This window comes from Myodes glareolus, chromosome 14, assembly GCF_982192425.1.
Source record: "Myodes glareolus chromosome 14, mMyoGla1.1, whole genome shotgun sequence".
In the NCBI taxonomy this organism is placed as follows: domain Eukaryota; kingdom Metazoa; phylum Chordata; class Mammalia; order Rodentia; family Cricetidae; genus Myodes; species Myodes glareolus.
In genome coordinates this window covers 1,173,495-1,413,352 of record NC_142039.1, presented here as the reverse complement: position 1 = coordinate 1,413,352, position 239,858 = coordinate 1,173,495, and the positions used below count along the sequence as shown (strand labels likewise).

Here is a 239,858-nt window from a genome sequence, read left to right as displayed (position 1 = left end):
TACATTTTCACTAACTGATGTCATAGAGAACTTTTGGACACACTGTATATAACTGCAGATCCTTTCAGACAGCCACACAATGCTCTACAATTTATCCAGTCCTTCCCACACAAGCATTCCCACTCCAGTTCTCATTTTTATAAAATTTCTATGCATTCTTGTATATGACTCTTTCTATTCATGCTTAAGCATTTTTTCTATAAATAGCTTACATAATAGTAGAATTGAAGTAGACAGTTTTTCAATTATAAATTAATCAACATTTCCATATTTTTTTCTCATTTTAAGTCTTTTTCCCACTTCACTTCACCCCAACCCAATGATACACAGACATCCCCGAGGACCCCTTTTCTCACATAATATGTAGTATCTGTAGCTCAATGTTTGTAATATGCCTGGACAGATAGTGAATAGTGTCTCGTTGTTTGAGAACCTTTTCTTTATTGTTATTGTTAATAGAAGTATTTTGACTTTTTGTGGTCCAGGCTGGCTTTGAACTCATGAGACTTCTTCTTCCTCAGACCCCTTACTTCTAAAATTACAGATATGCAGCACCATGATTTGACAAGCTCTTTGATTTTTTAAATCAAATTACATTTGCTTATTCTTTTAGATGGCTTTCTGATTTAGAAACTTGTGTGTATGCATGCATGTATGTGTGTGTATGTATATAGGGTTACATATAATAAATGTCTTGCTGACTCTGTGCTCCCCTTTTACCCTTGCTGTCTTTGTCTTCTGAAAGGTTTAAGCCTGACCCATATATCAGCTTTTCTTTTTGTAATATTTGGTTGTGTCTCTTAAGAGCAGTCTCTGCCAACATCTCTTACTGAAGAATTTTTTCTTTCTCATTTTCCTTTTTAAAAGATGTATTTTATTTTTACGTAGTGTGTGTGTTTGTGTGTGTGTGTGTGTGTGTGTGTGTGTGTGTGTAGCTAAGTGAATGTATGCCACATTAGTGAGGAATTACCATGGAGCTCAGAAGAGATTATCAGACTCCCTGTAGCTGGTGGTCAGATGGTTGTGAAATATTCAACATAGGTGCTGGGAACCAAACTCTGGTCCTGCTGCAGTCTGCACTCTTAACCACTGAGACATCTCTTTAACCTCCCTACACTTTCTTTTAATGTGGTTAAAATTTGTTTATATTTGGCTCTTCAATTCTTCTGAAACTTAATTGTCTTGTTATTTAGAGACACAAATTGATGGTTAAAAGTTTTCCATTGAGTATCTGGTTAACCCATTGAATTTACTAGGGGATTTCTCCCCATTAATTTGAAGTAACTTTTCTATTTCTGGGGAATCTCTTTCCAGGTGTAGGCTGCTCTAATGAGACTGAGAGACACCGCAGAATGACTAGGATGTTCTAATACGTTTACTCTTCAGTTTTTAAGAGCTGTCTTATGTTCTAAAGACGCTCAGTATTATTCCATCTGTCATATTAGGACACAGCACTGGCAGGCATCCTGTCTGTGGTTCTAAAGCAGATGTTTGGGCTTGCCTTTCATCAGCTCAGAAGCAGGACAATAGTTTCAGCAGCATGTTCCTTGGGAGCCAGGGGCACCAACACTCAGCTTTTCAGTGACAAGGAAGTGATCGGTCCCTATATGGGGTAAGGTGGGGTTGTTTGTACAGTATTTAGTAAACTGTCTCCTTCTCTTTGCTTAGTTTTCCATGGACATTAGCTATTTTTTTTCACACAAAGCATCTAATCAAGATAAGAGCTTTATTAGTATTATAATGTTAGATTTTTATTTTATATGTGTAAGTGATTTGCTTCCCACATGTATGTCTGGTACCTGAGAAGTCAAAAGAGGGCATCAGAGTCCCTTTGACTAGAGTCACAGATAATTGTTAACTATGCTATGGCTGTTGGAAGTTGAATCTGGGTTTTCTGCAAGAACAACAAGAGCTTTTAACTGCTGAGCCATTTCTCCAGTCCCAATAATTAAATATATATATTTAAAATATTTATATATTTTAAAATACAGAGTCTCACTATGTAACCCAGGCTGGCCTCAAACCCAGGATCCTTCTGCTTCATCCTCCTGAGAGCTGACTATAGCTATGTATCAGTGCCTGGCAAGATAAGCATCTTTGATAATATTTGTGAGTCAAATTTACCTCATCCCTTTAAAAATGAAGGTATTTTGTCACTGTAATTAAAAATAGCTATATATATATACATATATATGTTACTTTTTATATATATAATAAAAATAACAAGAAATCAATACACTGAGGCCCAAATGCAGTGTCTTGTTTTATTTCATAGTAGTTGAAAGAGAACACAGGGAATCCCTGCATAGGATTCAACAGCTAGGAACTTAGGATCGACAGCTTGGGGCCTGCTGTGTTGTGCACATGAAACACAGCTATATTGGTGTCCTTTGGGGATCTGGAAACACTCCAATAGTAAAATTACGTCCCTTGCGAAACAATTTTCCTTTATGTCAAAAGTGGTTATGCTGGGCTGGAGAGATGGCTCAGTGGTTAAGAACACTCACTGCCTGCTCTTCTAAAGGTCCTGAGTTCAATTCCCGGCAACCACATGGTGACTCACAATCATCTGTAATGAGGTCTGGTGCCCTCTTCTGGCCTGGAGGCATACACACAGGCAGAATATTATATACATAATAAATAAATAAATATAAAAAAATTTTAAAAATGTGGTTATGCTTATAGTCCTGACTACCGTGAAGAGGTTGGGAGGATTATTTGAGCCTAGGAGTTGGAGGCCTGGCCAGTGCAGTCAAACCCTATATTGGGTGACAGGAAAAAAGGGTGGGGGGAAGGAAGGAAGGGAGGGAGGGAGGAAGGAAGAAACTTAGTGTAATGAATATAGCAAAACTTGATCTCTGCCTAGAAGGGAACCTAATGGATGTCAGATAACAAGATTTTAAATTTTAATTCCTGTGTATATAATTCAGTGTGTGCCAGAATTTCACAGGATTCCCCAATCTAGACTCTCTGATTTCATCTTATAGTTGCACCAGTATCTATGTATAAAATATCTGAGAAAGAACACCAGTGAAGTGACTGTGACTGCATCGATCTGCGCAGTGACTGACTGTGACTGCATCGATCTGTGTAGCTTACAGGTTATTTCTCCCCCTGAGTCGGCCTAGAAACTTCTAGTGACTTCCCTTTGTGTTGATAGAGGAAAGGGAAGGACTGAGTAGTCCTTGTCTTATAGCACAACAATCCTACTAGAATTTAAATCTAGTAACTAGATTAAGACCATTTGCCAGGTCATGGTGGCACATGCCTTTAATTCCAGCATGCAGGAGGCAAAGGCACATGGATCTCTGAGTTCAAGGCCAGACAGACACAGTGAGTTCCAGGACAGCCAGGGCTACACAGAGAAAAATCTGTTTTTGAAAAACAAAATAAAACAACAAAAAGGAAGGAAGGAAGGAAGGAGGGAAGGAAAGAAAGAAAGAAAGAAAGGAAAGAAGGAAGGAAGGAAGGAAGGAAGGAAGAAAGAAAGAAAGAAAGAAAGAAAGAAAGAAAGAATGAAAGAAAAAGAGCGTACCTACCATAACAACTGGTTTATCCTGATTCTGTCAATCAAGGTGGGAGAGCACCCTAAAGGCAGGTAGCACTGTTCTCTGCGCTTGGTTTATATAAAGTTGAAACTGAACTCAGCAGCAGTGGTTCATGGCTCTTTCTTGCCCAGAATTTGTCTTCTTTTCAATTTAAATCTAATCTTTTTTATTTTTAAGACTTTCATATGAGTACATTTCTACCCTGCCTCCTTTGCCTCCAACTCTATGTTCACTCTGCTCTATTACTTCATTTCAAATCATAAATCTTTCTTCTTCTCCCTCTCTAAAACACACACACACTTCACAATTTACTGATTCCATTTAGTGTTGCTCATGTGTATGTGTGTTTAGGACTAAACAGCTTGGATATCCTGTTGGCTGTTGGCTCCTCCCTGGAGAAGACTGAGTCTTCTCTCTCAGCATCTTTGATTGCTTGCAGCTCTCCCTCTAGGTGTGGAGTCTGTGAGTGTTTCCCTTTTCACACTGGCATGTCAACTGGGGCTATCATTGTGGTCTATTTAGGCAACTGTGTTATTGAGATTTTATGGGTGCAACATCCCTGTCCTGTGTAGAAAAAACTATCTCATAGCAGTCAGAGCTGGTCTTTTAGGTAATTCTAGATCTTATTAAGTTGACAACTAATATTAACGATCACAAAAATATTTCCAAATTCAGTTGCATTGGGCTTCAACATATGATTTTTGAGAAGAAAATATTCAGTGTATAGCAGACCATGACCCTTGCCTGGTGACAAACACCGTCATCAGAGATGGAAGAAACTCGAAGCTTCAAATGGAACACATCGGGGAGAACCTTCTGTTCCACCTGGAGCTGGATCTGGATGGGTTCTGTAAAAGCACAGCACAGTCAATGTTCAGTCTCTGGGGTCATAGAGCCCAGGTTTTATTAGTCAACTTTGCCATTCTTTGCAAATGCAACTATTGTCCACTCTTGACTATGAGTTGAAGGAGTGTTGGTATATTTAAATAAATCAAATAAATTTTATTTAAATAGACACTGAAGATTGAATTTTAGTCTTCCCATGCTATAAATATTGCCTTTCCAGGTTTTGCAATTATGTAAAAATATAAAAACAATTTTCAGGAGCCAAAACAGGCAGTGGTGTGTGTGTATGTGTGTGTGTATAGATATGCATGTGTGTGTGTTTTCCCTGGATGCATGCCTATACATTATGTGAATGTCTGGTGCCCTCAGAGGCCAGAATATGGTATTAGATGCACTAGAGCTGGAGTTAGAAATGGTTGTGAGCTGCCATGTGGATGCTGGTAATCAAGCCTGTGTCTTCTGCAAGGTCATCAAGTGCTCTTAACCTATGAGACAACTCTGCAGCTCCAGGTCATTTGAAATTTTCTCAAAAGAGGACAGTGTTCACTGGCTCTCAACTTTGAGCTACTTAGGGAAGCAAATAAACATCTTGTTTTGGTCCTTATATTTGAGGTTTCCTTTGTGTTTACAGTCCTTAATCAAGCCCCTAAATAATATATTGTACCAAGATGATCTTAGTGACTCAAGGTGGGCTTAAGAAAAGTGCTTTTTAGATAATAAAAGCTGCTACAGCCTGGGAATCTGGGAGAGAAACTGTGGGAACTGCTCTTCCACTCACTGGTGGGACTTGCTGTGTGTGTTTATAGAGAACCAGCCCAGTTGTTGGTACATTGTTTTAGCTTGATTTTTAAATCTCTGAACTTTCTTACTTCTTTCCCTGTCTTCTGTTCCCCCCTCTTCCCTCCCTCCATCTTCCCCTCCTTCTTCTTTTCTTATGCCTATACTTCCTTTCTTCTTCCCTTCCCATGCCTTTCATCCCTCTCTCCCTCCCCCTCCCTTTTCTCCCTCCTTCCTTCCTTCCCTCCTTTTTTCCCTCCCTCCCTCCTCCCTCCTTCCTTCCTTTCTTTCTTCCTTTCTTCTTCTCCTCCTTCTCTTATTAGTTTTCAATATATCTTTAAGTGTCTAGGTTTTAATGCTATATCTTTGCAAATAGATGATGGTGGTTAATTTTTAGGAATTACTGTTTTCTGGCTGAACAGCTAATCAGGTCCCAAGACAGAAAAGCACTCACAAAAGTTTAAACTTTATTTTGCTGTTTTTTAATAATTAATCATAACTATTTGTGGGGCAGCTGCATGAAAATCCCCGTGCCAAGAAAGACATTGAATCTGATTTGAAAGACATAGGCCTGGCCTCTCTTGCAACCCCATTAAGAAAGCACAGGAAAACAAATCTCATCTCAAAGGTTTAGGGTATCTGATATAAAGATTGCCTAAATCCACTCGATCTATAAATCATCTGTGCACAGGCATGAGGGAACTCGAAGACGATAGAATGACCATTTTATGTGTCTGCTAAAGATTTTGTAACCATATTACCAACATCCTTCCCAAAAACATGCAAAAAGAGAACATTATTTCAGAAATTTGAGCCTGATTGAAAAACAGTATTTTCATTTCTTACATCAGGCTTTTTCAAGTTTTATGCCCAAACCCTCTGAGATTTCAGAGAGATTTTAGGGCTTCCGTTGAAAGAATAAAAAAAGTTGGGGAAGTACAGTAACGAAAAATGCACTGAACTTAGGTCCTGATTTTCCTTCCTCCTCCCCTGGTCTATGCCGAACTCTACCCCTAATATCCCAAACCCCACTCACTAGTACAAAACCTTTGTACCTATAAATAGATGGGACAGCAGCATTGGAGAGAGGCCTTGTTTGTATGGATGTGTGGTGGTGAATCCCTATTTGTCCCGGTATGGGGAGACTGACTACTTCCCTCAGAGAAGGATCAGCAGATATGGAATCCTTTGTAAAGTCACGGTGACCTGAAGTCATCAGCCGTCTTTGGATATTTTGTTTTCATTGGTGATTTTTAAGTGTGCTGTGATGTCATAGGCACAGAAGGAAAGGTTCTTCTCCAGCTAATGGACAACTGAAATGGCCTGAGGTCTAGGTTAAGGGGAACCTTTCCAAATGTCTCTACCCCTCTTGGACTTGTAGCAGCCTCACTCCAGGACATTTGTCCTGATATCATTCTCCAGGCAGCTACTCTGGCAGATGATCAGCAGCACTTTTTTTTCATTCTGCAGGTGACATCTTGCCTAGATAAAGAGCAAGCAGGCTCCTATCACCTGGCATAGGATGGCTTCACACAGCTCCAGCTCTGTGGTAACAAGAGCCACACTTCACCTGAGTTTTCAGAGCTCATTCTCCAGATCAGTCACTAAAGAGTTCCATGTTCCTGCAATGTGGAGAAAGTCCTACTGAAAATGAAAAATAGCATGCCTTGGAATGGCCCTGGAGATCCTGCAGTAGTGTTGTCTTGTAAGAGCAGACACGGTGGCCTTGTTGTGAAGCAGAACCTTGGGTTCACAGGCAGCTCTGTCATCTCACTGGTCCTCACGTTGTTTTGTCTGTTTTGTTTGTTTTGTCTCTGACCAGTAGCTAATGTTTGTAAAGCCCAAGACAAGTCAACAGTCAAAAGCCCACACATCATGTACCTAAATTTTACAAGTTATACAGCAAATAAATGTACTACTAGACAGAATAAAGCATTATGTTGGTGGGAAATCTATATGAAATTAAGATTTTTGTTGAGAAAGTCTCTGACACAAACAAATTTGTTATTGCAAGTTTCTGGATATTTTGTGGCTAAGTTTATAATCATTAGATGAGAAATAAGATGAAACACATAAATAATATTTCATAATGTATTTATATCATGATATATATTTTATCTTTTTTTTCAGCAAAAATCACTAATTGTGTTATCAGAACAAATATTCTCTCATGATTTGTGTTTTAAAGGGTTAGAAACCAGAGAATGTCCAAAATCTTAAAAGAATTTTCATCAAGGAATATATAACAAAATAAGTATGAAGAATTTTAACATAGAACTATCTTTATATTTATTTGTGAAATGGCACACAAAAATTAAAAAAGAAAAGGAAAATTATAATGAACATGCAGTTTAAGCAATGGTGAATTTTTCTTTAACTTTCATTTAAGTTTAAAATCTTTTGCATGTATGTAATTATTGCAATACTATTGCTTTAAAAACAGTTGGCTTCAGGGTATAGTATTGGTATCAGAATCATGAATGTCTTCTCTAGATTTGCATATTTATTGATTTACTTATGATGTTTTAAATTACATCATGGTCTTCTGGGGGAGATGATTTCATGTATCCCAACCTAGCCTCAAAGACTATGTAGCTGATGATGACATCTATCCTCCTGCCTTTACCTCTTGAGTACTGGGATTATCGGCATGTTCATGAGTCCTTGGATTAAAGACATGTTCATAGTTCATGAGTACTGGGATTACAGGCATGTCATGCTTGGTTTCTGCAGTTCCAGGAAGCACTCTCATGACTTTGTGCCTTAAGGCTAGAACTCTAATGACTAAGTTACACCCCTAGCTTCAATATTCCTTGATGTTCTTTTGTTGCCAGGTACAACTTCTGCAAAGATTACTTCCATGTCTCCCGAACCATGCATTGGAAAGCAAGAAGATGATGTTAGTCCCACCGGCCCCCAGATGGGCAATGGGGTGGGAATCGTGTTGCACAAGGCAAGGCTGTGTTGTAGCCATACTTTCTGTGATGGGGTTTATCCACCGTTTGAGTTGCTTTTCTCTGTCGTTAGAAAGAGTACTTCCTTCCAGTGTTCTTGATGGTGTAATCTTTTCAGGTTAGAATATGATCATCCTTGAGTTTGAGGGTAGAGGACAAAAAATAAATAGAAGTGTTTCCTCGAGGTCTTAATGTTAAGTCATAAGAACAGATGCTGAGGTTAAAGCTGCGCTGTGGTAGGGATGAGGCGGCGGCTCCATGACTGAAGCTCATGCATAAAGACCCAAATTTCAATTTCTAGAATCCATGTAAAGCTGGGCACAGCAATAGATCTATGTTCCTATGGTAAAATGGCAGGCAGAGACAAGAAAATCTCAGGAAGTTTGTGAGCCAGCTAACCTGAGCACAGGGAAACCAATGAGACCCTGTTTCAGACAAGGTGAAAAGCAAAGATGGACACCTGCGGTAGTCTGAACTTCACATAGACCATGGCACACATAATCAACAACAAAAACAATGACACACACAGCTACACTGGGTTCTGTGGTACACAAAGTCCCAAACAGTAGAGGCACCTAAGCATTCCGCAGGATGTTTGTTGGAAGATTTGTTTTTAAAAACTGTGGTCCCTTGGATGTTTCCAATCCATGGTTGTTTTTGTTTGTTTGTTTTTGTTTACCATGGATCTTACGTAAAACATTTGAAAGTTGTAGTACTTATTTACATATTTCTAAACGTCTAGGGCTGTTGAGATGGTTCATCAGGTAACCATGTTGTTGCCAAGCCTAACAAAATGAGTTCAGTCCCCAGATCCATTCGGAGGGAACAACCCTGTCAGCTGTCATCTGACCTCCATGTGTATTTTAGTGCCTGTATGCCCCTTTAAAAAGTGAATTGAAACTACACTTACGAAGGCTTTCCATGAATGTACAGCTTCTAACGGTCCCAGATCTGTTAACACATACTGAAACCCCTAGAAAAACAGTAATATATTTCTGGGACGATCTATATTTTTAAAGGGTGCGGGATGGTTACGGAATCATCCTTTGGGAAACATTGTCTTCACTGACAACCAGGTGCAGGTGCTTGAATAAAGTAGGCTTTGTAGGAGGCAGGTGGCATGAACCTGAAGATATTCACAGCTACACCTCCTCCCTGTCACCTGGTGCTTCTCCACAAGAAGGCCATGAGCCTCTGGAACCAGTGGCTACCCACTAGAAAGGTGGGCTCTAGGTCTCAGCCTATCACACCCAAATTCAGTTCTTTTGGGCTGCAGCATGAACACCCCAACCAGAAGTCTAATTCCTGAGTCATAAATGGAGAAAAATCACTCTAGAATAATGCTCACCAAATCCTTTGATTGCACTTTTATCAGTAAACAATTGCTCTAGCCTATAGTAATTGTTTCTAAGCAGGCATACGGCTATACTATTATTTACTCAAATTTTAAAGCCGGTGAAAAAGAAATCTTTCAAAAGTCAAAGACAGAGAGCAGGCATAGTTGGATGGCAAGTGCTTGTCTTATTTGTGCAAAGCTGTGGATTCAAGCCCCAGAGCAAAAGAAAGAACAGAATCAAAGCAAAGATAGAGTAAATATTTTATCTATAGACTTAAAATTTATGTAGTTTAATATAAAAATATTCTGCTCCTACAAAATATTGTTAATGAATAATAATAGGTGATAATATTACCAACTCAGTTACTTTAGTAAAAACAATGTAATCTCATTGTTTCATGCTCTTAGTTCAAATCAGGGTATAATAGTGATTTAAACACTAGACTCCAGCTTCAGTTAAAAAGGCTTGTTTTTTTTCAGTGCCGACTCTCTTGTAAGCCTCCCATAGACTTTTGTTTTGTCGTTACCATGAAGCTTACATAAAACAGCTAATAACAATTATGCAAGGCCAACAAGTGGATAACAAATTATGTCACACAAAATGACTTAGCTGGGCTAGGGAGACAGATGGCCCAGTCATTAAAGGGTTGGTTGCACAAACATGAGGACCCGAGTGCAGGTCTCCAGAACATATATTAAAGCTCAGGATGGTGCACATGTCTGTAACTCCAGCACTTGGAGTGTAGTGTGGTGCAGTCAGAGAGATCTCTGGGGCTCGCTGGCCAGCTAGTCTTGCTGAATAGGTGAGCATCAAGTTCAGTGAGAAATTCTGTCTCAAAAAATAAGGTGGAGTGTTCTTAAGAACAATATTTAACTTGCTTCTCTGCCCACTTCATGAATACCAGTGTACCCAAAAGTATACTCATGTGCACACAACCACTCACACACACATGCACACGCACACATGCACATCCCCAATATCCTACACTTTGATCCTCCCCTTTTTGATGTCATAATTTGTACTTTTTATATTCTATAACTCTTAACAAATTATTATGATTTTAAGTATTTTGTCAGCATTAATGTATTATGAATTTGGTTATGAATTCTAAATTTAGTTATTTGCTAATGAGTTTAATTAGTTAATGAGTTTAATTAGACTATAGTCTAATATTTCCTGTTACTAGTAAGCATTTTTAACTTCACAATGCTGTCATCCCTAAAAGTCATTTCAAGGCAAGAAATAGATTGACATAGGGAGTAGGTTTCTGACTATATTTAGAGTTTTTAGCCCTAGCCACAAATTATGCAAAAGGTTTTGCTGAAATTACAGCTTCAAATCTCCCTTGATATCAATCAGGGCTTCCTTTGTTTATTTTGTTTTGTTTTGTTTTTTCGAGGCAGAGCTTCTCTGTAGCTTTAGAGCCTGTCCTAGAATTCACTCTGTAGATCAGGCTGGCCTTGAACTCACAGAGATCTACCTGCCTCTGCCTCCTGAGTCCTGGGATTCAGGCATGTTCCACGACTGCCTGGCTTCAATCAATTCTTTTAAACTAGTGAGCAACCATGTTTTCATTTCTATATTAAAGGCCAGTATTTCACTGAAACTCTTTGGGAGAGTATAAAGTGAATCATGAGTTACATTCCCATTTTTTTTTAAGAGTTAAAAAGAGTTTCAGTTAGTAGTACAGGTTATTTTTAGAAGCAAAATCTCATAATGATGGGTACAATTTTACGTCACTAGTAACTGGAAACAGTCATTTCTTCAATTATTGTTAAATGTTTCTTTACCTGAAGGGGGCAGATGAGGAGAGTTTTCTATGTCCTTTGTTTTGTTTTTAAATATCTGTAAGTTAGATTTCTGCTCAAAGTCATGTCTTAAGAAGATGCAGGGGTTGCTGTGGTTTTAAACTGAAATTTGGGAAATAAAAGCATTTGTGAACATTAAAAGGTTGCCTAGCCATGGGGGACTATATAACAGGAGCTCTGTATCTTACACCTGTTACTTCAGCTTTTATTATATAACCACGAAGCAGCCAGAGCCCGGTGTAGTCGCATACTTCTGTTATCCCAGAACTCAGAAGCCTGAGACAGGACGATGACTGCAAATTGAAAGTCAACTGGGGCCACCCAGCGAGACCCTCAGTGAGTAACTAAACAAATAAAATTTAGAATAAATGAATCAGAATGAAGCAATCTGCTGCCAAGCATTAATCAGAATGAAGCAATCTACTGCCAAGCATGATTCCATTCTGGGAAAGGTGGGGAGCTGATGGGAGACTTACAGTTTGAAGTGAGCAGGTGAATGATAGAGTCCTTGCATATGGGAGAAAAGAAAGAGCACAGAGAGCTGATATCCACGGAGCTTTGGGGCACCAAGCACTGTTCAGAGCTTTCTTGTTTATCACATCATTTAAAACTCCCAGGAATGTCTAAGGCCCAGCCTGATCATAGACTTCACAGGTAAGAATCTGAGCTCAAGGTCAGACAACTGCTAAGAAGTAAAGAAACAAGAATTTTTGTTTGAAGATGATGATGACTTCAGAGGTGGACAGAGGAGGTCAAGTGATGGTCTGGCCCCAGTCCTGTTGATTATGCCCCAGAGGGAGCTCCTTACTGAAACATTGGAGGTGCTCCAGAGCCTGGGTACTGACCACTGATCTTCCTGGAAACAGCTCACTCCTGCTGTAGCAACCCTCTGTGCTCTTGCCTCCAGAGCAGACCAGAGGTTGGACCAGCTGAAGCTAACCTCTGATCTTGTAGATCACTGGTATGTTGTAGTCTGTACACTTCTTTGGGGACATTCCCTAGCATTTAAACTTTCAAAATTTTCTTCTGATATTACATACTTCAAGATTTGATTTTGATTTTGCCAACACATAAACATATAAGATGTAACATTAATGGTTAGGGTGTTTTCTTCGACTGCAACAATGGTGGATTTCTGTCCTCTGAACGACCTCAGCAGACTCGATAGAGAGTCTTCCCATGCAGTATACTTGTTTATGTTTGATTATTTGTGTTTTTCACCATGTAGGCCTACAAGGCTTGACACTAGGTAGGCCATACTGGGTTTGAAGTTGCGTGACCACAGCCTTCTCAGTACAGGGATTACAGGTGAGAGCAATCATACCTGGTTCTTAAAAATAATCTGTTTAAAGTTATTAAGAATGGCTGCAGTAATTAGTGACGGTGGCAGAATGCTCTAAAATTCTAATTTCAATGAGTTCTCACCCCAAAGCTGGAATTCTTTTAGTTTCTTAATAAATCTGTGTGTTATTAATGCTATAAAAGCCATATGTGTTAGTGAGAAAACTGGAAATTAGGGAAGCAAAATAAGAAAGTAAAATTCTTTTCCCACCACCCAGGGATCATCTACTAATATGATTTTGATCATCCTTTCAGGAAATTTAAATAAAAACACAGGTAATTTTTCAGTACTTTCTTAAGTTAATGATCTTCATTTTCATAAATGAAGCTTCTTGTGGAGATGAAGGTAGGGCCTTACACAGCTCAGGCTGGCCTTGAACTCACTCTTTAGCAAAGGATGATGTTCTGAATCATTTGCCTCAGCTTCCCATGTGCTGAGACTGCAGATGTGCACCACCATGCTTGAATCAGTCAAGTTTGGAAAAAAAAATTATCTTTGTTGTCCATCCATGTTCAAAATCCTCAGTTATTCCCCAAGTGCCCTTTATGGATAGTCTCTCCAAAGGAGGGTCAAAATCAGGGCCACACTTTGAATGTGATTGTTGTCTGTTTTTTCTCTATTTGGATGCCAGCATTAGCTGTAAGGTTTTCCCATCACACACAGACCAATTCCCTTCTTAATTTCTTTTTGTGCACCCTGTTTCTTCCATTTGATTCTTTCACTTCCCCCTTATTTTTTACATATTCACATTAAACATTTTAGCAGGATCCATCACAAAGGATGACTTTCATCTCTTTGTCTGTCACAGTGAGAGTTCCCACAAGTGGAACCAAATTGACAGGGTGCAAAACTTATGCCCTCTCCGTGGTTACTTTAGCTTCTGTACTAGAAAGATCTTTGGTATGATTTTGGAGGTTGGGGAATGCTTGATTCTTCACAACTCTTCTATTTTTTTCTTCTAAAACAAGTTGATAATCCTGCAAAACTAACTGATACCCTTATTAGGGTTAATGATTTCATTAAAGATCACAATTTCTTTTTTTATAGGTGCCATTGTTTCTCTTATCAAATGAAGGATTTTTGGTTACACTGACATATAGTTTTACTAGAAATGAAACATAAATCTTTAAAATTTAAAAAAAAAATTAAAATTTCCTAATATGCCTACTTAGTTATTGGCTCAAATATATGAGTAGGAATGTTTCCTTTTTTAAAAAAAATTATCTAGTAATGAATTCTCATTGTTTTGATTTTAAAAATTTCATAGTCAATGATAAATGAACTTCTAATATTTTTGGCCCAACAAGTTGTAGGCTAGGGCCTGGGGAAATGGTTTGGTGGGTAAGAGCATTTGGTGTATATACATGAGGCCCTGAGTCAAGTCTCCGGCACTTACATAAGAAGCTGAGCATAGCTGCAGTGGGTGAGGATACAGGACACCCAGAGGTCACTGCCAGCCTAAGCAGGCAGCAGCTGGGTCAGTGAGAGACTGTCTCAAAGCGGTGAGGTGGATACTGATAAAGGGACACCCATGTCTTCTGGCTTCTGCGTGTGCAAGAAGCTCACAGCCTGATGTTTGTACACTACATGTACTTACACACAGCACACACAACAGGAAGGAGAGGCTGAACAACTCAGGGTCTGTGGCCTTTGAAGAAGCAGCTAAGGCCAATTCTGAAATCCTGTGAAGAGTTAGAAAAATAATCTGACAAGAAAGTGGAAGTTCTTTTTGTCCGCACCATGAGCCGCTCCTGCTGAGCCCCCTTTCTAGGGCAGAGAAGAAAATAGAATTTCAAAAGAACCATGGATCTGTGTGTTCATAGGGTCATTTCTATCTGGGGAATTTCCCTTTTTGTTTTGAGGAGGCCACTTGTTTGTTTCTGGCTGCTCAGCCCAGAAATAACCACACAGAAACTGTATTAATTAAATCATTGCTTGGCCCATTAGTTCTAATTTCTTATTGGCTAACACTTACATTTTAATTTAACCCACCTCCATTAATCTGTGCATCTCCATGAGGTCATGGGCTACCAGCAAAGTTTCAGCATGTCTGTCTCTGGTGGAGACTCCATGGCTTCTCCCTAACTCTGTCTCCTTTCTCCCAGCATTCAGCTTAATTTTTCCTGCCTAGTTCTGTTTCCCTATAGCTCTGCTATAGGCCCAGAGTAGTTCCTTTATTTATCAGTGGTAATCACAGCATGCAGAAGGAAATCCCACATCACCCTTTTCATGATGTAGGAGAGTCTTATGTATTTCTGTTGCTTTCATTGGCTAATTAATAAAGAAACTGCTTGGCCTGATAGGTCAGAACATAGGTGGGTGGAGTAGACAGAACAGAATGCTGGGAAGAAGGGAAGTGAGGCAGTCGCCATTACTCTCCTCTCTGAGACAGACGCAGGTTAGGACCTTTCCCGGTAAGCCACCACCTCTTGGTGCTACACAGATTACTAAATATGGGTTAAAGCAATATGAGAGATTTGCCAATAAGATGCTACAGATAATGGACCAGGCAGTGTTTGAATGAATACAGTTTTCCATGTAATTATTTTGGGTAAAACTAGCCGGGCGGGTGGCGGGAAGCAGCCCACCACTCCATTATACAACATTTTCACTTAACAACGCAGATATTGAAATTTGGAGTGTTTTGTGCTTATTTTTTTTTGATGGTTCATTATTGACTCCCTTGTACAGGCCACAAACTAGAAAAAGCCTTAGCATTTGAATAGCTGTTTTTCTAATCTCTAAGATTAAACCTGAAGAAAACCATGTCAATGCATGTTTGAGTACTCATGTTCACATACACTTAGACATGCATACATGACATACACAGGCAGGCACTGCGTATAATGCAGTTGAATTTAGCCCTGAAAATATCATGTAAGTCCTGGGCAAGCTGGGATGGAGGGCCTTCACATTGCCAGATAAGAAACTACATGGTTAATCCTCTCCTATCTGCTTTAGACATTTAAATAAACCTTTAATTTAGACTCTTACTGTGAAAACTAATGATAAATAACCTTGAAAGTGTGTAAGGATTGTGTCTGTATTGTAAGAAGGAAATGGAAATGTGTTAAAATTCTGCCAAGTCCAGGCACTAATGGTCCCAAGAACCTCACTCCCCCTTTTTTTTTCTCCCAAAGAGAAAATATACTTGCAAACATTCTGAATATTCCAACCAAAGTTTAGAAAATGGGTGGGATATGGAACTTGTTGCTTAACATTTCATCACCACAACAAATGCACGTAATAACCAACTAACAAAGAAAAAGCATGATTTTAGAGACTCCAGTTCATGATTGGGGAAAGCCATTGTTTTACCTCTGGTGGGATTGTTGATGGTAATGACAAAGAGCATAGTACAACAAAGTGTTTGCTGCATGGTTAAAAGGAGAGAAAAAAGTGGGAAAGAAGGAAAGAGATGGACAGGGGTCCACTCACTACTCAAGGCCACACCCCAGTGATCTGCAGACCTTCCATTGACCCCCATCCCCCACAAGCACCATGTTGAGCACCTTTCACACATGAGTCTTTGGGGACAGACCATAGTAAGGAACAATGTGGTGGGGTCCTTCACCATAACATTTTATCTGTAGTCAATACTATTTATTCATTGAACTGTAGATAGAAGTGGATCTTGAGATGTTGCAAGAACTATCTTTCACATCTAGTGAAGATCACAGTCCAATTATAATAGGAATCTGCCTCATGTTTTCAATACTTTTGAAGAAGGGGATATTTAATTCATTTTACATTTACTCCAAGTCCTCAGTGTTTGAAGGAGACTCATATTTTATCTTGGTTGCTGTTGGATCTTGTGACAAGTCTGAGCCCTTCTTAGACAGAGACCAAAGTTGTTTTGCTTTGTTTTGTTTCGTTGCACTGCCTTTAACTATTCTAATCCTAGCATCACTCAGATTTTCCTTAAAGTTTCTATTATCACACTGTAATGATACTGAAACTTGCCTCCAGTTCTCTGCAGCATGGGTTTTATTGCACTAACCCAGTAGGACAGCAAGGTGAGATTTGAGGCAAAAAGAAAACAATTTATCCATTGTAATATAAGTGCACATAGTCTTTAAATTATAGCACTCGTGAAATGACAAATGCACAGTGAAAATATTAAATGCTAGCTTCTTGTTGCAGACGCTCAATAAAATTGATGCTTCAAAGAGCAAAATGATTAGTTTTACTTATCAGAGTTTAACAGACTCTGTGGGACCCCTAAGTGGTTCTGCAGGTGTGAAGTTTTGTCATTGGGATTTATTGCTCCAGTCTCATTCTTCATCCTTAGAACCAGAGATGAGCCCAATCCCAGCCAGGTGCTCTGGGCCTATAAATGGAAAAGGTCATACTCAAAGACATCTTTCATTTTTACTTTCCTCTGGGTTAGGTTTGGTTGCTAGTTTAGAAATACAGAAGAATTTTATTTAGGAGCTCAGTATTTTCATAAAGAATTGGAAATGTGTGTGTGTGTGTGTGTGTGTGTGTGTGTATGTTGGGGGGTGTTGCTTCTTCATGTCATTGTGGTAGACCAGAAGTCCAGTACACTCCCATCCCATTGTTTATAATGTTCGTTAGAGGGTCGGTGGCCCCAGAAAGTTCTTAGGATGGTTCAGGTACCATTTTTTCTTAATAACATAATTCTTTATTGATTCTTTGGGAATTTCATATCATGCACCCCAATCCCCCTTACCTCCCACTTCCTTCAATATTCCCCCTTATCCTTGCAGCATTCCCCAAGAGAAACCCCCCAAAATCAAGTAAAAACAAAACAAACAAACAGAAAATATCACCTCGGTCCTCTGTCTTTCCAACACCTTTTCATTCATCCTAGTGGCATTGAGTGCTGTGGTATGTCACAAAGTATATCCTTTGTCCAATTGGCCCCACCCATTGCAATATCATTGGTCTGGTTCAAGGCCTCTGGCAACACCATCGCCATTGGACCCTCACAGAAACTCCTCTCAAAAATCCTACTGCTGCTCTCAGTCATGGGGATCCTGCAGTTATTGCTCTGCAGGACCAGACGGGGACCACACTTTGAAAAGCAAAGTTGTAGTAATTTAGCTGTAGCCTAGGTTAGCCAAGACCTCTTAACAAGGAAAAAATAATGTCCCAAAAGGCATTCTTCTTGCAGATGGTGTTGGGTATTGTGAAGGAGAGATAAAATCTGTTCTCTGATACACACACACACACACACACACATTTATATGTATATAAATCAGGAAATACCTGTAAAACTAGCTAAGAAAATTATTTCTCTAGTTCAGAGATTGGGATCTGCATTTGAACTCTATGTGTACTGTCAGTTGACTGAACAGTTACTGAGCATTTCAATTATGAAGTTTTAATCTAAAATGTATATTAAATTTAGACTTCTTTTAGTTCCCTTTCATAAAAATGTTTTTCTCTATTTCATGGTACAAAAATTAAAAAAAATTGTGTGTGCGTATGGTGTTTGTGGATGTGTCCTTGCTTGTGTACAAGTATGGACATGTGTGTGCCATCACACATGCATGTTTAAAGGACCACGTTGGGGGCCAGTCCTCATCTTACATCTTGTATGGGCTAGGGTTTCTTGTTTTGCTGTTGTGTGTGCCAGGTTAGCCAACCTGTGAGCGTCTTTGAATTTGCCTGTTCATCTCCCATCTTGTGATCAGAATACTGTAGGGATTACAGATGTGTGCTCTCCTAGTAAGATTTTCTTAGGTTCTTGGGATTTGAGCTCAGGTTTTCACACATATGTGGCAGGCACATAACCCTGAGTGCACATATCTATCTTGATTTCCAATCTCAGAAGGCATTTGTGGGAGGTCCCCAACTCAAGCTCTCTAGTGAAACTTGCTCTATTGACAAGCCCTGGGTTTGATTGAGAGACCCTGCTTGTTAAATCAGGTGGAAGAGTGATTCAGATAGATAACTGACATCAGCCTTAGGCTTGTGTGTTAAGTGCACCCCCATGTGTGTCCACACATGGAAACACACATGTACCTAAATGGAGATGGAAAATATAAAATAAAATTGTAACAAGAGTTTCAGACAGCAGAAATGGGGGAGAGAGATGACTGAGGGTGCCCTTATCCCACTGGCTCTTTGGTGGTCCTTCTGGGAGCCAGCTAGATCTTCTCTGTTTTTATCTCGTAGGCCAAGACTTTAATCACAAGATTACACCCAGGTACATGACAGGATGGGGATTGTAGTGTTGGTTTCAGGTGGCTCTCCGTCTGAAAATTCAGGGTATCATTATTATGGAAGATTAACTGTCTGTGACCTACATGCTAAATTTACCTACTACTTATCCTTGTGAATGAAATTTTCTTAGGACATATCTACACCCATCTGTGTGGGTAATATCTATGGGTGCAATTGCCTTCCAAAAAAATCTCTGTTGAATTATATTAAAAGAGATTACATGGCTCTTGTAGCCTAAAATATTTTCTGGTTGGCCTTTTATAGAAAATATTTGCTGACTCTTTGTGCAAAAGAAGCGAGGATGTTGATCCATTTGTAGCTCTTCGACAATTCTTGAGCTATTTCCTTTCTCTCTTCTCTTTAGACAAGTACGATTCATTTCTAAAATCCATCATCTTCCACAACAATAGCAAGAAAGAGGATGTTCACCTGCTGTTCCCACACATTAGTATCTTCTTTATTTTGTGAAGAGCTGTAATTGAGATATGTCTGTGACGTAAACAGTCAGGGTTAAAAAGAGTCCATTCTAGTGGTTTTGTGGAAAGGGGTTTGTTGTAGGGCATGAGAAGCTGTGCAGCATCATTTGAACTTTGAGTGGAGAGAGGGGAAGGTCTAAGTCAGCACACTGTACTGAATTTCAAGCATACTGCAGCAGCACAAAGCTACACCAACAACCTTGTCTCATTTCTGGTACAAGCTCCAGAATGTCGTGCCACTGAACCGTGGTGAGGGTGTGCCAGATCCACGGTGAGGGTGTGCCATGCACAAGAAGCCAGCAAACTGTTAGTGTTGGAACTGTGATTCACATGAACAGAGAACTGATGGCCCAGATTATGTCTTCAACACACCGTGGAACTGGTGTGCAGCCTTCAGACTTCTGATATGTGTTTCCTTCTCTCACACACAGGCTGGTGGGAAGTGGCTAACTACCCAGTTTAGGAAGGTGTTATAGCTGGAACCATACATGTCCCCCAGAATCTGCATGCCAAAAGCTATACTCCCAGGGCAGTAGCATTGGGAAGCTGTGGAACTGTGAGAGGTGGATCTTAGTGGGAGCTCAGGAGGTCATTTGAGGGATGTCCTGAAGAAGGGTCTGGGCCTGCCTCTATCTCTCTTTGACTTCCTGGCTAAGAGATGGACAGTTCTGTTCCTACCTCAGCACAGGTTCAATTGTAGATGGAAACTACTAAAACTGAACTCACACCAACCTTTTCTCTTTACAAGGTGAGTGTCTTGAACACTTGTGATAGCAACAAAACTCAGACTCAACCTGTGGGCAACAGCATGTGTAGAGACCTGGCTCCATCTTGTAGGGTTTCTCCTACGACATTCTCATCCAAATGGTTGGAATTTTCAATTACTGGCCTTGAACTCATGGTCTTCCTGACTCTGCTTACTGAGTGCCAGGTTGTAGATAAATGACAGCATGCCTGCTTATGAAATGTACCTGAAGGTATTGGTACAGAATTTTCACTCCCTTCCCACCAATGCAAACTTAGCTCAGAGCTGCAAAGGAGGATAGGAAGCCTAGTCTCTAATTCTGTGATTAAATGAAGGGAGGATCAGTTAGCGACTATCAACACTATTGACCATATGTGCCCAAAATAACCTTGTGTAAATTTTTTACAGTACATTTTGAAATCTGTCTAAAAGCAAAACAATTATTGTTATGTGTATTAGTAACTTTGTGTTCTTGAAATACAAGTTCACTTTAAAAATCTTAAACTAAATGCAATGAAGACACTTGTCCTAGTTAGTTTGCTGGCACCTTGATACAGCCTAGAATCACTTGAGAAAGGAGTCTACATTGAAGGACTGCCCAGATCATATTTTTCTGTGGACATGTCTTCAGGAGATTCTTTCAACTGTTAACTGAACTAAGAGGGTCCAACTCACTGTGGGTGAAACTATTTCCTAGGCTGATTGTCCTGATTTGTATAAGAAAGTTAACTGAGCTGGGTGTGGTGGTTCACATCTTTAATCCCAGGACTTGGGAAGCTGTGAGTTCAAGGCCAGCCTAGTCTACAGAGTGAGTTCCAGGCCAGCCAGGGCTACATAGAGAGATACTGTCACAAAAACCAAACCAAACCAAATAGAAAGAAAAGAAAGCTAGTTGAGCATGACCCTGTGAGTGAGGCAGCCAGCAGTTTTTCTCCACAGTTTCTGCTTGAGTTCCTACCCTGACTTCTCTCAGTGACAGACCATAACATGTAAGTCTAAGAGAACTTTTTCTTCTTCTAAGTTGCTCGATCAGAATGTTTCATCACAGCGGCAGACATCAAACTAGAATAAATTCAAAATAAGCACAACTGTGCGTGCCTGTGTGAGCGTGCACGAGCACTTTCGTGTGGGAAAGCGGATTACATGAACCAGTTCTACCATTACTAATGTGAAGAAAGTGACACAGAACATTTGTATTGTAAGGGCATTTCTCAAGGAATGTGTGAGATCCCTTCAATATAACACACAGCAACTTCTGTCAAACTCTCTGTTTCTTACCGAGTCTCCCCCAAACCCCAGATTTCTCCGACAACAGCCTTGAAAGACTTTTCCATCTTCTCCCTGCCCCACCACATCTCTTTCTTAATATATCAGTTTGAAATCGAGCTTCTTTTTATAGTTTCACATCTGCTTTGCTCATTACCTGCATTCTCCACAGAAGACAGCTCAGAGCTGACCCCAAAGCTGAAACCCTACCTTTTCTTCACACCCCTCTGACCTACTGTCTCCTGTCTCCAAACTTTGTGTAGTGAAAATACCAAGAATGAGATTGGCCAAGAAAGAATTCCTAAAATGGCGGGAGAGGGGTGGAATCCACACAGCAGGCATAAAGTAGTCTGTGAACACTTACATATTTAAATGTCTTCTTTCCATCATACATGTGTCATTAAGAGTTCGGGTGAGGATAATGTGGGAAATGATGGAAAACCCCTCAGCTTAAAAATAATTTCAGAAATAGAGTTCATCCGTTATCCTTCCTGAAAGCAGAAGAAGCATATGATGCTCACAGTGGGTCATGGATACTCACAGTGGACCACAGATGCTCACCATGGACCAAGGTACTCAGATCCATAAAGAAAGAGGGGGAGGGCAAGAAACGGAAAAATTTTGAATACACTTTAAAATAATTATGCCATTAAAACCCCCAGTAACTGTCAGATCAATGTTCTCAGCTTGGATATTGACCTGCTGTGGAGTCCATGAGTGGTTAATTTCTTAGAATGCTTGTGTTTCTCCAGAAATAATGCTAATGTGGTTAATGTGATTGAGACTTGGGTTATGAGGAGGACTGATTATCATCAAACATTTATCACCGGACAGTCATCCACAGTAGCCTTTGCCTACATCAGTCAGGTGAGTCACTGGGAAAAGGGCAAAAATGCACTTACTATGCCAATGACATGGCATAGTATGATGGTCTTCAGGTATTCACTTTCCAAATGCAGCTTAAGTTTGGCACTGTCACTGAGATATGATGATAAAGTTGTATTCTGAAGTGCATACCTTAGAATCTGAGCTTAGAATCCTGAGCTCTGATTTGGCATAAACATGCCAGCATGAGAGAAGTTTGTATAAATATGCTTTGATTATGCTTGGAAGTAAGCTCAGAGGTTAAAGTTCTTGCAAGCATGAGGAACAGAGTTAAGGGTCACAAAATCTCATAAGTGCCATCCACTCTCAGAAGGTAGACACAAGGCATCCCCAAAACTGGCTAACAAGACCAACCAGATCATCAAGCTCTGGGTTTGACTGAGAGATTCTGTCTCATTGAATAATAAGAAGAACAATCCAGAATGGTTCCCAACATCCTCAGGTCTCCACATACACCCCCATACACATACACCACCCCACACATAGGCACATCACACACTCATGCACATGCGTGCACGTGCGCATACATATGCGCACACACACACACATTGTAAAATATATTAATTGCCTCAATTGAAATCCAGAAAGGTAAACTAAATATCCTTTTTCATTTCTCACCCCTCCTACCTACTTTAGAATTATGTGGCCATGTTCTCTGTCCTGGAACCTTACAGCACTTTCCAGTGGAGAAAAAAGACTGTTAGAAGGGACTGGAGACAGGTCTGTATTCCATGGTAGTGAAATTTCCAGTAGGATTGTCACTTCCAACCATACAGAAAGTCAGACAGGTATGTGACGAGCTGGTGGCACGGGGCAAGAGAAGGTTCTTAGTTAGAGGGTTGGTAGCAGGAGCAGGTTGAGTCTCTGGACTGAAAGAATATGATGACAAGTTCAGAATATAAGTAGAGTAGGCAAATGAACCAGTTTCTCCTTTCTAATCAGTAAAAGAAAGTAATTGAGAAACACTTTGCATTTGCAGGGACTACTAACCAAGCTTTGTGAAGCCAACAGAACCAGGGGCAGTCTCCTTTAAGAGAAAGCCACCAGTAGATACTTTTACTAGGATGTACTGCTGTAGGGGAGGCTGGGGCATTCACAGATTGTGTGTGTGATTCCAAGGGGACTCCCAAAGTTATTTCTCAGAAGCTATGTATCCTGGAAGTCACTGTTTAGGTGAGACTGCTTGCCAGTGAGCCCCAGGAAAGCTTCTGCCTCTGCACTGAGATTGTAAGCATACTTTACTGCACCTGCTTTTTCACATGGATTCTGAGGACTGAACTCAGGTTCTCATGCTTATGTGTCAAGCACTTTCCTGACTGAGCCATTTCCAGCCCCCTTCCCAGCTGATACGTTGACTTTTAAGGATATGGCTCTGAATTCTTCCTGATGCCCATTTCGCCCAGTATTCTTCTAAGTGTACAGAGAAAAGGACTTGCCCCACAAAACGTTGTCTAGCATGTGGCACTGTAACTGACTTCAGAACCTAACAGTTTTGGGGGAGGCTTGTCTTTGGATGAGAAACTGAGGCAATTTTGAGAGGCCAGTGGCATCTTTATCCTTGGAGTCCGAGTGAACATCCAAAGCACAGATTTTTTTTCCTACTCTTCCTTGCCTTATCCTTATCCTTAAGTGGCTGGCTTCCCTTTTGTCTAAATGACAAATTATATCCTGATATAAAAGCATATAGCGATCAAAGAAAACAAGAAAAATTAAAGGAAGAAAAAGAAAGTTGATAGACAAGAGAGAACATGCCAGTGTAGATAGTGAGCTGGCCAGAGCCTGGAGCTGAGTCAGGTCCCATAGGTCACGGTGACCAACGAGACAGAACCAACAGCAAAGCACACACCGTGGAAAAAAAGTGGTGCAGAGCCAGGCCGTGGAAGAATGAACTTTGGAAAATAAAAGTTGCAGTGTAGAAAACATGTAGGCTTAGCATTCAAGACAGCTTTTGCTTGGAGACAGTTTTTCTTATTGGAGAGTAATTTGAGTGCTTTCAAATGTCAACTACTTCAAAGAGAGAGGGAAAACTTCCTTGAGAATTACTTTCTCATGTGGCTTAGTATTAACAGCCATGTTGAAAGAGAAGAAACTCCCTAGAATGATTTTCACAAAGCTTCCATAGGATGTGCTTTCTGAACCCTGTGGTCAGTCCAGGCTGGGTGGAGTTTTTCCACATCCTAAATCAATAGATACTCTCTTCTGCAGACATTTCCATTGAGATGGGGTTTCAAGGACTACAGCAGTGGGGCTCAGAGGCCTCTGCCATGAGAATGCAGTTTCATGAGCTCATCTTCCTCAGATGATGTGGGGGCACTTGGGAGGTATAAAAAAGGATTTGGAAGATGTCTCATTGGGTAAAATGATCTCCACATAAGCAGAGGATTGACGTTGAGATAGTCAGCACCCATATAAATGCTACTGGAAGCAGTAGACCACTTCTAACTCCAGAGCTCCAGGAGTAGAGATGAGGGGTCCTAGGGCAAGCTAACTCGCTGACTTAGCTGAATAACTCAGTTCTTTGTTCAAGTGAGGCAATCTGTCCCAATATATGAGATGAGGTGATAGTGGAAGACATTCGTTGTAAACCTCTGACCTCCACATACTTGAGCAAATGTCTTCACTCTGAAATATTTTGGGGTGCTCATTCCTGGCTACTCTGACCATTGCTTGAGTGGGGCTCATAGATATTCCCAGTCAGACTGGAAGAATATCCCCCACTATGTTTTAAAGTCTTAACCTCCATCATGATGATACTTGGTGAAGGGACCTTGGGGAGAAATACGTTTAGTTGAAGTTTTGAGAGTGGAGCTACCAACCATGGGATTAGTGTCCTTGAGAAGAAAAGAGGGCTTCTCTGTCCTCCTTCCTCTCCCCTTCCCCTCTCTACTTATTTTCTCCCTTGTAAGACACAAGAGGAGGGATCTGGAATCCAACCTTCAGCCTCCATAACTGTGAGCAGCAGTTTTCTGTTGCTGAGAACAGTAGTGTCTCACCATCCTGAATGTTGTAAGATAAGATTGCTCTTGCTTGCTTCAGTGACTATCTCCGGGGAGCTGCAGGAAGCTCTGAGAACCGCTGAGAGCAGCACTCAATACGAACGGGAAGAAGACAGGAGGGTGCTGGTGAAGATCAAGCATTCCACGGTGTGAACACCTTCCAAAGCAGCATGTGGTGCACAACAAGCATGTGTAGGTTTCATTTGTCAGTTTCAGAAAAAATTACAGATTTGCCTTCAGTTTAGAAATCCTGTGGCATTGTGCATAACAAATTTCTTTTCCCACAAAACATTTTCAAATCTCACATTTAGTGAGGGTTCAAAGTTTACAACAGTTTAGTTTCTTCCTGTTGCTTGGGATCTTGATGAAGTTGTAGCAAAAATACCAGAACAGGTGACTGTCCTCCGAAAGCACAGGTGGGCCACAGGCCATGGGTCCTGTGAATCTCTGAGTAGGGCTGTACACATCAGGGCAGATGGCTTCCTCTATCGCAGGTACCATAATGATGGAGAGGAGCCAGCACTGTCGTTCATGACTCATATGTCAAGACGCATACCACACTCACTACTCATAAGAAGGTCCACAACGAGAAGACAGCACGAGGGAAGTTGGGTCTGAAATGGCACCCAAAGACATGTACAAAAAAAAAAAAGCTTGCTTCATGGTCCAAAGTTCCAGTAGGAGATAGATGCCAGAGCCTTTAAGAGGAGGGACATCTGGGGTCACTGGGAATACCCTAGAAGGTTGGGAGATAGTGTGGTCCCCATTCTTTTCTCTTCCTTTTTTCTCCCTGGCCATGATGAAAGAGGGTCTCCTCCACTATGTACTCTCATCATGATGTTATGACTTGTTATGGTTCCAAAGGAATAATAAATTGGGAGCTCTGAAACTGTGCTCCATAATAACCATTTTCTTACTTTCAAAAGATTAATATTTTATTTACATTTATATGTATGCATCTGCATGTGTGTGAGTGCCTGCAGAGGTCAGCTGAGTGTTGGATCCCCTAGAGCTGAGTTATAGGTTGTAGTGAGCTGGAACCCTGGTCCTCTGCCTGCGCTCTTAACTGCTGAGTCAATGCTCCAGTCTTAATTTTATTCTTGAAAGCTTGTCCATCTCACATATTTTGACACAGGGATGGAAGGCAGGCACAGGAAGAGGAATGTCAAAGAATCTGTGTGTACTTCAAAAGCACTCCAACTGCCATACAAGAACAGCAAAGTTAGGTGGGGTTCTTTTGCTAAGAAAAAGAACTTCTACAGAAATACCTATGTTCTACCCTGCATCACCAATATGCTAGGTTTTACTTTTAATCTTTCATGTTGAACTTTATGTTTAAAACTGTGTTCTTAATGACCCTGCTGGCTTTGTCTAATCTTAACACCATGAACTGTTTAGACAGCTGTTCACTTTTCTGTCTTCTGAAACACAAGCCCTGGTTGGCTTGCTAAGTACCTCTAGCTCTGTTTATGCTATATTGGTTCAATTGTTTTTTGGGTTTTTTGTTTGTTTGTTTGGTTGGTTGGTTGGTTTTTTTGTCTTTGTTTTTGTTTTGGCCATGTTAGTCTAAAAAATCACCTTTATTTCCTTCCTTCCTTCCTTCTTTCCTTTCTTTCTTTTGTTTTGTTTTTTGAAACAGGGTTTCTTTGGAGCCTGTCCTGGAACTCATTTTGTAGACCAGGCTGGCCTCAGACTCAACAGAGATCTGCCTGTCTCTGTCTCCTGAGTGCTGTCTGGGATCAGAGGAGTGTGCCACCGCCACCACCACCCAGCCATTCAGTGCTCTTTTAAGGGGTCAGGTCTCATGCTGTGTTGTCCAGGATTGTCCCAAATGCCTGGACTCCTAGTGATCCTCCTGCCCCAGTTTTTCAGTTGTGGATGCTATAGGTGTGCTCAATGGACCTGATTCAGAGAACATGTTTTATACAGGATTTTCTCGTACTGCTGAGGCTGTAGTTTTTGGTCACTTTTAGGTTATTTAGGTTTTTTAAATAGTGCTTTCTAGTTTTTTTTTTCTTTACTGAGAATGTCTGAGAGATATCAAGCTGTTTCTTCACCATGGGCTCCAAGGGACCTTTTTTCCCCCATGTGGATATTGGTGGCCTCTTGGTTCTTGTTTACTTACCTGACATCTCAAGGTGTCTTGGTCTGTGTGTTGGTGTTCCTGGCTGAGTTTTGGAAGGTTGAGGTTCCAAGTGGTGACCAGTAGGTTCAGGACACTTAATTGATTGGCTGACTTCTTACCTTGGTTCTTCAGTTTAACACCCAGCCCATCTCCTCTGGACATTGGCATCTTCCTCCTGACGTCATGTCCTTGAGTGTCCATCGAGCCTTCCTTCAGGCCAGGTCATGGATGAAGCACTGCCTTCGCATGTGCTCACAGTCACTCCTCACCTGCCTTCCCTCATTGCTTTAAGACAGGTTGGCCCCCAATTGGTTGTGTGCCCAAAGCTGGCCTTGAACTCCTGATCGCATCTCCTTTCCCCCAAGAATTGAGATTACAGGTGTACAGCAAAACATTCAGCCTGACTCCTCCTGCTGCTCCTCTTCCTCCTTCTCCTCTTCTTAAAAAAGTAATAGTTTTGGGACTGGAGAGGGGGCTCAGCACTTGTTTCTCTTGCAAATGATGCAAGTTCAGTTCTCAGAAGCCACCTGGTGACTCATAACATTCTATATGTAATTCCAGTTTCAGGGGATCTGATGCCATCTTCTGACATCCTTAGGCGCCAGACACATACATGGTGCACATACATGCATGCAGGCAAAGTTTTTATGTACATAAAATAGATAATTCTAAAATAAATAATCTGGAGACTCATTAAAGAAACATCTGGGGGGTTATTGCTGCTGTCTTGGCATTCTGTCTTATGGAAAATAAAACCTACAATTAGGAGTGTAGTATTGTGTCATACAGCACAGTTTTCTATAGAAAAGTGTGATATATGCATTCACCAGGGCCATGATCAGATTCTATCCTTAGTGTTTTGCCCTGTGTGTAGCTGTGCCTGCTGTTCTTTCATATGCCTGGCAATGCTGTTGACATCATCACAGATATGTCAGTCATACATATATCACACATATATCACACATATATCACAGATATGTCAGTCACATATAGCACTGTGCTGTTGTGATGGCTATAACATCACTACATGAAAGGAATTTTTAGCATCATTTAATCTTATGATTTAGTATTGCATGTAAGGTTCTCTGTTGACCAATATGTGATTATGAGACTCATGACTGTTCCCATGACATTCATTGTGTGGGTGTAGCATCTTCTTTCAGTTAATGAGCATCTGGGTTGTTAGTGTGTGCTTGGACTACTGTGGATAATGCTGTAATGACTCAGAGGTTTTAAGAGGTGAGAATCCTAAGGGTTTGGGTCTGGGCACTCTCAGATGAAAATGGAAAGATTCTTCGGTTCATCTTGCTCTCACTCCTATACCCTCTCATTGCCACTAACAGGCTCATCTTTTTCTTTTTTCACTCTGTTCTGGTAAAGCCTGTTTATTGTTGAGCTATCTTCATGTGCCATATTATTGGCTCTCTCTGCCCTTGCATCTTCTCCTGTCTAGAAACAACCAGAACGGTGAGCCACGGCAGTTCTGGCAGTGGTCTTACTGCTTCTTCCTCTACACTCTTTCTTCCTCTGCATCTCAACAATCTTCTCACACTCTGAGCAGGTGACATGTTGGGAATCTTTCCGCTCTCTCTCCCTCTGCTCTCTCCACTCTCACTGCCTGTTGCTTAAGGATCACCAGGTGTTCTCTTTGGCCCTGACTGCTACTTTTAAAGCATGGCTAGCACTTGGCCTCCTGTCTGAGTGTGGGATCCTCTCCCTCCTGTTATTACTTTTTTTTTTAAAAAAAAATCTCTTTATTAGTTTTAAAGGGGAAGTAAATTTGCTTTGATTCTTTCCAGGATAGTCCTCAACTGATTCTTCAAATATGATCACAAATTATTTATTTACTTGCTGCAGAACAGTATATTACGTGGTTGCAAACATTTTTTTATTTAAGAATGTGTCTCTATTTTTAGACATGGAGTTTGTTTCCATTCTGGGGCTATAATAAATAGTGCTAGGAGAAGCACCTTCTGGAGAAGACATCTTTTATTGTGAGATTATCTGAACTAGAGAGAAGGATGGTGCTAAACTTCTTAAAACATTTACACCAAGTCATGCCTCAGAAAGATGGTTTTTATCAGTGAGAATATCAGCGTGGAAGAGGAGTTTTCTGGTGGAATCCTTGCTTTTACTCACACAAATCAGCACAATATACAAGTAGCTTACTTTTTGTAGAATGTTAGAAATACAGGCTAGAAAGAAAATGAAACATCTGTGTACATTTTATTGGTGGGTTTACTTTAGTCAAAAAAAGGAAACAAGCTTGTTGGAGTAGTGCAAATTTCCAAAGTTTGGGCGTCATTCACCCACTCTTCTGACTTCACCTGGCCAGCCTTAAATAGTCCAAGAGCTTCCTTTCCCCATCCCTCCTGTCCCATGGAGTGCTGGCATTGTAGACCCTCACCCTACTGCATCTGGCTTTTATGTGGGTTCTGGGAAGTCAACCCCAGGTCCTGTTTGTGAATGGCAAGTGCTGACCATGGCACCACCTCTCCAGCCTCTCAAGTGCTGACCACTGCACCACCTCTCCAGCCTCTCTCTCAAGTGCTGACCACGGCACCACCTCTCCAGCCTCTCAAGTGCATTTTCATTCCCTCAACTGTTAAGGAGTTTATTAACTTATGTTGGCATAAAACTTTATTTTGTATACTTTGCATATTCATTTTATTGGTCTCACCTCCTGCTCAAGATATAGTCTCACTCTGTAATACATGATGACTTCAGACTTGCAATGATCCTTTCCTCCTGCCTCCGTTTCTTAAAGGCACTATCACGCTTGACTCAAAACTACTTTGTTTGAATGTCCTCAAGCTTGCATATTTTGTGTTTTGGTTTCCTCAAACACTTGATAATCCAACCACATATATTTTACTGCTCAACAGTCATATGTTTAGGTAGAAGAGGGGTGACAGAAGGAGGCAGGCTTGTCCTTCATATTCTGGCAATGTCAGAATGTTCGTTCTACTTATGTTTATGTGTCCTGCAACTGTCAGTCCCTTAGCACTGGGTTCAGCTGCGTGGCTTGTCTTGGCTAATGAGATCCTCTAGGACTTGTCATAAGCAAAGTCTTGAAAAGGGGCAAGCTGTGTGTGGCCTGCTCTCTGGCATCTCTGCATTACCAAGAGAACGCCATTGTTCTTGACTCTGGGAGTCACGTGTTTGAGAAATGTAGGAAGAGGGGTTGGGGAGATTACTCAGCTGGTAGAGTACCTGCTTCACAGCCTTGAGAACCCGAGTTCAGGTCCCAAGCACCCACTTAAAAGCTAAATGTGGCTGTGCACATCCTAAGACTAATTGACAAGTTGAATACACACGCATGGGAGACATGTCAACCCTCAGAACTCACTTGTAACCTAATCACCAGTTGGTGAGCTTGGGGTTTAATATCAGAATCTAAATCAAGAGGTAGGTGAGAGAGTGATAGTGGAGACACTTGATATCAATCTCTGGCCTTCTTGTGCATGTGCACCCATATATGCTACTTATGCACACACATACAATACAAACACACACACACACACACACACACACACAGACACACACACACACACAAGAAAAGAAATGTGGGCAGACTCTCACTCCAGCCTTGTGTTATTGGTTCAGACAGAAGCTAGTTGACTCCGAGCTGAGGTCAGTAGGGCTGCTGAGTCAATTCCAGACGAGCAAGCAGTGAAAAATCAGTGGTAGGTTAACGGTGTTTGTTTCACAGTGAAGTGAGACAATAGCTAAAGGCACATTAAACACATTCATGCATTGGTTATCCAATACTCAGTGATTAGTCCTAAAATCATGTACATTCCAACAACACTAAATGCACTAAAGGGACTGGGCAGGTTCCCTTTGCCCCCAGAAACAAGGAAAGAAAAAGAGTGAGTGAGAGCCAGGAGTGGGATATAAATATGAAAAACTGGAAAGAAAGAAGTTTTATCTTAATTTAAAAATAAAAATTAGAAACAAAACAAAATTAAACAGAATATGATGCTTCTCAACTTTCATTTTGATAAACAGCAACCCTAAATTGATGTTGCAAATTGAAATTTTAATACATGTGACCCCTTCATATCCTACCAACAGAGGACTTAACAGTGGCCGCTTTTTGCTGAATAATTATGAAACCCCACCTGTGATGAAGTGACTTTCTAATAAAATACTGCAACTTAAACACCATCCTCAGCAACAGAGCACACTGTAGAGTGTTGCCGTGTACTCTGGTGGTTGTGTGGCTGACTGAGAGCTGCAGCTTGTGGAAGCTGCATGGTACCCTGACAATGCGTCTTCCCATGAACATACCAGGCTGGCAAAAGCTCAGAACTCAGAGTATAGGGCTGAACTGTAGCTCAGCAAGAGGGCTCTAGCCTAACACAAACAAGGCTTAAGAGCACCGAGTTTCTCTCTCTCTCTCTCTCTCTCTCTCTCTCTCTCTCTCTCTCTCCCTCCCTCCCTCCCTCCTTCCCCCTTCCTCCTTCCTCTAATTTCAGATATGGTTTCTGTTTAAATACGTACCCTTTTGTACCATCTGCTGGAGCACTATAACCCAAAAGGCCTTGAGTCAGACTCACCTGTGTGAAGTATAAGAGTCTGAAACAAAAGGATACATCATTTAGTAAAATTTATAACTTATCAGGAATCCCCTGCAGCACTGACATGGAATGAGAAAAGGCTTCCCACACATTTGCTGAGTTGATTTCATTACTGCTGTCAGACCTGGAATGGAGGTGAGAGACACTGGATGCTATTTGATGGGGATCTTATAGAAAGTGGTGTTATTATTAGTGTGCAAAGTGCAGTTGGATTGTCTGGTTCTTAGACAATGCCCAGACCCCATGGCAGACCAACTGAATTACCAGCTCTGGGAGTGAGGCCCAGGCTTCTACAAGGCTAACAGCTTTCCCAGGTTTCCCAGTGTGCAGCCGGTACTGAAAGATAGCATCCTGCAGGGAGTGATCACATTTTGCAGGCGATGGTTACGAGTGTTCAGTCTGACCTCTGAAAACAGGCTTCTTGTAAAAACAGCCCTGATTTACTTCTCTCTCTGTGTCCCTGCCCAGGTTTCCTCTTCAAAGGCAGATATCAGCTATCTTGGGTTAAAGACATTCTAAGAGACCTATTATAATTCAGTTACTTCTTCAAAGACCTACCTTCAAACGCAGGTTCATTCTGGGGAATGAGTTTAGGAATTCAGCATAGGGATTGATGGAGGCACAGTTCATAACCTAACATTAATCTCAAGACTCTTCTCCTAGGAATCTGAATCCAGAGTCTAGCAGTGCTCAGGGCTCAATACTGCAAGGACTTGCTCACGGCAGGCTGTCCTGAGGAAGGTGTTGCCTTAGATCCTTAGGGTTTAACCTCTGTCCTTGCTTTCTCTTCTCTTCTATGAACAATGCCCACATCATGGTGACAGAGTCTCTCTTCTTTCCCCATCCCATAATTAAGTTTAGCTATAGTGTCAATATTCATCATTTACAATAATTTAAAAATTCCCTAGACTTTCCACTGTGAGTTTCCCAAATATTGGCTCAGGATAATTGGGTCTGGAACCCAGCAGTCCTTTGGATGTGTTTGTTAGTCATGAGAACAAACTTGGTCCCAATCAGGTTCAACCTAAAGAAAACTTTGTAGTCCTACATGTATACAAGCAGATGTCTGAGGCTGAAATCTTCATTTGATACAACGTGGTCAACATTACCTACTCAAGGAACATGTGCTGTACAAGTAGTAGGAGAAAATGTTCCATGATTAAAATTGATTGTCCTGTATCTCTTTTTATCATTAAAAACCCTAGCTAGGCTGGGTGGTGGTGGCGCATGCCTTTAATCCTAGCACTCAGGAGGCAGAGGCAGGGGGATCTCTGTGAGTTCAAGGCCAGCCTGGTCTAGAAGAGCTAGTTGCAGGACAGGCTCCAAAGCTACAGAGAAATCCTATCTCAAAAAAAAAAACCCACAAAATTAACAAACAAAACCCTAGCTAGAGCCAGGTGGTGGTGGCACATGCCTTTAATCTCAACACTCGGGGGGGGGGGGTGGAGGCAGGTGGATCTCTGCGAGTTCAAAGCCAACCTGGTCTAGAGAGTGAGTTCCAGAACAGCCAGCAGGGCTGTTACACAGAGAAAACCCTGTCTTGAAAACCAAAATAATTAAATCAATCAATCAATTAATTAATCAATAAATCCCTAGCTAGAGACAAGTAATACTTCGTTGTTGTTATTGATTTTAATCTATGGGGGGAGTACTGAGTTTGAAACCATTTTGATGTAAAGCAGGTTCTGTGAATAGTGGCATGTAGATTGGTGATATAAAGGTTGCCACGGGAAAGTCAGGCTACAGAGCTTGGTTCGCACGAAGGAAAGAGAGGAAAGACCTGGTGTCTCTGGCAGAGATGGCTAAGGGCCCTCAATGGCATTCTTTCATTAATTAGTATTAGTCTATTTTATCACGGGATGCAGCACCTCAGACAAATGGGGTTTTGCAGCGTTTCTTTCAGTAAGGACACCTTTGTTACTATGTCCTGATGGGACTGTGGCAGAGTGACACATGTTCCATCTAGGATATGTGCCCTCCTATTCCTTTTTTTCCTTGGCAATATTTCCAGCTGGCTGTAGAGCAGCACTGTGGAGAGTACAGATACCTGCTGACTTCACAGGGCATGGAGAGAATCCAACTCTTTATTATTCCAGATGCTGTGCTCTGGGTTTGTTTATAAAGGTATCTTTGCTCTAAGTGATACACTGGCAGCTAATAACCTTTCCTATCATGATCATACCAGGAAAGTGGGCATATAGGAAAATTATATCCAATGGTCCTAAGTTGTTTTATATGTGCTGGGTGAACAACAGTACAGTTGGCAATTCTCTCACACATTCAGCTGGACCTCTAATTCTATGAGAACTATTCTATGACATTTCAGTTTCACTATAGAAAGTCCACGTCTGTGATTTGAAGTAACTTACTAGGGCTGGAGAAATAACTCAATGGTAGAGCCCTTACCTGGCATCCAAGAAGCTCTGGGCTCAGTCTCCATCACCGCAGAATAAACACACAATTGAAGTGGCCTGTTATAGCAACATATACTGATTTTACCTTTAGAATGATTCTGCTGTTTCAGAGCCAAACCCCAATTATTTGCAATGTTGAAGCTGTGTTACAGACTATTGAGAATGTTGTAAAATCATATACAGATGCTGAAATGAAATCACAGAATTGTCTCTAGAATAAAAGCTATTTCTCCCATCTTTGAGCTCAATGCTTTAGAGTACAGAGTGTTGCTTAACATGGTTCTTGAGAGAATGCTCATAGAAGATAGGTTTCTATTGAGAAGTTCTCCATGTTCAATCCAAACACTCAGAGCCATCTATCAGAACCACAAAAGGCTTTCTTATAGCTGTAGTAACTTAGAAGTGTGTGTCAGAATTGTCTTATCTACTAGAATAAAGAAGAAGAAAACTGGAATACAGAAATTGATAGGACACTTTAGTTTTCCAGTTTGGGGACGGAGGTAGATTTTTAGCTGAAAGATTACAAATGTTAAAATTTTATCTCTCTAATGTTTGCATTTTTTTCTTTTAAGTTCATTAGGATTTTAAATTAATTACCCAGGATAGATGGCCCTCAGACATACAACAGGTTTACTAAGAGAAAGTAGGAGGCTGAGGCAATAGATTCACAAGTTCAAGGCCAGCCTGAGCATCATAGTGAGACCTTGTCTCAAAAGCAGCAACAATTGAAAGGTTCAACTCCAAAGCCTAAGTATTGTGTTCACAACCGAATTTATGGGTCTGTGAATTTATTGAATCTGTAGTAAAATTGTTATCTTTGTATTTTTATTGTTTGGATAGAGGTCTATAGTATCAATCAAATGATGATCCCAAAGTAAGATTGAGTATGTGAAGAACTGAAATATAGATACCAGATAAATGCTTACTATTGTTAGTATTGTTAGAAATATTTTCTAACATGAATTCTCTGTCGATGCAAATATCCCAATCATACCAAATCAAAACAAGCCAAATTAAAAGATATCCGGGTTTAATAGTACTCCCACCCTCTCGGGTGACCCCGAGACAAACCGGGACGCTGCCAATGAGACAACGGGTGGGGAGGGGGGACACGACACACACACAATGTGTTAACTTTTTGGGAAGCAGTTTAAATAGACTGGTGGAGTGGTCCTGACCTCCTCTGGGGAGGGGTCAAGGATTGGAAGGCTGCCTTGACCCTCCTGGGGGTGGGGGTGTCAAGGTGCAAGGAGCACAGGGGCAGGGCCTCCAAAGATGGAGGTCAGAGACTGGGATTTACAACTATTATTTCACTTCATCCCATTACAAGGTTAAAATAGCTTAATTCACCCAAAGCAGCAAACGCTGAACATCTTTGGTAAAAGTTCACAGTCTTTCAAAACATTGCTCTTTACTCCTCCATTCCAGAAAGTCTTGCTTGCTTTGCATCCAAGCTGTTTAAAAACAAATCTGCTGCAAGGTTTGATCACCACCAACCCGGGCAGCCTCTTCATCACTAAGCCCTTTGAATTCCATAGCATGTGTTTTGAATTTTCCCTGCATAATTTATTTTTTGTTCTTCTTTTCTGTTAAAAACAATGTGGAAATCCCAGGTTATATAATTGAAGTCTTGGAGAAGCAGTATACATCCCGCCAAACAAAACAAAATGAAAGCTATTACCCTGAAATATGTTTGAGGAAGTCTTTGCCTTTGTTGGGTTAAGAGCGCCAACAGCTTCCTTAATGCAACCATGTGCAAAATCACTCTTTATTGTAATGTGATCTGTAACAATATTTGTGTGCTTTTGAACACAGGCAAAAAAATATTGGTTTGGAGTGAAATAATGTATTCTAGAAGCCTAAATCACTGCATTTATCTTTCTTGGGATTATCTTCCCTATTAGTCAAGTCAGGTAAGGAGCTCCCTCTGCAGGGTCTGTCTGCAGAGTGGATAGGAAAACAGCCATTTCTTCCTCTTCTCCCTCAAGAGGGTGAGTATGAAATTAATTTAGGTTAGAGCTAGAAGGATAATGTGGCTTTAAACTGTCCCTCCTTTGCATGGCTTCTTCAGTGTGCATGTGAGGATGTTTGATCAAAGGCAGGTTTCCTGCGCAAAGTTGATGAGGAGGTAATGGGTCCAGGTAGAGACGGCCGAGTTCGCAATGTTTGGAGCCAATTGGCTTTTCTCATGCAGTGCTCAGAGAGTGATGATGTCATCAGACAGAGTTTTCCTAGGGAGATGTATCACATGCGGATCTGCTCCTTCCAGAAAGGGAACCCATAACAGATCAAAGTAGCAATGGCACCAAAGTGCAACTGGGAACCAACTTCTTATTGGGGCTCCTAATAGGAGTACGGGTGACAGTTTACTTACAGAAGTAGGGATGACTATAGAAAAGCCACATCACTGAAAAACCCACCCCATTTTGGGTGAAAATGCAAGAAAACTGAAACTCTGGGACTCCCTGCCCAGATTCCAAGACTTTGTCCCATCTGAGCATCCCATCTCTGCAGCTCAAGTGGTCGGGACCCACGCACCTTCCCCTGCCAGTCCCAGTTGTTGATTGCTTCTATAAAGCTGTGGAGGGATCATCTATATTTCTGTTTTCTCAGACAAATGACCTTCTGTTTGCCTCTTGAGTCTCACGATCTGCCTCCCACTCCTTCCTGAAGGGACTGTTTCAGTTCAGTACAAACTGAACTCCTCAGGTAGAGAGTGACCTTACTAGAATAAGGCAAATGTTCTCTGAGTGGCAGTACAGAAAGGCTGACATTCCTGGGCTGGATATTTGTATAAAATGCATAACAAGGAGAAAATGGACAGCATATGGTCTCTGATGGCAATTTCATAAAAATACCGAAAGAAAGTGAATGTTTTCTGATCAATGGCAACATTTTGGATGGAAACAGAAAAGGATCCACCCTACTGAATACTGAAAGAATTTTCCCAGCAACCACTCTTGTACACATTTTAAAATTCAGAGTTGATGTTGCCAACTGTAATTTTTCAGTATGACCTCTTTTTGTGATCCACAAACTATTTAGACATGTTGTAGGACTTTCTAACCATATCGATTTCTAGGCTATCTTTAGGTGTCAGAGGACCACTTCCAGCATGGGTTCGCTTCTCTCCTTTCACCTTTATGTGGGGTCTGGAGTTAAAACTCAGGTCATCAGGGCTGTGCAGCAGTCACTGCCCACTGAGCCACATAACTGGCCATAAAGTAAGATACGGTCTCAGATAATGAGCACTTCTCAGTAGGTTTACCACTAGGCAAAACATTATTGATTCTTAATAATGTTCTCTTCATTCCACTGAGGCTTTAAAGGATTCGGTGGCTTCCCTTTGCTCCACATTGATCAAGTGTTACATTCTTTCTTTAGAGCAGGACCTCAGTTTTGCTTGGGTCACTTTGTATAGACAAATGTCTGTTTATGAATGAATCTATTCTATTTTCTAGTCAATTTTTATTGTGTCTTTTATAGTTCATGTTTTGAATGTTATTACCCATCCAGGGGCACAGTTTTGGGAAGCTGGAAAATCTTTATGAAGTGAGGCCTAGCAGATAAAAGCAGGTCAACTAAATGGTGGGCTTTGAAGTTGATAGCACACTGGTTTCTGCCATGTGCTCTTTGCTTTCTGGGCTGCCATGAAGTGAACTCTGCTCTCTCACCACTGTGAACTCAGTGGGACCCACAGGCTCTCCTCAGCACGATAGCCTGAAGACCTCTGAAATCCTAAGCCCATGCTAGTCTTTCCTCCCTTAGTAAGATCTCTTTTGCCGGGTATTATGGCCTCAATGACGTAACATGACTAATAACATAACCGATAAAGTTGTTTGTGCATGAGCCACAATGCTGGCCAAGCAGAGCTGTGCTGACAGATGAGGAATCTTTCTTCTTTCTTTCTAGTGGCATCCTTCAGCTCCTGCACACCGCTGTTTCTGGTGTGACACTTGACATTGACGGACCATCTGGTTACAAGGGCACTGAGGATGCCAGAGGGAGAAGAGAAGAACTCAGTTCTTCAGGCAACTCCAAGTTTATTCTGTGCATCTGTGATGACCAGTCTTCAGTGTCACCCTGACTGGTCTTAGAACTGCCGAGGAGACATTTCTGGGAGTGTCTGTGGGAGTGCTTCTGGAGGTGTTTACTAGGGGAAGGAAAACTCACTCTGAGTGAGAGTGCACTGTTTTGTGGGCTGAGGTCTGGGAATAAAAAGGAGAAAATAAGCTGAACAATTGTGGTCATCAATCTCTGCTTCTCAGTTCAGACAGGAAGTAATCAGCTGCCCCCAGCTTCTTCTGCCATGCCTTCCTTTCCCACTGTGAACCAAAATCTAAAATCAGTCACCCCTCTTTGCATTGCTTCTCTTCAGGTATTTGGTCAAATCAGTGAGAAACTTAACTAGTATAATACATTTATTTTATATGCAATCTTCCTTTTAGTGCATTATATAAACTGAATAGAAGTTCAACTGGACTCAGAGTCAGAGATGAGTCTTTTTATAACCTTGTAAAAGCTCATATGTCCATTTATGTTCATTTAATAATTTACTGCTGGGGCATTAGTGTTAAGTAAAATCTTAAGAAGAGCTTCTCTGCTGACACAAAATAATTCCAATCAGACCATATTAGACCAAAGATGCCCACATTTAATGAATGCAGCACTCTCGGGTGGCATGAGGGGGGCAGGGGAAACCGGGAGGCAGAGAGGGAAAGATCATGCAAAATCCAAAGACCACCTTGGGAGGGGTCAGCTTTTGACAGGCTTTTCCTGGAGGTGGAGTCCGGCCCAATGCATCTCTCAGGGAGAAGGATCCTGATATGGAGCTTTCCACTCCATTGGCGCTCCATTGAGACCCAAAAGACGAATGCCAGGGGCTGGGGTGATGCCTCCAACTTAATATTACAATTAGTCCACTCAAGCATGGCATTGGCAGGCTTTGCCTTTTTCACTCATTCCCTCTGCCTTGCTAAAAAACTGTTAGATTACATTTCTAAAGCTAGCCACCAAGGTCTATTCCTTAATTTGGCCACTTCTTCTTTCTGAGGCTGAATACCACAGTCCAGCAATCAAAAACCCTCTTTGGCTCACCTAATTAACATGCCCAATTAAAATTAAGCAGCTCATCCTAACATGTGGTTTCCCCTTGTACCTTTATAAACTACCATTTTCCTTTGTACCATGTCTTTTTACCCTCTATCCAGAGGCAGTCCTTTGTTCCCTTGTTCCCTTCCCCTTCTCCTTCATCCCCAGTCTCTTGTGTTTGTGTCTTATTGCATGCCCTCTGTCCTTCTGAGGCAAAAAAAAAACCTCCTTTATGCTGAGGACTTGGTCTTGGAGCCCTGAGCTGATATCTTTCCTTTCACTTATTCTTCTATCACCTATTCTCAATTTATTTGCAGTTTATTTTGCTGCTTATTTTTGTTTTCCCAGTTTGATTTTATTTGCTGCTTACCCTTATAACTTAAAAAAGTATAATCTATATTCTGCAACAACTCCCTTTAGCAGTACAGGAGAAATTGCTGTATTATAAATGCCATTGATGCAGTGTAAATGTTAGCAATACTCAGTGATTATCCAGCCCAATTGTAAAGTGTTGATAAGCAGCTGAAGTGATGGCATTGACCCTCAGATTCACTGCTCTATGGCAGCAGAGTTTGCAAAACTGTGTCAATAAGGAACTTTTTTATCTTCTGCCGCTAATTCCCACATTAGAACACAGCAATTCTGTGACACTCTTGACAGACAGCTGACAACCTTTCCTCATTTTTACTTCTACTTCAGCCTGCCTCCAATTTCACCCAGTTTACACATGCCATTGACCTGGTGATGATAATATGAATTACTTTCTGTCTTTGCTGTAAGTTTTTGCTTATTTGTGAATCAATGCTATGCTTCATTCATTTTTTTCTTTAATAAATGATCATGACTACTTGCTAAATGCCGAATATTTGAGCATATCTGCTATGTTATTATGCAATCTGTCGACTAAAAATAGAAAAAGGAAGGGACTGGAAGATGGAAAATAAAGTTTGCTTTGACTGTAAGCAAGTAGCAGCGCTATTTTCTCTTTTATGCATTTGCTGTAAAAGCTGTCAGCAAATTTCAGGTTATTTTAAAGTCTAAGTCTTTAGTCACTTAACAATAAAAGCATTTTCCTGCCTTAATACCCTTTAAGCTAAGCTACAAACTTGGGTCAGGGCTGTATCTCAGAGACACAACCCTTGCCTAGCCCAGGTTCAAGCTGGGAGGAAGGAAAGAAAGAAGAAAGGAAGGAAAGAAGGGAGGGAGGGAGGGAGGGAGGGAAAGGGAGAGCGAAGAAGGGAGAAAGGAAACCAAAACCTGATATATCACCCCCTTCTGTACTACCTTTGTAAAATGGGGTGCTAAGTGCCAGCCTCCTGGGTCTAGACTGAAGACTAAGTATGGAATACAAAAGGAGCCATAATGACAGCATATCATAGAATGCAATAATCCTGTATATATACATATATATACATATATGTATATATACAGGATTATTTATATATATGTATATATATATATAAAATATAAGACTGTATTAGATATGGTGGACGCTATTCTCATTTTCATATATCAGCTCCTTTATACTCACGATATTTGATGACATAAGCAGAATTATTCTCAGATGAAATTTAAAGGCTTACTTTAGTAGTTTCTGGTAAGAGGTTAAAAATGTTTTTCTAGAAATTTCAGACATCAAGGGCAGTCATTATAGAAAAAATACTGAAATTATCCTTTCCAGAGCAAAAATTGGTTTGTTCAGAAGCAGACAATGTATCCCACACATTTATACTCCCTAATCAAATTTCATCAACATTCTAATTTATTCAGACAATAACCACTGTCTTTGTGGTTATTGAATATAACCACACAATGAAGTGAACTGTGAGCACAGGAACATTTGGCTTTTCAAGGATCCAGTGTGTGACAGCCTTCACTTCCCAGGCCCTCAGTGGTCCTGTCAGCTGCCACCTATGTAGACTCCAGGTGTATGCAACTCCTACTTTTTTTTAAGAAGTAAGTGGAGAGTCATTCTCAAACATGCCACAGACGGCTAGGCACTGGGCTCATTTTTGCCTTCTTAACTATAGAGGAGACTTGGAAAGGAGATAGGATTTTTAACGCTTCTTCACAGTCCAGGCCACTCAATGTATGTCCCTGACTAGGTCTGCCAGCAGCAGGTTCTTCTCACCAGGGAATAGCCATCCCAGTCATGTGAGATCAGCCTCCATGTCTTAATCTCCACACAATCCAAGCAAATCCACTGAAATCACCCACTAAGTACCCAGTCCTTAGCTTTTGAGAGCTGGAAACACCCAGGCCTAAGCCAGTATGTCTGTAATGCCCCAGATCTGCTCAGGGAGGTCCAGACAGTTTTCTCTGTGGTTGGGAATGGGGTGAGGCTATGAGAACTTGAATTGCTGTAGCTGTGTTGAAACCATGAGGAATGGCATCTGAGAATGAAGCTAATGCATAGCCACACTTGAGGCTACATGAATTAGTTACTTCCACATCGCTGTGATGAAAACAGCTGGTAGACACAACTTAAGATGGGAAGCACTTGTATTGGCTCATGTTCTGGGGATTTCAGTCACCCTAGAGAGGAAGGCATGACATGGCAGCTCTGCCTATGTGGTGTCAGGAGCACATGGTACCAGTGTTCATAGGACAGTGGGTAAAGAAGTAAAAAGCAGACAGTGCTGAGGGTTGTGTCATAACTTTCTAAGGGCCACCTCAAGAGACTTATTTCCACCAACTAGGCCTTGTCTCCTGAAGGTTCCATGGTCCTCAGTGCTACCCACTGGAAAACAATATTCAAAACATGAGCCAATAAGACTGGAGCTTGGGAAATGGCTCAGTCAGTAGAGTACTTGTTAAAAGCATAGGACTTCAGGTTAGGTACTGCACCAGGTCAGGTATGGTAAACCTAGTGCTGAAGGAGTGGACACAGGTAGAACTCTGGAACTTGCTGGCTAGCCAGTTTGGTAAGCTCCAGATGAAGAACCATAGAGGAAAGACATATGATATTAACTTCTGGTCTCACAAGAACATGTATATATTTGCACACACACACACACACACACACACACACACACACAAATAGCCAGCCAGACAGCCAGACAGCCAGACAGCCAGATAGATAGATAGATAGATTGAGAGATAAAATAATATTTTAAAGATGAACCTGTGGGGGAACATTCTAGACTCAAACCATTACATTATGGGTTTACTTGTCACAAAGAAGTGAGGTGCATATTTTTGTTGCTTCTCAGTGCATATAAAAGTTATGCTTATATTATATTAGTTTGTTAAGTGTGCAATATATTCTATCTACAAAAATACTAATCATGCCTGTTGTGTAGCAATTTTCTCAGCATGGAAACATTCTATTCTGAAGGGAAGCTCCTTAAAATTCCAAAAGTTCTAAGGGGAGGCTCATTAATCCCCAGGAAGTAAATAGCTCAGGAATCTCAGGAAGTCCCTGAGATACTATACAAAGCTCCTTCTTCCACAGGATTGTAAAACAGTTTCTCTGATTACTGGAGCTGCTTATGAGTCATGTGGAAAGAGTTCTAGAGTGTTTCAGAATATTTGATTAGCTATGCAAAGATGTGTTGCATTTGTGTATATTGTGAAATATTTGTTTAACTATGCAAACACGTGTTGTATTTGTGTATGTTGTGGAATATTTGTTTAACTATGTAAAGATGTGTTGCATTTGCTTAATTATGTAAAGATGTGTTGCTGTTTTACCTTGCCTGTCTAAGGCACCTGATTGGTCCAATAAAAAGTTAAATGGCCAGTAGCAAGGTAGGAGGTAAAGATAGAACTCCTGGGCAGGGAGAGTAAGCAGAAGGAAGATTTAGTCTTGGAAAAGAAAAAGAAAAGGATTCCAGGGAGATGCCAGGGGCCAGTCAGACAGACATGGAAGAAGCAGGAAAGTAGGGCATACAGAATGAAAGAAAGGTGAAAAGCCATGAGGCAAAATGTAGATGAATAGAAAAAGGTTAAATTAAGTTAAAAGTTAGTGGGACAAGTCTAAGCTGAGGCCGAACATTCACAATTAGTAATACATCCCCATGTGTTTATTTGGAAGCTGGTTGGCAGCCCCAAGAAAATGCCAACTACACTAGTGTCTCTTCCTTTGCAAGTCATCACCCTGGGTGGCTTTTGGTGTGTACCTTGTGATTTGATTTGTCTTGTGAACTGTGCATACTTCGGTAAGGAATCCCAACAAACTGGTTGGTTAAGTTGGAATTCAGTGGTACCTTTACTCTAACTTGTTGCTAGTTCTCTATCTGTGCTAAAGAAACTTTTGTTCATGTATCCCCAGGAATACTATCACTACAGCAATACCTCAAGTGAGAAAACACACTATGGATTAAAATGCTAATGAACATAGAAACTATTAGAAAGACATCCTGGGTAGTCTTGCCTGATTTCCGGCTGGGCTACCATAACCTCTCAGTCTGTATGAAACCTGGACCCAAAATGAAGTAGCATAAAATAAGATAGGCTCTATAACCACAGGCAGAGCCAGGAACACTTCAGAATAGAAATCAAATCCCAATCAAACTTCCCAAAGGTCAATTTGACTATGATCTTTGCTTATACCTGAGCCAGGAAATCTCCACTATTTTAAAAAGTTATTTTGAGAGGCCTGGAGTGGTATGGCTTGGGGGGGGGGAGTGTATCATGTGTGTTCAGCATGTGCGCCAGGCTCTGTGTTTGAACAGCACATTGGATAAAAATCTCTTTTTGAATCAAGATTTCTATTTGTGATTGGAAGTACCTTTGTTGACACTGAGTGCAGAGCCAGGCAGCAGCAGACAGATTATCTAGAATGCAGGAGTGGTTACACCCCCGGATTGTCAGTCATCATTTGGTTTTTATTAATGTTTGATTAAGAGCTTCCTGGTTTTCTTATGTCTCCCCACACAGCACCATCTTGTCCCTTTGATGTGGTCTCTACACCTTTGGGCCTCCTCTTTTTGTTCATCCTTGGTGATCTGGCTAGATATTTTTTGTAGTTTTTTAACTTGCCTTTGAGGACTCTGCAGAGCCCTGCCTTGCCGACTTGGCATCCTGTTGCCTGCCCTGCACTTTTCCGCCAATCTGTCCATCTGCCAAGATTGTCTGTTTAAAGAGCATCCAACTCTGAGGACTTCTATCTTCTCGACAGATACTTTTTTTCTTTTCTTTTCTTTCTTTTCTTCTCCCTTGCCAATGCCTTGCACTTGTTGGAATTTACTTTCCCAGAACTGATTATTTTTTCCTCATCAGCTTCTTTCCTTTTCCTTAGGAAAGAAATGCTATACTTAAAAAAATATTATGACTTTCACAGAAGGTTCAGTTTTCTTAGTTCTTCTGTGATTCTACCACTACTAAAAATTGAATTAAAAGGAATTTTGTCTGATGATGCATTTTGCAATAAGCCATCTGCTTCTGGTGCACCTTAAAATTCATTTCAGTTTTTGGTTGGCCCATTTTTCTCTAGCAAATGTCAAAGTAGCAGAAAACCCATCTCATCACATATTAAGGTGTTACAGTGTGTGTTCATGTAATTCCATGGGAAAGCACATGAAAATAAAGGAAAATTAAGGACATTATAATAAAGTGTTAAAAAATAAGAAGTGATGTCCTCACAGGGCAGTGATGGTATACGCCTTTAATCAAAGCAGTCGCGAGGCAAGGGCAGGTGAATTTCTGTGAGTTCAAGGCCAGACTGATTTACAAGAGCTAGTTCCAGGACAGGCTCTAAAGCTACAGAGAAATCCTGCCCCAAAAACCAAAAAAAGAAAAAAAAAAGGAGTGATGTCTCCAAGAACTTACAACAGTCTGGTCACCTACACAAGTAGACATGCCAACATAGTTGAGGAAGAAATCCATGAGGCCTCAACCATAGATGTAGAGATGATTGCTCAAGGAGGAAAAAAATCTGTTTTTTTTTTCCAGAAAAGAGACCTCTTATAGATTACCCAGTCTCAAGTGGTCAGCTCTAAACACATGTACACAAGAGCAACACTAAGTAGATTCTTACACATACACACATGAGACTCATACATATATAAATTACATATATATGGATTATATATCTGTAAAAACAATACTAGACAAAGAGATCATCAATTCAAGAGGGAGGTATGGGCGACATAGCAGGAATGACATTTTTTAAAGGGTTGATGACCTAAAATCCCCAGGTGGGCTAAGCACTCCAGATGATAGAAAGTTGACTTGACTGTTAGGACCTTCAGGCTGTCAGAATCCAGGTAACTTCTGATAGGCAGACCCCCATGCCAACCTCCATTGGTACTCATCACACTGAGACTATAGATGGAGTCTTCCATTCCCAAAGTTCCCTTTTCTGCCCTATAAAACCCCCAAGCTCCCTGAGCCATGTGCACATGGACCCTACTTTCCCAGTGAGACTAGTATCCTTCAGTTGTTCTAACTAAAGGAACAATTCCACTTCTGGAGATGCTGCTCTCTTTCCTTTATTGTCCCCATCAATTCCAATCTAACAGTACTCATACATGAAATTCTTAAAACATTTTAAATTAAAATAAAAATAGAAAGATAAAAAGTGAAACTATGATCATAATCCCAGGAGCCAAGGTGATTTCATGTTTTATGATGTCTACTTGTACACACATGCTTGTACAAGTGGTTTTTCCCAGTCACAGAGGTCTTGGTATGGTATTTGCTTTGGCTGACTTAAGGCAAAGCAGAAGAAAGAGGGTGTGTGGCATTCTTTAGGAACTACTGCATGCTGCTGCTTGATTCATGAGAACCTAGCTCAAACTCCACATGCCCAGGCTGGCCAAATAGAGGATGAGAGACTGGTGGATCAGGAGTAGGTTGGCACAGTTATCCTTGTTGAGACAACATGAAAGCCTAGCAAAAGAGGGAGGCAGTCTACATCAGATTCAAGTAGGTGGCATCCAGTCTCAGTTGCTGACCAGCAAGATTACAAATTGAGGGAATGGCTATTAGTGATGGACTAAGCAAGAGCTAACTGACACAGAAACATTTTAGTCTCGGGGAACAGCACTGTAATGGTTTGAATGCAAAATGCTTCCCACAGGCACATGAGCTGAACACTTGGTCTCTCCTAGTAGCTGTGCTTCAGAGCCAATAGGAACTGTGAGCTAACTAGCAGAAATGGGTCACTGAGAGGGGCTTTAAAAGTTGTATTCACCTTGGGGTCATATCCAGGCTCTCTGCTTCCTGTCTGCTACTGTGATTTGGCCAGCTGCCTCAAGCTCCCATCAATACCAGCTGAACTGATCCTACTACCAAGCCTTCCTTGGCACATTAGACTGCAATCCCCCAAAACTGTGAACCAAGATAAACACCCTCCCCTAAGTTGTTTTGGTGGGATATTTTGTCACAGCAAGTAAAGTAACTAGTGCAATGAAGGTAGAGTGGCCATGAGGAAAAACTTAGATGGGAAGACAGACAATAAGATGGAGTCTAACATGACAGGTGGGCCAGGCAGGTTCTTGATTGGGAGAATGGTCAGAACCAAGGGGGAGGGTCACAGAGTAAGGCTTATTTTGCTCATGCTCTCATAACAAAAGTTGTTACTTAATGTTTCCTACTCATGGCAAGTGTCATTTGCAGGAAATCAAGGAGAAAGGGTCTGCGTTATATAATCAAGATCACATGAACAATGACGAGAAGGATAACATATCCCCACTTGCAAGATGTGAGACAGAGAGAGCTGAAAATGTAACTGATCAAGATGGTGAGGTCATTGGGTTTAGGGTTCCTGGAAGCCATTGGAACCACTCTTTGTGGTTTAAGCCAATTTTATAAAATTTCTCCTGAAGAAAGTAACCAGAGTACTGCAACCCATCCTCCATGACCCTAGTAATCAGAGCACATCCCTTTAGCAGAAGTTGACTTCAGCTGACAGAGTTTATAGCTTCTGCATGTAATCCTTTGCATTTTAGTTGGTTCTCATTGGAGCAAGGATGCTGAGGAAAGACTAGTGCTGAGTTCAGCTCCAGTGTTAGAAAGTTTCCCCTTCATTAAATTTCCCTTCATTAAACCTCCAAAGGAGAAGCCATTTACACCAACTAACCTGCAAAGCCAGACAGCAGCAAAGCTGCTGCAGTATTCAGAAGGTGAATACTGGAGGGAAAGGGAGCAAGCAATAGAGATGTGCTGTGGAAGTGGGAAAGCAAGCCTCACACTCGAGTGGGAAATCCTTCAGCTTGACTGATGGCAGGAGATGGTATTTTGACATGCCATATGATGTATTTTTACTCCTTACTAGTTCCAAACTCCATTTTTGTTGTTGTTGTTGTTGTTGTTTGACTGTTTACTTGGGTGTTTTTCAGCCATTGTGGCCTTTCCTTTAAGCCAAAAGACTGAAGTGAAGACAATGCCTTGCCAGAAACAGAAGACAGAATGGCACCCAGAAGAAAGAACTCTGCTCAGCTTAGAGTTTTGAACTGTGTTTTCAAAATCATGCCTGAACATAAATAGTAATCCACCAGACTGGACTCTCAGGATATAGTAGGTTTCTTTGATTTCTTAGTTACTACATAAGGAAGCAAATTTTGCAATATGTGTCTCAGTGAAAGAGACAGAAAGCTATTGAAAAGAGTTTCTGCCACACAGAGGAAGGCTAAATCCCTCTGTTGGGGAAGGAAATGTCCAAGAATACAAGTACAGAAGGAAGATTGTGTCTGAGAGTTTGGCCCACTTTGGAGCTGGGAGAAATGAGAAGTGGGTGAAGAAAGCTTATCAGAGAAAGCATCAGAGCCTGCAAGACTGAGGAAGACTGCTGACCAATGAGCTCAGGGCAGCCACGTAAGTCCTTAGGCATGGCTCTGTATGGGTGGGAACATTTCTTGGACTCTTAGGAGGGTGTACAGCAATGAGAAGACCCTGAAGTCCTAGGGGCAGACAGCTGTAAGGAGAACATTTCTGCGGTGCTGACGACAGGGCCCAGGAACTGTGCATGCAATATGCCAAGACCTTCTTTGCTTTCTTGTTTTTAAATTTTATTTATGTGTATGAGCATTTGTCCCACATGCATGCCTGGCAGCAGAGGATGACAGAGTAGCTGTCGGATATCCTGGAACTGGAACTGGAGTTATAGACAGTTGTGAACTGCCATGAGAGTGCAGAGAATCAAACCTGAGTCCTCTGAAATAGCAGTAGCCAGTGCTCTCAACCCCTGAGCCATCTCTCCAGTCCATTAGTTGTGCTTTTTTGTGTGTGTGTTTGGTGTGCATTTGATTTTGTTTATGTTTTTTTAAGATAGTCTATCCCAAGTTGTCCTTGAAGTCTCAGTTCCCCTGACTCAGCCTCCTGATGCTGGAATGGCAAGTGTATACCACCACCATTCCTAAATGGACAGGAAACTCTTGACTAGGATCCATGAGAGAGATTCCTGACATCACCATGGTACTAGTCATTGACTCTTGAGCCCAACAATGGGCAGCAGCCAGCACTGCAGAATGCCTGTGAGCAACAGAGCTATCATTGCTACCAAAGGGATCATTGGGGTGGCTTCAAAGTCAGGAAACTTGGCCTATCTGTGTCTTTCCATAGTTACTGTAACAGTGCCCTCCTCACAGAGAGGGTCAAGGAAGGACAGAACTGGAGAGAAGGGAGGAATGCTGAGAGTGAGCTCAGTGCAGAGAGGGTCACATGCCTATGTATCTTAAAGGAAGTTACACAATCTTCTCACCTCTAGGTAAATATATGTGAATAGATACATATATACTGAATATACATACATATACTTTGATATATGTACATATGTAAATATACACATATGGTATATGTGATATATATGTCAGAGTATATGTAGAGTATATATAAAAGGGAGTAGTGGAGGGGACACCTGGCCAGGGTTGAAATGGGAGTGAGTGGAGGGAAGAGAAGCCATGGACATGGCAGTTCTGTTGTTGGAAGCCGGGACTGTGTGATAAACGAGAATGAAAGGAGGCTTTTTCTGGTACTTCTGAGGGAATCTTTCGCACCTTCTCTGAAACAAAATTCCTCTGCTGAAAGGGCAAAAGTAAGAGCCGTCCCCTCTCTGAGGAAGGTGTGAACATGTTATCAACACAAGAGAACGCTGGCCACAGCTCTGGAAAGTCAGTCTGGCTGTGACAGGCCCTGAGCAGGAGCTGTGTTAGACTATGAGCAGACAGACCGTGAGTCTTGGTTTACCACAGCTGTCTCAAACATCTGTCCCACACATTCACAACACATAAGCCGAGACGAAAACACTCCCATTTCCCTTACACCTTCCAGTTTGTTGTTTTAGTTCATAATTAGTTCAGTTTAAGGAACAGCCCAAACAAACTGACCTCACAGATTAAAAAGCTCTTGCTTGTCTTCTGTTTTACATCAGTGTCAGCTTCAAACAAGACAGAATAATTGCAGTGATCTCTTAATGTTTTACCCCTTGCAACTGAAGATTAAGAAAAACTGTTGAAACTTGGGAAAAACAAAAACGTAAAACAGCCCCCCTTCCCCACACAGCATCTCTTTAGCGGCAAACCTGGGTTCTGACTGCGACATTCTCTATGCACAGTGTTCAGGTAAGTCTCGGCTTGGCTGGGACACATTTCTCTGCGAATGGAAAGGTGTGATGTGGGAAAGAAGACTGTAAAAGCACACAACGGCTTGTGCAAGTGAGTTGTCCTCAGCTACAGCCGCCTGCCTGTCAGTTTGCATTACATCATTTTACAAACTGCACAAACACCAACGTTCACCTCACACCAAAGAAGTATCACTTTGTGATCCAGCACAGGCCTTGGAGAGGCTCTTGGCTTCTGGATTCTTTTTCTCTTAACACAAAAAACACAATAAAAAATAGATTAGGTAAATAAATATATAAGATAGATGATAGATAGATAAGATAGGTAGATGATAGATGAAATAAAAAAATAAGGAACGTATCAGTTTGTACACAAGAGTTGCAGAAACCTTGCTCGTATCCTTTAGGACCATGTAACTGTCACACAATGAGGATTCCAGTGGTGTGTTAGGACATCTTGGTTAATTGATAAGTTTGTTGTGAGACTTTATTGTCATTCCCAAATTAAGACTATACTTTCTTAAATGCCTACTTTGCACTCTGAGGGCATCTGGGAAAAAGGGCTCACTCAAAAATAAAGATACACTAACCCAACTGCAGTTGCTTAAGTGGGCATCTGCTCATGCTGCTGCAACAAAATCCTTAGGCTGCAGAATTTATAAACAACAGACACTTATTGCTCACAGTTCTGAAAGCTGGGTGGTCTGCCAATGAAGCCCTAGCAGATTTGGTGTCTGGTCGGGGTTCCTTGCCAAGGCATAGTGCCTTCCATGTGTTGTCCTACACAAAAGGGCAGAGAGACTGCAGGCTCCCTAGAGCCTCTTTTATAAGGGTATCAACCTTAAGCACTCTTCAAAGGTCCAAGCTTCATTATCTTGAAACTGTAGATTCAGCACGTGACTCTTGGAGGGACAATACTCATGTGGGCTCTTGTCTAATGAGTCAGCAAATGTGAAAACTTTGACATGCCTAGTAGGGAGCCCCACATAGTCTTTGTGTGTGGGTTTGTCTCAAATTTACTGACACTGCTGGTAAGAACACTCCAAAGCATCTTTTTTTATTGTAGATTTGAATAGCTCATTTTAAAAAATACTATTCTTGACACAGGCAAGCACAAGGATAGTTTAGTAACAAGAGATTTCATTTGACTTAGGTTATACCACCCCCTACCTACTACTACTACTACCACACCTACTAACAATGCATTTATTGACCTGACACCTTTACCTTCGTCAAGTTGCCCGTACACCCTACTCCAAACAATGTAAAAGGCAGCTCCTTCCTTAGAAACTTTTTCTTAATGTCCATTATCTGGTCAAAACATCCTGGAACATATTCACGAACCAAGGGTAATAATTCAGCCTGAGCCAGTCGTGGGCACATTGCAGTAAAGCAACTGTTTCTCTGAGTGAACTTTCAGGGAAAACTCCATATTTGCTCTGTTGACCATCTTACGCCTATGTGTGATTAGATGTACAAATGATTAAAATCACATGCACCATGGGAAAGAGTATATTCAGTAAAGAAAGACTTATGCAACCCAAACCTGGCAATCAAAAGAGACCCACCTATACCATGCCTGTTAGCAACCAACTTCTCCTTCTCCTCGTGGACCTCATCAGGAGGCTCTTGCAGTGCATCTGATCTGTGCTATCACCTTTCTTTTGGATAGGTTCCTTGTGCTTTGTAATCTGTGCACACCAATTCTTTTTTTTAAATTTACTTATTTGTTTATAAAAATTTCCACTTCCTCCCCTCCTACCAATACCCTCCCACTCCCCCCACTCCCTCTCCTCCTCCCTCTCCAGTTCCAAGAGCAGTCAGGGTTTCCTGCCCTGTGGGAAGTCCAAGTTCCTCCCCTCTCCCTCCAGGTTTAGGAAGGTGAGCATCCAAACAGACCAGGATCCCAAAAGCCAGTACATGCAGAGGAAACAAGACCCAGTGCCATTGTCTATGGCTTCTCAGTCAGCCCCCATGTCAGCCACATTCAGAGATTCCAGTTTGATCACATACTCGTTCAGTCCCAGTCCAGCAGGCCTTGGTGAGCTCTCATTAGATCAGTCCCCTTGTATAAGTGGGTGAACGCACCCCTCGCGGTCCTGACTTCCTTGTTCATGTTCTCCCTCCTTCCGCTCCTCATTTGGACCTTGGGGGCTCAGTTCAGTGCTCCAATGTGGGTCTCTGTCTCTATCTCCATCCATCGTCAGCTGGAGGTTCCCTCTGATCCCGCCTTCCTTGCTCACCAATTCTTTGAAAAAGGCATTAAGAACCCGAAACGCCTGGCCCAGCCAACTATCTACTAGCAACATTTCCAAACTGCAGTTGAAATTCTGGTATATAACCAAAAGACTCTGAAGCTGGGTCTTGAATAGACAATTGTGTACTTATGTACAGCCCTTCACAATAGCCCAAATGCTGGGACCAGCCACTGAGATCATCAATAGACAAAGAAGTAAACAAAATGTGTTTTATGCACACACTATGATATTATTCAGCTTTGTATTAGAAGAAAATTCAGACACATGTTACAATATGGGAGAATCTGGAATTCATTGTGCTAGATGAAATATGCCAGAAATAATAGGACAAATTCTATGCATTCTACCTTCTGTGAGTCCTGGGAACCAGAAAGCCAATATATCTGATACATTTTATATTTGAATGTGAATTTCTCTTGGATAGTAGTAACAGCAGTCTACAGGAAGAAGCCATTTATTTGTAAAAATGTCTACCTCTTTGTTCTCCCAGACATGGAGAATGAAAGTCATTTGGCATCATAGCAGTAGTATTAAAAAAAAGAAGAAGAACAAAATCAAAACCTACCTTCTTACTGCCTTTCTCTCATTTGGATTACTTACTGGATCTCGTTCTGGTAGATGCTGAAGCCCGTAATTGCTAACATATCTTTTGGCCTCAACCATTCTTTCTCCTAGAGTGATTAAGAGTTGCTTTTTTTTCCTTTTTTTTTTGTTTTATTTTGTTTTGTTTTTGAGACAGGGTTTCTCTGTAGCTTTGGAGCCTGTCCTGGAACTAGCTCTTATAGACCAGGCTGGTCTTGAATTTATAGAGCTCTGTCTGCCTCTGCCTTCCGAGTGCTGGGATTAAAGGTGTACGCCACCACTGCCCAGCTTTTAATCATCACAAACACACATTTATGAAGTAATCCTTATGGATAAGATAGCCAGGATAAGTCTTTGAAGCCTTAAAGTCCACACAAGCCATCCAAATATACTAAAAGTATGCTTCTTTGCAGCTAACAGGTTAAGATGGCATGAAGTGGAGAAAGAAGAGCTCGTATTTGTCCTGACAGATTCACTAAAGAATGTGTTGGTTTTATTTTGAACTTTGAAAATAGTGGATCAGTAACACAAGAAGTTCAGTAACACAAGAAGTTCATCTTGCTCATGATTTCCAATCAGCTGTGGTGATTACAACAGAAACAAAATTGAAATACCAATTTTACATCTCTCAATTACACAAAATAAAGCATAAAATAGTTTTAGAACTGGAGAAGTCTTTTGTCAGAGAAAATGGGAATGGAAATGAGATGCAGAAGTTAGAGTGGAGAAAGCAAAAGTTGGGATGAGAGGGGATTGAGGAAGCAGTTTGAGCATAGTGATCAGTGGAAAGCAAACCCGCCATATCTTAAAGGAAGATGGAGTCTTTGGGCCTGTATTAGATATGCTCTATAGTCGGTATACTTTGGTTGATAATATACATTAATAGAATATTTAAAGAGGCCAACATAATATTGTTCATCTTGGATATCTACAGAATAAACAAAATCAGTCAAAATCATTTTCTATGTATTAAAACATTGTATGGAGTGATCTATCAGTGATCCTTCTCGTTTTTTCACAATTGCATTCTTCTACGATATTAAAATAGAGTTCAGGGCTGGATGTGTAGCTTGCTTTGCAAGAGTGCTGACTTAGCATCCACAAAACCTAGGGTTCAGTCCGCAGCACCACACACACTGGGTGTGCTTCCATGCTCGTAATCTTAGCACAAGAAAAATGGAGCAAGGCGGTTTAGAGGTTCAAAGTCACCCTCAGCTATACAGTAAATCTGAGGTAACCTGGGATACAAGAGAGAGACAGAAAGTGAATGAATGAATGTGCAATGGTTTGTCCTGTCTCTTTAAGACACAAGCCACTCCCACTCCCTCCCCTGCCCACTGCTGAGGGAGGCAGATCTTCCTTGGCTTCCAGTCTGAGCTCTTTTCCTTTCTGTTTCTCTCTCAAAGAGACAGCTGCTGCCATGGCTCCCCTCCTCTACCCCCTTCTCCTCTCTCTCTCTCTCTCTCTCTCCCCTCTCTCTCTCTCTCTCTGCTCTTCCCTCTTCTTCCCTTTCCTCTTTCCCCTTCCCTTCCATAACCCACTAAATAAATATCCAACCTCACTCTGCATGGTGTGTTTATCCTTGTCTCTGTCCCTCATCCACCTGGCTCCCTGCCCAGGACCAGCTGCCTTTAAAGACCTGCAGTGTGGTCTCGTGGCATGCCTACCCACGTCAGTCTCTCACCCACCATGTGGCTCTGTGCCTAGGACTCACTGACCCTCATGGCCCACAGGCCACTCAGGGGCTCCCTGCTTGGGACCCAGCTGCCTTTGTGGCCTACCATGGTCTCGGGACCTGCTGCCTGCTGCCTCCAGGACCTGTGGTGCGGTCTCATGGCCTGCTGCCCACTGCTGCCACTCAGGGACCTGCTGCGTTTTATTACAGAATGAATGTGAATACGTAAGTTTAACTATAAGACAAATAAATGCAAAATTAACAATCTGACCACTTTTGGATGTCTTAGTTGCACTAAACCAGTTTTGTGATTTAAAACTCTTCTAAATGAGTGTTTTGTCGATAGCCCCAGGGAATATCTCCATACCTAGAGGTATATGAACAGCACAAATTGGACTTATTGGGTCATAGACTAAAATAAGAGTGGGAAGCGGTAAGGGGAGGAGATGGGGTGAGTATAATACAAATATATGAAATCTTTAAAGAAGTCATAAAATTATTTTTTTGGTTCTCTTCAAGACAGAGTTTCTCTGTGTAGCTTTAGAGCCTGTCCTGGAACTCACTCTGTAGACCATGCTGGCCGTGAACTCACAGAGATCTGCCTGTTTCTGTCTCCCGTGTGCTGGGATTAAAGGCATGCGCCACCAACGCCTGGCCACAAAAATATTTTTAAAAGCTAAGCATGACATGATTAGTGAAACACACACACACACACACACACACACACACACACACACACACACAGAGAGAGAGAGAGAGAGAGAGAGAGAGAGAGAGAGAGAGAGAGAGAGATCTTTTTTATTTACAGGGTATTTTTTTGAGAATTTCACACATGGTAAAGTTGCTATTTTCAACATCTCAGTTCTTTTTACAGGTAACTAGTGGCTTCTGAGAGAGGGAGAGTCAGGTTACTCCCAGGGTAGGTTATCCAGTTCCTAAACACATGTACATACGAGCAGCACTAGAAGTATTCATGATGCTGTGCTATTAATTAAATAATATAAATTATTTAATAATTTAAATCATATCTAATGTTAAATATGAATTATGTTTCCATACATTAATATTTCATATTAAATGTAAAATATAAAATATAAATAATTATTATTTATTATATAATGAAAGAAGAGGTCATTGTTTTGAGAGAGGATGGAGATGGGGAGAGCACCAGAGGAACTGGATGGGAGGAATGGGAGCAGAAATGATGTAAATACATCATGTATACAAGTACTCATGTAAAATTCTCAAAAAATTATCAGAGAAAAACAATTCTTTTATGCATATGCTCTATATTTTGTTTGTAAATTCAGGCTCTCCCTTTTGAAGCTGATGTTCAGTGACTGGAGAAATGGCCCAGCCATTAAGAATGCTTGCTATTCTTCTAGAGTATTCCAATTCAGTTTTCAACAGTCACACAGGGCTGCTCACAGCCACCTTCAGCTCCTACCAGGTCCCAGGGAGCTAACACCCTCTTTGGGCCTCCTCAGGCACCCACATGCATATGGTACACATACATACATACACTCACACACACGTGTGTGTGCATGAGCATGTGCACACACACCTAAATAAATATAAGTATGTCTTAAAAATAAGATTAGTGTTCAGAAATAGAAATAATGATCTATTGTGAATGTTTCTAAATTATATTAATTGGGAATTTCTGTATTTTTAAGACGTGATAGGCATTCATTGCAACATAGACTAAAATGAACTAAACAGGAAACAAATCAGTTCTGTGCACCATGTAGAATGCTCACTGGTTTATAATTTGCTGTATAAATTTCAAGGTCTTTTCTCTTTGTGACTAAATAGATACACTTAGATATTCTTTATTAATTTTGTTATCTGGAAGTTTTGTATATGTATGTGAATCTCCCTCCTAGCCCAGTCAACCCTCCCTCATTTCTAAAATCCTGTAAAAACAGAATAAAACCTTTTTTATTCATTGTGCATGATTGTGTGTGGGGAAGTGAGGAGAATCACACCACAATGTATATGTGGAGGTCAAAGGACAACTTGTGTGACTCAGTTCTCTTCTTCTACCATGTGGGTCCCTAGTAGTAAACTTAGGTCATCAGGCTTGGTAGCAAGCACCTTTACCCACTGAGCATTATCTTAGGCTCATGACTTAAAAACAATCAATCAATCAATCAATCAAACAAACAAAAACCCTCACCATATATATACTGCTTCAGATCCTGCTTTGAAATTTAGCAATATATTTTGAAAAACTTTCTATGGCATTACTACTCATAGACACACTTTCAGTGTGTGGTTGGACTGCACAAGAAGGAACCAAAGCTTCTCAGCATTTCTGTTACCATGTACCTAGCTTGTTATTGTATAACTAGCTTGCTACTCATCGTTCCAGCACTACAACAAGTATCTTGAGAAAATTAACTTTTAAGGAGAAAAGGTTTACCTTGTTAGTTCTAGGCCATAATCAATCAGTCCCATTGCTTTAGGCCTATAAGAAGGCAGAACATGATGGTGGCACCACGTGGCAGAGCAAAGCACACAGAACTATAAAGTCTTGGAATGCCTTGCAAAACCACCACTGCAGAATGGGTGTTCTTATTTTGATAGACACTTCCACTGAGATATAAGGGAATCTCTTTCATTGGTTCTCCTGCATGTTAAACAAGATCAAAAGAACCCAATAGTGGAATACTGACTCAAGAGGGAAAGGTGTGTGCTGCTTGGCCTGATGGCTCACGTTCAATTCCCAAGACCCCCATGACTGCGGGAGAGTACTGACTAAACAGGTGCCTCCAACCTCCACATCTCCAGCACGGTACATACCCCACCATGAAAGAAATAAGCTATGTAATATAGTTTAAACATCTAACACTGTACCTGAATATAGTAGCACCATAGTAGAACCAACACTTTCTAGTTTATTCTCATTTAGAAAGAGAGTTCTATTTTTACACTTCAGTACATTTGGACCATTAGTTTGAGAACGTTTGTTGAATTTGAAGTAGTGAAGTGTTTAACACATAATTTTCTTAATATGAATTGCAGTAATGAGCATAGGATATTCCAATCCCAAATTTTTATGGAATGAAATTGGAGTAAACAGTTTAAACTATTTGGACTGGGAAATTTTATCTTATTGACCTAACACATCAAGTAAAGGGGAAAAAAGAACTTCCTCGCTCCTCTAAACCAAACCCTTCTTAAGTGGGAATGCATTCTCCATGTATTTTTAAATCATAATCTCTCAGTTCTGTATGAGTGCTTTAGAGATACGTCAGTAACACCAGTCTATGAGGAAACAGAACTCAAGATGCCGTGCCCTAAGAGAACTGTCAATCCATTTTTAGGACACAGAAAATGTTTAAAAAGAAACAAATTATTTTTAGCGCAAGTCATTCGGATAACAGTAAATTATGACTGGGAAAGGTGGAAGACCATGGCTAGGGTTTCCCAAAGGAAATCCAATTAAAATTCCTTCCAAACTGAGGAAGCCAGAGGGTGTATTGTGTTCTCTGTAGATACAGTTAAAATAAAGCCGAAGAAAGAAACTCATCATAAAAAACATAAAAAATTAAAGCCTTCACTAGCACAAAATAAATATCACAAAAACCCTCATACATAGAAGGGAAAATAAAATCTTTAAGTATTTTCACTGCTTACACTTGCTGACCAGGGGAGTGGCTGATCAGCCTCATCCACATCATCTGAAAACTGAGGGTGCTTTGTAGGCTTTGACATTTTTCTAGTAAGACCAGCATTTTCTATAACCCCATTTCACAAAGTAAGCTCAACATTGGCCTTTGAGATCAACATCATATTCTGAAAGGCACTACACTGCTGATGATTTGTTTACTTAGAAAATACGTAAGAAAACCTGAATACTGCTTTTATCCATTTCTAAGTGCGTGGCTTCTTTAAAACGGCTCTATTGCTTTTACTTTATGCATTTGTTAACCATAAAAACAAACGCTATGAGCACCATAAAACGCAATCCTCCCGGCAGTATCACACATTCCCTCCCTTCACCATTGTTTTCCATCTTTCTTCCCTTCCATTCCAGCGACACAAGAATATTTTAAGACCCGAAGCTGATGGTGAGCTTTTGAGGTCACTGTAGTAACAACCTAACGATCATTCATTTCCTGTAGCTATCACAACTCACTGCCCCAGGTGATTTTTAATGCTGTCAAACAAAAGTGGTTACTGTGAGACCTTTAGAAATATCTAACTGGAAGTTGACAGGCACACTTTACTCTTTAAAGTTAATCCTTAGAATTAATGCAGCTTCCTTCTTTGTAGTATTCTCATTTATATTCTCCTTCAAAAAGCAAAAAAGAAAATGGGTGTTTTATGAGACTTTAGAAATCCCAGAAGCACTGACCTTTTTGCTGGAACCTCAGCCGTCGGGCTAATTCTCATCTCGCACAGGCTTTTTTCATTTTGTACAAATTATTTACATTGAATTCAGTTAAATTTATGCTTTTCTCCAAAGGATGACATATACGGTGTCTAGTATTTCTTCAATAAAACGACCTTGCCCACTCGCTAAAGCATTCTCTGAGGGAGATCCTTGGCTCTTCGAGCTGACACATACGAAGCTGTTTTTCTGGTGAGCATTAGATGGTTGGGACAGTTAGTTCCCAAACATTTCAGAACACAGAGGTTACATATGCGATTTTTAAAAGTGTGTTCTAATGTTTCTTAACCTGATAGAGGGCGACTAATCCTTTGTAGCTACTTTTTAAAAAGTACTTCATGTGCTAGAAATCAGTTCAGAAATTCAGAGTGACTGGATATGCAGTAATATTGTTCTTACATCAGCATAAATTAATCTCAATAAAAGCATCGGTGACTCGCTCTGAGGAAGATGAAACATATCGTTGTTTACACTCGGTGTGTCCCAAAGTGAAAGGACCCCTTGTCCTTGTGATTTGCGTGTAGCCATGTGGTGACAGTTGCACATTATTGTCTTGGGTGTTTGATGGTACAGGAGAAGTTTGGGATGACCTGAGAATGCTCTTGCTAAGAGCAGCTGTTTAATACTGAATTCTATTTAATAATCATTTGTGAAATCAGCACATCTCCTCAGAACTCTCCTGTGGTTTGCAAGCGATCAAGCAGACCGAGCTGTAAGCACAGGACAGCCAGATCGGTTTAACAGAAGAGACATTCTGAAGGCATTCACGGGTGCGTCTGGAACCTCACACTGGGGAAAAGATAGTTTTTATTAAAATCACTGTCGATGCAAAAGTGAAGTTAACTATATAAATAATGTATACATTTACCCTCAAATTCTTGGAAAATTATCACAAATTTATTGGTTTTATATTTCATTACATATTTACTTTTCATTAAATAAAAGAAAAAGATTCTTGTGATTTTAAAGGAAAAGTATTTATGTCTTAATCTATGTGGTTTTTGTTTAGACTGTTTGAAGGACTGGTTGATAAATGCTTCTTGACTCTGTCTTCCTGGCAGAGGGAGTGGTATGACCTTGTTATTTGGTAGTTTGTGTGTGTTCACGTTTCAAGTATATCTCGCCTTTTCTGTAGCCAGAGCCAATCTGCGGATATTAGATATACAGCCGGCAGCAGCTTCCTGGAGATCCTGGTCTGGGGACCCGACCATATCCAATAGAAGCTGTCACACACCAAGTGGGAGGAGAGAAAAGAATAAAACCGTTAATCCAAAGACATAGCTGGGCTATAGAAATAAGTTAAAACAGCATGTATTTTAAAGAAGCAACAGAGGGTCTAGGTAGACAGCTCTGTGGGTAAAAATTTTTACTGTGTAATCATGAGGACCCAAATGTGGATCCCTAGAACCCATGTAAAAGCTAGGCATGGTCTCTTGTGCCTGTAATCTCAGCAGTGGGCAGCAGAGGTAGGTGGGAGCTTGCAAGTCAAATAGCATCATTGAAATGGTGATCTCCAGGTTCAGCGGGAGACCCTGTTTCAAAGGAATAGGCTGAGAGTAATGAAACAGGATGGCAGACATACTTCTCTGCCCTTGGCAGCCACACACAGAGATATGCACACTCACCCCACATGCATGCACACTCGTAGAGACAGACGCAAAAGCAACACATGTATGAGAAACCCCATTTGGATGAATGCACAGGCTTACATAGGGCAGGAATTCCTCGCTTGTTCTTACCGCTTCCATGCAATAGATCTCCTTTTGGTGTCTCTCTGGCAAGCTTTTCCACAAACCAGCAGCCTATTATCTCTAGATACCTGGCACGTCTTCTTATATTCAATATCCCTGAGTTTAAAGTTTGTTTCACCTAAGAGAGTGATTTCCTAATCCCCCAGTTCCTCAATAGACTGCCCCCAATGCCAAGAAGTTTGTGTGCTCTACCCCAGCTGACTTTCCAGCCATTCGTCTTTCTCCTGCTTCTGTGTAGACAGCAAGGTCCCATTCCCCCACTTGCCTTGCCTTAACTGATACCAGTCCTCTACTCAAAGTGCCCTCTCACCTTCTTCTATGACTTTGTAACTTTTATTCACTATAGAGAAGTATTTTTTCTTGTGTATCCATACAACTATCCCACAAAGCCACAACTGATTTCCATCAAGCAAAGAGTCATTTCTGCCACTTGGGGCTGAGGCAGTTGATTCAAGTGTCTACAACACTTGGGCTCTTAGCCTTTCATAGATATTAGGTCCCTGTTTTCTGTCTGCTAGACTGTAAACACATAAGGAAATTTATGATGTCAACATAGTGCATATAGAGATCAGATGCCAAGTAAATGCCAAATAAACGGACTAGAACTTCTTAAAGCTAGCAGATATGACTCAGTAAAATGTTTTAAAAGTTAATTGGATTCTAGATTTTCTACACAGAAGTACTGGAATACAAATGTGAAATAAAAATAACTCTATCAGAAGCATTGTGAGATGGGCTACCTATGCCACACTACGATTCTGGATTGTATTCTCACAAAAGAAATTAGTTAATCGTTTTAATTAGGGAGTGACATGGTCATGTCTGTATTTCAGAAAATTTACTTTTGTGGCAGTGTTCAGACTATGGACTACAAGGAGTGGATGCTAAAGGGTCTGGCTTACTTCAGAGCAGACAAGGAGTGAAAAAGGGGAAGAGAAACAAAGAAGGAACTAATTTATGGCCATTTATATACAATCACATGGTGCAAGAAACACTGGTTACCCAAAAAGAAAATAAAAGTGGTACTCTCACATCATCCATAAGTACCAACCCAGGTGGATTTATGCCTTGTAAGAATTAAAAATATGTAAAAAAAATTTACAGATTGTGTATAAGGACATCTGGATCAAACTGGAGTATTGAAGGCCATCTGGCTTCTCTGTTCCTTATTCTCTTTAGCCCCCCACTTCTTGTGTCACACTCTGGTTCTCTTTTTTTCAACACTTACAACTACCTGCCCCAAACTCTGGCTGAAGAGTCTTCCATTATGACATGACAGTTCCCTAACTGTTGCTTGTTTTCATTATGAATGCTGGCCTCTGAGTTTCAGTAGTCCGTGCTCTTTGGCTTAGTCTCCACGGGCAGGCTCTGCAGTCTTTTATTAGCATCTTAAACCTCCTGGCGTGACAGCCACTCAGGAAAGCCACAATTTTCACAGAACCAGCTTTGACTCCAGAATGATCAGTTGTGTCCAGGCCTGGCAGGAGGTAGTATATAAACAATGAGACAAACAAATCTTCTGTAAATCCAACCACGGTGGGATTCTTCCACTGCCTAGCAAGCTAAACCTGTCCTTTTACTACTCGGTTCCCTTTCTCGTGCTTTTCAGAGTCTATTTCGTGTCTTCATTCTTCAATCTCCCATGCCACCTAGCAGCCACAGTCCAACATATGACCTAGGTGAGCTCTGACACTCCACAGAAGCCACGACGCAGGAACAGTTTTTAAAACTAAAGCCCGAGCAGTGCCGCATCACAGCGCTGCCGCCTCCGCTCCAGTCACGGCACAGGTCTGTCCCATGTTCCAAGGCCTTTGTTACACTTCTATTCTTTATTCACTTCCTTCTCTTTAGGATATTTTGCTATCAGAGGCTCCATGTCTGTGACCTCTTTCTCCCTGATGGTTCTTTTCATCTTCATTTTAACGTGGTTTGGGGTTGATTATATGACTCAGAGGGTAAAGGCATTTATCACCAGGCCTGATGTTCTGAGCTTGAGCCCTAGGACCCAGAAAGGGAAGGAGGGAGGGGGAAGAAAGAAAGGAAGAAGGAAGAAAGGTAGAAGGAGGAAGAAGGAAGGGAAGGTGGAAGAAAGGAAGAGGAAGAAAGGAAGAAAGAAGGAGAAGGAAGGAGGGAGGAAGGGAGGAAAGGGACTTTCATTTGTTTCTTAGTTATCTGGCTTCTTTGCAGACTGTACTTCCAGTCAGGACTGGACCACCAGGTACTTTGAAGATAACACATTTGCTCAGCACACCCAGTGCCCAGCCCAGAGCTAGAGTTCTGTAAATGGTATTCATTTGGTGATTACTTCGCCCACTTCCAGGACTGCTTGTTTTGCTGGAGGCTAGCCCTGGTCGATTAGGGAGGAAAGAGAAAGAAGGAATTTTGGCCCTTAGGTTAGTCTGGCTCTTCTCAGCACTTGTTCCAGGATCCTGCTATCGAATCCCACAACCCAGGCTTCTCTGGGCATCTGCCGTTGCTTTCTTGCCAAGTTCCCTTGGAAAGGAAACCCTTGATCTGATGCCTGTCAGAATCAAACACACATTTAGCTTCTCCTCCCTCAGCCCACACTGTTGTCTGTAGTCCCCTTCGGGTTCTCAGGAATCAACTGTGTTTTTTTCAAACCCTGAACACCAGTTACACAATTCCACACTAAAGAAACCAATGCATTATGAGTGAGGCTCCTTTAAAAGGTTTGGAAGGTGAGAATCTGCCCATTCACAAACTTGGTGTTAGATGTCTAGTACCCTTCATGGGACACTGAGTAAATTTTCCTTATAGCCAACAATGTACCAGGGTGACTGCTTCTCTTTAGGCAATTCAGTTTGCCTAACTTCTTACACAAAACATGTCGCTTAGCTTTATATCCAGGAAGAATGCATACTAATATTTTTGCTAAAAGTTGGCCAACAGAACTTCATAAACTACTCCTGTTTTAAAAGTCTAACCGAGACTGGGATAGCTCGAGCAGTAAAATGCTTGCCTTGCATAAGGATCTGAGCTCAGTCACCTGAACCTGGGTCTTTTGTTTATTTATGCTTTGTGTTTTGAAGAGTTGGACACGTACTCCCAGCACTGGGGAGGTAGGGACAGCGGGATCCCTGGGGCTCAGTACTCAGTCAACCTGACTTTACTCCTATTTGACAAGTTCCAGCTCAGTGAGAGGCTCTGTCTCAAAAACAAAGTGGACAGTGCCTAAAGGCAACACCTGTTGCTATCCTTTGGCTTCGAAGCACACACACTATCTAAAAAACAGAGATAACGAGAAAAAACATGATTCATGTGGTGGGTTGTGTTTCCTTAAATTTACTTTGCATGTCTCTCTGGCACCAGATCTATAGGTGACCTAATGTTTGCATAATGTGAATGGTTTATCAGTTACCCAGTTGCTATGTACCAGGCACACTGTGACTTTACCAATGAAAGTAGCCTGCACTGTTCATTTTACTAAGCTAGGAACATTCTCAAACAAGAGTATAGAGTGGCAAGTTCAGAATTTTCTCTGTACTAAAGATATGAACATGCTGGTATTTGAGAGAGGGCCGCATCCTAACCACTAGGCCACTAGGCAGTGCCCTGATTGATAACTAAGAGGCGCTCGAAGGACCTGTTTGGTTTACTGTACAGTCTGAATCCACTGTTTTCCTGGAACCTAACTGTACTTTATTGTCAGTGACAACATTTCTTTCTGTGTGAGACAAGCTGACTGGGCCCAGACTGTTTTCCAGACCGAGCAAGAACCTGTTCTTCCCCCAAGCCACCATATGAACAATGTGGACCCATTACATGCCTTGGTTTGGAATCGGCCTCTGGGTTATGTTTTCATTTTTCTAAGAGCTTCACAAACAAACCCACTTGGCGGAATGCTTTAAAGCTAAGATAAATAGCCACAAGCTAGCAACTTTGCCCTGGTTTTGATGAGCCAACCGTTAACAAAGAGCAGTGCCTGTTCTCACATCATGAGTACAGAGTGCCAGGAGAAGGCAGTTTACAATCTCTTGTGATAATTATACTTAAAAAGCAGGGGTTTCCCTTGGAGAACAGATGAAAATTGGGCATGAGTGAACATGGAGTTCGTATAGCTCTTTTTGCTATATGTATTTTTGATCTATCGACTTTTTCCAACTATAAAGGCATTTTTAATACTATGAGGGGGGAAAAACACCTCGGGTTTCACTTTTTGAAGTGTTTGTTCCTTTCAGAAGCTTTGCTCTTTTTAATCATCCCCTCCCCCAAACACACCCAAGGACTTTACATTTATGGGGAGTTTCATATACACACCGAAGGAAAAGCAGCCTCTTTGCTTTAAAACTTAATTGCACAGAGCACTTTTAAACATCATTCAAACACATAACGTTTTACAGCTTGGACTGAACAAGAACATGGGAGGGCACAATGGGTGGCTTGTGGATCGGCGGGGAGGACGGCGAACACTTCCTTCAGTGCAGAAGGCTTTGATCTTGAGGCTGTGCCCTGAGTATACAACTGTGACCTATGGCTCACATCTCTTGAAAGGTGAGACTTTGGTAGCTTGGGAACCAAAGCTACCAAAACCAGTGCCTGCATCCAATTTTACTTTCATATTTAACAGTTCACGGCTTTATGCTGCATTTCAGTTGTATGAAAAATATAGACTCATTTGAGTGATAACACGTTTTCTTGTAGTGTGACTCCACATTGTTTGGATGAGCAGGGTCTGAGAAAAAGAGGGTTTTAATTACAGCTGGTTGAGATCCAAAGTACCTGTGTATACACACAACACCAGATTTTTCAGCAGGATCCTGAGTGTCCAGAGCTAATTTGACTCTTTTTCTGTTGAGGGCACAGCACATTAATGACCGCCTCTGCTTGCAAAGAGGCAATTCATCTGGCCTGGGCCTAGCTGCTGTGTCAGCCAAAGCTCCACCACAGTCAGACTCTTAGCCTGCTTAATTCATTTCAGATGACACTGTACCAGAACTACGGCCTTCACGATACACTGTGCTGTTGCAGGCTGGGACAGAAATGGAAATGTCGCTTCTGTTTGGCTGTTGTAGAGGCTTGTGGACCGTGCTCTTCCCTGGCGCCTGTTCTTCCACAGCTGACAAAGGAGCACGCCATGTACTATGGATTGAATGTCTGCTCCAAAACTCATGCTGAAAAGTAATCCTTATGGTGAGGCATTAAAAGGGTAGAAATTTAATCCATGGTATTTAGAGGCAGGAGGTAATTAAGGTTAAATGAGGCCATACGGGTGGGGCCCTAATCCAATGGGACTGTGGCTTTATGAGTAGAGGAGGGACCTGAGTTAAGAGTCTTTGTCTTACCATGTGATGTCCTCTTTGCCTTGGGGTTCTGCTGACAGTCCTCACCAGCAAGACTGGCTTCACCAAATTCCGTTTCCCAATGTGGAATTTTCCAGCCTTCATAATTATTCTTTATAAGTTACTCTTGTCTGTGATGTTTTATTATAGTAACAGAAAGTAGACTAAGTATATGTTCATGTGACCTAAGTTGTACATTTGCAAGTTGAAAGTAGATGCCACTTTTATTGAACTCGTGCCCTTCCTCTCCAGCCATCTGCTCACATTTGAGTAAGTTTGCTTTGGGGATTTTCCTCCATAATTTTGGGGTGTTATGTGGCTATTTCCTTCAGTTGAAATACTCTCTATTAGAGGGAGAAGGGGGCTCATCACTCAGGAAGCTCAATCAAACCACAAAGCTTAGAAAGTGCAGAAAGTTGTGAGAGTCATAAGTATGCCCTCAAGTCTGGACCTGCAGTGCAGGGTGCTGCAAGTCTTGCTGAGCCCAGAGCTGCAGCTTTCATGAGTCGTCGCCCAGGTTGGATGGCCCTTCTGATGGTACAGCTGCTGTTTAGCCTACCAAGCTCCTATAAAGAGCTCCAGTCAATCCATTGTTTCACACTGGACCTCAGTGGAATCATTTCTCTGATTGGACATCCATGTCTTCTCTGGGGTAAATATGTTTCCCTGGGAAAAATTACACAGCAGTTGGGGTTGAGAAAAGATCTTGTTATGCAACCCAGACTGGTCTTGAACTTGAGCACCTCCTGCCACAGCCTCTCCAATGCTGGAATTACAGCTGTTCTCCAACATGCCTGGAGCTGCAGTGCTCTGTTCAGGTGTCTCACCAGAAAGTGTTTGTGCCAGACACTGAGACACGAGGTCAGCATGCTGGATCTGTTCAGCAAGGAGTAGAACTGGAATCCATACAAGAAACAGTGACCTCGTAGGAACACAACAAATGAGGAATGGTTTGATTGCTACTTGGGTGAGGAGAAAGCAACTCTGCTCCACGCTGTGCAGTAGAGGAAGAAGTTTTTGCAGCCTATATGTGCTCCGTTTGTGTTGGCATTTGAAATACCTTCAAGTTTTTCCTCAAATTGTCTTTATGATGTGTAAAGTATGTCTGTACATATAATATTTTCTTGACTAAAAATATAAAGGAAAGATAGGATAAATTATTTAGAATTGCATACTATTGAACAGATCAAATTCCAGTGATGTAGACTCTTGGTGGAAATGGTCCCGTAGATGATGTAGTGCTTGTCTGAGTTGATGCTGGCTCTGTTGTCTCAGTCTGGCTTTACATTCTTCTTACATGGCCTGGGGCTACTCTCTAAGACTCATTGTGTTACCAATAAGATTAGAATCTGCCAGGTAGTTTCCTAATAGGATGTGGAGATTAAATCCAACACTGAGCACTAATACATGATACAGCACTGAGCTGTATCATGAACTCACAAATGCAATTCTAAACAATTTTGTCCTTTTGTCCCAGTGTGGCTGTTTTCTGAAGCTGGACGATGTGAAGCAGAAAGACTAACATTTTTCAGAGTTTGGTAGTACTTAACTATAGCCCTAGCACTCAAGAGACTGAAGTTCAAGGCCAGCCTGGTCCATAAGATAAAACCCTGTCTCAAAAACCTAAAACAGAAAACTAAAATAATGATTAGAATTCTTTGCCAGGAATCTATTTTCTTTTTCCAACTAAGAAATGTTAGTTTAATTATATTGAAAATTAAGACAATAATCAAAGGTTTGTGGTGTCCTGTAAAGTAATTACAAGTTGAAATGCTAAACTTAGCAATCTTTATATTGATAAAAAAAATAGACTACTAAATTCTTATTCAAGTTAGTTTCCTCTTAGTTGGTCCCTAGTCCCAAGGATCTTTCATTGGTGAATAGAGGCATGGAGTACACAGTAGTAATGAACTGACCTCTCTGTGATGGGAAACAGGAGTTTAGAGAATAGGTAAGTGTTGGGATTTTAAATACAGGCGACACTTGGTATCTTCTTGTTTCAATGTCAGTGCCATTGCTGTAAAGTTGTTTTTCGTTCTTTTGGTTTGACTACAATGTCACTGTCTTTGTTGAATGTTAAAGAATCATTCTATTTTCTTTGTACTTGTGTTTTAAAATGTCATGATATAACATGTCATGATAAAACATGTGTTTTAAAATAACATATATTGGTCTTTTGTTGCTGGGGCAAAATGCCAGCACCACAATGTAAAGAGAAGAATGATTTTGATTGACTTTAGTCCATAGTCTTTGTGGTGCTCTGACACTGGCTCCTTTGCTCTCCGCACTTGTTGCTCTGTTCCTTCCCTTTCCTACTTACTCCTTTATAATTTTGCTGTACTTTTGGGAGATAACTTATTAAACTTTACTCTTCAGTTCTGATTACTTTTTTGTGTCCTGAAGTTTTTCTTTTTTGTTGCAAAAACAGAAAGCTTTTTCTAGCTTCATAGAGACAATGGCTTTCACTCACACCAAGGATGCTAACAATTGAACTTTCTCTTCCCTCTGCCATGCTCTGTTTATTTCTATCCACTTCAGACTCTGTCACATTTACGATGCCCAGCTGATGCCAAGTCCTTTTGCATGACTGAAACTCTGAGCTTATATTTGGGCTTGTTGGATTTCTGCTCTACTCCAGAGTGATCTAGGGTTCTGGAGCTCCTCATCTGTGTTCTCCAGGCAATCATTGACTTGATGGCAGTTGGAATGCAGCTTTCACTTGCTAGCCAATTCATGAATGCTGGCTGGAGATTCATCTTCCTGAAAGGGGCGTTCTTCCCCTTCCACAGGTCTTAGTTTCCACACATAGCACACAGTCCCTACTTCCAAAAATTGCTGTTTTCCTCTCTCTAATCAATTACTGACTGGGGTAGGGTTATAACTCAGCCCACACTCTCTGTCCTCCTGGAAACACCAAGCACTGTTAGTTTCTGTGTACTCCTAGGCATCTCTGCTGTACACTGGTTCTACTGCCCACTTTTGATTGGTTTGTTTTGATTCCTTGGGTCTGCTAGACAGTGGCCACTTGGCAATCTGAATATCAGCTAAGCATGTTTGTTTCTCTGTTCCCTTTGTTCTTGTTGCCTTCACAGCCCTCCAATTCACCCTTCCCCTGGTGGTCCAGATCTTTGTTTTGCTTCAGCTTTATTTGTTAGGTTCCTTGGATCTAACACTTTTTACTGCTTTATGTAGAACCTCCCACAGGTTTCCACAGACACAAAGGAACATGTCCTGATGCTACTACAGGTATACGGCTGCATTGCACCTGGGTTAGACATTGAATGTCTATGTGGTTTTCTGTGTCCTTTTTAAGATCAATCTCATGAGACTATTTAAATATGTGTGAGATGGTGTGTGTGTGTGTGTGTGTGTATGAAAACATCATAGTGTGACTCCTTCAAAGATTAAGTTTCCAGTATTAAACTAAATTCTAAGATACTTCTTTGACTGTTTGACATCTCTACTAAGATACAAAAAAAAATGGCACCTCCAATTTCACACAGACAAGATTAAAGCCTCTACCCTTCTACACAAACTCTGATATCCCATGGCTTCCTTATCTGCACTGAAACCAATTCATTTCCCCAGCAGTTTGGACTGGAAATTGTAGAATATCTTTGACTCCTCTCTTTGTGTTATAGCCTTTACTTAAGCCATGAACAAAACCTGTTGGGTCTATTTTGAAAACATACCCCAAATCTGACCTGTTTCTGTGAGCTCCACAGGTGTGGTCTGAGTTATGATACCCTCTTGTCTGAACCTGTTGATTAGGCCAAGCCTTAGCATGCAAAGAAGATCTAGCGCCAATTTTAAAAGTACAGCCTGGAGAAAAGGAAAACACTTCAGAAAGCAAGAGGGCCTTTCCTCCTTTCAAGCACAGAAGGCAGAGTAGTAAAAGAGATTCTGAAATGAACGCCTGGCTTAGGAATGGTGACAGGCTCACTGGGTGCATTAACCACACTCAGTGGTGGGCTTCGTGTCTGGCAGCAGATGTCCAATACAAAACAAATTCAATTTTGTAGACTTTTTGTCTCATTGATTTCATAGGAAATTTTGGTCTTATTGGTCTTTTGTTTATATAGTATAATTTCTGATTTTGTGTTTTTGTAGGTTTTTTTTTGTCTGTGGTGTGTGTGTGTGTATGTGTGAGTGTTGTCTTTCTTTTTTTAATTCTGGGGTGTTCATTTGTTTGCCTATTTATTTTCTGGAGAGAGAGAGAAAAAAAGGCATGGAGTTGGTTGGGTGGGGAGATGGGGAGGATCTGGGAGTAGTTGGGGGAGAGGAAACCATGATCAGAATATATTGCATAGAAGTTTTTTTTTTTTTCAGTAAAAAAAGAAAAAGAATGGTGAAAGGACTTTGGAGAATTACACATCTAATACTCATCCTGGAAGTTGTTGCTTTTTTGTTTATTTGTTCATTTGGTTGGTTGGTTGCTTTTTGAGGCAAGGTCTTATTATACATCCCAGGTTTGCCTTGAATTCACAATCCTTCTGCCTTAGCTTTCTGAGTTCCAAGATTACAGATGATGTGCCATTGTACCTGCTATTGGGTTTGCTGCAATATATATTCCTTTTATTTATTCATTTTGACTTTGCACACTGTCCTGGTTAGTTTTATGTCAACTTGACACAAGTTAGAGTTATCAGAGAGGAGAGAGCCTCAAATAAGAAAATGACTCCAAGCTGTAGGTAAGCCTGTGGAGCATTTTCTTAATTAGTGATTGATGTGGGAGGGCTCAGACCATTGCAAGTGGTATCGCCCCTGGGCTACTGGTCCTGGGTTCTAAAGGAAAGCAGGCTGACAAGCCACGTGAGCAATCTATGACTCTTCTATGGTCTCTGCATATCAGAGACCCTTCTATGGTCTCTGCATCAGCTCCTGCCTCGAGGTTTCGGCCCTGCCTGAGATACTGTCCTGACTTCTTTCAGCAATAGACTACAATGTGGAAAGAAACCCTTTCATCCCCAGCTTGCTTGTAGCCATGGTGTTTTATCATAGCAATAGTAACCCTAATACATACACAATAATCTTATAAGGACGTTTTTGTTCTGATTTGTTTGTTGTTTTCATGGTGGGAATTAGTCATGCGAGCAAGTGGAGTTCCAAACCTTACACAGAAAACCCTGAAGACTCAAACCACTCAGCAAAAGTTGCAGGATATAAAAGCCACCTTCTGAAAATGAGTAACATGAGCAACCAACAATCAGAGAAGATCCAACAAACGGGCCACTTTTAAGAGTTACAAATGTAAATACTGAACCTATAAAACAACTGAAAAAAAGCATGGGGAAACTGACATTGGTCTGGGCTGTGGTTTTTATTTCAGTTTGTTTTGGTTTATTTGTTGCTTTGTTTATTAAACAAACCCAGAAGCTCAGGCAAGCAAAGCTTAAATGGGCAGATGGGATTTCCTCAACACCAGAAGTTTCTGTATGAACAACCAAGGAAGCGATCCATGAAAAAGACAGATACATATTGAGAGATAGTACCTTTGAATAATGTGTCTGATAAAGAGTTAATAATAAAAATGTATGAGAGACTCAAATAAGTAAGACAGTAGACAATCCAATGTAAAAATAGACAAAATAAGAGTAAACCTTTTCAAAAGGAGACAGAGCACAAGAGGGAAATGAAAAAGTGTCCAAAGTCATCAGTCCTCAGAGAAATGCAAGCAGCATCCCAAGGATGCAACATTTTACCTCTGTCAGAATGCCTGCAGGCAGAGATGACAGACTGCTCTGAAGGAGGTAGTGAAGGTGAGCCCTTCTCTGTTTGTGAGACATAAATAAGTACAGCTGTTATCGAAAGGAATAGGAAGGTACCCCCTAATTAGAAATAGAACTGGCTTGTTTTCAAGCGACCTCACTTCCAGGTACATGTCAAAGGTAACAGAATCAAAGGAAGACACCTGCACTCCCAGGCCCATGGAAGCTTGTTCACAGGAGTAAGTACATAAAACCACATTAAGTGTCTATCAGAGGATAAACTGGCAAAGGCAGGAGGCACATACAATGAAATACTATTCAGCCTTTAAGATAAGGGAGTTCTGAAATTTATGTCACTATGGATGGATCTGGAAAATATCATGTTAAGTGAAAAAAGCAGACACAGACAATCAAGTACATGATTCCATTTGTATGTGGAGTATAAAATAAGTCAATACACAGAGGCAGAGAGAATTGTGATTCTCAAAGACTGGTGGGGTGAGTGTGGGTTACAGAAAAAATATAATGAACAAAATGATTAAAGTTCTAGTTAGGCAGAAGGGAAAACTAGTGATCAAACAGCCCAGAGACTATAGTTAATGTCTATTCAAAATATCTTAGTGTACCTAGCTATATTGTAGTTAAGAAAATATAGTTAAGTACATTTATTTATAAAAAATAGTATGGGAGCTGGGTGTGGTGTCACACGCCTTTAATCCCATCACTCAGGAGAAGGAGGCAGGTGGATCTCTGTAAATTCCAGGCCAGCCTGGTCTATAGAGTGAGTTACAGGATAGTCATAGCTACACAAAGAAATCATGTCTTGACAAATAAACTAAAAACCACTATTAAATAATAATAATATGAGGACATACTATTTATGTTAGTTTCTGTTCTATTGCTGTGAAGAGATATCATGATCAAAGCTACTTATAAAAGAAACCATTTACCTGGGGCCTCACTTACAGTTTCAGAGGGTCAGTTCACGATCATTACAATGCAGAGCATGGCAGCAGGCAGGCAGACATTGTGCTGGAGCAGAAGCTGAGAGCTATATTCTGATGTGCAGACAAGAGGCAGAAAGCTAACCAGGATGGCCTAGACTTTTAAAATTTCAAAGCCCATACCCCAGTGACACACCTCCTTCTACAAGCCTATATCTCCTTATTCCTTCCAAATAGTTCCACTAATTGGGGATCAAGCACACAAATATATGACACAATGGGCCCATTTGTATTTAAGTTACCACAACTGGTTAGTCATTTTTAAATATTTCTACAATATGTGTATATGCGTGTGTCAAAACTTGCGTTATACCTCACAAACATAAATAATAAATTATTTTCTCAATTAAATAGTTTTTTTTTAAGTTCTAATAAATGGACTAGCTAGGAAGAAGTGAGACCTGGGAAAGTAAAGTGCAATTCAAGAGGCAGTAATTGGACCCAAAGGCCATGGATAGAATGGGTCATCAAGAAAGCACAACAGTTTAAGGGAAGAATGAAGTCAACATTATGGCATCCTTGCAGAGGTTAAGGGACTTTGGAAAGAGTCCCTGGGATCTGGACATTTGGAAATGTTAGATAACATTGACAGAGCAGTCTGAATTTTGGAAGTGAAGGCCAGGTCGTGGTTGGCTGAGTGCTCTTAGTAGGTGTCACTTCTTTGATATGCTGGGTTCCATAGTGGATGTGGGGGCATGCTAGCTCATGGAAAATGAGCGAAGATGCAGAGGCAGGGCTGCATCTCTCTTGTAGAGCCTGCATGCAGCATCAGTAGGCCCTGGGGTTTGCAGCAGTTAGAAGGAATGGCAGAATGTGATCTCCCATTTCAGGAAACTAGGATCCTGGCACCGAGAATGGAACTTGGGAGAAATATTCAGAAAGTGGGAGTAAATGGTCTCTGTACATCAGCCACAGAGAAGCTTTGCCTTCCTAGGGAGCACCAAAACCTGGGAATAACATCTTGACTCAACTCAGGCAAAGATTTAAAACTGCAAATTTAACATAGAATTATTTTGAAGGTAACAGGATCAATTCTTTGTTTGTTACACAATAATTACCTTACTTCAGGAATTTTTGCACCAAATGATTCTGTGTGTTTACAACACTGCTCTAAGAATTCAAAAAATTAGATATAAAACTGTAAAGTTAATTCCTAACAAACTAGGAAAATTTGAAGGCATATCTCATTATGCACATATGAAAGGGAATACCTACTCCCACAAAGGCCTCTATGTGACAATCAGTCTGATTTTTAATATGACATTTGCTTTGTTTATCTCTAAAACATCTTAACATGTTATTAAAAGAAAGTCAAAACCAGTGAGAGTCCCTCCCACTGGGATAGAAGTAGGAGAGATACTCTTTGGAAGAAGCAAAGTCAAAGAACTGAAGAAGAGGCAAAATGTTTTAGTTAAACCACTTTTCTAATCTTATTTGGATCTAATTTTGGTTTTCAGAAGCAGATTAATACGGAAAAAATAAAACATGAAGTTGGAAAGACACAATTTTTCTTCATCAGCATCACAGAACTGACTTGCTTTTCCAATTGGAACAATGCTCAGTTGGACGTTGGTGGTGCACACCTACAGCCCTAGTGCTTGGGAGGCGAGTTCGAGGCCAGCCTGGTCTACAGAGCTAATGCCAGGACAGGCTCCAAAGTTAGACAGAGAAACCCTGTCTCAAAAATTAAGATAAATAATAATAATAATAATAATAATAATAATAATAATAATAATAATAATGGAGCAAAGCTCATCAAGGTGAAGAAAAGTGACTCATTTCTCAGGCTATAATCATAGGTTAAAAAAAGTTTTTCAGTCTAGTAATTGGTTCCTTTCCTATTCCCCTTCAGTTTTTCTCCTCCCTTTCCATCTCTCTCTCTCCTTGCTTCCTTCCTCCCCCCTTCTCTTTCTTTTTTCTTTCTCTTTCCTTCTTTCTTTCTTTTTTCTTTATCTTTCTCTCTCTTCTTGTTCTTGTTCTTCTTTCTTTTGCCCTTCCTCCCCTCGCCTTCGTTCTCCTTTCTGTCTCTGCCTATTAGTTACTCATTTATTGCTATGATAAAATGCTGAAAATAAAAATAACTTATAGAAATAAGTTTCTTTTGAGTTATACTTTTAGAGAAAGAGTCCATGATGGCAGCGGGAGCAGGAAGCTGAAGACCACATGTCAACAGTACACAGGATGCAGACAGTGAACTGGAATTGGGCAAACCTAGAAACTCTCAAGGACCACACTGACTCTCTGTCTGTTCCTTTTGGTTTCCCATACAAGCACTTCCTCCTTTCACATTTGATTTTCTGGGACCTCTTTCTTGCTGCATAAATGTTCCTTCTGCTGTTCATGTAGTCTTCAGCTGGGTGCATTTATCTGTCCATAGCTCAGTCTCTGCTCACAGGGCTGTACAAACTCCTTAAAATAATTGCCCCAAACTAGCTCTAGGCATCACCACAACCCTCTCAGTCTCTTGGTTTGAGGGCCTCTGTAGACATCTGGAAGAATGAATTCCTACTGAATTTTAAATTAAGTAGAGACCAGGCTAGACCAGCATCTCTGTCAGTACTTAGCCCACAGAGACCCTGGCTGCTACCGCTGGTGTTCCTTCATGCAACTTAGCTTTGGAAGATAATGCTCTGGTTCAGTGTTGAACTTCCAGGTGATGGCTTCATGATTCCACTCAGCAAGGCCTATGGACTTTTGTACACCTCAATTTTTGGTGCACACACACCCACAGAGAGAGAGAGAGAGAGAGAGAGAGAGAGAGAGAGAGAGAGAGAGAGAGAGAGCATACACATACCTATTTTGCACAGTATGTTAAGTCTAGGGTACTAGAACCTCCCTAGAGCTCACCATTCTATGCCTCTAGACATGGTGGTGCATCATTAAATCCTAAATCTTTTCATCCTATGGGGCTAAGTCAACTATAACATAATTGAAGTGCTGATAGAAGTCTAGCCTCTGCATCTCTAGCAAACTGTGAGAAAAAGATGATTTAAAAACTATTCTTCTGGATCCCTTTCTAATTGTAATTTACAATCATTTTTCAATATGCTTGAATCATTTTTCTCTGATATACAGTGCATCTTACCAGTCATTGTTTTACCTGGGCTCAATGACTCCTTGCCTCTCTGGTTTGATATTTCTCACAACCATTTGAAATACACAGGTGTAATATCATGGTGCATGCTCTGTTTTAAATTCCTATAAATTATCCAATGAAAATAATTCCAAGGTTGACCCTGCAGGGTACTTCCTCGAGCGGGTCCTCATGCTGACACATGCCATCTATCACCTGTCCTCTGTTGGACTCTGATTCCTAACCACATTCAGCCTCAGTTTCTCTTCACCTCATAAAGACATACATCTATGCCCACCTAAAACTTTTTTCTAAATAATTGTGGCATATTTTCTAAATATTCCTTTCCCCCATGTATAATGTTTTGATTTTTTTGTCTACAGAAAAGTGTACATTGTGAAATACAAATGATTGCATGAAATAGTGAATTCAACAGTGATGTTTTCATCTATGCATTTAAAGCACTTTGATCATATGTATCCTTCCATTATCTACATGCACACCCACACGGGTCCCCTTCTGATTTAATAATTTCTCGTTTACTTTTCAGTCTCTTTTTACATTCTACAGATGACAATAACATGTAATATTTGTCTTTGTAAATCCAGCTTATTTCAGCTTAATATGGAGATCCCAGTTCCATCCATTTTCCTGCAAATTGCATGACCTTTTTTAATGACTCAATAATACTGTTGTAAATATATGCCATGTTTTCTCTTCGCATTTACCCACTCAAGGGCTCTGAGGGTGACTGAACCTTGCGACTGTGAGCAGTGTCACAGAACGCGTGGATACACAGCTGGCTCTGATATCCTGATTTATTCAATGGCTTTGATACAGAACTTTCCCAAGATCAATCAGAACACATGTGATATTTGGAATGGTAGAAGCAATGGAGATCATAAACTATCAGCATACACTATGAATTACCAGAATGCCTGTGACAAGGAAACATTTTTTTCCCCTTATGTTTTGTTGCTTAACACATAGGTCCAAGGACTTAATGGTGTTTTGGTAGGGTCCTTTTACAGTGTAAACCTTATTCTTCGTCCCTCATCCTAGAGGCAGGGTTGCTGTCAAAGTGCTCAGCATACAAATCCAACATCTCTGTTTCAGCACACCTGTTTACTCTGACAGAAACAGAGGCCAAGAAAGTTATCCTAGTGATCATTAAAGGAATAAGAGGTAAAACCTGTTTTAGAAATCGTTCCCCCAAAGTATAAAGAGAAAGCATCACATAGCATGGCTTTCCAACTTGGCAGGGACAGGTGGAATGTACAGGAAGTACTTTACCTTAACCCAACTAATTGGCTTTCAGTTGGCTCTGCCATGCTTTTTGAAGTTTTTCATATACCACAAAATACACACTACAAGGTAGTTTAGTTTAGCCAGATTCCTGTACACAGCATATTTGGAGGTGACTTTGTGGCACATTCTCAAGCCTGGAGCAACACTTTCTAAATTTACAGCCTGTGCTCTCACTGCCAGATGTAACTGCAGAAGAGTATGACATTGTGGCCAGTCTGTGGTGTCCCTAAAAGTCACCAGCAGTTTAAAATCATTAGCACCTGACAATCGGCAGACATCCCAATGATCGGCCACATTTATCACCTTACTTTTCCAGAGGATAAACTGACAGAAATTTAACTTCTCTAGCAGCACATAAAATACAGAGATGAGAATAAAGTACACTATAGAAACTTCTATTGTTGAAAAGTTCAAATAAACAGTTTCAAGTCTGTGGCTTATGTGGCTACACAGAAGAAAATTATTGCAAATGTCTATCCTTTTTCAGATCCTATTTATTGTGTCTTTACATTTGCAGAGTATTGACATGTTAGGATATTACATTGTGTGGTAGGGAGTCAAATGGGGAAAGAGCTCAGTGCTTCTGTAAACAAATATCTGTGATATTCTGCTCATGACCAGTGCTGAATTTGTTTCTGGGACTGCAGGAGGGACAGGACTGACAGAATTGCCTGGTTTATGGAGCTTACCAGTGACATCACTACCGCAGAGAAAATAAGTCCTAGGAAACCACAGAGGGGCAGCGGAAGGGAATAAACATAGGCACAGATGAGCCTCAACAGTAGATCAGAAACATGAAATATAGGCACTAGAGGCATCATGTATGATGTGGAAACAGGAGAACATTCCAGGTCCAGAAAGAGCACTGGGAAGGCCCAGGTCAGGGCTATTAACATACACAGATGCAAGCCACGATTTCACAAAACGTGTAGCCCCATTTCACTTCCCATCATGGATCTACTTAAAATCATATAACAAATGACTGCCAGGACATAATCCATGTGTATTAATTTGAATTCAGGATAAAACATTAGTATTTTCACATAAAGATCCCCCAGATGCATCAGTGCAACAATCTGAAAACTTGCTTTCCTTTGTGCAGGTTAGCATTCTCAGTACATGCAAAACTGTTCCCAAATCTCAACCTTTTACATTGTTGACATAATGTTGTGGATGGAAAATTCCACAGACTCACCTCATAAGACAACCCAGAAATGTTAGGTGCAATAAAAAATTAAAGAAAATCATCTTCAGGTTATGTGTGTATGTAACACAAGTGATTAAACTTGGATCTCACCTCTGGGGTATATCATTTGTATATAGCAGTATTCTAAAATATCAAGAAATCCCAAACATTTTGGTGCAAGTATTTCAGCTATGGGATACTCTAGCTGAACAGGACTCTGTGAGTGAGTGGTCCAGGGCTTACAGCATCACGTGACTATGAGTTGACCTATCTCAGAGTTCAAAGCTGGTTTTACATAGTCTTCAGAACTAGTAATGAGGCTCATGAATACAATGTGTTCCAATCACGGGAAGAAACAAGTAGTGGACACTATTTCTTACCTCATATTAATAAGAATGTAGCCATATGGTCACATTAGGGTTCAAGAGAGGATGAAACACATGGTGTTTGGTTGGCTGCCATGTGCTGCCATAAAAAAGTAGAGAAGAAGAAGCATGTGTGGCCCTCTATCAGTTTATACCACAAGGGGAGAGGCAGAAGAAAGGCCAAGATGATGATGGAGGAATGGGCAGGGGTCAGATTACAGATTGCCATGTTCAGAGCAAAGAGAAAGGGCGGGGGCTGCAACTTAAGGGAAGTACTTGGGAAGCTGAAAGGTGGATGACCACAAGTCTGACCAAGGATTGCATATATATATATATATATATATGTGTGTGTGTGTGTGTGTGTGTGTGTGTGTGTGTGTGTATGTATGTATGTGTATATATATACATATATATATATATATATATATTCCAAATATATATATTTGGTTCCCAGTTTCATGATTGATTGACAGGCTTCTGAATAGAAGCCTGCCCAGAGAGAGTTTTTACAAGGAAGACACAGTCATCATTTTCTAGCAAATATGGATTTTATTACAATCACAATTTGAAATGTCCCTCATAGGCTTAGTTTGGTTCCAGCTTGGGTACTATTTTGAAATGCTATGGGAACCTTAGGAAGTGGGGCACAGATGAAGAAGTAGGCCACAAAGGGAAATCCCTCAATGGGGTTTCTTATCTCTCTCTCTCTGTTTCTTGTCCACCATCAGGTTAAACAGCCTCCTCCCCCAATACTCCTACAGTCATAGTGTTCTACCCAAGTTCATAGGGTCAAGCCACCATGTACTGAACCCTCAGAAATCATGAGCTAGAATTAATATTTCCTCCTTTACGTTACTTTCTCAAGTATTTTGTCACAACAAAGGAAAAAGTAACCAATAAAATTATTTTGTGTCAAGGTTTTTTCAGCATCTAATGAGATGATCATGGATTTTTTTTTCAATGTGTTTATATGGTGGTTTACATTGACAGATTTTCATATGTTGAACCATCCCTGCATCTCTGAGATGAAACCTACTTGATCATGATGATTGATTTTTCTGATGCAGTCTTTGATTCGGTTTGCTAATATTTTATTGAGTATTTTTACATCAATGTTCATGAGTTAGATTGGTCTGTAATTCTCTTTCTTAGTAATGTCCTTGTGTGGTTATACTGGAAGCAAAGACCTGTATTTGGTTATAGCCATCTTAGTCACAATTTAAGTAAGCTATTCAGAAGCCTCTGTAGGGCAAGTTCCAGCCTAGGATAACCCTTATCTCCCTGTGAGTTAAGATTCCCTGCAGACCTGCAGATCCCAGGCACCAGAAGTAATTAGCATTTCCCTTGATAGTAAATATTTACAGACCTTCAGCATATCCTTATCTCTTCCTATCAACTAGGGGATGCCTCCAGACCTGACATTCCAGCATCCTACCCTCCCCACTGCCATTTTGCTATATAATGCTCCTGAGAAAAAATAAAGTTGGCAGTTTGATCAGATACAGACTTGCTGTCCATTTCTCGTGTCTCTTGTCTCTTCATTCCTCTCTCTTCCAGGGTCCAAGGACCTTGGTTCATTTCCCACTGGTTGGGAATGGTTGGGGTATCAGGGTAATTGTAGCCTTGTAAATCAGAAACAGGACAAGGTTGTCTATTCTCTTCATATCTATTCAATACAGTACTTGAGGTTCTAGCTAGAACAATAAGATAACAAAAGGAGATCAAGGGGATGAAAATCAGAAAAGAAGAAGTCTAACTCTCACTATTTGTTGATGATATGATAGTTTACATAAGTGACCCCAAAAATTCGACCAAGGAATTTCTTCAACTCATTATAAGTAATGTAACAGAATATAAGATTAACTCAAAAAAAATCAGTAGCCCTTCTTTATACAAATGATAAATGGATGAGAAAAAAATCAGAGAAACATCATCCTTCACAATACCCACAAAAAGCATAAAATATCAAGGAATAACTCTAACTAAACAAATGGAAGACCTGTATGACAAGAACTTTAAATCTCTGAAGAAAATAATTGAAGAAGACACCAGAAAATGGAAAGATCTCCTATGCTCTTGAATAGGTAGAATTAAGATAGTAAAAATGACAATCTTAACAAAAACAGTCTACAGATTCAATGATTGCCCATCAAACTCCCAGAAAATTTTTTCACAGACCTTGAAAGAATGGTACTCAACTTCATATGGAAAAACAAAATTCCAGGATAGCCAAACACTCCTGCATAATAAAGGAACTTCTAGAACCATCATGATCCCTGACTTCAAACTCTACTACAGAGCTATGGTAATGAAAACAGTCTGGTACTGGCATAAAAACAGACAGGAGAACCAATGGAACTGGATCAAAGACCTAGATATCAATCCACACATCTACAAACACCTGATTTTTGATGAAGAAACAAAAACAATATAATGAAAAAAAGAAAGAATATTTAACAGATGGTGCTGGTATAACTGGATATCAACATGTAAAAGAATAAAAATAGACCCATATCTATCACCATGCACAAAAATTAAGTCCAAATGGATCAAAGACCTTAACATAAAACCAATCACACTGAGCCTCATAGAAGAGAGAGTGGGAAATACATTTGAAAACATTGGCACAGAAGACCTGTTATTCATGGGTCACCCGGAAAACTGCACTTCCGGGTTCTAAGACCAGCCCACGTATCCCAGGGGCACATGCATGAGTCGCTAGCCATCTGCATCACCGGCGTCTGAGGTAGTCTGACGTAGACACGCCTTTCCCCTCCTGCACATGCACTGGGAAGCCTTTAAAAGCTAAAGGCGCCATCCACGCGCTCGTTTCCTCTTCTTCCATTCTCTCACCGTCACCGTCTTCCCACGAGCTCGTCTGCACAGATCTGCTTAATAAACTTATACACGTGGGTTTGTTTGTGTCCCGTGCTCTTTCCCATCTCCACAGGACATTTTAAGACCACTTCTTAAATATAACCCTAGTAGCACAGACACTGAAAGCAACAATTAATAAATAGGACCTCCTGAAACTGAGAAGCTTCTGTAAAGCAAAGGACACAGTCAACAAAATAAAACAGCAGCCTACAGAATGGGAAAAGATCTTCACCAACCCCTTATCAGAGAGAGTTCTTCAAAATATACAAAGAATTCAAGAAACTGGTCATCAAAAGAACAAATAATCCAATAAAAAATGGGGTACAGACCTAAACAGAAAACTCTCAACAGAGGAATACAAACTGACCAATTGACAGAGAGCAAAACCATTCTGGAGGGAGGCTGTGTCCTACCAGAAGGCTCCTGACCTGGCCATGAACATGGGGCCTTTCCATATGGTATATTGATGCTGATACTGTGAATTCTGATGATACTGGAAATGTGAAGGCAACAGACTCAGCACCTGCTGCCTAATAGCACTTGACCCAATGTGGGAAGGGATTTTAGAAATTGAACTCACATCCCTTGCTTTAACTTGAGGAAATTCTACTTTAAACTCTAAGTACAAGAACCTTTTGCATCCTTAGGCAGGTGTGTTCTACCTCCTATTTTCACTTCATCAAAAACAAATTATTTTCCTTATGGAACTGATGAGGATGTAGAGCCCAAAGAAATTGGGAGACTTTGGTATATTAGTTACTTTGCCACTGTTGTCATAAAGCACCATGATCAAAAGCAACTCCTGGAAAGAAGAAAGAAATCATTTTGGCTTGTGGTTCCAGAGGTATAATTTCATCATGGCGGGAAAGCATGACAACCAACAGTAGGCATGATGGCAGATAGGAGCAGGAAGCTGAGAGATCACATCAAGAAGCAGAGGCATACTGGAAATGCAGTGAGGCTATCAGTGACATACTTCATCTGCAAAGATGTACCTCCTAGACCTTCCCAAACAGTATCAGCAATCAGTGATCACATGTTCAAATAATAAGCATATTGCAGACATTTCTCACGAACTTGGCAACAGCACCTACAACCCAGATTCAAATTCAAGCCAGCCTGACATCAAACACACGACTCTATTCATTAGATTTCCACATTTGAAGAGAGACATACTTTGGGGACATTTGTATACTTTGTATGTACTAAATGATCTATAGTGTACAATGTGTCGTTATTCCATCAACAATTGTTTTCTTGCCAAACCCTTCTAATATTCAAACAAGCCATTGTCAGATCTTTCAAGTACACCAGAAAATCCTAATGTCTCTAATCTTGAAATCAGCCTCTAGTTGAGTTTGTCCTCAAGTGTACCCTCTGTGTCTTCAGTGCCTTTGTTTTTCTGGTTTGCTGCATTAGTCAGCTTCATGTTACTAAAACAAATCACTGATACAATCTACTTACTAGGTGAAAGGTTTTATTTTGGCCTACAGTTTCAGAGAAGCAATCCATGGTTGTTTGATTCTCATGCTGTGGCTTAAGCAATGATGTAGCATGTAGAATCAAATCACTCACTTCGGGGCCAAGAAGAGAAGGCAGGAGATGGGAAGGACTCAGGTCTACCTGTTGCCTTTAGGAGCAGTCCCAAAGACCTAATGACTTCTGGACTTCTGAAAGTTTCTAGTCTCCAGTCCTTAAAGTTCCTATCAGTTAACATTAGTTTTAAATTGGGAAAGGGTTCCTTGATACACAGGCCTGGGGAAGGGGAGCATTTAAGATCCAAGCAAATATAATTGGTCTTTTTATGTTAGGAAATCTAACATAAAAAATGAATGGTCAATAAACCACACACATATTATGTATTAATATATTATGAAATAAAGCATCATCACTGTTTTTAATTGACTATTTTAATAAACTATTGGTTAATAATCAATTTGCAATCTAGTTGAGTAACTATCAGAGTAAAAATTTGAAGAGATATTGAAACATGGATACTTGATTTAGTAATCATCAATTCTAAAGAGTATGACTGCGGCAGGGGTGGTGGTGGATACCTGAGACCATAGAACTTAGAAAGCTAAGACTGGCCAATCCACAAGTTCTAGCCCAGTCTGGACTCTACAGTGGGAAAGTATAGATGAATGAATAAGTTACGAGGAACCTTGCGCTTACTCTGCATAAGACAATGGACTGATGTTACTTGCTGTGTTCATAATGTGACTTGTTCTCTAGAAGCTTGGGGGTGAAGTGGGCCCATGGGAAGTCATTGGCTGTGATACTCTCATAAGGACTACTCAGTCCTCATGGACTTAATTCTTGCAAGAGGATTGTTATAAAACTTCATGCCTGTCCTTCCCACACTCTGGCCCCAGTGTCACCATCCCATCTCCTTGCATGCACCACATTATCTTCTTCTAAGCAAAATCAATAAGCTTGATCGTAGACTTTACTTTCCAAAACTGAGGCAAAAAAAAAAAAAAACAACAACCCTTTTTTTCATCATGAATCATTCAGCTTCAGGCATTTTCCTATGCAATGAAAAATGGACTACTACATTACTTAATTCTACAAGAGGAGAATGTTTGAGATCACAAACTGCCCACTGAACAGGTTTCTAATAGTTACATAAAAGGAACTGAGGGAGTAGCTCAGGGCCCAAGAGGTGTGTTCATGCAGAGGGATGATTTCCTGTCAATACAGCATCCTTTCTGCTTCTCTTAGCAAAGCAGCATCAGGAAGGAATCTCACATGCCCACCTACCTCTAGTGCCCTCTGACCCCTGACCTTGCTCTCAGATGATATAGCTACTTCACGCATCTTAGACAACTATCACTACCTCCTTCAGCTGAGACAATAGTTTTCATAAGCTTTTCCACTTTTACTTCTGTGACTGCAAAATAAAAGGAGAAACGCCAGCGGCATTCTGGCACGGGGCCACTTAAGCAACAATTCCTTGGAAATCTATTTTCACAGAAATCTGGTCAGGTTTCCTACAGTCAGGAAAAGGTGGCCCAGTAAAAACATTTCCACTCAAAGCCATTAGAGTGCATGGCTTAGCTTATTTCTCACAAATCATGTAAGGGACAAATACAGACCAGGCCACCACACTAAATGCTGGTTTTCCTTGTGGGGAAAAGAGTGTCAGGATCTTCTGCTAGTTATTTTCCTCCTTAGGGATTCCAAATTTAAAGCTGGTCTACAGACACTAACAAAAACTTTGGAAATATTTTGATTGCTGTTGTTTATAGGTAAACAAAATTGTAGTACATACTGTGGAGTACTCAGTGGATTAACAAGTCCGTCAGGGCAAGCCTTTGCACTCTGTCACTCTTTAAGACATGTATTATATTTGTTAAAGAGTGTGTGTGCGTGTGTGATTATTCACACTTGTGCTATGTAATGCATACAAGTGAGGCTCAGAGTACAACTTGAGGTAGTCATTTCTCTCCTACTGTGTGGACCTTGGGGATTGAATTCAGGTCATCAGACTTAGCAGCCAGCACTTCTACCTGTTGAGCCATCTCACTGACCCATGTTCAATTACTCTTAAGCCTAGCATATACTTGTTTCCACTTACATTTGTGGAAGTCAGAACTAATTTGATTCCTCAAGTAAAATCTCTGTTTCACGCCTGTACTCTTATATTTGTGCCCAAAGACTTTCCAAAAAGAAACATCTTACACCACAGCAACAGGCTGAGAATACAGAAGACAAAGTTCCTGAATATCCCTGAATATTTTAGTTTTTTAAATAATTAAACCTGACTGATTCTGAAAAAGGTGGAAAGAAGGAGTCTTGGATGGAACTGCTAATGCATGCATATTTCTGGCACACTAAAGACTCCAAGGTGCTAATTCAAGCCCTGTTTACTTTTGGTGTATAAAAGGATTGCTGTGTTTGAGGGAAAACAGAAGCTATTTTCTCAGTTCTAAAAGCTGCTTATTCATGAAGCCTGGAATGCCATCACTATTGGTAGTAAATCTTACGTCCAGCATCTGTGGCTAGCTTTTTATTGGAGAAAACTGTTTTGGGTCAGCGGAGGCCAGAATAGTGAGCTGGCTGCCTGCCTTCACCGGGCCCAGAAGCAGCCAATTACTAAAGTGAAAGTGTTTGTTCTTACAATGTTTTTTAAAGTGAAAAACAACACTTGTAGGGGGCAGTTTGAAGGTTTCTAACCAAGAGGATACACTCCTCACAAGCTCCAAGACAGATGCACTGTGTAGTCAGGTCATGTGGAGCTGTCAGTATTGCTCTGTGGTTTAGCAAAAGGGCCAGGCTGGGAGGAAAGACAGGGCCAACATTCCTGAAAGCTAGATAAGAACAGAAGCAGAACAGTGAGAGGAAATGGAACTTCCTTCTTTGTCACTTCGGAGGGATTCCTCATCTTGCTGGCTTCCTTATTTGTCAGTGTAATCAGCAGGGTGCCCTCCCCTGAAAGATGGCTATAAGCTTGTTCTCTTGCATCTTCTGCATAGGTTTTGACCATCCTGAATAGTCTCTCCTTGTGGGGGGTGATGTTTCCTTCAGAGCTGGCTGAGATTTTATTTCCTTGAATTGCGTCATTTATTATCTAAAACAGAAACAAAAACCTGTCCATCCGTGGGTCTCAGCTACCACTGACTAGTTTTGATGGACACGTAGCCCAGGAGGATCCTGTCTGACACACACGTGGCAACGTCTTACAAAATCCTGAGCCGGATACCCAAACCTACTTAAATTTGAGGCATCGTGGACTGCAGTTCAGATGAGATCAGTTTCCCCGCACCATCATTTTCCTCGACTTGTGATTAAAAACTCCGCTGCAGCCCAGCATTCCTAGCTGTGGTAACATGATGATGTTAAGAGGGAGAACAGCTCTCCAACACAAAATCATATTTTCATGGAATCCAATATTCTCAGGCCCGAATTTTTTCCTTAGCTGGCAGTGATTCTGGAACAGCCTTATTATGTGTAAGTAACAGCCCCTGAAAACACAACCTCAGCAACAGAGACTGAGCATCAGACCCTGGCTTCACTGCCTGAGAAGTGGTTTACACAACTCTAATGAAGTAGTTTGTTTTTGTAAAGCTTTCAGTAGTTTCTTCTAAAGTGAACAGAAATAAATGATGAGGGGTGTACATTCCTACTATGGAGTGTTTTTTATGCAACCTGGTGGATTGAATTCATTCACTGTTGGAGATCTGGGAAAGGAACCCAGGGCTATGCTGGGTAACTGTTCTCCCACTGGGGTCTACAGCCCCAAGCTCTGACTGATGACGTCTTTAGCACTTTCAGTCACTACTGGCGGACACAAAGCTTTCTTAGCTTGGTGTGATTGACAGATAAATCTGCAGGATTCAGCTGAGTCTGTAGCCAACAGTGATATATATAAAAGATCATCTAACCTGTCAGGTCTGAAATCCCCACAGCAGCAAGTGAGTATTTTGAAAACAGGTTTATACACAAAATAAAGACTGAGTAACATAGATTTAAACACTGAAGGAGTATCTTTTCTTACAATTTAGGTTGAGGATAAAATAGCATGCCTCATAGAACCACAAAGAGCAAAAAGAGGAAGAAGAAAGAGGAAGAGAAAAAAATGAAGGAGGAGGAAGAAAAGAAAGAGGTTTATTATTAAAGTCCAGGCTTGGAGTATTCTCAATACAAATTATAATCACCTTTCATATTTTATAATTTATACCAAGCTAACTTATGAATCTTGTCATATAAAAGAGTTCTTTAGTAAAAAATAAAACAATAAATCTAGCCAAATCTGTCAGCAAGAATCTGTCATCTTAAGAAAAAGAACTTTCTGGAAGTAAAATATTAGGTAAAATACTGTCTGTGCAACAGTCTCACGAAAACTCTAAAACACTCTAGCTCATGCACAATAGAAGATGGAGAATGTCTCTGACACTTGGTCTAAGGATTCAGATCCCGTGGATTCAGATTCCCGCTCAGGGGAAATGGCCTTGATACTATGTGTGTCGCTCCCACTGTCCAGTGTTGGAAAGTAGTTTGTAAAGTATCATGCTTCTCTTTTCTACAGTTGACTGGACAAGGACTGGATAGCTTACCTAAAGTAGACTAATCAGAGTCACTCTTCCGAGAATTTGGAATTACCCATAGAAACAGTGTGTAGTAACTTCAGGAGAAGCACTGGACAATGAGAGGAAGCCAATCAGCAGAGAAATAACAAAATGGGTCAGGTATGAAAGGGGAGGGAGGACGAGTATGAAAAGCTGCTGGAAGCCTTGCAAGTCCTTTTCCCAGCCCCTTCCTAGGGCTCTGTAGCTTCCTGCCCATGAAAATTCTCCTCCATTCCTAAGCTTCTCTGAGGCATTTGTATTGCTTGCAGTATAGATCTTGTTCTGTATAAAAGGAGCTTCAACTATACCTCTATTTTTTTTCTTTTGGTTGGTTACGCTTTTTACACTTTTCATTTTGTTTTGTTTTCTTTTATTGTTGTTTTTGTTTTTGATAATTGGTGGAGACAGTGGGGTGTGCATGCGTGCCACAGCTTGAATATGGCAGCTGAGGTTGAACTCTTGTCATTAGTTTTTAGTTTTGGTGGCAAGAGCCTTTGCCAGATGAGCCGTCTCAAAGGCCTCATTTTTGTTTCTGGGACAGGGTCATGTTAAATAGCCTTGGCTGGCTTGAATCATTATACAAGACAAGGCTGACCCTGAGCTTGGAGCATGCTCCCAGCTATGTCTCCTGTGTGCTGCAGTTGTAGATACACATCTGCACACTCAGTTACAGTCCTCAATCTCTAAAGAGGAGATGATGCTTATGTCACGAGAGTAGTGGAGATTGAACGAGACAAGAAGGGAGCACTTAGACCAATCTTGGTGATGATTGATTACGATTCTTTCAAAGATAGATTATTCTGAAACATGCATTTTAGCATACAGATACCAACCATTAAGTATTTGGTGGTCAAAGGAAAGCATCAAATTTTCTCATGATTAAGCCTAACATTCTAATGTTTTCTAATTATTCATCAAACGAATAATTTTTGACTTCAAGTTCTTTCCTAAAATATAGACTTGCTAGTGAGTATTAGCTCTGTGGTTATTTCCCTCTGCACAATGGGAACTGTTTAAGAAAGACCTTACTATTGAGTGGAGAATTATTTCTTGTTCTATCCCATGCACTAGCTGAAAGGAAGATGAAGACTGTTTGCCCAAGTTTGTCCCTTAGTGCTATTAGGACCCCCAAAGTTTTCTCCAAGTTGTGACTTTTCCTTCTGGAATTGAAAGTGGGACTACTAGTGTTTACCTTTTCTCTTGTCTACACTGTTAGTCGGTGTTGTTATAGAGGATGCATGTGTCTGTGTCTTTCTCCACAGCGAGTAAATCACAACTTGTGAACACAGATACCCCAGTTGCTCCACCCAAGCCCCCAGAGAAATCAGGAAAGTTCTGGGGGAGGAGCCTCAGTGTCTCTGGGACCCTTACTGGCTGTCGTTCCCTCAGCACTGAAGCGCTCACGCTTAGAGGGTCTCACATACTAGTTAAGAAAGACCAAGAAGTTAGAGTTCACAGACCCTGCTCCAAGGTTAGGAAAACAATTGCAAGGAGTCCATAGCCCTAGATGGGGGGCAGCTCTTAGATGATGCAGCTGCCTTAGGAGTCACTGAAAACACCAAACTGGTTCACTAACTTAGACTTGGTAGAATTCTTTCTTGGTCTCATCAGTGCACTGTTGGGGGGTAGAGGGAAAATTAGTCTCCTCTTCTTTCACATCTCCCCAGGAAAATCATACAACCCTCAAGCCTATTCATGCCACCTTATACAGTGACAGGGCATTAATCTCCTAGGTGGACCTGCTTCATTCCTCTCTCCCCTGGGAGCTATTCTCTGAAAACACAATAGGATTGCATCCCTGTTGTGATGTAGATGTTTAGGTGGCCTTGAAGCTCCCCCCCCCCCCCCCCCCCCGTGTAACTGGGCCCCTGTCTACTTTTTTATTCACTCATTCAGTCTGAAATTCTGTTGATAGAGCCCAGGGATAGGCTCTGGTCAGGAGGCTCTGTGGTGGGGCACAATGATGGGGCACTGCCTCTTCTACAACACAAAAGCTCATCTGTTCTCCATTCTTCAAGAAGGAATCTGCTTGTAACCACCAGAGACAATTTGTTTAAGTTAAACTTTCCTCTGTCACGCACACACACACACACACACACACACACACACCAGGTACATTGATAGGTCCCTCTAATACTAGTTGCTTTGGAAGGTGAGGCAAGTTTGAGGTTAGCTTTGGCAAATAGGGCAAGATTCTTTAAAAATAGTAAGGTAAATAAAGGAAGAAAGGACAATAAATTGTGAGAGGACTATTCTGCTCATCACATAAGCTAAAACCAAGAACTGAAACTTTAAACCATTTTTTTTTGTTATTTTTCAGACAAACGGTAATTAGGATGCCAGAGCAAAATCTGTCTTTTTGATTAGTATTTTTTATGAAGAATAAGGACAGAAATTAATTCAAAGTCCAGTTTTATCCTTCTTGCCAGATAGTTCTTATCATCAAGATGCATGTTCAGGTTAGATGTCAACTGTGAGTGTCATTCCTTAGCAGTCAGATACCTTGTTTTTTGAGTAAGGGTCTCTCACTAGAACTTGGGGCTCACACAGGTACCTAAGCTGGTTAGTCAGCAGACCCAGGTTTTTCCTTGGTTCCACCTTCCAAGTGTTGGAATTGCAAGCATGCATCACCATGCCCAGGATATTTTTTTCATGGGTGTCGTGAATTTAACTAAGATCTTCTTGCCTGTGTAGCCAACATGTTACTGATTAGGACTCTCAAGTAGCTAAGTGGTTATTCTTGACAACAAATAGTAAGTAGTGTGTTTTATTCTGGTTTCAGTAGAGTTGTAGCCAGACCCCATACTGAAGTAGACCTGCTCTTAAGGCACTCGGCTGTATTCTATCCTCGAAGGATAGAATAAACAGGAAACTAAAGAGCACATAAAACTGTCTGTAAGAAAAATTTCTGTAGGGACCAGAGGTATAGTTCAGTGGAAGACTACTTGACTAACATGTTCAAGGTCCTGGGTTCAATTACCAACATCTAGAAAGACAGATGGGTGGAAAGAGGGAAGGAAGGAGGGAAGGAAGGCAAGGAAAGAGCCTATAAAGCCATGGATCATGTTTGGATAGATAAACATGAAATAGTTGTCCCCAAAGTAATTATCTATAGTGAAGTCTTTAAATTTAAATAATAATGAGAGAGAAAATCAAGTGAGTTAACTGAAATTCTGAAAAAGCAATACTATTTATCTAAGTTCTAATTTGAGCTCTCATTTGGCAGGAAATAATGGAGTAAAAAAATCATTTAATTACTAAAACTAATTATACATACGCTCCTTGACCATGGCTCTGCGTCTGGATGTATGCCCAGTACTAGTTGGTCATCGCATCCACTAAAGGCATGCCTAGAGTGTTCCTGGCAGCACACTTACTCCCACTCTTGTGATTTGTGCAAAAGTATATAAAAGTTATTCACTAACAAGTTCCTCAGAATGTTGGATCCTTATTAGAAGAATTTGTAGACAGTGAGTGTGGTTATGTGTAAGGTGTCATGTTGTATACTCTCTAGAATAAACTAGAGAATGATATCTAAGGTAAATTTAAATATTTTTTTGGAACAAATTAGAAACCAGTGCTTATCCTAACAGCAAGAGCTATGGCAAGCATAGGCAAAACCCTAAAGATATTGGTACTAGCATGTAATCTGAGGGATGGGGTGAGGTTGTTACAGAATGAAAAGTCAGACTGCACTGGGAATAAGTAATCATCTAATTATCAAGCATGTATTCCTTTAGTTAAGGATGCCTAAAAGAAACTAAGTGGAAGAGATGATGAAAACCATTTGACACATATTAACACTTCTCAGGAGGACAAGCTAGAGATACAAACGTGGGGATGATAGTGTGGGGTTGTTAGAAACACGAATCTGCACAGAACTTGTCATTTATTACCAGCCAACCCAAAATCCATACTTCTTCTCCCTGTTTTTTTGATATCAAAGTGGAATATTGTATAAAAAAATAGAAAAGAAACCAGTGCAACAGTTTTTAAAAAAAAATAGGTTGAAACCATTCATTATGATAACAAAATGTTGGAATAAAATGGAAACCACCTACCAACATACAGTTCTGTGCATGAAAATTTCAAGAGTTAGAAAAAGACCACCTGAACCACTGGTAATGAATAACTGAGAAGCCATGCTAGTAACCCATATGTGCATTGTCTGCACAACATGTGATTGTAGTGGGGGCTGTAGTGTGGTACCCAGAAAAACAGAGGAAAGAGCAGTTGCCTGGCAGAAAGTGGTTCTGCCTGCATTTGTTCTTACTAAGAGGTAGCTGGAGAACTTGGCACTGAATATTAAAGTTTAAAAGAGCAGTAATTATTTAAGAAGATTAATAATCTAATTGTGGACTAGCTCATCAAATTCTAGGCCATTACAAAAAAGTAATGTTTCTGTGAGATATGAAGAAATATGCCAATAATACCAGAAAAAGAAAGTTTACCTTTACTGAATCAAAGTCTTATGGGACTCATCTAATAGGTAGCTTTGGATAATCATATGAAATATTTAAGGAGCACTTAGAGAAATCAATGATCACACTTTCTTCTTTTAAAGTAGAATTTTTAAAAAATTATTTAATACAAAAAGTCTGGTAAATATATGGAAATTAATTTAGTGGTACCCAAACAAGTCAACTTTCATATATATCAAGTCAGTTTTGCAGGAAAAACTGATATGTGTGAGTCTGGATTTCTGATCTCCAGCCATGGAAGGAACACTTAGTGAAGATACATAACCTTGCCTAGAGTTGTGTAAGGGACAGGCTCTCTTGAGTCTAGTGTTGCTCCAACTTTGGCTGCATGTGGCTCCTCTGGGAATCTCATGGAAGTGTTGATTTCAACCTATGAGACAAGTGGGGCCAAGAGTCTACACATCTAACAAGTACACAGGTGAGATTGTGGCATGCTGTCTGTGAACCCCTAATGAACAGCACAGACACGGCAACATTTCTCTGCAGTCCTTGGCCATCTGAGCAACAGCAGAGGTCTAATGCAAGGAGAACCTATGCCAGCTGCCTCCAGGCCACAGTGGCCTTGTCCACTACATATCCACTGTGTTCCCAGGATAACAGGCCTTGCAAAGGTAATGTGAGTCAGACTGACAAGGGATGTAGCATCCTGTTCCAGAGCCTATGTGTTCCTATTTTCAACTTTGAAGAGAACATTTTTAAGTAGCATGCTCTCCTTATTTACATTTTATAAGGAACAAATAAAATAATAGTCTAAAATGACTGTATACACAGATACTGAGAAGCCAAGTTCTTCAACTTCCTGCCTACCCTTAATCAATCGGAAGGAACTGTCCATGTGTACATTCATGATATCACATACTGGGACATTCTAAATGCATAATCATTCCTTACTGTATGAATTCAGCTTTTTCTCCAGAAGATTCATCACTGTCTGGGCTCCTCTAACTGTTTCCTTTGAAAAACAGTTTCTCTTTCCCTGTGGTCAGCATGGTGGGGTGACTTATGGAGAAGCTGGTCTAATTCTCTTAACACTGAAATTCCTGTAGGTTAGTAAGCAACCTCTATGCATTTTTTTTTCTTTGTTAGCAAGCTCTCTATTGCTTCCAGGCTAGTAAGTCTATTGACCACACTATGGGAAACACTAACATACTGAACCACAGAACACAACCTACACATATTCGCAGACAGTGTTCCAATTATAATATCATATATGTTCTCAATCCTAACAAGTTACATGACTTTAAAAATTGACGCTGTTGCTCATGCTATGCTGAGACAGTGATGGTGGGTTTAATACTCGTTTTTCCAGTTGGAACTTAGATTTTTAATTTTATTTCTTTGATCTGATTAAGAATTTTCCTGTTTTAAATATATATATAATTCATGTATTTATGGTAGCTGACAGAGTAGGCTCTTGGTGAGAGGTGCTTGTAGAAGGTAAAAACAATAACATTTCTCTGCCCCTCCTAGAACTTCTTTCAAAACTGACCACACATTTGTATACAAAGCAAGTCTCAACAGATACAAAAGAGTTGTAATAATAGCCTACATTGTAGCTGAGCACCACAGATTAAAGCTGGATATCCTGAGGCAGAAGCAGAATGTAAATCCTGCTTAAGGTCAGCCTAGTCTACATAGAGGCCAAGTCAGAGCTACATAGAGACTTCATCTATAAACAAACAAACAATGGGGTTGGAAATGACACTAAACATCATCAAACTCTGACCTCTGTATGTATATCCATGGACTAGTCTACCCTTACATACATGTACACATGCATAGACCACGCTCTCTCTCTGCCTCCCCCTCCACACACACATCAGGAGAGGGGGAGAGAGGGAGAAAGAGAACTCTTAATACTTGTAAGTATCAGGAAGAATGTGAAAATAATTAATGTGAGGAAAAGTCAAACAAAAGACATACCAAGGACATGATGTCTGACTCCAGGGGCAGGGAGAAGCTTCTCTCTCTCTCTCTCTCTCTCTCTCTCTCTCTCTCTCTCTCTCTCTCCCCCTCTCTCTCTCTGTGTGGTGTGTGTGTGTGTGTGCGCGCGTGTGTGTGTGGTGTGTGTGTGTGTGTGCGCGTGTGTGTAAACTTATAAGAGTGCACACTTTAAGCATATGAATGCTTCTGGCAGTTATTCTTCAATCATGGTATAACAATTTCTTAAAGTTAAAGAAGTGAAATAAGAAAAACATCTGATGCAAACAGTATTAAATTTGAATACAATCTTACTGAACACTCATAATAATCAAAAAGAAAATACAAATTGAACACATTTTAAAATACAAAGAAAACACATTAATCAGAGAAAAGTCTCTATGTGGTGTGTATTTACTAGACCTTCCATTCCTACACTAGTGGACAATTCTTATGTTTTTGAATATCTGAAATATGGGGAAATGGTTTGAAATGATAATGTTTAATTATCATTATCATTATCAAAAGATGGATAGAAGACACACAGAGTCTATTAATCACATAGGCTCTGAGGATCCCTACTTGAACTGTCTCTAAAGTCCTTGCGCTTGGCTCATAATGAAGGTGTCACTTTTCTTTCCCCATGTTAGGCTTCAAAACCGTTGGGCAGCTTCTGGAACCTTTCTTCTCGCTCTCTGACCATCACACGACTAGAGAGTCTAGGAGGTAGCCAGCGTAACCCTTTTTGCTCTGTCCAAGTTGAATTGTTCCTGACTTTCTCTGCCAACATGTGACATATTTCTGATTATTTTTTTCTTCAATTTTTTTTTTCATTTTCCTTTCCCCATGTTATAGCCACATAACAACTTTTGCTTGCCTGGTACAACATTTATAAAAACAAATAACATGCCACCATGGGAGAGACTCAATGCCTTCCATAGATGCTCACTGCCTTCAACTTGATTCCTTTTTTCTGCCTTAGCGAGGGGCTAGTATTGTCCACATCCTCTGCAATTTCTTATTCACCTCAAGATGAGACCACGCCAATTAGGAAGTAGCTATGATGTATCTGACTTCCAATACTTTCAATCTAGTGTTCACCAGATGTCTGCATCCATAGCCACAAGGGTGGAATGGTAGATATAAGCCCCTGAATCACAGAGGTCTGGCTGAGTGATTCTTATCCCATTATATTTAGGGCAGGGAGTCATTTGTAGATTTGAAAGAGGTCCTAACCAGGGAAGCCTCAAACACAGCATTATTTTTCAGCCTAACTGAATTAGGAAATCTTTGTTGACATTTTTGACTGGTTTGAAACCTAAAACCCTCTGAAACCCATTGATCCTTTGGTCCTAGAACTCCTGGGTAACCGGCCAACTTTTCAAGTTCTTTTTGACAGGTCCTCTTCTGAGTTTACATGTCCCCAAGGTGAGAATGAAACCACTCCGCACGCTTCTCTAAACTGAGTGGAAAAAATGGTGAGTACACCCTTATCCATGACCAGTGCCTCCCTGAAGTGTGATGACACTCTCCTGGCCTCTTATTACACCATCTGGTAAAGGCAGTTTCAGTCACTCACCGAGCAAACCAAACCAAACCAAACCAGGAAAACAGCCAAGAATTTAACACAAGAATAAATGAAGCTTAAGTGGGCATAAAGTAAAACAACAACAATAAAAGCCAAAGCAAAATAACCCCAGCTGCTACGTGTTTAACATGGCAACGTGGCATAGTTACCTCACAGACCTGAAACACCTAGCTACACACCAACATTTTCTTGTCTTATTCATCTATTTGAATTCTCTTTATTATCATGGGGTGTGAATTCAACCAGAGGCTCCCATGAAGCCACACCTATGGGCTATAAAGGCAAGTGGGGGAGCATATCCTTCTCCTGAGGTTCTGTGAGGTCTGGTGCTCTGGGCAGGGTGGGAATGAAGAAAGGCCAACTTGGCTGGACAGTCTATATCTGTTTTTGATACTTTTCATATAAAGCCAGCCTTCTAACGTCTTATGTTTGTATTTATTTGTGTGTGTGGTGTATGTGTATGTTTTTATGGGTGTGTACACATGGACATCTGGGGTCACATACATGTGTACACACATGGAAGCCAAGGGCTAATGTCAGGTGTTTTCTTGTTGACCCTCCACCTTGGATTTTGAGACAGGGTTTCTCTCTGACCCTAGAGCTCATGAATTTGACCAATAAGCTGGTCCAGGGATCTGTCCATTCCTTCTTCCCCAGCACTGGGGTTACAGACTTGCACTCCACATCCAACTTTTACATAGGTGTGATAGATTGGATTCAGGTCCTAATACTTTCGTGGTAGGTACTTTACCAGCTGAGCCTCAGACACTTTGCTATCATTTAAGGTGAACTTATTGTTCCCCCCAACTCTGCTCTCTTCAGTTACCCTTTGGTAAAAATGCAAATATGAGACTTCTAGAAAGGCTCCCTGTGAAAGTCTCAGGAAAGGCTCCAGGTCCACTGGGCCCAGCATATGTCTTTACTGTCTCTTTCATGTCTTGTCTTCATCATTTTCTGTCTTCTGTTGCTAACACACCTGCAGTATACAGGTGACTGAACACAGGGTCAGGACACATCCTTAAACCATCAGATCACTGATTGTCTTGTGTCAGAAAGAAATCCGTGAGAGCTGTATCTGTGCCACTGTGTCCACAGGCCACAGCACATACCCTCTCGCCCAGACGTCTTCCAAGGCTACTCACTCTTACAGTTTCAGCTTCTAAAGCCTATATACTTCTGCATCCCAGGCAGCAAAGCTTTGCTCAGCTGCAAGACACATGACTGAAAACCAGGCATTTCTTCCTTCAAAGTGTGAATGCAGTCATATAAAGGGACAGCACTTGTGTCAGCCTGAAGTGACCTGAGTTAGCATCCTGATTTCTTTTTTGATCTACTTTAAAAATGTGTTAGTTAAAAAGTTACTTTCCATGCTGGATCTTTTCATTTTTGCTTGAAAAAGCACATAAATCTAATTTATGTACCATAAAACATATTTATAGTGGACGTGTGGGCACATTTAAATGTAATTTGGGTTTAATGTCAAAAATATTAGCATCTCGTTTTTTAATCATAGGAATTTTGAAGGATAAATTAAAATAATCAACTGAAAATTGCACCGACACATCTAGATTTGATAGAGACAACTAACTAGAGGTTTCTCACTCCTGTCAAAATATCATCTTTGGGTTTATATTTCAAATGAAAATGCATCTGGTTGACAGTGGCTCAGAATTAATGTGTCAAACAAAATTATGTTATGCAAGGGACAAGTTACAAACAGAATTATTTTTTATTGTTTTTTTATATAGGTCAGAGAAGTCTAAAAGATTTAATGTGATTTATTTATTTATTTACGCTTCTTTGGGGGAGGTTGTTCTGGTTTTTGAGACAGAGTCTCCCCACTTATCCCAGAGTATTCCCAAAATCGTGGTCCTCCTGCCTTAGCCTCCTCTCGAATGCTGGGTTTAGATGTGTGTCACACACCTGAGCACTCTTTCATGGATCAGTATCAAAATGTTCAAATACATATGTATACTTCAAGTCTGTGTGAAAGTCTCTCATACGTATATGTTAGCAAAAAGTTTATAAAATCAGATGCAGAAACAAAACTAAGCAATTTATTTGTCTTTGGATTAATGCTTTGTTAGGATGTCAAAGCTGTTCAACCTTAGTTTAGAATCATTCCAGCCACTTCTTTTGCCATTCATGGATGGCAATGGATGTATCTGTCATTTATTACTTACTTAGGTGTTAGTGAAACTGTTTCATAGAGAATCATGAATGCTAATCGATATTCATGGATTATACATTGTTTAATCTAATTCAAATTCAAGAATGATTCTTTTACTAAGACCCGACACAGTCTCTGATTAAGGAAATTCCATCTCCACACATATTTATAATACAAATTATGATGAGCAGGGCTCAGATGCGGCTGTGACTTGATGAGCATCGCTTTTAGTAAAAGGCTGCATTATGGGGTGCCATCTACATCGGCATGCTCTACTCTTTGTGTGTATGTGGTCAAAAGTTGATATTTCATGAAGGCCTAAAGTCAACATATCAGCTAGACTGACTCTTCATTGAGTTCCCAGGATCTGCCTGTCCCTACCCTCCAATTCCTCAGAGTACCACACCTGGCCTTGACATGGGTTCCAGGAGTCCAAACTCAGGTCTACCTGCTTGAGCAGTTTGAAACAAGTACTTTACCCACTGAGTCATCTCCCCAGCCCCCTTTCAGTAGAACAATGTTCCTACATTTGCAAGCTTGCACTAGAGCACCAACTTCCAACAGCGTACCTTCACAGCGCCATTTTCGTGCATGGTGATGCAGTTATCAGCATCTTCTGAGAGCTGGAACAAGGCCTGAGCTGTTGCTCGATGCACGTTGGTGTCATTCGATTTTAAGTAACGCACCAATGGAGCCACGGCTTTGTGCTCACCGAAGGCCACTCTATTTCTTCCCCACATACAGCAGCGCGAGATAGCTTCTGCCAGGTGGCGCCTCAGCTTGTCGTTATTCTGCGCAAGGGGAAGAAATGAATGTGCACCACAGAGATTCCATGAGGCTGAGTTCATGCCTATTATCCACTAAGATGCCAGGGAGTCAGCAGAAACACTCAGTGGCTATTTAGGAAGTACCTTGAAGTTTCCTTTCTTTTAATTTTTTTTTTTTTTTGGATAAGGGTTTCATGATGTAGTTCTTTTTTTTTCAAATTTATTTATTTATTTGTTTATAAAAATGTCCACTTCCTCCCCTCCTCCCCATACCCTCCCATTACCCCCACGCCCTCTCCCCCCCACTCCTCCCTCTCCAGTCCTAAGAGCAGTCAGGGTTTCCTGCCCTGTGGGAAGTTCAAGTTCCTCCCGTCTCCCTCCAGGTCTAGGAAGGTGAGCATCCAAACAGACTAGGATCCCAAAAAGCCAGTACATGCAGACAAAACAAGACCCAGTGCCATTGTCAATGGCTTCTCAGTCAGCCCCCATGTCAGCCACATTCAGAGACTCTGGTTTGATCACATGCTCATTCAGAGGGGTTCCCAGGCCCAAGGAGAGGTCCCCAGATTGTTCCCTGGGCAGCAGAGAAGAGGGTGCCTGAACTGGCCTTGGCCCATAACCATACTTATGAATATTTTGCATATCACCATAGAACCTTCATCTGACGATAGGTGGAGATAGAGACGGAGACCCACATTGGAGCACTGGACTGAGCCCCCAAGGTCCAAATGAGGAGCAGAAGGAGGGAGACCATGAAAAAGGAAATCAGGACCGCGAAGGGTACGTTCTCCCTGTGATACAAGGGGGCTGATCGAACGAGAGCTCATCAAGGCCAGCTGGACTGGGACTGAATGAGCACGATGTAGTTCTTAATGACCTTGAACTCGGTAGATAACCCTATCTGGTCTCCAACTCAGAGATCTACCTGGCTCTGTCTCCTGAATCTTGGTTTTAAAGGGCCCAGCCTTACTGAGTTTTCTATGACTGAATGTAAACAACACTATCAAAGATGAGACAGATGTCTAGCATTGATCATTTGTTCCAGAAAGCTTGATTGCCCATAAGAAAACCTTACAAATTAGGAGCAGTGAGAGAGCAGTAGATAAATGGCTTACCACTGAGACTGATGACCTGAGTTCCATCCTAGACCCTCATGGTGAAAGTTGTCATATAACCTCCATGTGTATATCATGGCACACACATGCTTACACATTATATAAGCATATGATATGTGCATACACAACAAAATGTAAAAGAATTTATGAATTATTGTTACTTAGTAATAAAACTATTTCTAGAATATTGGATACTCTCCAAGAACAAATTCATTTGATTGGGATGAGTGGATTAACTCTACTCCTGCAACCTATATTTGTTTCCCATTGCACTTTTTTTTGCATGTGCATGGCATACATGCATATTTGCATCTGTATAGGTATACGTGTGTGTGTGTGAAACAGGTGTACCTGGGGGCCAGAGGTGGACTTTGGGTGTTGTCTTTGATCACTTTTGACTCTGTAAATTGAGGTGGGCTCTTCACTTGAACCCAGGTCTTACTTATTCAGATATTCTCATTAGCCAGTTTGCCATATGCATCCCTCATCTCTGCTTCTGTTATTCTGGGATTACAGACTGGCCAATATATCCACTTGACATGTATGTGGGTGCTGGAGATCTGAGCTCTAGTTCTCATACTTGAGTGGCAAGTGCTTTTTACCTGTAGAGACACCCCCAAAATATCACCTTAATTTCTGAATGGAAGAAGACAGGGCAGCCCATACAGTGGCATCCATTTGATTTTCTACTGTCCTTTATGCATTTTCTTTATGTAAACTTGACTTTTATTTAGAATTACTTCATATTAACAGCATAACTGAGTATATTGTGTTTTCCCCATTGTCCTGTTCTCTTGACACAGAGAACTTGACGTCCTCTGTGCCTGATAGGTCCTCTTAAAAACGCCAGGAATCCTACATTGACTATTCTGCCAGTGACTGCATTTCTGTTTTGTACTGCTGGTGCCAACTGGTACTCCAGCTCTGCTCAAATAGATATCCCTGGGCATGGTGAAATCATTGTCTCAAGGACCTGCTCTAACTGGGACAGTTTTGAATAAATAGTATAGTACTGTTAAAGCCTTCTAGCTCCAGACTGTCACAGTCCAGGCTTCTAAACTGGAGAGGAACAACTACATGCTAAGAATAATGACAGTGGCAGAGATGTGACAGTTAGCACTTATGTAGCAGCACTTATATTTGCCACAACTTCGCTTGCCAACAACACACAATAAAAAAGCCTTTATTTATCAGACTTTGCATATTAATATTTTGTTTGTAATATATGCCTTTGTGTCCATGAGTTTGGGGAAGCTCAATGAGTTGAATACAATCCTACACTTCATAAGCAATGGGCACTAAACCTAGATTCAGATCTCTGGACTTCACTTTTCTTGTTTTGCACTATGCTGTGATTTGAGAGTACCCCATGAAAACAAGATGTTACTTACTGTGTTGGCAAGTTTGGACAACAGAGGGACAACTCCATGGTCTGTAATGACAGCTAAGTTTTCTTGGTCTTTTGCTATGTTGGTGATAGCAGCACAGACACTTGCCAGGACCTCTTTATTATCTGACTTCAATAGATTGACCACAAGTTCCAAACCACCAACAAAGGAACGAACCATTTCTCCAGCATCCTGGGAAAGAAAAACACTTTCCTTTAGGCTAGTTTACAAAAGGTAGAAATTAATAATAAGGCTGTTAGGTATATTTTAAGATAAAAGAAAAATTTAGTAGATTTCTGTATTTTCAAACTCTATACATATACGTGTATGTTTACATATATTGTAGTGAATATGTTCACAACAGGTATACACAGATTGGTTTGAATATTTACCATACAATCTACTGGGAAGGTAACAAAATACAGATTTTTTTTTTGTATCTGCAGGCAGTTATATAAAGTCACTGCAAACACTGAAGTAGCAATAGTGAGCCATGGCACATTGGGGAAAACACAGAGTTAGATCCTGACAAATTATGGGGACAATATTTTTGTCAACTGATCAATATATAAGATTATTATGTATGTTCCAGTTTGAGCACATCTCAGCTTATATATTAAACAATCACATTTATCTTTATTTACTTATTAATTAATTTATTTATTGGGGGTATGCTTGTCACACCATACTACTGGTCAGAGGACAGCTTGCAGGGGTTGGTTTTCTCTTTCCACCATGTGGACCCAGAGGATATGATTTAGGGGATCAGACTTAGTACTAAGTGCCTTTACCAGCTGAGTCATCATGACGGTATGTATATATATATATGTTTTCAACTCATTAACATTATCACCATGACTAACAGCACTATAATTTACGTATAGAACTTTGTCAAGCACATATTTTATCTGAAAACCACAGAAAAGCCTTCTTGTGCCTATGAACCATAGGAACTATGCCTGGGGACAGTTTAGCAGCAAAATAGTAAACATGAAACACAAAAATATGAAAAATGTGATTCCACGTGGGTTCCCAAATGGTCCCATATTACCAGTATGAGCTGAAAGAAAAATTCTGAGTGCCTGTGTGAAGTCCTCAGCCACAGCCAAGAATGCATCCGAAGCTTTGGATTCTGCACTTTCTGCACGTCTCCTCAAATGACCACAAAAGGGCCTCAACAATGATCTGGGGTTACAAAGGGGCTTATATCAAGAATCTGTGAATGAAGCAGGTTGATATATATGCTGTGTGGCCATTGTGTTGAGACCATCTGGTAGGGGAATTAAATGTGCATTAAGAAATGACATGGTTCCAGCCAGGCAGAGTGGTGCAAACCTGTAGTGCCAGCATGGGGCTGAGGAAGGACGGCTAAAAATCTCATGAAAACCTGACACAGGACCCTGTCTCCATGGGGGCAAGATACAACAATAGAAAAGGGAAGGGACAGACAGTAAATAGCACACCTAGAGCAGGAGGATAAGGACAGAGACCTTATCTTAAGGGCTAGGGACCTATGCAAATAATGGGGTTTAAGTTTTTGTCTGCGGGGTCCTTGGATTTCCTGTTCCTGTTCCTGTGCTAAGGAGATCCATCCAGACAGGTGAGTATGTGCCATCCTGGGGCAGACAGTCCAGAACAGAGCACAGGGCCCCTCCAGCTCCTGCTGCAGGGGCTTTTTTTGTTCCACACAACCCTGTCTCCCCGGAACAATTTCTGCTCCTGCACTGAGGAGAACCACCCAGAGAGTCAGTCACAGCAAAGATTGGACCAAGATGCCAAGACTCTTCTGGCTGCATTTGAAGAAAGAAATGGGCAGGCACCAATGCAAGAATTCCTCCAACAACCTGAAAGGCAACATGACAACACCAGAATCCAAGGATCATGCAACAAGAAGAATTGAACACCCTATTCCAGAAGAAGTAGAAGAAATCGACTTTAAAAGAAACATTATGAAAATAATATAGGACCTTAAACAGGAGGTGAAAAACTGCTACAAAGAAACGGAGAAGACAAACAAAAAGGTAGAAGAAATGAATAAATCTCTCAAGGATACCCAAGAAAACCAAGAAAAAGCAATCAAACAGGTAATGGAAAGAGTTCAAGACTTGAAAAATAAAATGGAGGTAATGAAGAAAACACAAACCAATGGAAGGCTGGATATGGAAAATCTGGGTAAATGAACAGGGACTACAGAGACAAGTATTACCAACAGAATACAAGAAATAGAAGAAAGAATCTCAGACACAGAAAATACTATAGAGGAAATAAACCCATAAATCAAAGAAAATAACAAATCCAACCAATTCTTAACACAAAACATCCAGGAAATCTGGGACACCATGAAAAGACCAAACCTAAGAATAATAGGGGTAGAAGAAGGAGAAGAATCACAGCTCAAAGGTCCAGAAAATATATTCAACAAAATTATAGAAGAAAACTTTCCTAACCTAAAGAAGGATATTTCTATGAAGATACAAGAAGCATACAGAACACCAAATAGACTGGATAAAAAAAAACCCACAAAAAACCATCCCCTCACCATATAATAATCAAAACATACAGAATAAAGAAAGAATATTAAGAGCTGCAAAGTAAAAAGGCCAAGTAACATATAAAGGGAAACCTATCAGAATTACACCTGACTTTTCATGGAAACCATGAAAGCCAGAAGGTCTTGGATAGATGTGCTGCAGACACTAAGAGACCATGGATGCAAGCCCAGACTACTATACCCAGGAAAGCTTGCATTCACCATTGATGGAGAAAACAAGATATTCCAGGACAGAAACAGATTTAAACAATATGTAGCCACAAACCCAGCCTTACAGAAAATACTAGAAGGAAAATAACAAACTAAGGAAGCCAACAACACCCATAATAATACAGGCATCTGACAATCCACCACCAGCGCTACTGAAACAAGGGAAACACACAAACACTACCAACCAAATAAATAAATAAATAAATAACCAGAGTTAACAACCACTGGTCATTAATGTCACTTAATGTCAATGGACTCAATTCACCTATAAAAAGGCACAGGTTAAGAGAATGGATACAAAAACAGGATCCAACATTCTACCATTTATAGGAAACACACCTCAATCTCCAAGACAGACAGTACCTCAGAGTAAAGGGTTGGGAAAAGGTTTTCTAATCAAATGGACCAAAGAAACAAGTGGGTGTGGCTATCCTAATATCTAACAAAATTGATTTCAATCTAAAATCAATCAGAAGAGATGGAGATGGACACTTTATACTCATAACAGAAATAATTCATCAGGAGGAAGTCTTAATCCTGAATATCTACGCCCCTATAATATAAAAGCACCTACATATTTAAAACAAACTAGAACTCAAAGCATATATCAAACCCCACACTCTAATAATAGGAGATTTCAACACTCCTCTCTCACCAATGGACAGGTCAACCAGACAGAAACTTAACAGAGAAATAAAAGAACTAACAGATGTAATGAGCCAAATGGACCTAACAGACATCTATAGAACATTCCACCCAAACAGAAAAGAATGTACCTTCTTCTCAGCATCTCATGGAACCTTCTCGAAAATTGATCATATAATCAGTAACAAAGCAAACATCCAAAGATACAAAGAAATTCTGGTCACCACCTGTGTACTATCAGATCACGATGGAATAGTTAGAATTCAAAAACAATTCTATCCCCAGAAAGCCTACAAACTCATTGAAGCTGAACAGTCAACTACTGAACCATCCCAGGGTCAAGAAAGAAATACAAAAAGAAATTAAAGTCTTCCTTGAATTCAATGAAAATAAAGACACAACATACCCAAACCTAGGGGACACCATGAAAGCAGTACTAAGAGGAAAGTTCATAGCACTAAGTGCCCACAACAAAGAAAGCTCACATTAGAGACTTAACAGTACACTTGAAAGCTTTAGAAAAAAAAAAAAAAAGAAGCAGATTTACCCAGGAGGAGTAGAAGACTGGAAATAATCAAACTGAGGGCTGAAATCAAGAAAATAGAAACACAGAAAACAATACAAAGAATCAATGAAACAAAAAGCTGATTCTTTGAAAAAATCAACAAGATTAACAAACCCTTATTCAAACTAATCAAAAGGCAGAGAGAGAACATGCAAATTAACAAGATCAGAAATAAAAAGGGGGACAGAGGAAATTCGGAGAAACATTAGATCTTACTACAAAAGCCTGTATGCCACAAAATTGGAAAATGTGAAAGAAATGGACATTTCTTTAGATAAGTACCATATAGCAAAATTAAATCAAGACCAGGTGAACAATTTAAATAGACCTGCAAGTCACGAAGAATTAGAAGCTGTCATCAAAAAACTCCCTTCTAAAAAAAGCCCAGGACCAGATGGTTTCAATGCAGAATTTTACCAGAACTTCCAAGAAGAGCTAATACCTATACTCCTTAATGTGTCTCACAAAATAGAAACAGAAGAGTCATTGCCAAACTCCTTTTATGAAGCTACAGTTACCCTGATACCAAAACCACACAAAGACTCAACTAAGAAAGAGACCAATCTCACTCATGAACATCGATACAAAAATTCTCAATAAAATACTGGCAAACCAAGAACATGTCAAAAAAATTATCCATTACGATCAAGTAGGCTTCATACCAGAGAGGCAGGGCTGGTTCAACATACAAAAATCTGTCAATGTAATCCATCATATAAATAAACTGAAAGAAAAAAACAATATGGTCATTTCATTAGATGCTGAAAAAGCATTTGGCAAAATTCAACACCCCTTTATGATAAAGGCCTTGGAGAGATTAGGGATACAAGGTTCATACATAAATATAATAAAAACAATATACAGCAAGCCAACAAATAACATCAAATTAAATGCAGAGAAACTTAAAGTCATTCCACTAAAATCAGTAACAAGACAAGACTGTCAACTCTCTCCATACTTCTTTGATATAGTGCTTGAAGTACTAGCAATAGCAATAAGACAACATAAGGAGATCAAAGAGATTCGAATTGGAAAGGAAGAAGTCAAACTTTCGTTATTTGCAGATGATATGATAGTGTACATAAGTGACGCCAAAAACTCTACCAAAGAACTTCTACAGCTGATAAACACCTTCAGTGATGTGCCAGGATACAAGATCAACTCCAAAAAAATCAGTAGCCCTCCTATACACAAAGAACAAAGAAACAGAGAGGGAAATCAGAGAAACATCACCTTTCATGATAGCCACAAATAGCATAAAGTATTTTGGGGTAACTCTAAACCAAGGAAGTGAAAGATCTATTTGACAAGAACTTTGAAGAAAGTTTTAAGACTCTGAAGAAAGAAATTGAAGAGGATACCAGAAAATGGAAGGATCTTCCATGCTCTTGGATTGGCAGTATCAACATAGTAAAAATGGCACTTCTACCAAAGGCAATCTATAAATTCAATGCAATCCCCATCAACATCCCAACAAAATTCTTCACAGACCTTGAGAGAACACTAATCAACTTTATATGGAAAAACAAAATACCCAGGATAGCTAAAACAATCCTATACAATAAAGGTACTTCTGGAAGCATTATCATCCGTGACTTCAAACTTTATAACAGAGTTACAGTAATGAAAACAGCTTGGTATTGGCATAAAAACAGAGACGTTGACCAATGGAATCGAATCAATGACCCGAATATTAACCCACAAACCTACGAATACCTGATTTTTGACAAAGGAGCTAAAAGTATACAATGGAAGAAAGAAAGCATCTTTAACAAATGGTGCTGGCATAAGTGGATGTCAACCTGTAGAAGAATAAAAATAGATCCATATCTATCACCATGCACAAAACTCAAGTCCAAATGGATTAAAGACCTCAATATAAATCTGACCACAGTGAACCTGATAGAAGAGAAAGTTGGAAGTAGACTGCAACACATCGGCACAGGAGACCACTTTCTACGTATAACCCCAGTAGCACAGACAATAAGAGCAACAATGAATAAATGGGACCTCCTGGAACTGAGAAGCTTCTGTAAAGCAGAAGACACTGTCATTAAGACAAAAAGGCAACATACTAACTGGGAGAAGATCTTCACCAACCCCACATCAGACAAAGTTCTGATCTCCAAAATATATAAAGAACTCAAGAAAATAGACATTAAAATTCTAATTAACCCAATTAAATGGGGCACTGAACTGAGAATTCTTAACAGAAGTTCAAATGGTCAAAAGACACTTAAGGTCATGTTCAACCTCTTTAGTAATCAGGGAAATGAAAATCAAAAAAACTTTGAGATACCATCTTACACCTGTCAGAATGGTTAAAATAAAAGACACCAATGATATAGCCTATGCTGGAGAGCACGTAGAGTACGGGGAACACTCATCTATTGTTGGAGGGAATGCAAACTTGTTCAACCACTTTGGGAATCAGGAAACTGAGAGTCAACCTACCTCAGGACCCAGAAATTCCACTCTTGGGAATATACCCAAGAGATGCCCAATCATACTACAAAAGCATTTGTTCAAATATATTCATAGCAGCACTATTTGTAATAGCCCGAAACTGGAAACAACCTAGGTGCCCCTCAATAGAAGAATAGATAAAGAAGTTGTGGCACATATACACATTAGAGTTCTTCTCAGCGGTAAAAAAAACAATGACATCTTGTATTTTGCAGGCAAATGGATGGAAATAGAAAACACTTTACTGAGTGAGATAATCCAGACCCAAAAATTTGAATATGGTATGTACTCACTCATAAGTGAATTCTAGCCATGAACAAAGGACATTGAGCCTATAATTCGTGATCTTAGAGAAGCTAAATGATAAGGTGAACCTAAAGAAAAACATATATTTATCCTCCTGGATATTGGAAGTAGACGAGATCGCATAGCAAAAGTTGGGAGCATGGGGGTGGGGTAGGGTTTGGGGAAATGGGGAGAGAGAAGGGAGAAGGGGAGGATTGGGGAGAGCTTGGGGGAATGGGATTGTTGAGATGGAGGAAGGGTGGATATCGGATCAGGGAAGAAGATATCTTAATTAAGGGAGCCATTTTAGGGTTGACCAGCGACTCGGCTCTAGAGGGGTTCTCAGGTGTCCAAGGAGATGTCCCCCGCTAGGTCCTTGGGCAGCAAAGGAGAGGGTGCCTGAATTGGCCTCCCATAGCCATTCTGATGAGTATGTCACCATAGAATCATAGAACCTTCATCTGGCAATGGATGGAGATAGAGACAGAGACCCACAATGGAGCACTGGACTGAGCTCTCAAGGTCCAGATGAAGAGCAGATGGAGGGAGAACACGAGCAAGGAAATCAGGACCGCGACGGGTGTGTCCACTCACTGAGACTGATCTAATGGGCCAGCTGGACTGGGACTGAATGAGCATGTGATCAGACCTGACTCTCTGAATGAGGGCTGACTGAGAAGTCAATGATAATGGCACTGGGTTTTGAGTCTACTGCATGGACTGGCTTTTTGGGAGCCTAGTCTGTTTGTATGCACACCTTCCTAGACCTGGATGGAAGGGGGAGGGCATTGGACTTCCCACAGGACAGGGCACCCTGACTTCTTTTAGGACTGGAGAGGGAGAAGGAGGGGGGAAGTGGGAGGGAAATGGGAGGAAGTGGAAATTTTTAAAAAATAAATAAATTTAAAAAATAATGCTGTTTAACATCTTTTTGAGACACTATATGAACTGTAACTCTGTTAGTCCAACTAAGCTTTACAACAATCCTGCCCAGTAGGTATGATTAGTTCTAGTTTTGATCTTTAAAACTGACTTAAAAATTTCAAACTGGTTTACAGATGTCGAACCTTATAAGATAGATTATATCCTGTGTAAAGGCAATATGCCATGTGTGCTTTATCAACCATTAATTTGACTTTCACATTCCCACACCTCCTATATTCTTCCTTGGTGCCCCTGATGTAGGATAAAATCAAAGCTCCAAAACATGGTTCCTGTAGGCCTGGTTCTCATCTCTAGTCTCAACTTGACCATCTCTAATATCTGCTGAGAACTGGGGTTAAGCATCTCTTAAAATACTTCACTCAAAGCACAAACCACTATAGGGAGTGAATGGAGTCTTTTTCCTTTACCTTGAACTTAAATTTTAGGTGGGAAGATGATCTATTATTCACTGCACACACTAGTATCTCACAGTTAACACTTGCTCACAATCATAGACTTTCCAATTGCAAGCCTGTAGGGGCACAGGTGTCTTTGTCACAGATATAGCAGACATACACTAAGAGAACCTGGCATGCTAAACACTCAGGGTTGTTCCTTCAAAGGAAGGAATACAAAACCCATGTTCTGCCCAGAAAGCTGGGGAGGACGTGCTTTCTGTCCTGGTGACCTTTGCACAATTATGTGGCAGGAGATTTCCCCAGTACTAAATTCTCCCTCACACCTTTATCATTTTTTTCTCAGTCAGTTTATGGGACCTATCTTTACAGACTTTGCAGAGTTTCAATGTAGTCATGCCTGGTCTGTATTTAACTCACTATGATCTCCAGAGAGATTTATGCATACTTTTTGGTGCTCATGGAATTGAGTTGATTATCACCAGAATAATCTGCACCAAATTTTGCTGTGTTTAAATAATGTAAATCTGTAGACATCTCTTTATTGTACCCGTGAAGTAAATCATGTATAGCTTGATTGCCACTAATTTTGAGTTAATTATATAAGTCATTTAACATTGTCATTTTCAAAAAGTTCCCTTCTGTCCCACGTGCATGTGAGTTTTCCCTTATCCCAGTGTCGTTCTTCACCCTTCAATGGCTTCAAGTTTCTATTTTATCTGTCTCTCTTGTTCTTGGTTAGTTTTTTCTTTTTTTTAAAAAAAATGTTTACTATTTGTTGAATTAAACAAATAGAAGCAAAAACAGATAGTATAAATCTCTAATTGGTTGATTGTGTACATGAAAAAAAACAAAAGTTGTACTTCCAAATAGACATTGATATCTCCTCTTAAGTTTTATTTGCATAAACTTTGTGCACTTTTTATAATTAATAAATATTGATAATGACTAAAATTATACCTAAAATAAACTATTCGGGACAGACTTTGAAAGTTTGAACCAACACTGTCTGCTCAGTTGCATTGAGCTGAACTGCCTTCTTGCCTCCTAGGACTTATCATTCTGCTGTCCATGAAGGTCTCAGAGACCCCTCACATAAGCCCACATGCATAATAACCCAAACTAATCTTCTAGTGGAAAGTGAAGCCAGGACAACAAGCCAGATCTACCCAAACACAAGGGCCAAGCAAGACTCAGCAGGCAATGCAACCTTCTCCCATTGCCGTGGAAACAAACGGAATCAATATGAGAGCCTAATACTCAATGCCAAATGTAGGTACCATTTCTGATAGTTGGAATATGCTTCTAATGTGCATATAAAATCATTTTTAACTGTTCTGCTTTCATAAATTCTACAGTAAAGGTTTTATTATAATACAGAAGAAACCATACTTGCAACTTCGGTCCACTTTGTCACTTTATTTAAATTTTGAGCATTAGAATGCTATCAAGCCTGAAAATTACATCAATAACTTCAATAGCTACCAAATATGCAAACCATCCTCTCCCACTCTTCTCTCCAAAAAATAAATAAACAAACAAACAAACAAATAAATAAATGAATAAAAACATTAGCAATATCACTTCTCTGAAAAATGAGCAACACAAGGGTTAGGGAGATGGCTCAATGAATAAAGCACTATGAATAAAGTCTAGGAGGCCAAGTCCCCAGAACCACTTAAAAGGCAGGAGGCCTCCACCTATAACCTCAGAGGATCCCAGGGAAAGTTGACTATTAGACCAATAGACAGTAGAATTACTGAATGTAGGTTCAGGGTTAGGTTCTTCTTCCATAAGTATGTTGTAGAACAATTGAGAAAGACACATGACTTCAACTTCAGGCTGCCCACACACATGCATACATATACCAGTGTACTCATGTATGCACATGTGCACATGCCCCCCACATATATAAATGCAAAAAATGATCAATATGTAAAAACTAAAATCATTTTCAATATGAGTTAATAATAACAAAGCCAGATGAAATGAAGAAAAATATGTGTTTACAGATGATAAGAATACACAGAAGAAGCAAGACTTACAGAACAAACTAGATGAGCAATATAACAATATTATTTTATTTACTGTTGATGTTATTAGTCTTCTGAGAACATTGGGGATAGAATCCAGGACCTTGTGCATGCTAAATATGCAATGCAGCCCTGAACTACACCCTGTGTCCTAGTTATAGCACTAAAGGAATGAATGAAAACCATAAAAACATAAATTCAATTCACAATTCTTATATCCTGTGATTATCAAACAAAACCAGTTTTAAATAGAAATGAAAGATTTAAAATTAGGAAAAATATGGGCAGTTGTGGCACACACCTTTAATCCTAGCACTTGGGAGGCAGAGGCAGGCAGATCTCTGTGAGTTCAGGGCCAGCCTGATCTACAAGAGCTAGTTCCAGGACAGGCTCTAAAGCTACAGAGAAACCCTGTCTCAAATAAATAAATAAATAAATAAATAAATAAATAAATAAAATCAGGAAGGAAAGAAAGATCCATTTTGGAAATCAGACTGACTCAGCGGGAAAACATAAAAGAATAAAAAGACTTTATTCTTTAAATAGAAGATACAAATAAAATTAACACAAAACTGCAGAAGAATGAACAGAGAGGACAGTAGACAAATGAGAGCTCCAAAAGGAGCAAAACAGTAGAAAAGGAATTTAAAGTGTAATTTTAGAGAATTCTCTCCAAGCAAGTAAAACCCAAGAGCATACGAAAATAAAATCCTTGAGAAAACTTACTCAAAATGAGCTGCTCATAAAGACACATTTTCCTCTCACTGCTAGACTTAAAAAATACAAATCCTGGGTCAGTAGTAGAAGATTTGCCTGGTTGTATGTAAAGCTCTGCTTTCAATCCACAGCAACATCACACACAGAGGCACAGACATATGACAAAGACACACACACACACACACACACACACACACACACACACACACACACACAATTCTTTGATCATCCAAAACAAAACAATAAGGTGTTAATATTAGATTGTTGATGAAGGAAAGTAAATAATACAGCTGAGACAATCAAATGGGTTCTAATAATCAGTCAAACCATTTTCCAAAGCATAAAATGCCATAAATGTGAAGCTTCCCAGAGGCCTTCTGAGGCATCTACTGTGAGAACACATGCCAAATGTAAAGAAAAACTAGATAAACATCACTAAATGGACTGGGTTAGTTTTCTGCTGTGTTTCATGTGCTGATATGTGTGTTAACTGTGCACACTAACACATGAGGTGATGTAGTAACACATGGATACAGAACAGACCCAGCAAGTCTAGCCACACTTATAACTCTTCCATATCAACCTGACTTAATTTTTGTATGTTTAGATTGACATTTTCTAGCATTTGTATATAAGAGAATATTTGGTATTTCTGTTCCTGGCTTATTTATTGATATAATGTCTAGATATAATGTTCTCCAATTCCATTAATTTTTGTGTAAATGACAAGGCTTCATTCCTCTCTATGACTAAATAATATTCCATTGTGTGTTGGCATCATCCACTTATCTGTTGACGGACACTCAAATCAGTGTCATATCTTAACCAATATGATTGTCACTGTGATAAATGGGCATATGCAGGCATGTGTTTGGTATCCTGACTATCTTTTTTCTGGATATAAATGTAAGTTCAGAATGGCTTTTATGGATTGCAGAGAGTTTTGATGTGAGGCACCTTTATACAGGATTATGTCTCCTTCCCGACACAGAACACACACACACACACACATCACCCAAAAATCATTTCCCTAGCCACCCATACAGCAGTAAGAGAGGACACTCTCTCTAATCCAGGGTGACCCTAGACTGGCCAAAACTTATCATGGTTCTCCAGGACAATTCCCCATTCTTTGTTTAAGGGTCCAAGCATCACCAGTGAGCGGTGAGATGATGTCAGTTGAGTCTCTTGAAAAGTTTTATTTTCATTACTTATTTAAAGTATTATCAAAATTGACCACACCAAGAAAGGCAGAATAAGATGAGGGAGGTAGTCTGGTCTTTATGGCTCTGTGAAGATGCTGAGTCAGAAGACCCTAAAACAAATCCCACAGATGATTTGATATTTGCAGCAGAAGTGTCTGCAGCCTTTTGTTCATTATGTTGCAGTGATATTTCTCAGGCCTCTTTTTCTAAGATGGCCAGTTAGGTAGAACAACACATGTCTAATCCTAGCACTTGAGAGACAAAGGGAAAGGAGCCTGGGTTTGAGGCCAGCCTTAGTGATATAGTGAAACTCTGCCTTGGGAACAGTAAAAAAATCATCAAGCAAAGAGAAAAAGGAACCAAGGACACTGCATCTTTTCAGAATCCTCTGGGGATTATGATTCCGTCCATCACTCAGCTGACCTTCAGTAATATTGATGGATTTTTTTTTTAAGATTGAGAGAAGTACGATTTCAAAATATTCAGCATAGGACTGGAGATGAGGATCAGTGGTCGAGCACTTGTACAAGGTCCTAAGTTCAATCTTGAGTGCTGCCAATAATAATAATAACTAAACATAACTAGCTAGCTAGATGATTTATAGATACATAAATTTTCATAGTCACAAACACTAAAAAGAAAAGAATGTCAGACTTTAAATTGATAAGTTGAGGTCAATGAGTCAAACTGGGGTTCAGTCTTAGTTCTCTGAAGCAAGCCTCAAGGATCTATGTATCCCAATTCTGCATCAATTGGGGCACTGGGGCTTTACTGGGGAGAATGACCGTATAATTACATCTGTCTCGGATTCAAGAACTTCCTAAGGTTTCTGGGTATGAGACCCAGGGAGCCAATATCTCAGCTGAGACCTACATCCTGGCCCGCCCAGGTCTTAAGCAATTTGCAGTTCTCGGGACAATAAAAAAGCCAGTTTTGAGTGCCCCTGGTCCCTGAAGAGTTGATTATTTGTTCTGAAGGTAAAACTTCTTTTCTTTTCTTTTCAGATTTAAAGGTTTCAAACTTATGACATCTTGCCTCACGTAGTTTCTCTGGAAAGGGAGATGGTATATTTGAGAGTGGAAAAGACAGTTACTCTGCCAAAGCTGTCCTGCACTAATACTGAAGAGCTGGGCAAAGTCATCGCATTTTCCATCTCCTCAAATATCCTAGAAACTGCTCTACACCAGTTTCACCATGGTACAATCCTGTTCTACACAACTCAGACACACATCTGTAATGAGAAATTCTTAGAAATAAGAATAATAAAGATAATGCTGCCTAATTGTTTGCAGTTTAGGAAGGATTTCCATACACATGCATTTCCCTTGATTCTGACAAAATAGTCTAAGGAAGTATTAGGACTTCCCGGCACAGACCTGGTTTTCAACATTCGCCAAGAACAGCCAATAGTAAATCTACTTAAAAAGATGCAGAAGTTGAGTATGTTTTCACTCTATACTGAGCACAGACCCTAAGCACTCATGATTGATTGTACTTATCACTTTAACTCTGGCTTAAGAGGCTCAGAAGACCCCTTACAACTTAGAGGAGTCATCACCCTAACAATGTGAAGTTCTGTGAGTGAACAAAACAGCCAGTGGAAGGTAGAAGGGACCCTCGGTGCTACTAGAGGTGGAGCTGTTGAAGAAGTAGGAAAAGGTGTCAAGTCCAGATTAAACAGGATCAAGCGGGATACATAAATGAGACAAAGATGTAAAGATAGCAAAAATACTAACATTTTGTTAGAAGTTAACCAATAGGAAAATATTAAGATCTTATTTGCTGATGAATGCACAGAACAGAAAGCTGTGTGCTTTGGTAGAGAGTGCTCCATGCACAGGTATGGGAATCTTTCTCTTACCTCCAGCGAAAGGAGCAGGCAGTTTTCTGCAGACATGACACATACATAATATGACTTTAAAGCATGTACAAGGCCAGGAGAATATGACTTAAGACAAAAATTTTCAATCAGAGAGCTATAAAAAAGAGGCTGTATGATATGATACATAGCATTAGTATTTCAAAATGATTTTAAAATAGCACATTGCATATAAAACTTTCAAAACGTTTCATTCCCATTTGAAAAGCATGTTAGAGAATCCAAAACTCAACAGGGACATCCTACCCTAAAAGTGTAGTTAGTGACTTAAACCTTTTAGAAGTCTCAGCAGAACCCATGTATACTTGAGAACAGTGTGTTATTTGTAGAAGGCTGTCACAATAAGACCCTTGTTCTATCCCAGCAGCTAACAAATCCCCCAGCCTAAAAGAATTACTTTTAAATTCAAATTTCCTTTCACTTTCAAATGCAGGTTTTAAGAAAACCGGAATCAGAGAATCATCTGCCATCCTTCTCCTTATGAACCAAAGGCAACACAAATTAGATTCAAGAGGAGACATGATACAAGCTTTATAATCCAGACTTACTGTGAAGGAAGTTTTAATCCAATTGCCTCTCAAAAAAATAATGAGAATTAACAGCTCTAATTTTCCCCTAACTCAACCTAATTCAGGATAATCTGCTTAAACATTCCAGAAAATGGTGTTACTTATTTGTTTCCCACTTAGCAGTGTTCTGTGCTGGCTGTACTTGGGTGAATGTCGCATTAATAAGGAAGTCTAAACTGTGAGGTGCTATTGTATACCAGACGCTTGCAGATTTAATGACACAACATTCTACACCAGTGATGTACTGGAAAGGTAGTAAACAAATACACATCTTTAAAAGATGAGATTCATAATTCAATGCACATATATTTGCATATGTTTTATGTATGCACATTTGTATGTATTTTAAAGTTATATATTTAAAACTTAAATAAACAAATGTATTTCATAACACAGATTTGGAAAGGAAAGTGAATTTCTGTTTAGGTTCAGACACTTTTAAACCTTAAGTTGCATGAATCAGACTAAGAACACTTAAAATATTAATCACAAAAGAAAAAAAATGCTCCATGAAATACCAAGTCCCCCAAACAGGGCGCCCTCATTTTACAGAGATTGTTTTCTAAGCTGTACTTTTTGTATCCCACTTTCTATACCTATGTGGTCCACATACCCATTTAGCACTAAAGAGTCTATTAAACTCATGCCACATGGAAAACACATTGACTATATCAAAGCTTTGTCTTTGTGAATGCTTTCCCAATGTATGAAAACAGCTGTCCCATCTGCCTTGTATTCATATATATTTATTTAACCAATTTCCATACTAAATGATTTTCATAGGTCTCCTCTATCGATTATCGATGCTCCTCTTAAAACACATCCAGAATTTAACATGGATTCCCAGATGTGGTCCAGTCAGAAGAGTGTGCTGGGACTCTTATCTTTGGTGATCCAGACGTGGGACTTCTGCTGCGGACTGAGTAACTGCACAAGCAATTTCAGCAGTCCGGTTGCTGTGTTTGTGTTTAATTTTGAAGCCAGCTGAAATCCATCCTTGCGTTTCATAAATTACCACATATCCCTAACACCCTTATCTTGCACTCAAGGGATTTTAAATACCTTTTATGGCATTAATTAAGTTGAACAGTTTCCATATAATTGATACAAGTTTTTAAATGTAGATTTCACCTGGTAGAACTTATTTTTGTATAGACCTTGGAAAAACTAGGAGAGGTGGTTGAATCTTTTAATGTAAGCAATACATTTGATGATTCTTGTTTTAGAAAATTCCTTGGAGAGGCAAAAATGTAGTTGATATTTCTTTTAACAAAACAAACCTGATTTTTGAACTTTATTGCATATTAGCACTACTCTAGGAATTCTTAAAATTTCCTCAGCTCAATATTATGATTTTGGTTCTAAAATTCATCTGAAATTTGATCACCAACATGATAGTAGTAAGAGCACAGTTAGGGGTGATTATGTAGTGAGGGCAGAGCTCCACTGAATGGGGTGCAGTCCTGCAAAAGGCCTTCTTGCCCTTCTGCCTTTGGCTTTGTGTACCATCTCAGAAACAGAGAAAACATTTTTTTTATTGTTTTAATTTCTATGAGGTAAGTTCAGCAGCAGAAATAGACTAATATATCCAAGCTGTATCCAAAATCAATTTGATCACAATGCATGGGCATGGGAGCTGGCAGCATAGGAATACAGGCCATTCTGATGACTGCACACACTGGGTTGAATATTTGAGATACATTTTAGGTCCATGATCATTAACAGTATGACACTGAGCAAATTACTTCTCCTCTCTAAACTTTAATGTCTTCATCCATAAAGTTGAAGGCTATTAAAGGGTGTGTGTGTGTGTGTGTGTAAAAAGAGAAAGAGAATGAGGAAGATAATATATCAAGGTACTTATTATGTGGTAATAATTTTTGAACTATTTTGGTGTTATTTTGAGAATATGTTTGTTACCAATGGTTTACATGATCAAAATGTTAGTCTAATAAAATAAACTTGAAGCTCCCACTCTTCTTGTGTGAACCCTAACTGTGGGAGCAGGGCCTGTTTCTAACTGTTCCTAACTGTGGGAGCAGGGCCTGTCTCTAACTGTCCTTAGCTGTGAGAGCAGGGCCTGACTCTGTTGTTTGCTTTTGGAATTCATTCCTCCTACTGGATTGCTGCAACCAACTTTAATAGAAGAGGAGGTGTCTATCTCATCTCAACTTGATACACCATGACTGACTTGAATATCCATGGGGAGGCCCACCTTTTTATGAAGAGAAAACAAATGAATGGATGGGGGTGTGAAGGTGGGAGGAAGGACTGAGAAGAGAGGAAACTTATTGAATTGTATTTATTTACTGTTATAAATGTGTTCAAAGTAATAACTCAAATGGCAACATGTCTTTTACTACATATTTAGAGCTGGTTTAAAACCTGCAAAGGAAGTGACAAACACACACCTCTAACAGTTATTAGGTAATAATTTTGCATGTCCTTATATAATTGAAATCATTTTTATTCATATAATCCTTGACAAATCGAAGATCTCAGGAATATCTGATACTATGTTTTGTATTGTGAGATTCAAAACTAACTATTCCCCAGTCCTTGTTTTGAACAAAATCATCCCAAGTAATTTAAAAACTAAGTATCCAACTCTCAATATCAATGATAGAGATTTATTAATTTTAAATCTGTGAAGGCTAATTAATGTGTGATGATCATTATGGATCATCTTTCTCGATAATTATCAAAGTATGCTGTTACTGCTTCCAATGTTGCAACATCAGGGTCAAAAGGATGACCTCAATTGCCTCTGTTTAGTTGAAGAACAAATACACAAGACACATGCCTGGAACACTACCATAAGGCTCTCCAAACATGGGAGCCCACAGCAAGATCACCAGCAAAAAAAGTGAGCAGAAGCTGATGTGTGAAAACATAATGGCAATTTTATCAAAAGCCGTCTATACATTCAGTGCAATCCCCATTGAAATCCCAACATAATTCTTCACAGACTTTAAAAGAACAATACTCAACTTTATATGGAAAAACAAAAACCCATAATAGTTAAAACAATCATGTACAATAAAGGAACTTCTAGAGGTATCACAATCCTTGAATTCAAACTCTATTATAGAGCTATAGGTATAAAACAATTAGCATAAAAACAGACATGTGGATCAATGGAATTGAATCAAAGACCATGATATTAATCCACACACCTATGAACACCTGATTTTTGACAAAGAAGTCAAAAGGTACAATGGAAAAAGGAAAGCATCCTTAACAAAAGGTGCTGGCATAACTAGATGTCAGCATGGTAGAAGTTTGAAAAAAGATCCATATCTATTCCCATTCACAAAACTCAAGTTCAGTTGGATCAAGGACCTCAACATAAATCCTGTTACATTGAACCTGATAGAAGAGAAAGTGTACTTGGAAGTAGTCTTGAAGGTATTGGCAAAGGAGACAACATTTAAGGAATTGCTCAACATCCTTAATCATCAGGTAAATGCAAATCAATCAAAATGACTCTGAGATAACATCTTGTACCTGTCAGAATGGTTAAGATTGAAAGTACTGAGGACAGTTTATGTTGGAGAGGATGTGGAGTCAGGGCATCACTTCTCCACTGCTGGTGGGAGTGCAAACTTGTACAGCCACTTTGGAAATCAGTATGGTTGTTTCTCAGAAATCTAGGAATCAATCTACCTCAAGACACAGAAATATCACTCCTGGGCATATACCCAAAGGAGGCACACTCACATCACAAGGACATTTATTCAACTATATTCATAACAATATTATTTGTAATTGTCAGAAACTAGAAACAACCAGATGCCCCTCAGCTGAAGAATGGATAAGAAAATGTGGTACATTTACACAATGGAGTATTATTTATCTGTAAAAAAAATAATAATATCATGAAATTTCCAGACAAATGGATGGAACTAGAAAAAAAAACCATCTTGAGTGAGGCAACCTAGACTCAGAAAGACAAACACGGTATGTATTCAGTTATAAGTATATAATAGATATAAAGCAAAGGATAGCCAGACTATAATGCACAGCTCCAGAGAAGCTAGTTAACAAGAAAGACCCTAAGAGAGACACATAGATTTACCAGAGAGCTGGAATTAGATGAAATCTCTTGGGTACAGTGAGGATGGAGATGAGTGGGACAATAGTAAAGGGGAGGGGATGGGAGATGAGAACATGAGGGAACAGGATATTTGGTAGGAGAGAGAGACAGAGTGGGAGAGCAACGAAAGAGAGATCTTGATAGAGAGAGTCACTGTGCAGTTAGAAAGAAACCTTGTGCTGGAGAAATTCCGAAGAGTCCACAAGGATTACCCCAGGTGAGACACCTATCAAATAGCGGAAAGGGAACCCAGGCTGGCCTTTCCCTATAATCTGATTGGTGAATACCTCAACTATTATCACAGAGTCTTCATCCAGAAACTGATGGAGTCAAATGCAGAGATCCACAACCAAGGACCAGGTCAAACTCAGGAAGTCCAGTCAAAGAAAGGGAAGAGAAAATATATGAGCAAGGGAGCTCAAGATTACAATGGAGAAATCTACAAAGAAAGCTGAAACAAACTCGTGGAAACTAATGAACTTTAGACCGACAGCTGTGGAGCCTCCATGGGAAAGAACTAGGTCCTCCATATGTGGGAGACAGTAGTGAAGCTTGGACTCTCTGTGAGGCACCTGGCAGTAGGATCAGGATCTATCCACGGTACATGAGCTAACTTGTTAGGGCCCATTTGCTGTGGTGGGATGCCATACTCAGCCTTGGGGGAGTGGGGTACTTGGTCCTGCCCCAGCTTAATGTGCCAGACTTTGTTGACTTTCCATGGGAGCCTTTACCCGTTGGGAGGAGTGGATAGGGGAAAGACTAGGGGAGAGGCAGAGGGTGGGTGGGAGTAAGGGTAGGGGAGAAAACTGTGGATGGGATATAAAATGAAATTAAAAAAATAAAGATTAAAAAAGAAAACATAATGGCACACTAGTTTCTATGTTAATTTCAAAAACAATAAAAATTAGAAAAATCATAATTTTTTTCCTGGTTATCAGATAGTCTGTTATTGAAATATGATGCTTCTTAGCTAGCTGGACATTCCACAGCACCACTGTTGATGTCATCAATGATGTCATGAGAGTGGCGCCCATCCACATTGCAGCCTACAGACTGTGCAGTACCCAGGATTTCTTTAATAGTTTCAGAAAGTTCTTTGGCTAAAGACCAGTGTCGCATCAGCCGGGCAATGTTGACGATCTCGTCGAAAGTGATATTTCCGATGTGTTTAATGTTCTTCTGCTTCTTCCTGTCTCTTGGTGGCTCCTTGAGGGCTTTGATGATCAGGGCAGAGGCAGAGGGCACCTCCTCAATCTGGGCCTGTCTGTTCTGGGTGGTCAGTTTCACTGTAATCCTCAGGCCTTTCGAGTCACCGGTTGCCTTGGCAATATCATCACCTGGGTCTTCGAAGACAGACCCAGGGGGCCGATCTTGGGGGCCAAGGCGGATGTGGCGCCGACCTCACCTCCGGTGCACCTCAGGTACACGACTTTGATCTCATTGGGGTCGAACTTCGGCGGCATGGTGGAGGCGGCTGGTGTCGGATGAACCCGGATTCGGGACTACGGAAGAAAGTTGTACCGTTGCCTCCTCCGAGCCGAAAACCGAAAGGAAAATCAGAAATTTTTGCGCCCCCCCCCCCGCCAAATTCTCAAACTTAATGGAAGGCTTGTAACAAGGAACTCATACTCAAGAACGTTCAGCAAGAATAGTTGGTTTTTTAGTGCTCTAAATTGCCCCGTCCCCAGCTCCTGCTCTGGCCACTCATCATCCTTTCAAGCATGTTGTCAAGCAAAATGAGCAGCCGCTCAAACACAGGGATGAAAAGGACATGAGCCATCTCCATTCGTAGAGATGGAGGATGGCTTGACCTGGAAGGAAGCTGGCAAAATCCACAGAGGCTAACAAGAACCTGGAGAAAACATTAGAAAGGTTTTGGAAAAGAGATGTTCATAAATGGCCTAGCAAGTTTCCAGCACCATCCTGGAGAGAGGAAAAACCACCTATACCTGCATTTTCATCTTAGCTGATCCTGAGGTTCTATGCAGACTAAAGTGAAATGAAATGTTGAGTGTGTGACATAATGCGCCACAGTGTCTGTTATTAAAGGGTGGGAAACACAGACTTGCCAGGTCACTGAGAAAGAGTTCTACAAATCAGGAATGAGTGTACTGGCCAACCAGACAACTCAGGGACCAAACACTGTCACAGAACTAGAAATCTGTAATACAGACAAAAAAATGAGTCACACACAAGTTCACACACACACACACACACACACACACACACACACAGAGAGAGAGAGAGAGAGAGAGAGAGAGAGAGAGAGAGAGAGAGAGAGAGAGAGAACAACAAACATCTCTGGTGGAAAGGAATGAATTTGATTTTCAGTGTCTTGAAATCATGGTCTAAAGTGTTTTCAATGAAAATTATGAGACAACGAGAGCAGTGCTCTCAGCCTTCCTAACGCTGCGACCCTTTAATACAGCTCCTCATATTTGGTGACCCCACCATAATATTATTCATTGCTACTTCATAACTGCAATTTTGCTACAGTTATGAATCATAACTAAACATCTGATATGTGTGTGGTCACTTTCACTGAATTTTAGGAAGTCTTTAATTTCTCCCTTTATTTCTTCTTTGACCAATTGATGATTCAGGTGAGCATTGTTTAATTACCATGTTTGTGAGTTTTCTGGGATTAGTATTGCTCTTGACTTCTAGTTTTAAACCATGATGATCTGATAAGGTACATTGAGTTATTCCAATTTTTTTTGTACTTGTTGAGGTTTGTTTTGTTACCAAGTATGTGGTCAATTTTTTTTTAAAGTTTATTAAATTATAAAAGTTTCCATTTCCGCCCCTCCTCCCAACACCCTCCCACTTCCCCCACTCCCTCTCCTCCTCCCTCTCCATCCCTAAGAGTAGTCAGGGTTTCCTGCCCTGTGGGAAGTTCAAGTTCCTCCCCCCTCCCTCCAGGTCCAGGAAGGTGAGTATCCAAACAGACTGGATCCCAAAAATCCAGTATATGCAGAGGAAACAAGTCCCAGTGTCATTGTCAATGGCTTTTCAGAAAGACTCCGGGCCAGCCACATCCAGAGAATCCGGCCACATTCAGAGAATCTGGTTAGATCACATGCTCGTTCAGTTCCAGTCCAGCTGGCCTTGGTGAACTCTCATTAAATCAGTCCCTTTGTATCAGTGGGTGATGGCGCCCATCGCAGTCCTGATTTCTTTTTTCATTTTCTTCATCCTTCTGCTCCTCATTTGGACCGTGGAGGGCTCCGTCCGGTGCTCCAATATGTATCCGTCTGTATCGCCATCCAACGTCGGATGAAGGTTTCCTCTGCTCTTGCCTTCTTTGTTCACGTTCTCCTTCCTTCTGCCTCTCCTTTGGACCTAGGAAGCTAGGTCCAGTGTTTCGACGTGGGTCTCCGCCTCCATCTCCCTCCATCGCCAGATGAGGGTTCTGGCACTCTTGTCTATTTCCAAATGTGGTCAATTTTTGAGAAGGTGCTGAGAAGAAGGTATATTCTTTTCTGTTTGGATGGCATATTCTATAGATTTCTGTTAAGTCCATTTGAGTCATAATAGCTGTTAGTTCTCTTATTTCTCTGTTCATTTTTTGTCTGACTGATCTGTCTAGTGGTGGGAGGAAAGTGTTGAAGTCTCCCACTATTATTGTGTGGGGTTTAATGTATGATTTAAGTTTTAGAAGTGTTTTGTTTGCATATGAGGGTGCCCTTGTATTTGGGGCATAGATGTTCCGTGTTGAAATTTCCTCTTGATGAATTTTTCCTGTGAATGATTTTAGTCTGAAGTCTATTTTGTTATATATGATAGCTACACCCACTTGTTTCTTAGGTCCATTTGATTGGTATATTTTTTCCCAGCCCTTTATTCTTAGACAATGTCTTTCTTTGAGGTTGAGATGTGTTTCTTATATGCAGAAGGAGGATGGATTTTGTTTTCCTATCCAATCTGTTAGCCTGTGCCTTTTTATAGATGAGCTGAATCCATTTACATTAAGGGGTATTAATGACCAGTGGTTATTATCTCCTGTTAATTTAGTTTTTATTGTTGGTGATGTTAATTTGTGCATTTATCCCTTCATTGGGATTTGTTGCTATGACACCATCCATTGTCTTGTGTTTTTGTTGATGTAGCCAACTTCCTTGGGTTGGACTTTTCCTTCTAGTATTTTGTGTAGGGCTAGGTTTGTGGTGAAATCTAGATTTGTCATGGAATATCTTGTTTTGTCCTTCTATTGTGGTCGACAGTTTTGCTGGGTAGTCTGGGCTGGCATCCATGGTCTCTTTATGTCTGCATAATGTTTGACCATGACCTTCTGGCATTCATTGTCTCCAGTGAGAAGTCAGATGTAATTCTGAGAGGTCTGCCTTTATATATTACTTGATCTTTTTCCTTTGCTGTTCTTAATATTCTTTCTTTATTCTGTATGTTTAATGTTTTGATTGTTATGTGGCAAGGGCACTTTTTATTTGGATCCAATCTATTTGGTGTTCTATAAGCTTCTTGTATCTTCACAGGCATATCTTTCTTTAGGTTGGGAAAGTTTTCTTCTATGATTTTGTTAAATATATTTTTTGTGCTTTTGAGTTGAACTTCTCCTTCTTCTATACCTATTATTCTTAGATTTGGCCTTTTCATGGTGCTCCATATTTTCTGAATATTTTGGGTTAATCTTTTGTTGGATCTAATGTTTTTGTTAACTGATGAGTCTATTTCCTCTATTGTATCTTCAGTGCTTGAGATTCTCTCTTCCATCTCTTGTATTCTGCTGTTCATGCTTGCATTTGTAGTTCCTGATTGTTTTCTCATTATTTCTGCTTCTATAATTCCCTTTGCTTGTGTTTTCTTTATTGTCTATATTTCTGTTTTCAAGACCTGAATAGTTTATTTCATATGTTTGATTTCTTTTTCTTGGTTTTCTTTAAGTGATTTGCTGATGTCTTCCAATTTTTGGTTTGTCTTTTCCTTCATGTCTTTAAGGGAATTTCTCATGTTTTCTTTAAGAGTTTCAAGCATTCTCTTGAAGTTATTTTTTAGTCTTTTTCTTCTGCTTTCATATTTGGTTGTTCAGGTCTTGCTGTTATAGGGATTTTCTTGGTCTTACTGGTGTTGTGTTATTCTTTGTGGTGTTGTGTGTGCTCTTACCTTTTCTACTCATCTTTTCCTATAATAGGTGTGGTTGGGGCTGTCTGAGATTCTGATGAATAATCTTCTAGGTGCCAAAGCTCAGATGGTTGTTCCTTGTGGTACAGTCAGTGTCACAGTTCCAGTTATCCCATTGTTTGCTCTGTGTTCCTGGAGATAGCTCAGTGCTCCTGTGCTTTGCTCTGCTCCCTTGGAGTTTGCTGTCTCAGGCCTATTTTGGCTTATTTTGCTGGCTTTGCCCTGTAAATCCTGGTCTGGATCTCGTCCTGCAGAAGTCCCTGGCTTGGAGTGGGACCTAGAAAGGTTTCTGGCTCTGGTCTACTGCCTCAGAGGTCCCAGGCTCCGGTGTGCCCAGACCTGCAGAGGACTTGGTTACACCCTCAGAGGTCTCAGACTCAAGCTCAGACCCACAGAGTTTCCAGGTTCCTGCCTATTCACTTTGATGTCCCAGACCAATGTACAGACCCACAGAGGTCCTGGCTCAGGCTTATTCCCTCTGAGGTCCCAGACTCACCCCTGGCCCCGCAGAGATCTCTGATTCCTGCCTATTCCCTCGGAGGTCCCAAGTTCACTCACGCCCAGACTGGCAGAGGTCCTGGCTCAGGCCTAGTTCCTGGGAGGTCCTAGACTCATGCCCAGACCCACCAGGGTCCTGGCTTAGGTCTACTCCCTTGAAGGTCCCAGATTCATGTCCAGACCCTCAGTGGTCTCTACAATGTTGCACTTTTAATTACGGGAAGAACTAGAATGACAAAGAAGGAAATGGGACTTGACCTTGCACTGTATGAGCAGTACGGCAAGCACTCCACACAGAAGCAGGATGCATGGGTGTCCCAAGTGCACAGTACATGTTCTCCAACTAGGCCACATTAGGATATTAAGCAAGTCTTTATAATGTTTAAAATTTGAATTATATAAAGAATCTTTTAAAACAAAGTAGGATAAACAAAGAAAACTATTGCTGGAAAAAACTGGAAAATTCTTTTTTTTTAAAATTTTTAAATATATCAGGTTCTTTAGATACATAGAGATTTTATTCTGCATATATAGGTAATCTTCAACCAGTTCAAAGAGCTGTAGAATATGGCATTTAAATAACTTAAGATTCTATTGATGTGAGACATGATTGTTCCTGGCAGCACAGTAGGACACAGGTGCTATGAATGGCAAAATTGGAAAAAATGGAAGAGAGAGTTTTACCTTAAGAAGGAGGGAGATGGCAATATTTGGGGGAGAAGAATAAAAATAATTGAAAAGACCATGGGAAACATTTTAGGTTTATTTAAAATAAATATATGAAAATATAATACATTTATAATAATATAAGCATATGTATATACATATGTAATTAATTTAAATGAAGCTATACCACTTGTGGTGATAAACCAAGAAACTATCTATCAAAATCCCCAGTATCAAGCATGGGAAACGTCTCTTGGAGTCATCGGTCAGAGGAATCCTCAAGACTCCCCAACCAATATAGGCTATTTTTCTTGTTCTTGGTTGCTTCCTAGAACCTGAAGGTAAGATTCTATTGCTAAAGACACCACAAGCATTGATCATAGTACTTGGAGGAATCAAGAAAGAAGTCACTGGAAGCCTTCTCCCTGAGGACTACCTCTTAAAGCATACAAAAGTGCTATACAAGCTACCGAATGAGAAAGCAATTAAAAGTTCTACCTAGCTATAAAGTCTACACACAATGACCAGAGTGGCAAGATACACCCAAGGCTGCAATAGTAGTGCTTATATCTCAAGGGTAACCAACAGTTTTCTAATTGGACTTAAGTTTCACTCATTAGGAAGGAATTCATGGCTGGTATTATTAACCTAGACAACTACCTATAGCCAGTGAATTCATGAACCAAAGAAGAGAATCTACTATAGCCATGTTCCTAAAGCAATAGAATTTACAAAACATATTCTCTCTCTCTTTTTCCCTCCTTCCCTCCCTCCCTCCCTCCTTCCCTCCCTTCCTTCTTCTCTCTCTCTCTCTCTCTCAATTCACAATTTTGTGAAATCTAACAATGCATTTATAAATAATGACTCAAAGAAGACTTCACAAGGAAAATAGAAAAACATAGAGAAAAATGAAATTGGGAGCAAACTATTAAAAAGATTAATAAATTTAAAACCCATGAGTTTGATTAAGAAAAACCGTGAGTTAGGTTAAAGAGTAAAATCAGTAATGAACAAAGGGATATTAGGAAAATTTTGTAGAAATAAAAAGGATTAGAAGAGAATATTATGAGCAATTACATGCTAACAGATTGAATATAACATTTACTCAAAATGGATAAATTCCCAGAAACACACAACCTAGCAAGACTTATCTTGACAAAAAATGGAATAGATAATGACCAAGGAGACTTGAAGAACATTTTTGAAGTATCCCAAAGAAAAGAGTACAAAGTCGGATGACTTTGTGGGAGAAGTGTACAAGATGTTCAAAGATTTAAAATCCATTCTTCCTAAACTCTTTCAAAGAATTAAAAAAGAAAGAATATTACCAAGCTTACTATATAAGGTTGGCCCTTTAATAGCAGAGCCAAAATTCTAAACTATCCCACTCAACAGACCAGCATCTCTTATGAATACAGATGTAAAATTCTGTAATGAGGTTCTAGCACACCAAATTGAATGGTGTGTAAAAAGTGGTACATTACAACAATGTGAGATATGTTCCTTGAACAAGAGGATGGTGAAACAAAGGAAAACAAATATATAGAATCCATCACCAAGCAAAAAGAAGATAAATGTACAAATCTCCCAACTGATGCCAAATAAAGCATTGATCTGTCAAAGGTCAATGATCTTTCATGACTAACAGAGCCAAAACCCAGCTAGACTAGATGGAGAAGAAACTATTTCAAACTAAGAAAAATCCCTCTATGGAGAACCCTGCAGTTCACATCTTTCAATTTCCCCTGAGTTCAGGAACAAGAAATGGATGCTCACTTTTGTCAGTTGTATCCAACAGAGCACAGAAGTACTCATAACAATGAGGTAAGAAAGCAAATCAAAATTACCCAAATTAGAGGGAAAGAGGCAAGTTCTCACCCACAGATCTGAGGAGCAGTAAACACTGTAGGACTGACAACTGACTGAGTCAAGGGAATATAACAAGGAATTTTCCTCTCAAAGGAACATAACAGCTATCAACTGTCTGTACATGCAGTGGGAACATTCATTAACAGGAGCAGTCAATCATTTCACATGAGAATCAGGAAACCATTTCTGTTTATGACAACAACAAAGGGAATAAATTCAGTAGAGGAAGGCATATATATTCTGTGATTATGGCCTTAGAAGACTTAACGTTAACATGTTGGTTCTATACAAAGTGATATGCAGACTTAGTATAATCCCATCACAATCCTAATACACCACAGGAGGAGATGGTTCAGTGGGTCTACTGCTTGCCACTGTGAGCACTCACTGTGAACAGCAGTGAGGACTTGAAATCAACTCCTCAGAACCCATGTATAGCAGTTTGAATAAAAATGGCCCCCCATAGACTCATCTATTTGAATGCTTAGTTACCACAGAATGGCACTATTTGATAGGATTAAAAAGATTAGGAGGTTTGGCCTTGTTGAAGGAAGTCAACAAGGCTTTGAGGTTTCAAAACTCCATGCCAAGCCCAGAATCTCTCCCTGCCTATGGGTCAGGTTGTAGCTTTCAGTTACTGCTCTAGCTCCTGTCTCATGCTGCCATGTTCCCTGACATAATAATGATATACTAAACCTCTGAAACTGTGAGCAAACCTCCAAACAATTTTTTTTTTAAAAAACTGAGTCATGGTATGCTTTCACAGCAATAGAACAGTGATAAGACACCATGTAAATCTCGGTGTGGCAACACATATCTGTAATCCCAGTGATCATGAGGTAAGATGGGAGGAAAAAGCAAGAGAGTTCCAGAAGCTGTGGGCCAGCCAACTGGGCAGAAAAAGCAGCAAACAATGTGTCATTGTCTCAAACAAGGTGGGAGACAGGGGCAATACCTGATCCTGCTCTTTGATGGCCTCATCCATGTCTTACCTTGGACAAACATGTGTATACATAATCCACACACAACATGCATAAACACACAAAAAATTTAAGATAAAAATCTTAGTAATTGTTTTTTGAGATAGATAAATTTATCTTAAAGTTTATATGCAGTCTTTAGGGAAGCTGAACAAGCCTAAGCAATCTTTAACAGGGGAAAATGGAGATTACTTATTTCCTGATCTCAAAATGCATTACAGGACTACAGAAATGGAAGCATGAAAGCCACAGCCATAAGAGTATGTGGAGACAGAGAAGAGTGCCAGATGCAGACTTGTGTGTTGATGTGACATTATTAACACGGGCATCAAGACTATCCCATTATGAGAGACAGCCTTTTCAACAAAAAGTGCTTTGAAAACTGGATATCCACATGAAAAGCAATGAAGTTGGGTCTCACCATCCATGTTAGCAAAAATTAATTCAAAAATAGATAAAATCTAAACATGAGTCCTGATACAAAAGTCCTAGATACAAAATTCAGAAGTTCAGTGTAGCCAAAGTCACCTGCATACTGAGCTAGGTCTAAAAACATCCAGAAGGATCTTCCTTCACATTTGATAAAGGTATTCCAAGCAAGGTACTCAAACCTTATCCAATTCTCTCTCTCTCTTTTTCTTCTCTCCTTTTTGAGACAGGGTCCTTCTACGTAGTCATGGTTGTAATGTCTGCTGTAATAAAGATTTGATTTCCCCTTTACAGAGCATTTTGAAAGGAAGGTGATCCAGAGTGAAGATAACCCAACTGAAGCCCACCCTCACCCGACTCTACTGACAAGATCTGGGGAAGCGTTCTCTCAAGCAGTCAGAGGCAGAGCTAAAGAATCAACTGCTGTAAACTTGAGCTTCTGGTCTGTTACCTCGAAGGTCTTGAGAGTTGGAGAATCCTGCCCCTCTAAATGTAACTCCTCCCCCATCAAACTTATTAACAGGGGTTAATAAGTTAAACTTAAACTACCTAGTGGAAGAAAGATTGTTCCATATCCATTTCAAAACACACTAACATTTTGAAATATATAAAATGGCTAGTACACGTTTTTCCACGTCCCATAAGATGTTTGAAGAGGCACTTGGAATTCAACTCTAAGAAGAGGAAAAAGAATGGAGAGGAACATTTTAAGAGAGAAAGAGGGCCTGGAGAGATGGCTCAGTAGTAAGACTGCTTGCTGTGTATATATGAGAACCCAAGTTTGAATCCCCAGCACTATATATACCCCATATGCCTGCATTTGGGACAAAGACAAACAAATCCTAAGCTTTTTCTGCCCTGCCATCCATGAGCTCAAGAGAATAAAGCTGTGAAGACTAGATGAAAACATCTAGATTAAAATACATCTTGTGCACCCATATGCACATATACCCACATGCATACACTATACCTGCACACCACACATAAACCGTTCACATAAAATAAATAAAGTAGCTAAATAACCAAATAAATAGACAGACAGATAGAAAAGTATCTAAATAACCAAATCAATAAATAGGTATAAAAGACAATAGCCTAGAAGTTGAGAATGTAGCTCAGAAATAGCAAACATACATGCCTAGCACACATAAAATGAAGGTTAAGAACAGTAAAATAATGTTAATAATAATGATTACACAAATTTGAAGAGGAAATACATGGGAAAACAAAGATAAGAATGTTTTCTTATCAGAAATGATTTAAGGATAGAGTAAGTTCACAGATATTAAAATAACAAATGTAGGCCCCCCCCCATGGGTAACACAGTCCCATAAATTCTGTTACAGAATCCTCAATCAGGGAGAGGAAGACAGGATTTCTGAGAGATTAGAGAAGCCCAGAGAGCGACAGGAATAAGTTCGTGGGAGATGGTCCCTCACACTCTAGTTACACAGATTCATTTCAGGCAGGGAATTCTGAGTGTGACTGCATGATTCTCTCTAGCAACATGCACCACAGAGGAGTGTTCCCAAAGCTGAGGTTTTTCCAGGCATGGGCAATGGGCAGAAAGAAGGTAAATAGAGTGTAAGTATGCAGAATGGAGTCAATGCAATGATCCATCATAGAATCTAAGGTGCCCAAGAAGGGAAATGAATGAAAATAGAAAGAGGGGTGACCACAGAGCACAGGGCTCAGCAGATAGCCCCTTGCTGAGGTCAAAGGGCAACACAGGGTACCTAGGGTCCTCCTGAGATGTCTGTCAGTGCATCTTGGTGACAAGCACTGTGTGAAATCTTGGGCATTTGGGACTGGGTTGGGCAAGATGATAAGATCAATTATAGACATAATGGTTAATTTAATAAAGAGTCACCAAGTACGCACTCAGAATTAAGGGGTAAGTGGTTTTATAAGTGGGAAATGGTGGGCACACAACTTTGCACATATTTGTATAAATAATACTCATCAGGAATTGGTAATTTGTGTAGATTTGGCTTTCTGTAATGACAATTCCACTCCTTAATAGACTCCCAAGTCCATTATAGCTGAAAAGCAAAAGGTGTGTATGATGGAAATCCAGGTGAAGGTGCAGACAAGCGTCACTGCAAGTGACTCTTCCAGTCATGCTCTGAAAATGTTCTTTTCAAATGCTTAACTCATAATGTGTATTAATGTTGGATGATAGGCTTTTTAGCATCCGTAGTTAGTATTTGCTGTCGTGTCTCCTCCTGAAAATCTGTCACACACACACACACACACACACACACACACACACACACACACGCACACACACACGGCGGGGGATGGGGGTCAGAAGAGGAGTATATATCTAGGGATATTTGCTAAGCTAAAATGCCAGCAGAGCCCCAGACCATGCAACACCACAAGCACAAATACTCAACAGAGGCTTGGCTGTTTTTTTAATGAGGCTGATTCTTGTTAGCTGTGCATTCTGTGGGCCAAGCTTGGCCGTGTCAATGCTCCTGGTTGTGTTTATGTAAAGCAGTGGACATTGAGAGAAACTAAACCCTCCACAGGCCTTCTTTGGGTTCTTCCTGGCTCCCCGAGTGGCCATGGCTCATTGGGCATCTGAAGTTAAACAGTGATGTCACATTCCTGTCCTGTTTGGTCAGCTGTGTTCTGTCACACCTGTGGTCAGGAAGCTGGCTCCATCCACTAAATTCCTGACTAAAATTGCCGAAGCATGTCTTACAGAAATTAACTTTTCCTTGGGGGAGCATACACGGCAGTCCCTCCTTGGCTTCTCAGGTGGAGCTGCTCCTTATGTGACTGGAATTGAAAAGACTGAGGAATTTTTTCCTCTCCAAGATTAATATTCAAAGCCAGACAGAATCTTCTAAACAAGAGGCAAAATCAGGTTTAAGAAAGCTGTGAGAGCAAATGATCTCATGGACATATGTGGAGAACATGGGAGTTTCCTTCCTGATTTTGTAACTGCCTTCTGTATGGCTTATTCTAAAATAAAAATATTTGTTTCCTACCTAATGCATGCAGATTTAGCTCTCAAAAGTTAGCATTAATTACATAATCATGATTTTATAGTGTTTCTTCTGAAAAGTAAATATATTTGAACTCTCATTCTTTCTCAATGAAAACTTTTAAAATTCATTAATAGAAAGAAACTGAATGGAGAGAGCTACTTTAAATCTCGCTTAGTGAAATACTTAAACGGCAACTGTTTAGAAAGAAACAGAATTCTTATAAATAATGTCCTAAGGCAAGAAGGAATTGTGTGTGAAGACCTGAGTCCGCACTCTTTCACGGTCTCCTGCTACTTCTCAGTACCTTCCACTTTGACTGCAGAGCGTTGGTTACTGAATTCAGGTGACCTGCCAGGTTCAGGGGTTGTGGTCTTTGCATTACAACTTCATAACACCGGACACCTGTTCCTCGGTTGCATCCCTCTCAAGGTGTATTTGATGGGACAGTAAGAGCACTCTACTTGCATCACAGAGTATTAGTCTGCAGCCAGTTTTAAGCTCATGAAAGGGACAAAATAACATCACTCAGAGATCAAATCTTAGGATCTCCGTGGGTTTTTAAAATTGATCATAATTGAAAAAAATCTAAATATTCTTGTGGAAAACGTCATAAATAATAGGCTTTTAAATTAAACTCCTTAAGAAGGTGCTTAGTAAATGTTTTGTAACCAGCTAACTTTTATAGCTTGAAGAACACTGAGTAACCAGTCCCCTGCCTTAACATTCATCCATGTTCAGACAGGCTGATTGTCTCATGGTTTGAATTTTTAACCACATGAACAATGGGTAGCAAAGCCATTAGGAAAAATACTTTTCACCTAGTACATTATATCTCTAAATTTTCAAAATGTCTGATTTTTTCAAATGAAAAAATAGTTTAGCTTTGAGTTAAGACAGTTGTGTGCTGAGAAAAGGTCAAGCGTTTTACTATTGCTATAAAAGTCCAGCACAGCATTTGTTTATGTACGCAATAACCAAGTGAGTGTGGTAAAGGAGCAATGCCGGAATGTACCATAAACCACTCACTCTGCTATCTGACGAATTTGATTCTGGGCTCTGCTGACGAGCTGTTTCGTGGATAAGGAGAAGTCAATATTTTTAATAAGATGTAAAATATTCACTAGAAGAAATTTTTGTGTCTTAGTTTCTTAAGCAATCAATCTGAAAAATGTGTTCTAATGAATATGTATTAGCAATACAAACTAGGCAACATCTGTTTACACAGCTACATTTCACCGTGTTCACACCCACGGATGCTGTACGTAAGACTCTTAGGTTTCATGACATTCGAGCTCCGAGGCAAAGTTCCTGACACCAATGGTTTGATTAACAGCAGGGTTAGCACTTTTAGCCCCTTCACCCAGCTCTGGTCTATGACTGCAGTCTTACTGTCAGAGGTATGAATTCAAACAATGAGGTTACTTATTTCACAGTGCTGTCAAATCCCATGATGCAGGATTAGCAAATGTAAAATTGCTGCAAATGCATCACCTGCAAAAACTGAGAACAGAGTTCCTCACCAAATGGATAGAGGAGAAAGTCCTCCCTGATAGCTGTGGAGCCAAAGCAGACCTAGGTAGGAGATGGAGCACACAGGAAGCATCTGGCAGGCTTTTTCCAGTACCTTCATTTTACTGCAAAATAGAAACCCTGGTACACTTGAGTGAAGTTCCTTGCCCATCCCTCAGGATTTATGATCTCATCAGCAAAAAATTTCAACTCATCTGAACACAGTAAAACAGTGTACAAAACTCTGGCTAAAAGTGCAAATCTGGGTATAATCACATGGAAAAACTTTGGATGGAGTGAGCAGAGCAGAAGACACTTGTGCATATTCACAGTAAAGTGAATCTTGGTCCACATTACTTCAGATATCCCAAAGGTACTTGATTCAAAGATGCACTGAGTGTATGCGTTTATTGACACGGTCCTGGGGAGCTACACCCAAGTTTCTAGTAATGAGGCATAGGTAGTTTTACTTTTTTCTATATGAAAGAACAGTCTGAAGGCTCCAATAAAATTTTGTTTCACTTCACCTCATTCTGTTTTTAAACACTAGAAACTTGATTATGTAAGTAAATAACTACATAGCCATATGGTAAAATACTACCAGCCCCCCAACCCCCCAATTAATGATCTGAAGGCAGAATGGAGTCCCACACCTGTAATTGCAGTACTCAAGAGGGGAAAACAAGAGGACTTCTAGAAGTCGGAGGCTAGCCTAGGCAAGAGAGCTTGTTGTCGACTTTGCAAGAGTTATTGTAGTCACACCTCAAGTGCTCACTCGGGCCTGCATCTGCCGGTGGCCGCATTCAGATGGGCAGTGCACTCTGCTTATAGAAGGTGGTCTCACCAGCTAGTATTTCCTCAGACCGTGTTCTGAGTGAGATCTGTAGACATGCTATATTTTTTAAATACGAATATGAGTTGTTTCTGCATGCTTCTCTGACATATTTCGTGCCCTATGCCTGACTAGCTCTCAGCCTCAGGAGAATAAATTCTGTGGTCAAAAGCAGCAGAGGGGAAGACTAACCCAATATTCACTCACCTTCCAGCCCTGGGGAAGGGAACCCCTACAAAGTCCAAACCATTGCAAAGCAGGCTACTTTCTTCCTCCGACTTCAAGGGCCAGACTTCCCATGCTAGACCAATGGTTTTAAAACGTTCCCTCAGATATTTCCTAATATATTTCTTGAAGAAAATTTATTTTCCTCATCTACTTTAGCATCTAAAATTTCATCAAATATATATGTGATAAATAGCATCAACATTTTGACTCTGTGACTGTAGTTTATTGAAATCATATAAATTTCTATGGCCCTCTTTATGGCCCAATTAGAAAAACCAAGTCCTTATTGACAGGACTGAATTAGTCATCTGCTGGGAAAATTTGACTTCAAGTTTTAAATTCACATAAGGGCGTTAACCAAGTCCTGTTAGTAACTTTCTAACTTCTGATTGCGGAGTCAAAGCCAGGCCGACAACTGGAAGAGAGTTAGCCTCAGGAGAGCCATGTGTCCATGGCCTGTGTCAGTAATACTTGCCAGAAGTTTCTTGTCTTTGAGCTCACTGGACTCCCCTCAGGATTTTCACATACAAGGACTGTTCTTTTGTATTGCTTAGTCAATATGCTTGTCAGATTAAGACAGCAATAGCCAGGGCTTCCGGTCCCCACCATGGAGCTCTCCCTAGTTCTGTCTGTACAATAGATGGATGGGTGATAATTTAATAGATAGCTGAATAGATAGATGAAGGATGACAAATACAGATAAATGATAGATAACTTGATAGCTTGATAGACAGATGATAGACACACATACCTCTCCCATAATAAAGTTGTCACATAAATATTAATTACTTTTTTATTTCATGTAGTCTCCTTATCACTAACCTTCTAGATAGAACTACTAATTTTCTTTCCGTTTCCTTGTCTGAGCTCATTGCTCACTTTAGTACTACCTCCATAAATTCCCAGCGGGAATAGCAATGACCAGTGATCATAAATATTTCACATTTAATGTCCTCTTTTCAGTTTTTAAAGCTTTAAATAATTACTCTTTTTGGGCCAATGACCTGTGTAACAATCCCTCTCCTTGATTTGGGCTTCCCTGGGCTTTCATGTAATCCCCTTTTCTAGTCAGGTCATCACTCCTTAGCCTTCATTCCTACCTTAGCACTGTTGGTGGGGTCTCTTCTCATTCTACTTCCTCTCCCCTTCATCTACCTTGACACCCATCTCCCTCTTCATAGTCTCTCTCTCTCTCTCTCTCTCTCTCTCTCTCTCTCTCTCTCTCTCTCTCACACACACACACACACACACACACACACACCCTTCCAGAAATATCTAGATCCATTTATCAAATGACTGGACACTTCTACCTGAAAGAAAGCAAATGCACCATCTTCCTCCAAAGTCACATTCCTCTTGTGCTGAAGCTCACTTACAACTGTGCCAGTTGCCAAAGATAAGCAAAGAAAATAAGTGCAATATCTTTGTTGACTTCTTCACAGTCACCTCTTTAGGTATCAGTTCTGACTGTATTTCTTGATTATTTATTCCTTACATTTTATCTTCAAGTCACACTGCTGCTATATGAAGTTAAATTCTGGTTATTTTCATCTAGGCTCTGTGATAGCTTCATTACTCATCCACCCATGCATTTTCAAATTATCCATTCTTGCTTAAAACTCTTCAAATACTCATGGTACCCAAAAACCAAGTGCAGATGGGAGGAGAGTACAGTATCAGCAAGAGACATTGCCAGGAGCGGCTCTCACGTCACATGTCTCTCTTTCCTCAGAACAGCTAACAAGAATGTGAGGACACAAATTCAGATACTAAGTTGGTAGTGATGGAAAATGGGCAGAGAACAGGTAACATTCAAGAGAAATAGGACAAGGGGAATGTTTTCCATGAATTGGTCCAGACTAGGTTTGGAGTCAAGAACAGTTCTCTGACTGATGTTTACAATTGATGTGACTGAAGTTCACATTAGGCTGATAGCTCAGAAAATCAGCCAGACATTCAGGACAGATGATTGTACGAATTTCTGCTATGAAAATGATGGTTTCTCTTAATCCTAGTGGAAGATAAATAGAAATATTTGGAAATGAAGTCCATTAGAAACAGGAAACTATGGATGTATAATAACAGTATGAATTAGAAATGCTATCTTTGGGGGCTGGAGAGATGACTCAGCAGTTAAGAGCATTGCCTGCTCTTCCAAAGGTCCTGAGTTCAATTCCCAGCAACCACATGGTGGCTCACAACCATCTGTAATGAGGTCTGGTGCCCTCTTCTGGCCTGCAGACATACACAGAGAAAGAATATTGCATACATAATAAATAAATAAATATTTTTTTTAAAAAGAAATGCTATCTTTGTAAAGTAATGTCATATCTAATGTTCCTCCCATTGCCTACGTGATTTCAAGTCATCTGCCAGCTTGGTTCAGTCCATTGTCATCATGTCGGGACGTGACAGTATGCAGACAGACATGGTGCTGGAGAAGTAGATAAGAGTTCTACATCTTGTAAGCAAATAGAAGTTGTCTAAGACACTGGGTGCTATCTTGTGTGTGTAAATACGCATACACACACACACACACACACACACACACACACACATATTAGACCTCAAAGCCTACTTCCTCCAGCAAGGCAACACCCACTCCAACAAAGTTATTCCTACCAATAGTGCTACTCCTTTTGGGGACCATTTTTTTTTCAAACTACCACAAGTATAGTATGATAGCGCATGCCATAGTCCCAGCACTTGAGAAGGAAAAGCAAGAGGATCAGGAGATCAAGGACTTTGCTACATAGTGAGTTCCAGGTCAGTGTAGGCTACACAAAATTCTGTCTAAAGAGATAAAACAAAATAGAGAGACTCTTCAGTATGTCCACAATTAGCTAACTGCATTTTTTTTTTTTGCTCCCAGCTCTACTCCATTTGGGTCATTCAATCTCCATAGTTACTTTGCAGGAAATACCACTGCCTCCCAACCCACTTTGGGAGCTTGCCAGATCCAAGTCTGCTCCTCATCTGGGATCTCAAGCCACACAGACTGCACTAGTTGTAGAACTGGGACCCTCTAGTTACCTTAGCCAACACCATTCCATTTTTGCTGAGGAAACTTGTTCTAAGTTCCAAGGACCAAGAAGAGAAACCAAGGCTATAGCTGACAAGCAGATGATCTGGGGCAGAAACTGCATTTCCAAATACCAGACACACCGAGGAATTGACATCCTAACCCTGCTGTGAATTATCCCCTTTCCTGAATGTTATAAGCACTTCTGCTGAAAAAAACAAGGTGACTTGAACAAAGAGGAAGAGACCTTAACCAACAAACTAACTACATTTGTGCAAATCACAACACAAAAATAAAAACAAAAAAAACAAAACAGGCACACACATGCATGTGCATATGCACACATACATAGAGGGAGAGGGAGGAAGAGAGAGAGAGAGAGAGAGAGAGAGAGAGAGAGAGAGAGAGAGAGAGAGAGAGAGAGAAGATTATAATTATGGTCAAAGAATCCAAATAAGATGAAGACAAAGATATGAATGAAATAAGAAAGTCAGCCTAAGGTAATTGAAATTATTGAAGAAAGCCCAAACTGAAAAGATGCTGGAAATTAAAAACTCAGTAAGTCACTGAAAGCCTCAGGAAAAAAGTTCACTAACTGAATGGATCATGCTGAAAACAGAGAGGCAAGATGGAAGACCAAATAGATGAACTGTATCACTCAGTAAAGGTCAACGAAAATTTTTAAAAAGTATGATGGGAACATGTGGGAGTTTAAAGCCATCAGAAAATACCTAATCTCCAGATTATGGGAGGAGGAAGAGAAGGAGGAGAAAGAGGAGGAGGAGAAGAGGAAGAGGAAGAAGAAAAAGAAAAGTATGCAGCAAATATGTAAAATTATAGAAGAAAATTCCCTGTATTTGTCCAACCAAATACAGAATGCCTACAGATTACCAAATAGACAGGAAGGAAAGAAATTCTCCATGACACATTATATCTAAAACGCTAAAAACACACAATTAAGAAGTGTATTGAAAGCAGCAAGAAAAGCCAAGTCACTTTTATAAAGGCAGGCCCATGACAATAAACACCTGACTATTCAATAGAGATTTTTAAGTCATAAGGCCAGGAAAAGTGTATAGCAAGTCCTGAAAAAACACTACTATCAACCCAGACTACTATACTCAGCAAGATTACCCACTAAAATTGAAGGAGAAAACTTTCCATGACAAAAACAGATTAAAGGGATTTATGACTACTAGGCCAGCTCTACAGAGGATACTGGAGGAATACTTCACTATGGAAAGAATAATCAGATCCCAGAGGTCACAAGAGAATTAATAAATAATGCAAGACAATGAGACTCACCAAAAAATCAACAAAATGACAGAAATTAATGCATATCTTTCCAAAATAACTCTTAATATTAATGGTTTCAATTCCTCACGAATGAGATACAAGTTGTTAGATTGGGTTAGAAACAAAAACTGTCTGTTTTTATGCTTCCATGAAACACATCTCACCATCAAAGGTAAGCACCACATTAAGGTAAAAAGATAGAAAAAGTTACTGCAAACAAATATAACTAAGAAAGAAGCAGGTCTATTTACTATCTGACAAAATATACTGAAAACTACAACTAGTCAGAAGAGTTGAGGAACACTTTATCCTTATTTGAAGAAAAAATTCTGCCAACTGAATATTACACCATAAATATATACACACAACACAGGTACACCCGATTTCATAAAGAAATACTAGTAGAGAGAAAGCCGTAGATTAACCCAAAACAGTGAAAAGTTGTCACTATTGTTTTTGATCTTGACCATTCTTACAGGTGTAAGATGTAATCTCAGAGTTGTTTTGATTTGCATTTCTCTGATGACTAAAGATGTTGAACATTTTCTTAAGTGTCTTTCAGCCATTTTAAATTTCTCTGTCGAGAGTTCTTTGTTTAGTTCTGTACTCCATTTTTTTGATTATTTGTTTATTTGATGACCAATTTCTTGAGTTCTTTGTATATTTTGGAGATCGGGGTTAGTGAAGATCTTTTCCCATTCTGTAGGAAACAACCTTCAGAAGACCCAACAATATCATTTTTGGGTATATATCCAAAGAATGCTCAATTGTATCACAAGGACATGTGCTCAACTATGTTCATAGCAGCAATGTTTGTCATAGACAGAACCTGGAAACATTTGGAATGCCCACAGAGGTCAGAAAAATCAGTAAAAGACCATAGGAGGAAGATTTCAACAGAGAGAAGATAAAATGCAGTGGTATAAGATTTGCAGGGAAATAAAGAAGATAGGTTAAATTGGAAAAGGGATGGGAGGGATAAGTCACATTAAAGGCCTTCAGAAAAAATCACATGGAAACCTACTGCTATAGAAGTTTCTGAACTACACACACACACACACACACACACACACACACACACACACACGCACAAAACTTTAGATGGAGTTACCCTATAACAGGGTGACAAAGCTCCCCCTAGACACCATAGGCTAACGAAAAACCCAGGGCTGGGAAATGGTTACCTCTTTTGAATTGTTGGCTTAGTAAGGTCCCAGAGACCGCAAACACTACAGGCTATTGGTAATGTTCTTGGCTCCCCTCCAGAGCATGACCGTAAGAGCATAGATAATTGTTGAAGATACCACAGACTTGAGTCAGAACACGGATGCATCAAACTGCCACTAACCTGGAGAAGTTTCATCCCTCATAGTGCTGAAAGGTGCTACACATTTAACAGAGGAGAAAAGAAATCATCAATTTTACCTAGCTTTGAAATCTGAAAGCTACAATGATGACTGGCCTGGCCAGACGCCGATGAAACAGTCACACAAATGCCAAGGGTGTAACTAATCAGTTTCTGATTGAATTTGGAGTCTGCTCTACGAGATGAAACCCATACCTGTCGCCATTATCATGGTCAAGACCTGTGGATAGACAGATCATAGGCCATTCCGGAGAATTTAGAACTATTATTCTGTTAAATTTATATGTATTAAACTACCTCCTAATGACTTATCCTTATAGTCAGAGATTAAAGCATACTTCAACTCTCCTCAGAGAAGCTTCTTTCTCCAGTAGATGGTGATGAACACAGAGCCACAACAACTCAAGATACAGAGAGCAACAAACTATGGAATGTTCAGCCATATAAAAAACATCTATATCACACCTCCTCCTCCCAAGGTCCGGGAATCACTGTGAAAGAGGAGACAGAAAGACAATGAGAGTCGGAGGCAGAGGATGACTACAAGGAGCCAGTGTTGTCTGGACACAGAAAGGCAGGTCTACATATAAACTTGCAGAGTTGTGCCAACAGGCAAGTTCAAACCACCTAAAACTCCAGCATGGAAAAGGAGGTAGGCAGCAAATTCCACAGCTAGAAGAACAGCTACTGATAACTAGTAGCTGCTGGAGGAGAGGAGTCAATTTTACTCAAGGATGTGGCCCCTCATAGGTCAACCATGCTTCTGTGGAAGGCCACATATTCAGGCCAATATGGGCAGCACAAATTTGACAAGGTGGGTTTTTTTTTAAAGAGGCCATAAAGTTAGGTGGGTGTGGGAGGGGCTAGATCTGGGAGGAGTTGATGGAGGGGTGAATATAATTAGAACACAGCATACAAAATTTTCAAAGAATCAATGACAAATTACAGGAAAACATATTGTGGATGTTGTTAGGCCTATTGCTGGTGTGATTGCTTTGTTTCTTTAATTTCTAGAAATAGAATATTTAAATTTGCATACGGGTATAGACAATTGTCTGCTGGTTTCTCTGGTTGGCACTTGTAAATCTTTTCAATTTAGAGAGTATCTTACTTAATGAAACTTTTGAAAAATAGTGACTAGTTCTTCTCCCAAGTTCCTCTCTTCCTTTTCACGTGTCTTCATGTCTTGTTCTCTTTTTACTTCCGCTCTTATTCTTGGTTATTTGCTCTACTTTATCTTCCAGATATCTATCTAGTCACATCAATCTTAGGAATAATTATTCCTTCTACTAAATGAATTGTTTTATTAAATAATTTTTAAAGCTTTTTTGTGATAAGATCTAATTTCATTTCCCAGACTGATGTAAAACTTGACATATAGTCCAGGCTTGGACTCACGGTGAACCTCCCATCTCAGCCTCCCTAAGCTCTGGAATTACAGGTGTAAGCTACTATATACTGGGTTTATTTTGTCAAGTAGCTATGACTTTTAAAAAACTTTCTTTATTCAGAATTTTTGTTATAACAATATATTTAAACATAGCGTTGTCCATTAGATCTCTCTAAGGATATTTAGCTTTTACATTTTAATGTATATTCTGCACCTTACATTATCTCTGTGGCCGCTAACGTTCATTCTGCTAATCTTGGTTTGTCTTTTTAATACAACTAATATTCTTAAATATTTGGTCACTGCTTTAATATTTATGAAATGAACATTTATGAATGAAGGACTGGGAAAACAGTTGAAAGAACTGATAAGAAATGTCCTACAGGTGCAGATATAATCTTTAACCAATAGGCTACTTTCTTGCTTCCTAACTACTAATATTTAAACTTTATATTAAATTTTGGTTTTCATTTTAATCGAAATAACATTGTACATCGACTGCAGTTTGCCACTTGGCTTAATACATTTGTGAAATGTGGCAACACTGATGAACACATTACTTAAATAAATTTATTTTGTATTACTATTATCTTATTGTCCATTTTCCTCATGAACACTTGAGATCTTTATCATTTTTTTCACTTTTTTCCCACAACTCATTTTTCACATTTAGAGTTATATTTAGGTCAAACTAAAATTTTATAAAAATTAATTCTTTATAAAAGATTCAGTGGCAAGAGTCTTTAAGGGAAATTGAAAAATGTGAAGTAAAGGTGAAAAAGGCAGGCTGGGTTTTGTGGAACACACCTAAAGTCACAGCTATGCAGGAGGCTGAGAAAACAGGGTCCCAGGTTCAAGGCCTGCCTGAAAGCTGAGCATGGCAACTGAGCATGACTCTATGCCACAGCAAATACAAAGAGTAGCTCAATAGTGAAGCATGTTCCTCGCATGCAAGAGACCCAGATTCCATCCCAGCTCCACAAGAAGAGAAGAGGGCTAAAAAAAGATCTTTGAATAAAATAATAAAATGTACAAATGAAAGCTAAAATAACTAATAAATAAATAGATTCTTCCAACAGATAAAGAAAGCTTTGATCTTGGCATTAATGTTCAGAAAAGTGACCTTTTCAAGGGCACCACGCTGTTCCTGCTGCTGTAACTCCTAGGAGAACAGCCAAGGTCCCTGTGAGGGCCCACAGAAGTGGGTCCACTCACCTTGACTGACAGTCAGAGAACCTAAGCCTACTCTTGCTCTTTCAAAGCTATTAACAATAAGTCTGACTTAAGGAGTGGCTACAAACAAGATGTTCTGACCTAGGGTGTGGTTACTTGATGTTTTGGATACTAAGATGGCCCATGGAGATGGATCTACTCCACCTTGACCTAAGGTCAGAGAATTCAGGCTCATTTCTGCTTCTTCATTTTTAATTTGACCCAGGGAGTGGCTGCGTATAGGATACTTAGTCTATGGTGTTGCTGTTGCACGTCCTGCCTAAAACATCAGAATGCTTAACTCAGGAAACAGTGACTTGATGTCTCAGGCAATTGTTCTATTTGTTATTTGTGTCCTGTTAAAGCAGTCTTCCCCCCACCTTTGGATTGGGGTATATAAGCATGTGGAAAATAACCACAGGCAGATTCAGCATTCACTGGGTTGCCTTCCTGGTACTATCATATGTCTCTGTATTTCTCCCATATCTCTGTTCCTCTGGCCTAATATTTCTAATCCACACTCACCTACCCTGAAACTATGAACTCGTTGAGGCAGGACCCAGACAGGTTCCCCTATTTGTCCTCTTTTTAAGCATTAGAAAATGCAATACAGTCAACTTTCCGATTGCCTCAAAGACAAGAGCAAGAGTACATTGCTGTTACCTTTGCCTAGTTTCATGTGGCATTTTTCAGCAAACTAGAAGAAAGCATGGCTGGAAATTGCTTTCCCATAAGTATTTAGCCTTCTTTTTCTACAAGATCAATCTGACCAAAAGTGAGTCCATATTAAACTAGTATGGTGCTGACACTATTCAAGGGCTTACAAGTTCTAGAACAAATAGATTTGCAATCCCTTCTACCTTTGCATTTTCGATGCAGGGACAGAGTGCCCATGCTGCGCTGGCCTTTACATCTGGGTGTGGATTTTTGAGCAGGGACCACAACAGGCGAACTCCATCTAAGCGATCGATTATCCTGTGGAGAAGGAAAAACAGTGATGTGAACTATAAGCAGTCAACAGGTGGGAAAATTCAAGTGGCTCCCTTAACCACACAATTCTAGCTTCTTCCTGGACATTCTACTGGGTCTCTTTTGAACAATACTCCCAGAACAGTGGTATTTACACACAATTGGCTGATCAAGCCCTCTGATTTCAGTTTCAGTCTTCATGACCTGGAAAGCACCCTGCATAATAATTATGATTCACATAAACTAGAATCAAGCCACACAATGTCTTAATTAGCTGTCCACAGACTGTTACCTCTATGTAAAAAGTACTGGTTCCTTCACATAATAGCATCTAAATACTCCCCAAAACAAACAATTGTGCCTCGGAGTTGTGCAGTTACCTTTTTGTTTGGTCTGTGTTTAGTTGACGTACCTTATGCTATGACATATTTTAAACTCCTCCAGTCCTAACCTAAGCTTGGGAATTAAAATCATCACACCACAGCGCATCTTTTGTTGGGCATGCAGAACACATACGCTGTTCTCATGTGCTCGCATTGCAGCCAGCCCAGCACAGCAGACCGTGTTGTAATGACTTAAACATACTGTAATCAAAATAGCTTCATGACTAGCTGAAAATGAGTTATCATCAGAGCCATCTCTGCACCATCTGTCTTCTGTTTATGTATCAATCAGTCCAAGGAACATAGCCTTGCAAAAAGGACCACAGAGTGCTGGGGGTGAAGGGGAAGGCCAAACAAACCTTAATACCCTTCACAAACACGGCTTTGTTCGTAAAGATGCATTAAATGCAAAGCAGATGAAGAAAGATAAGAACCATCATAATTCCCTTGACTTTTCATCTCCGGTTCAGTTGAACACATGTAGTATTTAGCCCCCAGTAGAGTAAAATCTACTGGCTTTTAAAATGCCATTCAAATTCCTCCTTTACAATTGACATTTTAAGAAATCTACATTTCTTGATTATTTGAGATGAGTTTTCCAGAGGAAACTATGCATTACCCAGCATTCCCAGGTAGTTATGGGTAGCTTTGTGAAATGCTAACAGCCTATAGCAACATAGACTGGCTCTTAAGAAAATAATTCCTCCCACTACAGAGATTGCTCAGCACTGAAGAACTCTTGATGACTTTCCAGAGGACTCAAGGTCAGTTCCCAGCACACATTTTCTTGCCTGTAATTCCAACTCTGGCAGATCCAATACCCTGTTCAGGAACATACCAACCCACAGACATATAAGAGGCATACATGCATTTTTTAAAAAAAAATAATTAAAATTTAAAGTAAATAAAATGAGGAGAAAAGCAATTCAGGATGTCAGTCTCTAGCCTTCAAATGCACACTCATATGTGCACACACAGGAACATATACATATACTATACAAATGCACATATATGCATTTACACATACTTACTCATAGGAAGACATAATTTTCCCCCAGACAAAACTTTACAATTAGCTACAAAAATTCACTTTTTTCCTCCATAGCCTGAGAAATTTATCAGCTCCTTCATCATAAGGAATAAGGGTTGTGGTCCATTACTAAGGTCTTAAAAGACTCAGAAGCATGGGAATGACAGCATGGTATGAGGAAAATACCACCCAAAATATTTACAGGCATGAAAGCTGGCTCAGGAGATGCGAATCTCAAAAGTCCCCTGTATCCCTCCCCTGCTGCAGCCTTAGCATGGAATCACTCACTCCCAGTGACTTGCTGTGTCTGACACCAAGAGCAGCATGATCTCTTAGCCACCAAGCTTTCTCTCCAACCCTGTAACTTTTATTTATAAATAGGAATTCATCAACACAGAATCTGCAGATAAAAACTAGCTGCATGTTAATTGTCCATCAGAGAAGCACAGTCCAGTGAAAAACTAGGGACCACTGCTGTAACAAGTGTGTGCATATGTACCAAGTGAAGAAAGACAATGCTATGTTCTGGGTCACAGGAATGTTACTCTCCAACAACAGAGCCAGTGTGAGCCGATGTCCAAGGCCCATGAGTCAGACTTGGAAGGCTGAAGTAGAAGGATCTGGAGTTCCGGTACTGTTTAGCTACATAGGAGACCCTGTCCGCACACAAATGTAGGAAAGTAAAACAATACAAACAAACAAACAAAATCCCCTTTTACAGGCCTTCTGGATTCCTGTTAAGCTTTTGGTGGGAATCAGCAACCCCTCTTTTTCTGGAGCTCCAGCACAGTGTTTTGCCTATAGTGATGTGTTTTCTCCTTAAGTACTAGGTGACCCCCCTGACAGAGGCATTCTAGACAGTCTGCCATGCACAGGTCTGTGACTACAGCCGAGACTACACTGGTTAAGCAGATCTGAAACAAGACAGTCTTTGCTCATTTCTTTTTTCCAGTAAACCAGAAGTCTCTCCCAATACCCGTGCATTCCTTCAAAAACCTCACCCTCGCAGAACACATGGCTCCATTCTAACCAGTAGTGTTTTTATTTGAAATTGTCTCTAGATTGAGTACATGTTTATGCAGAGCTGCTTTGCAAGTTTATTGCTTCTTGTGGAGCAGTGGTGGCAGGACAGGTGATAGTAATTTCAATAACCACCCACTTTCCATGCATTCCTTTCCTTTTGTAGCTTTTAAATTTGACTGCCAACTTGCTTTGAATTCACTTCCAGTGGGGCTAGCTCTCCTCAAATTCATATCAAGGGAATTTTATCTTTATCACTTGAAATCATAGAACAAGCCTGACCTGTGCCTTCCCAAGATTGTCTCCTTTGCCATGGAAATCAAACTGTTGGCAGAATAACAGCTCTAGGGCAATGACTAAATTTCGATTTTCGGCTTTTTTTCTTTTTTTAAAATTAATAGTCATATTGAGTTTGGTGGCACCACCTGCACCTTCAGTACTTGGGGGATGAAGGCAAGAGGAGTATGTTCAAGATCATCTTCCACTGCCTAGAGCATATGAAACCAGCCTGAAGTACACGAAACCCTGCATCAATCCACCCTCAGCAAAAAATGGACAGAAAATGCCCAAATTAGAAAAAGATGCAGCTGCTTCTGTCTTCCTGCCTCCTGTGTTGCATTAACACTACCAGGACTGGAAGACGTCTGGCTGGCTTCCATGCCCACCAAGGCCACAGATAAAAACAACTAGTTTTGCATCATGGGGCATAAGCAAGGCTATTGGTTCTTTCTGGGAACACCAATGTGTTTTGAAATCATAATGCTGCATGCTTTGTAAAAATGTCACAGCAAGAGATGCTTCATCATCCAGTCTCCAAAGCTAAGCTCACGGTTTAGTTATGCTGGTGACCCTTAGGGCTCTCTGCAGCAAAGGTGCGCTTCACTTCCCACTGGTGAGCCACCCTGACAGGTGTTCTCCCAATAGCCCTCTGTATTGTGTAGCACTGGTGTTTTGTAATTCTCATCTAACAGAATTATTTTATTGGAAATTTCAAAATAGAGACTTTTCCCGGTTTCTCAGCCTGAGCAGCTGACATTCCATAGTTTCCCCTCATCAACTACAGCTTGCCCAAGTTCCCCAGGATGGAAGGTATTTCGTCCTTCTGTTTCAGGGTCAGTTGTGACTACTGCTTCAAGCTGACACACTCTCTTCCTTCTTAATTCTCCTTTATTACATACCTTTCATGTTATTAAATCTATCACTTGTTTATTTTTGTGATTTTAATCTTTAGCATATCTTCAGAATAGACTTCCATGCCTCCAAACAATAAAATAATATTTTGCATTTGTATATCTTACTCTACCTGTAACTTCTTAATTACTTCAATTTTCTTTAAGCATCTATTAGGATATTGATTTTATCCTAAAATTTAATAGGTAGATATATAGACAGTTTCAGCTATAAAAATGATATACACATACAAAATCATATATATATATACATACACACATATGTAATATATGGCTTATCTACTGATTAATTAAATTAAAGTCTCTGCATCAACCCCCCATATGCGTAAAGAATAAATAGGAATACCAGGTTAATAAAACACTAATTATTAGAAGTAAAGCATTCATGAAATGGGTCCAGCAAACTGGCCATGGCAAAAAAAAAGAGCACTGTGAACTTACAGATCATTAAAGAAATCCCCACTGAATATCAAAGAGAAAAAGTAGACAAGAAGTGAGGGAGAAGAAAGAAACAAGTCAAATGCCTGGGGAATGACATTGAAAAAACAGTATATGTATAATTGGAGTAACAAGGAATGAAGAAAAAAGGATATTTGTAAAAGCAATAACTGAAATTGTTTTAAAATTGACAGAGGACATCAATTCACAGGTTCAAAGATTTCAGTAAACTCAAACAGGAGAAAAATAATTATTAAAAAAACACATCTGTGCACATATATTCAAATTATTAAAATTCAATCTTGAAATTAACAGAGAAACAGGATATGCCTGAGCCCATTCAGGCTGAAACAGACTGTGAGAAGCAGGGCTGGCTAGTAAATATCATTTATTCCTCATAGCTCTGAAGGTTAAGAAAGTCAAACATAAATGCTCTAGCAGATTGGTACTCAATGAGAACCGACGGCTTGGCTTATAGATGTCTCCTGTGTCTTCACATTGCCCAAAGAGGTAAGAAATCTTTATGGGAGTTTCTTCAAGAGGCCCTATTCCATTCATGAATCCTCTAAAGTCAAGACTTAACTACTTTCAAAATCCCACTACCAAATACCCTCCCACTGAGAATTAGATGTCAACATTTGAATTTTGACGGGACACAAACATTAATTCTGAGGACATCAGGCATAAAGAACTATGATACACATGAAAGCTGACTTATTAACAGAATAAGGACAAGAAGATATCAGGATGACATTTATAAGATATGGGAAAAAATACAGAGTTAGACTTCTTTATCCAATGAAAAATATTCTCAAACTGACAGTAAGACTTCTCACTCTTACCCAAGTTATACAGCCATTATGTGAGGCAAAGCAAGCAGTCATCTAGAGTAGAGGGCAATGCAACTTCAGCCTAGTACAGGGTTAGAACCAAGAGCGATGCTGTGGGAACCTAAGACTCCAGGCAATGAGATAAAAGCAATCTTTGAAAGTAAAACCATTCACAAAGTAATTCTTGAGTAATGGAGAAGATATTACTGAGAACATACAGAGATGTGATGATAGCCTGGATATTGAGAAGAGAGCAAGGGCATAGTGGACATTATGATAGCCTGGCATGGGACATTAGAGGCTGAGCAAGATGAGGTACCAGAGGCTGAACAGGAGAGCAGAGAGAATATCTGGTATCTGGACAATCCACCAGTGTAGTCATGGTTTGAATGTGAAATGTCTCCCAAATCCTTGGTCCAATGAATGTTCAGAGGTGGGGGTTGGGAAAGTGACCAGTTCATGAGATCTCTGGTCTAATTGATACTTTAGTCAATTGATAGATTGGTAGTTTGACAGCATTATTGGAAGCGAGAGAGGTAGTAGAAACTAGGAAGTGGGACCTATTTGGAAAAATTAAACGAAAAGGGACATGTCCTTGAAGGGTATACCTTGCCCATAGGATCCTCTCTTTTCTCTCTTCCTTTGTCCCTTTTCTCCTTGGTATCTTCTGGCACCATGAAATTAAGCAGCTTTCCTCCACTGTGCTCCCTGTGCTGTGCTGATGTATTTCATAATAACTTCAAATTATCAGTGGAGACAGCTATAGAACCTGGGAGCCAAAACAAACTTTTCCACTTTTAAATTATTTTTCTCCAGGAATCTTGTCACTACAACAAAAACCTGAATAATTTAAGGATGAGTTAGTGCCTCAGCAGGGTGAGTAGAGCATCTGCAAATGGAGAGAACTGCTAAGATGGAAGATCTGGAAGTGCAGGGACAACGAGCACAGGAAGCACACAGAAGCAGCTTCTTAGTGGGCATGGAAAAGAATTCCAAACAGAGAAAAAAGCTACAAATGAAAAAAACCCACGATCTCTAACTGTGATTTTAAAAAAAGATGGATATGTCCCTTTGCAAGACTTTTTTTTTTTTTTTTTTTTTTTTTTTTTTTTTTTTTTTTTTTTTTGAGATGGAGGTTTCTCTGTGTAGCCCTGGCTGTCCTGGAACTCATTCTGTAGACAAGGCTGACTTTGAATGCACAGAGATCCACATGTCTCTGCCTCCCTGAGTACTGGGACTAAAGGCATGTGTCACCACCACCTGGCAAAATCAATTTTTAAACAATATAGAGAATACCGAACAAAGCATTTATCTGGTCTGATTTAACATTAATTTTGCTGTTTCATTTAGTTGGCATTGAATCCCCTAGAGTCTTGCATATTCTGGGCAAGTCTCTGTCGTTCAACTATATCCCAACTACAATCAGCATTTTATAAATAATTTATAAAAATACAGCAGAATATGTATTTTTCCCTAGTGTAAGTATATATTTACAAAATTAGACCACATACTTAATAAATAAAGCCAAAAAAAATCCCTGAAATCACAGCCCTTATTTTCTTAAGCAGAAATTGGTAACAGCATGGCATATGGAAAACACTGAGAGTTTTGGAGATTAAACAACAGTTGTTAACTTTATAATCAAATGGAGGTATCAGAAGGGTTAAAGTGATATGTGCAGATCTATGTTTATTATAGCACTGTGGGCAATGGTTTATTACGAAGCCAATATAGTCTCCATCAGCAGGTAAATACTCTGAGTAAGGGTTCTTGTTGCACTTACAGAGGGCCTGATTTTAGTTCCCTACACCCACATGAGAGCTCAGTACCATTTTTAACTTGATTCAAGGACACTAACACTCTCTTCTGAACTCCACATGCACCAGGTACACATGTCGTACATAGATATATGTTTAGACAAAACATTCATATACAAAAAATAAAAAAAATCTAAAAAACAATAAAAAAAATAAGTACCCTGACTTCATCACTATACATTGTGATCCAAAATGTTATACTCCATAAACACTGACAATCATTATATGTCTATATGCTTTTTGAACCTTAAGGATTTTAAACAGAAAATAATTGTAAATATTTTTAATTATGTGAAAATTAAAATAGGAGTTAAATTTTCAGATGAGGCTGAAACAACACTTAAGAAGAAAATTTAAAACTTTAGGCAAATATGTAATAAAAGAATTGATGTCACGATGTAGATTTTAACTTAAAGAGCTAGAAAGAGAATTAAAAAGTGAAACACAAGCTAAATCAATAAACAGTAAAAATTAAGGCAAACCAAAGAATGGACAAAAACATCAATAAACCACAGGAGCAGAATAAATGCTGTCAAACTTATTCTGTTAAGGGCCAGAGAACAAACATTTTAGGTTTTGCTTGTAACGTGATTCTGTCATATGTTTTTGTCATATGTTTTGTAAAATAATAAACATACAGCATTCCTGTAGAAGTCACAGTTTATTTTAAAAACTGGGTCATTGCCATGATAGACATGTCCACTGGTGCAATAGTGGTACAGCTATCTGGTGAATAAACAGTCACCTTTCAATCTGAGACCTGATCCACAGGACAGAATTCACCTCTGGTAGTAGAGGCCTAGCTGAAAGCTTATTTTTTATTTTTATTTTTTTCTTTTTTTTTATTAATTTATAAAAGTTTTCACTTCCATCCCTCCTCCCAATGCCCTCCCACTCCCCCCACTCTGTCTCCTCCTCCCTCTCCAGTCCTAAGAGCAGTCAGGGTTTCCTGTCCTGTGGGAAGTTCAAGTTCCTCCCCCCTCCCTCCAGGTCTAGGAAAGTGAGCATCCAAACAGACTAGGGTCCCAAAAAAGCCAGTACATGCAGAGGAAACAAGTCCCAGTGCCATTATCAATGGCTTCTCAGACAGTCCCCATGTCAGCCACATTCAGAGAATCCGGTTTGATCACATGCTCCTTCAGTCCCAGTACAGCTGGCCTTGGTGAGCTCTCATTAGATCAGTCCCCTTGTATCAGTGGGTGAACGCACCCCTCGCAGTCCTGACTTCCTTGCTCATGTTCTCCCTCCTTCTGCTCCTCATTTGGACCTTGGGGGCTCAGTCCAGTGCTCCAGTGTGGGTCTCTGTCTCAATCTCCATCCATCGTCGGATGAAGGTTCCCTCTGATCCTGCCTTCCTTGTTCACGTTCTCCCTCCTTCTGCTTCTGCAGAGGTCAAGTGGTCATGGTTCTAAAGGAAAACATACTATTTTTTTCCCAATGGACATCCTGTCAATTAAATAGTCTTCTAAATGTCTATGTTTATACTCATAGACACACACAACCTGGGGCAGAAAAGCTTTTTTCTTTCCCAGAGGGTGACAGCTAATGGAGACACTCATATCTGTCCAAAGTGTTGAGAATAAGTGACTGCTGAGCACTCATGCCCAAATGGGACATTTAAATCAAACAGACACACATATGCACATGTACATACATATACACTAGACTCAGGGAACATCACAGAAGAAGGGGTGGAAGTAATTTAAAAGCTAGAGGATGGGGAGAAGGATCATGAAACATTATCCAGATAAGACACAAAGCAGGTACAGATACCTCCATAAGATTTAAGCATCCAACTTCCCATCATGAATAGAACTACCAATGAAGCTCTGCCCATTCTGGGGAGTTATTGCTGATGGCCAATAATTGAATAAAAAGGGGCTGTCATTTTGCTTAATTGTTTAGTCACTGGAGTCCAATTGTGTTTCTCTGTAAAGAAGAAAAGACACCAGAGGGAAATATGGGGAGAATGTCATCATAATAGGCTGTAAATGAATTGTTAGACTCCAAAGAAAAAGTTAGATTTGTCATGAGCCTTCCAGGTGAGAGAACAAGGATAGAGAGAAAGAGAGAGAATATGAGCAATTTCTGCTAGCAAATTAAACAAATAAAATGAACATATTTCTTGAGAAACAACAGTTACCAAAACTGACCCATGAAAAGGTAGAAAATCTAAATAGTACCACATCTAATATAATTCATAATTTATAAAATCAAATACCCAAATTCATTCAATAAAGAAGACTCAAGTCCAGATTGTTTTACCACTCAATTATATCAAATATTTAAGTAATGAATAATTATATACAAATTCTATCAGAGAATAAGGAGAAAAATACTTTCTCAATGTCTTTTATAAAGCCTAAATAATGTTGAAATAAAAGCTTGACAAAACATTATACGAAAATGAACCAATATACCTATTTGTAAATACAAAATACAAAATACCATCAAATTGGATGCTAGTTAAAGTGAAAAGAATACTAGCCATTTTTTAAATTAGGTATTGATGTGGGAGGGCCCATCCCATCGTGGGTGAGGTCACCCTGAGCTAGTGGTCTTGGGTACTATAAAAAAGCAAGCTGAGCAAGCCATGGGGAGCAAGCCAGTAAGCAACAATTTTCCATGGACTCTGTATCAGCTCCTGCCTTGGATTTCTGCCCTAATTTCCCTGGATGAAATAAACTCTTTCCCAAGATGATTTTCATTGTGGTTCTTTATCATAGCAATAGAAAAGTAAATAAGGCAGCATGATTCCATCTAAAGAATAGAAGATTGATCCCAGCTGAGATCCTAAGCAATAGTGGAGAGGGTGCCCAAACTGGCCTTGCCCTGTAGTCAGATTGATGACTATCTTAAATGTTGCCATAGAACCTTCATCTGGCAACTGATAGAAGCTGAGGCAGAGATCCACAGCGAAGCACTGGACTGAGCTCCCAAAGTCCAGTAGAAGAGTGAGATTATGAGCATAAAAGTCGAGACCTTGATGGGATACCCACTGAAAGAGCTTACCTGAGCTCTTTCATCAACTATGACAGGACATCAACTATGATCATCAACTATGACAGGACAGGAAGGGAACCAGCATGGACCAGGTTGGGTCCTCTGAATGTGGTGAGAGTTGTTTGGCTGGGGTGGACTGCGGGGTCACAGCAGTGGAACCAGGATTTATCCTACTGCTTGTACTGGCTTTTTGGAACCCATTCTCTTTGGATGGATACCTTGCTCAGTCTGGATGTAGTGGGGAGGGCCTTGGTCATTCCTCGGGGCAGTGTGCCTTGACCTCTCTGAGGAAGGGATGGGGGATGGGGGAGTTAGGTGGAGGGAATTGGAAGAGGAGGAAGGGGGAACTGGGATTGGTATGTAAGGTGAAAAAGATAGTATTTTTTAATTAAAAAAAAAAGAATAGAAGATTGGCTCAACTTTCCAAAATCAAACAATTAATAACAACATAAAAATGATCTGACTATCTCAGTGGAGGCAAAAAACAAACAAACAAATAAACCCTATTTTGCTGAATTGAAAATCCATTTGTGATTTACAAAGAAAAACTGACACAAGGCAGATATGTGAATTTGAGTATTGTAAAGGAAAGCTACAAAACACAAAATGTGAAAAATTTTCATGTTTCCTTTCAGTAACAGCTTAGAAAGGCTTGCTCTCACCGCACACAAAGTTGACAACTGATAAGGTAAGAAAACTAAAGCAAAAGCAAATGTGTCAGTGAGAGTCTGATAGGCATGTAGACCAGTGAGGGTGAGGAAGAAAATTCTCATTATTTTCAGATAGCATGATTTAGTATGAAAACAATTATGGCATCTGCCAAAAATTACCAGAAACAATAGTAAGCAATCTTCCTAAGACAGAGGAAGATATGCTAAGACATTTGAACACACACAAAAACACAAACACACACAATAGCTTATAACTACTGTAAAAAGATTTTAAAATAATCACTACTCATAATAACATAAACCAATACTTAGAAAAGTATAAAAACACACATTTTCTACATTAATGACTATAAAATAGTGCAATGGTAAGTTAAGCATCTAGATGAATAGGGATACTATGCACCACATTCACAATCACAATGGAACTGCCTTCACCTCTGAATTCTTTGGTCCAGGCAGCAGCAGATGACGAGGGAAACTAATCATTAGAAAGGGAACCTAGTCATTTGAAAAGCATCGCATGGGAGGCACATGCTGTTCTCCAGCGGACTTTAAGGCCACCACGTTCAGAAGTTGGCCTGTGGGAAGAGCAGCTGCCTTTTCAAGCACAAGAGAAAGTATGATTGAATGCCACGGCTGCAAGACTAAACACTGTTGGGCAAATGAGGCACCTAAATATTGTCTATCACAGGTTCAGATATGGATTCTCCAAGAGATCGGCAGCCAAACCCAAGGAGGAGGCTGCTGTGGCATCCAGTTCATCTTGAGGATTTCAACTCATAACATGTTCTGATTTCAAAAATTAAGAAAAATGGCATTTTCCCAAATTAAATTATATTCCTAGCAATAGTTATTGAAATTGTGCAACTTTATAAGAATTCAGATAAAATGATTCAAAGTTTTATCTCAAAATCCAAACCATAGCACAAAGAATCTCAAAAAGTTGAAAGGTCTATACTATTTATTACAGTGCTATCATTGTCAGAACAGTGTGGCACTGGCATACAAAAGAAAAACACGTCAGTGGGGAAAGGGGGCACAGCTTCTCTGCTTATTTATATATCATAATGTCTAAAATCTGACAGAAATATTACAAGAAAATACAACCATGAGCCAATGTACCTAAGTAACAAAAACATAAAATACCAGACAACTAAATGTATGGACAAGGAAAGTGTGGTACATTTACACAATGGAGTACTACACAGCAGAAAAAAATAACGACATCTTCAATTTTGCAGGAAAATGGATGGAACTAGAAAACATCATTTTGAGTGAGGTAACCCAGACCCAGAAAGACAATTATTACATGTACTCACTCATAAGTGTTTTTTAAACATAAAGCAAAGAAAACCAGCCTACAAATCACATTCCTAGAGAACTTAGACAACAATGAGGACACTAAGAGACATACACAGATTTACATGGGAAGTTGAAAAAGACAAGACCTTCTGAGTAAATTGGGAGCATGGACACTTTGGGGAGAGGGTTGAAGTGGGGAGAGGAGAGGCAGGGAGGGGAACAAACAAAAATGTAGAACTCAATAAAAATCAATTAAAAAAAGAAAATTAGGGCACAACTCCATGATGTTTTTCTTCCTAACCAGTTATAATATAACCAAGACACCAAGTTAATTTCAACAAAGGATATTGGGATTTATACGAAAAATTAACTTTGACCTTTTCCACTTTAAAAAATGGATCAATAACTCATTTCTCAATTATAAAGTCTACTAGTCATAAAATTACAAAATGATAAATTCAACTGCATTAAATTACAGATTTATATTTAGAAGGAGAGAAATGTCTGTCTATGCTACTCCACAACAGAACATCACACTGTGGATGTGAAAAATGAGCCAGAAATCAAACAGGGGCTTGTTAGGGTCAGCATAACAACTAATTTTAAAACATCAGCGGGAAACCCTGTTTCAGCTGTTGGCTGGGGACTAGGTTTACACAGTTGTAAAAATTCAAAATGAATAATTAGGCATAAAATAACCTACCACTTTGGAACAAGAAAAACTAGACAAAACCAGCACACACCAGAAGCTTCTTCTCACACATGCTTGGAACAGGAACAATGTCAATCTGTAGAGGTACTTTTATGAAGATAGCAAAATGCAAATAATCAAAAGGGCAAGAAAGGAGAACACCACAGATGGAGGTCTGGCTAGTTCCTGGGGCAGTCTGTGATAGTGTCAGGACAGAGTAATAGCAATGTTGTAATTCTTTGCATCCCTTCCCTGCAATTTACTAATGCATTCACCTGCGTGGCACACTTTTTTTTTGTATGTATCATACTTCAAAGTTTAAGAACTTAATGCTGGGATGGAGAGATGCAATTAAGAACAATTGTTCCTCTTCCAGAAGTCCTGAGTTCAATTCCCAGGAACCACATAGCTCACAACCATGAATTGGAATAGAATTTGATGTCTTCTCTGGCATGTATTCATGCATACAGAGCACTTATACATCACATACAAAAAAGAACTTACTGCTTTCATTTCACTGTGTACACATGTATTTTTTCACACAAGGAGAGTAGAGAGTCATCCACTTATACATCTACTGACTTATACACATACCACAACTAACTTCATTTAATGTGGAGAAAAAACACCTACTCAATCCTCAAATCAAAAATTCCTAGCACTTGTTTGAAAAGAAAATTTGAGGGGCTGTAGAAATGACTCAGCCCTTGAGAGTGCTTGCTGCTCTTCTAGAGGACCTGAGTTCAGTTCCAAGAACCCATATCTGGTAGTTCTTAACTGCCTGTGCTCCAGGCCCATGGGAATCTGAAGCTCACTTCTGACTTCTGTAGACACATGTCCACACACGTACACACACACACACACACACACACACACACACACACACACACACACACATGAATTGAAAAGAAAGAAAATAAATACATTTTTTAAAGAAAATTAAATGTGGGATGGAGAGACTACTCACTGGTTAAGAGACTGTTCTCCCAGAGGCTCTGGATTAAATTTCTAGCATCCACATGGCAGTTTACAAAAGGCTATAACCACAGTTCTAGGGGATCTGATATCCTCTTCTATCCCCTTTGTGTACCAGATTCACAAAGTGGTGCACAGAAATGAATTCAAGCAATATACCATGCATATAAAATAAAGTAAAATAAAATCAAAATTGGAAGAGTCAGTGACTTACTATTTTTTTATTTACTTATATTTTTTATTTAACTTTAATCGATTTGCCTCTAAAAGCATACAAATGAAAAAGGAGAAAAATGTAAAATAAAAAAAAATGCCAAGATTGAAAATAAGTAAGCCACAGACTTCATGTTTTGTATAAATCCTAAAAGTTCACAGACCCTGATTTTACAGCAACAAGTGTATCTGCGAAGATGCAGAGGGATTAAGTCTCTTCTGTGTATACATGAGCATAGCTAGACTTTTTCCCTTAGGAAGAACAAATAAAGTCAATGCAAAAATCTTTTAAAGTCATATAAATGCAACATAATTATATTTGAACCACAGAACATAGAAAAGTTCTAGTTCTCCATCCCAGGGTGGCTTTAATTTTATCCTTGTGTGTGTTGTATAAGGGGCTTTCACTGCCTGGTCACATGACACTGAGCCCGGTGGCAATGAGCTCAACAATGTTCATTTTACTATGTGCGGGAGGAAAATATGGGATGGATTTTTAGAATCCTGGGTATGACTGACTTCACCCTGATATCTTCTAAAGAACATGGCATTTAACTCTGTTACAGCATAATATATCCTTGAGATGCTGAGGCTATTTTGATACAATAGGAAATATGAAACATCAGGATTTCAGATTCACATTGGGGATCATGCACACCAGTCATTTTGTATAAAACATTAGGGACTGAAAAGATCATGAAGGTGTGTGAGTTTTTAATCTCTTTTTCTTTTGAGAAAGAAAAAAATGGAAAGTAAAGTAAAAACTCTTTTCACTATTGAATTTTCTTGGGGGCCTCTGATTATTTGTGTATTTGAAAGTTGGTTCTGTATTTAAAGGAAAAATCAATCCTCCATTCTGCCTTTTCTGTATGAGTTGTATTTCAGGCCATCCAACACTCATACCAGAGCTGGCAAGCCCAGTACTCACATGGCAAAAATGTAGTGAGGCTCACAAAAGTACACATGTATATACAAGGAGAGGTTATTGTTTGTTTATGGAAAGGACTTTCTAGATCCCAAAGAGATAAAGTAGTTTACAAAGAAACACTAGATATTCGACTAATTTTTAAAAAATTGTTTTTAATCATACATAACAAAGGTATCTGGGTGGTTTTTGTTTGAGAACTTCATACATGAACACTATCTTTATTTCACTCCTTCCCTTCCCTCCCTCCAAACTACTCCATGTCTCTCCTTTAAAATTCATGGTCTCTTCTTAAATTATTATTGCTACATATCTATTTATACATGCATTTATCATTTAATGAGTCCATTTAACATTGTCCATATGTGCATAATTCCAGACTGACCACATGGGGTTGGGTATTCTGCATGGGAACTTATCCCTAGAGGGAACTAATTCTCCCTTTTTTTAGCAGTCATTGACTTTCTGTAGCTTTTCCTCCAGGAGTGTGACCATGCTCCTGTTGGCATGTTGTCTGGTATTATCATTATACTAGGAGTGTGACCATGTTCCTGTTGGCATGTTGTCTGGTATTATCATTATACTAGGAGTGTGACCATGCTCCTGTTGGCATGTTGTCTGGTATTATCATTACACTAGTCTTATTCAGGCAACCATATTGCTGGGATTTCATGTGTTCATTTTCCATGTCATCCCTAGAGGACACTATCCAGCAACAGGTGACCTGGGCCTCTGACAAGACAACAAAAGAAAGACAGCATAGTTAAATTTAGTGAAAGAGAGTGGGAGCCAAAGACATTACAGCTAATCAAGCTAACATCCAAGCATGCATTTAAATCCAGTTCTAACCCATAAGAACTTCTGTACCCTGAGTCACAATTAGCCATCTTTGATGACTCTATTGGAAGCCATTAAATAATTAAAATATGAACAGAACTTCAGCAAGAACCCCATGATTTGCATGCATTGTGTGCATGGACGTATTACCATATAGTGTATGTACACACAAGTAATCATTGATCTAAGATTACGGAAAAGGTAGAGCACAGGCTGGGATAGTAATGCCTAAACAGTAAGCATTAAGTATCATGTGATTAAATCATGGGAGAAGGAAAAGAAAAGTAGAGCAAACCTACTGATTACTGTTTAGATGAAATTTGAATAAAAAGATACCAGTATGGGTGGAAGAGATGGCTCAGTTGCTGAAGTCTTTTTGACAGAAGCATGAGGACCCGAATTCAGATCCCCCTAGATTGATGCAAAAGTCAGTCATGGTGGTGCATGTCTATAATCCCATACTTGGGGAGAGAAGACAGGAAGATACATGGTCAGCCAGTCTACCAAAAACAGTGATCTCAAAGTCCAGTAGAAAAAAAATGCAGTAAAAATGTCATTTCAACAGAATAAGAGCATTATAAAAATTTGTAGGTATAATAATAGCTGCTAGAATAAAAACATAAGCCATTCTAAATAACAACAAAAGAGCAAAGACTGTAAACCTACAAATTCTACAGATTACAATTAATTTACAAGCATGGCATTTATTGAGTCCAAACATTTTAGTTTGGATAATCAATAAACATTTGTAAATGGCTTAATTCATTTACTGAACTAAATGTTTGTTTATTCAACTCACCAAACAAGATTCATATATATATATACTCTATACAAGAGGCCAATAAAATGTATTAAGAAAAAGGCTAGCAAAATTCAAGATGTCATCATTTTTTCTGCTGTGTAGTACTCCATTGTGTAAATGTACCACATTTTTCTTATCCATTCTTGAATTTTGCAGGAAAATGGATGGAGCTAGAAAACATCATTTTGAATGAGATAATCTAGACACAGGAAGACAATTATCACATGTACTAACTCATAAGTGGTATTTAAACATACAACCCACAAATCACAGTCCCAGAGAACCAAAACAACAATGAGGACACTAAGAGAGACTTACATAGATCTAATCTACATGGGAAGTAGAAAAAGACAAGATTTCCTGAGTAAATTGGGAGCATAGGGACCTTTGGGAAAGGGTGGGAGGGGAGCAGAGAAAAATGTAGAGCTCAATAAAAAGAAAGAAAGGAAGAAAGGAAGAAAGGAAGGAAGAAAGAAAGAAAGAAAGAAAGAAAGAAAGAAAGAAAGAAAGAAAGAAAGAAAGAAAGAAAGAAAATGTTGACTCAATCCTGCCCTCCCCCAACATTCGCCCTTTTGTCTGTGGGGTCCTGGGACTACCAGGCATCCCTGTTTCTGTGCTGAGGAGTTCCATCCAGACGTGTGAGTGTGTGCCATCCCCGGGGCGGACTGTCCCAGAAGGAAGCACAGGGCACCACCAGCTCCTGCTGCAGGGTCTTCTTTGTTACGCACGACCCTGCTTCCCCCAAGCCTGCCCTATTGTCTGCAAGGTCCTTGGCCCAGGAAAAGTTCCTGCTCCTGCACTAAGGCTATCCAGCAAGAGGGGCGAGTGTCTGCTGGCCAGGCAGGCCGGAAGGTGCCCGCAAGGGAGTGCAGGGCAACCTCAGCTTCTGCTGCCCTCCACCCAAGTTTGAGCTTTTGTCTGCAGAGTCCTTGGACTACCAGGAGTTCCTGTTTCTGTACTGAGGAGTTCCATCCAGATGGGAACAGTTCGTGCTCCTGCACTGAGGAGATCTATCCAGAGAGTCAGTCACAGCAAAGATTGGACCAAGACATCAAGACTCTCCTGGCTGCATTTGAAGGAAGAGATGGGCAGGTGCCAATGCAAGAATTCCTCCAACAACCTAAAAGGCAACATGTCATCAAGAATCCAGGGATCATGCAACAAGAATTGAACACACTACTCCAGAAGAAATAGAAGAAAACGACTTTAAACGGAACATGATGAAAATAATAGAGGACCTTAAAGAGGAGGTGAAAAACTGCCGTAAAGAAATGGAGAAGACAAACAAAAAAGTAGAAGAAATGAATAAATCTCTCAAAGATACCCAAGAAAAACAAGAAAAAGCAATCAAACAGGTAATGGAAAGAGTTCAAGACTTGAAAAATAAAATGGAGATAATGAAGAAAACACAAACCAATGGAAGGCTGGATATGGAAAATCTGGGTAAATGAACAGGGACTACAGAGACAAGTATTACCAACAGAATACAAGAGATAGAAGAAAGAATCTCAGACACTGAAGATACTATAGAGGAAATAAACTCATTGATTAAAGAACAAAACAAATTCAACAAATTCTTAACACAAAACATCCAGGAAATCTGGGACACCATGAAAAGACCAAACCTAAGAATAATAGAGGTAGAAGAAGGAGAAGAATCAGAGCTCAAAAGCCCAGAAAATATATTCAACCAAATTATAGGAGAAAAATTTTCCCAAACTAAAGAAGGATATTCCAATGAAGGTACAAGAAGCATACAGAACACCAAATAGACTGGATAAAAAAAAAGCATTCCCTTGCCATATAATAAACAAAACACAGAACACACAGAATAAAGAAGGAATATTAAGAGCTGCAAAGGAAAAAGGTCAAGTAACATATAAAGGGAAACCTATCAGAATTACACTTGACTTCTCAGTGGAAACCATGAAAGCCAGAAGGTCTTGGATAGATATGCTGCAGACACTAAGGGACCATGGATGTAAGCCCAGACTACTATACCCAGGAAAGCTTGCATTCACCATTGATGGAGAAAACAGGATACTTCAGCCAAGATTTAAACAATACGTAGCCACAAACCCAGCCTTACAGAAAATACAAGAAGGAAAATAACAAACTAAGGAAGCCAACAACACCCATCATAACACAGGCATCTGACAACCCTCCACCAGCACAACTAAACAAGGGAAACACACAAACACTATCACCAGAAAAAATAACCAGAGTTAACAACCACTGGCCATTAATATCACTTAATATCAATAGACTCAATTCACCTATAAAAAGGCACAGGTTAAGAGAATGGAAAAGAAAACAGGATCCAACATTTTGCTTTTTACAAGAAACACACCTCAACCCCAAAAAGAGACACTACCTCAGAGTAAAGCATTGGGAAAAGGTTTTCCAATCAAATGGACCAAAGAAACAAGTGGGTGTGGCTATCCTAATATGTAACAAAATTGATTTCAATCTAAAATCAATCAGAAGAGATGGAGATGGACACTTTATACTCATAACAGGAACAATTTATCAGGAGGAAGTAAGTCTTAATCCTGAATATCTATGCTCCTAATATAAAAGCACCTACATACGTAAAAAAAAAATTACTAGAACTCAAAGCATACATCAAACCCCACACTCTAACGGTGGGAGATTTCAACACTCCTCTCTCACCAATGGACAGTTCAACCAGACAGAAACTTAACAGAGAAATAAGAGAACTAACAGAGGTAATGAACCAAATGGACTTAACAGACATCTATAGAACATTCCACCCAAACAGAAAAGAATATACCTTCTTCTCAGCCTCTCATGGAATCTTCTCAAAAATTGATCACATGATTGGTAACAAAGCCAACATCCATAGATACAAAGAAATTGTAGTAACCACCTGTGTACTATTGGATCATCATGGAATAAAGTTAGAATTCAACAACAATTCTAACCCTGGAAACCCTACAAACTCATGGAAACTGAACAGTCAACTAATGAACCACCCCGGGGTCAAGGAAGAAATAAAGAAATTAAAGTCTTCCTTGAATTCAATGAAAATAAAGATACATCTTACCCAAACCTATGGGACACTAAGAAAGCAGTGCTAAGAGGAAAGTTCATAGCACTAACTGTCCACATAAACAAAATAGAGCAAGCACACATAAGAAACTTAACAGCACATCTGAAAGATCTAGAAAAAAAAAGCAGATTCACCCAGGAGGAGTAGAAGACTGGAAATAATCAAACAGAGGGCTGAAATCAACAAATAGAAGCACAGAAAACAATATAAAGAATCAATGAAACAAAAAGCTGGTTCTTGGAGAAAATCAACAAGATTGACAAACCCCTATCCAAACTAATGAAAAAGCAGAGAGAGAACATGCAAATTAACAAGATTAGAAATGAAAAGGGGGACATAACCACAGACACAGAGGAAATTCAGAGAATCATTAGATCTTACTACAAAAGCCTGTATGCCACAAAATTGGAAAATGTGAAAGAAATGGACATTTCTTTAGATAAGTACTATATATCAAAATTAAATCAAGACCAGGTGAACAGTTTAAATAGACCTGTAAGTCCCAAGGAATTAGAAGCTGTCATCAGAAACCTCCCTACTAAAAAAAGCCCTGCACCAGATGCTTTCAATGCAGAATTCTACAAGAACTTCCAAGAAGAGCTAATACCTATACTTCTTAATGTGTTTCACAAAATTAAAACAGAAGAGTCATTGCCAAACTCCTTTTATGAAGCTACAGTTACCCTGATATCAAAACCACACAAAGACTTAACCAAGAAAGAGAATTACAGACCAATCTCACTCTTGAACATTGACGCAAAAATTATCAATAAAATACTGGCAAACAGAATCCAAGAACACATCCAAAAAATTATCCATTATGATCAAGTAGGCTTCATCCAAGAGATGCAGGGCTGGTTCAACATACGAAAATCTGTCAATGTAATCCATCATATAAATAAACTGAAGGAAAAAAAAACATATGATCATTTCATTAGATGCCAAAAAAGCATTTGACAAAATTCAACACCCCTTTATGATAAACGTCTTGGAGAGATTAGGGATACAAGCTTCATTCTTAAATATAATAAAAGCAATATACAGCAAGCCGACAGCTACCTTTAAATTAAATGGAGAGAAACTCAAACCATCCCACTAAAATCAGGAACAATACAAGGCTGTCAACTCTCTCCATACCTCTTCAATATAGTGCTTGAAGTTCTAGCAAAAGCAATAAGACAGCATAAAGAGATCAAGGGGATTCGAATTGGAAAGGAAGAAGTCAAATTTTCATTATTTTCAGATAATATGATAGTGTACATAAGTGACCCCAGAAACTCTACCAGAGAACTACTACAGCTGATCAACACCTTTAGTACTGTGGCAGGATACAAGATCAACTCCAAAAAATCAGTTGCCCTTCTATACACAAAGAACAAAGATACAGAGAGGGAAATCAGAGAAACATCACCTTTCACGATAGCCACAAATAGCATAAAGTATCTTGGAGTAACTATAACCAAGGGTTTTGAAGAAAGAAATTGAAGAGGATACCAGAAAATGGAAGAATCTCCCATGCTCTTGGAATGAGGAGATCAACATAGTAAAAATGGCAATTCTACCAAAAGCAATCTATAGATTCAATGCAATCCCTATCAAAACCCCAACAAAATTCTTCACAGACTTTGAGAGAACAATAATCAACTTTATATGGAAAAACAAAATACCCAGGATAGCCAAAATAACCCTATACATTAAAGGTACTTCTGGAAGCATTACCATCCCTGACTTCAAACTCTATTACAGAGCTACAGTACTGAAAACAGCTTGGTATTGGCATAAGAACAGAGAAGTCGACCTATGGAATCGACTAGAAGACCCGGATATTAACCCATAAACCTATGAACACCTGATTTTCAACAAGGGAGCTAAAGGTATACAATGGAAGAAAGAAAGCATCTTTAACAAATGGTGCTGGCATAACTGGATGTCAACCTGTAGAAGAATGAAAGTAGATCCATATCTATCACCATGCACAAAACTCAAGTCCAAATGGATTAAAGACATCAACATTAATCTGACCACTTTGAACCTGATAGAAGAGAAAGTGGGATGCAGTCTACAAGACATAGGCACAGGAGACCAGTTCCTAAGTAGAACCCCAGTAGCACAGACAATAAGAGAATCAATGAATAAATGGGACCTACTGAAACTGAGACGCTTCTGTAAAGCAAAGGACACTGTCAGTAAGACAAAAAGGCTACCTTCTGACTGGGAGAAGATCTTCACCAACCCCTCATCAGACAAAGGTCTGATCTCCAAAATATACAAAGAACTCAAGAAACTAGACACTAAAACTCTCATTAACCCAATTAAAAATGGAGTTCTGAACTGAACAGAGAATTCACAACAGATGAATTCTTCTGTTTTCAGAATTTTGGCCACAACTTCGAATGGCCAAAAGACACTTAAGGTCATGCTCAACCTCCTTAGCGATCAGGGAAATGCAAATCAAAACAACTTTGAAATACCATCTTACACCTGTCAGAATAGCTAAAGTCAAAAACACCAATGATAGCCTATGCTGGGGAGAATGTGGAGAGAGGGGATCTCTCATCCATTGTTGGTGGGAATGCAAACTTGTGCAGCCACTGTGGAAATCAGTGTGGCGGTTTCTCAGGAAACTGGGAGTCAACCTCCCTCAGGACCCAGCAATTCCACTCTTGGGAATATACCCAAGAGATGCACTATCATACTACAAAAGCATTTGTTCAACTATGTTCATAGCAGCACTATTTGTAATAGCCAGAACCGGAAACAACCTAGGTGCCCCTCAATAGAAGAATGGTTAAAGAAAGTGTGGAACATATACACATTAGAGTTTTACTCAGCGGTAAAAAACAATGACATCTTGAATTTTGCATGCAAATGGGTGGAAATAGAAAACGCCTTACTGAGTGAGGTAACTCAGACTCCAAAAGAGGAATATGGTATGTACTCACTCATAAGTGGATACTAGCCATAAAGGTCTTTGAGCCTATTATTCGTGATCCTAGAGAAGCTAAATAAAAAGGTGAACCTGAAGAAAATCATGTAGTTATCCTCCTGGTTATTGGACGTAGACAAGATTGCCAGGCAAACTTGGGTGCATGAGGGGTGGGGGGTGGAAGTAAGGGGAGATGGTTAGAGAAGGGAGAGGGGGAGGATTGGGGATGGCTTGGGGGAATGGGATGGGGGGAGGGAGGAAGGATGGATATGGGAGCAGGGAGGTATATATCTCAACTAAGGGAGCCATTTTAGGGTTTGCAAGAGACTTGATTCTGGAGGGGTTCCCAGGCCCAAGGAGAGGTCCCCAGATTGTTCCCTGGGCAGCAGAGGAGAGGGTGCCTGAACTGGCCTTGGCCCATAACCATACTGATGAATATTTTGTATATCGCCATAGAACCTTCATCTGGCGATGGATGGAGATAGAGACAGAGACACATATTGGAACACTGGACTTAACTCCCTAGGTCCAAATGAGAAGCAGAAGGAGGAAGAATGTGAGCAAGGAAGGCAGGATCAGAGGGAACCCTCATCCGCCGATGGATGGAGATAGAGACAGAGACCCACATTGGAGCACTGGACTGAGCCCCCAAGGTCCAAATGAGGAGCAGAAGGAGGGAGAACATGAGCAAGGAAGTCAGGACTGCGAGGGGTGCGTTCACCCACTGATACAAGGGGACTGATCTAATGAGAGCTCACCAAGGCCAGCTGTACTGGGACTGAAGGAGCATGTGATCAAACCAGATTCTCTGAATGTGGCTGACATGGGGGCTGACTGAGAAGTCATTGACAATGGCACTGGGACTTGTTTTGTCTGCATGTACTGGCTTTTTGGGATCCTAGTCTGTTTGGATGCTCACCTTTCTAGACCTGGAGGGAGGGGGGAGGAACTTGAACTTCCCACAGGGCAGGAAACCCTGGGGCTGCTCTTAGGACTGGAGAGGGAGGAGGAGAGAGTGTAGGGGGAATGGGAGGGTACTGGGAGGAGGGGAGGAAGTGGAAATTTTTATAAATAAATAAATAAGTAATTTAAAAAAAAAAGAAGGTGTGGCACTTATACACTTTAGAGTTTTACTCAGCGGGAAAAAACAATGACATCTTGAATTTTGCATACAAATGGATGGAAATAGAAAACACTTTACTAAGTGAGATAACCCAGATCCAAAAAGATGAATATGGTATGTATTCACTCATAAGTGGATTCTAGCCATAAATAAAGGACATTGAGCCTATAATTCATGATCCTAGAGAACCTAAATAAGAAGGTGAACCCAAGAAAAATATATGGTTATCCTCCTGGATATTGGAAGTAGACAAGATTGCCAGGCAAAAGTTGGGAGCACAGGGGTAGTAATGTGGTGGGGGGTAAGGAGAGATGGGGAGAGAGAAGGGAAAGGGGGAGTATTGGGGAGAGCTTGGGGGAATGGGATTGATGGGATGGAGGAAGGATGGATATGGAAGTAGGGAAGTATGTATCTTAATTAAAGGAGCCATTTTATGGTTGACAAGAGCCTTGACTCTAGAGTGATTCCCAGGTGTCCCAAGGTGATTCCCAAGCTTCCACAATTACAGGAATGAACCCCTTAAAACAAATCTCTCATAGACAGGTAGGCAGGTAGGTGGATGCATAAATAAATACATACACAGGTGGGTGGATATAGCTAGGAAAGTAAATAGAGATGTGTATACATAAAGAAAGATGTACAGATATCCTCTGGCATCTACTGGGGCTTGATTCCAGGATCCCTGACGTTTGTTTATCCAACCATGCAGGTACTCAAGTCCTTTTTTACATTGGAGCAGCATCTGAACGTGCTCTAGGCACACCCTCCTGTAAACATCATAGCACCTCTAGATTTCATATATTAGGTTAATACACACACCATGTAAATTGCTGTTACACTATAGAAAAAGTCCACAGGTATTCAATACCAATTGTTTTTTCCAAATATTTCCAATTTACATTTAAATTTTATCTTTCTTTAATTCATAATAATTTATTCAAGTATTAAGGTTACCATTTAAAATTCTTATCATTTTCTTTGCCATTTTATAGGTGATATGATATATTTTCTGAATTGATTAGAAATAAGAAATTTAATACTATGAAATATTCCTCAGACCTTTATATGAAAAGATAATTGTTCTGTAAAGGGCAGCGAAATTTTTACTGATTGCATGTTTTCCACATGAGAAACTATTGGCTTTTGGAAACCCCCTACCTCCCAGTGCCCAGCTCAGCCATACTTCTCTTTCAAGGTAATGGTTTGGTTAGATAAGTCATAAATATTCATGTGGTAACATGATGTCTATAATATGTGCATATAGATTCTAAGTGATGAGACAGATCATTTGATGACCATCCCCGTCTACTGGGACACTTACACCATACTTTCTGGTTCTGCTGCGCACGCGCCCACAGCTTTTGTGACATTCACAAGAAGTGCTTGGTTTATTCCAACCAGGAGGTTCACAAGAGGTTGGATGCCACCACACTTTCGGACGATGGCCCGGTTTTCATATTCTTGACAACATTCTCCTAAGGCCCCGACCACATTCACGAGGACTTCTTCAGGCTGATCAGTTAAAAGTCCCACCAGTGTCTCAATGGCCTTGTATTCTCGAAACCTTAAGTTCAGAAAAAGAAGGTTGTTTGTAGTCCAAAGTCAGCAGAAAAGGTACTCAGAAAAATAATAGTCATAATTATATTAATTTATCCATGAATTTTCATTACTCTAATTTCAATGTTCATTTGATCCATCTAACAAACAGCAGAGCACATTTAACCTCCACAATCCAAAGGCTGATCCAAAACTTGTTAAGCAGTAAGGCTCATGGCCACACCCAACCACCTGCTGTCTACCCATGTTCTGGATCATGACATTGGATAGTCTCTGGGACAACTATGGTCACATATGAATCTTAGCACCTGTAAATTCATTCTAAGATTTTTCCTTTCATAGAGATTGATTTACATGAACAATTCATATTAAACATGTATTAGAAATAAATTACATTATATATTTCCTTTTTGACATATACATAGTATCATTGTATATCAAAATGAGCTGCAGAGCTACTGCAATTCAGATTTCAAAAGTGATTTGCTCTGATCTGTGGAAACCAGAAATTACAAGCCATCAAATAGATTCAAGGACAGAACCATGCGATCATCTAAGACTCCAAAGGACATATCTAAACATGAACAAACAGTATACGATGACAGCCAACAGCATGCTATACAGAGAAAATCTCAAAACACTTCCACTATGGTCAAGAACAGGAGAAGATGTCCACTGGGTTTTAAAGAGGAAGTCATGATGAGATGAACTATTCTCTAAGTTTCAACCTTTATCCAAAAATCAATGCATCTCTCAACTCTAATCAAAGAAGCTTCTTTTGCAGTATATGCAGGTCAATGAGCACACAGTAAGTCACTGTGGAGTATTCAGCTCTACATCATCTCCCCTCAAGTCTCATGCATCATCATAGAAGAGGGGCCAGAAATACTGTGAGAACCAGATGTCCATTGTCAAACAGTATTTGCTGGACATAGTAATACAGCTGTATACATGAACTCACATAGCCTGGGACTTCATTCACAAGATTGTTCAAAATACCATCAAGGACAGGGGAGGAGCTCATGAAGTCCTAATCCAATGTGAGGAGCTACTGGGAGAGCAAGAGTCAATTCTCTTCAAGGACGTGGCTCTGAGAGGCTATGCATATTCAGTATATGGTCTATTACCCAGTGCATCACTAATGGATTCTGTGGGTATTAAAAAAAATCAGAGCACATGAAGTTGGGAGGCGGAAGAAGAGGACAAGGGAAGAAATGAAGAAGTAAAAATGGGGATGAATTATTTGATCTAAACATTATATACACATATAAATATCAAATAAAACATTTTAACTGGTCTTCTCAGGTGACTTCAGTATAAAACACTAGGAAGTTTTAGTATCTGTCTTCATGTAATTTTACTTTGATCTTTTTCAGCATGTATTTAAATCAAATGAAGCATATATAAGCACATGTTTGAGAATTCCTGATTTCTATATAGAACATTCCTTCTCCTTTCTATTAAACTTCATCATTGTTTATGTATCAAAATATAAATGAATTTTTATTGCTACCATTAATAAAGTTTGTATTAATGGGGGTTACTTTTAGTCTGCTAATAATTCTATCATATACTATTAAGCAAGTTGATTTTTCTGTTACAACATGCAAATTTATTAAAGAAAATACCAAACAGAGAAAAAGTTTCTTTAGGATATTCATGGAGACTATGAATTATAAATAGACACAGAAAAGTTTAAAAATCAAAATAAATAAAATTTATAAGTATTCTGTAATTTTTTTTTAAATGTAGAAATGTAAGGTAGGTCCAAGTATTTAACTCAATGGTGGAATGCCTGCTTACCAAGCACAAGACCTTGGGTTTGATCCCCAATACCCTAAACCCTTACAAATAATTAAAATAAAATGAAATAAAATCATAATTGAAAGTAAATACTCTTTAAGAGTACTTAGTTGCCAGCAGCTGACTCATTTACCTTTTAAAAATGGAAAATAGGGGAGGAAAGATGGCTCTGCAGTGAGTTAGAAAACAGTTTGGATACAAGCATGCACTAGAGAACGGGGCGAGTGGTGCCCACCAGCATCCATAACTCCAATAGGGATTGCTGGCTTCCAGTCCAGTTGTCTCAGGGAAAGGGCCCGACTCAAAGGAATAGATGAGGGTGAACAGACGAAGACATCCAACTCTTCTTGTCTCAGATATATACACTTGCACAAATATATGCTCGTGCATTCATAAAGATACATGTACACAGAAAGATCATGCCAGTCCCTGATCTACATAAAATTGCTGAGCAGAAGAATGGGGAGGGGCCTTTTATTCATAATGTCTTTGCATTCTACCCCTTAACCCAGAATGCATATTATCAATTACAGTCAGAGCCAATTCTTTATTAAAGCACCATTTGATTACATTTTATTATAGCGTATTATAGAATCTTAAATGCCTTACTTACTTAATCACATTCTCTTTGCTGATGGAGCATTTCCAGATTGCCCCAGTGACAGCGGCTAATCGTTCTTTATTATCTGTGTTATTGAGTAGACTGGCCAAGGGTTTAAGTCCTCCATGCAGCCTAACAAGGTCCCGGGTTTCCTCATCTTCAGCACACTGCACAAAAAGTCAAACCAGAGGCTGTCAGAGATAAGGCATCTCAAGCATTCAGTGATGGTCAAAGAGATTCATCTGTGGGAGTTCTTCAATGCAAGTTACGTCTGTTCCATAACAATGTGCATCAGAGTTACAGGGAACTCACTGACATTTCCAAGGATCTTGTATCCTGAGCAAAGAATTAGGCCTGGGACATATGAATAATAGAAGAGAACCGAGAAAGGTCAGGACCTCAAATGGCAACAGAGAATCATGACTTTACAACTACTTTACCTAGGATTAAACTTCTCTTATAATTTCAACTGTGGTTCAGTAGTGATCCCCCCCGCTACACACACACCGAGTTTAACTATACTCTCAAAATTTATAAACTGAAGATCTAACTCCCAGTGCCTCAGAATGTGGCTGTGTGTGGGGACAAGGTTTAAAATGGAAGTTCAGGTTAGATGAAATCATTGTGATGAGCACCTAAAAGATGGTTGTCCTTTCTTTAAGAGCTATTCCAGCACAGACACACAGATATGGCAGAAGACACAGGACAAGACAGTCAGCTTCAAACCCTGGACAGAGGTCTCTGAAGAAACTGTCCTGTGGACATCTTAACCACACACTTCCAGACTCCTGAAAACAAAATTCTTTTGAAGCCACATGGTTTGTGGTTAGCTGCCGAAGCCTTAGAAAAAAGAACAGAACATAATCCCTAGCATAACTGAATCCTGTCTCTGACTGAATATGCAGCTCCCCTCACTATGCTCACCTAAGGGCCTTCCTCTAGGATTACCTTGATCAGAGAGAAGCTGGCATGACCATAACCATCCAGACATTCATTTTTAAGGTCACCCCACCCCGATCATTCTAATGGTATACTAGGAGACAACCCACACAAAATTAATGGAAAATGAAATAAGTAAACTCAAAAACATGTATATACATGATGTTCACACACACTGAGAGCATCCATGTATATCCATGAACATTTATTATCTGTTCTTGGTAGAAGAAAAGTTTCCCAAAATTTTGAAAAGAATTCTATAAAACATCATAGGGTCATTATATACAAATGAGCTATTTTACCCTAAGTAAATTATTTTAGGAGAAAGTGGGAAAGATTAAGATATAATCAGACTATGATGCATGCTTGAGTACATGTCATCATTACAGTAGCTTATAGTGGTTCTCATCTATATAAGCACAAGAAGACCCCTGGGTTACTTGCTAAATTGCAGCTTCCCAAGTGTTGACCTTAAGATTTAGCTCTGGAATCCATACTCTGCCCTGTGCTATATGTTTTTCATGCTTGTGGCCCTAGCTTGAGAGGAGGCAGGATCAGTTGGAAGAACTAAGTCACTGCCAGTATTTGGGAAGTCTGTTAATCCTGCCTACTTCCTGTCTTCTCTCCTCTCTCTCTTCTCTGTCTCTCTTCCCCCCACCCCTTCTCTCTCTGTTTTTTTCTCTCTCTGCTTGCTGGCAGTCTGTGTTGATGAGAACAACCTCCACCACTCTCCCTGCCACTGAACTGACTCTACAATGATTACTTTACCACAGTGTCTGAAACCACAAGCCCAAATCACCCCTTCCTTTCTTGTTTCTGTCAGATATTTGAAACACAGTGCACAAATCACACAGCTCCCCAGAGGAAGAGACCATATGAGTTTAGAACCAGTGCCTTTAACTAGTAGACCAAGGAAGGCCTCTGGAGTACAGCCCCACCTGGTAGATGGCCATGGCACAATGCTCCTGCAGCTGCTCATTCTCACTATTCAGGTTCTTCACGAGGTTTTCGATGATCCTCTCTGCTTTGATGGCAGCTCGGTAGTTTTCCTAGAAATACAAAAATAGAAGTAATTAGGTGTATGTAATGTGACTATAATTATTTACATTTATGAGTGACTGCTCTAAACAAATTGATCAGACACGAAAGCCCAAGATTTCCCATATCTGTCCAATGATAGAATTATCCAACACTGAAAAATGAAAGCCACAAGTTCTGTACTATTTAGTTAGTGTACTATTAGTTGATTTCCTTTCTCTTAAAAAAATAACTGACAGTTAGGGAGGAGTATCCTTAACTTTCATGACAAACTTTAGACTGTTTTCTTAACTAAAGAAAGAAAAAGTAGGCTGGGATGAGGGCTCGCACAAGCATGAGGACAGAGCTTCAATCACCAATGTCCACTTAAAAGTCAGGAGGGCATAGGTCTGCCTGCAATCACAGCACTCAGGAGACAGAGACAGGATTCCCAGAGCAGTTAGTTGGTTAGACAAGTCAAACCAGTGAGCTTTGGATTCAGTAAGAATCACTTCCTCAGAAACAGAGTGGAAAGCAGTCCAGTAACACTTCAGACTCTGGCCTATTGTACACACACACATGCATGTTCACCCACGGACATGTTCCCACACAACTGCAAGCACACATGTACACACTCATAATAATGTGTACATACATGGAAAGCAAGCAAGGAAGAAAAGGATTAGGGGAAGAGGGCAAACAGATAAGGCAGAATGGCTTGGGCACCTCTGATGCGCATTCTTGCAAGGTCCCCACCACTGGAATGAGCATGTCTTCATGAGAAGTCTTCAGTAGCCGAGCCAGCAAGGGGATGCCCCCAGCTTTACGAATGGCTTCTTTGTTTGAGTGACTCTTGCTGCAGCTCCAGAGTGCCAGGGCCCCACAGCGAGCCACTTCTACATCTCTGGTTTCATACAGGCTTGGCTGAGTCGGTTCTGTTGAATTCTGTCCACAGTCCAACAGGGCAACCTGCGCGAATAGATGTATACAACACACACAGCCACTTTTTCTATTTTTTATTATTTGTGTGTGTTTAAATGTGTGTGTATGTACATGTGTGCACCCATATGGATATGTAAATACCAGCACACACGTGTACAGGTCAATGGACAACTTGTAGGAACCAGTTCTTTGCTTCCATAATGTGGAGCTCCGGTTGATAGGCTTGGCAGCAAGTGCCTTAACTCACTGAGACATCCCACCAGACCAAACACAGAAGTTTTAAAAATAAAAGTGAATCTATCCTTCAGTAGCTACCAGGTTGCTACTAAGATCAACTGTCAAAAGTATTTTAGATATGCTTAGATTAAACTACAGACAGTGGAAACAAAGAAAGAAAATATTCTATACCACTGTGCACTGGATCTGGGGACTCATATTTTCTTCCTTTGAGAAAATACTCACCAAGATATTATTTTCTTAGTAAAGCTCTAGTATTTATAATAAGATTATTTGTAAATCAGGCATAGTGGTGTAGACCAACCTATGATCTCAGCATTTAGGAGTCAGAAGCAGGACTATGAATATGAACAATCTAGATTAATAAGTTTGAGGCTGGCCTAGACTGTAGGGCAAAACCCCTTTACATGCAAAAAACTAATAATACTATTATAACCCATATTATCACTGCCAGTATTTTAGAAACCCATGCTCTACAAAGCCAGTAAGACTGAAAAGCAAGTTGGATGGTTTATTACTCTCAATACCATGGGGGAGGGCACAGCTTTGTGTATATGTTAACCGAACCCATTAAACTAAATTGCCAGTGTCCTCCTTTTTTATTTGTAATGAACAAAGTCACCAAAGCCATTAAGGGAAAGCAATTTACTAAAGCAACACAGCAGTAGGTCAGGGTGCCCTGTGGAGGAATTAAAGCCAGGCTTCCCCAGATGAGGCTATCTGTCATTCTTTGGGCTCACAGCCTTTATCTGGGAAGGTAGAAATCACTGTTTACACATCCACTCTTTCTTCTTCCACTGTTGGCCAAACCTCATGACTATTCATCATGCAGTCAAAATCACCCAGACCAAATTTAGAACAGGATACCCACACCTAAGCAGGGTCTCAATCTCAGTTCCAAATTCTTGGTTTATTTAGCTAGGTCTCAAAGGGCAACGGAGTACAAGCAGGGGAAGGCAAGGAATATGGCCACTGCTTTCAGCTGTGACCTACAAGAAGGGAATCACATGCAGAAAGAGAATTCTAAGACAGTGGCACAAGGCAGGGAGCCCTGCAATGTCTTGTCTGCAATACTTATTCTCATTATCCCTCTAAATTCCAAGCCACTTAGTTCCCCCTAAGCCTTTGGATAAGGCCCTGCAGTGAAAAGCACACCTTTTGTCTTCATCTCACTACTTCAGCCATCTTGCCATGGATCTGGCCACATTAAACCAGTAGCAACTTTGAAAACTTCCCCGTCAAACTTGTCCTCATCTTCCTGAAATGTCCTTCCTGGTGTGTCTGTTTAGCAAACACCATCCACAAGCCATCAAGCATCATCTCCCTCCAGCCTTTCCTGACTTTCTCCCTTTTAGAACTGACTGCTCAACCCTATTTTATTTCTCCACCATTCCCAGGACTGGTTGGCTTCAGCTAAACACCTAACATGCGCATGGCACTTTAGATACATGTGTTCTCCTTGTTTGAGGCTTACCACTACTCAATTGTGGTATATTCCTAATCAGAGATGTGCATTTAATTCTGTTTGTACCCTGCACACACTACCACATTCTCAACCCATTCACTCCAACTCAGTCATCCAGTACTGACAAAATTTCTATTCCTAATTTGGCTACTATTTGAAATCACATTAAAATGAGAGTCATTATCTTATTTGGTTAGTGCCATTGGATAAATACTAGGTTCCCAAATATGATGTAAGACTCAAAAGCCCATATTTTGCATTTATTTTTTATTCTTATAAATGATGAGAGTCATTTCAATGAACAGCTACACCATGTATTTTGATAGTAATTATTGCATTTCTTCCAACATTTAAATATGAAAAAAGTGTGTATGTTTGATGTGTATGTAGTGTGTTTGAGTATGAATACATGTGGGTTTGTGTGTGTGCTCATTTGTAAGTGAAAGCGTGGGTATGACATAATGCATTTGTGGAGGTCAGAGGGCGAGGTCAGAGACAGACCCCTCCTGTGTCAGTCCTCACTTCCATCTTATTCGAGGGAAGGTTTCTTGTATACTGCAGTGTATGACATCTAGCTGGTCTGAAAACTTTTGGGGATTCTCCTCTCTCCACATTCACTCTCACCATAGGAGTACTAGGATTATAAATGCACACTACTATATCCAGCTTTACATAGGTGCTGAGATCTGAATTCTGGTACTCATACTTACACAGCATGGCCCTGAGCGGTTACAACATTCTTAATTATGATAAAAAATTAACAAGGAAGAGCTGAAAGAACTGTGCAGAAATTACACCGCTAACATCCACAGACCCCAAACCTATGCCTCTGTCACTGCTCAAGCCATTTATTTACCCTCTTTCACAGTCTTAAAACTCTCTCTTCTGAAGCAATTATACTTTATAGTACTCTGTTGATTACAAGTGAAACCACTGAACCTCTTTTTAGTAGATATCTGAACATACTTCACTTCTCACTGTATATTCTTGAATTTGAGACAGGAGATTCAGCTCAGTAGGAAAGCATTTGTATGAGGTCCTAACATTAAACACGAGAACCATAAAATAAAACACACATATTGAAATAGTACTCATCCAACAGATATGCACCAACCTTTATGTGTAGTTTATATTGTACAGATCCAAATGGTGTGGAAGATGCTAAGATGGATAAGACACAATCCTTGTTAAAGTGTAGCAGTAAAGACGTGTCCAATAAAACAAAAGCCAGGGGAGGCACAGTGCCAGCAGACTCTTGCATTTCTACACTACGTTTACTTTTAAAGCTTTTAATTATATTTAATTTCTTCTCCTCTCTCTCTCTCTCTCTCTCTCTCTCTCTCTCTCTCTCTCTCTCTGTGTGTGTGTGTGTGTGTGTGTGTGTGTATGTGTGTGTGTGTGTGTGTACACTCAGGTCAGAAGACGATATGTGAGAGGTCATGCATCCCTTGCATCGTGTGGGTTCCAGGATTAAACCCAGGTTGCCAGGTTGGTGATAGGCAGGCACTCCTATTCACTTAGCTTTCACTTTCCCCAATGTTTAGTTTTCTAAAGTCTTTGCTGACAAGGTAAGTGTTTAAGCCTTTTCTTTTGATAGTAGTTACGGAAATAATTATTTTTCATGATGATTAAAGTAAGTCTTATATGCAGGAGACAAATTGACAAATCCAAGAGGAAATTCATGTTTTTCTTTATTTCTACAGCTTTCCTCTGAAAACTCAGTAGTCACTCAGAGATAGCTCTGTGACCAGCTCCTTGCGTGTGTTTTGAATTGTATGTATAGATTTATATGTGGTGAATAGTTCTTTAAAATTTGATATCAATAATTTGATCCTGTTACGATTTTATATAATATTAATTAACATATAGCTTTCCCTTTTGCTATTGCTAATTTTCCAAAACACAATGCTGTTGCTGAATACAGATGCTTTTCAGAAGCACGTAAATAACTTTCATTGGATAAAAACTATCTATACCCAGGCTGTTTTCAGTTGTTTACTAACAAACAATGCAGTTTGACTGTCATGGAGGAGAGTCCTGATGTGAGTCACCGTATCAGAAGCTGGGGTTACCACACCTATCTCCTATCACAAGCCTCGTCACTTCTCCTCCTCTTCTCCTTCCCTGTCCTCTGCCCTATTTTCTCCTCACCCCACCACTTCTACCGCTGCCACATCTCTCTATCACCCTAGAAATTAAGACCAGGGCCTCACAGAGAGTAGGCATCGCTCTGTCACTGAGCTACAGTTCTACCTTGGTATTTCCACCTCCTTATTATCTCAGTGGATACTGTTAGATGACAATATTTTTTAAATTCTCTATTTGAAAATCAAGGCTGAACATTCTTTTATGGCTCTTGCTAATGTAAATACATAGACTTCGTTCTTAAAGACATGTTGCCAAAAAAATAAAAAAGACTGTCAGGTCACATATAATAGTGTCCAGAGCACAAGATAGGGCTGTGTAGGTGTCTGTTAGAATCTGAAGATGGTAATGGTGGTACTCACCAGCTTGGTGATGCCTCCATGCTGTCTTACTGCCCGTCGGGCTCTCTTGAACTTGGCAACATTTGCAATGGTCTCAGCTGCCAAACATTTGAGACTCTTGTGTGGAGAATCGAGTATATTAACCATAATTGGTAAGCCCCCAAGATCAACAATATTACGTCTGATTTGAGGATTATGACTGATTTCCTTCAGGATTTTTAATGAACCAATCTATGTGGGGGAAAGAAAGTGACAGATGAACGAGGCTTTAATATATACCCAGTGCTTCTTTTTAAAAAGTCTAAGCTAACCTAAAAGTCTTCCTCAATTAAGGTTTTTAAGAAATAGTTTCCATCCCTGGAGGTTACACACATCCTCTTTATTTTCCTTTATTTACAAAACAGACACTTCTCCTTTCAGAAACACAAGCAGATAGTAGAAATATAAAGAAGAAAATGAGAACAAAAAGGAAATGCAGTTACAGATCATAGTACATGACAAATGAAACCAAAGGATGTACTAGACATCCAGAGCTTCCGAGAGAGCTGTGAGAGGACCCAGGGCTTCTCAGTCATCATGACAAAGTCCTTACCTTGCATTTGACTTCATCTGTATCAAGTAGATTTATTAAGACTTCAAGCCCTCCAACATCTCTAATTGCCAGCTGACAGGTCTCTTGAGCTAAGTTGAAATCCCTCATGGAACACAAAGCAATCACTGTTGCTGTCTGATTTCCCCCCTAGGAAGATGCAACACCATTTAATAGTTAAATAAAGCCACATTCCCATACAGATGAATCCACAAACTAGAAAATGTGTCTCCCCAACCACAGCACATAAAAATTTTAAAAGTTCTCTGAGTGGGTTATAATTTGTTAAATGAATTATGGTGAGCCAAAGCATGGGAAAGCCATATAGAACATCATAAAATGTTATTCCAGTTAAGCACCAACATTTACAGTAGGACTCCTTTAAACAGCTGCAACATTGAGTGATATCAAGGCATTAAAGACAGTCCATGGGGCACACCTTAAAGGAGGGACTAAAGGATGGAAGTGTTACGTTGAGGTGGTAAATGCCCCCACCCCAGTTCTGGATTAGTGTACTGGGCAACACAATCTACATCTGAACATTTCTCTTACAAAGATTGAGAAATGCATGCTTTTGGTATTTGTTCAGTTTTTGGACACCTAATTCTTCAATCTTTATAATCTTCAAAGTGATAAATGTCTTTTACATGCTAATAAGTTGGTTGATTTCCTCTGTTTGGGGTCAGAATGCTGGCTGTCCTCAAGAAGATAAAGGTAACTCTAAGGTCTAGGGTTTTCAGCTCTACCAGTTAGCTTTGGGAAGAGGAGCAAGCCTGGAGGTTAAGCTGATCACGAAGGGCCAATAATTTCATCAGTCAGTCTTCATAAAAATCCCAAAGAATATGGTGTTCCTGGGAAGAAAGGGGTATGCACAGAAAGGGCCTAGAAACCCTTTCCCAATACAGCTCTTCATGGGCATAGGAACATATAATTGTAATAAACCAGTGTGATGACTAGTTTTATACAAACTAAGGTCATCTGGGAAGCAAAAACCTCAATTGAGAAAAATACCTCTATCAGACTGGCCTGTGGGCGAGTGTATGGGGTGTTTTCTTGATTAATGATTGATGATTAATGTGAAAGGGCTCAGCCTGTGGTATCTTCCCTGGGTAAGTAATCTTGGGTTGTATAAGGAAGCAGGGTGAGCAAGTCATAAACAAGCCAGTTAGTAGTATTCTTCCATGGCCTCTAATTCAGTTTCTGCCTCCAGGTTCCTGCTTTAAGTTTCTACCTTGACTTCCCATCATGGTGGACACTAAGCTGTAATAAACCCTTTCCTCTAGGAGATGCTTTTCAACATGGTATTTATCACAGCAATAGAAAACAAACTAGAGCATCAGATGAGCGTGTTTTCCTAAGGCCTGTGACCTGTTACACAAAGTTCATCAGACTTGATGGGAGTGTTGTGAGAATCCTGTTTATAACCAGTGAGAAGCAGCGATCACAGTTGGCCTTGTCATGGGCTTCAGAAGCCATGAAAATTCCATCTTGGAGAGCCTCCAAAGAAGTCACTCACGGTTTCAGAAGAGGCATCCGTTGTTACAGAGTTGCCTGCTCACCTGTGGGGGAAAACACTCACACTCTTTGAAGCCACAAGTCTTTTAAGTTGACTTTCAATGTGACCATAGAGGAAAAAAAATGTTTTTCCTTCATTTGTGTACATGGAACAGTCTAGAACAGACACACAAAGGAAAGGGAAACCACATGGAATGCAGAAGGGCAGCAGGACATAGATTAGGTGCAGCTAGGGCTGTGTGGGATCAGAAATTGGTTCTATAAGACCTGAGGTGTGCGGCACAAAGAAGGACCCAGACCTGCATGGCTGAGTGACTCAATGACTCAGCAGAGAAACATCAAGACTCGTCACAGGTGGAGGGCAGCAACCAACTGCCCTTCTTCAGAATTAAAAATATAACACCCGAGAAATTAGTGAGGCAATGAGGACCTTTCCTCCATGAAGGGTTTAATCCAGTGTGGGGTGGATTAGTTAGCATGAGTGTGACTTCTCTCTCCATGGATGCCTTTCACCCCATGGACACACCAAGCAGGCCATTCCCAGATGCCAGGGCCTGATATTGGATGACTTCCTAGCCTCCAAAATGGTGAGAGATAAATATCTTTTCTTTAATAAATCCTGATATTGTGTCAAAGCTTCAGACCAACAGATGTAGAAAATAGAGACTATGAACACTACAGATTCACATTAAATCATGTATTTATGATACATTTGTATTTTCTGCTTATCCATATTTTAACATGTAAATATTAAAATTAGCATTTAAAGATGCAATTTTATGTAATGGAAAATACATAAAGCCTTCACAGAAATGACAAACAGCAAGCTGCCTCCTTCAGGTCACACACATGCATGTACACAGTTCCTCATTGTGAAGTTAATACAATTTATTGCTTTTAAGACAAGAAACTAAGAAGGGGTTATTTAAAGGTTTAATCAAAAGGCTGAGGGGAGAATGTTTAGATTTTTGCTTTGTTTGTCCTAAGAAAATGCCCTGTGCTTCTAAAAAGTGTAGAGGTGGTACTGGCCACATTTCCTCCCTTGAGGTAACCCAAACCACCTTTGTATGAAGAGGAGGTTTAGCATTACAAGAGCAGTTCAGCACCTACATGTAAAGTCTGTTGTTTTATAGCTTTGCTCTCTTTCTCCTGACTGGCAAGAGGAAGGAGGGCACCATTTACCCACAGTCAGCTTTAAAGTGTGAAATGGTAAGTCCTCCCCTTCTTATTATCGGGTTATTAACTCCACTGTTTAAGGGCAGGATACTCTACTGCTTTCTGTTTCCCATCTAGAAAATGAGGGCAGAACCACAAAGAGGAGTGGGTATGAGTGTCATCCAGTCCTTCAGCTGGTAAAGGAAGCAAAATAATACAAAAAAAAAGGTGAAGGCAGGAAAGGAAGGAATTCCTTGGACATGACTGTGTTTTCATCATTGAAATGGCATCAGGATGTCCCAGGAGCATCTGAACACTCCTAACATGTTTCTCCGACTGGGTGTTTGGGAATTCAAACCATGGGCTGCAGATAAAATAATCTTGGTCATGGCTGCAGAAGAGAAGGTGACATAGCACAGAGTATCTTGTTGCTGTCACAGCCCCTCTCACCCCAGGTTGTCTCCAAGGATCCAGAATGCACTGTCAGCACATTCTTCGTGCACATGATCCATATTTTTCTGGATCTGCTTCTCTTTTGTTTGGTAGGGTCTCGGGTTTGTCTTTGGGTCAGTCTTTGTCCCGTCTAGGGTAGTCTCTACTCTTGAGTGCTATGCTACTCACACACTCAGCAGCTTATGTGGGTTTAAAATTTATATTTATTGGGTGCCTATTTATAACAGGCACCCAAAAGGTGCAATCATACATTCTTCTGAATTATCTATCTCTAGACCAATGTCAGAATCAAAGAAAAGTTTCAAATTTATTGATATTAAGTTAGAGCCTTATAGAAAAAAATCTGTAAATCAACTTTTTCTGAAAATCTGGAAACATATTCATAGGTTTGAGGGATTTTTTTAGAACAGTTTTATATTAGGAAAAGTTAGTTTTTCCACATTTCAGGATTTCCTTCGACTCTTGTCACTGACCACACTCCCAAAAGGATTATAAATCTTTCAGAATGAATACCAGAAGACGAGAGCCAAAACATCTAACGGTCATTGCCATTCCTTTAAATACCAGATTTGTAAAGAATCCTGAAGGCTCTTTCTGCTTTGTCTAGACCCATAAACATCCAGCCAAGCAGAAGCTGCACACCTTTGTCTACCTTTACAATTAAATCTGCCAAGAATATAATTAGTTGTCAATACTTAATTTTTACATTTTATCACACACTTGCATCTGTAGAGTTTTAAAAGTTGAAGCAAACATAGTAAAATATATTTTACTAGCTTCTGAAGGGGATTCAGAAATGTATCCCATAAACTTTTCCATTTCTGAAATGAATACAATTCTTTTGCTGTTTGACTTCCGGCCCTGTGCCTCCTCACACGTCTCCAGCCTCCACCATCTGTAATTCATCTTTCTTTCTTCAGCCAGGAGGTGTCTGTCCACTGTTACATCAGCTTACAACATACAGAGCTAAAATAAATGCCCCCGTCTCTCCTCTCCTCCTCTCTCCCCTCCTTAAACTTTTTGCTTTTCTTTACATAATTTTATTAAGAATATTATATTGTTTTTTATTTGTTTGGGTGAGGATTGTCATGGACTACTCATACTAAACATAGACTCTAGCTACAATTTCAACCCATGTTTTGGTGGGACAAATTTAAATATTCTACCCAGGTCATGGGAACTGCCAAGCAAGTCATTCTAGTTTTTTATCTGCATGAAAGAAATTTTTAAAATTGCTTTTATTTCTTTACAGTGAGCAAACTGTTGGCTTACAGTAAAAGCTTGAGTGAATTAATACTTCACATAACTTTTTTTGCATATGTGTGGATGTTCACTTGTGTGTAGGTGTACGTGTTTGTATTCATGTGGAGGCCAGAAGCTGTCTCCATCTTACATGTATTGGAGCACAGTCTCCCACTTGATTTTGCCAATTCACATATTCTGGCTCGCCAGCTTGCTGTGGGGAGCCATCTTCCATATACTGGGAATATAGGCAGGTCCTTAAACTCATCTGGCACTTACAGGAGGGTTATGGAGCTCATCTCCTGGCCTCCTGCATGCATGGAAAGGGCTTTACTTCAACTCAGTCATAACCCAGCTCAACATTTCTTTTTGAAAAGCAAAATAAATAAAGCTATTTTTCTAAACAATAAAATCTTTGAAATCAGAAATAGTACACTATTCACAGTACAGTATAAGACCTCTTCTCACTGTCTATGAGGAAAAAATAAACTTTTAATATGCTGTGATAAATAATACTTTTGAGCTGCTTCACATTATTTTGTATATTTTTGTTGGCATGCTCACTATTTGCCCAATCTGATGATAAGCACTAGATACAAGAAAACAAAAGCAGACTTGATCTTGGCAATCCTGGAATTCAGGGGGTTAATGGAATAGAAAGCATTTTAATTTTTAAATTAAAACGTAAGTGAAAAAATAATAAACTTTATTATAAAAGTCTTCAAGTAAAAAAAATTCATATTGGAGTGTCTACAAATCTCAAAAACTTCTATGCAGTTAGAAGGAATAAAATTTGTGTCTGGAAAGTACCCTGAGACATGGGCAACACAGATGAATCTAGCCCATCGTCGTGTGAAGGAAGGATGCCTAAACTGAAATCTGTGTGGAAAGCAGGAATTCATTGGAAGCAGAGGAAGGGACATGGTATATGTTCAGAAGCCCCGAGTGGTGTGTAGCAAGGCCTAGCTAATAGCTCTTACAATCAACATGAACTAATAATCCTGAGTAATAATATGGGACACAATGAGCCAAGAACCCAAGCGAGCAACCATAGTTCTTGTCCAGGGGCCAAGCTCAAGGCTTTAATCTTTAATATTTTGAGACAGGGTCTCCCTCTGCAACCCTGGCTGGTCTTCAGTTTCTGACTCTCAAGTATCTACTTCCTTTAGTGGGATTATGGAGTGTGCTACCATACCCAGATGGATTTTAATCTTTATTTCAGAGTTGGCCAGGATGAGCCAATGACATCTCTAAAAGATCGCCCCAGCTATAGGAGTTCCCAGCTGGAAGCGCTAAAAGTGGACATGCAGAAACATTGGCTTATTGAAAATTTTCTGAGAAAAAAGGGAGCCTAGTGTGGGAGACTGAGAAGATTCATCCTGTGCCACAAGGGGACTTTGGAAATGAAAGGTCGTTGAATTTTCCTTTGTTCGGAAAGGATACTATCAGATGAAACTCCAGAGACAATAGAGATGTAGGGTCCTCATGGGAGCATATTGTCAGGGACCCCTTGACCCAGTGGTGCAGCGAGGACCACAGAGGCATAATCCCAGCCAGACACCTCTCTTGTACCATCCCCTGCTGCCTGCAATCAAGAAGCAGAGGGATGCCTGGTAAGGAAGCCACACAGCCATTACCATACATTCAGCTGGCCTTTGATTTTCTCAGCATTTTCCCTCCAAACATACCACTCAGAAATCAAGAAAAGTGAACCCCTTCCAGTGTCTGCTCATTAATGATGACAGAGGGCCCAGTGCCCGGCCGAGCTTGGAGAGCTCTGCCAGGATCAGAAATGGCTAAAGGTATTCAAGTGACTGGCAGACGACCAAGCGAGTCAAAGCACTAAAAATCCATTGCTTGGCCTTCTGTTTATTTGCAAATCTATTTTATACTGATGAGTCAGCACTCATAAACCTAAGACTCAACAGAACCCCAAGGAAAAAGAGAAAGTAATGTTTATTTTTTAAAAGCAAAAGAAAAGTGTGTGTGTGTTTAATGAAAATTAGAATCAAGCTGTCACTGCAGAAACTTACAACATTTTTGACTTAAATTGTGTAGGCATCAATACAAGGATTCTATATGCATTCCTTTAAAATAGCTAGGGACATTTGTGGAAATTGACAGTTTACTGGAGCATTTTAGTGACTACAATATGGAAAAATTGTAGCTAATGTAATTGCCTTCCTAAAAGTTACAAGAGAATGAGCTCAATAATTACAATATTTAATAAAATAATTCAGTAAAGTAGCTATGCACAAGGATAACATTTAAAATAAATGACTCTGAATATATATCCTCAGAAAACTTAACAAAATTGGGTAGTATAAAAAAATTCTCATATTGGCATTAATAACAAGAAGTCTATAAGTAAATAGAAATAGGCCTTCTCAAACTTTAGGGCACACATATTCTTCAATTTTGAAAACAACTTTATTGGCTCTGGGGAGAGTAACGTACTTTTTTTATAAGCACATGGACCTGAATTTGGAAACCCAGAACCCACAAGAAAAACATGTGTGGATCCTTTAACTCCAGCACTGGGGCTAGGGGGAGAAATTGGAACCTTGGAGCTCATTGGTAAGTAAGTCTACTGAAATCAGTGAGCTTTATGGTCAAAGAAGAGACCCTGTCACAAAAATTAATGTGGGTGCAATTAAGGAAAACAGAGTTGTTGACTTCTGACCTTACACACTTGCATACTTACATACATATATGTGTGTACACCCATACGAACACATCTATATAACAATACACTCACAAACATAAAACTTTATTGGGATAAACTGATATACAAATGTTTGTAATATGTATAATTTGATGATTTATGTGGCTATCAGGGTTGGGTTCCAGGAATCCCATTTTGAATCCTCACACTTGTGAAACAAGCACTTCATCCACTGATTAATCTCCCTAGCCCAAGCCTCTTGGTTTATTTAAGTGCGAGCATGTCGAGCAGATTCCCATGACTTCTTTTTAAGACAGAGTATCTCAGTTTTGATTTCTGCAGCTGTTATAAGCTACCCTGGTGTAAGCAATATAAGAGATAAAAATCTTAAGTTCCCCATTGTCCATGGGGACAGTCTATCAAATTGGCAGCTTGACGCACTGGTCCCATCACACCTACAGTTGGGAGACTGAGAGAAAAGAACGAATGTTTTCACCTCACAGTCTCCTTTTATATAGTCCAGGGTCCCAGTCTAGAGAATAGAGTCACCAAAACTGAGTCTTCCCTGCTTCACCTTACCTATTCAAAATAATCCTCCACTGTCAAGCCCAGAGGCCTGTCTCCCTGGTGAGTCCACCTCTCATTAAGCTGACCATTGAGGCTAACCACCACATGGGGTCTGGGTTTATAGTCAAGGTTGGCCCTTTGAACTTCTTATATAACTCAGGCTTAAAGGCAGGGCAATGAGATTAAAAGAATTCTGGGAAAAACTTAAAATGTATTCATTCAAACATGGTAACATTTATGAAAACATAAATATGAGCTACTATGTAGAATTTTTATAGATAGTGGGATTTAAGCATGATTCCTGACAGATATCAGGGGTGGGAACATAAGTACATGTCAGAGGTTGACATCAGAGTGTCTTAATTACTCCTACTTTGTGTTTTGGCTAGAATGGCTGCCGGTGAGCTCCCAGAAGTCGCCTGTCTACCCACCTCTAGCACTGAGGTGACAGTGTTGTGGCGCTGTACCCAGCTAGAAATCCAAACTTTAGTCCTCACAGTTGCAAACACGAGCAGCCCTGCCGTCCTTCCAGACCCTCTAAGAGGGCATCTTCACAGGCACTTACACTATCTCAGAGTACTGATTTTTTTAAGGTAACCCACATGAGTGAGATAGCTTGCACAATCTTAAAAATATTACTCTGGACAGCAAGACGTTTTAACAGCTTCAGTTTGCTGGATATGTGAACAGTGACCACTGCTTTCGATTTTTAAATGGCCCTTTCTAAGAGCAACTGTACCGCCACTGTTCTCACCCTCCTTCAAACCTAGTCAAAGAACACGCCAACGCTGCCTTCCAAGAACGGATACCAAGTCCCTTTATAAAAGCTCCTGTTCAGTCTCTCACTCAAATGAAGCAATGCAAATGAGAGAGAAGATGAAGCAATGTCTACAGGGCTCCTGGGTTCTGAGTTTCTTGACAGTGGGACAGAATCACCAGGCAACAGTCAATAAAGATAGAAGAAGCTGGATGCGGTCCCAGCCCGCAGTCGCCTTCTGTGTGGCCTGTAGCAAAGGATTTCTCAGCTTTTCCACCAATGAAATAAGGATCAAACCTGCCACTCCAAATCTAAGACACAAGTAATGGGAATGGAATTTAATTAAGTGTAATTGACTGCAAAGTACATCAAATTCCTACAATAAAAAAAAAAACATTTAATTCCCAATTACCACTCAGAACTTGTTAACCAGTTAAGGGGCAGTGTGTGTGTGTGTGTGTGTGTGTGTGTGTGTGTGTGTAGGAATTGAGCACCAGTAAAGCATCTTCAACAAAGAACTTTAAACTGGAAGCACGAAGCACATCTATTGCCAAGAACGCCCTTAAGTGAGTCCTGGGTGCCTCTCTTGTAGCTATAGCCTGATGGTCTTTCTGACAAATGTCTTACAGATGTCAGTCTGAAGTCAAATCTCCTCCCTACTAACTTTGGGGACTTCCAGGCACCTTTATTTTTCATAGTCTTAAATTCTAAACATGTGGATATAGAACTGAACATAAGAGTGACTGCCACAGTCCATGGATTATGTGATAAGAAATGCATGTGGGTATGCTATGTGTCTGACCGTGGAGAGTGGTCTCCTGTGTATGATGTTGGAGAGCAGTGCTCGTGTGTATGATGCTGGAGAGTGGTCTCCTGTGTATGATGCTGGAGAGCGGTCTCCTGTGTATGATGCTGGAGAGCGGTCTCCTGTGTATGATGTTGGAGAGCGGTCTCCTGTGTATGATGTTGGAGAGCGGTCTCCTGTGTATGATGTTGGAGAGCGGTCTCCTGTGTATGATGTTGGAGAGCAGTGCTCGTGTGTATGATGCTGGAGAGTGGTCTCCTGTGTGTGATGCTGGAGAGTGGTCTCCTGTGTATGAGGTTGGAGAGCGGTCTCCTGTGTATGAGGTTGGAGAGTGGTCTCCTGTGTATGAGGTTGGAGAGTGGTCTCCTGTGTATGATGCTGGAGAGTGGTCTCCTGTGCCCACTCTTCTAGCAGAACTCTTCAAGGAGGGGAGCATCTGAATAAATAGCCCTGGGACCCCATCCTGTGTTTCTCTATTATTATATGTGCATGCAAGGACCAGACCCACTGAGTCCAACACTTCAATGTCTCCAATATTGCTCTTAATGTCACCTTACTGAGCCTAAAACTGAGACCAGAGTGACAAATATGTCCTCCCCAGGCAACAGTCCAGGAAAAGCCAATGGGTGAGAAAAACATGATCCCAAATGCCCCCAGAAACTCCTCAAAACTACCAAATGCTCTTAACATTACCCCAATCGCCTTGATTTTTCTCTTTGATTTATAGTTAAAGCTGGACAGAATCGACATAGAAATAAATTTACAGTCTTTTATCTTGGGGTGAAATAATTCACTTTTCAGTTAGGGCCATGTACAACAATGTGTTTGAAAGTCAAACCTGTGTATTTCAAACTTCCTGTGCCCCATCTGACTTTACAAGACAAGATATATCCATCTGTATCAATTTGTAACAACTCTTGTGAATGATAAACCCTCTTTTCCCAACAATTGATTTTCTTATTTCAGGAGTTTTTCCACATACCAGGTTTAGATGTGAATGAAATATTATTGTGATGCTAGGGACTCCAAAGAATTATAGTGCACAGACATTAAGACACCATTGGCTCTAATTATTGGAAATCATCAAAATCTTTTTCTTGCAAGATTTTAAAGCCACTCCTGGCCAGTGGAGGAAGGGGTTAGCTATATCAAAACAGCAAGTGCAAGAATAAAAGTGTATCTCTAAGGAGAATGGGAGCTAAGAGAGGGTGGGGGAGAGTTGGGAGAGCTGTCCACTGAAGGAACTCTGACTCGGAGGCAAGACTAAGCTGTTGTCCAGGGACTGAGAGTAAGCACAGAGCAGCACCACACCCAGTAACCTCAGCTACCTTTGCACCATTTAGGCAGAAGTTTGAGGGTCAAGCTTGTGATCCTTGGCAAGATAGCCTGTTGATAAAGAAATGAATTAAATAGCACCTCTCTACTGAAGAAGCAGCTAAGAAGATGGACTAACTGAGCTGTCAAGATAGCAAAGCACAGAATGTAGGTACTTATCAGAGGGGGTTAAATAGAATGGTGGCACTTTCCTTAGAATTAGATTGCCTTACACAGGATACTATGCTGAACATGCATGATCTCAGGAGCTAAGCAGGTCACCCTGGTTAGTACTTGGGTTCTATACAGACTCATCAGCTATGGGGACAAAAGAAGTTGGAAGTTTGCTGAGAAAAAGAAAGTAGTGTAATCCTTAATTTAGAAAAATTGTGTTCTAAAGTCCCAGAAGAAGTGTGTGTGTGTGTGTGAGTGTGAGTGTGTGTGTGTGTGTGTGTGTGTGTAAAATTTTCAAGTTGAAGTTAAGTGTAGGTTAAAGCCTAATATTTCAATATCAACTCCCGTTTCTTATATGCCAGGATCTGAGCTCATAGACTGGATAAATAATAAGCTTGAGTTCGTTGACCTGTTTCAATATTAATGAGCTCATCAATTTTTTTCAACAGTGCTGACATTCTATCCTTGGAAAATGGTAGGGAGAAAGTCAGGTCAACATTACCATTTCTTTGCTAGTTTAAACCTACATTGGAGCAATAATTTTATAAATTAAAATGTCAGGTATGTTTATTTTGAGATTACCTAGAGACTTCCAATTTTGCATTTCAGAGACTTTTAAATATCCTTTTGTGTCTCTATATAAAACAGTTACCTGTGTCAAAAACCTTGGAATCATTTGTAGATCTACTTTCCCTCTTATTGGCTATGTTAAGCATATTTACCTATGGGAGCTATAAGAATTCCAAGCAATTTAGTGTCTGGCCAAAAGTAGCACATTTGCACGTGATTTCCTGATGAATAACTCGTGTGAGCTTAAGTAGCACTTCATCAGTAAATGCTTTTCTTAGCTGTTCTGGGACAGAAACAGCACATCCCCATTCGGCCCCCAACTATGTGGATTTATCCTTAGTAGCTGAATAACTCAAGGTAGCATTCTACAACCAAGCTATTAGGAGACACTTTGCTATGGTCCCAGGATGCCATCTGGGATGCCATGTGCGCCCTTGCCCAATACCTTCCCATTCTACCCTAAGGGCCAAAATTCTTCTAGTTCTTAGCACCAGTTTCATTGGTAACTGGCTTCTTTTTATTTAACGATGGTAAGTCTATCCTTCAAAATATTAACTCTCTGTATTTTCCTCTTTTCATTATTTTGCTAGAAATTTTAAAGCAAAACTTGAGCGCCACCTGGGCAAGTGAACAAGACTCCACATCATGCAACTTCTATGATCATGATCATACACTGTAGAAATAATTATCACTGTCAGCATTACCATGGACTCTGTGCTAAGCACTTCAGATGTATTATGCTACATTTAGCATTCATTGTTCATTGTTGAATTCCTGACATCCAAACACTTCCTCCTTCTTTAACAATGATTAAGCTGAAGTCAATAAACGTTGTATCACCTGAAGCTGCTGAGCTGGTACATAGGGTCCCACTGACAACTTTGCAACATCAAAAACCATGCTTCTGCCTACCCCATTGTCCCATCTCTTGGCTGTCCTCGTTTTTTTGCCCCGTTTGACTCTTCCTTTACTCATGAAAAAGAAAAAAGACAGTGGACGGTAGGAAAACTGTCTGTCCTTTTCTTCTCCCAAAGCACCAGGTCTGAACCAGAAAGGTCTGTTATACTCAAGATGGCCAACTTCAGACTTTTGGGCTTCGATGTTCACTGATGTCAGTTTTTTTTCCCCTACCTGATATAATAAGAGTTAAAGTGTCAGATGTGGTGGCTACAGCCTGTAATCCTAGCACTCAGGAAGTACAGGGAGATGGTTTAAAGTACAAGGCCAGTCTAGGTTATTGACCTAGACTGCTCCGACCAGACAAATGAAGAAAGGAGGACTGGGCAGCTCTGTAGCTGGGTCAAGGAGCAGACACAAACTGGGAATGTGTCCTGTGCTATGTGTGTGCTACGCACCCTTCTGTGCTCCTCTACTACTTTCAAATGCCCAACAAACAAGAATCTTCAAGTTTAGAAAATTTTTAAAAAGTGAAATTTGTAGAAATTCTCAGAAACTCCTCAAATCATAAGGTATTCCAAATGTTTCTTAACATTTTATTCCTATGTTTTTAAGTAACAAGAACCATAATAATAGAGGAATGCTGTTTCTTGTCTTGCCTTCAGGTTCACGTTCCATTTTCTTCTATAATTCAGACCCACCTGCCCTGGAAGACCACTAGACACAGTAAGCTGGGCCCTCCTTTGCCAATTAGCAAATAAGAAAACACCCCACAGACACACCCACAGGCCAAGGTGATGGATGCAATTCCTCAACTGAGGTTCTCTCTGCCCAGGTGTATCAAGGTGATAACTAAGGCTAGCCATTATATATGCCCTAGAGTGGGATAATTGGGCCATATTTCTATGTTCAGTTTCCTGAGAAACTCCATTTTGTTTCCTGCAGTCATCGCATTAGCCTACACACCACCAACTATGTTGGGGGGGAGGGGTAAGCGAGGGTTAAGAGTTCCCTTTTCTCCATACCCTTGTAGTACTCATTATCTTTCTACTTTCTGACAGCTGTCACTCAGGCAGATAGAGGGCCTATCTCATATTTCATAACTTTGATTTTCATCTCCCCAAAACTTAGTGATGATAAGAATTTTTTCATGTTGTCTTGACCATTGTATAGGTTCTTTGGAGAAATGCCTAGTTAGGCTATTTGTCTATTTATTAACTGGATTGTTTTCTTGCAATTGAGCTGAGTTCTTTATAGAATTTGAATATTAGCCCCTCATCAGACACATGGTTTGAAAACATTTCCTTCCCAAGTTATGCAATATTGTCTCACCCTTATATTTTCCTTGCTATTTCTTTTGACTCAATTTCATTAGTTTCTTTTTTATCTTGCTCTCTCGTGTTTATATTTTTGAAGTCATGTTTTGGAATCTTTGCTGAGACTGTTATCTAAGAGAACAGCTTGCCTTCTTTCTAGTAGTTTTACAATTTCTAGTGTTCCATTGTCATATACTTTTGTATGTGGTATGAAAGAAGATTCCAGTATAAATTTTATCTTTTGCATGTGTATGTATTATTTGTATAATTTTTATCTTTTGCATGTGTATGTGGTATTTGTGTGTATGCTTTTGCTCGGATGAATGTGAGTACACATATTTGTGCACACTCATATGAACATGTGTGTGAAGACCAGATGTTAACATAGCATGTCTTTTTTATTGTTTAAGGATTTCATATATGCCTAGAATGTGTTTTAATCAACCTCCCCGATTCCTTCATTTTCAATTTATTCCTATTTGCCCTCAATTCCTTCCCAAATTTATATACTCTTAAAACCAAAACAAACAAACCACTAGGTCCACTGAAAGCAGCCATTATGTGCAGAGTCATACTGGAGCATAGATGAGCTCTTAGGAAACACATCTCTGAAGAAAACTGACTCTTTTCCAGAAGTCATCAATTGTGAATTGCTAGGGGTAGGCCTTCACGAGGCCCTTCCCCATCCACAAAGGGATTTTAGCTGGTTTAATCTTGTTCAGGAAGTCACAGATGCTGTGAACTCATATGTTAAACAGCCCTGCCACATCTGACAAATATCATTCCACTGCAGTAATTCACTACCTCTGTCTCTTTCAGTCTTTACATCCAATCTTTGGTGATCACCATTGAGCCTTGTGGGGTGCTATGTTATCACATACAGATATGTGAACACTCTACAGTAATTTACTCTGTGCACATTGAACAGCTCAGGGTCTTTGTTTTATTTAATCACCATCTGTTGCAAAAATAAGATCCTATGGCCAAGAGATGCACTAATCTATGGATATGAAGATATGAACTTAGGGAGAAGTTTAACACTATGTCCATTTAGCAGAATAATAGTGTTAGGTCCTGCTTAGCACCTATGACCTATTCAACCATGGATTTTTGATCTATTCAGTGGTACTAGGCATGAGTTCCCTTTTGTAGAGATGAACTTAAGCCAATTAGAAAGTGGTTGATTACTCCCATAACACTTGTGTCATTATTGAATCAGTGGCATATTTTACCAGGCCAGTCATTATTGCAGTTCATTAGTTTCATGGTTGGGAAGACTGTAGATGACTTTTCTTCCCTGGTAATATGCCTAGAAAGTTTCAAAATTATGAAAGTTAGCCAACAGGGATGAAGCTTCCAGATCAGTACCAGCTTTATTTCTCCATGCTTTATGACTCAAGTGTATAGTGTCTTCAATAATAGAGTATTACCATTATGTTCTAGAGTAACCAAGAGCAATGGAAATAGCTTGTACTATTTGGGGAGGAGTGTCTATGGGACCTCACTGACCAACACCTTGAAAAGAAGTAAACCATAACTTGTACAGTAGCACTGCAATGTATGGGAGACACATTTTCTCCCCATTATAAGATAATTCCATTTTAAGCTCCTTTTTGCATATGTCTATGTCTTGGTAAGCTTCTAAAGTAGGTTTCCATATGGATTTTTAAGGGTCTTTAGGGTTTCTTATCCTTACTGTACTCCTCCTCTACCTTGCCCTCCCCTGCTCTGCCCTGCTTCTATCTAATTTAACCCTTAATTTTCTAATATTTCTCTTTCTTGTCATACCACCTGCATTCCATCTCTATCTCCTCACTAGTTTATTGCCTTCTGCGGATACTCTATTCTATACACATATCTAAAGATTCAAAGTTAGTATCCACACATCAGAGAGAACATGCAGCCCTGGTTTTTCTAGGTCCAGGTTACCTCACTCAGAGTGATTACTTCCAGCTCCATCATTTACCTGAGAATTTCACAATTTCATTTTTCTTCATAACTAATAATATTCCATTGCATATGTGACACATTTTCATTATCCATTTATCAGTTGATGGATATCTAGGCTGGTTCCATTTCCAGGTTGTTGAGAACACAGAAGCAATGAAGATTGGAAGAGTAGTGCCTCTGAGATCCTGTGGATTCCTTCCAGACTAATGTGGTTTGATGTACCAAGACCCCCTTTTTATCCTGGTTCTGGGCTCCCTCTCATTTTTTGCCCTGGTTCTGGTACCCCTCTATTTTTCTTACCCTGGTTCTGGGCCCCCTTTGCCTTTTTCCTTGGTTTGAGACACCTTCTGTCTTTGTGCCCTGATTAGCAACTATATCAGTCTTTCTACTCTGGCTGGGAGCCCACGTATGTGCTTTGGGAACGTGGTCAAGAGTGGTATAGCTGGTATGGTCATCTATTTCTAGCATTCTCAGGAACCTCTACGTTGATTTCCATCGTGACTAAACCAACTTGTACTCTTACCAGCAATGACTAAGTTGTCCCATTTCCCCACATCTATGCCACCATTTACCATGTCTTTATCCTAGCCATTTGACTATAAAATAAATTCTTAAGATAGTTTTAAATTGCATTTGCCTGATGGCTAAGAATGTTGAAAAATTTTTTGAAATATTTCTCAACTATTTATATTTCATTATTTGGAAACTCAGGCTCCATAGACAAATTTTAATTGGGTTATTGTATTCTTGGTGTTTGGGATCTTTGGGTTTGTTTTGCTTTGTTTTAGTCCTTTGAATAGTCTATGCATTAGACTATTAAACTATCTGTCAGATGTATACCTGGTAAAATTTTTTTTTCCATTCTGTAGGTTAGCTCTTCATTCAAATTTGCTGTACAGAAGTTTTCCACTTTCATGAAGTCCCATTTTTCAGTTGGTGTTAACGCCTGCACTACCAGGGTCCCATCTATAAACTCTTTTCCCATGCCTTTGAATTAAAGTGTATTCCTTGCTTTCTATCCTGTTTTGGATATCAGGTCTTATGGTAAGTTCCTTGATCCATTTGGAGTTGTGTTTTGTTCAGGATGAGGGATAGGGAATCTAGTTCATTCTATAGTTAGCTCTCCAGTTTGATCAATATCATTTGTTGAAGAGGCGGTCTTTTCTGCAATATGTGGGTTTTTCCCTTTGTTTTGTTTTAGTTTTGCTTCGTTTTATCTCTTTGTGAACAATAAGGATTATATCTGGATCCATGTTTCTATTTCATTGGACCAACATGTCTGTTTTTATGCTGGTGCCATGCTGTTTTCATTACTATAGATATCTCTGAGGTATACATATGATGGCACCTTTCGTGGTTCTTTATTGTTTGGAGTATCCTGTGTCTTTTGTGTTTTCAATGAATTTTGTTATATTTCATTATCTTTGTAGAAGTGGGTTGGAATTTTATTGGGGATTTCGGTGAATCTCTATATTCCCTTTGGAAGAGTGCCATTTTCATAATATTAATCCTGCTAATCCAAGAGAATGGCAGGACTTTCTATCTTGTGGTATATTTTTAAAAATCTTTCTTTGGTTTCTTAAAGTTTTGATTGTACAAGTCATTCACTTCTTTGGTTAGATATGCCTAAAGTTATTTTTGAGGCTATTGTGAATTGTATTATTTTAATGATTTCTTGTTCAGTATGTGTCATTGGTAGATATGAACACTACTGATTTTTGTATGTTAATTTTATATCCTACTTTGCTGAATGTTTATCCACTATAGAAGTTTTGTTGAAGCGTTTAGTGTCTCTTATATATGGAATCAAATTACCTGCAAATAAAAATATTTCAACTTCATTCTTTCCCACTTGCATTTTTTTTTGTCTCCTTCACTTGTCTTATTGCTCTGGCTAAGACTTCAAATACTATATTGAGCATTAGAGAGAGAGGACACTCTTGTCTTGTTCCTGACTTTTATGGAAATGCTCCAAAGGTTTTTTCCACTTAGCGTGATGTTGGTTATGGCCTTGTTATAAATTGTCTTCAGTATGCTCATATATATTCCTTGTATCCCTAGATTATCAAGAAATTTTATTATGAGAGGGTGTTGGATTTTTTTCAATGACCTTTTCTGCATCTGTGATGACCATGTGGTTTTAGCCTTTGAGTCTATTTGTGATGTGGATTAAATATACTGATTTAGGTGTGTCAAACCATCCCCGTACCACTGTAATGGAGCCAACTTGACCATGGATGATATCTTTTTTATGTGTACTTGAATTGCTTGCAAATATTCTATTGAAAACTTTTGCATCTATGTTCATCAGGGAATTGGCCTTTATTTCTCTATCTCTGATTTCAGTATTAGGGTAATACTGGTTTCATAAAAGGAACTTAGGGGTGTTCTTAACTTTACTATTTTATGTAATATTTTGAGAAATATTGGTGTTGGTTTTTCTGTGAAGGATTGATAGAATCCCTCGTTGTTGGAATTTAAGTAATTTTTATTAGTTTATTGAGAATTCCATTCAGTGTATCTTGATCATAGTTATCCCCTCACCCAGCTCCTCTCATAAACACCCTCTCCACACTCTCCTCTTTACTCATTCAACTCTGAGTTTTCTTCTACAATCCTTATCCATTCCAGTTTGTGCTGCCCAATTGTGGAGGCTGAGCCTGCCCTAGAGTACGGTTGACTGATGAGGGGTCATGCTAGTAAAGATAGCTGCTGTTTTGTGGTAGAGTTTCATGCCCATCTTCCCTCTTCCATGCTCTAATTTTATCTGACTGAGTTTGTCTAGGTCTTTTTCATGCCATCACAATTGTGAATTCATATGTGTAACTGCCACGTTGTATCTGGAAAACACTCTTTCCTTGATGTTATTCACTACTTCTGGTTCCTACAATCTTTCTTACCCCTCTTCTTCAGTGATTCTCAGTATTTAAGTGGTGGGGTGGGGTGTGATATGTGTATCTCATGTAGGGCTATGCACTCCATAGTCTCTTGTTCTCTGCATGTTGATCAATTAAGGGCCTCTTTGTCAATTCACAGCTACTGCAAGAAGAGAAGATGCTTCTCTAAAGAGTTTTGAGAGATGTACTGATCTATGGCTATAGTAATAAGTCATTAGAAATTGTATTAGTACTATAGTAATACTACCTCATACACCCAAAAGTATTACAAGCTTTTACCAATAGTGAAAAACTAGTCTCCATAACTTGACTTGGGCCAAGCTTCCAGAGTCCAGTCTAAAAGACAGATGAGCAAAAATATGAGCAAAAGGGCCAAGACAATGATGGGGATACCCACAGGAACAGCTATCTGAGCTTTTGGGGGCCTATTGATTCTGACTGACATCAGGGGAACCAGCATAGGACCAAACTAGGCCCTCTGAATGTGGGTGACAGTTGTGTGGTTTAGGCAGTCTGTAATGTCATTGGCAGCGGGACCAGGATTTATTCCTAGTATTTGAACTGATCTTTTGGAGCCCGTTCTCTTTAGAAGAGATACCTTGCTCAGCATAGATATAGAGGAGAGGACCTTGGTCCTACCTCAAAATGATATGTCAGACTTTGTTGACTCCCCATGGGAAACCTTACCTGCTGGAAGGTGCTGTATACATGCTACCAGAAAAGAAAAATAATCATTAATCTCACTGAGCTGTGAGCCCTGGAAGCTGCAACTGAGCAGACAAGTTGGGCCCAACTGGTGTAATAGTGGCACAGAGTTAAGGGAGCACAAGCCTTGGAGCTCCATGCTCTTTCTACCACACCCCATAAAAATCAGAAAGCACAGATTAAGTCAGTACCTGCTATTGACCATGCCTGTCCTTACTCCCCTTCTATAATCATCAAGAGGGAGAACTGGTACCAGGTAGGCCATGCTTCCTGAGGTCTAAGCTTGACTCCTCAGAATAATTAGACCTCCTCCTGTGTATATTCAACCACAACCACAGTACACACTGCTCTTTATTTAAGAGGTATGTCATAAACTTAGAAGGAGAATTCATGTGTTTAGAAATGGATTTCCATGGAATACTATAAACACAGCATAGAAGGTTTTTCTTACCTTTAAATATTTCACCAGCTTCTGAATCTGCCAGTATTCCGATGGCAGGTCAGCATTGGCTTCTTGGCGGTGATCCGGAGGCTCCTCGTCTTCTTCACTCTCTGAGGAGCTCTCACTGGCAGTCTCCTCAACCTTCTCACCACCCTTACTATAAAAAGCAACGAGTCCACAGTTTAAGCTACAGCATGACCATGACTGTAACAATAATATAGCAACTGGTCTACAAACAGTGAGCAACAGATGGTATGAACACCTTGTGAGCCTCAGAAGGAAGGCAAGGCTTCCACACATCTGCCAAAAGGCAACACTAGCAAATTGTATTCAGTATACACAAACACACACACACACACACACACACACGCACGCACACACACACACACACACACACACAGAGAGAGAGAGAGAGAGAGAGAGAGAGAGAGAGAGAGAGAGAGAGGGAGAGAGAGAGAGAGGGAGAGAGAGAGAGAGGGAGAGACCAATTTCAAGCAAAGCTAATGCGGAACTATAAAAAGAAATAAATCTGAAAACAATGTTTGGAACGGCACCCAAGCCTAAATACTGCCTATTACTCTGGAAAGGAGGCTAACAGTTGGCTGAAGTTAAAAACGAGAGAGTAGATGTGGCTGTAATAGGGAACTAGGGAGCCCCACATGCTGGTGAAGTTCTTTGTTCTGATTGCTGTGTTCATCATGATAATTTACCCTATGGCATATGTGTAAATTACATACACACTGAAGCAATGTTCATGTCCTGGTGTTGTGATCATACTGTGCTGTCATTGAAGGAAGGTGGGCCGAGGGGTCTGAGTACACTACCTTTGCAGTTTCCTGTGAGTCTATAATTATTTCAAAGTCAAAAGCTTTAAAAGTTCTTAAACACACTGAATAAATTTATTAAGTGAACCTAAAAGTAAAGCCAACAACAATGCAGTTTCAGCCCTAATATGCACATGTTTGACTGGGAATCTCTTCCCTTCTTCCTACCACTGCTCTGAAACCTAACACCAATGGCCAACCCTTCTCATTTTGTTTCTTTGCTAAACTGAAAATTATCCCCAATGTTCATAGCTGGCCTTAGCTGTATCTCTTTCTTTGGAATCAGTAAGTAGCAAGCACTCCCTGTGATCCACAGAGCTACAATAGAAGTATATCCTGGAATATATTTAAAGAAATCCAGCACACCCATTTTTACTGACATCACTAGTAACCATTAGTATGTTACGTATCCTGGGGCCATTGTATAGTACCGTAAATGTCAAGGCAATTGGACATTCTGTGTGATGGCTGTCAGAACATGGCCATATCTATCGAAACATACCGGAGTAACTGTGCACGGCCTGAGGAAACAGATGCCGATGACTTTTCAAATTTTCCTTGTTTTTCTTCTGGGCTATCTTTTACAGAGCTTTTGTGGCTATATAAATAAACAACAAAACAGAGCTTTAGTATGTTGTGTTGGTAAATAGGATATAAAAGATGGAAGTATGTTCAGATGGCCCCAGCACTTTCATGAACCCAAACAATGCACTTTCCTGACACTGATCAGCATATTCCAGATTCACCTCACACTTACAAGTGTGTGTTTGTTCTTCGAGCACAGATGTGTGTTTTATGTACTGAAGACATGTTGTGTGCTGTTTGGGTACACTGGCTGTGGTGGTACACACTAGTAATCCCAGCATTCCAGAGACCAAGTTCAAGGCCAGCCTGGGTTCCAGACTCCATTTTAAAACAATAAAATAAGCAGCAGCCCTTTGTCAAGTATGCTATGCACTGAGAACTAGTAGCAGGGTCTTCACAGGCTACCATGGCTGAGTGAAATCATGACCCTAGCCCTCCCCTCAGAGGACTTACTGCTCTCAGTCACAAGTACTAGTTTCTCATCAACACTGGCCAGCACTGCTACAGAGGTTCACTGGATCTTCAGGAATTTCTAGGCTTAGTGTGCTCCTTAGCACATACTCAGTTCTCATTAAATACTTATAACAGCAGTTCATAATTAAAGGCAATATTTTAAAACCCACTTCCCCATTAACAGAGTCTCACATATGTTTTTCACAGAGCCCTTCTGTATAGTTACAGAGGTCAAGTGTAATGAAGTCAGTGGAAATCAGAAAAGTGAAGACCTCTTCTCTTCCCACAGAGCCTTTCTCCTGGAGATAGATCCTCTGCATTTAATGCTGGATCAAACCACACCCTCAGAGTCCCAGAAAAGGTTATTAAACCAACCATGTCGCATTGAATATAAGGGTAACTATGACATGTGGTAGTAAATATAGGCTGGTATATGTATTCTATTGGTTAAATTTTATGAACTGCTTGCTCTAGTTGGGATCACGAGTAGCCTCTGAACAACCAAAAAAAATTTGACCCCAGCCAGTCAGTCATATATCTCATGCCTACAGGAAGCTGAAGGAGGAGGATTACCAGAGGTTAGAAGTGAACCTATAGCATGAGACTCCATTAAAAGAAATAAGGAAAGAAAGAGGGGAGAGGGAAGGAGAGAAAGAAGGAAGGAAGGAAGGAGGGAAAGAGGGAGGGAGGGAGGAAGGAAGAAAAGAAGAAAGAAAGGAAGGAAGGAAGGAAGGAAGGAAGGAAGGAAGAAAGAAAGAAAGAAAGAAAGAAAGAAAGAAAGAAAGAAAGAAAGAAAAAAGGGAAAAAAGAAAATTGATCTGAGGTACTGATACATGAAATATTTAGAAGGAACCTAATGAGAGGTCTTTAGGACTGGGGTGCGACCTCATAAGAACCTGGACACCCACCATATTTCTCTTTGTTTCCCGACTACAAGGTAAGCAGTCTTACTCTGCCATGTGTTCTTCACTGTGAACATCTAGCACACTTACCAGATTCCAAAAACAATTGTTTACAGATTTTGAATTGAAATTTCTAAAATCATGAGCCATAATCAACCATTTATCTTTCTAAGATAAATAACTTGATAATGGAGACACAACAGATTTGCTCTAGGAACTTCTGACAGCTTCAGAATTTGAGTAGCAATGACACTCACCTACAATGTGTGTGTGTATGTGTGTGTGTGTGTGTGTGTGTGTGTGTGTTTGAGAGGGGGATTCATTTATACACACACACATATGTGTATTCCACATGTACAGGTGAATATATGTGCATACACATGTAGAGGCCAGAGGACAAGCCTGGATGTACTGTTCCTCAAATGTTGTCATCTTTTATTTGAAGCAGAGGTATCTTACTGCTCTGGAACACAGCAAGTTGACTAAGCTGGCTGGTCTGCAGGCTCCATAGATCCACCCATTTCCATTTCCTCAGCAGTAGAATTATACTCACGTACCACTGTGTCTGTTATATTTTGTTTTTGTTTTTGAGTTCTGGGGATTGAGCTCAGGTTCTTGTACTTGCAAGGCAAATACTTCATTGTTATTGTCTGAGTTATTTTCCCAGTCTTTGATTAACAATAATTTTTTTCAATTTTTTGTTTTTATTTTTCAAAGTGGGGTTTCTTTGTATAGCCTTGGCTGTCCTAGAACTAGCTCTGTAGACCACCAGACTGACCTCAAACTCACAAAGATCCCCCTGCCTCTGCCTCCTGAATGCTGGAATTAAAAATGTGTACCATCATGGTCTGGCTATAATTCATAATTTTACTAACTATATTTCTTATGTTTAGTATGTGTACAAGATAATTTTATGGCAACTTGGCACAAGCTAGGGTCATCAGAAAAAAGGGATTCTCAATTAAGAAAATGTTTCCATAGGGTTAGGCTGTAGGCAGACAAGGCTATGGCAAGGTATTTTAAAGATTAGAGATTAGAGATTGATGTGGGAGGACCCAGATCATTGTGGGTGGAATCACCCTTGAACTGGTGACCCGAGTTCTATAAGAAAGCAGGCTATGTAAGTTATGAGGAACAAGCCAATAAGCAGCACCCATCCATGGCTTCTGTATCAGTTCCTGCTTCCAGGTTCCTGCCCTGTATAAGTTCTTGATCTCACTGCTTTTGATGATGAACTGTTATGTGTAACTGTGAGTGAAATAAACCCCTTTCTCCCCAAGTTCCTTTTGGTCATGGTGTTACATCAGAGCAATAGTAACCCTAAGTATCCCACTGTTCATTTTACATAGGTCTGTTAACATTGCTGAGACTCCATTCTTCCTTAAAGTATTACAGTTCTGATTATGCTATTGCTACAGAAATTTTCTTGAGGAACTCCATATAACTATAATCATAAATTTCTATGTTTAATGTAATTTCTCAATGTATTTTAGTATTGTTTCTTTCTCATATCACTTGTTCTTGCTCACCTACTACACAAAAGAGCTGTGTTTTTCTTCTTGCACCATAGTGACCGGAATACAAGCACTCGTCCTGCTACACCTTTCCATTTCAGATATACAAAGAAGGACAAAGGAATCACATAGCTAAGACAGGGAAATACTCTCTTTTCTAACAAGATGTACAACTCCAGGAAAAATTATGGAACTGTATAGTGGTTGAAGGCATCAGAAAACCCATGTAAACAACTACTTACTCTTTGTAATCAACAGTTGCTCTCCAGTTTAAACTTGGCTCCAATCTCTTGGTCATATGACTTTTCCCAAAATTAATCTGGTTCTTCTCCATTTTACTCTTCTCTGAACTAATTGCAGATGGTTGCACATCTTCTGTCTTGGATTTCTCATATACCTGAGGATCCTTCTGTTGCTCTTCATTGAATCTTATCTCCTTTATTTAAAAACAGAGCGAGTAGTGGTTACAATAGCACCGCCTCTGAACTACTTAATGCCATTTGAAAATTAGGGCTGGATAAAGTCAGGAAAATCTCACATGCATCTACCTGCTGTTGCTTAGCAACTCAATTTGAAGACGGGCAACTTCAAGACCAAGGCCTTTGTTAGAGTCACACAGGGAGTAATATGATATTTCTGAACTCAGATCTATGGCAGCATACATAAACCTACATATTCCTCATCACCTCTTGAAAAAAAATTCCAAACTCCATCCTTGTATTGACTAGGATATATAACATAAAAATTACACAAGTTAAGGATATAAGAAGCACCTTGAAGGTAAACAGAAATAGAAAAATACATTCTAGGCCTGTAGAGATGGTTCAGTGGCTGCAAATGTTTCTATTGCCTTTCATTGATAAATGGAATTGAAGACCCAGACATAAACTCACACAAGTATGCACACCTAATTTTTTTTTATAAAGAAGCCAGAGATACACATTGGAACAAAGAGAACATCTTCAACAAATGGTGTTGGTCAAAATGAACAGCTGCATGTAGTGGAATGGAAATAGATCCATTTTTATCATCTTGCACAAAACTCAATTTCAAATATATCAAAGACCTCAACATAAACCAGATGCAATGAACATGATAGAAGAGAAAGTGAGGAATAGGCTTGAGCTCACTGGCACAGAAAAGGCTTTCCAAACAGAAACCATTAGCACAGGCAGTAAGGACAATTAATAAATGGGGCCTCATGAAACTGAAAAACTTCAGCACAGCAAAAGACACCTCATTCAGACAAGGAAACAGCCTACAAAATGGAAAAAGATTTTTATCAACTGCATATCTGATAGTCAATATCCAAAATATATAATGAATTTTAAAAACTGGCTATCAAGAAAACAGATAACTCAATTTTTAAAAACTGGGGTACATATCTAAAGAGAATTATAAAAAGAGAAAACTCAGAGGGCCAGGAAACTCTTAAAGAAAGGTTTTTCGTCTTTAGTCACCAGGTGCATGCAAATCAAAACTACTTTAAGATTTTATCTTACATCTGTCAGAACATCTAAGATGAATGAAACAACTGACATGTTATGCTGGTGAGGCATAGAATATGGGAAATACTTATCCACTGCTGGTGGGACTGCAGTCTTGTACAGAAATCAGTATGGCAGGTCCTCAAGAAGATGGCAGTCATTCTATTTCAAGATACAGCTATAGTATTCTTGAACATATACCAAAAGGACCTTTCATCCTACCACAGAGACACTTCCTCAACCATGTTCATTGCTGCTCTGTTCATAATAGCCAGAAATTGGAAAGAATATAGATGTCATTCAACAGATAAATGGATAAGAAGAATGTGGTACACAATGGAGTATTATCAGCTCTTTTAAAAAAATGACACCATGAAAATTACAGGCAAATGGATGGAACTACAAAAAGTCATCCAGAGTGAGGTAATCAGAAAAATAATTATGGTATGCATATTTATATATGTATACTTATATCTGACCATATACTTATATAAGTATATTATATATATTAGCCATTAAATAAATGAAAACCAAGCTACAGTCCATAGTCCCAGAGAGGTTAGGCATAGAGGAAGAGACTGGATGGGGGGCACAAGGATCTCCCTGGGAGAGGAAACAACAGATTTCATTGGTGGACAGGAGTTGGGGGTGGCAAGAATGTGAGGATCAGGTAGGAATGGGGGAGATGAGATTGAGGGAGAAAAGGACACAGAACTGAGGAGCATTTGAGGGGCTGTATAGAAGCCTCCTACAGTGGAAACATCCTATTATACACACACATACACACACACACACACACACACACACACACACACACACGATTTTAATGAAGTCTAGAAATAATGAGATGGCCAACTGGCCATCACTTGTCAACAAATTAGCTTCTAGTACCAGCTCTGAATGTCTCCATTTGAGTTGTTGGCTGAAAAGGTCCCATGGAAATTCCTCAAACAAACCAGGCTTTTGCCAAGATAATAGAATGCCTTTCATAAACTGACAGCAAGGCCCCATTGCTGAAGATAACACATGCACAACTCATCAAACATGAAGAAGCTGAGCTGGTGCTTACCCACAACCTTCACCCACACTCTTGTTCTAGTGTCTTTGTCATGGATAGGTATTCTATACACTATGGAAAGAAAAACAGAGTCACTAATCTCCTTGATTTACAATCTGTCCTGTCTTCAAAATATGTGAGGGTAATTGTGGCACAAAATAATTGATGTGTGATTTGACTTAACGCCTACTCCTTAAGATAGAACCCATACCTGACACTGCTTGGAAGACCAAGAACTAGAGACTACATAGCCCAGAGACCTATGGTAGAAACAAATAGTACTGGTCTAAAAAAAAAGTAAAAATAAAATGACTTCTAATGGTAGTTTGCTATACTCATATTTAGTGCTGTACTTAGCCATCATCAGAGAGGCTTCCTCCTAAAGCAGATGGGAACATATAAATATAAAGATTCAATGCCAGATATTACACACAGAGAAAGATTTTGGAACTCAAAGCTCTAAACAAGATGTCTCCTTCCCTCAGAGCTCAGGGAACCTCTCAGAAGAGGAGGCAGAAGGAGTGAGGAAGACAGAGGGGACAGAGAGCATCAGGAAAACAAGGGCCTCTGAAATACATATGCAAAGTTCATATGAACTCACAGAGACAGAAGCAGTATGTACAGAGCACCAAGTCCTCTGCATACATACTAGAACTTTCAATTTAATACACTTATGGGACCCTTGAATGTGTGAACCAGTGGATCTCTGATTCTTCTGCCTTCTCTTGGAGCTCTTATTTTTCTGTTGGCTTGGTTTGTCCAACTTTGAAGTGGTAGTTTTGGTTTAATCTTATATATTTTGTTATGTTTTGTTGCTAAAAATAAATACAGAGATAAACATAAAAATAGGTGTGTCTCAGGTCTTTCTTTTGCTGTGAAGAGAGACTGTGACCAAAGCAACTTATAAAAGAGAACATGTATTGGGACTCATGGTTCCAGAGGGTTGGAGTCTATGATTATTATGGTGGGGCAGATAGTGGTAGACAGGAAAGCATGGCACTGAAGCAGTAACTGAGAGCTCACATTTGACACATAAATAAGAGGCGGGGTGAAAGGGGGAGAGAGAAAGAGGGAACTAATGTCAAAGCCCACCCACAGTGACACACATCTAACACAATACTAATCCTTTCCAAGCAATTCTCCAAATTGGGGACTAAGTATTCAAATATATGAGCCCATGGTGGCCATTTTCATTTAAACCACTGAAGAGTGTTTGCTGCTCTTAAAGGAACTGAGTTCTATTTCCAGCACCCATGTTGGATAGCTCACAACTACTTGCAAATGAAGCTGCAGGAGATCCACTGACCTCTTCTGATATTTGTGGGCACCTTCACTCATAGCCACACAGACACAATTTAAAAATGAAATCGTTTAAAATAAATAGATAAAAAATAAAAAGACATAGACCATGTAGAGTTAGGAACATAAAAACGTGGAGCAGTGGAAGTTGTTCAGTCAGTAAAATGCCTGCCAAGCAAGCCTAAGAACCCATTTATGTGGAAGCCAAATGAAGTGAGCCTATTCCATCTTGTCTGCTGATCAGAAAGTTTGGAAGTTGCTCAAAATTTCTGACAAAAAGTCTATCTACACATCCTGACTCAGGATGTTGTTACTTAGTTCTTTTGACGTTAATATGATTCATACAAGTAGATTCATTACATCCGGAGAGATGGCCAGGATGTGCAAGTGTATTCCTGCTCATTATTCCATATTACTTTTGTAATATGATGTTATCCTGCTGGTTTCAGGACCACTTAGTAGAACAAAACCAACCAAACAACAAAAATGGAGGTCAGAAGTCTTCTCTGCCTACAATATGGTAAATAGACTCCCGAATCAAACATATTGGAGATAAAGAGGGGCAGATAAAATGTCAAAAATCCATTAGTACACAATTCCCAAAGTGTATTTACAAAGAGAATTTCAAAATACAGGAAACAAGAACTGAACCTTTAGTAAAGTTGGTAAACCCCCAAATAGAAATCTTCACAATTTCTTCCACAGTACTCAGGAATAAAATAGAGTATTGTTTATTAGTGAGGCTATAGGAGAGCTGCATATTACTTAGCCTTACTCAGCTGAAATGTGTCGGACACAGTGTCCAACACCACCACAATACATACTCTTCTTGATGCACAAGGGAAAAATCACCAAGTGAGATCATAGTCTGCCCATAAAATGAACATTAACATATGACTTCTAAAATTATATAGAATATTTTTTCCTAATACACTGGAACTGAACTAGAAATCAATAAAAAGAATGATCTTGAGAACATTTTCAGATATGTTGATCTGAATAAAAAAATCACAGATCAAGGTTTAAGGAATGTAGTTCTTATGGTACATCTAAAGAGTTTCACGGCAAATAATAACACCACCAAAAATATTAGAAAGAGAAAACAAAAGCTTCAAATGAATGAACTAAATTTCCAACTTACGAAATTCATAGGGAAAGCAAATGAATCCCAAGGAAAGAAAGCAAGAAAGCAAGAAAGCAAGAAAGCAAGAAAGCAAGAAAGCAAGAAAGAAAGAAAGAAAGAAAGAAAGAGGGAGGGCAAAGAAAAAGGGAAGGAGGTTGGAAGAGGGAGGGAGGGAAGAAAGACAGAAGGAAAATGATAAAAAGAGCAGAAATAAAATAGAAGTCAAACCCAGAGAAAATCAGTGAACCATCTACTCTTCAAAAAACTGATTGAGACTGGCACACTTCTATCTAGATGGAGCAAAACAAGAAACTTAAAGGAATGTGGGAAGTGGAAGAGTGTCCATCCCAGCAGACATGCAGACATCCAGGTCATAGAACAGTGTACTGAAAGCCCAGACCATGAAATGACCTCCATGGCTGTCAACAAGTGAGCAGCTAAAACAAGCTGTGGTTGTCCAGACAATGAAATAATATTAATTCACAAAAGTAACAAACGTATGATACAAACATAGATGAATCTCAAAAATAAGTTGAAAGTTATTTTATCATTTGAATCAATGAAGTACTAAGCACAACTAATCTATAAGGGCAGAAATCTGATGTGGTTGTCTATGAGAGATAGAAATGAAATCAGAATCAAATTTCAGGCATTTTCAATAATGATGATAATGTTCTCTATCTTGATTTGGGCATTTCACATATATTTGTCTGAATACCATGCAATTTTACATGCAAGATTATCTGTGAATTTTGCTGTATGAAAATATTGCTAACGGGTTTTTAAGTATATGATTAAAATAGACATGTTAGATTTCTGATTCTAATAAGGTAGATTTGGCCCTTACTAATCTTAATCTGAAAACCCCTAAAAAAACCCCTCCATCCTTAACAAAGACAGATGAAACACATCAAAATAGCTTCAACAGCACATGGTTAATGGCTTTCTCAGGAGAAATCTACAGAAAAGATTTCAGTGCAAAAAGCAAACCTAAGGAGATCACTCAAACATGGGAAGACTCTGGATCCAGATGCAGATGGGAAACTGACTCTTGAGAGACTCCAGACCTCTCAAGGATGTGGGATGTGCCTAGACCCTACCCCTGAATTCTAGCCCTTCCTGGAGTACATTTTTTCCTTCTCTTTTCTTACAGGAAATGAATGCTATTTATTGGCAAAACAACCAGAGATGCTTCAGACTCAAGGTTTCAGGATATAGATGAAGGTAAAGTAAGGCCTGAACCTGAAACAAGGGCACTCCAGTGAATCCCTAACTCTTGAATATCACCTACCTAAGAGTCATTTCCTGCAGCAACAGTTTATACACCTGGGTCAAACATCAGACTAGCGTTTTCTGGAGAATTTGAACTACCATTGATGACACCCCAATAGCATCCTATGCTAGGGGACTGCTAGAATAAAATCCTTCCCAGTTAGAATGATACATGTTTGTAATCCTGATAATTAGAGGCTTGGGGAGAAGAATTCTGAGATCAATGCTGTCCCTACCTATTAAGATATTGTCTCATGAAACAAACCAAACAGAAATCTCTAGTAATGACAGGTAGCCCAGAGGAAGGTAGTGCAAGCATGGGATGGCACTGTTGGCTTTGAGAGATGGGTGGGGCCGTCACAGACATTTTCACACTGTTAAAAGCATGTAAGGGTAAAGAAAAATAGCAGAACTAGTTTTAATAGTTCTGTTTATCTCTGTCTGTGTTGATTAAGGTGTCTAATGCTTTTGTTCATACCAAGTAAAATATTGCTGTGTATGTAATTTTAGCAAGGATTGGCATTTGAATCAGTAGACTCTAAGTTGATTGCCCTCTGTAATGTGAGCCTACCTCACCCAGGAAGTTGAAGGCCTACAGAGGGAAGGCTAGGATTTCCAAAGAAGAAACTCTCCCTGGGCTGGAAATAGAAATCCTTGCCTGAGTCTCCAGCTCAATGGATCATGGGATTAGGGTTCCAGGCATGATTCTGTGCTTGTTTGTACTCCAGCCCACTACCCTGACCTCCCTCCAAATCTCAGATTTGCTTGTCTCCAAAAACTGTATAAACCAGTTTCTGAAAATATCTCTTTCTCCCCCACCATCTTTCTTTTTCTTCTCCATTTTCTTCCCTCCCTCTTGGTCTGTCTCTCTTGAAAAGAGAAAAATACAAAAAGCTTCTTCAAAAACAATGATCAGCAATATATTGAGAGAAGCTAATATCCTAACAATAATTTGGGAAATGGTTGACAAATTTCATAAAAATATTGAGAATAGATAATTGTCCCAAAACATAACATTTATACCACCCCTCCATGACTTGGGGAACACTGGCAGAAGAGGGAGTGAAAGTAATGAGATCAGAAGGACTGAAAATGCTATCTTTGGGACACAGCACAGCACTGCAAAACCTGTTTCCACAGCAGCTGGGGTTACCTATTATTGAGTCTGAACAAGGCTGGACCTGTCAACTGCCAACCATAGATCATAAGGTCCTGATCCTCCCTGTTGCACTCTTAGAAACTAATGGAATCTGAAGGATAGACAGTCATGGTCTTTAATTGTATTCCAAGCAGTGATTTCACCAGGTTCCAGTGGAAGGTCCAAACTGTGACAACTTGTACATTTAAAATCAATAGATCACAAGATAAAGTAAAAAGGCATGAGAAAGGTATTGGGTATGATAGCATGGTGAAGGGTGTTGGGGTGACAGAGGTGTGAGGGAGACAAAAGAGGGTAGGGTGAAAGTAAGTAAGACGCTCTATATTCATGTATGAAATTGTCAAAGAGCAAAGCTAGGCAATTAAAATAATTTTATAAGAAAGTTTAAAAGTTAAAGACATGTGCAATATTTAAAAGATAAATTAAATGTTTTCAGAAAGTCAAGCAAGGATGTAGTAGGATGAGATAAAAGGAAATAAGAGGCTAGATATCAGAGGCCCACCAGTAACTCACTAAGATTCTATCAAACAGCATGAAATACATGCTGGAGGGAATAAGGAATAAATGGACTCCTTGGGCATCACTGTTGTTGTATTCCTTGTAAAATTTCAAATGATGCAGCTACTTTGGAAAGCTTTGATGTCCCCTCCAATGATGACATAAAATTATCATGTGACCAAAAAAATCCAAGTGGCCATCCAAAAAAAGTACAAACTGAAACGGATTCTTGTAGACTGGTGTTCATGGGGTAGAAAAGTCCAATTTAGTACATCCAAATATGTGTGTACTGGTTAGTTTTAATTATCAACATGACACAATCTACAGTCAGCTGGGAAGAGAATCTACAAGATCAGGCTGACTTGTGGGCTTGTTTGTGGGGGATTATCTCAGTCATATTCATTGGGTGGGAAGACCTCCAGTGTAGGTGGCATCATCCCCTAAGCAGGAAATCCTGAGCTGTGTGGTGGTGGAGAAAGCCAGTTAAGCACTAGCAGCATGCCTGCATTAATTTGTTCTCTCTCTGCTCTTGACTGTGAATGTGAGCGTTTCCTGTACCTACTGTCTTCCCTGCAGTGCTGGTCTGTAACACGGGACTGGGAGTGAAAATAAACCCGTTCTCCCCTAAGTTGCTTTTGGTGGTGGTATTTTATATCTATGACAGGAAATTAAGCAAGGACAGTATAGCATACATATAAGTGAAATAGAATGAAACTATAAAAAGGAATGGAAATCTAAACATGATAAACCTTGAGATAACATGCTAAGTGAAATAAACCAAGGAAAGGGCCAGTACCCTTTGGTACTCCGTATGATTTCTCTCACATAGATACAGATATTAAGTGGATCCTGTGATCCCACTGATATGAAACACCTGGACTAGGTAAATTAGTAGAACAAAATATATCAGAGTTCACCAGAGGTAAGAATTAAAAGAAAGAATATGATGTTATTAACAGGTATACAGCTTGAGTTTAGAGTAATGAAAATATGAAAAGGCTATAAAAAGTTGTAGTCAAGTAATATAAAAGGAATATCAGAGCTTACCTGCTTAGACATATTTTCTGAAAATACAGGCGATTTGTCTTTTAAACAAGTAACAAGGTCTTTGTAAATTTCACCTTGTCTCTCATAATTAATTTGCCCCTCCTCTTCTGTTTTGCCCTTTGGGAGGAAAAGTTTGATGGAATGATTGATGGAACATTCAAGAGAGGAACCAGACTAGAATGTCACAGCCTATGTATATGTGTTGGTATTTTTTATTAATTAAATTTGTTTTGACAATCTCATACATATATGAATGAATTTCAATTATGCTCACTTCTAGCCTTTATTATCTCGTTTTCATCCCTATCAGTTCCCCCTACCTTTTACAAATCCTCATCTCATGTTCATGATTATTTTGCTAAAAGATTCATGTGACAGTCTTTGTGTATGATGTGTATAGACAACATCCTTCCCCTTGAGTTCATTTTCTCAGCCATTTATCCGTCCACCCCTCCCCACATTTGAATACCTCCTCTGTGCATGCAGAGCTCTGCTCTCCAGTCAGTGACGTCCCTTCCTCTGCTCTCCCCTACTGTGAAAATACATTATGACTTCAAGAACCTTAACTGATGAAGTCACAAAAGGCCCAAGGCTTAGAATCTCACCAGAGAAAAGCCTGTGTGTGTCACACTCTGTCTTCTCTGTGTGTAGCAGATTGTTATGAGTTCATTTTCTAGGGCTAGCACCTCTGTAGAACTTCATGTCTCTTCTCCCTCTGCTTTTATCTTCTCTTCCACCCACTTACACCTTTTGTTCATTTCCTTTTCTTCTTTACTGTATTATTCTATCATAAGAAGTTACAAAAACATACAACTATGATGTGGGATTCCCCTCTGAATGCTATGAATATTATTAGTTAATAAAGAAACTGCTTTTGGAAAAGAGGCTCTGCCTTTATTTTTGCAGAAAATGAGAACCTGTGGATTCCTTCCTGGCTAATGTAGTTTTATGGACCAACATCCCCAGAAAGGTCTCCACAAATCCCCAATTATTTCACCCAATGAAAGCAGGAAGCAGTTTGGAGAGAATTATGCCAAAATTTCAAGATATTGTTTATAAATGTTTGTTTACATTTAAAGGGGAATATGCTATAGAGATTAATACTCTTCATTTATATGGATCTTGCCTTATTGATACAAATTTAAGGTCAATTTTCTTATATATTTCTATTCTTGATGTAGATATTGTGTTTGTGCAGCTCATTTAAAAATGTAATGTATATTAAGAAATGCAGGTTAGTACATAGTCATCTATAATAGTCAAGCTTGTAGTCTTGTTAGTTAGGTTTTCTATATATACAGAGATATAATTCATATGCACAGTTATTCTTCAAACCTTTAAAAGATTAATAGAATATGGCATTTAAAATATTTAAGAACTTAGGACTTTTCATGACAATGAGATACATTTGCTTCCTGCAGCACCAATATACTTCAAGAGGATGATGGGCATCAAAGATGCTCCTTATGGAGTTTGTATTCATTTGGGCAAGAAACTGCTCTTGCCTGGACTGCCTGATGTTATGCTGTGTGATCTAGACATGTAGGACCCACAGAAAAATGACTGCTGAAGCTGCGTAAAGAAGGTGAGACGGTCCTTCAGGGTTCCTGCTTCATGAAAGAATCTACCAGACATTCTGCAGGACACAGAAGAAAATGACTGACAAACTGCCAGTATAGGCAGAACTATCATTGGAATTTCCTGCTTCATGGAAAAGTCTGCCAGATGCTATGAGCCTATAGGCTGAAAATGGTTGCCCACAATGTTACAGAAGAACTTTGGATGACTGTCCAGGTAGCAAGATGTCTCTGTCAATTCTAGAGTTTTGGAAGTTGCTTACAATGCACTTTCTGTTTACTTAGGCAATATGAAATTCTTCTGGAGTCTTTGATAAAAATGAAGAATGAATAGTTATAATTATAGTTTTCCTTAGTTATGATAAAAGATAAAGTAGATATGAATATTGTTACTAAAATTCTTGCTTGATAACTGTTTTGTTGTATGTAATCTTGCTATGTTAAGATTGAAACTTTCCTTTTAATTTAGACAGAAAAGGGGAGGTGATGTAGCATTTCTCTCTCTATGCTGTGAATATCATTGTTTAATAAAGAAGCTGCTTGGGGCCTATTGCAGCACAGAATAGGGCAAGGCCAGAATTCCAAGCAAATAGAGAAGGAGAGAGTAGGTGGAGTCAGGGAGATACCATGTAGCCCTGGAAGAAACAGATGCCTAAAGCCTTAGCAGTAAACCACAGGCCTCATGGTAAAATATAAAATAAAAGGAATGGGTTAATTTAAGATATGAGAGCTAGCCAATAAGAAGTGTGAGCTAATAGGCCAAACAGTGCTGTAATAATACAGTTTCTGAGTGATCATTTTGTATCTGGACTGCTGGGAAACTAATGAGCAGTCTTAATCAGCACAATTATACTGTTTTTAATATTTGGGAATTGAAAGTTTTTCTGGTTTTTGGTGTTTGAATTTTTCTTTTACATCTGAAAGAAATATTTAATGCTTCACAATCTAATCCTTCATAGAAATACAAGCTGCTTGCTCCTCTCTACAAGTGAAAAGAAATAATTTCATCTTTTATATTTTCTACTAGAAATTTTACTTTTCTAAAAGCCACACAAAGCAATGAGCAGAATTATGATCTACTTTTTGTATGAAGAAATAAGTTAACTGCTAATGAGGGAAAAGTACTCAAAAGTGCCAGGAGATTCCATAAGGTCTTCCCAGAGGTGGTACCAGGACCCTCAAGCCAACACAGGCAGGGCATAAGACCTTGTGAAGTCACTAATGTGATGGGGGGGCTCTCAGTTGGGACCTGGAACCTCCTTGTGAATCCCAAATTCACATCGAAGGTTCCAAAGATGAGATATTACTGAGGAGGTGGCTGAGCTCCTGCTGGTGAGTTCAGTAACTCAAAAAGAGACCAGAATTCACGTGTCCTAACCTAGGATCTCAGAGGCTGTATGCTGCTTATCACTTAGCCCAGAAGCACCTGCCCGAACTTTCATCCTTAGTCTTAGAATCTAAACTCAATTTCTGTTTTGGAAGCTTGGCTTGTCTGAGTTCAGACAGCAAGTATCAAAGGAAGAATGTCATTCCTTTTAAAGTGCTCACTGTCCCAGCGGGTCAACCCAGTAATAGGTTTTCCTTTTCATGCTTCCCATGTAATAGTTGATTCCAGTGTCCCATTTCTGCTTCTCCCACAGACTCTCAGAGAGTTCATTAGGGGAGCCTGGTGCTTCACCTTCACAGGCTCAGGTCCCAGGTCTGCCAGCTCCAGAGGTACCAGGACAAACTGGGCAGCATCCACACCCCCAAGCTAAGGCCTACTTTGTCAAGACTCTCTGAGCTCCATGGGAAATAAGTGCAGCCTAGAGGGGACCCTCTGCAGCTGGGGCTCTTGCTCCTCTGTTCCTTTGCCCTTGAACTCTTGGGATATAAACTACAGCTATTTCCAAAATTGCTTGTCTTATCCTTTTGCCCTTTTCTAGCTTTAATCAACATGTGACAAACCTGGGAACTAATTCTGTTAAAAGAATTTTAGTTTGGAGATGTGGGAAGGGTTATTTCTAAGCCCTTTTCTTCAAAACCTGGCTCCATGCCCTGCAGTGACAACTACCGAAGCTGATTCTAAGATGGTTTGGGATTCACTCAGGAGATGAATGAAAAGTATTAGGCTTCTGTCTCTCAGAGCATTGTTCCTTTGTCTACAACCATCAGGACACAACCCACAATATAAGCCATCCCTCACACACTTAGCACAGAACATCTCTGCTTTGTCATATTTTTTAAAAAGTACTTACACCATTTAAAAACACTCCTTCTGCACTGCAGGTGATACACAGAGTCTCCACATCATGCGGCTTCACCAGCACATAACAAATCTCCCCTTGAATCTGTCTCCATGGTGGGGCACGACAGCCATTTGAAAATTCATAATCTGAAACCATAAGTAGGAGGAGTTCAATTTAGTGAATTGAAAGTATATCTGCTTCAACAAAATAGGTGTTGTGGGAAATAAGAGAGTTCATTATATTGAATATTCAACTGGAATACAACCATGAGAAAGTGTTTCAAACACAGTTATGAAAATATAAATCATATCCAATGGACCTGAGAAGTCACAAACCTGAGGTGTATTCAATTGACTCCAATACTGTCTGGTCCCCTTTTCCAGAGAAACGTTTGAGCAGCTCAACATCTTTCTTAAACGTCGCTGGATTCAAACTGATCTCTCTGAAACAAACATTAAAAAATAAAGTGCTTTGAAACAGAGTCAAAAGGAAACACATGGATACATTCCATAATGTGTGTGTGGGGGGGGGGGCGGGTGTGCCTATTTGCAATTAATACTGAAGTCATTTTAACCATTTTAAAAACCTCAAGAAATTTACATTGACCTATGTTTTATATTGATGAAGAAAACAATGTGTATATATTATACATATATGTATACATATATGTATGACTTGTAAGAAGAAGACAAATGTTCAGAGAGACAAAGGGGACAATGAACCAGTGGGAGGGGGAGGAGTTTCTTAAAAATGGAGCTATGAAAGTGAATGTCCTAACATACAGCAAGTACTTAGCTAAAAGCTTGAAAAGTAAAACTAAAAAGTAAACAGAAAGAAAATCACATTTACAATAACATTAAATACACACAAATGTCAATTTCTTTTAAAAATTGCTTTTTTATTTGTGCGTAGCTGTGTGTGGGCACATGTGCGTGCAACAGGTCATGCATTGAGGTCATAAGACAAGGTGTGTGAGTGAGTTTTGTCCTTTCACCAAGGTGTAGAACTTAGGTCACCGGGTTAGCAGCAGCTGTCTCTATCTGTTGAGCCATCTTGCCTACTCTCAAGTGCTCATTTCATAATAAGAGTACCACAGCCTAAAAAATACTAGAAATATAAGCACAAGTTGTCCTATATAAACCCTGCATGCTATTTGTATTGCCACTTAATGATATGTACAATTATCTAAAGAGTCTTTGAAAATAGCCAGGTGTTTAAAGTCTTCTGGCTTGAGGAAAACCCCATTAGACTGTCCTAGCAATAGTAAGAAATTGTCATTAGATCTTGTATAAATAAATACAATAGAATGGACATTTTGTTCCTGTAAACTGAAATGTTAACTCAACAGCAGCAACTTCTATACTTTCCCTGTATTACTCTCTAAAATACTGAAAGCATAGTTTCGTAACTAGTCTTGAACTGCTTCTCTTCACACTCACAGCGAGATGTGCTTAAGGGAATGATTGAGCAGATGCAGGTCCAGTTGCTTCAGCAGGATGGCAATTTTCCTTTTGATAAACGTTTCATTGTCTTTGTTGATCGTATCAAGAATAGTTAAGGTAGTGGAATCGTCATTCATTTCACCATAATCCAAGCCCAAGATTTTGATGATTGGGTCTCTGTTAGCTGACACAAAAATCAATATAAATATTAAAGATTATCCAGATACAAAGACTAAGAAATCCCACCAAATTCTCTTTAATTGACTATCTCTGGCCAAACCTGTCAGGTTCGTCTCTCTTTCCGAGAGTCTGTTGTATTAGGAGCTGTCTTAAACCTCTTCATATGCTCTTCCTTGTGCTATATCAGCTGTTATATTTTTGTGTTATATCCTCTCCCGAGTAAGACCAAAAACCAAGACTAATGCTCTTCTTTTGTTGACTATAGGATACTGTGCACAGTAGACACCTTCAACTAACATGCTCGAAGTTGGTTAGAAGAGAATGCTTTTGCCTACAAAAATCTATGCCTGCCACTGTTTCCCATTCCTTGTCTACATATGTCTATGCCTGCCATTGTTCCCCATTCCTAAGCCCTTTCTTTCCCAAGAAGGTTTCCTTCTTTCTACAGGTCTGCTACAATTTTTCCACATGTTTTAAGTGCCTATCCTCTCAGTGCTTTTTGGTGCACACAGTCTGACCTCTTGATGATAAGAGTTGGGAAAATCAATGTAGCCAGCATTTGCATGTGTTCCAAGACTGTGGAGGACAAGTAAAAACTCCTGGCCAGGGTGATACAGAAACAAAACTGGATCCTAGAGATACAAAATGTGGACTTTGCAAAAGTAAAAAACAATATAGTTAAAAGTAAGGGGAAATGAGAGAAACTTGGTTTAGAACAGCACATTCTAGAAAAATGAAACTCTGAAATTATTAGGATGTGGAGAGACAATGTGCATAAGACAAATTCTAATAGTCTGACTTGACTAAAATGATTACTTTATCTCTCTAACAGAAAGTGGGCTGTGCCATAGAAGATTGCTTCATATGGTTTGATGTGAGACAAGAAATAGACTATGGAACAGGCTACACATCAAGCACATCAACTGACCTTCCTTGTGACTATTGTTTAATAAAGACTTTTAAAAAGACAAAAAATAAACAGCAAGGGAAGACATGACTTGTAAATGATCCTGTGCTATGAATCTTACATAGCAGGACCTTACAGAAAGGACCAAATTCATCAAAGAATGATGACCAGTTAGCTAAAGCAAGTATACAGTGGTCTTCAATGCTAACTGCCTTGAATCTGACTCTGCACTCGAGATTTCATCCCTACTCAAAGAAGTAGCTTTGTTGTATAGGTGGCTACACAATGAGCAGCTGGAATGAGATAAAATGAAGCTGCTTGCACATAATCATGCTTGCAGAGGTACATGAAGGATGGCAGTTCTACCATTCTTTGCCCTACTGAATACTGAGTCTGCACTGAACCTGGATCTAGGCTGACAGTCAGCTCCAGAGACCTCTGCCTGTCTCACCCCCACAGTGCTAGGGTTACCTCTGCCCAGATTTTTGCGTCAGTTCTGGCCTTGAATTCAATTCCTAATGTTTGCACAAGTGTGCTTACCACTGAGCCATCTCTCCAGCCCTAACATTTTTATTTTTAAAGAGCATTCTCTCACCTCACATAGAAGTAGGCAGAATTTAGTTTTAACCACATTACTGTAATTCACTAGTCACCTATTCTAAGCCCACAAAAGATATAGGATACATGATTACCTATGAGTGGGTGTTTCTCCTGATGGGAAATGTGTGTAACCCAATTTTAAGAGGCAACCTACTACAGTACTGTCCACATTAGACACTTAGGAGTGAATGATAATGAGGTTAGTGTATTTTTTCAATGAAAGAAACTTTTCTCATGGCGCAGAATACACATAACTATTCACAGAAGTCTGTGACTTCACAAATGGAATATACTTGAGGAATGAGAAAGGAACATAAAAAGAGCTGTCTCGGGGCCTGGTGAGGAGGAGCTCGGACTTTCCCGAACCCCATAGGCTCCCAGGCCAGCCTGCACTGCTGGCTCCACCCTGCTAGCGTCCCCGCCAGCCATCCCAGCTTCCATCCAGAGGGCCATCGGAGGGGTGAGTTTGCTTTGGGCCTGCGGCAGGGGCCCTGTGAAGAGGAGCTCGGTCTTTCCCCGACCCCATAGACTCCCAGGTCAGCCTGCTCTGCTGGCTCCACCCTGCTAGCGCCCCCGCCAGCCATCCCAGCCTCCAGCCAGTGGGCCATCGGAGGGGTGAGTTTGCTTCAGGCCAGCAGCAGGGGCCGGCGAGGAGGAGCTCGGACTTTCCCCAACCCCATAGACTCCCAGGTCAACCTGCAGTGCTGGTTCCACCCTGCTAAGCTCTCCCGCCTGCCATCCCAGCTTCCATCCAGGTACAAATTTCTATATTTCTCCCCTCCCACTGGGGCCATAAAATTTCCCCAGCTCAGCTGCCTTGCACACTGGGCCTGCTCTGTAGGCGCATCCCGGAAAGAGGGAGTGCCTGTGCTTCAATAGCCTGCCTGAGGAAAGGTGGGCATTCTATCAGTGAACTCCCTGCCCAACAAGGGAACCTGACCCGCTACCAGAAGTTCCAATAGAGAGCATTTGAACGAAGAGATGGGCAGACGCCAAGGCAAGACCTCCTCCAACAATCTGAAAAACAACATGAAAACACCAGATCCCAACGACCCTACAACAGAAGTATTTGAACACTCTAACCCAGATGAAGTGGAAAAAAGTGCCATTATGAAAGCAATAGAGTCCCTTAAACAGGATATGAATAACTCCCTTAAGGAACTGGTCGAGAAGTATAACAAAAAGTTTGAAGAAATGAGTATAGAAATGGATGAGAAATATAACAAAAAGTTTGAAGAAATAAGTAAATCCGTGAATGATACCCTGAGAAACCAAGAAAAAACAATCAAACAAGTAAAGGAAACAGTCTAAGAATTGAAAACTGAAATGGAGGCAATGAAGAAAACACAAAACGAGAACCGGCTGGATATGGAAAACCTAGGTAAACAAACGGAGACTACAGAATCAAGCATAACCAATAGAATACAAGAGATAGAAGAACGAATCTCAGATTCTGAAGATACCATAGAGAAAATAAATGCTCTGGTCAAAGAAAACAGCAAACTCAACAAATTCTCTTCACAAAACATTCAGGAAATCTGGGACACAATAAAAAAACCAAATCTAAGAATAATAGGGATTGAAGAAAGAGAAGAACTGCAGATCAAAGGCCCAGAAAATATATTTAACAAAATTATAGAAGAAAACTTTCCCAATCTAAAGAACGATATTCCTATGAAGGTTCAAGAAGCATACAGAACGACGAATAGACTGGATCAAAAAAAAACATCCCCTCACCATATAATAATCAAAACACAAAATATCCAGATTAAAGGAAGAATATTAAGAGCTGCAAAGGAAAAAGGTCAAGTGACTTATAAAGGTAAACCTATCAGGCTTACACCAGACTTCTCTATGGAAACCATGAAAGCCAGAAGATCCTGGATAGAGGTACTGCAGAAACTAAGAGACCATGGATGCAAACCCAGACTACTATACCCAGCCAAGCTATAGTTCACTATCAACGGAGAAAACAAAATATTCCAGGATAAAAATAAATTTAAACAATTTGTAGCCACAAATCCATCCCTACAGAAAGTAATAGAAGGAAAATCGCAACCCAAGGAATCCAACATTGCCATCACTGCCTACAATAACCCAGACATCTAGCGACCCTTCACAACCACAACTCAAAGAAGAGAAACACACAAACTCTACTACACACACACACACACACACACACACACACACACACACACACACACAAATAATAAACGGAATCAACAACCACTGGTCATTAATATCACTTAACATTAATGAACTCAACTCACCTATAAAAAGGCACAGTCTTAGAGACTGGATAAGAAAACAGGATCCAACATTCTGCTGTTTACAAGAAACGCACCTCAACCACAGAGATAGACATCTACTCAGAGTAAAGGGTTGGGAAAAGGTTTTCCAAGCAAACGGACCTAAGAAACAAGCTGGTGTGGCCATTCTAATATCTAACAAAATTGACTTCAAACTAAAATCAATCAGAAGAGATGGAGAAGGACATTTCATACTCTTAACAGGAACAATTAATCAGGAGAAAGTCTCAATCCTGAATATCTACGCCCCTAATATAAAAGCACCCACTTATGTAAAAGAAAAACTTTTAGAACTCAAGGCAGTCATCAAACCACACACACTAATAGTAGGAGACTTCAACACACCTCTCTCACCAATGGACAGATCAATCAAACAGAAACTCAACAGAGAAATAAGAGAATTGCTAGAGGTAATGAATCAAATGGACTTAACAGATATCTATAGAACATTCTACCCAAAAAGGAAAGAATATACCTTCTTCTCTGCAGCTCATGGAACCTTCTAGAAAATTGACCACATACTCGGTAACAAAGCAAACTTCCACAGATACAAAAAAATATTAGTAATCACCTGTGTCTTGTCGGGATCACCACGGAATAAAGTTAGAACTCAATAACAATTCGAATTCCAGAAAGCCTACAAATGTGTGGAAGTTGAACAGTCAACTACTGAATCATTCTTGGGTCAAGGAAGAAATAAAGAAAGAAATTAAAGTCTTCCTTGAATTTAAGGAAAATAAAGACACAACATACTCAAACCTATGGGACACAATGAAAGCAGTTCTAAGAGGAAAGTTCATAGCGCTAAGTGCCCAATTAAAGAAAACGGAGAAAGCATATATTGGAGACTTAACAACACACCTAAAAGCTCTGGAAAAAAAAAGAAGCAGACTCTCCCAGGAGGAGTAGAAGATTGGAAATAATCAAACTGAGGGCTGAAATCAACAAAATAGAAACACAGAAAACAATCCAAAAAATCAACGAAACAAAAAGTTGGTTCTTGGAGAAAATCAACAAGATTGACAAACCCCTAGCCAAACTAATCAAACAGCAGAGAGAGAACACTCAAATTAATAAGATCAGAAATGAAAAGGGGGACATAACAACAGACACAGAGGAAATTCAGAGAATCATTAGATCTTACTACGAGAGTTTATATGCCACAAAGTTGGAAAATGTAAAAGAAATGGACATTTTTTTAGATAAATACCATTTACCAAAGTTAAATCAAGAGCAAGTGAACAATCTAAATAGACCTGTTAGTCGCGAAGAATTAGAAGCTGTTATCAAAAACCTACCCACCAAAAAAAAAGCCCAGGTCCAGATGGTTTCAATGCAGAATTCTACCAGAACTTCCAGGAAGAGCTAATACCTATACTCCTTAATGTATTTCACAATATAGAAACAGAAGAATCATTGCCATAAACTCTTTTTATGAAGCTACAGTCACCCTGATACCAAAACCACACAAAGACACAACCAAGAAAGAGAATTACAGACCAATCTCACTCATGAACATTGATGCAAAAATACTCAATAAAATACTGGCAAACCGTATCCAAGAATACATTAGAAAAATTATCCATTATGATCAAGTGGGCTTCATCCCAGAGATGCAGGGCTGGTTCAACATACGCAAATCTATCAATGTAATCCATCATATAAATAAATTGAAAGAAAAAAACCATATGATCATTTCATTGGATGCTGAAAAAGCATTTGACAAAATTCAACACCCCTTTATGATAAAGGTGTTGGAGAGATTGGGTATACGAGGATCATACCTAAATATAATAAAAGCAATATATAGTAAGCTGACAGCTAACATCAAATTGAATGGAGAGAAACTCAAAGCCATTCCACTAAAATCAGGAACACGACAAGGCTGTCCACTCTCTCCATACCTCTTCAATATAGTGCTTGAAGTCCTAGCAATAGCAATAAGACAACATAAGGGGATCAAGGGGATTCGAATTGGAAAGGATGAAGTTAAACTTTCGTTATTTGCAGACGATATGATAGTGTACATGAGCGACCCTAAAAACTCTACCAAAGAACTCCTACAGCTGATAAACACCTTTAGTAATGTGGCAGGATACAAGATCAACTCCAAAAAATCGGTTGCCCTCCTATACACAAAGGATAAAGAAGCAGAGAGGGAAATCAGAGAAACATCACCTTTCATGATAGCCACAAATAGCATAAAATATCTTGGGGTAACTCTAACCAAGGAAGTGAAAGACTTATTTGACAAGAACTTTAAGTCCTTGAAGAAAGAAATTGAGGAGGATACCAGAAAATGGAAAGATCTCCCCTGTTCTTGGATTGGGAGGATCAACATAGTAAAAATGGCAATTCTACCAAAAGCAATCTATAGATTCAACACAATTCCCATCAAAATTCCATCAAACTTCTTCACAGACCTTGAGAGAACAATAATCAAGTTTATATGGAAAAACAAAATACCCAGGATAGCCAAAACAATCTTATACAATAAAGGAACTTCTGGAGGCATTACCATCCCTGACTTCAAACTCTATTACAGAGCTACAGTACTGAAAACAGCTTGGTATTGGCATAAGAACAGAGAAGTCGACCTATGGAATTGAATAGAAGACCCAGATATTAACCCACAAACATATGAACACCTGATATTTGACAAGGGAGCTAAAGGCATACAATGGAAGAAGGAAAGCATCTTTAACAAATGGTGCTGGCATAACTGGATGTCAACTTGTAGAAGAATGAAAATAGATCCATATCTATCACCATGCACAAAACTCAAGTCCAAATGGATTAAAGACCTCAACATTAATCTGACCACTTTGAACCTGATAGAAGAGAAAGTGGGAAGTAGTCTACAAGATATAAGCACAGGAGACCAGTTCCTAAGCAGAACCCCAGGAGCTCAGACAATAAGAGAAGCAATGAATAAATAGGACCTCCTGAAACTGAGAAGCTTCTGTAAAGCAAAGGACACTGTCAGTAAGACCAAAAGGCTACCTTCCGACTGGGAGAAGATCTTCACAAATTCCTCATCAGACAAAGGTCTGATCTCCAAATTATACAAAGAACTCAAGAAATTAGACACTAAAACTCTAACTAACCCAATTAAAAAATGGGGTACTGAACTGAACAGAGAATTCACAACAGATGAACTCCGAATGGCCAAAAGACACTTAAGGTCATGCTCAACCTCCTTAGCGATCAGGGAAATGCAAATCAAAACAACTTTGAGATATCATCTTACACCTGTCAGAATAGCCAAACTCAAAAACACCAATGATAGCCTATGCTGGAGAGGATGTGGAATGAGGGGAACACTCATCCATTGTTGGTGGGAATGCAAACTTGTGCAGCCACTGTGGAAATCAGTGTGGCGGTTTCTCAGGAGACTGAGAGTCAACCTCCCTCAGGACCCAGCAATTCCAGTCTTTGGAATATACCCAAGAGATGCCCTATCATACCACAAAAGCATTTGTTCAACTATGTTCATAGCAGCACTATTTGTAATAGCCAGAACCTGGAAACAACCTAGGTGCCCCTCAATAGAAGAATGGTTAATAAAGGTGTGGAACATATACACATTAGAGTTCTACTCAGCGGTAAAAAACAATGACATCCTGAATTTTGCATGCAAATGGATGGAAATAGAAAACGCCTTACTGAGTGAGGTAAGCCAGACCCAAAAAGAGGAATATGGTATGTATTCACTCATATGTGGATTCTAACCATAATTAAAGGTCTTTGAGCCTATTATTCGTGATCCTAGAGAAGCTAAATAAGAAGGTGAACCTGTTGAAAATCATGTAGCTATCTGCCTGGAGATTGGAAATAGACAAGAGTCCCAGGTAACCTCGGGTGCATGGGGGGGTGGAAGGGTTGTTGGAACGGGAGAGGGTTAGAGAGAAGGGAGTAGGGAAGGAATGAGGAAAGCTAGGTGGACTGGGATGGGGGGAGAGAGGAAGGATGGATATGAGATCAGGGAAGAATATATCTCAACTAAAGGAGTCATTTTAGGGTTTACAGGAGACTTGATTATAAATGGGATCCCAAGTCCAAGGAGAGATCCCCAGACTGTTCTCTAGACAGAGGAGAAGGTGCCTGAACCGGCCTTGGCCTATAACCATACTGATGAAGATTTTGCTTATCACCATAGATCCTTCATCTGACGATGGATGGCGATACAGATGGAGACCCACATTGGAGCACCGGACTGAGCCCCCCATGGTCCAAATGAGGGGCAGAAAAAGGAAGAACATGAAAAAAAACTCAGGACCGCGAGGGGTGCGATCACCCACTGATACAAGGGGACTGATCTAATGAGAGTTCACCAAGGCCAGTTGGACTGGGACTGAACAAGCATGTGATCCAACCAGATTTTCTGAATGTGGCCGGATCTCTGAATGTGGCTGGCCTGGAGCCTTTCTGAAAAGCCATTGACAATGACACTGGGACTTGTTTCCTCTGCATATGCTGGATTTTTGGGATCCAGTCTGTTCGGATACTCACCTTCAGGGACCTGGAAGGAGTGGGGAGGAACTTGAACTTCCCACAGGGCTGGAAGCCCTGACTGCTCTTAGGGATGAAGAGGGAGGAGGAGGGGGAGGGGGGAGTGGGAGGATGTTGGGAGGAGGGGCGGAAATGAAAACTTCCATAATTTAATAAACTTTAAAAAAAAAACAAAAACAAAAAAAAAGAGCTGTCTCCTCCAGTGAACAAGTTCAAATCCCTCTTGGAGGAAACAGACTGTCATGCACAACTTTGTATTCCAAGAAGAGGTAGACTCATTCTAGTACCTATAACCCGTCTTCTAACATGAGCTTACATACCATAGGGCACTGGACCTTCCAGAAGCCATATGCGAAAAGTGAGAAACCTAGAAGGCTGCTCCTGACACATCAGATTTTCTGTTTAAATCAGAAACTGGATGTGGGCACTAACAGCTCAGCCAGGGGAAATGAATGACAATTCTCATGAAATGGTGCATATGACTTTTTAATCTTTTACATGGTAGAATTTTTTTTCAAGTGAATATAGTAAAGGCCTCCCCTTCATCCAAGATCGTGTGTCTGAAAGCTCAAATGCCAAGTGGAGAATACATATCACCTTCAATACAGGCCTGTGCCTCCTGCAGCTTGTTGTCTTTGGCAACTGATAACACCTGTGACAGTTGCCCAAAGCTCCTGACTTGAATGTGAGGCACAGAGAGAAGCAGCAGGGGCTCTCCATCTTTATCAACTTCTTCTGATTTGGCAGTTGTTTCACTACAAAATGGGGGCAGAGAGAAGAAAGCTGAAGTTACCTTCATGCCAGAAGACATTATGAAGACATTTCTACCCCCAGTCTCCAGGAACTAGACCTGACTCTGACTGGAAGGTCCTGGTTTCTCCCTCTGGACTCTCCTGCTCTGTGACAACTCAAAGCTCCCAGCAGCCACTGCGAGCATCAGTCCTCCTGGAGACATCATCCCCATGGTTCCCAGAATTCACTCTGAACTCCATTAGCCATGGTTTTCAGGTTTGTTTCTCAAAGAATCTGCTGTTTTCTGGGATCTTTTGAAAACACTTCCATCGAGGCACTCACACTCTGGGGTTTTCTGATGTTTCTTTATTTGTGAAAATTTCTACACCACAGTAATTAGTGGCTAGGAATTTTCTCCACCATTTTGTGTTTGAAAACAGAAAAGCAAGCTAGGACCTTCCCCCCACTCTGAACACCACAATTCAGTTTCTTTTGTCCTTAGCCTTGTAAGCAGTTTTTCCTTTTCAAAAAAAAATATTTAATTAAGTTTTTTCATTCATTTTACATACCAACCACAGTTTCTCCTTCTTCCTTTCCTTCCCCGACCCCCACCTCCTATCTACCAACAAACGGCCTTTCTCTAGTTTCCCAGGTTTGTGCTTTATCCATTTTTAATTTTTTGGTTGCAATCTAAATAAGAGTTTCATGAGTGATATTGATAGATTTTTATCACTTATAGCATGAATTACATGTCTAATTTTTCAGTCAACAACTGCATACATTATTTCATTACATGCTGATATCCCTGAGAGAGCTGCTTGCATCTGAACATCCGACAGTCTGCACCAAAGCGGCAATGTGGGGAAGTAGATGTGAAACATTCCTGATTGGCCGTAAAAAGCGAATTCAGCAGATCCAGATTATTGTTAGCTCTGGTGCTGTGTTAGTTTGGGGTACTGTAATAAAATACCTGAGACTATTAGCTCAAAACAGGAAAGATTGGTTTGAGCTCACAGTATTTGAGGCTCTGGTCCACAGTCATTTGGCTCTTTCACGTTGGGACCTTAGCCTGGCAGTTCACAGCCCAGGAAGGAGTGAGGAAGAAGACGGGCTGAGTCCTAACATCCCCATTCAGACACAGGCCTCCAATAGCCTGGCACATCTCTTAAACCTCCTTTGATGACCAAGACTTTATCACAAGAGTCTTTGAGAGACATTTACCCGAGTCAACCATGGCACTAAGCAGAGAAAGAGACTGTGGGAGACAGAATAATAGCCTTCCAAAATAATCCCTTAGGAAACAAGGGATTAAACTGATAGACAAGCAGGCAGACTAAGTTAAGGATTATGACCCAGGAAGACAACTCTGCCTCTGTACTATCAGAAGCAAACAGCTTATCCAGGCACAGGGAGGTAAAGATCCTAAGAGGACGGAAACTGGGTGACACACAAGCCAAAAACTGGAAGAAACTTGTAGGGGTTATGAACAGGAAGAACAGATTCTCCTGCAGTCTTATGAATGAATGTGCCCTATCATACTTTGATTTTTTTTTCACCCTGCAGATTCATTTTAGATGCTGTCTGCTGGAAGAGTAGTTGGTCTGGTGGTCATATGTGGCAGCAACAATAAGCTATCACAGGATCTCTGTCAGTGTGGTACTGCCTGGTACCCATCTCCACTGCCTCAATTAGTAACTGCATCTAGAAAATGTTGACTAAGTATCTGTGGGATAGCTGAATGCATACAATACATGTCAACTTGGTCATGACATCTGTGTGGAAACTGTGTCCACACAGTTTCCTAGAATACTCTGTAGGATGAAGGCCATTTCTAAAGATGACTGACCCCTTTAAAAGAATGATCACTCAGTGGTAAATTGATGATCATAGATAGGAATGAGCTATAGACTGACAGCCAAAAACATAAAGTCATTGAACTGGGCTAGTGAAAACTCATGGTAGGAACTAGGAAAGTGGGGGGGGGGGGGCTGTCTCTCACTGTTCACCAGCTAAAGTTTATAATTCAGCAGAGGTATGAGAGCGACAGCATCACAGGATGCACAAAAGGAAACTTCAGCTTTATCATTTCTAACAGCTGAACATCGTGGAAAGAACACTGTACCCCACTCAAGAAGAATGGCCTGGGCTGAAATGAGGACTCAACACATAAAAGGCCCCGCTGAGCAAATCTGATGACTCATCAACCTCTGGAACTTACATAATGGAAAGGGAGAAATAATTTTAAAAGCTGTCCTCTGATATTGACATGCACGCCATAGCACACACACATTCACACTCACATGCACAAATCATATACATATGTAATAACAGTTAAACTTAGCAAATATTAAAGAAAAGAAGGTGCTGACAATGAAACCCACTGTCCAACTAGAGAGACTTTCAAACTGGAATTGGGGAAATACTCCATTGATACGACAAAGCAAGAATACAGAAAGATATATATTAAAATTTTAATATATAATAATTAAAATATATACTAAAATATTTTTAAAGCCTCAACATGACTTTATGTCCCAAACATAGTAATTACTCATAAATGTACAATTAAACAATAGCACAGGAAAAGAGACTCAGAAAGTATTTGTATTTTAGGGATTAAAAACACACACACACAAAAATGTGTTCAGTAGAAAACATTAAGCAGGCCTGGGAGCACAGCTCAATGACACATCACTTGCCTAACATGTGTAGAACCGTGGGTTTCAATCACCAAAACTGCAAACAAAACAAAGCAACCTGTATGGTGTGACCACTGAAAAAGACATTTCATGGTAGTACAATTGCGTCCCACAAAATCACACAGTTGTGTAGGTTGGAAATAACCCTTCAGAGAATATAATTCAACCCTATTGATAACTGATGAGAAAAAGTAAGGCTTGTAAAAGCAAGGTATTGGCATGGTGAAGAACCTGCCAGGCTCCAGTGGATGGCACCAAGCCTATATCAAGCCTGTGATCACACAGACAACTGTCAAGCTCAATGGATCACAGAACAAGGCAGACAGACATGAGAATTGTGGGTAGAAGGAAGGGTGCTCAGGGCTGGAAGGGGGATATGGGGTAAGCATCGCCAGTATGTCTTGTGTACATGAATGAAAATATTTGAGAAAAAGTCTAATTCATAACAATTTAAAACGTCAAACATTAACAAGAAGAGAACACTAGTTTATTTGAAAATGAAAACTATTTCCCCCCAAAATAAACTACACTGGAGAACTATTGGCAAACATTCCTGAAGGATTAACATGTAGAGTGTAGTTCCAGGATGAACACATTGCATTCATCTATTCAATAAGAACCTGCTCCACACTAGGCAATGGTGGCATGCGATTTTAATCCCAGCACTCAGGAGACAGAGCCTGAAGGATCTCTGTGAGTTCAAGGCCAGTCTGGTCTACACAAAGAAACTCTGTCTCGAAAAAAAAATGAAACAAATCAAAAGCAAAAGGAACCTGTACCAAAGACAACAGAAGGGTGGATGAAGAGGAAGATTCTTTTTTTCTACATGTCTAAAGGGTTGGATCTGAGTATCAGCTGCTCAGTCACCAGGAGAAGGCAGGTCAGACTCGAACTGGCTACCACAGAGAACACATATAGGCCAGTACAGCTTAAAAAAGAATTGTCCCATCAATAGCTGCACAAGACACAGCTTAGCCACAGGGCAGACTTGAGGCAGAGAAAGCTGACTTGTAGAACAAGGGGCATAGGATAAAGGATTGTCACAGCAGAAGCATCAGCTTTTATGCTCAAGCATTGAAGGATATTCCTGTACTGTAGAAATAAAAGACACAGTGTTCAAGTCTTTCATGACAACCTGGGCCTTGTACATGGACACACAGAGCATAGTACTGTTTGAAAGAAAAGCAGCTTCCTCACATTAGAGGGGCATATGAGATGTAATGAAAGCCAGAACTCAGTCAGAAGAGGCCATGAACTGAGAACGAAGGATAAAGTAGATTTATTTTGATTACAGGCACTTCTGGTCATTCAGGGCATATCTGGGTCACATCAATTTTAACATTACTGCATTAAATGCCCTCTGTATGCTAGTGCCAGGTCATCAACCTGGAGTCGTACTGAAAGGACCTTTAGAAGATACGACTAACGGAATGGAACAGCTTGCCAGAAGTGATGCCCAGTACTTTCACTCTGATAGGATCTAGAAACACCTGGAAGATGGACCTCTGGATTTTCCCTGTCTGGAATCCTGGACTGTATAAACAGAGGGAGGGAACTCCCTTGATTTTCTTTCAGTTGTTTTGATAGAACATTGGCCAAAATCAGCCTGGGGAGGAAAAGGTTGATTCTGATACAGGTAATAGTCTATCATGAAGGGAAGATGGGGCAGGAGGCAGAAACCTAGGCCAGAAACGAGGCAGAAACCTAGAGGCCAGAACTAAAGCAGACACTACAGAGGAAGGGTGCTTACTGACTTGGTTCTCCTGGTTTTCTCAGCTACCTTACCCATTTCAAGCCAACCTATCTAAAAATGGCATAGTCAATAGTGGGCTGGGCCCTCCTACATCAATTAACAATTTAAAAATGCCCTCAGATCAGTCTAATAGAGGCAATTCCTCAGAAGAGACTCCCTCTACTGGAATATGTTTGTTTCAGGTTGACAGAAACCATGATATTACACCCCTTGGTAACGTTCATACATTGCTTTAAACCATAACCTTTCCTTATCCCCCACGACCTCTTGTTAATATTAAATTATAAAACACAGTCCAACTTTAGAAGTCTAAAAGTCTTTAAAATTCTAAAAACTGTAAAAGTCTAAAGTCTCTTTAAACATCCAAAATCTCATTTTGTGAGTTCCTGAAAAATCCAAAATAAGTTGCAAACTTTTTAATCCAAGGAGAAAGATCCAGAGCAAAATTACAATCTGACATCTGGGACTTGCTCATGATCTTCTGGGCTCCGAAAGGTGTGGTTATTATCCATCTCTGCTATTTACAGCATACATAGCTTGTCTGGTAGTCTCAGGCTAGCTCCACTACATATGTACTGTTATCCTTGGTGGTCATGAAATTTTCTTGGCATCTCCAGTATCCAGGAATCACCACTACAACCAAGACTTTAATTTTACCAATGGCCAAACCTCAGTTTTCTCCCAAGACTCTTTCAATCCTGGGGACTTCACTACAACTAGGGTTGTACCTATGCCAATGGCCTCTTCTAGCCTTTCATGATACCAAACCTCAGCTCCTCTCTTTGATGCCTTCAAAACCCATACCACATGGGAAAGTCTTACACATTGCCAACTTTGGAATCCAGTTTGAGATGCAGTCTTGGCCCCTCTGGACCACAACTTCTATATATGAGCCCTGAGGAGGTGTTTCCCAAAAGATTGTACCTCGGTGATTCCGATCTTTTATTAATTTCAGTTGATGTTTTTCAACTCCAGCTAAGTGGAATTAATTATTCTAGCAAAGTAAAGGTTTCAAATTAGTGAGGCTAGTTTCTGACATTGTCAGACATACCTGATTCTCCTGCCCCAGTAGACCAGAAACCACAGATTCCCAATTGAAAATGTCACACAAATGTTCCCAAGAGTCTTTGAGGGACTCTCAAACATCCCCCTGAAACTTCATTGGCCTCCATCATCTGTATTTCTCTAGATAGTCTCATCTTCCAATCTCCTACAACAGCTCAGTAAGTGCTGAACACTCTCGGCATTTACAGCTCCAAGTTCCCAAATCCTCCACCTGCTTCCCACAAGAGTCCAAAGAATAAGAGCCAAATGACCAGGTCCATCACAGATCACTCCATTTTTCTGGCACCAGTCTCTGTTCTGGTTTGCTTTTTGTTGCTGTGGTAAAACACTGACCAGAGTCAACAAGGGAAGAAGGAGTTTATTTGGTTTACAGACTACAGTTCATTATCAAAGAAAGCTATGAAAGGAGCTCAAGGAAGGAGCCTAAAAGAAAGAAATGAAGCAGAAACAATACAGGAACACTGCTTACTGACTTGGTTTCCCTGGAGTTTTCAGGTACCCTTTTTATATAGTCCAACCCTATTTGCCCAGGCTGGGCCCTACTACACCAATTAGCAATTAAGAATATCCCACCCCCCAGACATGTCCTCAAGTACATGGAGGCAATCACTCACTTGACATTCTCTCTTCCCAGTTACGTCTGGGTTTGCATCAAGTTGGCACTACTATGACGGAAGTTGAGTAGCGGTATGAGTATATTTACCCCTCTCTGCTCTCTGACCTTGAATGTGATGTCATTAGCTCCCTCCTGCCAGTCTGACTCTTCTCCCACAATGGACTATTACCTACAACTGTGAACCAGACAAGCCATTTTTCTCTTACATTGCTCTTGTCAAGGTGTTTTCTCACAGCAACAAGAAAGAAAACTAAGACGCTAGAGGTGTGATTTTGAGGAAGACATTGGGACTTGGTGTCTTTCAACTCTTTCATCTTTTTCCAGATACCATGAGGCACTCTTCCATCACATACTTCTGTTACCTCATCATGGTTCCCAAAAATGGGGTGAGGCAGAAAGAAGTATCAGGATCATGAGCCAAAACAAAGTTTTTCATCCTGAAAGTTGATTGTCTCAGGTATTTTCTCACAGTCATGGGAAAGTGACTCTAGGTTATTGACCATTCCTTAATTTGTCGTGAGAAACAAGAGTTAGAGTTAAGCACAAAGCATTTAGTATTTTCTGATAAGAACAGAATCTTATCTGTAAATTTTGCCTTTTTTATAGGCAATCAGTACCCATCTGGTTTTCATCAGAGCCACACAAGCATGGTTTAATTCCCAGTAAGTGATACTACTGAACCTCTCTCATCCAACATCAAAGGTTTCTTCAGTAAAGGTCAGAAGCAAAAATGACGGACAGCAAAAGTTTCATAACAAATTTGACAGAAGTCAAGTAGTCAAGGCGCCACTGTTTTCAAGATACACATGGTGTCAAATGCCCAGGCTTCCCACTTAGGAGGGGACAGCATGCAGGAAGACTGCAGGCAAAGTCTACATATGGGAACTAAGTCAAAAGAATTTGTTCAAGAGAAAGAAAAACAGTAACACATTTGAGGAGTGTATTGCATCCCAACACTAAGAAGACAGATGTGGTCATGTTTGGACTTGGCACACAGAAGTAATGCAGAGGCCAGGTATGATGACAACTTTTCTGTCATCTGCTCTAAAACCATCTTTGTATAAAGTAGTTAATGTGTTTCTAATAGATTTTGCAGATGAGTCCATCTTTCAAACTTAAAAAAAAATGAACTTAAGTGGAAGCAACCAAAAATTGGGCATCTACAAATGAGCAGCACTAGGACAGATAGTGAGCCTTGGAATATGTACCACACCATTAAAAATTTAAAAATTAAGAAAAGGGAGATAAGGCACTAAAGAGCTCTTCAGTGCAGTTTAGGAATGGGTTTGCAATTTTGAAAATGAAATCTTGACTTCATTGTCCAAACAATCCCAAGGGAAAGAAGAAAGCAGGAAGCTTCAGAGAACTGGGAAATTGCTTTTTATGAGATCAGTCTTTAAGGGAAAAAATGAAATCTCAAAAGGGGACAGGTAACAAGAAAGAGAATGACCAAGCTACATAATTAACTGAGGGTGCATCCTCAAGTAAATACACACCTGTTCTTGCTTCTGACTCAAATACAGCATACAGTGAAACATGTGTATTTCTAACCATGGGTATTATAAATCCACACACATAAATGTGCATGTACACACACACATGTTCACACACATATTCAAAAGAGATGAACTGTTACCCCACCCTTTAAACTGGGGGTAGAATCTTTAAAAATCTCATTTTTGAGAGCCAGGTTGCTAAGCATTTCCTCCCTTAAGGAACTCGGGTGGGGAGCACTAGTACAGTGCAGGTCTGACGTGTGCAGAGCACGGGGTTCTGGTCTCTTCTGCTGAGCAAATTCTCCACCCTCCTCTTGTCTTTCTAGGGAATAATATGGTTAAATACGATGATGATTTAGCTATATCACAAACTAGGAACTATTAATGTCCAGAAGGTCATACAGATGAGTGGAAAGGCAAGCAGGAAAAGGGAGTGGACATTGGAAGCTAGATGTCGAAAATGCATCCTCTATCAAAAGGAATGACATTTACATTAAAAAGTAGATAAATCCCATGTTTGCCACCTGAAATACCCTTAAGTTTCCTGTGTATCTCCACTCTGCAATATCCAGTTTAGGGAATTATTAATTAGGCTTGACTCCTCAACCAGTCAGTGAAACTCTATATAAAGTTGTCATTAAATTCTAGAAGCAAGTAAGTAACTTACCTGATAATATAACCTGATTCAAATGCTGAGGGCTCCAAATTTGTTTTCCACTCAAGTGGTTCTACAAAAATGAATTTTGCCTCTTGGGGATATTTATAAATAAAAGACTCCACAAACTTATTAATTTCATTCAATATTGACTCATTCAGTGGGGTGATCTCCAGGGTTCCAGTTCCATACCCTGCAGCTGTCCACTGTGCCGATCTGGTCAGCGTCGCACCCATGGGTCTGTTAATACTCCAAGCCAACCACAGAACACAAACTACAGCAAAACAGAAGGAGTTATAGGCTTCCACATTCTCATACAAACATTCTTTTGTCTTCAGTTTTACACTAGTACTATCCAACCTACAGTCTACATTTTTAACAATCTAACCATTCTTCACTGCAATAAAACAGTTAAGCATAACTACATAAAACTGACTCATGTTGAAGGAGTTTCCAATATCAGCCTGCCCTAAAATTAATAATGCCTTTTTAATTTCCAAGGGTCTAAGAAAAAGAACAGCTGGACAGAAAGCTCTAAAAGAGAACTTCGAGAATGGAAAAACAGAATCAGAGGAGATCGACAGTAAGAGTGTTGCTTCCCAGCCCTGACAGAGGTTGGGGGGTTTAGTGAGAAGTGTACATTTGATCTGAACTACACATCATTTAAAATTAGGCAATTAAACTAATTTTTTTGTTTTGACTTTCTCAAAGTCATAGTTTCTTCATGAGTGCAGTGAAGGAGGAAAAAACCCTTTTCTGTGTCTTAAGTCCCTCACATGCCTCTGGGGTTAATAAAAAATAGGATCAAAGTGTGACTGTGAATTGTTGAAAATTAAATACTTTAATTTTTAATGAGAGTTAATACAATATATTGTGCTTATTCAGGGTATCTGAGGAAGTCCCATATATCCTGTTTGTAGATCATGTGCAAAACAGAAACATTGTTTTCTTAAGAGTAAATGTGACAGATGTGGGGACAGGGCAGGGGCTTTTTAGTCTTTTTTTTTAAAAAAAAAAACTGGTTATCAAAACAGTGTAGCAAAAAATTAAAACAAATCCAAATAAAATATATTTTACTTTGGCTAAACAGAAATTAGTATGTAAAAATATGACTTTATCTGAAATATTCAATAAGAACAAAGTCACAACTTATTTTAAAAATAGTATTATTTATAGATCATCTATATTTTATAATGCCATTGACTGTTAAAACCTTCCCTCCAAAATATTAGATCATCATAAAAAGGCTTTGAAACACAAGGTTTGACACAATAGCGGATATTTTACTTTCTGTACCATATTAAAATTTGAAATCCAATAGTAGGAGTTCAGTAGTTCTCTCCAGAGGACCATTTCCTCCTGGGAGGCAGGACAGCAACACTGTAGACATGCCTATTTGTTGCTACAAAATGACCAAAAGAAACATTGTTGGCATTTAATGGTTAGTGCCAAGAATACAAATCCTCTTATGCCCAGAAGGAAGAATTTTGCTGAAAACCTTTGGTATTTGGAAAACTTCAGATAAGCAATACGGCAGTCTAGAATTTCCCTCCACTTTATGAAAGTCACAAACCAGTTTTCACAGTATCCAGTTTTAATGTGCACTGGATACTTCAGACTTGGAAATACCATATAAATGAAACAAAAGTTTGCATACTTTGCTCCATGTGGAGCTTTAATCAAGAGCTCAGCACCTTGGGAAATCACACTGTCATGACAATGTCAGCTGGAAAATTTAAGTTACATTCTGACACACTGGTATCAGTCTGAGTTTGGAGACAGACATACCACATTCAGGTAATTCTATCTCAGAGTGGATAACTTCCTAAGATATTATAATATAATGATGCCTAAACATTTACAATTCTTTACCTTCACAGAGCATTATCAGTGGTTAAAATTATATTACCTATATAATACTATTATCTGTACTCTTGGTTTCAAAATACCAAGGTGTCATTACAAGGTATTTGTTATAATATCCAGTGTTGTAGAAAACCACTTTCCTGTGAGTCTCTTCTAACTTTCTGTCTCCTCTCTCCTCCTCTCCCCCTCTCCCCCTCTTCTCCCCCTCTCCTCCCCCTCTCCTCCCCCTCTCCCCCTCTCCCCTCCTCTCCTCTCTTTTCCTCTCCTCTTCTCTCCTCTCTCTTCCCCACTCTCCCCCTGTCTGTCTACACACACACACACACACAGAGAGAGAGAGAGAGAGAGAGAGAGAGAGAGAGAGTCAGAGACAGACAGAGACAGAGACAGAGAGACAGAGGTAGTTAGGTGTTGGTGAAACAAAATATGATGTACAGATTTTTCTGTGATTTCTTTTTTCTATTCCTAATAGATGGAAAGTGCTTTGGTGTCAAATGCATAAGCATGTGTGTCTGACACTTTAGTTTTCTAGTGTTCTGAGAATAAGTATAAACAATGGAACCGTGCAAAAATCTAATCCAGAAAAGCTTCAGTGGATCGTCTGCCTCTATTTAATTATAAGTGTAATCTTTGCTCCCAAAAGCGTACGTGCAGAGTGTGAACCATCTCTACCTTCACTCTTTCTAAAGAATTGACTGTTATAGATTATACATGACTATGGCAGTCAGGCAACACTGTGGTGACTTCTTAGAAGACACTTTAAAGGAGCTAAGACATGCAAAAAGTTCTTTCGCTTATGATAAACTTTTATAGAAATGTAAATTCAACTCACATTTAAATCTATGCAGATTCTTTTTCCCAGTCAACAGCGAGGAGCCCTGCAGAGGACAGCCTCTTTAGCGCATTAACTAGCGCCCTAAGAGTGCCTTAGACTCTGAGACAATCCGGAAAGCAAGAGCAATACTCTTAGGAAAGAAAAAGAAAACAGATGTTGTTCAAACTCTTACAGTTTATCAAAACAGTGTCTCCCAACCCCATTATCAACAATTCATTAGTTCTTTTAACCTTAACGGCTACAGCTAATATATAACAGGTATGTCTGAATTAATGCTTCCAAGTTCAGAGTTAGAAAAGAACAAAGTATACGTGTGTGCGTGTGTTTGTAAAACTGTAACGACTAATTACTAGTTTTCTCAACTTTAATAGAATTTTTCTTTTATGCTACCCTCCAAGCTCCCTCTATCATTAGCAAAACGCAACAATTTTGAAAATAATCTCTGTAACAAATCCAGTTCTTCGGAGACTGTGTAAATTTCCAAGTGTATTATCGATGGAGAGCCAGGACATGCCTGGCAACTCTATGCATGAAGAAACTATTCAGCATCCTCTAGGAAAAGGAGTTTCAGAACTGACATTAACAAAGTGCGATTTAAGATACAAGGACCCAGACACTGAGCAGGCACATTTCAAACCTGAAGCTGAAGTGTTGAGGACAATAATATGGTAAAGATGTGGGGGAATGGTGGGCGGTGAAGGTCAAGGTGAGAGCAGGAGGCCAAGCAGAAGGCAGAGGGGAGACTGGGAAGGGACGGGAAAGGAGGAGTGGAAAGCCAGCTCAGGAGCAGGAGGAAAGTAAAGGAAGGAAGAGGAACCGAGAGGGTGGAAGAGAGGTAGAGAGAAAGAAGACCGCGGAGAGACTGGAGAGGCTGGGGAGAGGGTGAGACAAAGACCTGAGAGGGTTGAAGAGGCACCACGGTGGGACCAAGAGGGACACAGTAGGATGGGGGAAAGACGACAGGAGAGCGGAGGACCTAGAGGTCCGAAGGAAAATCAGGCTGCGCGCCCCAACACGGTGCAAGCCAACGCGGCCACTCACCTGCAGTGTCGCCAGGCACCCAGGCACCCGCGCGAGCCGTTGCTAGGATGCAAGTAAACACTGCCCTGCAAGTGCTCAGCCTGCGTCGCCGCTGCAGCCCTGGGGGAAACCCACAAGCCCTGCCTTAGGTTCCCACTGCACCGCTGTCACGTCCCTAAATCCTGAAGCTCCCCAGCCCTGCATCCTGAAAACACTGAGATTCCTCCTGCTGCCTGCAGAACCCCAGGACTCATTCCAGCTCAGTCCACCATCTCTGAAAGACTACAAAAAAATGGAACAGAAGGCCCTCAGAAAAGAGGCGTTAGAATATTCTGTGATGTTTTACAGGCTTCTAGACAAGCATATTCTAAGTACTGAATCTATCAAAACCCTCAAAAAGAGCACTAGGACTTTCTTAGGATATCAGAAGCGAGTAGTTCCTATATTCTTAAAGTAACTATGGTAGAACTTAAGACTCATAGGGCTGAACGTACTCAACAATTAGCCTCCTGCAGAAAACTGCAGAGAAATGAAAACCTCTCTTCAATCGATAAAAGAAAAGAAAGCATTGTCTTTGTTCATTAACATACATTTTCTGAGATTTATTGTATTTTTAATTATGTATAGTGGGGGTGAGAAGGTATGTGCATGTGAGTGCCAAAAGAAGAGAGAGGATCTTCTAGAGCTGGAGTTACAGGCAGTTATGAGCGCCGGGAACTAGACTCTGGCCCTCTGCAAGAGCATTACCCAATTAAGAAGTCCTTGACCCCATTTGTAATCACTCTACCAGCAAGGTAACCCAAGGGGCTTAGAGAATGAAAAAAAAAAAGACAATACTGGTAGTGGACAGAGAATAAGCAGTATACTCTTTTAGGGCACAAGGTATGTAGGTGCAGTGCATGAATTAAAGTACAAGACAGTTGAGTAGTCCCCAAACATCAAAGGGGAAAACGGGAAGTGCTAAGAAGGAATTGCATGCCAGGGCTACAAGGTCCAAGTTCAAGTACAGACCTCTGGAGACAGGAGGTAGAAAAATTTAGCCTCTCAGAATTTTTGAGTTCTTTTATTTCTGTTTTGAAAGCATCAATGTTGTTGAGGATGGGCTATTTTACTCAGTGGAACCTTTACCTACAGAAAAATCTAGACTCCTCCACTCCCTTCATTCCAAGAAAGACTTCCCAGAACTTTTCTGTAGCTTGTCACCTGTCTTCTAGCACTGCAAGAAAACCACAGAAAGCGCTGTTTCCTTCAGTGAGTGTCCCTAAGATCTAAGCAGGTGACAAACACACAGAAAGAACAAAATTGCCAAATCACATAATGAATGTTGGCCTGTTTTCTGTCTCTGTTGCACAAGCCAATAGAGAGTTCATTTTCTTGGAGAAAGTTGGAAGCACCTGTCTGAGGATTACAAGTAGCTGTATTCCTAGAAAAGATCCTTCAACTTCAAGAACCCACTCAGAAGCGTGCCATACAAAGGCCTTCCTGCACTGCTTTCATGTAGGATGTGGGCCCACACCTCTGTTCTGCCCCAAAGCATGTGATAGAAAGATCTACTGGAGTACTGAGGAAAAGACTTGATCTGCCAGCTGTGCTTCCCATACCATCTACCCTGGCTAGGGCCAGCTACCCCTCCCCAGCACATAGATAGATACTGTATCCTTTGATAGCATCTACAGGGCTGTCAGAACAGGGATCACAGGTCTGGTATTATAAATAACTTAGATGTATTGTACTGCGGTTCTGGAGGTTTCAATCAAGTTGCCCTGGGGCTGAAATGTTCATGCCATGGCTTTCTCCTTGGCTGATAGGTGGAGGGTCATCTTCACATTCATATGTCACTCTCTTTGTGTGCCTACCTTCATATAAGTGTCCCCACTTCTAAAGGACATTGGTCCTATTGGACTAGAACTTTCTCCACTGCATTCATTTTAATTTGATTGCTTCTACAAAAACCTTATAACTCTATGATCATAGCTAGAAGTCCAAGGGCTAGCTAGGTG

The 239,858-nt window shown here is 39.9% G+C and overlaps 1 protein-coding gene and 1 pseudogene across 4 annotated transcripts; both read right to left on the bottom strand.

Moving 5' to 3' along the window:
• Positions 1–59,678: 59,678 nt before the first annotated feature.
• Positions 59,679–237,918, bottom strand: Odad2 (outer dynein arm docking complex subunit 2). Of its 4 annotated transcripts, none has more exons than XM_087896310.1 (21): positions 237,880–237,916; positions 236,836–236,968; positions 234,153–234,414; positions 225,722–225,879; positions 216,614–216,800; positions 215,510–215,616; positions 215,184–215,320; positions 211,370–211,486; positions 202,670–202,863; positions 199,476–199,571; positions 198,159–198,306; positions 178,729–178,875; positions 178,158–178,367; positions 173,733–173,975; positions 172,928–173,038; positions 171,063–171,217; positions 168,411–168,653; positions 143,732–143,846; positions 100,879–101,067; positions 98,175–98,396; positions 59,679–60,026 (listed from the first exon to the last, which is right to left on the bottom strand). In XM_087896310.1, the coding sequence occupies exons 3-21, from the start codon at positions 234,374–234,376 to the stop codon at positions 59,913–59,915; spliced, it is 3,117 nt and encodes a 1,038-aa protein (XP_087752436.1). In that variant the 5' UTR covers positions 234,377–234,414; positions 236,836–236,968; positions 237,880–237,916; the 3' UTR covers positions 59,679–59,912. The 4 variants fall into 4 exon arrangements, with proteins under 4 accessions (XP_087752436.1, XP_087752437.1, XP_087752438.1 ...); XM_087896311.1 differs by lacking the exon at positions 237,880–237,916 and adding an exon at positions 237,476–237,861; XM_087896312.1 differs by lacking the exon at positions 236,836–236,968 and having other exon boundaries at positions 237,880–237,918.
• LOC148119740 (large ribosomal subunit protein uL11 pseudogene) lies at positions 117,897–120,946 on the bottom strand (annotated as a pseudogene).
• Positions 237,919–239,858: the final 1,940 nt, after the last annotated feature.

Coding starts and splice junctions, on each gene's coding strand:
- Odad2 (XM_087896312.1), bottom strand. CDS start 234,376: ATGGGTGCGACGCTGACCAGATCGGCACAGTGGACAGCTGCAGGGTAT. Junction 173,976..178,157: donor ATGGAGGCATCACCAAGCTG/GTGAGTACCACC, acceptor CTATTCGCGCAG/GTTGCCCTGTTGGACTGTGG. Junction 173,039..173,732: donor TGCAAGAATGCGCATCAGAG/GTGCCCAAGCCA, acceptor TTGTATTTCTAG/GAAAACTACCGAGCTGCCAT.